We start from the raw sequence: 272,985 nt of genomic DNA, 5'->3' as shown, positions 1-272,985 counted from the left end.
ATAGAAAATCACCCGAAAACTCCCAGACCATCGAGAAGTGTGCGAACTGACGACATGAAGAATTGTCTTTGCACTGAACTGGAATCGTCACCACATAAATCAAAGTCATTCAGATGATCTGGATCTGCATACAGTGGTGCTTGAAAGTTTGTGAACCCTTTAGAATTTTCTAGATTTCTACATAAACATGACCTAAAACATCTTCAGACTTTCACTCAAGTCCTAAAAGTAGATCAAGAGAAACCTGTTAAACAAATGAGACAAACATATTATACTTGGTCATTTATTTATTGAGGAAAATGATTGAATATTACATATTACATGTCCGGTGTTTTCAATCAATGGGATGCCAATCAGGTGTGAGTGGACACCCTGTGTTATTTAAAGACCAGGATCTATCAAAGTCTGCTCTTTACAACACATGTTTGTGGAAGTGTATCATGGCACGAACAAAGGAGATTTCTGAGGACCTCACAAAAAGAGTTGTTGATGCTCATCAGGCTGGAAAAGGTTACAAAACCATCTCTAAAGAGTTTGGACTCCACCAATCCACAGTCACACAGATTGTGTACAAATGGAGGAAATTCAAGACCATTGTTACCTTCCCCAAGAGTGGTCGACCAACAAAGATCACTCCAAGAGCAAGGTACACATGTAATAGTCGGTGAGGTCACAAAGGACCCCAGGTTAACTTCTAAGCAACTGAAGGCATCTCTCACATTGGCTAATGTTCATGTTCATGAGTCCACCATCAGGAGAACACTGAACAACAATGGTGTGCATGGCAGGGTTGCAAGGAGAAAGCCACTGCTCTCTAAAAAACATTGCTGCTCGTCTGCAGTTTGCTAAAGATCACGTGGACAAACCAGAAGGCTATTGGAAGAATGTTTTGTGGACGGATGAGACCAAAATAGAACTTTTTGGTTTAAATGAAAAGCTTTATGTTTGGAGAAAGGAAAACACTGCATTCCAGCAGAAGAACCTCATCCCATCTGTGAAACATGGTGGTGGTAGTATCATGGCTTGGGCCTGTTTGGCTGCATCTGGGCCAGGACGGCTTACCTTCATTGATGGAACAATGAATTCTGAATTATATCAGAGAATTCTAAAGGAAAATGTCAGGACATCTGTCCATGAACTGAATCTCAAGAGAAGGTGGGTCATGCAGCAAGACAACGACCCTAAGCACACAAGTCGCTCTACCAAAGAATGGTTAAAGAAGAATAAAGTGAATGTTTTGGAATGGCCAAGTCAAAGTCCTGACCTTAATCCAATGGAAATGTTGTGGAAGGACCTGAAGCGAGCAGTTCATGTGAGGAAACCCACCAACATCCCAGAGTTGAAGCTCTTCTGTACGGAGGAATGGGATAAAATTCCTCCAAGCCGGAGTGCAGGAATGATCAGAAGTTACCGGAAATGTTTAGTTGCAGTTATTGGGGGGTCACAGCAGATACTGAAAGCAAAGGTTCACATACTTTTGCCACTCACAAATACGTAATATTCAATCATTTTCCTCAATAAATAAATGACCCAAGTATAATAATTTTGTCTCATTTGTTTAACTGGTTTCTCTTTATCTACTTTTAGGACTTGAGTGAAAATCTGATGATGTTTTAGGTCATGTTTAGGCAGAAATCTAGAAAATTCTAAAGGGTCCACAAACTTTCAAGCACAACTCTAATTAGATCTGGACCACCCTGTATAGTTCCCTATGGCAATGGCACCTCTGGTACCCCCAGTAAACAGTGTAAATGAAAGACAAGGACAAGAAGATGAGTGTTGGGGTCCTGGAGGATACCCCATGTCTGAAGGATAACAAGAAAAGAAAGCACCTGTGTGACGGTCGGAGCTCCCATCGTGTCTGATTGTGAATGCTGATTTTCAGCGGAGGCTCCGTTTAAGTATTGGTGAGCTCAGAAGGGGCGGGGTCTCCACCGGACAGGAAATGACCTCATCAGTTCACCTGACGACTTCCATTTTTAGATGGAACATAATGTCACAGCAGCCTCACACTCTTCACCTTCCTCGTATTCGTCCAGTCGGGATCTCATAAAACGAAACAACTCTCTACGCTCCCGTGCTAGAGAAAAGATGGACGAATACTCGTCCCCCAGAATTACGCCGGACACACACAAACACACACAAAAACAAATCCAATGCTTTATACTGCAGGACTTGAGTGGCCAAAAACACACATTTGGGCCATAAAATGGGTGACAACGGGATGGGAGTTGAGATGAGGTGGGTGACACGGGTGACAATACAGGCTTTTAAGGACATGAATTGTGCGTCTCCGCAGGATGTTTGACAAGGTGGGCTGAGCGTGACTGCATGAGAGAGCGCCATTACTTCCAACGGACTTCTCGTCGATTGTAATTGACACATTGCACCCACAGAGGGAGCCCACACGGGTGAAATGGGGGGGCATAAAGAAAAGAAAGTCAGGGGTTAAAAGGGACGTTAAGACAGAAGGCCGAATCAGGATAAGAGAGTCCCAGGATGGGTGCCTGTGACCCCTGCTCATGATGGGATGGAGGGAAGTGACCGACCACTCCCGAGGAACGGCAGCGGGGGCTCAGTGTGATGCTTTACAGATGCCAATGGACTGGCGGTGAGACCCCGAGCCCAGTTAAAGGGTTGGCTGCGCCTGTCCTCGGGGTGCAGGATCTCGTTCGGGGTAAGCGGAGGAGACGCCACTTGTTGGAAACCTGCACTGTGTTTGTTTTAATGAATGGACAGATTCCTGCTACGGTTTGTAAACCCTGATTTTGTGGATTTACGTATTTCTTGTTATTTTAGCAGACTATTAACACTTTAAACACAAGGTTAAGTTGTATCTCGCTGAGCCTGTCAAGGTGGGCCAAATGAGAGAAGCCGTATCTCCGTCAGCAGCCATTACACAGTAGATGGGTCTCAGTTATCTGGTGCTGTGCTGCCATCTAGTGGATAGCCATTGAATTTTATTTTTTATTTTTGGCTGTAATATTTTGCCTAAAGAAGGGGCCTGAGTTGCCATGAAAGCTTGTACATTGTATTCTTTTTAGTAAGCCAATAAAGGTGTCATTTTGCTTGACTTCTCTTTTCTTTTTGGCTGAAAATAGTGCCATAAATAGAGAGACCCCCGTGACCCTGTAGTTAGGATAAAACAGGTTGGATAATGGATGGATGGAAATATTGAGAGAGCTTGTATTGATGTATAAAGCTGCTGATGTTTTAAAACAAGATGAATATTTTGATGACAATGACATCGATCGAGTGACAATCAACTGGATGACGCGGAACCTGCAGGCACTCATGCTGATGCGGACCGCTGGCCCGAAGGCGCTTCTTCATCACGTGGCGTCCGACTTGTCACAGACATTTTGCCACCCACTGAGCACAACACCGTCACCTGCCACCAGATGTGTTGCGTGTGGCAAGCGTGGACGCCACAAAGAAACGCGTTGTATTTACAGGACGAGGTGCCGTCCTTCTAGGACTCTCGTTCAAAAGTAGACTTTGAGTCGTGTCGCTGGTCAAAAATCAAAGTCAAGTCAAAGGCAAAGCCAACTTTATTGTCATCTCAACAAGTATACAGATAGACGAAATGGCAGAGCTCAGGGTCCTCAGTGTAACGACATGAAGTGCAAAGAAAAATGAAAATTTAAACACAAACAAGACAAGACAAAGAAGTAGCAGCCATATTGACGTGCAGTTAACAATATGAACGTCGATGCAATGTATGGGATCGTGCAATCTAGATACATACAGTTAGGCCCATAAATATTTGGACAGAGACCACTTTTTTCTCATTTTGGTTCTGTACGTCACCACAATGAATTTTAAATGAAACAACTCAGATGCAGTTGAAGTGCAGACTTTCAGCTTTAATTCAGTGGGTTGAACAAAAAGATTGCATAAAAATGTGAGGCAACTAAAGCATTTTTTTAACACAATCCCTTCATTTCAGGGGCTCAAAAGTAATTGGACAATTGACTCCAAGGCTATTTCATGGGCAGGTGTGTTCAAGTCCGTCGTTATGTCTTATCAATTAAGCAGATAAAAGGCCTGGAGTTGATTTAAGGTGTGGTGCTCACATGTGGAAGATTTTGCTGTGAACAGACAACATGCGGTCAAAGGAGCTCTCCATGCAGGTGAAAGAAGCCATCCTTAAGCTGAGAAAACAGAAAAAACCATCTGAGAAATTGCTACAATATTACGAGTGGCAAAATCTACAGTTTGGTACATCCTGAGAAAGAAAGCAAGCACTGGTGAACTCAGCAACGCAAAAAGACCTGGACGTCCATGGAAGACAACAGTGGTGGATGATCGCAGAATCATTTCCATGGTGAAGAGAAACCCCTTCACAACAGCCAACCAAGTGAACAACACTCTCCAGGGCTTGGTCGGCATATCGATATCCAAGTCTACCATAAAGAAAGACTGCATGAACGTAAATACAGAGGGTGCACTGCAAGGTGCAAGCCACTCATAAGCCTCAAGAATAGAAAGGCTAGATTGGACTTTGCTAAAGAACATCTAAAAAGCCAGCACAGTTCTGGAAAAACATTCTTTGGACAGATGAAACCAAGATCAACCTCTACCAGAATGATGGCAAGAAAAAAGTATGGAGAAGGCGTGGAACAGCTCATTATCCAAAGCATAGCACATCATCTGTAAAACACGGTGGAGTCAGGCAGTGTGATGGCTTGGCGCATGGCTGCCAGTGGCACTGGGACACTAGTGTTTATTGATGATGTGACACAGGACAGAAGCAGCCGAATGAATTCTGAGGTGTTCAGAGCCATACTGTCTGCTCAAATCCAGCTCAATGACGTCAAATTGATTGGGCGTTTCATGATACAGATGGACAATGACCCAAAACATACAGCCAAAGCAACCCAGGAGTTTATTAAAGCAAAGAAGTGGAAAATTCTTGAATGGCCAAGTCAGTCACCTGATCTTAACCCAATTGAGCAGGCATTTCACTTGTTGAAGACTAAACTTCGGACAGAAAGGCCCACAAACAAACAGCAACTGAAAGTAAAGGCCTGGCAGAGCATTAAAAAGGAGGAAACCCAGCATCTGGTGACGTCCACGAGTTCAAGACTTCAGGCTGGCATTGCCAGCAAAGGGTTTTCAACCAAGTATTAGAAATGAACATTTTATTTCCAGTTATTTAATTTGTCCAATTACTTTTGAGCCCCTGAAATGAAGGGATTGTGTTAAAAAATACTTTAGTTGCCTCACATTTTCATACAATCATTTTGTTCAACCCACTGAATTAAAGCTGAACGTCTGCACTTCAACTGCATCTGAGTTGTGTCATTTAAAATTCATTGTGGTCATGTACAGAACTAAAATGAGAAACAAGTTGTCTCTGTCCAAATATTTATGGACCGAACTGTAAATCCTCTTCTGTCGGCTGCTCCCATTAGGGGTTGCCTCGGTGGATCATCTTCTCCCATATCTTCCTCGTCATCTTGCTCTGTCACATCACACCCATCACCGTCATGTCAGGACTCTAAAAATGTCCAGATCTTATTATGTGATATCATCTACTGTTAAATTTTGCTCCGTACTTCTAAAATTTTAATTTTTATGCTGTATTGAGGATTTGTTCTGTTCTGTGTATTGTATTGACCCCCCTTTTTCTTTTTGACCCCAACCTGCCTAAAAAGGGGTCTCTCTTTGAACTGCCTTTCCCGAGGTTTCTTCCATTTTTCACTACAAGGTTTTTTTGGGAGTTTTTTTTGTCTTCTCAGGGAGTCAAGGCTGGGGGGCTGTCAAGAGGCAGGGCCTTTTAAAGCCCATTGCAGCACTTCCTGTGTGATTTTGGGCTATACTAAAATAAATTGTATTGTATTGTATTGTATTGCACGTCCCCTCTCACCACTTCCATAAACCTTCTCTTAGGCCTTCCACTTCTCCTCTTGCCTGGCAGCTCTAAACGCAGCCACAGGGGATGCACAAACCAGTGTGTTTCTTCATGGCGGTCCCAAGCCCAGATAAATGGGGAGGATTACGTCAGGAAGGGTCTCCGATATAATAGTTTGCCAAATCAATATGCAGACATATAGTCAATAAATATGTAATATAATAAACAAATAATAGATATAGATAATACAGCACAGTGTGAGGTAGTACAGAAATGGCTGCACGACTCATTGACTGCATCTCTGTTGTTAGTCATTAGCACTAAAACATAAGTCATATGATGATAGCTAGAATTTGTTACTCACCCTCACCTGTTCGGTTTCTCTTCTCGGTACTCAAATGTGACACTTGGTGCCACGGCCCACCCGCCAAGTTGATGGTGTGGTATAGCGGGTCCACAGCGCTCTCAGTAAGGGCCAGTTCTTAAATAAATAATCGCCGCGCTCGCGGTCTCGTGAGGGGGCGTAGTGGTTGTAGCAAGCCGCGGGGAGATCTGCGGTGTGGGCGTTTCTCACCGAGTGCACAGGTGAGGGACCGCCCACATCCGTGATTGTTCCCGTGGCTAATGTGCTGCAGCTGCTATGGCCCCTCGCTATACAGGGTGGGCCATTTATATGGATACACCTTAATAAAATGGGAATGGTTGGTGATATTAACTTCCTGTTTGTGGCACATTAGTATATGTGAGGGGGGAAATTTTTCAAGATGGGTGGTGACCATGGTGGCCATTTGGAAGTCGGCCATTTTGCATCCAACTTTTGTTTTTTCAATAGGAAGAGGGTCATGTGACACATCAAACTTATTGGGCATTTCACAAGAAAAACAATGGTGTGCTTGGTTTTAACATAACTTTATTCTTTCATGGGTTATTTACAAGTTTCTGACCACTTATAAAATGTGTTCAATGTGCTGCCCATTGTGTTGGATTGTCAATGCAACCCTCTTCTCCCACTCTTCACACACTGATAGCAACACCGCAGGAGAAATGCTAGCACAGGCTTCCAGTATCCGTAGTTTCAGGTGCTGCACATCTCGTATCTTCACAGCATAGACAGTTGCCTTCAGATGACCCCAAAGATAAAAGTCTAAGGGGGTCAGATCGGGAGACCTTGGGGGCCATTCAACTGGCCCACGACGACCAATCCACTTTCCAGGAAACTGTTCATCTAGGAATGCTCGGACCTGACACCCATAATGTGGTGGTGCACCATTTTGCTGGAAAAACTCAGGGAACGCGCCAGCTTCAGTGCATAAAGAGGGAAACACGTCATCATGTAGCAATTTCGCATATCCGGTGGCCTTGAGGTTTCCATTGATGAAGAATGGCCCCACCATCTTTGTACCCCATATACCACACCATACCATCAATTTTTTTGTTCCAACAGTCTTGGAGGGATCTGTCCAATGTGGGTTAGTGTCAGACCAATAGCGGTGGTTTTGTTTGTTAACTTCACCATTCACATAAAGGTTTGCCTCATCACTGAACAAAATCTTCTGCGTAAACTGAGGGTCCTGTTCCAATTTTTGATTTGCCCATTCTGCAAATTCAGTGCGCCGATCTGGGTCATCCTCGTTGAGATGCTGCAGTAGTTGGAGTTTGTAAGGGTGCCATTTGTGAGTAGCTAATATCTGCCGAAGGGATGTTCGATTAATGCCACTCTCCAGTGTAAATAACTCATGAAAGAATAAAGTTACGTTAAAACCAAGCACACCATTGTTTTTCTTGTGAAATTCCCAATAAGCTTGATGTGTCACATGACCCTCTTCCTATTGAAAAAGCAAAAGTTGGATCCAAAATGGCCGACTTCCAAATGGCCACCATGGTCACCACCCATCTTGAAAAGTTTCCCCCCTCACATATACTAATGTGCCACAAACAGGAAGTTAATATCACCAACCATTCCCATTTTATTAAGGTGTATTCATATAACTGGCCCACCCTGTATAAAAAGAAACGCGAGTCAGGGAGAGAGGAAAAAAAAAAAAAAAAAGAACAGGAAAAGGAGGTTGCAGCAGGAAGCAGTAAGGAGAGAGAGAGAGCAAGCAAATCGGTGCAGCAGGAAGCGGGCGAGCGAGCGAACGCTCGCAGGCAGCTGAAGGCATCCTGGGTGTTTGCCCAACACCTGGGAGAAGTAGTGGTTGTGGTCGCTCCCGTAGGTTTGTTTTATGAAGGGCGGGAGTGACTGGAAGGTGTAGGACTCTCGGCAGAAGGTAGCGGGAGTCGGGACTTGGGACGTGGTGTCCCCAACGTGAGAGCCTTGGCCGTTAGGGGAGTCACTGTCAGGGGGAGAACGACCGGAGCCAAGGATCGGAAAGGCGACTGACAGTAGCAGCAGAAGTAGGCACTAAGAAGGTGAGCTGCATTGAGACGCCAACGCTAAACGCATTATAAAAGAAGCACCGGGCTTGTTGTTTTTATACACTGTTTCCTGATGATCGCTTTAACCTCGTTTTAAAGGATTGTGTTTTTGTAGTGTTTTTACCTCCACGGTTTTTTTTTTTATTGGATTATTTATTTAAAGAAGATTATGAAATCACTGCACTATTTATTTGAACACTGTTTTTGTTTGACTGTTTTAATAAAAGCACTTTTTCCCTTTTTCCCATCCCCTTGCTTAATTGTTGCCTTCACTGACTAGCTCATCGGTGACATTACCGACGGTGTTGGGTTCAAGGGCTCCCAAACAGTAGATGGGAGTGTGGAGCCGAACCCACATCGTCCCAGATGGAGGATCGCAGGAATCATCGGGTAGAGGGGTCCTTTCATCGGATTGGCTGGCCCAGTGCTGACTGAGCTGTGGAATGGCCAATAGGGGGAGGCAGCTTGATGGCCGAAGGTCTCCAGGACTCTCAACAAATCCCAATCCGATTATGGGATATCATCTCCTGTTCAATTCTTCTCTGTACTTGTAATATTTCTATTGTACTATTATATTGTATTGAGGATTACTTGTGTCCAGTTCTGTGTATTGTGTTGCATTGACCCCCTTTTTTTGACAGCCACTGCACCCCCAACCTACCTGGACAGGGGTCTCTCTTTGAGCTGCCTTTCCTGAGGTTTCTTCCATTTTTGGGTTTTTTTTTCGTTGTCTTCTTAGAGAATCAAGGCTGGGGGGCTGTCAATAGGCAGGGTCTGGTAAAGACCATTGTGGCACTTATTGTGTGATTTTGGGCTATACGACAATAAATGGTATTGTATTGTATTGTATTGTATTGTATTGGATGATGATAGTTATTTAAGATGTCTGTAAACAATGATAGGTCAGAATGTTTCACAGCAGAAGGATATCAAGAGTGTCCAAATCCTTAAAGGTCAGTATGAGATCTTCAGTTCTTCTCTACCTGCACACTCGTCTTTGCAGGACTGCGGTTTTCATGTATAAAAGTTCTGTTTTTAGTGGTGGTTGAGGCCGTGTGGAAGGTCCCAGGGGGCCGCCTGGTGTTAAGGAGTCTAACAGCTTGGGGGTAAAAACTCTCCTGCAGCCTGGCAGATTTGGCTTTGATGCTGCAATAACTTCTCTTGTGTGAAAAGTCCATGTGAGGGGTGTAAGGGGTCCTGCTCAATGCTGCAGGCCTTGCGGACACTGTGTTAGTAAAATATGTCCTGTAGTGAAGGGAGAGGCACCCCATTTATGTTCTCTGCTGTCTTCACTATCCATTGCAGTTGCCATACCAGACTGTGATGCAGCTGGTCAGGACACTCTCAATGGTGCCTTCTGTACAACATGGTGAGGGTGGAAGGGGGAAGACTTGCTCGCTTCAGCCGCCTCAGGTAGTGTAGTCTCTGCTCTGCTTTATTAATTAGTGATGAGGTGTTATGTGTCCACGTAAGTTCCTCAGTTATGTGCGCCCTGAGGAACTTGGTCCTCCTAACAATCTCCACATCTAAACCGTTGATGTTGAGTGGGATGTGGGCAGGACGTGATTTTCTGAAGTCCACGATTATCTCTTTTGTCTTGTCGACATTGAGAGAGAGATTGTTGTCTTCACACCATGCGGACAACCGTTCCACCTCATCTCTGTATGCTCTTTCATCATCTCTGCTTATCAGAGCCAGCGCCGTCGTATCATCCGCAAACTTGATGATGTGGTTGGTGTTGTGCGTGGCTGTGCAGGGTGAAGAGCAGAGGACTAAGCACACAGCCCTGCGGCGCTCCAGTTCTCAGTGTGATGATGCTGGGATCTGAACAGACTGACTCATTGACATTTTTGACAGATTTACTGTTAATAATAAAACCGTTGCTTTCTAATACACTTCTTTGCATTTTTTACGAGCTTTGGTAGTTTTTTTATCATATTGTATTTGCAGAGACCGACACTGCAGCATCCTGGGAATAAATTGTCCAGCAGTCAGTGTGTCTGCGCACATCACCCGTTTTTATTTATTTTATTGACTTTACACTTTTTTACACTTTGTCATGCAGGACTTCCTCACGGGTTCAGTCGGGGTATGTAATACCCTGCCAGGACAAGAGAGGGCGCTGCCACCGACGTTGCCTTGTCTCTTCTGTAGTGCTGAGAATCCAGCCAATGAGGGCACTTAGCCCCGCCCCTCCCGGTCCAACCGTCATAAATCCCGGTGTCACTTTTGGCCTAAGCGAGTCGTGAGATGTGATCGGAGTGGGCGAGATGTGGTACGTTTGAGACGGAGGTTCAATAAACAGGCCGATGTTGGTCCGTACAAAATGTACCAGAATTTTAAAACGAATCCCAAAGTCAACCAGAAGGCGACGCAAAGAGCATAAAATCGGTGCAATCTGATCTCTCGGTCCAGAACGTGTCAGCAACCTGACCGCTGCGCTTCGTATCGCCTGAAGACGTGAAAGGGATGAACTGTCCAAGCCAGTAAACTACGCGTTACAACAATCAGAGTGCCAGGAAACACAGGCAGGAACGGTCCTCTCCAGCTCTGATGAGGAAAGCATAGAACAGAGTGTTCCATAAATGAAAGCATCAGGAACGAGAAAAAAGATTTCTTAACGTGCGTATTAAAACTCAAAGAGGAATAACTCCAAGGTAACGGTCCAAGGAGAGACCCCCTGAGTGGGCTCCACTGATGACCCCCCTCCAGTCTCCTCTTATCTGCACTCGTTGTCTCCTGCTGGTTAAACAACTTGAGGTCCAGTTTGGTAGCCCACCTCTGATGCTTCATACTTACTAAAATGCCATCCCATAATTCATCCATCAGTTCCTTCTGATCAGCTGTGTGTTAAGCTGGATGTGCTGCTGGTGGTCTGACTAACACTGTGGCATGAATAATAATAATAATAATAATAATAATAATTAATTTTATTTATATAGCGCCTTTCCGATGCTCAAGGTGCTTCACAGGGTCTCATATAGAAACAGCAGGTACACAGAATATCGGATAGAGAACACAAAGACAGATAGATAAGGATATACAAAGACATGAAATAGAAGGAAACACAATAAAGCAGAGTCTTCTTTTTCTTCTTCTTTCAGTTGCTCCCGTTAGCAGTCGCCACAGCGGATCATCTTCTTCCATATCTTCCTGTCCTCGTCATCTTGCTCTGTCACCCCCATCACCTGCATGTCCTCTCTCACCACATCCATAAACCTTCTCTTAGGCCTTCCTCTTCTCCTCTTGCCTGGCATTTCTATCCTTAGCAACCTTCTCCCAGTATACCCAGCATCTCTCTTCTGCACACGTCCAAACCAACACAATCTCGTCTCTTCTGACTTTGTCTCTGAACTGTCCCACCTAAGCTGACCCTCTAATGTCCTCTTTTCTAATCCTGTCCATCCTCGTCACACCCACTGCCAATCTTAGCATCTTTAACTCTGCCACCTCCAGCTGTCTCATGTGCCACCGTCTCCAGCCCATATAACATAGCTGGTCTCACTACCATCCTGTAGACCTTCCCTGTCACTCTTGCTGATACTCGTCAGTCACAAATCACTCCTGACACTCTTCTCCACCCTGCCTGGACTCTCTTTTTCACTTCTCTTCCACAATCCTCATTACTCTGTACTGTTGATCCCAAGTATTTAAACTCCTCCACCTTCGCCAGCTTTACTCCCTCATCCTCAACATCCCACTGGCCTCCCTCTCATTCACACACACGTATTCTGTTTTGTTCCTACTGACCTTCATTCATCTCCTCTCCTCTCGTATCTCCACCTCTCCAGGGTCTCCTCAACCTGCTCCCTACTCTCACTACAGATCACAATGGCATCAGCAAACATTACAGTCCACAGAGACTCCTGTCTAATCTCGTCTGTCAACCTGTCCATTACCATTGCGAATAATAAAGGGCTCAGAGCCGATCCCTGATGTAATCCCACCTCCGTCTCTCCTACTGCAGACCTCACCACGGTCACACTCCACTCGTACATATCCTGTGCCACTCTTACGTACTTCTCTGCCACTCCCGACTTCCTCATACAACACCACAGCTCCTCTCCTCAGCCTGTCATATGCTTTCTCCAGCTCTCCTGGCCTCCTCTCTACTTCTCCATCAACATCCTCAGAGCAAACATCTCATCTGTGGTGCTCTTTCTTGGCATGAAACCATCCTGCTGCTCACTAACCATCACCTCACTTCTTAACTGAGCTTCCACTGCTCTTTCCCATAACTTCATAAAAAATTCTAAATTCAATACTAAAAGAAAGTCTAGTAATCACATCATTTGTGACATCACACACACACATGTCATCCTGAGCGTCTGCACGGAGAGGTGAGCTGAAAGAAGGGTCAGAGCGTCAGGTGAAGTTAAAGGCCTTCCTGCACAGATGAGGTTTGAAAGAATGAATGGCGTCAGCTGAGGTCAGGGCGCTATATACCAGTTGACGGCCCTGTCACCCACAGAGTGCAGGTTAGTGTGGGGCACGATAAGAATCAGAGGACCTCAGTGGGCGAGCAGGAGCAGATCGATGGAGAAGAGAAGGTCACTGATGAAGGGCGGTGTGAGGCCATTTAAAGCTTTATAGGTTCATAATAGAGTTTTATATTTAGTTCTCAGAGAGCCGATGGAGTTGAAGCAGGATGGCTGGGATGTGCTCGCTGTTGATGCTCCGTGTCAGGATTATCTTGCAGTAGAGTTTAGATGGGACACCTATCTAATAATTCTTTGCATTTATATAGCGCCTTTCTGAATACTCAAAGCACTCAGCAATTGCAGGTTAAGGGCCCAAAACAGAGCAGAGTCCCTATTGGCATTTACGGGATTCGAACCGGCAACCTTCCGATTGCCAGTGCAGATCCATAGCCTCAGAGCCACCTATCTGCCAGTAGGGAGTAACAATAATCAATGCGGGACAAGATAAAAGCAGGTCTCAGCATTAGAAGAGGAGAGGAACGAGTGAAGACGGGTTATGTTAAGGAGATGGGAGTAAGAAAGTTTCTTAACGTGGTTTATGTGGGTGGAATAAGAAAGGGAGGAATCAGACATGACATCAAGATTCCTTCCATCAGAAGAAGGTCTGATGGGACTGAGAAGGAGCTCATGTTCTTACGTTGTGCCAGTTTGCAGGAGTTCAGTTTTGTTGCAGTTTAATTTTAAAGAGTTCTGCTCCATTCAGGACACGTCGCGAGCTGAGAAAGCTCTGATGAAGTTTCACTTTTAACATTGAAGTAGAGTTGAGTTTCATCTGCGTGACGATGACAAGCCAGTCCATAGCTAGGAATGATATGGCCGAGGAGAGGCATACAGACACGGAAGAGCAGCGGGGCCGAGGACAGAGCCCTGAGGAACCTCTCAAATGACTGGCACTGAGCTGGACCTGATGGTGCCACGACTAATAAACTGCTGCCAATCAGTCAGATAAACCACTGGAGGGCAGTGCCAGCAGTCTTGATAAACACTAAATGGCCAAAAGTGGGCAGACGCCCCTCCAAATGTTTCATTATTGACAGGCACATCAAATCAAACCCACAGCCATGCTAACTCCATTGGCAGTAGAAGGGGGGGGGTTACACTGAAAAGCTTAGTGACCGTCACAAGATGCCACCTTCCCCAAGTCAGGAGTTGCATTTCTTTTCGCTTATTTGGCTGGCACCTTTACCCACGTGGCTTCCATTTCTTTTGGGTTTTCCCCACTGGAGCCCAGGCAGGTCAGGTGACTTGCTGAGGGTCACACAGTGGTGGCACTAGCGGGATCTGAACCCACGACCTCAGGGTTTCAAGTCCAAAGCCTTAACCACTATGCCACACAGTCCTTGAAATGTCCACCCTGGTGGGCTCTACGGAAGGGGTGACGAGCAACAACTGCCAAGCCGCTCAGTAGAAGACCATGCAGACTCACAGAGTGGGACCACCGAGTCCTGAAGCACATAAAGATGGCGAGTCCTCGGTGGCATCAGTAACAACAGGGTGGGAGCAACATGAGCACCAAGTGCGCCATGAAGTGGGCTTCCATAGCCGAGCGGCGGCACGCAAACTCAAGGTCACGATTGGCAATGCCAGGCATGGGCTGCAGTGGTGTAAGCAGTGCAAACATGGAGGGATGAGGAGACGGGTCGTGCCACAGGAGGGTTTGGGCAAAGTGAAAATGGCTACTTGGAGCTTCTTTCCGTCTTTTTAACTGTTAGTTATATGAAGTGCCCTTATCTGCCGGGTACATGGCAAGGACAACAGCTGTGGCGGTGGCATGGAGGTACGTCGTAGGTGTTAGACGTCACTGGTGGCGCCGCTCAGCTGGCGCACCAACAACCTGCCAGAACTTCATGCCATGGTGGGGAAGGGCATCCAGTGAAGCCCACGTGTGTCATGGCAGGGTCACCAACTGATTAAAAGATAAGCTGGGTGGGCAGAGAAGCCGTAAGGGTGTTGAAGTTCTGGAGTGAAAGTGAAACTTCTGGAAGTTACCTGACGTCAGAGGTGCACACGCGAACACACGTATGTGTGTGTGTGTGTGTGTGTGTGTGTGTGTGTGTGTGTGTGTGTGTGTGTGTGTGTGTGTAGCAGAGGTCCTGGACAATTAAGGAGCACTTCCACCTAGAATGAGGGCGCATGGGCACAACGTCACTGATTGGGGTCACCTGGGCCTGCATCACCAACTGGTGTGACATGGCAGAGTGAGAGGCACCCAGCAGGGGTCACCATCTGACTGGCACTGCGGGTACGGCGGCTGAAAAGCCACTGAGGGAGGGCATTCCTGTGTAATTAATAAGTGCCTTTCTCTGGATTGGGTGTTTGTGCCATTTATTTCACTTTTGATGACTTTTCATTTTTTCTGTCTTCTTGAATTTTTGTCTTGTTCGGTTTATTATTTTTTATTTTCAAACCAACATAAATATTTTATTTTGGTATTTGGTACACTGTATTAATCCCGGACAGCATGGTGGCGCAGTGGTAGCACTGCTGCCTCGCAGTTAGGAGACCTGGAGTTCGCTTCTTGGGTCCTCCCTGCATGGAGTTTGCATGTTCTCTCCGTGTCTGCGTGGGTTTCCTCCCACAGTCCAAAGACATGCAGGTTAGGTGGATTGGCGATCCTAAATTGTCCTTAGTGTGTGTTTGTGCCCTGCAGTGGACTGGCACCCTCCCCAGGGTTTGTTTCCTGTGTTGGCTGGGATTGGCTCCAGCAGACCCCTGTGCTAGGGTATAGCGGGTTGGATAATGGATGGATGGATGGATTGATTAATCCCGATAGGGAAATTGTCTTTTCTTATGATGTCTGGGGGTCAGAGTTCAGGGTCAGCCCTTATACAGCAATTTTCAGATTGAGGGTCTTGTCCATGGGCCCAACAGAGTAGGATCCCTTTGGGCAGTAATGGGATTTGAAGCAACAGCCTTCCAAATAGCAGCGCAGATCCTGTCCATCTGTCCTACTATCTGCAGTTCTGTATATGAATATATATATATATATATATATATATATATATATATATATATATATATATCTATGCAATTGATTCAGTGTGTATTCAGACTTCTTTACTTTCAGATTAAAACTACACTACAATAAAGAAATGGATAAATGTATCAATCTACACTCAATAACCTATAACGACAAAGTGAAGACCCGTGTTCAGAAAGGGCTGCACATTTAGTAAAAATCAAAACCTGAAATCTCTCATTCAAGTAATTCCTCAGACTCTTAATTCAGTACTTTAAAGATGAACTCAGAGTCCTCCTGGTAGGTCTCAGCAAGCTTTGCACACCTGGATTTGGGTGGTTTAGCTCATTCATCCTGGCTGATCCTCTCAAACTCCATTAGATTGGGTGAGACGTTACTGTGAGCTGCCATCTTCAGATCTCTCCACTGATGTTCTGCCGAGTTTAAGTCTCGAGCTTCGACTGGCCACCCAAAGACACTCCAGCACTGCCTTTGCTTTATGCTTCCTGTCATTGGCTTGGTGAAAAGTGAACTGTCACACACACACACACACACATATATATATATATATATATATACAAACAACTGTAAACCAACTTTTGCACACCCCTGTGTATACACACACACAAATTTATAAATGCCTGCCTCTATCGATGATAGACAATAGATTCAGTGTTCACTTTCTGCACACTTTATTGTATTGTAGATTTATTTTATTTTTTTCTCTTGTATTCCCAGGCTGTGATTCTATTATCGTCTTAGCTCAAGTTGCTCGCTACATTGATCTTTGCTGCCATCTTGTGGTGAGCCGCAGTAACTGAACGGCTTAATGCGCACACAGCAGACTCGCGGCCGCCTGCGCTGTCAGTTTGGATTCGCCGCGCTGCCTCAGCGCCCATCAGCGGGCTGTTAAAGGAGGAAGCCACACGACAATGCCGGTGTTCTAACGAAACATCCTACCCATCGAAATGATCAACTCACTGATACAACGCATGCGCAGACCAAAAATTACGCAACTTTTCTCGAAGCTTACCAACTGTTCGTCGATCTGTCCTAATGCCTTTCGGGCATTAAATGATGCATATAGAATAAATTGAGAAATGTTAACATTTCCATAAATTTGATAGACGACTTCTAAATACAACATGTTAAATGATGACATGGTATAACGTTATACGTTTAATGTTACGACTTACAATAAACGGATGGGTGTAACATATACGGTGTATACACCATTCGTGCTAAGTAATCTGCTGCTTTTGTTGACATAGTGTGTAATAAATAAACTGTTAATTTAATGTGCTAATTAGAACTACGGTAGGATACTTCGACAAAGTAGGACAAATCGTCAGAACACCGGGCCACACAGAGGCACACGTCCTTCTCCAATTGGCTCTGAGCGCCGCTTTTTCAGACGCCAATACCGCGGGGGTTACCGATGGTGTGATTTACCGGAGAACTGAAATCTCGTATCAGAAGCGTGGAACGAGTCTGTTAAAAAGTATGTTTGTCAATTTTCAAGTTAACACATACCCTGATCGGGGAAGAAATAACTTTAACTGGCGATATAGAATTGAATTGTAAAGTGAAGCCTTCTTTCATACACTCTTAAAATACCTAATAATAATAATAATAATAATAATACATTTTATTTGAAAGCGCCTTTCAAAACACTCAAGGACACTGTACACAGTAAAAATAATAATAAAAGTAAGAAAATAAAAAGCAGGCAAAAGAGCAGGTAATTTACAAGATCATAAAAACATAAAACATAAAACAGTTCCAAGATAGGAAAATGGAGAAAGTTATGTGGGATAAGCTATTTTGAATAGGTGAGTTTTTAGTCTAGACTTAAAAAGAGAGAAAGAGGTGATGTTTCTTATTTCAGGAGGTAGGGAATTCCAAAGTCGAGGAGCAGAGCAACTGAAAGCCCTGCTCCCTATAGTGGCAAGACGGGGGACAGGGACAGAGAGAGAAAGAGAAGAAGAGGATCTGAGACACCGAGATATGATGATGATCTGTACCAAATTAGAGAGATATGGAGGAGAGAGATGATGAATAGCCTTAAAAGTATACAGAAGTATTTTAAAATTAACGCGATATTTGACCGGAAGCCAATGGAGCTGCTGGAGAACAGGGGTGATGTGGTGAATAGAAGGTGATAATACGGGCAGCTGAGTTCTGAACACGTTGAAGCTTATGAATTGATTTACCTGCTCTGTTCTTGGCATCGGGGGGCTGCACGGTGGCAGCGTACTGTAAAAGAAATAATCTTAAATGTACTGTAATATACTGGCAGCTGAGTTGCCAGAATTTTACCGTAAAAAAGAAGGTGACAATATCGATCTACGGTATAAGCTTGTAGTAAAAATTGCTTTTCCCTTTCAACACATTCCAACAGAAGGGTATGTTTAACCATAACCAGAAATCCATGTAGTTTAATAAATATTCCAATCAATAAGCCATTAGAAAATATTGCCAGGGTCAAACCCCAGTACACAACTTATATCTGTAAAGTAATAACAACTAACAGCAAACATATAACATTTAATTATAGACATTGAAAACAATTCAGTGTGCTGTCTGGTGTGGAAGGAAAAGTTTGTTTTTGTGGTGTTTGGTGTCCTCCAGGTGTGCCAGCTTATTGAAAATAACCCACCAGAAATCAGCTTCCATAACGTCAAAAAGCCTCCAGCACGCTGAGCAAAACACGTCTGTTAATTAACTCGCGTTTGTTTCCCGTTATTCAAAGGTCTGCGCTTCACCAGGAACAAGACGGTAAAAGGGGCGTGTCCTTATGCAAATATCGTAACTTGGGCGTTACTGACACCGCGCTTTACATTTTACGGTTGCTTACCTTCGCTATTTTACAGTTTTACATTATCAAATTAACAGATTTTTTCAGTGTAATTGTAATGCATCAGTAAACGGTATTTGACATATTTTGAAGGTAAAAAAATATCGATTTTACAGAACGTGGCTGTAAAAAATAATGAACTGTACAGGTAATTTTCAGTAGCACATAAGGTAACGTTCCTTTTTTTCAGAAAAGGCCTTTTACTTTCACCATTTACAGTATTTTTTTACTGCATTTTAAATTTATTGACTTTTTTTTTTTTTACAGTGCAGGGTTGGAGTCCCGGGCTCTTCCCGTTTCCTCCCACAGTCCAAAGACAAGCAGGTGAGGTGAACTGTCGACCCTAAATCGGAGTGAAGGTGCTGGGGGTCCACAGTGTCAAGAGCGCCCCATAAAACAGGAGGGCAGTTTGAAAGAAGCCATTCCTTAAGGTGGTCCACATAAAAGCACGGATGGCGTTTGCTACAAAGCAGAAGAAAGACCCAGTTAAGGTTTTATGGTCAAAGGAGACCAAAACAGACTTGAAACTCAAACTGCCAGGCCTGAGGAAACACCAGACCTGCACTGAAATATGGTGGCGGCGGCGGCAGCAGCAGCAGCACACTAGGGGGTGCTTTTCATGGGCTGGCACTGGGAATCTCCGTCTGACGGGCATGCCTGGCGTGGATGTGTCATGTACAGGGTGCCACAGAGAAACGGGAAATGTTCAATTGACGGCCAGTGCACGAATAAACACGTCACAAAATACATTTAATGATCAAGTGTATTGTACAGGATATGCAGTGAATGATGGTAATCGATATTCATTTCATGTTTTGATGAAAACATCCTGAAGGTGATGTCCATTTTTTCCGTACACATTCTGATAGCCGGCATCGCCAGTGACGTGCGGTGAGGTTCATGGCAGGTGACTCCTTCAGAGTGACATTTACAAATCTATGAAGCGCAAAGAGTCGCTTATGGACTAATCAACTGGCAGCCCGCACATTGCCTACTGGTTATGTTTCGTATCTCATCTCATTCTTCACACACACACAGGTAAGGCGCGTATCTGGCTAATAAAGAACGTGACATTTCTAGCGGCGACAGAGAGCGGAGAGAGCGCATCTGCTGCTCAACCTCCACGTGTTCTTAACTTGACGTTTCAATTCCACAATTCACACTCATCAATACAAATGAAAAGATCGGTTAGTGTACCAAAACAACTCATTTTAATTTTGATCTTAATTGATATATTTAGTTGTTTTTAAAAACTTTTAATTCTGTTGCTTTAATCAATTTTAACGCAGACTGTTCAACCAAAGGATAACAAGAAAAACAAAAGAATATTTTATTTAAAGTCAAAGTTTAGTTTTTAAATATTGTTATTTTCTTAGTCTGATCGCATTTTTTATAAAATTGAAAATCGTTTATGTTCTTACCTTTATTTGTAAATGAAGTCCATGCGCCATTCCTTCTCCACGAAAATCTCCGTCACTTTCTTGTGAAAGTCCTCCTTATTTTCCTTTAGTTTTAAAAAAAAAACTTAACTTTCCATTTCGGCAGTCAGTTGGAACAAAAAAATAAAACTAAACGGCGCGCCGCAGTGCGCTTGACTTTCTGATCTCGCTGACTTATCGGCGCCTCTGCGAAGAAGAACAGCAGCAGCAACGAGCGCCTGCCAGGCTCACAGGCGCCCCCTTCAGGACGACACGGTCCTGTCTGCCTCACTCGTCTTGTGCCTTTTCACTGCGGTTTAATGTCCGATCAGCAAGACTAAACATGGCACACGCATCCATTCAAGATATTAGCCAGGCTGTGGAAAGTCAGGGTGTGTAATAAACGTGTCTGCAAACTTTCTACAGGCTGGTCCAGATCTAATTATGCAGATCCAGATAATCTGGATGATTTTGATTTATGCGGAGACGATTCCAGTTCGGAGTGAAGATGATTCTTCATGTCATCAGTTCGCACACTTCTCGATGGTCTGGGAGTTTTCGGGTGATCTTCTATGTAATGAACTTAATAAGTTATAGCGTATTGCATAATTCGATCTGGAACACCCTGTATTGGTGACATATAGAGAGACAGCGACAGGCACGCATCAACCCCGTCAGGGTGTGAGGAGAGCGCAGTCCGAGGGGAGGCTCGTGGCTGCCGCACCTCCTGGTGTTTCTTTCTCCCTTGCATTTGCGCCAATTCAACCATCAAAATGATCACAATTTTGGAATCACACAGAAAACACACGTATAGCACAGACCAGTGGACACATTTATTTTATATTATCATTATACATTTTTTTTATTTTTTTTTTACTTTTCATCAGCCTCGCCTGCCTCCCCTGACCGCACGCCCCTGTGCATTGCTCGACAAAACACGTCAACAGGAATGCCAGCGATTTCCTCTTCAGTTCTCCTTTAGAGTTCAGCAATGGTTGCAGGACGTGTGTGGTACACTTGGCTTTTAAGATGTCCCCCCACAGGAAAAAAAAAAAAAATCACAAAAACAGTGAGATCTGGGGATCTCAGAGGCCATGGAATGTCACAATTCCAAGTAGATTTTGCTGCAGACCGGAGTAAAACTGGCTTGGTATATCATTTTCAACTTCAGCCAATCAAATATTAAATTAAATTTGTGTAAGTCATGAAATCACGAGCCTTTCAAACAATCGTCGAATGGCGATATGCGAAGTGGCTCCATGTGGGGACTTCTTTTTTTTTTCTAAGGCTCAACTCGTTTCTTCGAAATGACGCCGCCGTGTTGTAATCGCATGAGCAGACGGGACACGATGATGACGTCCCGACTGGTAATGACGCTGAAATTCCCTTTGCGCAGCAGTCGTACTATCGCCCTTCTTATACAAGGCCTTCCCAGCGGACGCTAACACGTAGATTAACTGATACACACGTATGGTGCTATATAACAGACTTCAAATGCTTTACTAGGTTACTGCATAGATGGACAGGAAAAACACGTTATAAGAGAAAGAGACGGATACAAAGAAGTATGGATATGTATAAAGTCACTGTAGAAGACAGACTGACAGACAGACAGACAGGAAAAAAACATTATATAAACATAGAAAAGGCACTATATAATAAACAGATAGAGTGAAAGGCGACAGATAGATAGATATGAAAGCCACTACAGTGTTTAATAAATAGGCACTATATGACAGATAGATAGATATGAAAGCCACTACAGTGTATAATAAATAGGAACTATATGACAGATAGATAGATGTGAAAGGCACTGTATGATAGAGATATGAAAGCCACTATATAATAGATAGATAGAGGGCGGCACGGTGGCACAGTGGTAGCGCTGCTGCCTCGCAGTTAGGAGACCTGGGTTCACTTCCCATGTCCTCCCTGCGTGGAGTTTGCATGTTCTCCCCGTATCTGCGTGGATTTCCTCCGGGCGCTCCGGTTTCCTCCCACAGTCCAAAGACATGCCAGTTAGGTAGATTGGCGATTCTAAATTGGCGGTAGTGTGTGCTTGGTGTGTGGGTGCGTTTGTGTGTGTCCTGTGGTGGGCTGGCACCCTGCCCTGGATTGGTTCCTGCCTTGTGCCCTGTGTTGGCTGGGATTGGCTCCAGCAGACCCCCGTGACCCTGTGTTCGGATTCAGCAGGTTGGAAAATGGATGGATAGATAGATGTGAAAGGCACTATATGACTGACAGATAGATGTAAAAGGCACTATATGAAAGCCACTATATAGATAGATAGATGGATAGATGAAAGGCACTATATAATAGACAGATAGATAGATGTGAAAGGCACTATATAATAGATAGATATATAGTGCCTTTCACATCTATCTATCTATCTATTATATAGTGCCTTTCACATCAATCTATCTATCTAATAGATAAATCCACACGTGTGCACATAGGGGACAGCTGAAGGGTGTTAGTGACTGAAATTCTACCACTACTCCAACAGGTGGTGCTGTGTTCTAACACCTTTCTCTCTTCTTCCCTCTGCACACCAGTTGATTGACAGAGAGAACACCTCTGACATCACTTCCAGTATCCGCCCACCTGAACCTGCCTCTTCCTGTCAGAAAGGCCCAAAACTAGAAACGCTTAGGACAGTTCTGTCTTGAACTCGAGTCTACAAAGATGACTCTGAAATAATTGCGTGTTCTTTTGTTTTTTTACGTGTTGGCGAGGTTGCCACCCCAACTCTTTGTTGTTGTATCTTCCTTTTACAATAGAGAGAGAGAGAGAGAGAAGTGAAAGGCACTTTATAATATATAGATAGACAGACAGAGAGGGCACTATATAGGAGACAGAGACAGGATATCATGGAGACGTAGGAGAGATATTATTGGATCAATAGATAGAGGTGCTACATAATTTAGTGAGATATAAAGGCACTATATAGTAAATATATTGGCACTATAGGATTCAGGTAACTATGGCTTGAGGACATTTTTACAATAGGATTCCTCTTGTCCAAATGTTCCCAAAACATTTTTAGAATAAAAACTCAAGGATGTCACCAAATATGAAGTTCCATCTTGCAGGCTCACCCAGATGGTGTTTTCCTGGCCATTTTAGTAAAGATTTTCTTCTGACCAGTGCTGGTGCTGCTTCATGGCTTCAGTGTCCCAGGTTCAAATCCATGTGGATTGCGCATGTTAGCCTGTGTCTCTCTTTGTATCTTCCTGCCACATCCCAAAGATGTGTGTGTTTGTGTGTTAATTCGTGACTTGTCCCCATCTGAGTGTGCGGACTGTAAGGTGTATAATGTGCCCTTCAAAGGACTGGCATACTGCCCCAGGATTGATTTTGCTCCCTGTGATTCTGAAGTGGATGAAGAGAAGATTTGTTGTCTCCTGTTTCCCTAATGCCAGTGCTCCTCACCTGTTGCCAAACCTCTGAGCTTTGAACATGGAGACATTAGGAGCTTCATGTATGGCGTCCACAGTTGCTCTTGGACATCCTGTGCGAGACTTCCTGTCACTTGGTGGGATGCCCACTGCAAGCCAGTAAAGTTTAGGTAGACAGCGGACCAGTCAAACGTTAGGTGTGGTGCTCCAGCCTGTCCTCTTCTGGAGGTTGTCCTGACGTCATCTCACACGGTGCCGATCACAAAGCTGTGTGAGAACATTTACTACAATTACTAGAGCTGTCGATTAATTCCCGTTAACGGAAGTGATTAACGCACTAAACATTTCTGTAATTATATTTTTTAAAGTTACCCCTAAATGCGTTAAGTTAATCCTGTTAGTTTGACTGCACGTCACGTGTTGTTAAGTCCATTAATAGTGGTAGTGGGTCACTCATCCACACACCAGAAGAGCTGTCACCCTTGTTACTTATAATGCAGGATTATCCCGTACTGGAACACAAAATACTCGGTAAGGGACGCCATCCGTCTGTCTCGTATTTTCATGCACATCGTTTCAGATATACGTACACAAGCTCACCAAGGTGTAGAGAGTCAGTCAGTCAGTCAGTCATTGTCCAACCCGCTATATCCTAACACAGGGGTGTAGAGAGTAATAGAAGATAAATTCAAATCAGACCAGAGATACAAGTGAAGTGAAGTGAAGTGAAGGAGCTTCATCTTTGTGACCGGCTCTGCTCGGTTTATCAGATTGCCTGTCCGTATCCTCGCACAGTTTAGCGGAACATCCAGAACAAGATGGCACCCGCTCTGTAAATGTTACCGTGGCGATGTCTGCTAACCCTACAGGGGTCGCCAAGTCCGGTCCTGGAAGACCACCGTGGCTGCAGGTTTTCATTCTAACCCTTTTCTTAACATTTTTGCTGCTAATTCATTTTATTTGACTTGCTCTTGAAGACTCAGACCCCTTGCATTAGCAGCCAAACAACAATGAGATACAAAATGAGCCAAAACAACTGGTGTCCAAAGTACAAGATCTGAAAATAAAGAAAGGTGTTGGTCTCAGGAATGTCAATCTGCTCAAGACCCCCAAAACATTTTAACAGAAAGGAGAAAATCCTCAATTTTGGACATGTCTGCTAATGCACAATGAGAGCAGCGACAAGCCATTGAATTAAAGAACGAGTTTAATTAACAACAAGACTCGGCGCCTCATTAAACAGTCGGTTGGAGTGAAATTGGTTGGCATTTGAGGCTCTGACTGAGTTGGTCTTCTGTCGGCTCCCTCACTTCACATCTCATTTCTGTTTGGGTGCCAATAAAGGAAAGAAATGAAGCAATTCAGAGGAACGATGGAGAAATTCCGGGGAACAAATCTTAAAAAAGCAATTCAATTAAAATGAATTCACAAGAAGATAATTAGCAGCACAAACAGGGCACTCATTAAAAAAAAAAAGGTTAGAATGAAAACCTGCAGCCAGGGTGGTCCTCCAGGACCGGACTTGGCGACCCCTGTGCTAACACAAGTCCACCTGTGTAACGTAAGAGGCTGTCAGTCCTAGAGGGAGGCCGAATGTCATCGGGGGGGTCAAGCCCTGTCCCTGGTGACAAAGACGTTCGCCATGGAGGAATTTCCGACCTGAAACGCTTTGCATATCCAAAACCGACCCCTTATAACTCACTCAGACTTCCCACAAAACAGACACGGCATGTTGCTGTTTAATCATTGTAAGTGTTATCTATTGTAGCCTAGAAATAGACCAGAAATCAATAATGGCTTGTTTTTTTATCATCAGATCATTTAAAAGGCAGAATTATTGACAGAGGGCGGCACGGAGGCGCAGCGGGTAGCGCTGCTGCCTCGCAGTTAGGAGACCCGGGTTCGCTTCCCTGGTCTTCCTTGCGTGGAGTTTGCATGTTCTCCCCGTGTCTGCGTTGGTTTCCTCCCATAGTCCAAAGACATGCAGGTGCATTGGCGATTCTAAATTGTCCCTAGTGTGTGTGGGTGTGCCCTGTGGTGGGCTGGCACCCTGCCCGGGGTTTGTTTCCTGCCTTGTGCCCTGTTTGCATGTTCTGCCCGTGTCTGCGTTGGATTCTTCCCACAGTCCAAAGACATGCAGGTTTGGTGCATTGGTGATCCTAAATTGTCCCTAGTGTGTGCTTGGTGTGTGGGTGTGCCCTGTGGTGGGCTGGCACCCTGCCCGGGGTTTGTTTTCTGCTTTGCGCCCTGTGTTGGCTGGGATTGGCTCCAGCAGACCCCGTGACCCTGTATATTATATTATATTATATTATATTATTGCGGTGGGCTGGCGCCCTGCCCAGGGTTTGTTTCCTGCCTCGTGCTCTGTGTTGGCTGGGATTGGCTCCAGCAGACCCCCGTGACCCTGTGTTAGGATATAGCTGGTTGGATAACGGATGGACGAATTATTGACAGAACCAATCAAAGTGCTAAATTAATTTGCTTTGTAATGTGCCTCAAACTTAATTTGAGCTGTTGACTGATTTGTGTTTCGCTGTTTATTCAGTTGTTTCCATTACACAAAACCATTCAATAAACTAACTGGAATAATTTAATATGCATAGCCCAAGTGCTTAGAAAGGCGCTATATAAATAAAATGTATTACAGTGGTACCTTGGTATACGTCCACTTTGGAATACGACTCGCGTGCTGTAACACGGCGCGCTACCCTTGTTACCCTCTCTAGGGACAAAGCCACGACTGCCCACAAGCGTCAGTACGCCAGTTGCTAGCATTCAGTGAACAACCCGCGCTATAACTCTCTGTGAATTTTCACGTGATTTTGTGTTTTTTCGCGTAAAATTTGAATTGATTGTTGAAAAGTATGAAGGTGGCATGCGTATCCGGGACTTGGCTGCTGCATACCGTATGCCGAGAACGACGGGATCTACGATTGTGAAAAACAAAGACGTTATTAAAAAGTAAAGTGAGGTTATATTTTCATTTATTTCATCTAATTGCTTTTGTATTTATGTATTTTAGTATTAAGCAGTGTTTAAATTATTTTATACAACCTCATCAGTATATAATATGCCAGTAACAATAGGATTTTTTTCCATGGGAACGGATTAATCGTTTTCCCTTAATTTCTGATTGGAAAAATTTGTTAGGTATACGTCCTGTTTGGTATAAGTCAAAGGATCTGGAACGGATTAAGGACGTATACCGAGGTACCACTGTATTATTATTATATTTAAAAGCAGTCTTAAATTACAAATTAATCACCATGTAATTTCTCCTTAAAGAAAATACGATAAATTGCGGTTAATACAGTTAATTTCGATTACGTTTTTAATCACGTGATTGCATTCTTTTCCACTCTAATGTTCTCCAATTCCTTCGTCCCCACTGACTTGAAAGCATTTTGCCGAAGTTCCCAAACATTCAAGCGGACTCCGCGGGGGTTCGAGCGTCACGAACGGTCGAGAGCCGCCCGCATTGCGAGTCAACACCACCACAGACGACGGACCCTCGCTCGCGGAGGATTCGTTATCCGAGCTTTCCCCCCCACCTGACGGGTCTCTTCCTTTCTTCCACCCCCCCCACTCCCCCGATTTCCTGTTGCCAAAAACAAAAAGCTAAGCAGAGCCACATTTTACAAGATTGATTTATTAACTATGATACAAGTCACATAAGGCCCTTTTTGTCTTTACACCATTCCCAATGAGACAATTTACGATACCTTTAGCAAATAACATGATTTTTTTTTTTTTTTTTATGCTGGAGGAGAGTTCCCTCACTTTATTATTATTATTATTTTTTTACATCATTATCATGCACTATAGGGGGTTTGTTCCCAGTAACACCATTCACAATTCTTTTATTAAAAAAGGTTTTGCTTTTTTAATTATTAAAATAAAACATAAAAGAAATATTTTCTATCACCAAAGGACTAAAGGGTAGATTGTTAGACCCCTAACATACAAAAACAACCATTTTTTTTTTTAATATAGTTTTCATTTAACTTAACAGACTGTTGCCATTCTTGCAAAAGAAAGGGAGAACGGCAGCCACACAAATGAACCGAGTCAAGCGGACGCCAACGCAATGCTCGAGGTCTGTGAGGGCTCCCGAGTTTATGGATAGTGCAGATAAACCGACAAGCAGAAACAGAGGACATCGAAGTACAAAGTCGCCGGCGTTGAGAGACATGTGGGTTTCGTTGGCTTTCATCTCTTGAACTTGCTCCTGGGGATCAGGGTGGAACCAAACTGACGGGTGGGGAAGGGGAGGATGATGGAAATAAGGAATAAAAGAAAACAAGGGATCGGCAGAGGTGTGCGACTAGTGCATTGACTATGTTGTGTGGCCAAACAAAAAAAAAAAATCAAAATAAATAAAATGAAGTATGACGGCCGCATCCAACACACACCATTGGCTGTGGGACACGAGTCTGAGACTGGGAACGGTTTTGTGCAGTTATTTAAAAAAAACAATTCCATAAACATGTGTTTTCAGGACATTAACAGTCTCAATACATGGCTCCTATATGGTTTACTACTAATTATTGTATAATAATAAGAGGGGAAAAAAATCAAAAATGTACAACATGCTCACCTCTAGGCTGCTGACGATCTGGATGCTCGATAAACACTACAGACCCTCATGTCTAACTCAAAGTGAGAAGACGGCTCGATTGCCCTCAATCCCCCTGAAACCATTGAACCCCACTCTCTCGCTGAAAGTGCTCGCCATGTTGCACACACAGTCCTCCTCTTTCGATATTATTAAATAAACCACAGAAATTCTTCAAAGTGCTCACTTAGCAAACAAAAGCTCTCAAAGGTCGTCGTCTTTGTGACTTTGTAACAGATTCTCCATTCACGCTGACCTATCGACAGTTTCTAGTTTTCCGTCGGAAACTCTCACAAGGCCACCCAAAAAAATACTGAAAGCCATCCACTTGTTGATTGGGCAGGCGCTCCTTCACACCACTTGATTTTGTTACTTTGCAACCCTGATTCACTTTCAATCATCATCAACATTGTGTTCAGGTCAAGGCAGAGCTCCTTGTGCACCTCATGCCTGACACCAGCACACACCACGCGTCCTGAAGAAAACACACATTTCATCCATGTGTTGCAATCAAGGAGCAGGGGGGTGAACGTTAAACAAACCCCGTATGGGTTAATTGTCTCTATAAAATGACCCCCTTCTCTTCCTTTGGCTTATCCCTCCAGTTTTTAATCCCAAACTGGGCCACTCTGGGAAAATGTAGTTTTTTAGGAAAAAAATCCAAAAAAAAAAAAAAACCAAAACAGTAACCACTGGCCCAACATCAGACCTCCAGTCCAAAAATCAACCCACCAAAAGAAATAAAAAATACTAAATGCTTGTCTGCTCACCTGATGTGCTCATCTGCTTTATGCTGCCCACGTCTAAGAAAGACTACTTGGAAACAGCAAGACAAAGAGTGAAGTGTTGATTTGCCTACTGCCTCCACGTAGAAATATTGAAAAATAGGAAGATGATTACAATCTGTGCTGATATAATAAAGGCTTCCTGACGTTAGAGGCTTTAGTTCATTTATTCCTGGAGTTTATCATCAGATATTACGGGAATTTCTTTCAGTTCAAACCAGTTTTACTGTAGTAAAAAAAATGTTTAAGAACGAACTTCAGATTTTAACAATGAACAGTGGGTGGCAGCAGCGATCTTTGAAGCCTATTAAAAAAACTAAATGAAAAAGTGTGGAAAGCAAAAAATACAAAATGAGTGTGTGCAATTATATAGCATATCAATATATAGACAAGAACAAATACACACAATTTACGTAAAGCAGACTTCTCTTACCTAGAAATGTGGGGCTGTATGCACATATATGAATGAATAGCTAAGGGCATGTCCACATTGTGTGAAGTGTGTGTGCGCTCTACGAAAAACCATCCGTGCAAAGACAGAACTCACTTACGTTTGACACTGGCTGTTAGCTGATGGGCTCATCTTGGCAGGGCTGTACTATCCTCTGTGTGTGTATGTATATTATATATGTACTGTAATATTAATTATCTAAGCTGATGGTCCACTCCACACGCATATTTTAATGTGTGTATATATATATATATATATATATATATATATATATATATATATATATATATATATGTGTGTGTGTGAGAGAGAGTGTGAATTTATTTATATACACTACATGCAGTATGTATTACTAAAGCACCAATGTCAAATATCCAAGCTAATAATCAGCTGTAAACACCCAACAAGACATAATATATTATCTACCAGCTGTAGAAGTGAGCCCTCTACAGGTCAGATGCTAAAACTGCATAATATTCCCAGAACAATCCTCTCCTTTAATTTAAGGGTGTGCATGTATTTAATGGGAAAAGATAAGATTTTAGAAAATAAAAATGTCTGACTTTAGGGGTATGTGTACACAACGCAGACATCTCATTTTTTTTAACCCCACCTTATCCAATTCTGACCCTTACAAATGCACTCTCTCATTTAAGTGTAAATATACAGTAGACACATATGTATATACTTTACATACACACACAAATATGTCTATTTATGTGTGCATAAATAACCTCTACACAGACACAAATATATATGTACACACACACGTCCAAGCTGATGTTCCTATATGTGTATTACACACCCACAATATAGTCTATTCATCCATTCTTTAATTTGCAGAAATTACTATATTGTAAGTTAATAATAAGCCAAATAACACCCATTTATGTGGATTATAATTGCTATATTACACACATTTTATATAAATAGTGTATATATTAGAGGTTGCATTGAGTTAGTTATAAACCAAACAACACACTAATAATATGTAAAGTATAATTCTTATATTACACATTTTGTGTGCATTATGTATGTGTGTGTGTATATATATATATATATATATATATATATATATATATATATATATATATAGTGTGAATATTACATAAACATACATTTACATGTGTGTAATATAATTTGTAATTGAAGGAGTGGCCCCATGAAGGTGGCTGAGCGTCCCTACTGTACTCTGTTCTCTACGATGCAGCACTGATAACCTTCAATGAAAAGATTAAAAATGTGGTGTAGTTGAAGTCAATTTCTAATACTGGATCATCCAGAAATTGCATGAGATTCTGTTTCTAATGAGAAACGTCAGACTCATTGGAAACTATTTCCAGATCTCACCCATTTAAAAAAAAAAACAAAGTTAACTTTAGAGGTAGGGGAACATCGAAGGTGTGGTGCACTAAAGCACCACTCTGTTTGGACGCTGGTTAAGTACCACCTCCACATGCACTTTATTAAAAGAGGACAGCTGAAGGTATGGACTTTGAGAGAATGATAAACGCATCCATCTGAGCACATACAAAGCCAGTGGTGATCTACATCAGGGGGTGAGAATGCAGCCTGAGGACGACCACAGTTTGCAGACAAAACAGGAACATCAAGATGCAGCCCAGCTGACAACAGCTCTTCCAACTCCCAGAAAAAAAGGAGAGGGCTGGAAATGTGCAGTGTATGTATTTATCCTACAGGTGGTGCTGTGGCAAATTCTACATGATTTTCTTTTGGCGGCAAAGTTGAACAAGCAGTAAGTGGGATCTGTTGTTTGTTGCCATCTCCCAGGCAGTGCAGTTTACAGTTGGAGTCAGAAAACCCCCTATGAGATTTTATCTGTCAGCACCATTTCAAAATTTTTCAGAACACTTAAGCTTTTTCAGTTGTAAAAAAAAAAAAAAAGAGAGAGCTAAAATCAACCACAAGCTGCAGTCTCCTAACCCGCCCTCAGCCATTCATGCCACACCTCAGATTAGCCAATGACACCAGTCTCAAAGAACCGATACACCTCTAAGCAAGCAATAAAAAAGGAAAAAATAGGAAGAAAAACTGAACAAGTGGTGGATTGGGAAAGGAGCAAGGGTGCAAAAAGGTAAATATAAATTAACATAAAACACCCGAGTGGACCAAACCCATGGGGAATCCCAACGGATAGCTAATTTCATAACATGGAGGCAAGGTGTTGGTTTTTGGTTGTGGAGGATGAGGGGGAGAAGGTTTAAAAATGTACTTTATGTCACAAATGTCAGAATGCTATACCCACAATGCTCTTCACCTCAGCATGACAAAAGGGGTGCTGGGGGGCACTTCAGATGGGCTCAGGGCCTTACCCAACCTCCCCAGGTGACCAAATGCTTCCGTGGTCCTGAAAAAAAATGTTCAAGCAGCAGTCCATAGGGTGGCCAAGAGGGACAAGCAGGGCGAGCAGAGCTCAGTGTCAACAAAAAATCACAAAAGTGATATCCCATCGCTGCCACCATTGCCATTACGACAATAACCAAAAAATGAAGTTAAAAAAAGCAAATGGGTCAGCGCAACTTTTAATTCTTGGGTTTTTTTTTTTTTCTTTCCAAGGATGGATTCTCATTCCGTTTAATTTTCTTCGTGTGGCTCACTCGCAATTCCACGTGTTAAATTCTTACCCCCTCTACCAAGTCATCTTTCACAGCGTCTGTTGTTCTGCTGGCTGGGGCTGCAAAGAGGTCAGGAAGGGTTGCAGAGGAGACTGAGGGGTGGGGGGTGGTGAGTGAGGTGGAGACTGCTGGGAAGGCTGGCATGAGAGGCCTGGGCTGAAAGGGACGACCGCGGTGGAAGTGGACGAAGAAGGAGAAGGATAGCTGGGGCCGGACACCAGAGTGGTGGGGGAGCCGGGTAGGAACCCCGATGCGTCTGTGATGGGCTGATTGTAGAAGAAGAACGGGCACTGCTGAATGAAGAGCTCAATGATTGTCTGGTAGGTGCGCGTAGCCGTCAGGGCATCCATGGTCGTGAAGTCCGGCCTCATAAGCGTCGGCCAAAAGCAAATGGACAGGTTATCGCTGGTCATCAGGTTGACTTTGCTGTTCTGGCCAACTCTGCGGAAGAAAAATGTTGGAAGATGTCATTTAGGATGGGTGAGCGTGAACATGTGCAAGCTAAGGAAAAGATGCCATACACATTTTCACTCACAATATCTGACAGCAGGGTTGTGAACTTCAGACTTTACAACCTGGACACTGCAATGCAAACCCCCAAATAAGGCCCTGCCACATTACATGACCTTTCCAGCAGTTTTCAGTTGAATACTTTATTTAAATAATCTTAGCAAATTGGAAGCAGTGTATATCATGTAGTCTGATACCTCCACCAATTCATTCAGACCAGTCTACGACTCACTGCTTTGATTTTGTCTTAAGTCACTAGGAGGAATAAGGAAAGCAAATATTTTAGACCTTGTAAACAGAAGAGAAGTTTGTCTGTCTGATATCTTGTGTTTTATGATCCATGACAGAACGGAAAAAAGAAAAAAAAAAAAAGGGCCGAACTCAACGCCTTAAGGCATTCATACACCATTGGTGTAGTCAAGGAGAACATTATTTAATGGTTGTAAGAAAAAGGAGTGCGTGTGCACAACACTTTCAAAATGTGAAACTGGGCTGGAAAGTTGTGACGGAGTTGTTACCAGTTGTTATGTAATATGACATCCTCAGATGACTGCCACTGAAGTTGTCAAGTTTGATATCCTCTCCGACTAGAAATCATGTAAAGTCCCACCAGCTTTAGACAAACTGGAAATTCAACATTTTGGTGCGTAGTTTACCGTTGCTTCACTTTTCTGTGCAGCACACTGAGATGGAGTGCTCAAAGAGGCAGAAGCAGGACACAGAGTCCTCAGTTCCCAAACACATTCCACACCACCAACTTCCCAAAGTGCACCTCAATACTTACTTGTTTAAGTGGGTGATTACATATTTAAAGACATCGTAGTTCTCCTTGGGAAATTTCCTCAGGACGTCCTTGAGCGTATGGAGTTTCTGCTCCCGGTCATTGATTTCTGTAAAGATAGACAAACAGGGTCATATATGCATGTAATTTGTAATTGTCTGATTTCAACATTTGAAACTCTGTAAAGGAAGAACAATTATGTACATCTCAGGGCTTAAGGGCAGGTCCTAATGTGACAGACTCAGAGAATGAAACCGGTTTAGTCTCGTGCACAGAAGGCTGCATGGGAACCTAATCCAGGTCTTCCAGATCTTCAAAGGCATTGATAAAGAAGATCCAGCAGGACTCGTTCCACTAAATGGTGAATCCTGTACTTGATGACACCGGTGGAAATGGAAGTGCATTTAGGACTGTAGTCAGGAAGCACTTCTTTTCACAAACTACTGAGACATGGAGCTGAACCAAAAACCTTGACAACCTTTAAGGAGGATCTGGATGAGATATGAGAGAGCTTAGCCATTAACTAAACAAATGAGATTGATGGACTCAATGGTCTCCTGTTGTTTGTCAAACTCTTATCTTCTTAAATAAAACACCTTAAAACTGCAGGCAATTGACCATCTTGAGCAACTGACAGATGCAAAAATAATAAATATGTATGATAAAATAGCAGCTGACAGCAAACAACAGATAAGGGAAAAAAAGATAACTAATAATAACAATAATGTAATATGATTATGACAGTCTTTGCCGACTGTTTCAATGTCCTGGCGAGCCCTGCTGGCCATTTTAGCTCATTTAAAGTTTGCAAAGGCACTCTGCTGGGAAAGTCTAAGACCTCTAATTCACCTCACCTGAAAGCTATGGTTTAATTAAATTAAAAAATTACAAACGCAGAGGGTCTCCCATAGTTTCCTGAGGTTCATTTTGAATGAGCTGGGGAGTTTGTTTTTGTGAGTTGTGTGTTCTTCTGGTGCCTTGTACTTATTGTGAATGATTGGATTTTTTGACCTTCTGCTTTCTGACTTTGCAAAGGACTGCCTTACGGATCTTAGGCGACATCTTTATGCCTTTTGTGTTCCTTGGAACATCAAATATAAATACAAGATAGGAGACATTGACCTACAGGAAGCAAATCCTGAGCAAGGTTTAGGGGTTTATGTTAACAAACATTTTCATCACCTAATCAATGTGCAGAAGCGATTGAAAAGGCAAATAAATTGTTAGGTTATATCATAAAAATTGTTAAATATAAATCTACGGACGTTATGCTTAGGCAATATCATGCATTTATGAGGCCATCTGCAGTATTGTGTGGAGTTCTAGTCACCACACTGCAAGAAAGACACAGCAGCACTTGAAGCTGTGCAGAGGAGAGCAACCAAGTGCATCATGGGACGTAAGGACATGTCCTACTGTGAAAGACTCAGAGAATTAAATAGGCAGAGACGAGATTGCATAGGGACCTAATCCAAGTTTTCAAATTCCTCGAAGGCATTGATAAAGGGAGAACCAGCAACACTCTTTCAGCTTAAGGATGAATCACATACTTGCGCACATTGGTGGAAAGTTTGAGGAGGTGCATTAAAGGCTGAAGCCAGGAAGCACTTCTTTATACAAAGAGTTGTGGGAATCTGAAACAAACTACTGAGACATGGAGTTAAAGTAGAAACTCTGACAATCTTTAAGAAGGACCTGGATGAGATATTGGGTCAGCTTAGCTATTACACAAATGAGCTTGATGGACTGAATAGTCTCCTGTTGTTTGTCAAATTTCTTATCTTCTTAAATAAAATGCATAAAGTGTAGCAAGCATCCCTAAAACTGCAGGTATATGACCATACTGAGCACCTGAAAGCTATGGTTTCACTGAATAAAATAAAAATTATGAACATATTAGTTATAAATCACACACTACTCATTACTTGGTCTGCAAGAAAATATGGCAGCATGAGGACAGAAAACACTTCTCTGACTAGTAGTGCATGTTAAAAAGAAAAAAGTGAAAAATGTGTGTACGTACTGTGCGCCTCCACCAGCTCCACCTGCATGGCGTATGGCACCAGGGGATCAGGTAGTTCCGAAAAGAAGCTCTTCATGGCACCCGCCACGGCGTTCACTGTGAAGTCCTTCTCAGCCAAGTCCAGATTGTGATCTATGTGAGGACAAGATGGAAGACAAACATCAGGTCAAAGATGAGACTCTGTCCTGCAGACACAAAGGTTAAGACTGGGAGCAAATTATGTAATACATTTTATATACTGCCTTTCAAAAAGTTTAGCTCAGAGATGAAAGGCCGTGAACACATGTATTAACATTTTTATTTTTCAGTTGGTACTCCGGGGCCCAAAGTGTGCCTAGAAAGTATCCCACACACCACCATTGATACAAGGCAGGATGGATCTATGATTTAATGATGTTGATGCCAAATTCTGACCCAACTATCCAAATTTTGCGGCAGAAATCGAGACTCATCAGACCAGGCAACATTTTTCCAATCTTCTATTGTCCAATTCTTGTGAACCCATGCAAACTGTCTCTTCAGGTGCTGGTTCTCAGTGACACCCAGTGCTGTATGCCCATCTGCTTCAAGGTTTGATGTGTTGTATCTTCAGAGATGCTCTTCTGCACATCTCGCTTGTAATGAGTGCTTATTTGAGTTTTTTTTTTTTTTGCCCTTCTATCAGCTTAAACCAGTATGACCATTCTCCTCTGACTCCTGGCATCAACAAGGCATTTTCACCCACAGAAGTGCGACACACTAGATATTTTCCCTTTTTTGGGCCATTTTCTGTAAATCCTAGGAATGGTTGTGCGTGAAAATCCCAGTAAATCAGCAGTTCCTGAAGTACTCAGACCAGCCCGTCTGGCACAAACAACCATGCCACATTCAAAGTCACTTCAATCACGGCATCTTCCGCATTCTGATGTTCGGTTTGAACTTCAGCAGGCCGACTTGACAATATCTGCACGCCTAAATGCGTTGAGCTGCTGCCATATAACTTGCCAATTAAATATTTGTGTTAACAAGCAGTCGAAGAGGTGTACCTAATAAAGTGGCCAATGAGTTTACTGTAACTTGAAATCAGGCTTCTGAAAAGTTCTATTAGGAAATGGGTTTGTAATTGGGGGCACAAAACCAAAACCGTGCTATACCTCCAAAATGATTCAGCTGTTGATAATGAATTTGGCATATCGGCCCCGGTTTGATTTTATCTTAAGTCGTTGAAGTTGACTGTGAGTGCATGAGATCCGACAATCAATGAGTACTCAGCCTTAAGTTTAATGCATAGAATAGAGTTACAAGAACTAAAGAACATGAGTGTCTAGAATGCATCTGAACACACTGAACCTAAAAAGCCTTCACACGGACACCACAATGCTATATTGGCTGTCAAAAAAGGAGGGAAGCTTGCACTTCTTCTGAAACGTGAAACTGTGCTGAAAAGTCGTCACGTATTCATCTAATCTGATGTACCCTGCGATTTCTAGTCCAATGACAAAATTAACAACTGCAGTTGCTAAGTCTGACATTCCCTACAACTATAAGCTGTGACGTGTGACATCAGCTTAAGAGCCACAACAGCCACTTATTAAGAGACTGGAAACTGCTCGTCACTGCAGCAGCCCCCCAGAGAGACCGACTAGGGACAACCGATTCAAAGACGACAGAAACAGCAATTAGGCTGAGCTGTGCAGTTTGTCTATGGATGAAAATGTCTTCTGATTTCCTTTGCTTTCAGCCACTGGAATGAACTATTGAAAAAGAAAATAATGTGACAGTAAAGCAAATGATTGGGAAAGTCAAAATAGCCTGACATATGATGGAAAAGAGATTACGTGGGGGAAGATTTAAGTCAATATGCTAGCTGTTCCTTGCTAAAACGTTTGCATTTCCAGATTGAAATTAATTTTTCATAAACCCTCAAATGCTTCAGAAATAGATTTAATGGAACATGAACTTTCTAAAGCCTCCATCTGGGAATTTGGAAATATCTGCAGGGTGACATGTGAAAGCTCAAGAAGAGAAATCATCGTATACACCAACCCTGCAGGGATTAGTAAAAACTCCCAACATCAGAGTCCCTCATCAAACTGCAGCACTGCTGTCTGATGCCTGCAACGTGCAGGAGGAATCGGTGTGCTGGAAGGCAGAAGATGACAGAATCTCTTACCTTGATCAAACTGCCTTTGCATGCTCTCCATCTCTGCCTTGTTCCCACTGACTCTATAAAGTCCTTCTGTGTTTATACCTGGAAGCAGAAAATTGATAACAACGCTTTAGTAACATTAACATTTCAAACATGTATCTGTAAACATATAAAGCACACATTTTACAGCATATATAGAAGCCAGTAAACATATATCATACCCATAAACCCTCAGTGGCCACCTGTTCAAGTGTTCAAAGCATATAAGGCAACATCACATCACTACATAAGAGTAGACGTTTCAATCCCTTAAATCAGCAGCTCCTAATTCAAGTCATAGCATGTGGAATTGAGGTGGATTTTAACATGCTTCCCAGTGGTCATCGGGGGGCCAACCCCCTTTCTTAAGGTGTTTAAAGCCCACTACATTTCAAGAGGGCTGAACAGTTCACCCTGACATCTTAGCAACCATCACTCATCTTCATTCAAAACCACTGACTGCTTGGCTTAGCTTTCTCTGCGAGCTGGTTTATAGTTTAATGCTGGTCCTGGTATCGGACTCCCAGCATCCTTTAGCCGTCGGTTTCCCTACAGTTAACCTCTACATGTGCTAAGCAGCACCTTCCACCTATTGCTGCATAACATATGTGGCCAACTCAATGTACTCTAGATGTCTCTGCTTGTACGCCTTGCTGACTTGTTTTCCTGGGGCACTGTGAGCTCCGAGATCAATACCACTTTCAGCCTGGTGAGACCACTGAACAAGTGAGGTCTGAGCGCTACAGCAGAAATCTCGGGTGGAAATATTAGCTGTTAATCAAGGTCACCAGACATATTCCAATTAATGAAAATCTGCCTACTTCTCCAAAGAGCCTATCAGGTGGCAACAGCTCAATCAACACAGCATGCAGACACGGTCAACAGGTTTAGTTATGGTGAAGCCAAACACTGGAAGAGGCAAGAACCCTAACCTAAGTGACACAGACAATGGGATGACTGCTGGCAAATCAAACAGCTGTCCTCCTGGGACTGTCACTTACTACAGTGTCCAGAATTTACAGAAGATGGGGTCGATAAACAAAACTCCAGTTAGGCTAAGGTCTGTTCAGCTGACAGAAAAGACCACCTACAGTCAAATGACAGATCATTACAGAAGGGCATCCCTTAACTGTGGTCAGGCATGTGTGATTAGGGGGTATTTACAGGACTCTGCTGAAAATATCATACATACTCCCAATCAAAAGAGGGCGCAATTGACTTTTCCCTTTTTTGCCCACACACATGACCAGGAACAATCACACAAGTCGCAGTGACGACACTTCCTATCCAGTGTCAGAACTTACGTCTGTATGAGTTGCATCATTTTTCTAACAATGGTCCGCTTATTTCACTTTGGATCCCGTTCTGCAGGGTCTTTTCCAACTCATCATTAAACTGGGTAGTTGTGGTGACTCCACAACTCTTTGTCTTGTCTCTAATAATGCTTTATAATGTACTGTCTTGTCTCACTTAAGGATGGCATATGGGTCCGACCAAAGCATCCTTAGTCGATTTCGTCATTAAGTCTGTTGACTTAAATTAAGGGGGCGGGGGTGTGCCACTGTGTCTTGATGTCATTTTCTCTGCGGTGACTTTGGATATAAAGTGCTGTGCCTGCATCACTGCATTCCGTGTGTAGCACAAGGCAAAAATACAGCGCGTGCCAATAGCATGCAGAGCCGTGCCTTTGTGTCAATTTTCAACACGATATGATGTCAGGTATACTGAACACCTGACCTGACTGAACCCACTGTAAACTGACCTAAAATTAGCTTGAAACATACATTACATGATTTAATAATTACTGAAATACAATAAGAATAATATTCACTCGAAAGAGGCCCCAAATATTCTGCTGTAACTCCTGATAGGATGAAGCAATCTGAACCAAAAAAAAAAAAAAAATACGCTCTATACCTTGATGAACAGTATTTAATCAATTGCATTACACACGATGCTGGAAGTGGTTTTTGTTTTCTGCCAGACACATTTCGACTCGGTGCTCCATGTTCCTAAACATATCGGCAATCGTCTCGGGTTGCGTATGGGGGGATAGCAGCAATTTCACGTTTCCGTTTTCCAGTGCGAGGCTTGTTCCGATAGATTTTTCCTTTACGAAGACCCCCAAAGGAAGAAGTCTGGTGGTGTACGATCTGGCGACCGTGGTGGCCAAAGCCATTTTGAAATCACCCTGTTACCGAAGAAGAACTCAATTATGGCCATGCTCCTTGCCGATGTGTGACAAGTTGCTTCCTCTTGCTGGAAGTAACCTTCCGCTAACTCACAATCATCCAGTTGATTCTGACATCACTTAAACGAATTGGTGACCCAATAGATTAGCACCATGAAGACACACTGCTCAATACCGTACACCTCCATCCTGATGAGAAGTCGAGTGATTGAGTGAAGGGGTACAGGCGGGATGCACCCAGAAGTTGTCAACGGAGGTGAAACGTTGTGATGGCTGTCTGGCGCCTACCTCATCACTCCGACACAGGGGCATCCCGGCTTGTTCAAAGCTCCATAAACTGAGGAGCACATTGCATGTTGTTTCGTACAAATTGCTTTGTCATAGTGAGAGTTATTACAGAATATTTGGGACCTCTTTCGAGTGAATCTCCCTGTACATTAATAACAATTTTAATACTGTAGTAAGATCACTTATGACAGCATTTTGGTGCTATTTGATTTTATTTATTGTAGCTCCGGTGTTAAAGCACAACACTATTGCGTGAGTCATGACAGAACGGTACTCCACTCAAATGGGAGAGGATACTGTGTTTTGATTGGTGAATTGTTCACATTTTTAGCAGACTCTTGAGACGATGATAAACTCGAGGCTCCTTGAATATAAGTAGCTGTTTCACGCAGTGATTTTGGCCAACTTTGATTTTGCTCTCCTACACTGTGCACCATGGACATGAAAAGTGTCAACCGACGATTCACCAATCAAAACGCAGTACTCACTGGAGCCCACCCTCTCAGCTTTCATGGGTGAAAAATGACAGTTTTCATTTCAAGCTGCATTTCATGCTGCACATGGAGCCACTGAATTAAGTAAATGGAGAAATAAAGAAATAAGCAACCAACAGTGGATTCTGAAAGCATTCAGACTTCTTAATTTTCTGCAGAGTTTATTTAGTTGTAGGTTTGTTTTTAAATGGAGAAACCTGTCATTTGTACACATCAACATACACTGAAGAATTCAGAAAGGTCTGCAAAGTCATTAAAAATCAAATCCCTCACACCCTTAATCCAGTACTTTGTGGAAGCCCCTTTGGCAGTAATTCAAGGGTCACATTTTGTTGGGTAAGTCTCTACAAACTTTTGCACACCTGGTTGTGGGAAGTTTCTCTCATTCTTGCTGGCCGATCCTGTCTATCCCTGTTAGGCTGGATGAGAAGTGTCTGTCATCTGCCATTTTCTGGTCTCTCCACATTCTGTGGAGTTTAAGTCTTAGGGTCTGGCTGGTCAGTCATAGACTTGTCCTGAAGTCACTCCAGCGTTGTCTTGTCTGAATGCTTTTGGGTCGTTGTCATGCTGAAAGTTGAACTGTTGCGCCAGTCTGAGATGGCAGGCGCTATGGAGCAGACTTGCTTCAAGGACCTCTCTGTATTTGGCTGCATTCATCCTTCCCTTAATTCTGACCAGTCTCCCTGTTCCTGCATCCCACAATATACAGCTGCCACCACCACGCTTCACCATAGGGATGGTATTAGGCAGGTAATGAGCAGTGCCTGGTCGCGTTCTTCCCAAAGAGTTCAATGTTTCCATCATCAGACCAGATTATCTTTATCCTTATTCTCTCAAGAGTTCTTCAAACCGTCAGAATGCTTTATAGTCAAGAGTGGTTACCGTCTAGCCACTCTACTATAAACCCGTAATTGAAGGAGCGCTGCTGAGATGGTTGTCAGTCCAACAGATTCTCCTATCTCAGCAGAGGACTCCTGAAGCCCTGTTAGAATGACCATTGGGTTCTTGGTAAAATACCTGAGGCAAGGCCTTTGTAGCTCGGTTGCTCAGTTTTGCGGGAAGGCCAACTCTAGGATGAGTCCTGGTAGTTCCAAACTTTTTCCATTTTTCAAATTATTGAAGTCACTGTGCTCCTGGAACACTCAAAGCTTTAGAAATGGTTCGATTCCCTTGCTCTGATCTATGTATACCTCACCACAACTTGATCATGAAGGTCTACAGAGAGCTCCTTGGACCTCATGGTCTGGGGTTTTTGCCTTGACAAACAGTGTGAATTGTGGACGTTCTGCACACAAGTAACATGAGTTCCTTTCTGAACGATGTCCAGTCAGTTCAATTTACCACAAATAAGCTTCTAGAAACATCTCAAGAAGAATTAAAGCAAAGCAGTAGACACCTGAGCATCATTTGGAGTGCCACAGCAAAAGGTCTGAATACTTCTAGGAAGGAGACATTTCAGTTTGAAATTTTTCATAAATTTGCAAAGCTTTCTAAAAAAAAAAAATGTCTTCACGTTGTCATTAGGAGTTACCAAGTGTAGATTGATGGGCAGAAATGGAAAATGTATCCACTTACAATCAACACAGTAAAGTGGGCAGAAAGTGAAGGTGTCCAAGTCCTTTCTGAATTCACTGTAGCTCATAATCTGCGTCTGTCCATTCGCTGATTTCATCCTCTCACACTACTTTTGTTCTTGTTTTGCAGCTATTCAAGTCTGGGCGACTTGTACTTGTAAACTTGGACAATACATGCTAGTCTTTCTGCGTTCCCCCTCAGAACACCTGACCCCCCCCTTAAGTCACAACACATCACACAAAAATTCCTACATTCAGACCTGCAGACAGTGAGGTCAACTCAAATGGGGGGTGGGAAGGAGAGCCCATCGAGGAAAAAAGCACAATCAACAGCACGCGAGGGGCGGACAGTTCCCAGAAGACAGCCGGGTAGACTTCTTTGCGCGAGTCACTTATTAGTAACCTTATTTGTTTGCTGATCAATGAAGACTAATGTGCCTCACTCATTTGTAATCTGAGCAGTTCTTGCTTTTCCAAATGCTTGCAAATTGGCCCTGCAGGAGTCAGGATCTGCAAGCCCCCACGAGCAGCCAGCTGCCGCTCGTTTTCATGACGTAAGCTACGCCAGGGCGGCAAGCTGCAGAAGGAAATGAAGAAGATGGTCCACAGATCAGGACTTATTGATTTTTCTTCTTGCAATCAATCGGTAGAAAAGCTTTCAGAGCCTGCGCTTCATAACGTTAATTACCCACAGCGCCCTGCTGCTGAGCGACAAGACGGCCAGGCGCATACAGCCTGGCAGGGATTGCTGCTGTTTGGAACAAGGAGGGAGCTTCTGGGAAGAACAGAAGGATTCTGCAGCATCCAGTTTAAGAACAAGACAGTGTCAGGCTGGCAATCCAGGGTGGGTGTGCTGTTTAGCTGTGGGCACATGATGGTGGATTTGACTGATTTTTGATTGATTGATTTGATGAAGGTGTAATATACAACCAAAGGCTCAAAAGCAAAACATGAATGATGGACATATTTATAAAATTCTATAGTGAAAGGTGAACAGCACTTGAATTTCACAAAACCAATGTTGGTATTATTGGATAACTAGCTCTGCTAGCAGGTTTCTCCTGGGAAAGTCAGTGGGCCTCAGTGGTAGTTTTGTTGGTTAATCAGATATATCAGAAGTATTAAGTAACTAAGTACTGTTCAAGATGGGATGAAATCCAAGTGATTAACCTAGTCCTCCAAGTCAACATTTGCAGTGTACCATGCAATGCACATGTCTATGTAATATCCCATTTGGTATGGGACTCATATAAGCAGTATTAATGTTTGTGATGAGCCAACTGTTGGAATGACAAATGCAACACATTATCTTTCTACACATGATTGCGATGTGCCATTTGTTGGAATAACAGAGACATAGCAACTGGGTGGGACAGACCCACAGACAATATTTACTAGATGTGCTACCTGTCTAAGACTGGCTGCAATGAAAATAATCAACGTGGACCTTGGCGTTAACGGTTGTACTACACCCAGCAATGCCTTTGTCTCTCTAATATGCCATTTGGTATGAGATTCATGAAAGCAATGTTCATGTTTGTGATGTGCCATCTGTTGGAATAACATGCCATTTGGTATAGGATTTGTAAAAGCAGCATTAATGCTTGTGATGTGCCATCTGTTTGGAAAGACAAACGCAAAGCATTTTAATGCCACAAATATTTGTGGTGTTCCATCTGTTGGATTGAACAATGCAATGCATATGACTCTTTTTATCTGCCACTTGGTATGGGACTCATAAAAGAAGTGCTAATATTTGTGATGTGCCATCATTTGGAATGAACAATGCAAAGCATAGGTCTTTGTTATATGCCATTTGGTACAGGATTTGTAAAAGCAGTGTTAATGTATGTGATGCGACATCTGTTGGAATGGCAAATGCAAAGCATATATCTCTGTTATATGCCCTTTGGTATAGGATTCACAAAGCAGTGTTAATATTTGTGGTGTGCCATCAATTGTAAAAACAACTCTAATGCATTTGATTAATAAAAATGTCTACGATGTGCCATCTTTTGAAATAACAGAGACATAGCAAATGGATGGCACCCCACCACCAGGGGGTAATATGTATTAGGAGTTCACTTGAGCTGCTGACTGTTGAACAGGCTACAAACAATTCTTGGTGGTGGCACTGGTGTGAAGGAGATTACAGCAGAACTCCATATCATTTTGGATTAATTATCTGAAGTTGGACAAACTCTGACTTTGCAGAGCACACCACTTTTCTAAGCAGGGAATTCAGCTTGTGGGGGCATTCCAGTCAAAAATTCCAACTAGGGGCTTTCTCTTCCCTGTTCAAATGGAATGCAGTATTAATCCCTGTTGTTGCTGTGTCCAGACCTGTCCTAGTCCATCGTCAGTTATGAACTACTAGATGTTCCAGCATGGAGAGGAGCTCATAGTTACAGGCATCACAACCTAAACAATTAATTACCGGACAGATAGTTTATGGGCTCCACTTATGTTAATCAGTTTCAAACTGCTTTGTGTCTATGTTCTCATTATGTAAGCTTGCATTTTTTTTTTCCATCCGAGAACTTGTCACAGCATTATGCACCTGCACTCTGTGAAGAGTTGCTATACAAAATAGTGAATTAAGCTCCATTACCAACTCTCACCTTTTTTACATTATCATTTCGCAATCGTAAGAAATATTGCTTCATGAAAATGCTGCCCCCTACCAAAATGCCGCAAGTGGCAACTGCCATGTCACCTTACCCCGCGTCACGTGGCAGACCTGCCTTTGTGGAAGTAGGAGGAAAACCCACGTATGGAAAAGAATTAATGTGAAAACTTCACATGGGCAATATTCTAGGGATTCTGGGAATCAAAGCAAGGATACTGGCTCTGTGAGACCAACGCTAGCCACAGTAGCATTACTACTGCTCATACAAAAATGGGGAACACATTCAAATTCAACTTAAAATAAAAATAAGAAAATTAAATTTGAAAGTTTTGTCGTGCCCAGAGGGGACTGGGTGGTCTCATGGTCTGGAATCCTACAGATTTTATTTTTTTCTCTAGCCGTCCTGGAGTTTTTTTTGTTTTTTCTGTCCTCCCTGGCCATTGGACCTTACTCTTATTCTATGTTAATTAATGTTGACTTGTTTTATTTTCTTATTGTGTCTTTTACTTTTCTATTCTTCATTATGTAAAGCACTTTGAGCTACTTTTTGTATGAAAATGTCCTATATAAATAAATGTTGTTGTTGTCCTATTCAAGATGCAAGACTATGTCTTCATGGTCTAGGGGCAAAGAAAGGAAGTAAAGGTGCAGGGGTCACACATCTACTTCTGCTACACAATAAGGCAAAGAAAAAGAAGAGCATTTCACAAACACAGCTCAAACAAAGTCTAATTTTCCAAATTATTATTTTTAATTTAATTTTACTGTATTGCTCAAAGCTAGCTGTATGACATGCTTCTTTCACCATATGATTAAAGTAATCCGCTTTGGGCAAAGTCAGTTTAATACCCTGCAGATTACTGTACATTTAGTGCATGAGGGCTTGCAAGCGGAGCTATTATCACAACACAAGTGCAGATAATAACTTTTTTCCCTCCTTTTCATTTGGTCTAAGCTGCTCATAACAAGGATGGGTTGGCATTTATAAATTAGAATACTGAATTTTTGAGAAATGTATATATGCACTCAGTGGGGATATAACAGGATTTTTTAATTCCTGATATCATTTTAATCCTATGAAGAGCTCCTAGTGGGATGACCCAACATTTACACAATATTTAAGTTAAACCTGTGCAATACCCATTCATACATCCAATTTTTTGGAGCCTCGTCACATCTACCATAAAGTTCTCTACACTGAACGCACACCTGGAGACCCCTTACTGCGAGGGAGCAGCACTACCACGACACTACCATGCATGTTTAATACCTGCTTTAATGCATTTCATCCTGAAAATGATATGAAGTATTTATCTTAGCATTCTAAATTCAGAGAGCAGGAATATCATGAAGTGAATGTACTCTCTGCGGTGATCGCTGCCAGCACCTCCTCTTAGTGTGGAGGAAGTCAGTTTAGGAAACGCGGAGCGATTAAAAACTGGGTTGGGGAACACTTAACACAAAGCATTTAATGTGCTACATTAACTTATGACGCGGTTTGAGAAAATCTAGTAAATTAAACATTGATTTTAGGGTGAAGTTTAGTTTACGACATTCTACTTTAATTATAAAATAAACTATGAGAATAAAGTGGAAATGTTGACTTTAATTTCGACATAAATGGCGAGAATAAAGTGGAAATGTCGACTTTAATCTTGACACTTATGTCGAGATTAAAGTGGAAATGTCGAGAATAAAGTGGAAATGATGTTATTCTCGACATACTGTACAGTTTTTTTTCTTACTTGGGTCCATATTTTTTTTTTTCTTCACCGTTGTCCTAATACGATTCCATAGGGCAATACCACAAATAGCATTAGAAATGCAAGTTTCATTATTTAGCTTGAAGCAAGGTCCATATTAATACAATTTGCCTAAATGATGGTTCAGTTGGTATAGATGTCATCACCAAGTTGCACTTGTTTTATTTTATTTTTATTTTTTGAATACTGTGTAATACACCTGGGCTTGAAGTCTTGAAGTAATAGTATTATTACTGGAATTTGCACTATTATTTATTTTACTGTTATTATTTATTAGTTTAAATATTATGCAGTTTAATGATGGTAAAGTTGTTTAAAAAGTCACTTTAACGTGTCAGTAGACAGAGATTGTTAACATTAACAGAAAGTGTAGTTGGTTTACAAAAAATATTTACTATTTTTCCTTTACTAAGACATGTTCAGTGCAATACAACTTTTGACAAGCACCTCTGGAAATTTTACTAAGTCTAAATGCCTCTTTGGATGGTTGAAAATATGTTGTCAAAATTTTAGTTTAAGTTGTTTGCAAAACTTGTTCAATAAAAAGGTTCTATATTTTGACTGCATCTGTCATGCAGTGTGATTCATCCTCTTCATTAGTGCCACTGACCTTGAAAACTATCACTTTATGGGGCCATGCAAACAGGTATTAATATTTGTGTGCACTGTGAAGGATGGCTGGCTATATATTCCGGACCACACCTCCAAGCCGCCAGATGGAGCCCTCCCAGCGGCATGGAAATTCCCCGAATTCCAGCAGAGCCTCATGGACTAGTAGTTTTTATGGACAGCCCTGCTGGATACCATGGAGGCCACCAGGAGCCGCTATAGGGAGGCTTGGGGAATGCTATGTGCCCTATAACCCGGAAGTACGTCCTGATCACGTGAACAGTAGGAACGACGTACTTCCGGGTGAAGAAAAAGACTTTGTATCCGACCCGGAAGTGATAAGGAATCTCATGGACTGTAGGGTGGATTCACTTCCGGGTCAGGAGATATAAAAGGACCATGGGAAGTCGCAGACGCTGAGCTGAGCTGGGAGAAAGGGTGGCTAAGTGTCTGGGAATTGGAGAATTGATTACTGTTATTTGGTTATTAATGAGTAGTCTGGAGTGGAGGGTGCTTGGTGCACAAAATTATTATAATAAAAAGAAGAATTATTGTACTTTTACCTGGTGTTTGGCGTGGTACCTGAGGGTTCAAGGGAGCGATAGCGCCCCCTACTGTCAGATCACATGAAAATGTTTTTTTGTACAATGTATAATTCAATTTCCGTGACAGTGGAATAGGTTATTCTTAGCCAGTCTACTGCAGTAATTGCAGAGGAAAATGTGGTTAACATCTGCTCATGCATGGGGAAAAAAATATATAAATACAGTGATCCCTCGCTATATCGCTCTTCGGCTTTCACGGCTTCACTCCATCGCGGATTTTAAATGTAAGCATATCTAAATATATATCACAGATTTTTCGCTGGTTCACGGATTTCTGTGGACAATGGGTCTTTTAATTTATGGTACATGCTTCCTCAGTTTGTTTGCCCAGTTGATTTCATACAAGGGACGCTTATTGGCGGATGGCTTAGAAGCTACCCAATCAGAGCACGTATTACGTATTAACTAAAACTCCTCAATGATAAACAATATGCTTCCCGCGCGGTGCTTGATTGTTTGCTTTTCTCTGTCTCTCTCACTCTCTCTGCTTGACGGAGGGGGTGTGAGCAGAGGGGCTGTTTGCCTAGAGGATACGGACGCTCCTCTACAAAATGCCACTTTATCGCGGTGCTTCGGCATACTTAAAAGCACGTATTGATTTTTTGATTGTTTGCTTTTCTCTCTCTCTGACATTCTCTGCTCCTGACACGCATTCTTTGAAGAGGAAGATATATTTGCATTCTTTTAATTGTGAGAAAGAACTGTCATCTCAGTCTTGTCATGGAGCACAATTTAAACTTTTGACTAAAGGGTGTTATTTAATGTCTAAAGGGCTCTAATAATGTTAACAGTGTGGGAGAGTTTATAAGGGCTTAAATATCTAAAAATAACTACACAAACATATGGTTTCTACTTCACGGATTATCATCTATCGCGGGGGGTTCTGGAATGCAACCCCCCGCGATCGAGGAGGGATTACTGTGTGTGTGTATATATATATATATATATATATATATATATATATATATATATATATATATATATATATACACACACACACATATATATATATATATATTGTCACACACGCGCATGGGAGGCAGCTAAAGGGCTTGAGTGAAGGCAGTTCGAGGCATGCCGGGTGTGGCAGAGTGCACTGACTCTTTTCTCCCTTGCCTGTAGACCATCCCCGGGGGATTTCACCTGGATCTCCTGACATCACTTCCGGGACTGAGCCAATGGAAGTCGGCCACACCAGCTCCAGTCCCTCTGATGTCACCTCCGCTACGAGCCAATGGTGGAAGACCACGTGGATCCATACGACCTCACTTCCTGTCTCCCCTTTAAAACCTGCCCCTTTTCCTTTGTTTCTCAGTCTTGTTTTGGACTCGGTTGTGTGCACTTCAGTGCTCTGTATTTTAAAAGAAAACGACTTTTGCAGCCAGGATACCACAATATACGGGTGGCTGCCCCAACTCTTTATCTGTCAATGTCTCGCTCTTGTGACAGTGGCGTAGTCGGCAGGATGGAGAAGTCCCGAGGAGAAGGGGACAGGACCTGCAATATACCCAGGTGGGAGCGCATCGGGCCGAGTATTCAGGCGGGAGGGTGCCCGTGGTTCGGCGTGACCGGTGCGGGCTCCGCCCCGCACTCATAACTAGCCATCTGGAGTGGCCAGGAGTGTGCGGGTGGGGCTCACAGAATTGGGCTGCCCTGGAGGGGGAGGCAAAGGGACTCAGTATGCTCTCTTGGGGAGAGTGCCTGCCTCCCTGAAACCAAAGCCCCATTTACCACCTAGGGGTGCCCCAGACTGGCAGGTGAATAAAATAAAAATGGAGGTTGGACCCTGACGCCAACCAACAAACAAGCCTGGTCCTTATGGGCAATGGTAGGGCATTGGCTACGCCATTTGAAAACACGCCTACCAAATAATAGAGCAGGTAGCTTGCTATCTGCTCCTGGAAGCGCTTCCCGTGGCTTCACCCAGCCGGTTTGGGGCAGCGGTTTAAGAACATGTCTGAGCTCATAGAGCTTATGGAGACGCAGAGGGCGGCCTCACACTCTGGGGAGCAGAACCGCCCTCATGTCAAACTCAGCCGGGTATGCCAAGACCTAGCCCCACCCTGTACAATCCGGAGCTCAGATGGCGTCCGCGGCGGGCGCAAAACCGCTTGGAGGCAAGGAGGAATGCAGGTGGAGGGTGAGGAGGGGTTGGTGTGCTCTGGCTAATCCGCTGGCGGTCCCACATACTGGCGTGGTGATCGCCAACGGACACAAGACCACAGGTTTGTTCGACCGCAGCAACATTTCATTGTTGCCCGCCGCTTTGTGCAACCGCAACAGTGGCTAAATTTAAGACCGGTATAACCTGTGTCCACGGAGACATCCGCTGGTACAGGTCCGCCGCTGTGTCATCAGTTACGGAGGGTCAGTTCAGAACTCACCGTAGCGTCCTACCTGATCCTCCACACCCGGTGATACTAGGGCGGACTGGTCTAAAATCAAAAGCGGTGAGACACATACCACTCCCGGGTTAATTTGGGCCTCGTTATGGACGGAGATAACCCGCCTCAAGCTGCCTCCACGCCGTAATCAGCCGGCAGAGAGAGACGGCAGTCGCCCTGACTGACGTGGCAACTCCCGGCCGCCGCGGCTAACACGCCATCCACCAACGCCGCGCGGAGCGGAGGAAACCACGCCCATTGAGGTCGACGCTGACCCTCTCTCCGTGTTGCGGTTCCAATTTAAAGAAACGCCGCTTCTTTTAGAAGGGAGCAATGGAATGATGACTCCCTGAAGTTTGTAAAAAATGCAGTGGTCCTTGTCAATGGCCAGCGCACTAATCAGTCGATGCCACAGGGCCCCTACTTTGTGCTAGATAATGACCTCCTTTACCGTGTAGCAATGCATGACGGGCAGGAGACGAGGCTGCTGCTAGTGCGCGTACCTTCCGCGGCAGGTCTGTGAGCTAGCACACGCCCACCTCCTAGGTGGCCACCTGGGCACCAAAAACTCTGGAGCGGATCAAGCCCGCTTCTACTGGCCAGGAATTAATGAGGAGGTTCGCCGCTTTGGCGCTTCCTGCCCGGAGTGTCAACTGCGACAAATTCCTAGGAGGGACCGTGCTCCTCTCATTCCTATTCCACTGATTGACGCTCCTTCCACAGAATCGGGGTCGACCTGGTGGGACCCCTGGAGCCCTCAGCCCGAGGACACAAGTACATTTTAGTCCTCGTGGATTACGCTACACGATACCCGAAGCTGTTCCGCTGCGCCAGCTACCTCTAAAGCCATCGCACGGAATTACTAGGGTATTGGCGTGGGGATCCCCAAAGAAGTCTTGACAGACCAGGGGACCCCTTCACCTCGGAAACGCTCAAGGAGACTGCCAGATTACTGAAAATAAAGCATTTAAAGACCTCGTGTATCATCCTCAAACCGACGGATTAGTAGAGAGGTTTAATCAAACTCTCAAGCAAATGCTGCGTAAGGTGGTCAGCGAGGATGGAAGGAACTGGGATCAGCTCCTCCCCCTCGTCCTTTTGCCTATCGGAAGTCCCACAAGCCTCCACGGGTTCTCCCCTTTGAACTACTATACGGGCGACAACCTCGGGCATATTAGATATTTTGAAAGAAGGCTGGGAAGAAGAGGCTCTTCCCTCCACAAACATACTGGAGTATATCGCGCAGTTACGCGATAGATTTGGAAAGATTCGCCTGTCCTTAAAAGTCACATGGAGGAGGCTCAAGCAGCACAGGCCCGGTACTACAACCGCGCACGCCTCTTCGGGAGTTCCGCCCGGAGATCGGGTCATGGTCCTAGTGCCTACCTCCCACTCTAAATTGCTTGCCCACTGGCAGGGCCCCTACGGTTAAGGAGAGGAAGGGACTGGTCGACTATTTGGTGAGTCAACCCAATCGCCGGCCAAAGGAGCGGGTTTATCATGTGAACCTGCTGAAACCGTGGAAGGACAGGGACCCCGATCCCTCCTCCGCCAGCCCCGCCACTCTTCGCCACACACACGACCTTAACTTCGCACGGACTTAAGTCCCAGACAGCGGCAGGAGCTGGAAACAGTTATCCGGACCGTTCGGGAGGTAGTCAGTGAGAACCCCGGAAGGACCTCTCTGATTGAGCACAACATCGTGACAGAGCCCGGGTTGTTGTCCGAGAACGCCCGATCGCCTTCCCGAGGCAAAAAGGCTGAAGTGGAGCTTGAGATCGCGCATGCTGGAGCTAGGTGTGATTGAGGAAAGTTATAGTCCCTGGTCCAGCCCCATTGTGCTCGCCGGTAAGCCTGACGGAAGTTGGAGGTTCTGCAATGACTTCCGCCGGCTTAATCAAGTCTCCCAATTTGATGCTTATCCAATGCCACGCGGGGCGACCTCCTCGAGAGGCTTGGACAGGCTCAATACCTGACCACACTTGACATGACGAAGGGTACTGGCAGGTTCCTTTAACGGACTCCGAAGGTAAAACGCGCTTAGTACCCCTAGCGGACACTGGCAGTATCGTGTCCTTCCATTTGGGTTACACGGGCTCCAGCAACCTTTCAGCGCCTGGTGGACAAAGTGCTTCGCCTCATAACTCATACAGTGCTGCCTACCTGGATGACGTGGTCATCTATTCCAGCACATGGAAGGAACACCTACAGCATGTCCAAGCGGTATTACGGACACTTGGTGAGGCGGGCTCGGATTAATCCCAGGAAATGCTTCTTGGATTAAGCGAGGCCAAATATTTAGGCTACCTGGTGGGTCGGGTACCGTAAGGCCACAGTGCTCCAAAATTGATGCCATTCTGAAATGGCCCCGTCCGCGAACCAAGCGGCAGGTCCAAGCCTTTCTCGGGTTAGCCGGGTACTACCGCCGGTTTGTACCCGGTTTTGGAGAGCGCGCGCCTTGACTGATTTAACAAAGAAGAGGGCCCCAACATTGTGGCATGGACTGAAAAACAGGCGCTGCATTTGGTGACTTAAAGCAGGCCCTTACGCCCACACCTGTTTTGATGGCACCTAACTTTTCTTTGCCTTTCATCCTCCAGACGGACGCCGGACACAGGCCTGGGCGCCGTGCTGAGCCAAAGCGCCGATGGTGTGGAGCACCCCATCATGTTCCTGAGCCGGAAACTGTTGGACCGGAGACCAGGTATGCTGCGGTGGAGAGGGAGGCTCTGGCGATTAAATGGGCGATTACTCAGCTGAGGTACTACCTGTTGGGCCGGGAATTCACCCTTGTCACGGACCATGCACCCTACAGTGGATGGCCCTCCACAAGGAGTCGAATCCGCGGGTCACCCGGTGGTTTCTTGACCTGCAGCCGCATAAGTTTTCGCTCGTTCATCGCCGGGCGCTCCACGCCAACGCTGATGCTCTTCTCGGGTTCACGACCTCTCGGTTAGTCGCCCGACCCGCCGGGTCTGGGCTAAGGGGGCCTTGTCACACACGCGCATGGGAGGCAGCTAAAGGGCTTGAGTGAAGGCAGTTCGAGGCATGCCGGGTGTGGCAGAGTGCACTGACTCTTTTCTCCCTTGCCTGTAGACCATCCCCGGGATTTCACCTGGATCTCCTGACATCACTTCCGGGACTGAGCCAATGGAAGTCGGCCACACCAGCTCCAGTCCCTCTGATGTCACCTCCGCTATGAGCCAATGGTGGAAGACCACGTGCCAGATCCATATGACCTCACTTCCTGTCTCCCCTTTAAAACCTGCCCCTTTTCCTTTGTTTCTCAGTCTTGTTTTGGACTCGGTTGTATGCACTTCAGTGCTCTGTATTTTACTAAGAAAACGACTTTTGCAGCCAGGATACCACAATATGGGTGGCTGCCCCAACTCTTTATCTGTCAATGTCTCGTTCTTGTGACAATATATATATATATATATATATATATATATATATATATATATATATATATACACATACACACACAAACCATGATTATGAAGAAATAAGTAAACTTCTCTTCTTTAATACAACACTCATAGAACCTAACAGGTGCAGCCCACTGGTTTTAGAAGTCCGATCATTAATTCAATGGCGTTTACTTGTCTGGGTTTTCCTTTAATTTTTGTCTAAATGCACCTGAACATGGGAACGGTGAAAACTAATGTGAGTGATATATTTTGTGTTTTATACTTGTGAAATGTCTAAAATGGGGTCCTGATACATTGCAAGGGGAGCCGCAAAATAAACTAGCAAAATTGATTAATTAAATATCACACATAATGCCTCACTGGAACTGTAACAGCTAAGTCAAACTTTTCTTTCTTATCTCTCTATTTATGTATTTATTTAAAGAGCTTCTTAAAAATTTCCCACGTGGAACAAATAAACTATTATATAGTGCCTTTCATATCTATCTATCTATCTATCTATCTATCTATCTAGTGTACTACCGGTCTGGTTAGTCTTTTTATTTTCCACTTAATGTATTTTAAACAATCACCACAAGGCACTGATTAGAATAAAACACAATTATTATTAAATAAACCAGAAAAGTGCTAACATACAGACTTTCCAGACAGCATGGCCAGCTCTTTCTTGATAACCTATCCTACCTCAGCTTCTGAGCTCAACCATTCACCAAGGTGAGAAACATATTCTATCTTAACAATTCCCACAGTGCCGGAGCTCTTAAACAAAACCTAAAAGACATACATGTATTCTGGAAAACAAAGACACTCAAACAAAGAAGACTAAATTATCACTATCAAAAAAAATGTAAAAAATGAAACTGAAATTAGACTTCCTTAAACCCCCTCCAGGTAGGTACTGTATGTCCACCAGCCCACAGTCACCTGGCTTTAAACTTCATTAAGGTTATCTGTATGTGTGCATTCAAAAGCGGTGTAGGGTAGAAACATCTTGGACACACACAGACGGCCTGCAGGTAATCAGTACAATGTAAAGTACATACTGAAGTTTCAACTGCTGAGACTGTTATTATTGATACGGACACATGCATGCAAACAGCAGCAGGCACTGCCATGTGATTCTTTAAAGCCATTTAGTTGGCAATCCTGGCTGTAATGTTCTGTGAAGACCTCAACGCCACATTGTGTTTCTTTCTGTGAATAAATATGTCTACAAAAAGCAATTAAGCAGTCAAAGCAAACCTTTAAAGGCTGAAAGGTAGCTTAATTAAAGTGCTATCTGTTGATGAGAAAATAAAAATCTTAGATTTTTTGAAAAGTGCCATGAGGGTTGCTATAGTCATTACTGCCTAAACAATACAGCAGAACAACGCTTTACATAGCATTAGCATTGTATCAAGCATTAAAAAAAGTAATCTAGAGATGATTTGAAGTATTTTGGAGTGTCAGAAGAATGTGGTAGGTTATATGTAAATACTATGCCATGTTATTTAAGGACTTGAGCATCCTCAGATTTTAGTAACTGCGACCAGGGGTGGTCCTAGACCCAATCCCCAACAGATAACGAGGGCCGACTGTATATGCAAATTTGTGGTGTTGTGTAATTCTAATTCTAAATAATCTGAAAGACATGTTTTTTTTTTAAAGAGTTGTATGCACTTTGGGATAATAAATATCTTTCTGTCTGTCTTGTGTTTCCTGTTAGAGGGTGTCCAATTTTTTTTTTTCCCTCCCTTCTAAGTGGCCTCTGCTTTAAAAAAAAATTTGAGAACCTCCAATTTAGTTGACTTTGCAGTGATCCGCTTTCACTTTGACATTACAGTGTCTTTATTCTGTTGACCAGTGTGAAAAAAGCCAAATTAAATCTGCCCTGATTCAAGGTTGCATTACAAGAAAATGTAAAAATCTATTGGGGTGGCGAAAACATTTCATAGGCGCATTAATAAGGAAAGCTACTTCATCTGGAGATCCTTGCAATCTCCTAATAACAAGCTCTCCTATTTATTACCCTCATCCTTTCTGTGCCTTTGTTACTTTTTTGATTGTTTTAGCCCACCTTGCACATCCCTCCTGATGCTTTCATCATCGCATATGTGCTTTGCTGAAGCTCAATTTTGGACTTCTTTATCTTACATTTTCTCCTGATAAGCTGAGCTGCGCATCTTTGCACCTTTTCAGTTATCCTACTTGTTATTTCATTCTTTTTCAACAGCAAAAGACAGCATTCCTTTATCTTACCCTTGCAGGCACTTGCATTTAGGAAGTGCCAATTGAGCTTAGCGCCAGGCTCGCTTGGTCACTGTGTGGTGGTGCAGATGTTCCCTGCGAGTGTTTTACAGAGATAGTCAGCGTGAACATGTGCGTGTGTTGGCCAGGGATGTGGAGTCAGAAGCAATTATTGTATTGCTGCAGTCAGAAAAAAAATGCACTTGGTTTTAGAGTTTTGACCTTACAGCGCAGCCCCAAAGACAGAGTGGCCTGCCAAGAAATGATCCTGCAGTCCCAATGGCCAATTCATACCTGCCATTTGGTATAATTATTATATAATGAAGTGGCTCCTAATGAATGTCACCCAGGAACATCTAAATGAAATGGAGTATGGTGCACTTTGCTCTTCTAGTTGACACTTGCTATAACAAATCCCAAGCACTGTCCCAATAATGCTTGGTTGCCACAGGTGTCTATGAGAGGTCACAGGCAGGGCTGTGGAGTTGAAATAATTATTGAGTTACTGAAGCCAGTAAAATTGAACTCACTCTGACTAAATGTAAATTGTAATATAATGTGTTCAGATTTCCAATTTCATATATATTGATTCGATTTAAACATTTTCTTTTATTATTTTGCAAGTTTAGTCTTATGTTTAATCTTACTTAGTAGCCGTGTTTCCATTGAAACAAAATATCCAGTAATGGAAATGTGTGAATTTCAAAAAATCTCACAAATCGCAACAATGTTTATACACTTGTTTGAGGTGGTTTTTCAGGCGATTTGACAAAGCAATGATTTGCAAAACTGCAATGGAAACATTTTTCTCACATTTAGGTCACATAAGTCTCGACAACAACGCTGTACTTTGCACAGGTAGCCAGTTTATGAAGTGTGATGGGTATGCAGTCCTGGGCAGGACTGCTTGCCTCGTGTATGCTATGGCAGGGGAAACAAGAGGGCCTATTGCCTTACATAATTCCATGAATGTTGAGCTGCTTATCTTAAAGTTTTGTACCCACAGATCCTCAGTAAAATCAGTGTGGACGATTTCAAAGAAATTCCTAATACATGGCCTCCCTTTGTTGTATTCACTCGCTCAATACCTCTGATTAAAAACGAACGCTGAGATTGTAGACGCAATTGAAATAACACCTATCATATCCGCAGTCATTTTTAATTTCAGGTAATAAAACAAACTTTACTCTCATAAAACCACTCAATGGAAACATAGACAAGTCACATTTGTGTTTTCATGGCTTTTCAGAAGTGCCTTTAAATCCAAACTTTAACAGGTTAAGAGTGCTAAAAAGGAGCCTGTTGATCAACGTTAGAAGTGATAAAGTGCCTTGTATTTCAAATGTTGTGCTTTCAATCAACATAGTAAACATATGAGATTAATTACAAAGAGAGGAATCAGAGATATCAGAAATTGAGGAGTTGGAGTCTAAGATTTTGCGTACTGACTGACTGCACAGCCCTGTTGTTGGCCACAAGAACTGCTTTGTGTGTTTAACAGGACATGCAGTGGCAGAAAGAGGCCACAAGTGATACCAATGTCAAAACGGATGCCCCCTTTCCAACAAGTACACAGTTCGACACCAGAAGACATGCAGGTTAGGTGCAGGTTAGGTGCGTTAGCGATCACAAATTGGCCCTAGTGTATGCTTGGTGTGTGTGTGGGTGTGTGTATGCGTCCTGCGGTGGGCTGGCGCCCTGCCCGGGGTTTGTTTCCTGCCTTGCACCCTGTGTTGGCTGGGATTGGCTCCAGCAGACCCCCGTGACCCTGTAGTTAGGATATAGCAAGTTGGATAATGGATGTTTGTTTCATGAGTTTGAGTTGCTGTTGCTTGGATGCTGCCTCCCCACTAAAACTTCACAAAAGTATCGGAGAATTATTGAGGCACAAACATAAATGGGAAGATCAATTAAGATCAATAGGGCAAGACATTATTTAGAAGTAGTGGACAAAAACAAGAGTCACAAATCAAAAAAAAAAAACAAAAAACAAACAAACCTACTGTAATGGCGTACTTGGAAAATAAAGTAACCATGCTATAGGAAACGAGATATAAATTCAGGCTATCCGTCGGTGAATAAACAATGATCATGATGTCACAAATGTAGTGGAAGCTCACATGATGCTAGACAACAGCGTCACATATATAAAAGTAAAACAGCTGAAAAATGTTTTTTCTATTAACCAAAGTGAAAAGTGGAATCAATATGCCAAAGAACTAGACAAGCTCTAGACCCATGTCAAGGTAAAGCAGCCACAATTTATGGCACCATAGCAAAGGCTCTGAATACACATTTGAACGAGTGACTTCAGTTTGTGATTTTGTAAATGTTTCAGATAACATCTTTTCACTTTGTCATGATGGGTTATTGAGTGTACAATGATGGGCAAAAATGGCAAATGTATCCATTTAAAATTAAATTTACAACATGTAGAAGTGCACAAAGTGAAGGGTTCTGAATCAATCCACCCTATCTCTGATTTACAACTTATTTGATTTGGACAGCAGCCACACCATCTGCTCTTCAAAAGAGGTAATTGACCTGAAGGGTAAGCATGTTCAGACCTGGCCAGTACTTGGATGGAAGACCATTTAGGAAAAGATTGGGTTGCTGCAGGAAGAGGTGTTTGTAAGGCCAGCAGGGGGTGCTTACCCTGTGGTCTTGTGTGGAACCCAATGTCCCAGACACTGTTGAAAAAATGGCACCGTCCTTCAGACGATATTTAAAACCGGGGTCCTAACCCTTAGTGGTCATAAACTATCCCTGGGCATCCTTTGTAAAGGGTAGGGTGTATCTTGATGTCCTGGCTTAGTCAGCACCTAACAGCTAATGCGTGATGAGCATACTGGCACAAAAATGGCTGCCATTGCATCATCCAAGTGGATGCAGTGATGGTTGAAGTGGTTGCCCATTCAATGAAGTGCTTTGAGTAATAAGAAAGGCAATATGTAAATGTAAAAAAATATTACTATTATCATTAAAAGCTGTGCAGTGACCAATCTGTTGAACGAGGTGATTAATGAAAAACTATTTGAATTCAGTAGCTGTACACCACAACGGGATAGCGCTCACAATGGGAAGGTGTTACAGGCAGTGTTTTTGTCTGCTCAGTCCCCAGCACTGCTTTTCTGTGTGACCCTGAGTGACTCACTTCACTGGTTCAGGGCTCCCATTGTAGAAATGCAGACCTAGCTGTGCCACTGTGATTTGTAAATGATTTTGTCCAAGAGCTTCAAGCCAAATCTAATAAATTTTAAAAGGTAATCCATGCACTTTCTAAATCTGCTTACTGCAAATCTAAAAGGTGTTAGAAATGACTCAATTCTCGATAGCATAAATGAAATATGTGGCAAATCCAGTTATTAATTAAATGTCTTTGCATGCAGCGATTGCGCCCTTCAAGCTCTCCTTGCTGCACGTCTCAACATGTACAATTTTGAGTTTCCACAGAAAGGTGCTCAAGGCGAGGTGCGCTCGACATTTGTGGAAGGAACAGATGGGATTTCTTGACTTCATACACACCTGTGCTCCTCATTGTAGGCCTTATAATGTACCGCCGCCATGTCCATCCTGCCTTTCAGGATATGGCCTGGCTGTCCATGGCTTGGAAGTTGGCTCATTATCTTTGGACACGTCAGATGTGCATTTCCTCTACTGCCTTCACACTATTATACAGTGCATCCGGAAAGTATTCACAGAACATCACTTTTTCCACATTTTGTTATGTTACAACCTTATTCCAAAATGGATTAAATTCATTTTTTTCCTCAGAATTCTACACACAACACCCCATAATGACAACGTGAAAAAAGTTTACTTGAGGTTTTTGCAAATTTATTAAAAATAAAAAAACTGAGAAATATAATAAATGTACATAAGTATTTACAGCCTTTGCTCAATACTTTGTCGATGTACGTTTGGCAGCAATTACAACCTCAAGTCTTTTTGAATATGATGCCACAAGCTTGGCACACCTACCCTTGGCCAGTTTCGCCCATTCCTCTTTGCAGCACCTCTCAAGCTCCATCAGGTTGGATGGGAAGCGTCGGTGCACAGCCATTTTAAGATCTCTCCAGAGATGTTCAATTAGATTCAAGTCTGGGCTCTGGCTGGGCCACTCAAGGACATTCACAGAGTTGTCCTGAAGCCACTCCTTTGATATCTTGGTTGTGTGCTTAGGGTCGTTGACCTGCTGAAAGATGAACCGTCGCCCCAATCTGAAGTCAAGAGCGTTATGGAGCAGGTTTTCATCCAGGATGTCTCTGTACATTGCTGCAGTCATCTTTCCCTTTATCCTGACTAGTCTCCCAGTTCCGTCCCCACAGAATGATGCTGCCACCACCATGCTTCACTGTAGGGATGGTATTGGCCTGGTGATGAGCGTTGCCTGGTTTCCTCCAAACGTGACACCTGGCATTCACACCAAAGAGTTCAATGTTTGTCTCATCAGACCAGAGAATTTTGTTTCTCATGGTCTGAGAGTCCTTCAGGTGCCTTTTGGCAAACTCCAGATGGGCTGCCATGTGCCTTTTACTAAGGAGTGGTTTCTGTCTGGCCATTCTACCATACAGGCCTGATTGGTGGATTGCCGCAGAGATGGTTGTCCTTCTGGAAGGTTCTCCTCTCTCCACAGAGGACCTCTAGAGCTCTGACAGAGTGACCATCGGGTTCTTGGTCACCTCCCTGACTAAGGCCCTTCTCCCCGACGCTCAGTTTAGATGGCCGGCCAGCTCTAGGAAGAGTCCTGGTGGTTTCAAACTTCTTCCACTTAAGGATGATGGAGGCCACTGTGCTCATTGGGACCTTCAAAGCAGCAGAAATTTTTCTGTAACCTTGCCCAGATTTGTGCCTCGTGACAATCCTGACTTGGAGGTCTACAGACAATTCCTTTGACTTCATGCTTGGTTTGTGCTCTGACATGAAAAGTCAACTGTGAGACCTTCTATAGACAGGTGTGTGCCTTTCCAAATCATGTCCAATCAACTGAATTTACCACAGGTGGACTCCAATTAAGCTGCAGAAACATCTCAAGGATGATCAGGGGAAACAGGAGGCACCTGAGCTCAATTTGGAGCTTCATGGCAAAGGCTGTGAATACTTATGGAAATGTGCTTTCTCAGTTTTTTTATGTTTAATAAATTTGCAAAAACCTCAAGTAAACTTTTATCACGCTGTAATTATGGGGTGTTGTGTGTAGAATTCTGAGGAAAAAAATGAATTTAATCCATGTTGGAATAAGGCTGTAACATAAAATATGGAAAAAGTGATGCGCTGTGAATACTTCCCGGATGCACTTTATCTGCCAAGGTGTGGCCATAATGTACAGGACATCTAATCAACTTAAGCAAAAGGGGACACATTTAAAGTGGACAAAATAAGATACAGGCTGTAGACTGCAAAGAAGAAGACAACACTAACTGTATGAGGTAAAAAAAGTGAATTATTATCTGAAATAAGAAATGCTGCAGTCAAACATGGCATGCTAGCTCTAACAGAATGTTAAGCACTACGGTGCTGAGGAACACTGGACATGCTGCCAAGAAGATACTGAGAGTTTGTGAAGCCTTTAGAATTTTCTCTACTGTATTTCTACATAAACATGAGCTAAAAATGATCAGATGAAGAGAACCCAGCTGAACAAATGACATAAAACATTACACTTGTTCATTTATTTAATGAGGGCGGCACAGTGGTAGCGCTGCTGCCTCACAGTAAGGAGGCCAGGGTACTCATCCCAGGTCCTCCCTGTGCAGACTTTCCATGTTCTCCCCATGTCTGCGTGGTTACCTCCAGGTGCTCAAGTCTTCTCCCACAGTTCAAACACATGCAGGTTAGGTAAATTGCTGACACTAATTTGGCCTGTGTGTGTGGTGACCCTGCGATGGTCTGGCATCCTGCCCAGAGTTTGTTCCTGCTTTGTGCCCTGGCTGGCTGGGCTCCAGCACCCCCTGCAGCCCTGGTCTGGATTAAGTGGGCTAGTAAATTACAAGACGTTGATTTATTGATTAAAATAATATAATCTTACATATTTGCGTTTGAATAAGTATGTGATGCCCCTAAGATCAGCAGTTCATTTGAAGATGACATTGGAGTCAGGTCTTGAATGCGATAACAATCAGGTGTGTGTGTGTGTGTGTGATGGGGTGTAGCCCACTTAAAGAACATCAAATTTTGATCTTCATCACACAGATTTGTGGAAGTGGTCATGTCTCAATCAAAGGTAATTTCAGAGGGCCTTAAGATGTTCACCAGGGAGGAAAAGGTTACAAACTCACTTCTAAAGAGTTTGGACTTTTACGCAGACTATGGACAAATGGAGGAGATTCAACATCATTGTTACCCTCCACTGGAGTGGTCAACCAATAAAGATCATTCCAACAGCAAGAGGTGTAATATTACAGAAGGTGACAGACAACCGTGGAGCAAGTTCAAATATTCTAAAGACCTCTCTTACATTGGCAAATGTCATTGTTTAGGAGTTCACCATTAGGAGAACACTGAACAACAATGGTGTGCATGGCAGGTTGCAAAGACAAAGCCATAACTCTCTAAGAAGAACACTGCTGCCTGTCTAAAGTTTGCTAAAGGCCACATTGATAAACCAGAAGGCTTCGGAGGACAAAGTTCAAACCAAAACTGTGTGGCTAGAATGGGAAGTATTATGTTTGATGAAAAGCAAACACTGCATTCCAGCATAAGAATCTTTTCTCATCTGTGAAATATGGTGGCTTGGCTTGGACATACTTTGTTGCCTCTTGACCAGAACGGCGTGCCCTTATTGATTGAACTATGAATTCTGAAATGTACCAGAAAATTCTACAGAAAAATGTCAGGGTATCCATTTGTGAACTGAGACCCAAGAGAATGTGGGTCATGCAGCAAGACAACAAACCTAAACATACAAGTCATTCTACCAAAGAATGGTTAAAGCAGAAGACATTTGAAGTTTTGGAATGGCAGAGTCAAAGTCCTGACCTTAATCCTACAGAAAGGAGGACCTGAAGCAAGCAGTCCAGATAAGAAAGCTCACCAACAGCCCAGAGTTGAAGCACTTCTGCAAGGAGGAATGTGCTGGGCTGAGTTTAGCAGAAATGTTTGAAGTAGGGCTACATAAAATGTCAATTGTGTTTGTTTAATGTTTATAAGCATTCAGTTTGTCTGATCTTTTTCATGTACAAGATATATATATACCTGAAGAGTATCCTTGCTGCTTCTGTAAGGACAACACTACTCATGGCATTTTTAGGAAATGGGGTTTTTCCTGTTACTTCCAGGTTGCATAAATTATAAGTTAGGACCCAAGCATTTGAATAGGGAAGAAGAAAACGAAGCATCAAAAAACAGTGATCTATCATATCAAATGTTGCTATTACTTCATTAAAGGGAACCACAGATCATCACTCTTCATCCATTTACAAATGGTAAGTAAGGTGTTTGGACTTTTCATCATTCACGTCCCATCCAGAGACTTGTCAGTATGAATGTTTTGGTTCATATTTCGAAATAGCCCCGTCTGGATTGTGTTTTGCTGTGATTTCATCATTTTCAGTTTTTTTATATGTGTATTCAGTTAATGTGCCCTGCACCCTTAAGCTAGTGTTTCAGGAGACCTTTATATTGAAGGCAGAAGATCGTGGACACTGAAATAGCATTGAAAATAGTAGTGGAAACTTCCTTTTGGGAGAACCATTGTGAATGTTCTATTTTTTTGCTTCTTCTGCTGTGATCTGTGCATTTTAAAATTTGATTTGTGGACTGGATTTTGTTCTTTGGGTTGTCTTTTTTGTTTTGGATTCTTTTATGTTGTTGCCTTTTCTTTTTGATAAATACATGTTCTTACTTTTAAACAGCCAGAGTTTTTACATTTTTCACTCTTTTTTGTTAATTTCAGCTTCAGAAGATTATTACTTAATAAAGTGGTGAAATCTGCAGAGGATACAACAATCAGAGGAATGGCGGATACTGAGAAAGCAGCAAAATGAAGATCTCGACAAGTTTCAGAACTGAGCCATCACTTGGAAAATGGAATTTAATGTGGAAAAGTGCAAAGTGCTACACATAGGCAAAAGGAGCATCAATTCTAAATACAGGATGGGAGACACTGACTCACAGGAGTTCTAGGGGTTTATGTTGACACAATGATCAGACCATCTGAGCAACGTGCACACACAATTAAAAAAGCACATAAAATGTTAGGTTATTACCATAAAAACTGTATAATATAAAGAAAGGGATGTTATCTTCAGACTATATAATGCACTAGTGTGGCCAAAATTGTGTGTGGAATTATGGTCACCACACTACAAGAAAAATAACAGCACTTGAAGCTGTACAGAGCAGAGAAACAAACTGCATCATGGGACTGATGGCCACGTCCTACTGTGACAGATACATGGAGTTAAATTAGTTCAGTCTTGAGTAGAGTACTCTGTAGGAGGACCTAACCCAGGTCTTCTAAATTCTCAAAAGCATTGATAAAATAAATTCAGCTGAATTCTTTCAATTAAACGGTTACTTGTGTATTTGAGGAGACCTGCGAAAATGAAGGTGGAAGTGCCAGAAACGCACTTTAGTCAAAGAGCTGTGAGGAAGCAGGAACAAACTACCTACTAGCACATGTACAGTGGATTAAGAAAGTATTGAGACCCCTTCACTTTCTGTACACTTCATTGTGTTGTATCCATTTAAAATTAAATCTACATTTTCCATTTTTGCCTGACACTATATAACCTATAATGACAAAGTGAAAACAAAATGAGATCAGAAAGGTTTGCAAATTGATTAAAAATCAAAAGCTGAAACCCTTTATTTATATAAGTACTAGCAAAATACCCGCGCTTCGCAGAGGAGAAGTAGTGTGTTAAAGAAGTTATGAAAAAGAAAAGGAAACATTTTAAAAATAACGTAACATGATTGTCAATGTAATTTTTTTGTGACTGTTATGAGTGTTGCTGTCATCAGGGATTTGATTATCATTATTTGTTTCAATCAGGTTCGTATTTGGAGGATGTGTTGTGTTCAAGTTACATTCCGTGTTTGTCTAGTCTATCCCTGACCATCTCATCTTCGTTGTCAACCGTTGTAAAGATAACAGGTTTCATTCATCGAAGTGATCACTACCCAAATCGGTACTCATGAATCTAAGATGTTCAACAGGCACTTATGAATATGCTTGTATGCGTCACTCGCTTCATATTCTTTTACTGCCTTCTCAATTGTGTAATGCGTTTTTTGTTCAGCGCTCTTTGGAGCTCTTGCTTGTTCTCTGTGTACTGCGTTCACAGTCAGTTCACGTGAGCCACACAGAGTACATGCATCGAAGGTTCTCAGCTGTGCTTGTGCTATCTCATGTGATCTTGCGATGTCCACGGCTTTATTTAATGTTAGCTAAGACCCGGCACTTAAAGGTTTCTCTCACACTTTCGCTGAGCTTGTGCCATACACTAGTCTATCCCTGACCATCTCATCTTTATTTGCATAAGCACAGTCCTTCACCCTCGAATATTTAGCGGCAGCGTGTCTATTGGATTGCTGCTGACGGACGGCCTTATATAGGCAGGCACTCAATTACGTGGGAGGCGTGACGATGAGGGACGCAGCTCCGCCTCATACGGCGGTTGAGCTGCAGGCTATGGCCGTCTATATATACGTAACTAGGTTCCAGTTATGACCGTTACGCGTAGAATTTCAAAATGAAACCTGCCTAACTTTTTAAAGTAAGCTATAAGGAATGAGCCTGCCAAATTTCAGCATTCTACCTACACAGGAAGCTGGAGAATTGGTGATGAGTGAGTGAGTCAGTCAGTGAGGGCTTTGCCTTTTATTAGTATAGATTCAGGCTCTTTTCTATGGCACTCCAAATGTGCTCTGGTGCCTCCTGGCTGCTTTAATTCTCCATAAGATGTTTCCAGAACTTGACTGGAGCCCAACTGCGGAAAACTAAATTGACTGGACACTGTCTGGAAAGGCATATGTTATGGGTGTATAGGAGGTCCAAAAATTCACACTGCATGTTAGAGCTAAAATCAAACCAAGGACCTTTCTGTAGACCTCCAATATCAAATTGTGGTGAGGCACAGATCAAGACATGGGACAAAACCATTTCTAATGCTCTGAGTGTTTCAGTGAGCAGAGTGGCTTCAAGAACTGTGAAACTGAAGAAGTTTAGAACCACAAGGACTCTTCTTAGAAATGATCGTTCAAACTGACTATCTGGGCAAGTGAGGCAATCAAGAACCAAATGGTCATTGTAATCGAACTTCAGAAGTAGTCTGCTAAGATGGAAGAACCTGTCAGAAGGACAACCATTGCAGCAGCGCTCCATTAATCAGCAGTTTATGGTAGAAGGGTTAGACAGGAGCAACTCTTGAGTAAAGGCATTTAAATGACTGTGAAAGGATGATTAAGAATACACTATGGTCTGAGGAGACAAACATCAAGCTCTGTAGACAGAACTCCAGGCATTAAGTCTGGCAAAGACCAGTCACTGCTTATCGCCTGCCAAATGCCATCCATACAGAAAAGCATGGTGGTGGCAGACTCATGCTCTAGGGGTAGAGGGACAGAGAAAGTGATCAGAATTGAGGGAAGGACGAATGAAGCCAAAATTGGAGAGTTCTTTGAAGAAAACTGGCTCCAGAGTGCACGCAATCTCAGACTGGGACAACTGTTTACTTTTCAGAATGACAATGTGCTGAAGCATACAGTCAAGACAACACAGGAGTGTCTTTGGAACAAGTCTTTGAGTGCCCTTGAGTGGCGGAGCCAAAGCCCAGACTTAAACCCTTTAAAACAAATGGAGAAAGAGAGAGAGAGTTGAAGATGACAGTTTACAGACACTTCCCATCGTATATAAAAGAGCTTGAGAGGGTCTGTGTGTAAGAATAAACTGCCCAAATCCAGGTATGCAAAGCCTGAAGAGACTTACTCAAGAAGACTTTAAGCCAACATTGCTGCCAAAAGAGCCTCTACAAAGTAATGAATTAAGGGTTCTATGAAAGAGGATTTCAGCTTTAATTTTTATTAAATTTGCAGACCTTTCTAAAAATGTTTCCACTTTGCCATTATGGGTATAGTTAATAGAGTGTAGACTGATGGTCAAAAATGGCAAACGTATCTCTTTAAAATGAAATCTGCAACACAATAAAGTGTGCAGAGAGTGAAGAGGTTTGAATACTTCCGGAATCCAGTCTAACTGCATTCTATTATCACTTTTATTTTGGAATATGACTCAATGCTACAAAAACATTTAATAAGCTAAATGCGATTCTCTGATGAAGTCACTAGAAAAAGAAAAAAAAAAAATGCCCCTTTGAAAACCATTATGTGGTACATTTCCTACCTCATTATTTATTCTCATATTGAAAACGGATTAGCATTGACATATATATTTCTAAGAATTTTTTAAAAATGCATATTTTTTTGCCACAGCTTTAAATGCCTGCCGTTTTGCTAGGGAGTATCTTCATTATTGAGAAATAATTTTGAGAGGAGTAAACACTGAGGAAACCCCAACTCAATGGTGAAGACTGTGTCTACTGTTGTGTCAGACCCACCTATAAAGGGTTAAATGCCAATAGGCACCTGCAGTCTTGATGCCCATTAGTGGCCTGGCCTGCCTGGTAATTTGGCAGGAGTTGCACTAATAGCAGTCACTATGCTCCATTATCAAATTTACATAAACTGATGTTATGTTTTTCTTTTTTTTTGTCCACAGAAATATCCTGCTAGAAATTTAGAAGAAGATGAAGTTAAAGATCGGAAGATGAAACGCAGAATGGCACAGGTCTGCACAAGCCATCATCCCAGGGCTCGTATTTTGCCAGGCTTGAGTCTTTGTTAACCGACTTCCTTTGTTTTTCTGGCTTTAATGTCTGTGGTAGGCATTTATAAGCGGCACTACCTCTATGATATCCCTTTTGGTTAAAGTAAAGCCCTTTGTTGTGCTGGACCAGAAGGTGCTAAATGATCCTCAACAATTATTAAAATCAATAAAAAAAATAATAATAATAACAATAATAAAGTACAGTTGAATCTGTACTGCAAATAGATTTCCGTCTCCAAGTCTCTCTCGTTGTTTCTTTCATTTTCAACATCAAAAGGCAATGCATTGTGTGCGGTTGCTATGGTGACAATGCAGAACAAGGCAGTGGCCACAAACTGGAGCTCAAGCTCCCTGTGACAGCCGTGCACCAGCTCGGCGGCGAGCCAGGGAGACCAGGCAAAGGGGACACACGTCAGAGCTGGCCTACTGCAGAACCTCCCCAGCTGGCATCATGGCGTGTTTTCAACATACACAAGCAGAGCAGAGCTAACACACGTGAGGACGTCTGCCCTGGCCTCGTCACAAAAATCTGGATTTATGATTGTATGATGACACTAGCTGGTCTGCTCCACAATAAACCATTGGACTACTGGCAAAGTGTACAAATGTAAGGGCAGAAATGTCAGCTAATTCAAATGAATTACCCAGAAAAGGGAACCTGGACCCCTTTCTGCATGCTGTCCAACGAGGTCTCTTTGGAAGGTGTTATTAGTACATTTTGAAAGCCACCACTAGCTTTATTAAAACAAATACAGCTTGTGTCCAATTTTAGAACTTTGCTACTATTAAAATTTAATTGTCTCACAAAAGGCCACATTGTTAGTAAACACCACCTCGCAATGTTACGGACACTTTGAGGTATTCTAAAGATTATTATGAGAAAACTAGGATATGTAGTCCAAGAAGTGTGGTGGACAGCAGAACGTTATGGACATTCACATCTCGACTTGATGTTGTTGAACAGAATCTCCATCAACAGAACTGATCAGGTTGTTGGGCTGAATAGCCTGGTCTCACCAAAACGGACGTTAATATTCTGATCGCATCACCCCCAAAAACAAGACTTAACACTGGCAGTCCACAGGGTAGCATGCGGAGCCTGCTACCTTGATTGCGTGTTCCAGACACTGCTCAACTCCATCATTAAAATGGCTGATGACACCACCATCATAGGCCTGATGACCAAAAATGATGAGATGGCTTACAGAGAAGAAGGTCTGCCTATCAATAAAGTGCTGCCAACAGCAACAATCTTAGCCTTAATGCCAGCAAAAAGAAGGATTGGTCAAACTTTAGGAAGGGTGCAGAGCACACTGGTATCTGTAATGGAGTAGGTTAGCAGCTTTAAATCATGGTGACTCTTATCTGTGGAAGGCCTGGATGCCTCCATCTATGCCCACCAACTTGTATTCTCCAAACTGATTTGCCAAATTAAATTATTCTATGGGACCTCTTTGGCAAATGACTGTTGGTCACTGCTGGCTCAGAATAGTACTGGCACACAGCTGCACTGGGGTTCATGGTGTATGCAACATACAATTTACCTCACTGATGATGGCATATTATAAAATACCTCAACCATGCTGTACAGGTACTTTTCTACCCCCTCAGTTTTTATAGTGAAATCTTCAAACTCAATGTCCATTTGTAAGGACAGGCTCATGAGCAGACCTGATGTTTTGTTTCCACAGTGGATTCAAACCCCTTTATTTTCCACACGGTTTACTTACTGTATGCTGGATTTAATTTTATGTTATGAAAGGATACATTTGCCATCAATCTATACTCAATAGCCTATCATGACAAAGTGAAAGCATGTCTTCAAAAAGGGTTGCACTGAAATTTCTCATTCATTGAAGTATTCATACCCTTCATTCACTACTTTTTCAAAGCCCCATTGGCTGCAATACCAGCTTTGAGTTTTCTTGTCTAAGTCTCCACAAGCTTTACACACCGGCATTTCAACAGTTAATCCTATTCATTTTGGCAGACCCTCTCAAGCTCTGTTAGCAATTTACAAACATTTCCCATCCAGTCTATCTTCTGGTCTTTCCAAACATGGGGTTCATGTCTGGGCTTTGGCCACCCAAGGACTGTCAGAGACTTGCAACACCATAATGCTTTACTGTACAGATTGCATTAGGCAGGTGATAAGCAGACAGTGATTGGAGTCTGCCTAGAGTTGTACAGTTTTGTCTCACCAGACCACTTCGTGCTCTCAGGGTTGAAGCGGGCTTTCAAATGCATTTCACTCAAAGATAACTTCTATCTAGTCACTGTACCATAAACACTGGATTGAAGGAGTGCTACTGAGATGGTTGTTGTTCTGACAGGCTCTTCCATCTCAGCAGAGGACTTCTGAAGTTGTGGTAGATTGAGTACTGGGATCTTGGCCACCTCCCTGACTAAGGCTCTTCTTGTGCATTTACTCAATTTGGCAGAATAGTTAACACTAGGAAGCACAAATGTCTGTTGTTTCACAATTATCAGGAGCCCTGTGCTCCTGGGAACACCTCAAGCTGCTTTAGAAATGGGTTTATCCCCTTGCCATGATCTATTCCTCACCACAGTGCATCACGGAGTACCTGGGACTTCATGGCTTGGTTATTGTCCAGACATGCAGTGTGAACTGTGAGACATTCTATACACAGGTACGACATGTGTCTTTCAAAATGGTGTCCACTCAATTCAATGATGCCACAGATGGACTCCAATAAAGTTCTAGACACCTCTCTCAAGGAGAATTAGAGCAAATAGGAGGCACCTGAGCACCATTTGGAGTGTCACAGCAAAGCCTGTGAATATTTCTGTGAATACAAGAGAAGTTTTAGGTTTTGATTTGTAATAATTTTGGAAAGCATGTTTTCACTTTGTCATTATGGGTTACTGAATGTATATTGATGGGAAAAAATGGAAAAATTATTCATTTGAAATTAAATCTACAACACAATAAAGTGACCCAAAAGTGAAGGGGTCTGAATACTTTCTGAATCCACTGTATATGTATCATTGGATTTTGTATTTATAATATAGTGTCTCTCTTTTTACCACCCCAAGTCTGTGGGAGATATGCAAGTTAGAATTCGACTGTACTGTCAATACACACAATAAAGTTGACCTCGGCCCCCCACCAGTATTCCAACAGGTCTGACCACAAGTGCATCGGAGGAGGACAGTGCCTCCTGCTTCCCTTCTGGCGGTCATTTTTAGCTGAAAAGGCCAGCAGCAACATACACAGAACCCCCCCACTGGACTTCCAGTACTTATGTAATGTGTGTATTTCAGAATTTCAGAGGGGACTGTGCGGTCTCATGGTCTGGAATCCCTACAGATTTTATTTTTTTCTCCAGCCGTCTGGAGTTTTTTTTGTTTTTTCTGTCCCCCCTGGCCGTTGAACCTTACTCTTATTCGATGTTAATGTTGATTTATTTTTTTTTATAATTGTGTCTTTAATTTTTCTATTCTTTAATATGTAAAGCACTTTGAGCTACTGTTTGTATGAAAATGTGCTATAGAAATAAATGTTGTTGTTGTTGTTGTTGAAACCAAAAACACCATAATCTCTAAAAGACATGGACACTTTCACCATCAGACACCTTCAGACATGCCTCTTGGGTCCTGCTTACCTGTGCCTTCGATGTACCTGATGCACTTTTCAATGAATAAGGGGATGGGCCTCTCTACCGACACCACGTTGGATAGGGGAACACCAAAGTAATTGCTCTCCAGAGGGGGTTTGGTGATAGAAGGTCGAGATTTTTGCCTGGGTTTCTGTAAATAGAAAAAGAAAGCACTGATTGAATGTTTAAGCCAATTGAAGTCATGTTACAAGGCACCAACCCACACCACCCAAAAGGAAGTTTACTGGATCCAATATCAGGTTCAAATGGTACACATTTGCATATACAGTCTCACATTTACCTCATACCAGGGATGGACTAGATGAAAAGAATTTGCCTTGGGCTGGCCAAACACAATTGGCCAGACACTAACAATGCTTGCACATCCCTCATGAACTCATAATCTGTAAATAAAGCAGTGAAGTCTACCGAGATCTCGTCTACAGTAACACAGAATTTGAAAACATGACCATTTTTATATTTCTTTGACCTTCCATCCAGTGGTTTTTTGACCACTGAAAATGTATCATTTTTAAATCACTCTCCAACGTGAGTAAATCTGAAAATGCAGAGTCTCGCATAGCAGCTTGGATGGGGAAAACAGAGCTTTTCAAAAAATGCTGAGGTATAACTGGCATAGTTTCAGGCACTGACTTGAGTATTTCCAGATGATTTCCTTTGTGATCTCTCCTGTACCGTGGGGACAGTCATTCCTTAACTTATTTGTATCAGCTGACTGGCACTGCATCTTGAAACACTCAAAATATTTAGCTGTACTTATTTTGGTAGGTAAGACTTTAAACTATACTTTCCTAAGGCTTTGCTAACTTTATACTCACTTGTGACTTTTAAAAAGAACTGTATATCATCATCTGCCCAGACCAGGGGTACACCATGAAAAATGATCTCTGCCCACATTTGCGCTTTCACATCATTTACAGCGGCATCTCCATCCACATTAAAACAACCGAAAACGTCATGGGATGTAGCGGTTCACACACATCAGCGGAAGAAGGAAGAGGCAGTGTCCGCCACATTAAACATTCATTAGCAACAGTGAGAGAGAACAGAAATGGTAAATATGAACAACAACAAAATTGACGGTGATGTGGAAGTGTTGTTGAGAGTAACACACAAGTATATGGTGAATAAAAAGTAGCAGAGAAGATGTAATGAGCAGGATCCAATCGGGGAAAGGCCACAAAATCAGCACAAAGCAATCAAGAGTGTGATTTGTGTGTAAGAAATCAACATATTAATTAAAGAGGGAAACCTATCCTCTACTAGGACAAGTTTGACAAAACCTGTCAGTAATCAGGCAGGAGGAAATTTGTTCATGGAGTCTTTAATTATCCCTACAGCAAATGCTGAAGAGGGAGCATTCCTCACAGTAGTCTGTTACAGAACAAGTAAAAAGTAATGGCAGAGGTACAAGTAAAACCACCTGAATTTATATAAACAGTGCTGATTAAGGCATACATTTACTCGGATTGGTTTGCTGACTCACACCCAAATGACGTATTGAAATAAAAGTCTATTTTCCTAAACTTTTGTCATTCTCATATCTCCTGAGTTCATCTATTACCCTTGAAACCTCTGTCCAGTCCTGTTATTTACAGGAATCTGCCGATTGTCAGCGGTCCAAAAGCCATTGTTTGTTATGGTATGGGGATGTGTCAGTGGCCATGGCATCTGTGAGGACACCATTGATGCAGAAAGGTATGGACAAAGAGAGCAGCATATTGTATGTGGCCATCCAGATACCTGAAGGTCAATGCCAAACCACATTGTGCCAAGATCACAAGCGCATGGCTGTTCATGCCAAGTGTGCGGATACAATATTGGCAGTTGTGACCTGCATTATGAAATGCAACATTTGGCAGGAAGGAACAGTACAATTGAAGACCTGAATGATGGATGAAAGGGGGGAAAATTCCACTTGCTAAATGTAACCAACGTGTGTCATCGGTGCCCAAACACTTAATGAGAGTTAAATATAAAAAGAAATGTCAAACATTAGAACAGCCTGGACAAGAATAGGTCATTCAGTCCAACTAAACTTGCCAGTCTTATCCTGTAATTCTTCCAAAATAACATCAAGTCGAGGTTTGAAAGTCATTAAAGTCCTACTGTCTATCACATGGCTAGGTATCTTATTCCATGTGTCTATCGTTCTCTGTGCAAAGAAAAAGTTACTAATGTTTGTGTAAAATTTACCCTTAAGATTCCAACTGTGTCCCCATGTTCTTGTTGAAGTCATTTTAAAGTCCAGGTCTCAATCCACTCGACTAATTCCCTTCATCATTTTAAACACTTCAATCATGTCACCTCTTAATATCCTTTTGTTTAAACTGTAAAGGCTCCGCTCTTTTAATCTTTCCTCATAACTCATTAATGGAATCAGCCTAGTCGCTCTTCTTTGGACTTTTTTCTTGTGCTGTTATGTCCTTTTTGTAGCCTGGAGATCAAATCTGCACCCAGTACTTCAGAAGAGGCCTCACCAGTGTGTTATAAAGCATCCACATAACCTCCTTGGACTTGTGCTCTACACATCAGGGCGCTATATAACCTTACATTCTATTAACTTTCTTATTGGTTGCTGAACGCTATCAGGCAGTTGAAAGTGTTGAGTCCACTACGACTCCTAAATCCTTCTCATAAGGCATCGATTTTCAGACCTCATATTGTGTATTGAAAGAACACACTTTTACTTCCTTGATATAATACTTTACATTTACTGACATTAAATTTAATCTGTCACAAATCTGCCCAAGTCCATCTTTGATGACTCAAATGATTCCGGATTATCTGCCAATCCATCTATTTTGGTATCACCTGTAAACTTAACCAGCTTGTCGCTTACGTTCCTATCCAAATCATTTATAGATATTAAAAATAGCGGCAGCCCCAACACTGATCCCTGCTGGACACCACACTTTTCAGCCAATTCTGATGAGGTTCCTCACGCCATACTCATCTATGTCCTGTGTTTGAGGCAATTTAGCACCCATCTACACACAACAACCTGAACTCCTTCTCAAATGCTTTCTGAAATTCAAGATAAATAATATCATATGCTCCACTCTGTTTGTATCCTTTCAAAGGGTGTGACACAATGACAAACACTCGACTGGCCAATATTTTGAAGCAGGTTGGAATCATCAGATTTGATGTTAAGTGGATATTTAATGAAACATTCATGAGGTTAAATATTAATTAATGTGTTTCGATAGAGTGTAGGGTGAACAGAATTTACAAGCCACTTCTTTAAGTTTTTATTAGCATTTTAGCTGTTTATGAATTGAAGTTTGTAGATGTGTGGACTTTTGTAGTGTTTGTATTTGGTATATCATCTCCTTCTAGCTGTTACCAGACTGGACCCAACTTTGGCCCATCCACTCATAAGAGGCCTATTTTGGAATTGACAATCAGCCCAGCATACACTCTGATAAATTTCTTAAGATGGGGATTGTTTTCCTTGGTTTTTTTTTTTTTGGCTAATTTATTTAACCCCTCTACAGTTTGGGCCTTCTTTTTATTTTTAATCCTTTCAATGTGTACAACAGTCAACTGATTTTTGACCATCTCCTTAGTGGATTGGTAAGGGGGCGTCTTGCTGTGCTTCTAAGTTCAGGTTTTTTTTTTTTTCTCTTTTTAAATATTTTAGTGTGAACAATAATCATCTGATTTTTGACTTTCTTCTTGGCAGCATGGCTTTCTGTGCTTCTCTTCGGGGACTTCAGTAATAACAGATAGATCAAATTAAAAAAAAGGAAGGCGAGTTCTGAGACTTATCTAGTGGAGATCAGCAAAGGGACAGGCTAGATGATACAACATGGCACCCCACTGCGACCAGGGGTGTGGGAAAAAGAAAGAGTGCAGGAAATGGAGCAGACAAATGTAAAGAACTAAAATGAGACACTCGAAAAAGCAAGCGCACTTTGCTGTAAAATGAAATCTATCACTATGAAAGGCACTGTATAACATGAAGGCTGCTTGAGAAAAGTCTACATGGCTGCAGTCATGCAAAGCTCAAGTGAGCACAAAGGAGCTACAACACTGGCACAGAAATGTGAAACGAATAGTTACAGAAAAACCAATGGCTCCATTCCAATTGCATTTACACATTCACTGCCATTTCTGCTGTGGAAGAAAAATGAGACTTAGGAGTCACATAGTCATTTAGGGGTAATATAGTTATGGAGCTTAAAGTGTTTTGGTATACTTTTCACAAAAAAAATATAGTGCCTGTCTTAGAAGTAGCAAAAACGGTTAATAAGTATAGTCTAAGTATATCAGGAAACCAGATAAAGGTCAAGTGAACAACAAAGCACAAGAAGGTCCTGGGTGATGGTTCAAGAAGTTGGCTATCATGTTTCCAGTAAGATATGACAGGAGTCACATATACAGGAACTCAAGAAGTATTGGAAAGTATTGCAAGGACCAAGAATACAGTAAAATAAGACTTTTAGTTGGGGTGTGAACGCTGGTTATACTCTGTGCTGGAAACACGTCACATCTTTTAACCAATCAAGAGTAAATATTCAGATAGTGCAAGCCAATAAACCAATCAGAGTAAGTGTCAGGATTAATGCAGCACTATTATGTAAATTCAATTGTCTAAAATGAGAGAGTGTAACTTTGCTTATTGACTACTCCATCACAGGCTGTTGTGTTGGAGAGTATCCCTCTTCATGAAGAAGAATAAAAGATGCAATGGACAACCTACCTAGTTCTTCAGGTTATTAATAGATATAACGATTTCTTCCACACTACTTAAACATGTGCAAATTCAATAAGTTTACAACTGTGAATAATGTAAGGTACATGCCTTGATACCAACCACAAAAACAATGACACCTCTGTGTATGGTTACACAGTACACAGTAACTTAAAAAAAAGAGGAACCGAACTACCTCATTTAAAACATGGCACAACACCAGCATGCCGCGTCATGTGGTGAAACTGGCCAGTTCCCCTGTCACCTCTGCAAATTTCTGACCTTCCCCTTGGTCTGAAATGAACTGACCTTTGGCTGGCAAACACACTGTCATTTATTCTGGGTTAAACATCACCTGACCCGAGCCGAACAGCCTTTTCTCTCACAGCAGTCATACCACATGCACTTCAGTGCAGGTCATCCACCTGAAGCTAAGCATGATCAGGCCTGACCAATATATGAAAGGGAGACCATCTAGGAGAATTCTGATAAGGTTTCTCACACCATAACCATCCCGTTCCTGTGTTTGAGGCAATTTAGCACCCATCTACACACAACATCCTCTGTGGCTCTGCAATCAGCTGAGTCGCTCATCTCTGGACTTTTTCCAGCGCTGTTATGTCTTTTTTTTTTTTTTTGGAACCTGGAGACCAAAACTGCAAACTCCCCCTCACCAATGTGTTATAAAGATTCAGCGTCACTTCCATGGACTTATACTGTATACATCAGGGTGCTATATAACCTCACAATTTGTTAGCCTTCTTATTAGATTCGGAACATATCTGGTGGACTCCTAAATCCTTCTCATAAGGTGGAATTCCAATTTTCAGACCTCCCATTGTGCATTCAAACCTAACATTTTTACTTCCTACATACTAATGTGACATGGAGTCATATAACATGACCACAGTTGACGCACCAGTTAACATTTGCAGAAGTTTGGCGATAAATATGTAGATGTTTCCATGTAAAACAATCCCCCAGTTGTATTTTCCCACTAGTTCTTCAGTGTGGCAGATAGTTTGCTCTTTAAAAAGGCCAAGTGTTCAGATTTCGACACAGGTTTTTCTTCTCTTTTCTTGCTGTAGACTTTGATTTTTGGTTTGAAACAGCTCAGTTATTGCCAGCAGTAAGTCGAGCCCATTTCCAGTGAGAGTTGGACTCCGCCAGGGCTGTCCTTTGTCACTGAGTCTGTTCAGAACTTTTATGGACAGAATTTCTAGGCGCGGCCAGGGTGTTGAAGGGGTCCATTTTGGTGGACTCAGGATTCGGTCACTGCTCTTTGCAGACGATGTTGCCCGGTTTGCTTCATCAGGCCGTGATCTTCAGTTCTCTTTGGAATGATTCGCAGCTGAGTGTGAAGCGGCTGGGATGAGAATCAGCACTTCCAAATCCGAGACCATGGTCCTCAGCTGGAAAAGGGTGGAGTGCCCTCTCAGGGTTAGGGGAGAGATCCTGCCCCAAGTGGAGGAGATCAAGTATCTCAGGGTCTTGTTCACGAGTGAGGGAAGAATGGAGCGTGAGATCGACAGGCGGATCGGTGCGGCATCCGCAGTGATGAGGGCTCTGCATCAGTCTGTCGTGGTGAAAAGCCGTAAGGCAAAGCTCTCAATTTACCAGTCGATCTAAATTCCTACCCTCACCTATGGTCATGAGCTATGGATAGTGACCGAAAGAACGAGATCGCTAATACAAGCGGCTGAAATGAGTTTCCTCCACAGGGTGTCTGGGCTTTCCCTTAAAGACAGGGTGAGAAGCTCAGTCATCCAGGAGGGGCTCAGTGTAGAGCCACTGCTCCTCCGCATCGAGAGGAGTCAGATGAGGTGGCTCGGGCATCTGATCAGGATGCCTCCTGGACGCCTCCTGGAGAGGTGTTCGGCACGCCCAACGGGAGGAGGCCCCGGGGAAGACCCAGGACACGCTGGAGGGACTATGTCTCCCGGCCGGCCAGGGAACGCCTTGAGATTCTCCTGGAAGAGCTGGAAGAAGTGGCCGGGGAGAGGGAAGTCTGGGCCTCTCTGCTTAAGCTGCTGGCCCCGCGACCCGACCCCGGATAAGCGGAAGAGGATGGATGGATGGATGGATGGATGAAACAGCTCAGTTATCTTTTGAACTCCTGGTTTTAATATTGTACTACCTCCCTGTGATTTCTCGTTCCATGTTATTATCTCTCGGTGTCCTGTTCATTCAAAATCATCTCTGGAAACACTGTGTCATATCATCATCCAAACAACTGTGAGATGCAAAGCCATCCAGCAGATGACCAGCTAACTTAATCCCATTTGACCCCAAGTGACTATAAAAAGTCTTCACCCCTTGAAAGTTTTCACATTTTACTGTTATACAATATTGAATCACGGTGGACTGAATTTGGATTTTTGGACACTCATCAACAGAAAAAGACTAATGATAAAGCGAAAAAAACATCTCTGCAAAGTGGTCTACATTATAACAAATATAGAACACAAAAGAATTCATTACATAAGTAATAAAAAGATGGAATTTCCCCCCAGCATAAAAACACAAAGGTAAAGCTAAATGTATCATAAATTATCTAACTGCAAATGGTATAAAGACAAAAAGGGCCTTACGTGACTTGTATCATCTATCAAAGGTAGATCTATCTACCAGCCACAGGATCTGTCAAAGAAATGTTATAGAATAACTAAAAAAAAAAACGGCTATTTCTTGCCTTACGTGTAGTTTTCATGCCTTTCCCCTGTATTCCCATGCATGTCGGTAGATGTGTCTTTAACCGGCGCTCCCTATTTTGAGAGTGTTTCCATAAAGCCTGCTACTCGGACTCTGTCATTATTTTCGACTGATTTAACAGTGTGTGTCTTTTAAAGTGACTATCAATGTGTGCCTTTTTTCTTCCTTGTGCATCTCACATTTTATCTTACATCGTGTCATCAAAACCAAACTGACCAATCAGATCAGGGACAGGACACACAGACCATAGTGTTCATTATATAACTCGATAGATCGATATGAAAGACATTATATGACAGAGGACCTGGATGAGGACCCACGCTGTCCTTACTGCGAGACAGCAGTGCCACCACTGTGCCACCTGACAGCCACAACTTATTACTTATTATTATTATTGGAGTGCTGGCTCTGAGGCTACGGATCTGCACTGGCAATCGGAAGGTTGCTGATTCAAATCTCGTAAATGCCAAAAGGGACTCTACTCCGTTGGGCTCTTGAGCAAGGCCCTTAACCTGCAATTGCTACGTCCTGGGGATGACGTTAATCTGCATCCATCCCTGTATGTAGGCCCTCCAACCTGCAGGGACAAACCTGGGGGCTGGTGGCAGAATTGGCACTCCAGCCACCATAAAAAACTTCACACTGTTCCACTCCATCTGAACTGGTGTGGTGCTGAGGTGTCACCTGTTGCATGGCTGCACTTAGGTCCTAATCTGGATCCCGAGTTGGTTTGTCGTGTGGTGGGTGCAGCAATTTGCTATTCCAGCGTGGGCTCCTAACCTACTACATTCTACAAAAAAACCCCCAAAAAAAAAACGTTATGGAGTCCCGTAAAGTAATCAATGCTTATTATTATCATTGGATGCAGAAAAAGCATTCGACATGATTGAATGGAAATACCTTTTTACTATTTTGGAGAAGTTTGGGTTTGGCCCGAACATTTGTGCATGGATTAAATTACTGTATACTAACCCAGAAGCTTCAGTTTGCATCAATAACATTTGCTCAGACTACTTTAAACTAGAACGTGGCACAAGACAAGGATGCCCTTTGTCACCACTGCTGTTTGCAATTGCCATTGAACCACTGGCAATACATTGTCGAAATACTGATCAGATAAAGGGGATTAGCAGAGAAGGACTGGAACAGAAAATCTCATTATATGCAGATGACATGGTACTGTATATATCGGACCCAGAAAATTCTGTGCCTGCAGTCTTAGCAGCACTCACAGAATTTCAAAAGCTCTCTGGTCTCAGAATTAATCTGAATAAAAGTGTACTCTTTCCGGTGAATTCGCAAGCATATAATATTAGATTAGACACCCTTCCTTTTATCATTGCAGAACAGTTTAAATACCTCGGGGTAAACATCACAAGTAAACATAAAGCTCTTTATCAAAAAATTTCAGTCGTCTGTATGGAAAAAATTAAACAAGACTTGCATAGATGGTCAACCCTTCATCTCACACTAGCTGGAAGAATTAACACTGTTAAGATGAATATTCTTCCTAAGCTCCTTTTTATTTCAAAACATACCAATATACATTAATAAATCGTTCTTTAAGCAATTAGATTCAACAATAACCTCATTTATTTGGAATTCTAAACATCCACGCATCAAAAGCGCCCCTACAAAGACAAAAGGCAGAAGGCGGCATGGCTCTACCTAACTTCCAGTTTTATTACTGGGCGGCAAATATACAGTCGATAAGAACCTGGACACAAATAGAAGAACATACACAGGCATGGACCGCAATAGAAGTAAAATCCTGCAGTACTTCTTTGTATTCCTTGCTTTGTGCTCCAATAAACACACGTTATCGGCAATACACTAATAACCCAATTGTGCTCCACTCACTTAGAATCTGGAACCAATGTAGAAAGCATTTTAAGGCGGAGAAGCTTCTTTCTGTGGCACCTGCAAAAGAACCACCTCTTTCAACCCTCACAAACATATGCAGTTTTAATATCTGGAAAAATTTGGAATTAACTTGCTTAGAGACCTTTATATAGACAACGTCTTTGCATCCTATGAACAATTACGTTCCAAATTTAACATTCCAGCTACAAATTTCTTTCACTATCTTCAAATCAGGAACTTTGTTAAACAGAACCTTCCAGATTTTCCTCATCTTGCACCCTCATCCACGCTGGAAAAATTATTGCTCAATTTCAAGGAGTTAGACTCCATCTCTACAATATATAAAATCCTTTTACAATCCCTTCCTTTCAAAGATCCAAGAGGACACTGGGAAAATGACCTCTCAATTAATATATCAGAAAAGGAGTGGAAAGTAGCAATGCAGAGAATTCACTCAAGCTCCATATGCAAAGCATACAATTATACAACTCAAAATTATATATCGAGCACATCTGTCTCGACTAAAACTCTCCAAAATGTTTCCAGGGCATGATCCAACCTGCGAGCGTTGCAACCAAGCCCCAGCCTCACTAGGTCACATGTTCTGGGCCTGCTCCAAATTAACATTATTCTGGACAAAAATTTTTAATTACCTCTCAGACAGTCTTGGACTCACAATCCCTCCTAACCCATTAACAGCTGTGTTTGGGGTTCTTCCAGAGGGTCTTAAAGTGGAGAAAGACAAACAAACTGTGATTGCATTCACTACACTGTTGGCACGCAGACTTATTCTGATAAACTGGAAGAACCCAAACTCTCCTCTTTTAAGTCAGTGGGAAACTGATGTGTTATATTATTTAAAATTGGAAAAATCAAATACTCAGTTAGAGGATCTGTGCAGACTTTTTTCAAAACATGGCAGGATCTAATCAGTAATATTTTGAAATGATTTTATAAAGCACAGAGAATTTGTTGATTTAGGTATTTTTAAAAGCCTTAAATTTTACACCGTTTGGCTTGCTCTCTCTCTCAAGGGTGGGGATCGATCTGTTCTTAGCATAATTCTTTTTTTTTTGTAAAAACTTGATTGCTATGTATTGATTGTAATAAAATTAATAAATAAAAAAAAAAAAAAAAAGTAATCAATGCTTAATTTGATTGGAGTTTTAAAGAAAGTTCCAAACTTTTTGTATGCTTTCATACATCAGCCTTCTCAATTCATTCTTTGCTTTAAGTGTCAATAGCTGATCGCTGTCCTCGTAACAACCATGAATTAACGTATCTGACAGGAACGAAGCTTGAGAGTGGAGGGCCAACCAATCGTGTGAAGTGTGGAGACAGTGCTTGTCAGTAACAAGGCTCTGACTGGGGAAACAGGGTGAAAACCCACATGTGCACTCACTTGAGGAAACTGGAATACAACCAAAACTCAGCACACAATTAAAAGTAGAATCATTTAATATGTGGGTACACGGTACCAGTGAGTACCGTCACAAGAAAAGCCCTCCTAATGACTTTGGTTCATATAGGCATGACGGTAAGGTATCCATAAACATTTGGCCATAAAGGGTATGTATTAGGGCTGCAACAAGCAATTATTCTGTCAAATATTTGAAAGATTTTTCTCCGCAGTGTCACGAGGACAGCACGGACCAAACCTGCATAAGTCACCACATGGATAACACAAAAATCCCGTTAATGGTCCAGCACTTAAACAACAAATAAATATTTTGACTTTCATGCTACCTCACTCAAACAGCTGTAGTATTTGACAGCCAATAAGCTTAGAATTTGAATTTAATGTGTCACCAAGATTGCCCATATAAACCAGAGGCACTGTTGATGCATCGACCCTCAGCATTTTCAAACTGGGTTCCAGCCCTACCATGTCTACAATATAATTTAACACCAATAAAAGTGAATTTGTTTCTAGTCATCAAAATGTAAATTTACTTTGGGTAGGCAAAGCTGCCAATGCAACAATCCAATTTTTACAGTTGATGAAACGGTTTCAGATAATCTTTATTAAGTGTGACTGCCCGGGCATGTATTGTACCAGAAAATTCCTGGGTGGTAATAATTTTAGTCATTTCTTAATGGGCACTTTTTTTTCCCCTTCTATTTCAGACACAATGAGCCGCAAAACACTCCCCACCAACGGAATGTGTGCGCTTCCCAAAGGACAGGGCCTCGCTCAGTGGCTTCTTCTGGAATCCCCGAAAACTGTTAAAGCGAGTCAGGAAACCTCGTCCTGTGCCACGGCGTACAAGAAGCAGCAAGTGTCAGGTTTATCTTTAGCAAGGCAGTGATATCTGTAAGGAAATGTTATTTATTCCTTTATTTTTGGAGAGAAACACATTCTTGGCTGCTTTTCCTGTTCTAAGATTGAAACAGGAAAGCCCTACAACACAAACAGGTCTTATCTTGTCCCTTTGTCACATTTTCTCAGACTTGGAGTCGTTTCTTTTTATGGCACAATGGAGAATTGAGCTCTTGAAGCTGCAATTTTCATTTTGTTAGAAAGTGACACAGAAACCTATACAGTCATGTGAAAAATGTATGTACACCCCATGAAGTGCGTTTTTCTATTAAATAGGTGGACATATCACAATTTGATCTTCATTTAGGCAGTGTCTATATATAAAGGTGACAAATATTATGCCACATTTCAATTATACAATAAGGACATAAATTTGACAAACAAGAGGAGACCGTTCAGTCCATCAAGTTTCCCAAGCCCCAGCCTCACTAGGTCACATGTTCTGGGCCTGCTCCAAATTAACATTATTCTGGACAAAAATTTTTAATTACCTCTCAGACAGTCTTGGACTCACAATCCCTCCTAACCCATTAACAGCTGTGTTTGGGGTTCTTCCAGAGGGTCTTAAAGTGGAGAAAGACAAACAAACTGTGATTGCATTCACTACACTGTTGGCACGCAGACTTATTCTGATAAACTGGAAGAACCCAAACTCTCCTCTTTTAAGTCAGTGGGAAACTGATGTGTTATATTATTTAAAATTGGAAAAAATCAAATACTCAGTTAGAGGATCTGTGCAGACTTTTTCAAAACATGGCAGGATCTAATCAGTAATATTTTGAAATGATTTTATAAAGCACAGAGAATTTGTTGATTTAGGTATTTTTAAAAGCCTTAAATTTTACACCGTTTGGCTTGCTCTCTCTCTCAAGGGTGGGGATCGATCTGTTCTTAGCATAATTCTTTTTTTTTTGTAAAAACTTGATTGCTATGTATTGATTGTAATAAAATTAATAAATAAAAAAAAAAAAAATCAATGCTTAATTTGATTGGAGTTTTAAAGAAAGTTCCAAACTTTTTGTATGCTTTCATACATCAGCCTTCTCAATTCATTCTTTGCTTTAAGTGTCAATAGCTGATCGCTGTCCTCGTAACAACCATGAATTAACGTATCTGACAGGAACGAAGCTTGAGAGTGGAGGGCCAACCAATCGTGTGAAGTGTGGAGACAGTGCTTGTCAGTAACAAGGCTCTGACTGGGGAAACAGGGTGAAAACCCACATGTGCACTCACTTGAGGAAACTGGAATACAACCAAAACTCAGCACACAATTAAAAGTAGAATCATTTAATATGTGGGTACACGGTACCAGTGAGTACCGTCACAAGAAAAGCCCTCCTAATGACTTTGGTTCATATAGGCATGACGGTAAGGTATCCATAAACATTTGGCCATAAAGGGTATGTATTAGGGCTGCAACAAGCAATTATTCTGTCAAATATTTGAAAGATTTTTCTCCGCAGTGTCACGAGGACAGCACGGACCAAACCTGCATAAGTCACCACATGGATAACACAAAAATCCCGTTAATGGTCCAGCACTTAAACAACAAATAAATATTTTGACTTTCATGCTACCTCACTCAAACAGCTGTAGTATTTGACAGCCAATAAGCTTAGAATTTGAATTTAATGTGTCACCAAGATTGCCCATATAAACCAGAGGCACTGTTGATGCGCACGACCCTCAGCATTTTCAAACTGGGTTCCAGCCCTACCATGTCTACAATATAATTTAACACCAATAAAAGTGAATTTGTTTCTAGTCATCAAAATGTAAATTTACTTTGGGTAGGCAAAGCTGCCAATGCAACAATCCAATTTTTACAGTTGATGAAACGGTTTCAGATAATCTTTATTAAGTGTGACTGCCCGGGCATGTATTGTACCAGAAAATTCCTGGGTGGTAATAATTTTAGTCATTTCTTAATGGGCACTTTTTTTTCCCCTTCTATTTCAGACACAATGAGCCGCAAAACACTCCCCACCAACGGAATGTGTGCGCTTCCCAAAGGACAGGGCCTCGCTCAGTGGCTTCTTCTGGAATCCCCGAAAACTGTTAAAGCGAGTCAGGAAACCTCGTCCTGTGCCACGGCGTACAAGAAGCAGCAAGTGTCAGGTTTATCTTTAGCAAGGCAGTGATATCTGTAAGGAAATGTTATTTATTCCTTTATTTTTGGAGAGAAACACATTCTTGGCTGCTTTTCCTGTTCTAAGATTGAAACAGGAAAGCCCTACAACACAAACAGGTCTTATCTTGTCCCTTTGTCACATTTTCTCAGACTTGGAGTCGTTTCTTTTTATGGCACAATGGAGAATTGAGCTCTTGAAGCTGCAATTTTCATTTTGTTAGAAAGTGACACAGAAACCTATACAGTCATGTGAAAAATGTATGTACACCCCATGAAGTGCGTTTTTCTATTAAATAGGTGGACATATCACAATTTGATCTTCATTTAGGCAGTGTCTATATATAAAGGTGACAAATATTATGCCACATTTCAATTATACAATAAGGACATAAATTTGACAAACAAGAGGAGACCGTTCAGTCCATCAAGTTTCTTTGTTTAGCTAATAGCTAAGCTGTCCTAATATCTCATCCAGATTCGTATTACAGGTCATCAAGGTTTCAGCTTCAACTCCATGTCTAAGGAGTTAGTTCCAGAGTCTCACAACTGTTAGTGTAAAGACGCGATTCCTGGCCTCAGTCTTAAATGCTCTTAACCTTAATTTTCACGCATGTCCTCAAGTATGCAATTCACCCTTAAGCTGAAAGAATGTTGCTGGATCTACTTATCGGCCCCTTTGAGGATTTTAAATGCAGAACATGTCCTTAAATCATGAGATGCACAATGGACTATAAACTGTAAATCAGGGGTCCTTAATCACAGTCCTGGAGGGCCACAGTTGCTGCAGGTTTTTGCTCCAACCCAATTGCTTAATAAGAAGCTCTTATTGCTCAATTAACACTTCTGTTTCACATTAGTTGTCTCGCTCGCTAAGATTTTTAACCTTTATTGCTTATTTTAGTCTTAAACTGATGTACTATTGGTTTTTAATTGCCCCTAATCAGCAGTAACATGCAAATGACAAAAGAGACCAGCATTTCTCCATTTAGCTTTTTACCATTTACACCTCTGTGTGTGTTTAACATGCACTACTGGGTTTAATTAAATACTTGGAAGGAAAGTAAAAAAAGTGAAGGACTGAGAATTACTCCTCCATTTTAGCCTTCAAATCGTTTGAAAGATATCCTTAGAAAGGGGAAGAAAATCTAAGATATGTGAATTACCTGAAATAGCAGAGTTAAAGCACTAACAAGCCATGAAATTAAATTAATGGCAAGAATTGCTTTCTAATTAAGCAACCGGGTTAGAAGAAAAACCTGCAGCCACTGCGGCCCTCAAGGAATGCGATTGAGGACCCCTGATGTAAATAAACACACCTTAACCTACAATTGCTGCGTGCTTTGAGTACTGAGGAAAGCGCTATATAAATGCAAAGAATTATTATTATTATTATTAAAAGTACACATATCCTATAAAATGCAAGTTCCCCCTTGGCTCTAGTATCTGGTATTGCCCTCTCAATTCTCCATTTCATACCATTGTCCAGCATTCTCTGGCACCAGCTGGGTGATAACTTGGGGTGTACTTACTTTTTTACATGAATGTGATGACAAAATAATGGACATGCCATCATAAACTGCTTTAATATGGTAGTGGGCCACAATGAGACACCAGCTTGCACACCCACCGACTTCCCCTGACTAGTATTCAAACTAGTCTGGCTGAAGCCGGATGTATAAAATCATATACATGTGTCTTGAAACAACCATGAGAGAATTTTTTTTTTCTAAAAATATGGGTGGATACAATTAAGATGGCTCACTGAGTGTCACATTTCTAAACCAATCCAACATCTCATGAAGGAGGCATTCAAAGTACAACAGCAGTGGTGATCTTGTTAATCTGGTCCAACAAACAGCAAGGTCCTGTGATGTCAAAAAGTCACTTAGGAAAGACCCATACAAAAATTCCTGTGCTGCAAAGGGATTTTCCAAAGGGTTCATGTACTTAATTTTCCTTCTTTAAGTCCTGGAAAATGAATCTATACTTTGTCCATGTATCCAGTTTTTGCAGAGTCTATATCTCCAGCATTAAGCATGACCAAAACTCTGACCTAAAGGGCTGTCACATCACGCCATGATGAACCATTTTTGGGGTGCCAGACTGCCTAATCACATCACGTCACTGAAGCCAGGTGTATAACTACTACGCCTGGAGACAACCACGAGTGAATTTTGCTTAAAAGTGAGGGAACAATTAGATGGATCGCCGAGTGTCACATTTCTAAACTAATCCAATGCCTCATGAAGGTGATGTAGAGCTGGTAATTTTGAACTGCCAAAAAATGAGGTGCTCTCGTAAACCTGGTCCTGCAGAAAGAAGGCTTTGGTTTATGATTTACAGCCAAATATTTTCCCAAAAAGACCTTAGTGGACATAAAGATGTGTGTAGTGTACGCACATGTTAAAAATAAACATAACCTGAAGCAAGCGAAAAACCTTTTTGTAGCATGAGGTTATATATTTGAATTCAATGGCATCAATGGACGAATGGTAAATATGAATGATACATATTTGCTGTGTGTGCTCTTTGATTAACAGCGTTACGACATTAGCATAAGAGTCAATGTAAGCCTGAAAGAATTGGCAGCTATTGTCATGAAAATATAAACTGAAAAAAATGCATTTGAAATAAATAGTGTGTCGCAGTCAGTGAAAAGGACTTCCATTAAGAGAGCTGATGACGAAGAGCCATGGGAGATGCAGATTTCAGGACTCACAACACCCACATTAACAAATTGGCTTAATGACACCAGTAGATGCACAGGTGAGGCTGCACAACATTCATCTTCTGACTGCATGTTCAAATGAATAACTAAAGAAATTTAACATTACCATCTAACTGGAAATGCAAACAAATCATGACAAAACGATTACAACTTTTCAACTGATTAACTTTAAAGGAAAAATGGAAAAACTGAAATGTTCTAAAACATTTGACCACTATAGAGAGTGTGTGAGTGTGTGTATATATATATATATATATATATATATATATATATATATATATATATATATATATATATATATATATATATATATATATATATATATATATAGACAGATAGAGATGTGCTTGAAAGTTTGTGGACCCTTTAGAATTTCTATATTTCTGCATAAATATGAACTAAAACATCTTCAGATTTTCACTCAAGTCCTAAAAGTAGACAAAGAGAAACCAGTTAAACAAATGAGACAAAAATATTATACTGGGTCATTTATTTATTGAGGAAAATGATCGATTATTACATATTTGTGAGTGGAAAAATTATGTGAACCTTTGCTTTCAGTATCTGGTGTGACCCCCCAATAACTACAACTAAATGTTTCCGGTAACTTGTTATCATTCCTGCACGCCGGCTTGGAGGAATTTTATCCCATTACTCCGTACAGAAGAGCTTCAACTCTGGGATGTTGGTGGGTTTCCTCACATGAACTGCTCACTTCAGGTCCTTCCACAACATTTCGATTGGATTAAGGTCAGGACTTTGACTTGGCCATTCCAAAACATTAACTTTATTCTTCTTTAATCATTCTTTGGTAGAACGACTTGTGTGCTTAGGGTCATTGTCTTGCTGCATGACCCACCTTCTCTTGAGACTCAGTTCATGGACAGATGTCCTGACATTTTCCTTTAGAATTCTCTGATATAATTCAGAATTCATTGTTCCATCAATGAAGGCAAGCCATCCTGGCCCAGATACAGCAAAACAGGCCCAAACCGTGATACTACCACCACCGTGTTTCACAGATGAGATAAGGTTCTTATGCTGGAATGCAGTGTTTTCCTTTCTCCAAACATAACGCTTTTGATTTAAACCAAAAAGTTCTGTTTTGGTCTCATTTGTCCACAAAACATTCTTCCAATACTCTTCTGGTTTGTCCACGTGATCTTTAGCAAACTGCAGACAAGCAGCAATGTTTTTTTTGGAGAGCAGTGGCTTTCTTCTTGCAACCCTGCCATACACACCATTGCTGTTCAGTGTTCTCCTGATGGTGGACTCATGAACATGAACATTAGCCAATGTGAGAGAGGCCTTCAGTTGCTTAAAAGTTACCCTGGGGTCCTTTGTGACCTCGCCGACTATTACACGTGTGCCTTGCTCTTGGAGTAATCTTTGTTGGTCGACCACTCCTGGGGAGGGTAACAATGGTCTTGAATTTCCTCCATTTGTACACAATCTGTCTGACTGTGGATTGGTGGAGTCCAAACTCTTCAGAGATGGTTTTATAACCTTTTCCAGCCTGATGAGCATCAACAACTCTTTTTGTGAGGTCCTCAGAAATCTCCTTTGTCCGTGCCATGATACACTTCCACAAACATGTGTGGTGAAGAGCAGACTTTGATAGATCCTGGTCTTTAAATAACACAGGGTGCCCACTCACACCTGATTGGCATCCCATTGATTGAAAACACCGGACACCTCACCTTCAAACTAACTGCTAATCCGTGAGGTTCACATACTTTTGCCACTCACAAATATGTAATATTCAATCATTTTCCTTAAGAAATAAATGACCAATATATAATATTTTTGTCTCATTTGTTTAACTGTTTTCTCTTTATCCACTTTTAGGACTTGAGTGAAAATCTGAAGATGTTTTAGGTCATATTAATGCAGAAATCTAGAAAATTCTAAAGGGTTCACAAACTTTCAAGCACAACAATAGATAGATAGATAGATAGATCATTTTATTTATATAGCGTCTTTCCCATGCTCAATGCACTTACAGAATATAAGAACGGCAGGGTATACAGTATACAGCATTGTACAAACCAAATAAACAAAGATTATGACAGTGAATTCAGAGAAAAAAAGCCTAACAGACAACAGAATTGATGGTCTCCTACACACACACAGGTTACATGAGCATCTTGACATGGAGGTAAACTGAGAGAAGGGGAATGAAGTCAAGTAGAGCTAAAAGTCTTCCTGAACAGATGAGTTTTGAGTTGTTTTTTAAAAGAATTCACGGAGTCAGCTGATCTGATTCATTTCGGTAGGTCATTCCAGAGTCTGGGCGCTATATAGATAAAGGCTCTGCTGTCCATGGAGCGTAGATTAGTGTGAGGCACAACAAGATTGCCAGAATCGGAGGGCCTTAGTGGGCGGACAGGCACATAGTGATGGAGAAGGTCACTGATGTAGTTTGGCGCGAGGTTATTTAAGGCTTTGTAGGTTATTAGTAGGATTTTATATTCGATTCTGTAAGACACAGGGAGCCAGTGAAGATGGAGCAGGATGGTGTGATGTGCTCGCTGCTGCTGGTTCTAGTGAGGACTTTTGCAGCCGAGTTTTGAATAAGCTGGAGCTGTGATATAAGATTAGAAGGGGCACCTGCCAGCAGCGAGTTACAATACTCAATGTGGGATGTGATAAAAGCAGGGACAAGTTTCTCAGCATTAGAAAATGAGAGGAAGGAGTGAACATGGGATACGTTACAGAGGTGAAAGTAAGAAAGTTTCTTAATGTGATTTATGTGGGCGGAATAAGAGAGGGAGGAATCAAAAATGACAGCAAGATTCTTAGCAGTAGAGGCAGGTCTGATGAGATCACCGCCAAGATGGACTGGGAAGGAGCTCATTTTATTAAGTTGCATTTTAGACCCAATTTGCAGGAGTTCAGTTTTGTTAAATAGGATGCATGGTATCAAATACTGACATCTACATAAATGTTATTGTCCCTGGTTAACTTCTCCATTTTTTTTTTCTAGACAGTTATGGGTATTCCCCAAGCTGCAATGCTCCATTTAAAACTTCTCTGCAAACTATTTTTTATTTTCAAGCTCGCTATGAAAGGTTACAGTGTTCACCAAAAATAAAAATGAAAATGTGGTTACTGCTGATTGAGCTTTTGTTAATTTAAAGTATTTAAGCAAAATTCCCCTTTTCATTCTTTTAAAAACGTATGCAAAATTCATTCCAATACCTAACTAAACACATTATTGTTTACGCTCTTTATAATCCATCTATTTAATTAAAAGAGCCAAGGATTCCTCTTCCCAAAGCAGGCACTATATAAAATACATTATGAATTTATTAAATTAAGAGAGCGAAGGATTTCTCCTTCCACCATTCCAAAAAGGCACTAGATAAAAATCATTATATAATCTAACTACACAACTTATTGCTTATTTGCTTTATAATGCATCTATTAAGAGGCACGGTAACAGTGTTCACAGTGAAAGGCACTATATAAAAAAAATAAAATCACACTAGATTTACTGCGAATAGTCTGAATGCTTTGAGAGCTTAGCCTTCTCCTTTTCACTCTTTACAAAGGCACTGTATAACACCATTTCAATACCTAACTAAATACATTATTGCTTTTATAACACACCTAATAAATTAACAGGGATCTGGATTTCCGTTTTCACTCTTACAGAAAAGGCAGCACATAAAAATAATTTTACTATCTAACCAGATGCATTACTGCTGATGTTCTTTATAGCAAATCTACTAAGAGGCATGGTAATAGTGTTTACTGTGAAAGGCACTTTATTAAAAACACTGGATTTACTACTGTTTGAATACTTAAGTTTGCAATTCTTCCTTTCACTCTTAAAAAAAAAATTTTATAATATTAATTTTAATGACTAAATGCACTAATGCTTATATTCTTTATAAGACATCTATTACGAGGCATGATAATAGTGCTTTTTGTGAAACTGTTACTACTGACTGTCTGAAAACTTTGAAAGGTTATCATACACCTTTTCACTCTTTAAAGAGGCACATATAAAATTCATTTTAATATCTAACTAAAGACATTATTTTGATTATGTGCTTTATAATGGGTCTATTGAGTGGCACAACAATGGAGTTTACTGTGAAAAGCACTATATATAAAAAACAAACATATGCTGGACATCTGGTGTAAAAGGAACACAGCATTTCAGAAAAGAACATTTCAGGACCTGGAAGGCTTGCTGTGATAGATGGAACCATGAATTCTACTGTCTACCAAAAATCCTGAAGGAGAATGTCCGCCATCTGTTTGTCAACTCAAGCTGAAGCGATCTTGGGTGCTGCAACTACTGACCGTCTGAATACTTTGAGAGGCTAGCATTCACTCTTTAAAAAGGCACTACTGTATATAAAATCAGTTCAATACCTAACTAAATGCTGTTTATAATTTATTAAATTAAGAGAACTCCAAGATTCCCTTTCTACCCTTCCCAATGAGTCACTATATGAAATACATTATAATATCAAACTAAATGCATTATTATTTATGCATGTTATAACACACCTGCTACATTAACAGGGCTCTGGATTCCCCTTTCCACTCTTACAAAAAAGGCACTATATAATATTAATTATAAAATCTAACTAGTTGCATTAATGCTTATGTTTTTTGTAATGCATGTATAAAGAGACATGGTTATAATGTTTACTATGAAAGGCACTACATAAAACTGGAGTTAGAGCTGTCTGTCTGAATAATCCTTGAGCTCTGGATTCCTTTTTCCACCATTCCTAAGAAGGTGCTGTATAAAATCCATTTCACTACCTAACTAAAGGCATTATTCCTCACACCCACTACAGTGCATCCATTACACTTAGAGAGCTCAGGATTCCCCCTTCCACCCCTCCAAGTCCATTCATCTGGGGGTCCTCACAGATGCACAGGGTAATTTTCAATCCCTCCCCCCCAACCTCGTTGTCTTTCAGAGGTCCAGCCGGGAGACAAAAGGCTGGAAAGATAAAGCCACACATTCTTTTCAGAGCTTTGCTGAAAAGGTTAAGCACTATTCCCCAGAACTCCATGGAAGGGTTTCCGCTCCCAGCCCCTGCCAAGCAGATGTCAAGTCTCGCTCCCTCGGCCCTCATTCAGGCATGTGTGAGCCGCATTCCTCTGCAGCTGGGATCTGGACAGACTCCCTCAGCCCCCACTGACACCGCCACACAAAAGCGGCCGGCCCTCCAGCAGCATACTGATGAAGAAAATTATGTAGAGAGAGAGGGGTGAACGGCAGCAGGAGAAACACACACACACAAAAAAGTGCAAAACTGCAATAAACAAAGAAAAAGTAAACTGAAGAATGGGGAAGGGTATGCTGCTCACCCTGGATCTACTCGACTAACAAGGTCTTTTGGCTCAAACTTTCTTGGAGGGAGCAAAAAGAAACAGCAGAGTTATTTTCTCTATTTTTGGAATAGAGAGATGGGGGCTACCTAAAACATCAAGGGTCAAAAAAACCAAAGGGTTTAATTTCACCTCCCTGACTGCCTCCAAATCATTTCCACAGGCTCAAAAATGTGTTGACATCTCGAGTGTAGCTAATGCCTGGATGTCAATGTGCGCAGCTCCGAATAAATACATTTATAAATAAACAGCACACAATAAAGAATTTCATAAGAAAGGCACTATATGAGAGACAGACAGACAGAGCAATGATCATTTCATTTTCATGCACATCTACCTGGGGTTAAGAACATTTAAGTGGTCTCCTATTAACATCGCACACTTAACAATGAGAGCAGCTGAAAGTTATCAAGAAGCTCAGTTGCACATTACGTGACTTTATGTCTGGAGCATGTAGGACTTGCCAACTGCAGTCAAGGATCTCATCACTGCACCATGTCAAACTATTCGGCTGAAAATCACAGTCCATGTCACATTTACCAACTGTGCTCGCCCCTTCTTCTGACTGCCCATAGCGTGCTGCCTGATAGAGCCCGGAGCTGTACAAAGTATTAACAGCTACAGCAGGTTCATCAGCAATCTCTGCGCTTTATTTCTATTTTCCATTCTGTTATGGTACCTAAAACATGACACATGAGGATTGTGAGGACCATGGCCCTTGTGCTGCTTGACAGAACTGGTGCTGTGTGAAGGGTTACTAGCTCTGGTGCTCCTCGTTACTACATTCTTTGAATTGTACTGCTGCCTGAACACTCACCGGTTATCAACTCTCGCGTGTGAACAGCCTACCACTTGCACCAGAGGAAATCAAACCTGTTGGATTTTATCATAGACAGCCGCAGACTAGTTGGTCTCAGTCATTCGATATGTCACATTAGGCGGTCGTCTTCGCAGGAACACGTCACCGACTGCCTTTACAAGATTATGTAATTGAAGGATAAGACAGAAAATCGCTGGAAATGTCTATTGTGACATGGGCTTAAGGCACTCAATGCCACAGTCCCCCTGAACACTCACACTAACTTGTGCTGGTGTGGAAGCAAATGCTGTTGTGTGGAGCCTACAATGGCGGGGCCTTTTGCCAGAGAGAAATCCTATCTTGTGCCTAACCTGACAGGTCAACCACACACCCATGCTGAGTGAAACTCACTGAATTCACTTCACACAGAGTTTGGCGAAAATGTGGAAATGTTTGGGAATTTTCAGAGAAGTTGATGAAATGCATTGAAGTCAATGGAGAAGAAGAAAGTCAGTAAAGGCTTGGGTTGCTGCTGGAGAAGGTGTTGGCAAGGATAGCAGGGGGTGCTTACCCTGTGGTTTGTATGTGGATCCCAATGCCCTAGTGCACTCAGAGGGACACTGTGCTGTAAAAATAGTAGTGTCCTTTGGATGAGACGTAAAATCGAGGGCCTGACTCTCTGTAGTCATTAAAGATCACTTAGCATCCTTTGTAAAGAGTAGGGGGTCTCCCGATGTCATGGCTAAATTTCCCACCATGGCCTAGTCGTTCTTGCCAACTACTCATCTGCTGTCAGTAATTCACTATTTACCTCTCTCATCTAATGTGTGATAAGAGTACTGGTGCAAAAATGGCTGCTTTTGCATCGTCTGGATGGATCCGACACATTATTGGTGGTTGAAGTGGTTCCCCTCTGTCTATGTAAAGTGCTTTGAGTAGCACTACAGAAATAAAAAGTAATAATAATTCTTTAAAGTGTATTATAATGGAAGCATCTGCCAACAATGCTGAATGATTGTGGGTAAAAATGTAACATGTGCTTTGAGAAAGCAGTGCTAAGCAATTCACTATCAAGTCCTTTGTCTCTCTCTGTGTCACCCAAGCTCCTGTGCAATGACACATACATACTAACAGTGCAGGTGATGCAAGAGATCAGTGTTATATACTCATGGGGCTGTCCTGATCACTACCTGATCTGCGCTATATAGCGAAAAGCATAAGATGCTTAACCCAGCAGTGAAGACACAACACACAATGATTCTATGCAGAACACCAAAGAATTGAAATAATATTCTCATTATGCTCAGCTAATGTAACCCTTAAATGAAAATACCACAAGTTTTAAACACATGCATGGAGCAAACCCGGCTAAAGTACCACTGAGGTAGTGACATTACGCATGCGTGTATATGATGTAAGTAATTCACTTCATGCAACGTGGAGTACGTTTACAGTATACATACATGAAAGTTCTGGGCATACTCAGTGCAAATCAGGCAGGTAGTGCAGTCCAAGTTGTGACATCCCCAACACCTAACGTGGCTGCTAAAGCTCTTTGATGTCACGTTGGCCTTGCTAAGCATCACTGGATGCTGGAGGTTAATAAAACTGATGTCACATTTTGGTACCTCTAGTTGTGGGTATGTCAGGCTTATCGAATGTAGTTGTTGATCTCGTCATTGGACCATGTTGATTTATACAACTGTAAATCGTCGGGCATGTCACGTTTAGCTACTGAATACAGACTTTCCATAACAGACATTTTTTCCCATTCAGTGAGTGCCAATAGCATGCTGCCTGTCAGAACCGGCATTGTACAAAGGGCTACAAGCGGATTCAGCTACAATCTCGGACCTTGTTTCCTTTATTCCATTCTGTTGTGGTACATACAACACCAAAAATCAGAAAAGATGAGCTTCTTCTTTGTTTTCGATGTATTTGAACAAAGTTGTATCCTTATATGCAATACTGGGAGATTTTTCTTATTTTCTTAGAGAGTCAAGACTGAGGAGACATCAAAAAATAGGGCCTGTAAAGGCCAATGAGGTATTCCTTCTGTGGTTATAGGCTATACAAAAAATAAATGGTTGTTTATGAGGTCCATCATCTATTACAAGGCATTGTAACAGTGTTTACTGTGAAAGAAAAATTGGACTTACTATTAACTGTCTGAATACAAGCTTAGCATTCTCATTTTAACTGTTTAAAAAGGAACTATATAAAATTCATTTTAACACCTAACTAAATGCATGCTTGTCTATACTCTTTATAATGCATCTATTAAGTCAAAAGAGCTAAGGATTTCTCTTTCCACTTTTCACAAAAAGGCACTATATAAAATATGTTTAACATGTAACTAAACACATTACTGTTTATGTGCTTTATAATGCAACTATTAAGAGCCACAGTAATAGTATTTACTGTGAAGTGCACACTGGATTTAGTGTGTGAATGATTTGAAAGCTTAGCAATCTCATTATCACTCTTTCAAAAAAAAAAATAATTAAATTAATTAAAATTAATTTTAATATCTAACTAAACACATCATTGCTTGTTGTTTTATAATTCATCTACAGTATTAACAGGCATAATAATAGTGTTTACTGTGAAAGTGAAACTATATAAAATTTACTACTAACTGAACACTTTGAAATTCTAGAATTCTCCTTTTAATTCTTTGAAAAGGGCACTACATAAAATTAATTTTAATATCCAACTAAACACATTATTGCTTATGTTCTTTATAATGCATCTATTAAGAGGCACAGTAATATATTGGTTTAATGTGAAAGGCAGCAGGTAAATAAAATACTATTTACTATTGATTGTCTAAACACAGAGCTTAGAATTCTCCTTTTCATTCTTTCAAAAGTACAGTATATAAAATTTATTTTAATAGCTATTATCTAATATTGATTTTGGGGTATACAAGAAATAATTTGTTGAATGACAGGTCCAAAACTTCCACATTGCTTAATCCTTATGGCTGTAATCTCTGTATTGCACATCCTAATGAGCATTCATTAGTAGTCAGCTGACAAAAATCAAACCTCTCTGAGGGACACGTCGTGGACTAGTTGGGAGTGAATTTCTGGGTATGTCATAACACTCCATGCCCGACCTTCATGGGGGTGGCGCACACCACCTGCTGTGTATGAGTCACTAAGATTTTGCAAATAAAGGGTATTGCTGGTAAAGTCGATCATGTGACATGCCTTAAGCTGAATGCATGAAAAATATTCAGGTATAAATTTGGCAAATACTCAATACATGAAGGAGACTATAGGGTGATCCAGATCTAATTATGCAATTTTCATTACACTATAACTTATTAAGTATATTACACAGAAAATCACCTGAAAAATACCAGACCATCGAGAAATTTGCAAACTGACAACACAAAGAATCGTCTTTGCACCGAACTGGAATCGTCCCCGCATAAATCAAAGTCATCCAGACAACCCGGATCTGCATAATTAGATCTGGACCACCCTGTATATAAGAAAAAGATGGGAGAAACACACTCTCGCCATTATATTAAAAAAAGTTTTCTACTGTGTCCGTATTATTCAGACTTGACCACTCACCCAATCATTACTCCTACTGCGCAGATCCTCTCACCATACGTGACACTCAGTGCTAATTCGCCCTTCCAATGCAATTTCATCCAGAAAAAGCAAATTATCTATTCAAGAACGTCGAATTTTAGACTGTGATAGAAAAACTTCTGCAAGAGCCAATAATGAATGTTGGGGGAAAAAAAAACAAAAAAACAAGAGCGAGCTGAATATAATAAAACTCAAGAACAGAAAGAATCGTCCAATAAATGAAAAAGAATATCCCAAACAATACACAAACAGAAATGCAAAAAAAGCAACGTTTATAGAATGTAAGTTAGAGGTGTCACACACATGCGATGAGGGGACAACTAAAGGGTGTGAATAAACATAATTTCACGCCTGACCAGGGGGCGGCGAAGTGCACGGATTCTCTCTCTAAATTCCTTGCAGACCATTCTCGGGAAGTCCCACCCGGTTCTGGGGCAACCAATGACGTCACTACCAGTTCCGGCCCTGATAACATCACTTCCTCTACTTGCATTTAAGGGTCGCCATTTTAAGGCAGCAGTAGGTTCTGTTTTGGACTCAGTCTTGTGAACATGTCTGTTCTTTTTGACAGATTTTGCAGCCAGGAAATATTATATGAGTGGCTGCCCCAAACCTTTCCAATGACTCTATGTTTTTGACTAGGTGTTAATATAATTAATTTTTTTATTACATTTTATTATGTTTTTCTTTTTTACTTCTACTTTTACTTTTTATCACATTTCCTTATTCATTGGTATTTAAAATAGACAGCTGGAGTGAAATTCTCAAGTAACTGATTTTCTATCTATAACTCGGTACCAAGCCGTCTTCTTCCTGTGCCCCGCATGCTCTTCTATATACCATCTCTTGAAATACAATTTCTTTATCTAATGAAGGAGCGCCCCAAAGCTCTTCGAGCGGCTCACACAGGAGACAGTGGGCAATCAGCACCCACCCTGGGGGTTAGCAAGCGAAACTAGCAGGCAAAAGAGCCCTCTAGTTTATAAAAAAGAAAATCAATAGAGCGACAGAAGTCTACTATTTGCAGTAGATAAATGAAAGGCACAATATTAATGAATGTGGTGAAATGTTCTATAAAATGATCAGATGAAAAACACCATGTAAAAGAAATACACAGATGGATAAAAAGATAATCGGCGGTACATAAAAGAAACGGAAAAGTGTCCATATTACATATCTAAAAAAAATCAGATGAATTACAGTAAATAAAACAGATAAAGAAATTACAGAAAAAACAGATGGACAGGTAGATAAAAGGTGTTTAATCAGAAACTGATAAATGGAAAGTGCTATATAAAAACAATCATGAAAGGCACTATATAAGGAATGCGTGTATGAAAGGTACAGCAGATGCCTGCTTTTGAAATTCTCTCTATAAAAGCTGCCGGGCTGTTTATTAAATAATCAGATAAATGATCTATTGATGATTATGAACAAGTACACAATTTTATAAATAAATCCTGTCTGCCAAAGTTGATAAACCGTGCAGCGCTTTTCTAATTCAGTTCTAATTCATTTTGTAAGAAAAATATAAGCCAAGTCAGGGAGCAAGTCAAAGATTAATAAAAATTACATTATCATGTACTACTCTAGGAATTTTTATTGAATGGGAAAGGTTCTGGAATTCAAACCTTGCTTTAAAAGAAACTACTGTGTCAAGTCTCTTTTAAGGCTTTATATAGTGAGTTACATTGAAAATCCACACTCAAAACAACATGAACCCTTGATACTTTAACAGTCTACTATATAATAAAAAACTAAGGTCTGTGTGTCCTGCTCCACTGAGCAATCCAATTGGTCAGTCTGGCTTTGGTGACATGCTTGAAAGAGAAAGTGTGAGAATAAGATGCACAAGGAGGAGTAAAGGAGTATGAGAAAACAGAGCATCACCTTCGAAGACAGCAAGTACAAAATGTGATAGGAGATGAGAAAGGCACCTTGAAAATAATGATGGAGTCTGAGAAGCAGGCTTCACAGGAAAGCATTTGAGAGCAACGGTGAAGAGACATTCATACAAATGTAAATGCAGAAGAAAAAGTGCTGAAGGTACACATAGAAAAGATAAAAAAAAAAAAAAATGATTCTATCACTGTGGCTAGTATAAAAGTCTGAATTACTGTAAGCCATCCTAATTCGGGGTGTTCATAAGAAATGCCATGATGTACTTCATGAGGTAGAAGTACATAATAAACATGAATAGCTGTGTCAGATATATGAAATGTTCAAACATCTGCTTCAATTTAATTGTTTAAATCATTGTCGGGCAACCGGTGCGCCGTGGAATTTTCTAGGGCGCCGCGAAAACTTTTGTAAAATATTTAAAATTGCTAGTGTTTTGAACTTTTGGTTGATTAAAAAGATAATGTTTAAAAAATATATATTTTTTGTTGGAAAAACAGATAACGGAACACTTACGGAAATGAAGTCTAAGAAACGCGGGAGACTTCAAATGATCGACAAGGAAATGCGTGTCTGTCTTTCGAAAACTGATCCTCGCATCAATTTCATATGTGCTGAAATACAATCTCAACGTTCACATGAATTAAATTTAAGATTTATCCTTTGATTCCTTTATTAATAAAATGTCTTTGAAACTTGTAAAATTAACTGTTTTTATTGGCGACTGCCCATAGATTGTGTCGTCACGACTTTATTTATGGGCAGTCCCTCAGGTGCACCGCGAAAGAAAATTTTTGGACTTAGTGCGCCGCAACTCGAAAAAGGTTGCCTTTCACTGGCTTAAAGTCTTAATATTCTCGAATGTAACAGAAAAGTATCATTTATCACCCTCTGAAAGAGACTCATAGAGATCTAGATGTCAAGTGAAGGACCAAAATTCAAAAACAACATCATATTTGTAATCACTGACCTTGAAATAGTCAAAAACAATACCCCCAATATGCTTTTAGTTTTGGAATTTGTTATTTTTTTCTTAGTGTGCTAGGACCACCAGTAGAGACTCAAATATATGATTATATCCATAATCAGCAACGTCACAATGGCATAAAATGACACTCGCCGTGCCTCGATTACTGATCTCCATTTTATCAAAAATTCAAAAAAAAAAAAAAAAATGTATTCCATCATATTCTATTAAAGGGTGAACCCCTGGGATCGGTTGATGTAAATTGCACAGCTTCAAGTCCTTCTTTATTTTCACTAAAGAGACCTAATTGGTTTATTCATGTCCAAAATACTGCCTACAAATGGCCTAAAACTTGTGTTTTGTGGGGTCTAGAAGGTTAATAATAGGGGTAGATCCCCAAATATCTCAACTCCTTGCTGAACCAGACATCAAGATGAGTCTGTGTATTGCATACAAGGGCTGTTTCAGAATGGTAAGCCTGGACAAAATAAAACGAAAGTGATTTCAAAGCCTTCATGAAAACTGCAGTCCAGCACTCATTCGTCCATCTTCTAACCTCAGTTTTGGTAATGGTGGATTGAAGTTGGAATACTTTATATACTGAGTTTGCGCTTCTCCATACCAGGCACTTAAAGCATATGTACCAGTGACCCGTACCAGAACCACAGGAGCATCAACTACAATGACCTGTACACTTTATGATGGACATACGGCCAACTTTACATATAGCTAAGTGGCCAGTCCCAAAGACAGCCATACAGCAAGTCAAAGAATTACTGTGTTGTGTAAGGTCTCTCGTTATTTTAAAAAATTAATCAGATGCATAACGCACGTTACTGTTAATGTCCTTCACTCAACACTGCAGAGAGATTGTGCTGCTGAGCTTAGCACAGTACCTTCAGCTCATCAACAGAATAGTTTCTGAAACAACTGAGACAGATCATTTCAACCAGGAGAAGGAATAATGCGACGGACTAAACTTTTTCCTCAGGAAATGTATTATATGGATGTTTCTACCTGTGGCTGCTGAAAAAAGACACCAGGTCAATTTATCCATCATCAAACCCACTTGATCTAGTTGGGGATCATGGGGAATGCAGCTTACGTGGCAACATCAGGCAAAAGGTAGCAACCAAGTCTGACACACATACCTTAGCAAATCAGTATTTAATCAAATCTATACAATCATATGAAAAGGTTTGGGAACCCCTCTCAGCCTGCATAATAATTGACTCTCCTTTAAATAATAAAGATAACAGTGGTATGTATTTCATTTCCTAGGAACATTGGAGTCCTGGGGTGTTTTCTGAACAAAGATTTTTAATGAAGCAGTATTTAGTTGTATGAAATTAAATCAAATGTGAAAAACTGGCTGTGCACAAATGTGGGTCCCCTTGACATTGTGCTGATTTGAATGCCTGTCACTGCTCAATGCTGATTAACTTGCAACACCAAATTGGTTGGATAAGCTTGTTAAGCCTAGAACTTCATAGACAGGAGTGTCCAATCATGAGTGGTAAAAGGTATTTAAGGTGGTCAATTGCAAGTTGGGCTTCCCTTTGACTCTCCTCTGAAGAGTGACAGACAGCATGGGATCCTCAAAGCAACTCTCAAAAGATCTGAAAACAAAGATTGTTCAGTCTCCTGTTTTTTTAGGGGAAGGCTACAAAAACTCATCTCAGAGGTTTAAACTGTCAAGTTTCAACTGTAAGGAATGGAATCAGGAAATGGAAGGCCACAGGCACAGTTGCTGTTAAACCCAGCAGGTCTGGCAAGCCAAGACAAATACAGGAGCGACATATGAGCAGGATTGTGAGAATGGATACAGACAACCCACAGATCACCTCCAAAGACCTGCAAGAACATCTCGCTGCAGATGGTGTATCTGTACATCGTTCTACAATTCAGCGCAATTTGCACAAAGAACATCTGTATGGCAGGGTGATGAGAAAGAAGCCCTTTCTGCACTCATTCCACAAACAGAGTTGCTTGTTATATGCCAATGCTCACTTAGACAAGCCAGATTCATTTTGGAACAAAGTGCTTTGGACTGATGAGACAAAAATTTAGTTATTTGGTCAGAACAAAAAGCACTTTGCATGGCGGAAGAAGAACACTGCAATCCAAGAAAAACACCTGCTACCTACTGTCAAATTTGGTGGAGATCCCATCATGCTGTGGGGCTGTGTGGCTAGTTCAGGGACTGGGGCCCTTGTTAAAGTCGAGGGTCGGATGAATTCAACCCAATATCAACAAATTCTTCAGGATAATGTTCAAGCATCAGTCACAAAATTGAAGTAACGCAGGGGTTGGATATTCCAACAAGACAATGACCCAAAACACAGTTCGAAATCTACAAAGGCATTCATGCAGAGGGAGAAGTACAATGTTCTGGAATGGCCGTCACAGTCCCCTGACTTGAATATCATCGAAAGTCTATGGGATGATTTGAAGCAGGCTGTCCATCACATTGAACTGGAGAGATTTTGAATAAAGAATGGTCAGGAATACCTCCATCCAGAATCCAGACACTCATCAAAGGCTATAGGAGGACAGCGTTCAGAGGCTCAAAGGAGCAAAAAGAGGCTCAACTAAGTATTGATGTCATATCTCTGTTGGGGTACCCACATTTATGCACCTGTTTGGTTTTAATTTTGTTATGATGCATGTTTTCTGTTAATCCAATAAACTTAATGTCACTGCTGAAATACTACTATTTCCATAAGGCATGTCACATATTAAAAGGAAGTTGCTACTTTGAAAGCTCAGCCAATGATAAACAAAAGTCCAAAGAATTATGAGGGGTTCCTAAACTTTTATATATATGACTGTAAGTCTTAGGGCTATGAGATGAAAACCACCATCTATAAAGACACGGCGAGAACATGCAACACATTAGGTTTATAATATCTTAAAACAACAAGAGATACTGAAGCTGCACCTTCCTGTAGAGGTGATGAAAAAATTTAAGTTCTCATCAAAATGCTTCAAATAAACTTTTTTGGAGATCTCCATGTGTTCTTTTAAAATCCTTAATTCGATAACTTCTTCAAGGAAGCACTAAAATGAAACTTTCTACTTGTAAATGAGCCTAGGAAAAAAAACAGCACAGCACCCAATACATCATCTAAACAATAAAAACTAAGCAACAGATGATCTCACCTTGCTTGTCCTGCGCAGACTCTTGAGAAGATTCCTTTTCTTGTCCTCACCCTCGATCTCAATTACAGAGTTGCTGCCCTTTTGTGTGCTGCTTTCATCTTCCGCCTTCTTCCTCGGTGGTCCCCCGAGTTCATCGTCACTGCCGATGGAGAAGCTAGTACGAAAACTTCCGAATTTGCCTAGTCGTTTTGAGCGGTCCCTGTAGAGGCGGGGTTTGCCAGTTACAGACATTTTGCGCCGCCGTTCTAGAGAACTACTATCTGCCTCACTGTCTGAACCATTTCCTCCACCCCCATTGGATTGTAACTTGATATTGCGGATGGTTATGATCTTTCCTGGTTTGCTGTCGTGAGGCACAGAGTAGATATTTTCCTCCTCACTGAGCCGAGGCTTTGCTACAGCATCAATGGGCTCGGCGTAGTCGGAAGGATCATAGCCCCCATCCACAGGTGGAGCCCATGAAACTGAGGATGGAAGAGAGCGTCTGTGACTGAATTTCCGAAAATCAAAGTGGACAGCGGGCTTTGGCTTGACAGGAGGAGCTACCTTGTTGTTGAGTCTGCTGTCTAAACTGGTCATCTCTGTGAATAGGGGGAAGGAATCTTCCAAGTCACAGTTCGAAGGCATTTTCAGTCCTCCAGGCGATGAGTCGTCTGGAAGAGGAGGAGGGGAGGGCTCAACATCGTCCTCAGAATCCAGAAGTGCAGTTATTGGGCTAGGAGAGCCTCCCCGGGGAGAGTGAACTACCTCATCAGTGATGCAAGCAACATTATCATAAAGGTGGGTGGCCTCCACGATGGTCTTCTTCTCCATCGCATCCTTGAAGAAAGGATAAAAGAGGTCTATCCTGTGCTGCTGCTGTAAAATGAGACTACTGCTATTCCCACAAACCATGCTGGCAAAACGTCCTTCGATTTCCTGAGCTAGTTCTTCACCTTGGTTGAGCTGATCTCTGGCCGTCTCGTTGTCGGTCATCTCTGACTGGCTGTCGGCTACCGCCAACAACTGGATTGGGATAATATCCTGAATTTCACAGAGGAATGCACACAAGGTGGCGAATGAAGCCTTCCTCTTGGCCAAGTAGACCGTGATGTAGCCATGCACAAGGCGGCTTTTACGTAAGCTAAAGGAAGAGTGGTAAGAAAGAATGGAAAGTTCAATACTTTGCCGCTGACCACTCAATGACAGCTCGAGCAAGATGGAACTTGTTCCACTGGTGGACAACTGGGAACGTTTGCAGTACTGAGGCATGAGAAGCGGGGATAGTAGCTGATCAACGTCATAGGAATCTCCACACATCAGACACATGACTATGCGCAGGTCAGCCTCTGGGTTCTGAAGCTGCTGTTGGTGCAAGTCTTTGATACTAGGAGTGGGATGAAGAGGTGGGGACCCACAACCACCACCACCGCTGCCACCACTGACGAGGTTCAGGTTTCGTTTACAGTCCAGCAAACTTTTGAGAACCTGCGTGATCTGTTTCTCATTCACACTCTTTCCATACCCCATGCCAGAAGATGCAGGATCTAGAAAAGCACACTGAAGTTTGCTGGCCACCTGCTGTCCATGGGCGATCAAACTGTGGGCTGTCTCCCCACCTATGTCCCCGATGGAACCTACTCCCCGTTTTGTTACAAGGATGAGAGTCATTGGAATTTGACTTAAGTGGTTCTCTTTCCTACCCAAAGTTGACTCCCGGATTTTCTCAACGCTTTCAAGAACATATGACAAAGATTCTTTTGAGTTGTACAGGCAAAGACAGCCATGTGGCTGAAAAGAGGCCGTGTAGAAAGAGTTCACCGGCAGGCGGACGTTCCCTTCGATGGGCCGGAGGCACAGCTCATACAGCTTGCCATCAAGCACATAGCGGTCGTCATTGGTACACAAAGCTCTGATTTCATTGGCCAGTTCCCTGGCTAACCCATCCTTGCCCAGGATGACCAGGTTGATCCTGTCTGCTTTACTGTCTCCCTGTTCTAAATGATATTTTTGGTTGGCACTATCTGGGCGTATGATAAAACGTGAAGCCAGCATGTGTTCAATTTTGTTTTCCATGCAATGAAAGCTGCTAGGGCAAGTATCCTTGGTGGGGTGGAACACAAAGTGGATATGCTTGAGAACCAAAGCGTCCCGCTCAGCTTGCAGCTTTTGTAAGGCCTTAAACCGCTGTTCCTCACCCAGAACATCCTGGATAGCCGCCATTTTCTCTTTACTGGGTTTGGCATCCAACTCCAGTTCATAAAAGAGTTCAGAATATTCCAAAAGAAGTTCCTGGAAGTCCTCCTTAGCGTGGTCAATAATTTCCTTCTGGTGCCGATTGTAGATCTCCAGGTACTCTGGCTCTTCGAGCCACTGGTAGAAGTCCTCATTCATGATAAAGCTGCGGGCTTCTTCCCAGGGCTTGCCAGGAGTGACAAAAGGTGATGTCTCCAGGCTCTCTTTGAAGAGCTGCCGCATTTCCTCTCGCTTTCGGTCATTGCGCAGTACCTCCAGGTGGACATCAAATATATTTTCTGCCTCCTGAGTATCCAAAAGGTCCTGAGGGATCCTCTCTTCTTCCATGTTGTCTATGTGGGTCGTGGCCTCCCATGGAGTCTCCTCCAAGATGACAAACCAGTTGGAAAATTCCCTCTTGGTCTCCAGCAGCTGTTGAACCGCACCCCAAGAGAGGTGGTCGATATCATCTAGACAGGGGACGAGACAATTAAAGGCTTGAGGCAAGGCGCTGAGGTACATCTTGCGCCGCCTCTCGATATGCTCCTGTTTGAGTCTGTGCACATGCTGCAAGAACAGCTTCTTGGCTTTCTGAGTGCCCTCCAGGAAGACGTATTCCTGGTATTCTGGGGACGTGTTCATCCGACGGCTCACATTGAGCCAGGTTTCGTTGTGGCTCTTGACGATGCGATTGACAAGCCACTCATATCTGTCCTTGGCCGCAGCAATTTGTTGGCTCTGCTGCTTCAGAGCCTCGAAATAAGGGATGATTTTGGGCTTGCCCCGGCTCTTGTCCAGCAGCTGCACCAGAGTGAGGAAAGCTAAGTCCACGTTGACATTTGAACGGGCCGAAGTCTCCACCACCTGGAGGTTCTTTTTTGTGAGGGCAAAAGTATGACAGTCTTTTATGTACCGCTCAACGCCCTCGTCACATTTCGTCAGCACCAAGACTATTGGCTTCTTGGTCTTAGCCAACTGGTTATAGAGATTATTAATAAATTTCATCTGGTCATCAAAGTTCCGATTCATCCCTCGACTAACATCCACGCACAGCAGGAAGCCGTCCACCAAGAGCTTGCCCTCAGGCATCTGCTTTTGCTCAAAGTCTTGTTCCAGCCCAAGCTGGTCCGTGCAGAAATACATCAGCTTCTCAGCTGACGCAAGCTTAGTAGCAGCTGCCCGCTTTATGTACGGCTGCAAAGCTGTGCTACGATGAGGCTGGAAGGTCTGATCATCAATAAACTCTGTCTGCTCAACCACATTTAAGCGACACTCCCATCCTTCCTCAGGTGATCGGAGGACATCCCCCCAGAAAAGAAAGTGGTCATTGTTGACAACACGCCCCCCAAAGTCGCTAGTGCTCAGCACCGAGGTGTGATCCAAGTAAAAGTCGTCTGCGCTGGGGCGCACAAAGCGATTACAGAGACAGGACTTTCCCACTCCACACTGGCCTTTCTCCTTTTCTGTCCCAGACAAGCCGACCACAACCAGGTTGTAGGTGGGTGGCCGGGCATCTTGCTTTTTTGCCATCATCATCGGGCGTAACCACTCATCCTGCCATGCCTAGAAGCTTGTGTGAGTGGTATGTGTCACCTCCTGGCCATATAGCTTTGGGCTGGGTGTGGTCATCGGCTCAGCATGTGTGCCACACACTAGTGCTCTTCTTGGTTGTGAGCACTAAGGAAATGGGCAGGGGAATGAAGAAGGCGAGAGAAATGGGGTTCAAGGGGTAAAAGGGAATGGGGAGGAGGGAGCAGGGGGAATGAAAAAAGAAAAAAGGGACAACAATCCCACAGGCACTAGAGGTGTAGATGGTCCGGAGATGAAGTGTGACCCATATCTTCCTGAAGATGTTGTCAATGACTAGCAGCAGCAGAAGTCTTTAGTACCATTCCATTAAGACTTGCCTCTAGAAAAGAGAACAACAAAAAGAAGATATCAGTGAATTTTACAGTAACCAGGAGGTCACGTTTACAACATTTTTAGAAGATTTAATTCTGAGTTCATTTAGAATGTTAACACATGGCACTCTACCACCAAGAATGGACTAAGCCGGTTCAGAAAACATACCAAAATTCTTATTAAAGCTTTGGTCCCTAGCCACCTATTACTGAGAGTTTACAGCAATGCCATTTGACAGACCTCGACACACACACACAGAAACAGCATACCTATTAGGCGAGAACTTCATCCTTGATTTTGGTTTCTTTAGTCCTTGCTTGTTTGTTCTGCTGCTTTTTGTGACTTATGTTGGCAGAGTAAATTCTCACTATTTGTGAATTCTGTTCCTGTGAATATGCTTATCCACAATTATAAAATTGTAATCCACTTCTTTACACCAGTGGGTCTAATAGCACCTATTCGTCGCCATAAACATTAGAAAAAAATTCTGAGAGGCCTATCATGCAGCAGTTACTCGTGTGATTGAATAATATCAGGTCTGTGATCGCCTTAGATGTTCAAGGGGTGTATGTGTACTACATTGTATCTACCTGGCACCAAGAGGCGTGAGGAAGCCATTCATAATGTGGACCGTGGCTTGCAAATGTTCCCCACAAATGATGAATTCCCAGCCAGTACGGGTCATAAACTTGGACTGGTTATGTCCCTGTCCTTTATACACACCTCTCATTGCTGCTCTCTTTGGATTTAGTAGATGTCCATGGATAGGCTCAGTTGCGGTTACTCAAGGTCTCTGGCAGAGCACCTAGAAGATGATCAAACTTGACTATACGGTGGAATATGTAAAAATTGTAACAATATGTCTGTAGACATAACTGCATAAGGATCATTACCAAGCATTGAGGTGGTTAGATCAGAGAACTGGTGCACCTGCCTGACCTTGTGTACCCCTACCAGTCTTCCCCCTAAGACAGCATTCAGCACTGGAACCTAACCTCATTTTTTTCCTCCATAGATCAAAGCTTTACTGTATCCATAGTGTTTTCAAGAACATAAAACAAGTGGATAACATGAACCGACTTTATCTTTGTTAACAGAAATGTTTAAAGTATGTTCCTGTATTGCTACTATTTTGCAATTTTCTGTTTTAGTGTTTTAGTCCCGTCAATGTATCCAGTTCTCTGTATCCCGCAGCTGCACTGCTGATTGAATTGCCTATAAGACTAACAGATCAACTGTGCTGAGCCATTAGCTTTCCTGCCCATGTTGCTCGGTTCCCCTTTCGTATCTTGAGTTCTATGAAGGTTTTGTTGGTGTTCAGACCGTTTCTTTGTTTTGATCACTAGATTTTGGATTTGGATTGGTCTTTCTTTGATTTCCTTTTCAATATAATTTTACATCTTTCTGAATACCAACTTTTTGGATTATGTTTCCTTTGAAAATGATACCATTTGATTTTGTATTTATTTAATTGATCAAAGTATTATTTGTTTTGTTTTCTTGAACTAGGAATTTTTTGGTTCTCCTTTACTTTTATGTTCAGGCCTGTTTTGAGTTTTTTGGCCTAAACCTCCAATTTCTTGTATTAATTGCTGGTCCCTAGCTTACAGAAAATTGTGAGCATTGGCAGTTTCAGTAACTGGCTCAAAAGGTGTGTAGTAGATGGTGCCAGGGATTCAATCATTAAAACTTTACGTGGTGCCTATCCTTGTACACTCGATACTTACAGTACCTCTTTCAGCCATTTAAGTCATTCAAGGCTGCATGCAGTGTGAAGTATGACAAAAGAAAAAGCTGTTTTTCAGAACAACAAAGGTGACTGGGAGAAGACACGTCGTAAACAGTACAAGCCAAAAGACTGTAATCGTGAATCTCTCCTATCCTATGTCGATCCTAAACGTGAACCAAAACTCAAAGTCGAAACTAGAAAATGGGTCTAAAGCAATACCGATGGAAGAAAAAAAAAAAAAAAGAACACTCTGCAAACTCAGATGAACAGGACACGCAAGATGTCAACCTTTTACCTCATTGCGGCTATTTTGAGGTACTAGAATTACAACAGGAATAATCCAAGATGAAAGCAGAAAATAGTTGTAAGCAAAAACATTACAGCAGAACACTGATTATCCAGGATAATGTAGATCGATGCTACCTCGGATAGTCGAAAACTCACAAAAAAACAGATGTCCGCCATAGTGGCAACGTTGCTCAGGGCAGGCGAGGGCTGAAACAGAGAGATCCGCTGATGTCACCATGGATGCACACTGCTCACAGTGTAGTGGTCAGAGATGGAGGTCTCCACTTCCACAAAGCACTCATCTCTGAGCCAGAAAACGTGGTTTCACAGTTCACCACAAAGCAAATCTTCGAACTGAGATGCTTCAAGGTGTGAATTCACAGCAATTCAATTGGTGATATGGCTGGGAGGGAGTTGTCATAGAAACACTGCACAGAGGAGGCGGGGTCTGACACACACTGACATCAGCCAACGTCACCAGGAAGTCCCCCGCCCACAGTCACAGACAGTGTTAAAGTCAGCCGCACAATCTCGAGAGCAGTAGGGTAACAAATTAAAAGTTGTCTGATTACTTTTAAAGTAAAGAGTATTATAGTATAATAATTTCATTATTTAAATAAAAGTACCTGCGTTGTTGTTATTTCAGCGAGCAGCATACAAATATGTGGGCCTCTTAGCTTACACCGAGTGCTGCTAGGATAATAATAATAATAATAATAATAATAATAATAATAATAATAATACAGGTATTTTTACTTCAATAAACTGAGTATTGCTTTAGATTACTCTTCACGTAAATCAGACTACGTAACGCAAATTGTTACTATTAACCTATTACCCCAAAAGCTACTTCCAGAGTTTAGCACTTTATTTTCTGCTCTTCAAGCATAAATTTTGCCATTTCTGAAATAAGGAGAGAGCTTATTTCAACCAAGACAAGGAATAATGCGATTGTCCGAAACACTTGCCTCTGGAAATTTATCTTGCGGGTGCTTCTACCCGTGGCTGCTGATAGTGTACAAACCTAACACATGCGGGAGTGAACAGTGTGCAATGGACATGTGCGGTTGACAAAAATTTAAACAGTAAGTTGAATAAGGCTTTGCATGGCCAGGTAACCGGGCTACCTCCAGAGAAAGACGCATCTCTTAACCTGGCTTCTCAGAGACCAATATCCCAATTTCTCTTCCCTGAGTAACGGTTTACATGGCATTTTAGAAACCAGACTTCTATGAATAAACGGGAGATATTCAATCAAATGCAAATGCTCTGATTGTGGAAGTCTGTTAGACAAAATTGTGCACGTGTAAAAATCTTTAAACCTGGGTCACTGACTTTAACCACACCAAACAGCCCCTATCTCTGGTCACATTTGAGAATGTGGACATAGAGGTGGTCCACTGTTACAAATACCTGGAGGTCCACATCAATGACAGCTTAGATTGGTCTCAGAATACAGAAGAACTGAAGAAAAGGTCAGAGCAGATCTATCTTCGTTAGTAGAACACAATCCTTTAATATGGGAAGTTCACAGCTTCTACACCTCTGTGAAGGCCAGTGTTATTTTCTACACTGTGGTGTGCTGGTCCAATAAAATCACTTCAAGACAGGCCCACCAAATCAACAAGCTAATTAAAAGGGCAGACTCACTTATGGGACATACTCTGTACCCCCTGGTGGTCGTAGTGGAGAGAGAAGGAGAATGAAAACAAAACTAAGTGCCATTTTGAACAATGCTGCACAATCCTCTCTGGGAAACATCAACACTGAGGACTTTCAGCCAACAACTCATTCACCAGAAGTGCGTCAAGATATGCAACTGGGGCTCCTTTATGTCAGCAGCAATACTCCTGTAAACTGCCTCACTGGGACTACAAAGAAAGAAGTTTTCTTTCTTGCTTTTTAGTCATTCTTTGTATTCAGACCATAGTGTGTGTGTACATTTATTTATTTATTTATTTATCTGTCTATCTATTTATGTATTCATTTATTGAACTCCTATTAAAAGATAGAAAGATGTGAAAGGTACAAAATAATATAATTGATAGAGACAGATATACAAAAGGCACAATGCGATATACTGTAGATAGACAGACACAGTCAGGTTCATAAGTATTTAGACAGTGACACAATTTTCATAATTTTGCCACTGTACATCACCACAATGAATTTGAAATAAAGTGATCTTTATTTGATTAAGTGTAGACTTTCAGCTTTAACTTAAGGGGTTTATTAAAAATACTGTAAGAGCCATTTAGGAATGACAGTCATTTTTTTTACATAACACCCTATTTTCGGGGTCTCTAAGGTATTCGGACATTTGACTGCCAAGCTGTTCCTAAGCCTGGTGTGAGCAGGTCCCTCGTTATTTTATTAACTATTAAACAGGTAGAAGGTCTGCAGTTGATTCCAAGTGAGGAATTTCCATTTGGAGGCTGTCACTGTGAACTCTTAATATGAGGTCCAAATAGGAGTCCATGCAGATAAAAACAGGCCATAATTAGGCTGAGGAAAAAAAACAAACTCTTTACAGAGATAGCAGAAACACTAGAAGTGGTCAAATCAACCATTTGGTACATTCTCAATTAGAAGGAACACACTAGGGGTAGACCTATCATTGTCAAAGTCTAAAATCAAGAGAAGACTTCATGACAGTAAAGACAGAGGGTTTACTACAAGGTGCAAACCATCGACAAACCTCAAGCATAAAAAGGACAGATTAGACTTTGACAGAAGCCATTTTTTAAAAGTCTCTCCAGTTCTAAAACAAGTTTCTTTAGACAAAGGACACTAAGATCAAAATGTGCCAGAATGTTGGAAAGAGAAGAACACGGAGAAGAAAAGAAACAGCTCCTGAAATGATGGAATACCTCATCATCTGTGAAACAAGGTGAAGGCAGTGTTATGGACTGATCATACACGGCTGCCAATGGAAGTCAGTCATTGGTGTTAATTGAAGAAATGACTGTCAGGATGAAGTCTGATGCGTGCAGGGGGCTACACTATCTGTTCAGATTCAGACAAACGCTGCAAAACCGATAGGACGACACTTCACAGTACAGATGGACAATGAGCCAAAACATAATGTGACAGCAAACCAGACACTTTTCAACACAAGGTAGTGGAATATTCTGCAATGGCCAAGCCAATCAACTGAGCTCAACCCAACTGGACATGCAGTTCACTTGCTGAAGACAAAACTGAAGGCAGAAAATCCAACAAACAAGTAGCACCTGAAGGTAGCAGCATTAAAGGCCATCACTAGGTGGACACCCTGCACTTGGAGATGGCTGTGGGTTCAGACTTCAGGCATTTACCGACAGTAAAGGATTTTCAACCATGAAAATGATCTTTATATTAATGATTATGTTAGTTTGTCCAAATACTTTTGAGCCCCTGAAAATACCATGCATAAAAATGGCTGTCATTCTTAAATGTCTCATACAGGTATTTTCGGCAAATGCCTGAAATTAAAGCAAAAAGTCTACACTTCAATCACCTAATGATTGGTTAATTTTAAACCCATTGTGATGATGTATTGAGCAAAAACTATGGAAATTGTTTCACTCTCCAAATACTTAGGGACGAAACTGTACATACTGTAGATATGAATGGCACTATATATTAGATAGATAGATAGATAGATAGATAGATAGATAGATAGATAGATGTGAAAGGCACTATATGATAAATAGATCGATAGAAAGAACCTTTTTTAATTTTTTGGTGTTATTAATATTTTCTGTTTGGACTGCCATGACTGAAACCTCAGCCAGGTGATCACCACTTAACTAATTCTGCGACTTCTAAAAACCCACCAGCTGCACCAGTGATGATTCAGGGGTGTTACATTTAAGATTTGTGGCTGGACACAACAAAGGCCTTCAACTCATGGCCAACATGACACCCGGCAGAGCTTGAGCAATTCTATAAAAAAAAAAAAAAAAAAAAGGAGGATAAATGGCCGAGCTGACAGAGAGAGACCCAAACATACAGACTTGAGGCCGTCACGGCTGCCATTGTGGCGTGAAGAGGATGAATGTTTGTGATTTACATTTGTAATGAGTTTAGATAACTTTGCAGAGATCTGTTTCCACTTTGACATTAAAGACCCCTTTTCTGTTCATTAGCGTCAAACGGGACAAATCAAAACCTATTGTTATTCAATGTTGTATTATATGAAAATGCGAAAACTTCCATTTTCCAACCTTCATTTGTTTGGCACAGTATAAATGTGTGAACAATAGCAGAGCCCTACAGTTGTATGCACGTTACATTATACATCTATCCACACATACTCATGAAATCCATACAAAGCACACAGAGGAAAGTAAATACAATACAGTTTATTTTTATATAGCCCAAAATCACACAAGAAATGCCGCAATGGGCTGTAACAGGCCATGCCTTTTGACAGCCCCCCAGTCTTGACTTTCCTAAGAAGACAAGGAAAAACTCTAAAAAAATACCCTTGTGGGGGAAAAAAAAACAATGGCATAAACCTTGGGAGAGAGACCCCTTTCCAGGCAAGTTGGGCATGCAGTGGGTGTTAAAAAAAGGGGGTAAATACAATAAAATACACAGAACAGAACACATGTCAAAAGCAAAAGCAACAGAAGGAAAAAAAAAAAAAGCATTGGCTTATAAACAAGACAACTGAGCCCCCACCAGACCCCCCTGCCCACCCCTTTCTTGAGCTAAGACCCGTGTTTCTCATTAAATCACAGTGCCGCACACCCAGCCAATCACGAGTGTGCTGGCGCTTGACAGCAGTCTCCTTCACGAAGTACAAGGCCGGAAGTGTTCAAGACTGCAGCTGTGACTGACGCCAGCGACTTCACTGCGGAGAGAGCTGAGTCACCCTTGAGCTGAGGGCGTGTCCCCCGACACAAAAACAGTCAAAAGCGATGGGAGAAAGGCAGGCCAAAAACAAGAGCAGGGGAAAAAAATAAAAACAAAAAGATCCACAAGTCAGGCTTCAACCGCCCCCCATTCTTTCTCTTAAAAGAGCTTGAATAGATGCCAGCAGAATCCAAGAAAACAAAACACGTCGAGGTGCCTGAGCTGTTGAACCCAAGACTCAGCCAGCCGCCACCTAAGTGGCCATGTACAGCTAATCCAACGTAGAGCAGCAAACTCAGAGACGAGCAACTGGGACATGAAGGGGTCTCCCATTAGGAAGTAGGGGAGATGTGTCTCCCTGCTCCCCATATACATAGGCAGGCTTCAGCTTCCATTAGTGGACAGTGTCCAGTATATCCAACAAGTCACTGTTCAGCATGATGGAAGTTCTTTGTAGATTCTAGAGAGAGACTTGCCAGCACTATGGAGACACTGCTTCCTTAATTTAATCAACTGGGCAACATCATCTGGTATGTTGTTGGGGTGCCACAGCAGCTCTTTATAGTTAACATTACAAGTCGTGTCAGCCGCATTCATTAGATTTAAAAAAATTCACAGTATAGGTAACCATTTACAATTCAATAAGCGAGAAGCAAGACCACCTTTACAGTATTTGCATTTACTGTGATTAGTGCTGCTGCCTTGTATATATGGTGCCTGGGGTCCTGTAACCAGTGCTGCAGATGACCCATGAAAAAGCAGCATGAGTTAGGGTGGGTATTGATGCAGTCGACAGTGAAGCTGACCATGGTGACACTGGGACGGCATCAGCACACTTACTGTATGTACTTATATTTTTTTATTTTGCTTGCACATGAGAGGGTAGACTATCATCAACAAAGTCTGCCAATAAGATCATGTGAGGGTGGGTATTGGTGAAGTGGACAGTGCAGCTGACCATGGGACAGCATTAGCACACTTTATTTATATATATATATATATATATATATATATATATATATTTTGCTTGCTCATGAGAGGGTAAAATGTCATTGTCTGACCTGCATGAGCAACGTACCCCTCACGTTACTGTAGCCAAGCACAGAACAGGGGGATTAGTAACTTCCACGCTTCCCTTGACACAAGCATTGACAGTTGCTGCATTGCGAACAGTGCTTAGGGGGCATAAGTCTTTTGTGGTCTTCCACTTCTTTGCAGTCATTTCCCCTTTTCTCCCCCACAAAACTACGTGCAACCCACTATAGCTTTACATGAGCCATTAGGGTTCACTGTGGCTTGGCCATACAGTGCCATATGCATTAGTTTCACCGTTTGTTTCGATTCACGTTGTCATTGCTAGTGCTGGGCGGTATACGGAAAACCATTTTTTATTTTTGTTATGATATGGATTTTTCTTATACTGCAACACCAGTTTAAATAGCCTAAACGACGTTCGTAACGTGACGCAGCGGGAAACTGTTTAAGGAGGACCTTTTTCCACTGCTACACCGCTAAACACATGTCACAGAGGTGTTGCACGGGGGCTCTTTTTCACTGCTACACCACTAAACAAGCATACCACAGAGTACAGTACATGTGTTAGTAGAGGTATTGCGTGGTGAAAATGGACAGAGAACATCCCGAAAGTGAAGCTGTAGCAGACGATAAAGTTGAACATGATGACACAGAAGAACTTTTGCTGGAAAGTCACGTCTGTTGTCTGGAGATACTTTGGATTTAAAAGGTTGGATGTGGACCATTATGTTCAAATGTGTGAATACTCTTTCTATACTACTGGATAATACTGCAAGCCAAGTTGTATTTTTTCAATACTGTGTAACGTACCTGGGTACTGTGTAATAGTGTGGCGACATGTTGACTTTAATCTCAACGCTTATGACGAGAATAAAGTCGACATTTCTACTTTATTCTCGCCGTTTGTCGAGATTAAAGTCGACATGTTGACTTTATTCTCGCAAATTGTTTTTAAAGTAGAACATCGTAAGCTAAACTTCACCTTAAAAAGAATATTCAATTTACTAGATTTTCTCAAACCCTGTCATAAGTTATGTAGCACATTAAATGCTTTGTGTTGTGTTCCCAGAGCCGTGTTAATCGCTACTGCTTCTTAAACTGATTTCCTCTTGCACTAAGAGGAGGCGCTGACAGCACACAGAATACATTCATTTCATGATATTCCTGCTCCCTGAACATTTAGAATGCTAAGATAAATACTTGATATCATTTTCATGATGAAATGCATTAAAGCATATACTAATCATATTGGGGGCACGGCGGCATGGAGGTTGTATTGCTGCCTCGCAGTAATGGGGTCCTGGGTGTCCCCTGCTTTGAATTTGCATGTTTTTCTGGTGGGTTTACTCGGCGTGCTTCAGTTTCCTTTCAGCGTCATGTAGGATGGTGGGTTTTGTTATGCTATATTAACCCTGCTAGTGTATGTATTGCTCGTATTCACCCTTTGATGTGCTGGCGCCATGTTCAGGATTTCCTCCTGCCTTGCACACAATGCTTGCTGGGATGGGCGCAACCCTGAATTGACGGCATAATTAAACATGTATAACAAAGATTTTTTTTTTTTTTTTTTAAAGTTCTGAACACTCCGTGGTCTAAGTTTATAACCAGTTTTAATTTCACAAGGATGTTTATCGTATGGCGATTGGTTATGTGGAGAAAGAAAAAGGAAGGATAGGAGCTGAGGGTTTGGTATATCAGACAGAGATAGCACGCATGCATTAGAGAAAGCCCGCTCAGAAGAACATCCATTGAGCTCTTCAACCACCAGATCACGAACCCAACATTTACACAATACTTAAGTTAAACCTGTGCAACACCCATTCATACATTCAGTTTTTTGGAAACCTTGTCACACCTACCATAAAGTTCTCTACACTGAACGGACACCTGGGGACCTCTTACTGCGAGGGAGCAGCACTACCGTTAATGTTTAATGCCTGTATTAATGCATTTCATCATGAAAAATTATCTTAGCATTCTGTCAGAGAGCAGGAATATCATGAAGTGAATGCATTCTGTGATGCGATTGCTCCCTCTTAGTACAAGAGGAAGTCAGTTTAAGAAGAACGTTAGCAATTAACAACTGGGTCGGGGAACACTTAACACAAAGCATTTAATGTGCTACATTAACTTATGACGGGGTTTGAGAAAATCTAGTGAATTAAACATTGATTTTAGGATGAAGTTTAGTTTATGACATTCATTATGACACACATAATGACAAAATAAACTACGAGAATAAAGTGGAAACGTCAACTTTAATCTCAACATAGTGTTTTTTTTTTTCTTCACTGTGGTCCTAATACAATTCCATAGGGCTTTACCACAAATAGCACTATAAATGCAAGTTGCAGTTTTATTATTTATTTATATAGCTTAGCTTGAAGCAAGGTCCATATCAATGCAGTTTGCCTTAATGATGGTTCAGCTGGTAAAGATGTCATCACCAAGTTGCACAGGTTTTATTTTATTTTATTTGGTGAATACTGTGTAATGCATCTGGGTCTTGAAGTCTTGAAGCAATAGTATTATTACTGGAAGTTGCACTATTACTTATTTAATTGTTAATATTTATTAGTTTAAATATTATACAGTTTAATGATGGTAAAGTTGTTTAAAAAGTCAGTGGACAGAAATTGTTAACATTAACAAAGTGTAGTTGGTTTACAAAAAAGACATGTTCAGTGCAATACAACTTTTGACAAGCACCTCTGGAAATTTTACTAAGTCTAAATGCCTCTTTGGATGGTTGAAAATATGTTGGCAAAATTTTAGTTTAAGTTGTTTGCAATATATCCTCTTTAATAAAACCCCTGTGTGCGTCCAGGTGTCCGTGTGTGTGTGTGTTCTGGTGAAGTGCGCATGGCACCGTGGACGCATACACACTGGAAGCTGGGCACACAGTGAATGGCGTAGCCACGGCCGCGCATGATAAGAAAATAAAGGACAGCATTGCTGGGGAGAGGGCTGATTGGGTAGTCGCGGCCGCGCACATAAAATCCGTTCCTGGGGAGACACCACACATACTGCCCTGCGTATGTTTACTAACTAACTATCTACTAACAACATGCCACCCAAAAAAGGACACGTCAAGTAGGACAAAAGACACTATATAAGCAACATCTCCTGGCAGAACGGTCAGCTCAGCAAGTAAACATCAACAAAAGAAAGGCTGAAAGACAAAGAAAAATACGAGCAAATAGATCGATTGAAGATAAAGAAAATGAGCGTCGGAAAATTCCCCGTATTGATTTGGCTCTATCCTCTACTAATTTACCGTTTAACTTAAGAAGGCAACAATTTCCACATACATTAGCCTTTGCCATAACAATTAATAAAGCTCAAGGGCAAACGTTAGAAAAAGTTGGCATTTACTTGCCAGAAGCAGAATTCAGCCATGGTCAGTTATATGTTGCATTATCAAGAGTTAGAAGTTTTAGAGATGTTGTTGTCAACGTTGTAGAAGGTCCTGAACAAGGCAAACTGTTGCCAAACTCAGACAGAGTATTTAGAAAAAATGTTATCTATAATGAAATTTTATTGAAAAATTTAATGAGGTAAAAAAAATAAAAAACTTTTTCCTAAATATCTTCTTCAGATATTGTGTATTACAGATTGTTACAAAGTTTTACATTAAGGCAATATTAATTAATTATACTTATCTGTATTGCCATATACGTTTCGATTTTATTTTTTAATATTATCTTACTTTAGGCTTCTTGCAAAAATATTTTTAACAAAATAAATTAAGACAACAAATAGAATGAGGTCAAGGTCCCTTGCCATTTAATATACCTGTAGACTGTTCCTAATAATGTTTATGCACTACTGTTCTAGCGCCCGTTATTTTAACAGGCTTAATGTCTAGTTGTTCAATAAAAAGGTTCTATATTTTGAGTGCAACCGTCATGCAATGTGATTCCTTCTCTTCAATAGTGCCACCCCCTTGAAAACTATCACTTTATGGAGTCATGCAAACCTGTATTAATAATTTTGTGCACATTAAAATGTTTTTTTGTACAATATACAATTCTCATGACAGCGGAATAAGTTATTCTTAGCCAGTAATTACAGTGGAAATGTGGTTAAAATCCTCTCAAGCATGGGGAAAAAAAAAAAACGGTATAATTTTGAAAAATACTGTGATATAGAATTTTGGTCATACCACCCAGCACTAGTCTTCGCTATCATTTAATTCAGCTAATGGTTCAGTTTTGGTTTGTTCTAGAACTGTCTTTACAGCTTCTCATTTACACGCCGTGTAATTACATTTCGGTTGAATGTTCCGCCTCCCAGTCATGAATACTGATGAGTTATCAGAGTGGCATTGAAATACATTCATGATTTGTTTGCAGCATGATATTTTTGTCCGGTAGATGGCAGCAGAATACGACTCTGAGTGTTATTTGGGCTTAACAATCCAAACCGGATCATTACATGTCACCTCGAGTTGAACTCAGGAATACCCGCAACTCCACAGAATTCACATTCAGGTTAACGCCCAGGAGGTTAATGTTCTGAGAATATGGAAAAAAGATAAATATGTCAACTGTGCAAGACACTGTGAAAACACTTTGACAACACAATGAAAGGCACTATATAAAGTAAAACTGGATGGACATACTTTCAGCACACCATTAACCAAATTGCCAAGTTTAGAATTTTATGTGAATTTTACACCACACATCACTGAAGATTCCTTGGTGATGCGATTTGGAATAACACACTCTGAAAGGCACTATACACATGAACGATGGGCCCAATAGCAGGTATTATGAGAAAATTCCTTAGCAATGTGAATTAGAATGAGGGTTCTGAAAGGTGCTATACACATTAAAGCTAGGCCAGAAAGGAAAATAAGATTTCTTAGTAACGCAAAATACAATAAGGCACATTGTGAAAAGCACTATACACATTAAAGGTGGGCCCAACAGGAAAGGCATGATGAGAAGATTCCTTAGTGATTTGAAATAACATAACACCTGATCTGAAAGGCACTATACACATTAAAGATGGCCCCAACAGAAAAAAAGACTTATTATAAGCTTCTTTAGTAATGCAAAATAACATAATACAGGTTCTAAAAAAAACTATAAACATTAAGGATGGGCTAAGAAGGAAAATTATAAGAAGGTTTCTTAGTAGTGCGAAATAGACGGTACACATTAAATGTGGGCTAAATAGGAAAGGCACGATGAGAAGACTTCCTTAGTAATGCAAAATAACATAACACGTCTTCTGAAAGGCACTTGCTCAGAATCACACAGTGTCCGTGGGGGGATCTGAACCCACAACTTCAGAGTTTGAAGTCCAAAGCCTAAACCACTATACACATTACAAGGTATTATACACATTAAAGGCAGGCTCAATAGAAAGTGCATTATAAGAAGATTTACTGGTAATTTAAAAAAAAAAAATAATAATAAAATTTCACTGATTGGCATAAATTAATAGCACGGTCAGTGCAAAGTCATATGCCAGTCAGTTTGAGTGTCACTCTCTCCATGCCCGGACTTCTCAATTAAGGTTTGGAGGCATTAGCACTGGCAGGGTTCAGTGCTCACTGGTTTAAAGACTGCAAAACCAAAGAAGAATGGGCACCTGGGCATAGACGCGAGCAGGGCAGTGTTCCCAGTGGCAGCTGAAGGTTTTTAATTCCAATAAAGCTCTCCATGCTCGTCACACATCTGGGAGCCTACCACTGCTTCTTTCAATCAGGCAGGCGTTTTTTTTTTTGGTGACTTCTCAGTCTGGAGCGTCTCCAAAGAATTAATATCAATGCCGGGCCAAAGTCTGCCGCAGAAAACACTCAGGGAGTCACAACTGCAAAAGCATTTCCCAGAAATAGAAGCCGGCATCATTTCTCTCACTCACTCACTCATTCGGGATTCTGGCCGCATTAGAGCACTGGAGCCAGGCCACCAGAGGATAAAGAGGCAGTAATGGAGGAAGGCCGGGATGCAGCATTGGCATTAAGTGCCAGCCTGATCTTCTACACAAACCCCCTCCCCCCAACCCCATCTCCAATATGTACATTAGGGATGATCTCAGGACACAAAGCATGACAAGATCCCACCGGAATGAAAATAAAAGCTTCCTGACTGACAGAGCCGAACAAAACAAAAGAATAAAAGAAATTTCTGAATCACACTGCACCTCTGCAAACTCTTAGCTTATTTGAATAGCCCCACCCAGAAGGAGGAGTTTGATAACAAGCAGTCCACTATAATGTAGATTTAAAATGATTCCAACACATTATAGAAAATGGACCATTTCATATTCATGCTGTTCTAGATTCATCTGTATAGTACTCGTTCATATGGTTCACAAGGCGTTATAAAAATAATTTAATTATTTCCCTTCTAATAATTGCTCAATTATACATAAAACATAATTTTGTCAATAAAAGGCTGCTCTGTAAATAACTATACAAGCCGTAAGGCCAACTTATGACTTCATGGTCAGCACTACGCATGTCTTGACTTCTATTTAAGATGATAGGAAATATAAAACAGTCATGGTGTGCTGTTGTCGGAAGCTGCAATAGAAACCGATCAGTCTGTGGCAGCCACACACTTTGGGAAGGCACTATAAAAAGATGAGAAGCGACTCTCTGCACGATGGGCACAGCACAAAACCCACGATCACGACGGGTGGCTTTGCTCACAGTGGGAGGCCCCAAGTGTTTAGGTTTGTCACTGAATCCACCAGACCAATAAATTCATACTGCTCACGACACACAACTCTATATTGCTGGAGCGAGTTTTGTATCAAGTCTCTTTCTAAACGGCGCAATAAAAATGAAATCACTTTTAGGAAGCTCACTGTGAAATACTCTACACAAACATGACTGCACATTTCAAAACTTTTATTTTTTGAATTCTGTTGAGTTTTCTGTGGAGTCTCATTATAAAAGGCGCTATAAAAAGTAAATTATTTCACGGTCATATCACGCAGTACCTGCTTACATTTGATGTGTCTCACTACACAAGTAAGATAACTGCCCCCTTCAAATCATGCTCTGGATTGCTGTAAAGGGTTTTGTATCAAATCTCATTATAAAAGGCTCTACATATAATAATTTCACTCCCATAAGATGCTGTTCATGCTTACCTGGTAAATCATTGTGCACGATGGCTCACTTTCAAATACACTACACAAATAAGACAATTTCCACTTGAAATTATGCTCGATTGCTGTAAAGAGTTTCAATTGATTCTCATCTTTTTTTTTTTTGGCACCTTCATAACAGCATCAGAATTGAAATAAATTGTATCTTTAATATCTCTACCTTCCATCCACCGGAGGTTGTTTTCTCACCGTGATGATTTCCTGCACTGCGAACTGTTGGAATCTTCCAGATTGACTTAATGTACACACAAAGTATAGTCAGCACACAGCATGCGTAGCAGCAGCGTCCTCAGGTGCACGCAGTGCGTAGAGTTAAGTACTGTATATCCCAGGCCTTTAAGTCCCTGCCACAGTATTTCAATCAGGTTAAGGTCTGGACTTTGACTAGGTCACTGCAACTCCTCGATTCTTTTCATTGTTAGCCTTTCTGTTGTAGATTTGCTGGTGGGCTTGGGATCATTGTCCTGTTGCATGACCCAACTTCAGCCAAGCTTCAGCTATCAGACAGATGGCCTCACATTTCACTGTAGAATACTTTGGTATATAGAGGAGTTCATGGTCGACGCAATGACTGCAAAGTGCCCTGATTCTGTGGCTGCAAAAACAAGCCCACATCATCAGCCTTTCACCACGGTGCGCGACAGCTGGTCTGCGGTGTTTGTGCTGATATGCTGCTGTTTGGTTTTCGCCAAATGTGGTGCTGTGCATTATGGCCAAACATCTCCACTTTGGTCTTATCTGTCCAAAAGCCTGGTAGATTGTTCAGGTACAACTTTGCAAACCTAAGCCATTCTGCAATGCTCTTTTTAGAGAGAAAATGCTTTCTTCTGGCAACCCTTCCAAACATGCCATACCTGTTCAATCTTTTTTAAATTGTACTTGTACTATTATATAGTGCCTTGTATCTGTTGTGAGGGATTGCCGGTCGTGTATCCCGGCCAACAACCCCGAAACCGCCAGATGGAGCCATCCCTGCAACATGGAAGGGCCCCAAATTCCAGCAAGGCATCATGGAAGTTGGAGTTTTTCACCACAGCCTTCCTGGATACCATGGGGCCACCGGAGGACGCTGCAGGGAGGCCCAGGGACTTATACTTTCCCTATAACCCGGAAGTATTTCACAATCGTGGAAACGGAAGAAATGATATACTTCCGGGCTGAAGAAAAGAGAAGATTACCCGACCCGGAAGTGTTGGATAATCACATGGATTGAGGACTCAGAAACACTTCCGGGTCGAGGAGTATAAAGGACTGTGGGAGATCCCAGAGAGATGAGCTGAGTTGGGAGGCAGGGTGGCTAAGCGTCTGGGAGTGGAGGATTGGTTTATTGATTATTGTGTATTTGTTTGAGTATTGTGGAGAGGAGGGTGCTTTGTGCACATTATTATTATAATAAATAATAATTGGACTTTTTTTCTGGTGTCTGACGTGGTCTGTGAGGGTTCAAGGGAGCGAGAAAGCCCTAATCTGCCACACTGTCCATCATATAATGCATTTCATGTATGTCTATCTCTTAAATAGTGTCTTTAATGTCTGTCTATCAATTATGTAATGCCTTTCCTATCTATCTATTTTTCTGTTTGTCATATAGTGCCTTTCACGTCTATCTACAGTATCTCTTATATAGTACTTTTGCTATCTATCGATCATATACTGTAGTTCCTTTCATATCTATATATCGATCACAGCAAGTATTGGGCAAAAGGCAAGAACAATCTCTGGACGGAGCACCAGCCAATAGCAGGGCAAAGACACACAGGCTAATTTATCAATGCCAGGTCACCTAAGAAATGTACAACATAAAACAGATTTTACAACTTGTTAGTATAATGGCTGTGAAATGCATTCTATACTATGAAGACTGAGGGACTGAAATGCAAAACTAGTTTCCCTTTTCTCCCTGGATTGAAGCGAACTCGAAGGAGAATAAGACAACATTCCCTTCTCCCATCCCCATCATTAATGTCGGGTCGCCAAGCCAGCTGGCTTGATTGTGCCCCCTGTAGTTAACACAATCACCTTGCATCTCTCGTGACGTGCAGTACCCATGTAAAGTCAAAGAGGTGAGGGTGAGCAATTGGAGCAACTGAGGGATTCTGACAGATTATTTCTGATTGTAACAAGGAGATCACTTCCAAATGCAACGTGCCTCCCCAAGCCGAGCGACCATCCATTTTCAAATGACACCTCTTTCATTACTTTCTTGTGCCTGAAGCTGCTATTTATCATTTCTATTTTTTTTTTCCTTTGGAGCAGCAGTACACTGTTATTTTTTAATAGAAATTATAATAAGGAGAATCATGTTATCATCAAAACTGGAAAATAAACCCGTAAAAAAGAAAAAGAAAATGATTGTATTAAGGCAGAATTAATTGAAACAGGACATGTTAAAAATGATAAACTGAAAAGAAAATAAGGGCTTTGCACTGCAGGGGGCTGATGAATGCTGACTCGGCGCAAGATAACGTTCTGCCGCCTCTCACCGCCTGGCCTCCAGCACACTTAACATTTAAAAAAAAAAAATAAAAAAATCAGCACGTCTCGGACCTCAAGACATCAACAGGACAGTATAAAGCAAAAGCCATCTGCTTACCATTCGTGAATTATAAAGTCCTTCCTGCCTAAGCATGAAGGTTCCCCGTCCCTTCATTCGTTAACCATTAAAGTCCAGAGCTGAGGGTCAGTCCCCCGCTGTCCATTTCCTTTCATTTGACAAACATTGCCATCCATTAGCAAAACGCTGACATCGCTTATCGGCCAATCATTTATTCATTACAGCAAAATGGGCGTGGCTCTAAGATGGCCGGGCTTCAACTTATTCATGTCAAAGAGCAGTGGAGATACTGTTGTTTCTTTTTATTTCTGTAAAATGTAAGACTTTAACCTTAACAGGGAGAAGAAGTAATAACCTACCTGTAATGGTGGGCCCTGGAGAAAATGACATTAGGGTTTAGCCCCTGTGGCCTGAATTCCTTTGGGTTTATTCTTAGACTTATCTTAAGAAGATCCTACACCTTATGCCTGCCTCTAAACTAGCATCACATCCTACCCTCACCCTTTGTCTATTGCAGGTGGTGGTGCCCACATGATAGTGATGTTGTCCTCTTTGCCTTATTTGGCTGTGACCTTCAGTATGCACTCAAGTAATTCACTGCTCAGATGATGATAATAATTCTTTACATTTATATAGCACTTTACATAGTGAGTAGGGAGTCTCTTCAACCACCACTAATGCGTGCCATTCACATGGATGATGTGATGGCAGCCATTTTCAAGCCATTGCGCTCACAACACATTAGCTGTTAGGTGGTGAAGGGATGAGAGACAATTAGCCAATTACAGACAGGGGATGATTTGGGGGCCAGAATGACTATGCCATGGTGGTCAATTTAGCCTGGACACCGGGATACACCCTACTCTTTATGAAGAATGCCCAGAGACCTTTAAGGAATACAAAGAGTCAGGACCTCGGTTTTACATCTCAATTGAAGGACGGCACCATTTTTGCAGCAGTGTCCTCATCATTGTACTGGTGGGCACTGAGATCCAAATTCAGACGAGAGGATAAGCGTCCCCTACTGGCTTCACCAACACCTCTTCCAGCAGCAACCCAAGTTTTTCGTAGATGGTCTCCCATCCAAGTACTCATCGGGCTTAGCTTCAGGTGGATGACCTCTTCTGAGGTACAGGTGGTATGGCTGCAGGTGATGATCAGTACCTCCAGGTCAGAGGTCATAGTTCTCTCTTGGAAGAGTGGATTGCTCTCTCCAGGTCTTCATTTACAAGATCTTAGCCACTGAGTGGCTGGTTCCAGTGAAGACAATCATCTAATGTGACATACCTAACAGCCGAGTCTAACTAGTCTGTGATTGGCTAGGATGAAATCAAACAGGTTTGATTTTGGAGTTAGTCAGATGGGTGGGCCGTGTGTGTAGGAGAGCTGACAACAAATGAGCTTTCAGCTGAAGTACAATGAAGAGAACGCAGCGATGAGAAATTAGCAACACGTGTGTTTTGAATCTCACAAACAGGAGAGAAGCTCACCTGTCTTTTGTTTTATATACTGAAACAGAATGAAAAATATATATCTTATATATAAACGTCTACGCATGTAAGAGGGTGTGTCTGTCCGGCCTGGAAGTGAGAGGTGGAGTCGGGCTAAGGGCCCCACCTCCGAACATTGCCAGCGAGGCCAGCACATCGGCAAAACAAAACATCCGAAGAGAGAGTCATTCGCTTATCAGCTATTACAGAAACATGGCAAAGCGGTGTCCCTTTTACTTTTCCTCCCACCGCTAATACACAAGCGAGGCAAGCACGTCGGCAAAAGTAAACCTCTGAAGAAAGATAGTCGCTTAGCCGCTAATACACAAACGATGCAAGCACATCGGTAAAACGAAACCTCCTTGGAGAGAGATGCCTAGAGTAGTTCCTTTCAATCACCTGACATCTTTACATTTCTATTTTTTTTCTGCCGATTTCAATAGTTTCTAGGACAGTATGGGGGCAGCAAACCTCACAAAAAGAAGAGAAGCTTGTCTGACTGATGCCTAATATTTCGCACATCATAATAAAATGGAGAAAAAAAACAAGAAATAAAAGGCAAAGACTGCTGTTGAACTCAGGAAAAGCCACTGACCCTTTGTACAGGGCCAGCACCGTCAGGCAACACGGTATTAGTTATCAGAAAAGGGGGACATCACACCAGCATTTGAAGATCAACACTCAGTGGGTAAATGTGGAAGTCCACAACAAAATGATGCGTAATGTGACATCAGGTTTAGTGAGGGGTGTTCTTCAAGAGTGACTAAAGTACGGGAACGTGAGACTGACAAGCGGTTTGGAGCGGCAGCAGATGTTCTGCAGACGATGTAATGGTCTGCGGTGGTGCATAGGGAGGCGAGTTTAAAGATAAATTTTTTTGTTTACTGATTGATTTCCATCCCTGTTCTCAACTGCAGTCATGAGCTTGTGGGTAATGAGATCTCAAGTACAAGCGTTAGAATTTTTTTTTTTTTCCCCCTTGCATGGCTGCTGGGCCGACACTCCAAGATATGGGGAGAATGCTCAGCGATTCATGACAGCCTCAGAGTAGGAGTCACTGCTCCTCCAGATCGACAGGAGAGGAGCCAGTTGAGGTGGTTTGGGCATGCTGCAAGGATGCCCCACTTGGCAGCTCCCACTGAAGAAGCTCCAGGCACATCCCACTGGGCAGCAGGCTCACAAAACACTGGAGGGATTATATCTACTCAGCTACCTGGGGAATACATGAGAATTCCTCAGAAATAGCTGGATTTTGTAGTTGGGGACATTCTAGGCTGACCTGCTAGGTCTGCTGCCATCACAACCCTCATCAGGAAAAGCAGTTTCAGAAAATGACGAGATGACAGATGATCTTAAGAATTTACTGCACAAGCAAAGCAGAAGGCTTTGGGGCACACAGAGGAGAGTGCCAGGCCTTCACCTCACCTCCAGATCTCAATGTGTGTCAGTCCAAATAGTCAACCACAGCTTCCTGGGTGGACATCTAGAAACCATTCAGTTTGTGCATCTTACAGGGCACATCTGCCTCTACCTTTAGGCACAGTGTTCAAATCGCACTTGGACTGGACACGAGTTCACCAGTTAACCAATCATTTATTACCAATCCTGCTTGAGAGCACTGAACACAAGCAGGACAGAGTGCCAGTGTGGACTCAATGAGAAGATTTAAAGTTGCCACTTAGCCAAACCTGCTTGTCTGTGGGATGAGGGAGGAAAAACTGGAGGACCAGGAGGAACCCTCATTGGCACTGGGGGAATACACAAACTACGGACATATAGTGGCAATGCCCGGCGGCTAACTGAGGGGCTGCCCACCCATTAACGCACAGATTTATTTCAGAATGTGACTGAGCTGCCCTGGGATGGTTGAGATCTCAATTGAACTTGTATTTCTTTCAAACTATTCTTGTAATTATCATATAGTGTGGTACTATACATCTTACTCCAAATTCCAAATCACACTGCAGTTTCTGTTTTCTGTCATCATCATTTCACCTCACTGTCAACTGTTTTCCCCTTCCTTCTGTTACATGGTCACCAGGCAAGAATTACAGCACACCGTCATTGTGGGCCAATTCATTATTCCCATTTAAACTTGAGGACCCTGAGGAAGATCACACAGGCACAGAGACAAAGTACAACCTCTGTACAGTAGACACTGGCTGGACTGGAATTGAAACCTAGAACCTCAGACCCGTGTGGCTGTGAAGTAACAGCGCTAGCTGCTGTGCCATCATGGCAGTGGAGAGTAGCCATGTGTGGCAAGTAAGAAGTTTACTGGACAGGGATAGGGACCCCGTACCCTTTAGACACTACTTATGCTGGATCAAAATTTGCCCCCAGACTGAATGAGTGCAATTGACTGGCACCTCATCCAGGGATGCTTCTTGCCTTACATAAGACACTACCAGGAGTGGCTCCAGTATCCAAGACCTTGAGTGGGATTGAGTGGATTTACAAATTTATACAGTATGTACATGCATGCATCGATATAAGTGCATTTATGTACAGTATACAAAAAAACTGTAGAAGTGTTTACATATTATGCATATATATATATATATATATATATATATATATATATATATATATATATATATATATATATATATATATATATATATATATATATATATATATATATATACACACAAATATGCACACACAAGCACAAACACATATGTACATATGGCATACACACACACTTTGCAATGCTTCTCTTTTAACATCATTTTGTATTTGTCACATCCTTTTTTTTACACAGTCTTGTATAGTGCATTATACTGTGTTTGTATGATGTATCCATATAGACAGATTTTATACAAACACACACACATACAGAAAAGGAGAGAGGAATAACAGGAAAACCAATATATTAGGGACAGAGAGGCAAACAGGAAAGCACTACATAACAGACAGGAAAGACATTAAATAGTAAAAAGGCACTATATCATATAAAGGCAAATAGAAAAGACACTATGTAACAGAGAGATAATGCCTAAAAATATACAGCCTTGTCTATTTATCTATTAACATTAATATACTGTAGTACCTTATCTGTCTATTCAACATATACAAAGGAAAGACACTAGACAGTTATGAAAGGCACTATACAATAGTTAGATAGGAAAAACAATACTTCAAATATAGATCACTACATATAGTAAGGAAATACATTATTATCCACATAAAGATTATAGATGAATAGGAAAGATATATATTATGCATATGAACAGGAAAGATACTATAATTGACCGATGATAAATTGAAAAGGCACTATATGATAGATAGATAGATAGATAGATAGATAGATAGATAGATAGATAGATAGATAGATAGATAGATAGATAGATAGATAGATAGATAGATAGGAAAGGTACTATATTATAGACAGAGATTAAAGATGAATAGGAAAGGCACTATATAGGCACTATAGGCACAGCTAAATAGGATAGACTATAATAGACTGATGGTAAATAGGAAAGACTATACACAGTAATAGAGAAGGAGATATACAGACATACAGAAAGACAGATGCACACACCAATAGATATTTATTAATATACATTATGCATGCATTTTGCAAGCTCTATTGAAATATTTTTCAATATTAGGTTTTGTGTTTCAATTGCATTCCTTTACTTCTGATTATTGTTATTTTTCTGATCACCGTATAGTGCACCGTATAGTGCATCTTAGGTGTAAATGTGTGTTACATAAATAAATTGAATTAGTGGGCCATTGGAGACAATCAGGTTGGGATTTGAACTCGGGTTTGTGAAGACTTGAGCCTGTTGCACCAACCACTTTGCCACTCCTCCTCAATATAAAAGATTTTCATTTTCATGGACAATGTAATATGCCGTATTCTTACTTTTTAAACCAACACAGGAAGCTAAAGCACATATCCCTGTTTTTTTAAAAAAAAAAAAAGTGTTGCAATGCCCTAGCTAAAGCACTTGAAGAGCTCAATAAAAACTCAGACTTGTTTATATCATGCAGTCCAAGAACTGAGTGGCACAAAAATGGAATAAGCAAAAAAAAAAGAAGAAAAAAAAAACATAAATGAAACAGTAGTCATCTGACAAAGAGGAGGAAGCCTGACACTTCACAACACCGTTTATATCTTCAGAGTTTACGCCTTTCACATCTCTATACACACACAAGGAGAGCCCACTGCACAACGAATGCACAGACATTCTTGCGCTTTAGATTCTGGCAGAGCCAGAGGCGAAACACGAGACAACAAAAGAATGTGCGGCACAGCGAGCGGTATACGGAACAGCCGAGACTTCAGTTGCGTTGTGACATTTACACCTGTCATAGCGCTTCTGTGCTTTGGGGGGTAATCCTTCGCGGCCACCATAGCGTCAAGCAGCAGTTCTGTTGTTCCACTCAAGGCTAAAAGGGAAAAAATGAATGAATGAATTAGCTGTTTGTGGTCAATGGCCCCGCCAGACAAACAGCTGAAGTGCAGACAGTTAACTCGAAGAGTGGATTCAAAGGTGCCCTGTGATTGCTGGACTAGGCTCCAGCTGTCACACTATCCTGTGTTGGATGAGCAGATTAGGAAGACACATCGATAGCAGTTCCATACGTTCTAAGAGACATTACCAGAAGCCAAACATTATCCTTCAAAGCAATGGGGGCACAACCTTAAATTAATGATGAATTCACAAAATGTCTACCTCAATACCTTCATGTTACAATATTAGAATAATCTGGACGAGAACAGGTCAATCAGCCTAATAAAGCTCACCAGCCTTATTCAATAATCCTCCAAAATAACATCAAGTCAAGTTTTGAAGGTCCCTGAAGTCCTACTGTCTACCACACTACTTAGTAGCTTATTCCAAGTGTCTATTGATCTTTGGATGTAGAAAAACTTCTTAACGTTTGTGCAAAATTTACCCTTGAGTTTCCAACTGTGTCCCCCATTTTCTCGATGAGCTCATTTTAAAGTCACAGTCTCGATCCACTGTACTAATTCCCTTCATCATTTTAAACACTTCAATCAGGTCTCCTCTTAATCTTCTTTTGTTTAAACTGTAAAGGCTCAGGACTTTTAACTTTACCTCATAACTCATTCTCTGTAGCCCTGGAAGCAGCCTAGTCGCTCTTCTCTGGACTTTTTCTAGCACTGCTATGTCATTTTTGCAGCCTGGAAACCAAAGCAGTACCCAGTACTCCAGTGTTATAAAGCTTGAGCAGAACACATCAGGGCGCTATATAACCTTATCTTCCGTTAGCCTTCTTAATGGCTTCTGAACACTGCCTGGCAGTTTGACAGAGTACAGTCCATTATGACTCCTAAATTCTTATCTTAAGGTGAACTTTCAATTTTCAGGTCTCCAATTTTGTACTCACATTTTTACTTCCTACGTGTGACACTTTTCATTTACTGACATTAAATTTCACCTACCGCAAATCTGTCCAAGCCTGTCTGTTGTACAAATTACCTCTGTGATGAGTCAACAGATTTGAGATTATATGCCAATCCACCTAGCTGGGTATCACCTGCAAACTGAACCAGCTGATTTATATTCCTATCCAAATAAATTTATAAATATTAAAAACAGGAGCGGCAACTGCACTGACCCCTGCTGGACTCCACTCTTAACATCAGCCAATTCTGATGAGGTTCCTCGCACCATCACCCTCTGCTACCTATGTCTATGCCAATTCTGCACCCATCAACACACAACACCCCAAACTGTAATTTCTTTTAGTTTGATGCCCAACCTATCATGTGGCACCTTATCAAATGCTTTCTGAAAGTCCACATAAATAATATCATCTGCTCCACTCTGGTCGTATCCTTTTGTTGCTTCCTCATAGAATTCCAGCATTTTGGATCAAACACGACCTCCCCCTTGTGAACTCATGCTGACTGTCTAATAAAACTTCGGTTCTTGCCCAGTGTTGCTCAATCTTTCCCTTAATAATTCCTTCCATTACTATTCAGTCGATGCAGAAAGAATTCTGACCCCTTCACTTTCTGCACAATTTATTGTGTTGTAGATTTCAATTTAAATGGATACATTTGGTTTCCTCGCACAGTCAATAGACAAGCAGGTTAGGTGGACTGGCGCCATGGCCTCTGTGTGTATGTGTATTCAGCATGTGATGTTCTGGAGTTGCTCCTGCCTTCCATCCTATTCTTGCATCCACCCCGACTCAGCTCGAGTTTATAAGAAGTGGGGATAGTTAGATATGTTTTCCATTTTTACCCATCAATCTACATTCAATAAAATATGAGAAAGGTTTTCAAATTTATTAAAAATCAAAAGCTGAAATCTCTCCTTCCCGGAAGTATTCAGACCATTCACTATGGCACTCCAAATGGTGCTCAGATGCATCCTAGTTTGCTTTACTTCTCCTTGAGATGTGTGTAGACCATAACTGGAGTCTACCTGTGGAAAACTGAACTGACATTTAGAAAGGCACATGTGTACCTCTGCATAAAAGCTACTACAATTCACACTGCACGTCAGGACAAAAACCAAACCATGAAGAGCAAGGAACTCTCTGTAGACATCTGCGATCAAACTGCGGTGAGGCAGAGAAAAGGGCAAGGGGATACATGCTTCTGAAATGCTTTAAGTACTCCAAAGAGAACGGTGACCTCATTAAGTGCAAAAAGGAAGAGGTCTGGAACCACCAGGACCCTCTGGTCAAACTGAGTAAATGAAGCAAGAAGGCCCTTGAAAGGTGGCAAAAACTCAAGGGTTACTTGCTTACAAAGCCCCAGACATTATCTGCTGAGATGAGATCACCTGTTGGAAGGATTGCCATCTTAGTATCACTCCATCCAAGCGGAATTAATGGTAAAGTGGCCACATGGAGGGCACCCTTGAGTGAAATGCATTTAAAGGCCTCTGAGAGCATCAGGAGGAAGATTCACTGGTCTGATGACACAAAAACGGATCTCTTTTTGGCAGATCTCCAATCTCTAGATCTGGCAAAGACCAGGCTCTCCTCATCCCCTGTCTACTATAATTACCAAAGGTGAAGAATGGTGGTGGCAACATCATGGTAGCGGGGGTGCAGGGACACTGGACAGAACTGAGCTCAGAATACATGTAGACAAATACAGAGAGGTCCTTGAAGAAAACCTGCTCCAGTGTGCACACAATCTCAAACTGGGGTGACAGTTAAATCATACAGCAAGACAATGACCTGAAGCATACAGCCAGGACAAGCTGAAGTGGCTACAGAACATGTTTATCCTTGAATGGTCCACCCAAGACCAAACGAACATCTGAGGAGAAGCCTAAAGATGGTAGTTGACAGAGGCTTCCCATCCAATCTGCTTGGAAAAAATGGGATAAACCGACCAAATCCAGCTGTGCAAAGCTTCCACATGGAGACTCAAAGCAAGAAGTGCTGCTAAAGGGGCTTCTTCTATAAAGTACTGATTTAGGGGGCTTTTATGAACCTTTCTGAAAACATGTCTTCACATTGTCATTTTGGGTGATTGAATGCAGACTGATGGGCAAACATATGCATTTAAAATTAAATAAAACATTGTAAAGTATGCAGAAAGTGAAGAGGTCTGAATACTTTCTGAATCCAGTGAATGGTTTATGTGACATAAGTGTTTTGATATTTGCTGTTCACAGAGGCCTATGGGACCACTTATTAGTTTTTTAATGAGATTAAAACTCTCTCTGTCAACACTACAAACAGAACAGGAACAGCAACAAAACATTTATTTTTGTGTGGGTTTTTTTATGTAAATAACTGTTATTTAGAATAGCACCTTTCAGGGGTCAGTTACATGACGACTTCTGGTTCACACAGGGTGTCAGCAGTCTTTTTTAAACCCCTCGACTTGAGGAAATTTTAATTCCCACATCAGTCCCACTATGAAAGAGTGGACAAGTCAGACATACTGGTTGAGGGAAAACAGCAAAGTGGTCACCTCAGATAGTAGCACCCATCTTGGTCAAGCACATAAAAGCAAGTAGATGAGGTACACTAATGATGGTAACTGCCCTACCACAAAACAGAATCAACTGGATAAGAAATATGACCAAAAAAAATAAAATAAAATAATGATCAAAAATAAAAATATACCCAAGTCAGGCAGAAAATGAGCGAAGCCAGTGACAAAAGGCATGTGTCACTCAGCAGGTAAAGCCACATTCCACGCTAATTGTCCACACCAGAGGTGGAAGCCTGACAGAGCACAAGAAGCCTGAATGGATGATTTCCTTTCTTCAACAATCCACACCAACATATTTCAAACAAACCCTTCAGAGCTCTTATATCAACAAAATAAAGACAAATGGCCCAAATCGGCTTCATATTACACTAGCACTACATGACGGAAAATCAGTTTTTGGGCCGCAAACTCCATTTTGCTTGTTAACACCTACACTCTTCGAGGCAATGACTTTTTAAGGTCAGCCTTTGTATGGCATGACTGCCTTGCGTCCAAATAAAGAGTCTCTAACCATCACTAGTGGGTACAGGGATCACTGAGTGGTCAAGTCACTTAAGCTTAAGGACTGAACAAAGCATCAATGTGGGATGGCAGGGCACTTCAGGTGGCTAGAAGCTGCACATTGACAACTTTCCAAATTAATCCACAGAGCAACCTGAAAAGCCTTCTTGGAGTCCACCCAAATACGGCACATCTGAACACACTGACCCATGTCACGCTCATGCGCACTGAGACAGCTTAAGAGTTCTGGTTATAGTTATTACCCACCGAACCAGGGGTTAGTGCTGTATGCTAATGCCTTCTTCTGCAGAAGAGACGATTGACGGCCATTCCACTACTGATGTCACTACTGGACCCGCCCCTTCCTGCCTGGAACTCCATATGACTAGAATTTAAGCCATTTTGAGATCACTTCAGTTGTGAGGTCCCATCTGAAAGGATGTTATCTGTAACTTATGTGATTTTTTCATTATTGCCTTATTTCAATTATACAGTGCCATCAGAGTGGTACCCCAACACTTTGACATTGTTTAGTCTCTGCTTTACAGCAGCAGTAAACACATGAAAGGGTGCCTACCGGCAGACAGAAGAAATTCACATCCACCTCAGATTTAAAGCAGGGCGTTGCTTAAACTACAACAGTCCAGATCACTTGCACTGCGTGAACTTTAAAAGGCACTATACACAATGGGCCATTTGCTCATTTTTAACCTTTCTTTCTATTTACCAGTTTCAGATTTTTATTTTTTTTTTATTTCACACTCTGCCACAATGTCCAGCATCCTAGAGTCACCCATTCAATAGGCGCTTCTGGTCCACAGGAACTTTGTTTGCTGCTATCATCGTGCTTCACAATCAGGGTGATGGTGCTTAGGTAATAAGTTGTGTTGGGTTTTCTCCAGACACACTGGACATTCATACCGGAAAGTTCTGTTTTTTTTTCTCTCATTTGATCACACAGCCTTCTTAAAGTTTATTTGCAGGATCCTTCAGTTGTGGCTTTCCTCTTGACACTCTACACTCTATGACTAAAAGTATGTGGCCACCGCACCAAATGATTGAGTCCAGGTATTTGATTGTTACAGGTTCAACAAATCAAGCACACAGCCAAGCAATCTACATTCACAAACAGAATGGGTTGTACAGAAGGGCTCAGTGACTTTAAATGTGGCACTGTCATAGGATGCCACATTTGCCACAAGTCAGTATGTGAAATTTCTGGTCCTTTAGATCTCCCCCGCTCAACTCTAAGTACTTTTACACTGTAGTTCAAGAATCCTTCTATATAAAAGCGGTCGGGATTGTCCTTCCGTCCCGTGAGTGCTACGCAGGCGCTGAGTTTCACACACGCCCCGTCCATTTTGCAATGCACGATGGGATTTGTAGTTTCGTTTTTCCAAGTAAAAGATGATTTTCTACTCCAGACTGTGCGATATCTTCTTCTTCTTTCTTACTATATAAAAGGGATTGTCCTTCCGTCCCGTGAGTGGAAAGCGTAGTGGTATTCCGCTTATCACAGACTTACTACTTGCAGCTTGCGGTACGAAGCAACATGATGTGAGCAGAGTTCTGGAGCTCCCTTGCTTCCCTTGCTTTTGTGCACGATGCGCTGGAAAAATAGACAAAATTATGTCTCTGGAAATAATTAATGTTGATGGAGTACAAATGCCTCACCGCGTAGTAAATATCAAGGGGGTTCAAAATGTCGACCTCAATATAGAAAAAAAGTTTAAATTTCATCACAAAAATAACAGAAACTACAAGTATTAAAGTAATACCGCTCAAATGCAATATAACCAAATTAATGAGTTTGTATAAAATATCAAATTGATCAACATATTGAATTGCCTTAAGAAGTGGTCAACTTAAAAGTCAGTCGCCTTAAAAGGCGGGTCAGCCTAGTTGAGAGGTAACAGCAGATCAGCCATGAAGTGTTAGACCATGCAATCTCACAGAGTGGGGCCGCCGAGTGCACTACATGTCCAAAACTATGTGGACACCTCACCAAATGATTGACTTCAGGTGTTTCATTAAGCGTTTTCTCAAAAAAGAAACTTTGTTTATAGGAACCAATGATTTCCAGTATAATGTAGGCCCTGTGCCACTTGTGGTCATGTTCCCACCGCATAAGAGGAAACGTAAAATTAATGCAAAATATGTGATGTGCAAAGAAAAGTCATGCAGTTTGAAATGCAGAGTGTTCTGGGGTTCACAGGGGAGATGATTGCTTCAATGCAGTGCATTGTGCAGCGCACCAGAGAGGTGGCTATGAAAAGTGATATGATGTGATTGGGAATTCACGTGGGACACTTACACCTTATTGTTTTTGAATCGATTGCGAGTTCACGAGGAAGACTACTATTTTGATTACGTAGTTCACCAGGGAGGCAGCTCTGAAGGATGATGTGGCGTAAAGTACGGTGAGGATTTCACGAGGGACTCCTCCAGCTTACTGCTTCAAAGCGATTGTGGCATCACAGGAGAGATTGTTTTGATACGGTGCTTTGCATGGTGTACTAGGGAGAAAGCAATGAAGAGTGAAAAGCAATGCAATGCCATCTACCTGAACCCTGACAGTTTAATTTAGTGCAAGGACTGGAGAAACTGGAAGTGGGTGTTTTAGGAAGATGCCCTGTGGATACAACCTTTGCAGTGCAGGATTTTGCCACTATTCATAGCAAAAACATTTTCACAGGTTGCCCCTAGACGTGTCTTCTCATTTGAGAATCACGTCTGCCTCGGGAGACTACTGTTCCTGTGATCTGTAAGCACATGGACACCACAGATACAGTACACATGCATGTAGGTGAGGTTCATGTGAAGTCCCTAGGTCCGTGCCTCATCAAATATTGACCACACACTCAGAGCCACCAGGACACAGTTTGGAGAATCCTGTTGGGTCCAAATGGCCCAATATCATCTTATCATTCAGAGGTTTCCAAAACAAAGAAAACAGAGCCCTTGTTGTTACATACAGCAAAAGTTTTCATTGCCAAGCAGAATCCAAAACCATGCTGTTTGTCTCTAAAGCCAGAGTGGAAGAACCAGTTCTGCAACATGGTAATTACAAGGCCACCATCAAAAGCAAGGCTCACGTCTTTCCTACAAGCTAAAGCTCTCTGCTTCACGGCTGCCAGAAAGCAAAAAAAGCAACAACTGCCTCCTGTCACTGAACATCACCCTGTAATTTACTTCTGATGAAATCTTCCTAAAATTCACCCCGGTCATCCGAAAAACATCCTGCTCTGACAAGACGCTTCCCATGTCAACTTGCTGCATGTCTGTCCTTAAAGTCTGTTTTGGGGTTGTGTTCAGATCAGAATTAAAGGCCTGCCTCTTGTATTTGATTTATAAGGTTTAAAAAAGAAAGTATGATGGATACAGGCCGGGGTAGTGGTTAACTCTGCCGTCAGCTAAAAACAGGCAACTGAGGCTACAATTCACACAAACTCACCAAAATTGAACAATAGAAGACTGGAAAAACGTTGCCTGCTTTGATGAGTTTTGATTGTTGCTGCGACATTCGGATGGTAGGCTCTGAATTTGGTGTCAATAACATGAAAGCAAGGATCCATCCTGCATTATACGTGTACACATTCAATATGTTTTCTTTATTTTCATGACCATTTACATTGGTAGATTCTCACTGAAGGCATCAAAACTATGAATGGACACATGTGGAGTTATGTACTTAACAAAAAAAGGTGAAATAACTGAAAACATGTTTTATATCTTCAAAATAGCCACCCTTTGCTCCGATTACTGCTTTACACACTCTTAGCATTCTTTCAATGAGCTTCAACAGGTAGTCACCTGAAATGGTTTTACTTCATATAAATACATACATTTCAGTTATCCCTGAACATTCCATTTTTCAGTTTGTGGCATGGAATTTACTTTTCAGGTTCACATTTAAAGGCAACCGGTCATTTTAAAGATATGGTTGTCTCAATGAAGTCACAAAGCAGTCGGTTCTTCAAATAAAAAGGAGCGAAACTGAAAACAAATTCACAAAACAATCTAAGTCAATCTTTGGACTTCTTGGTCTTACTTTTAGCACAAAAATATATTTTAGCCTTCAAATTTAACAAAGTTTAGTCAAACTTCTTCTTAAGTGCAGTTTAAACAAAGGGTACCACGTCCCATTTTTGACTATTGCTGCACAGTGGGATGGCTCCATCGAATAGCTCCAGTCAAGAACAACTTCAATAGGTAAGCTAACATCCTATGCATGTGAGCTTAACAAAACAAATAATGAAAAATACTCTGCTGGAAAACTTGAGGACACTTAATCAACCCAGTCTAACAGAAAGTTGATGAATCTTCAAGGATATCAATCTGTCCAGTTAGGAAGCACAAGTAATTGTGAAATCAACTTCAACTGCTTTGGTGCAAATGACCGTGACAACAGGTGTACTGGACAGGCAACAGCAAGATAACCCCCCAAAAAAGGGAATAGTGGCCACAGACAATTGCTCTCTCCTTATCCTTCCTGACAGATTCTTTTCTAGTTTTTGTTAGCATCCTTGTCACTACTGGTAACATAAGGTGGTACCTGCAGCCCATTCAGGTTGCATAGGTAGTTCAGCTTCTCCAGGATGGCACATCTATAAGTGCCATCGCAAGAAGGTTTGCTGTTTTTCCCAACACAGTTTCAAGAGCATGAAGTAGACACCAGGAGACCATTACATGAGGATAGCTGAACAGGGACATAGAAAGAAGGGCATCAACCCCACAGCAGGACTGGTATCTATGAACAGGAAGGGCAATGTCAGAAGTCCGACAAAATGACCCCCAGCTGGCTACCGGTGTGGATGTTTCTGACCAAACTGTCACAAACAGACTCCATGAAGGTGGCATGAAGGCCTGACATTCAATAGTGGGACCTGTGCTCACAGCCCGTCACCTTGCAGGTTGATTGGCATTTGCCAAGAATACCACTATTAGCAGCTCCGCCATTGGCTCCCTGTTCTCTTCACAGATGAGCGCAGGTTCACGCTGAACACATGTGAGAGACGTGAAAGAGTCGGGAGACGCTGTGGTAAATGTTATGCAGCCTGCAACATCACTCAGCATGAGCGTTTTGATGGTGGGTCAGTGATAGTCTGGGAAGGCATACCCTTAGAAGGTCACACAGACCTCCGTGTGCTAGGAAACAGTACCCTGACTGCAGTTAGGTACCAGGGTTAAATCGTCAGAGCCGTTGTCAACAAACAACAACATTTATTTCTATAGCACATTTTCATACAAACAGTAGCTCAAAGTGTTTTACATACAGTATTAAAGAATAGAAAAATGAAAGACATAATTATAAAACAAAATAAATCAACATTAACATCGAATAAGAGTAAGGTTCAATGGCCAGGGGGGACAGAAAAAACAAAAAAACTCCAGACGGCTGGAGAAAAATAAAATCTGTAGGGATTCCAGACCATGATACCGCCCAGTCCCCTCTGGGCATTCTACCTAACATAAATGAAACAGTCCTCTTTGGATTTAGGATTCTCACGGAAGGGCTTGATGATGATGATGGTCACGTAGACTTCTTCCTTTTAATCCGTCCATCATTGTTGGAGCATCATGAAGCTTTGAGTAGGTGGAGGTGGCGCAGGCCATCTGACCACACACTGTCAGACCATACACTGGGACAGTGGGTCCTAGGTTCCTCCTGGTGCAGAACAATGCCAAGCATCATACGGCCAGAGTGTGTAGTTAGTTCCTGGATGTCGAAGGCATTCATGTCATTGACTCGCCTGCACGTCCCCCAGACATGAATCCAAATTAGAACCTCTGGGACGTTACATGTCAGTGCATCTGACGCCACCAAGTATTACTGATGCCCTGATCCAAGTTTAAGAGGAGATCTCCCAGCACAGCCATTCGCCGTCTCATCAGGAGCATGCCCAGTCATTGTTAGGGGGGTGTATGTAGGCACATGGGGTCCATAAATACACTACCGGATCAGCCCGGGATTTTAATTTTTGACATTGAATTTTCAGTGTGATGTTGAATGCAGCCCTCAGTTGGTTGGTGATTTTGGTTTCCACCAACCATTGTTGCATCATTTTGTTCTCAACAAATTACACAGCATTACTCAGTAAAGATTTTACACTTGAATATGTTGTTCATCAAGAGCCAATGTGCGATTTAAGTTCATAAGTATCAAATTGGGTACAATTATTGTGACAGTTTGGGTTTACTCCATGGTCTTTACAAGGCTGAACCCTTGGGCACTTAGAAACATCTTTCCTTCAAATCATCCGCAACTGAAAGCTCCTGCATTCTCAGTTGTTACCGTACTCTCTCCTAGCACACACTATGAATGACGCAATACATATTTCACCTTTATTCTCTATCTGCAGATTAACACTGTCAGGCTGTTCTGCTGCTGCGCCATGCTACCTACCCAATACACAATGAAAGGTGCTATACACACTTAACCTTTGGCCTTGTGTGGAGCCAACTCCATGAATCCCCAGCCTAATCCTAGTGATGTCTGCCATACATGCAGAGCAACTACCTGGCCTTTAATAAGCACAAATAATCAGGCTGTGGCCTCTGCCATATTGCACCTCCTCCAACACTGCATTCCAGTTTCAAGTAAGAGTTTCACTTTCACTGCCCTCTGGAATGACCCCCCCCCCAACCGCCAACAGCATGTGAGGGCATTAGGCTGTGCCTCCAAGCTGACAGCCTCCTACTGATAACGGACTTCGTGTTTCAACACGACCCTGCAAGGCCTCTGCAGCAGCAGGAAAAGGATTCTGAAAAATTAGCCAGCACACAGAAAAAAAGTGAAATTGTCCTATCCGTGGTGAGTCATGTGCCTCTGGTTTTTTTCCCCCATAGCCCGTAGCCCGCCCCCCGCGTGCATTTTCAAGATGATCCTCTCATCCATCTACCCAGAGAAATCCCTGCGGCTTCTTCCCATCTGGAACATGCCAAAGCCAGGCTGCAGACATGCCAGGAATGATTAATGGTGTAACAATGACGCCCGCACCATAATGAAGATCAGGGAAGTAACAGAAGCAGACGATTTAAAAAAAAAACAGCGTGTTTTTGTGTCAATTCAAGGATGATGGACAGCCGTGGGGGTATGTTAGACCACTGCCTGACACTCAAAAATGCACTCACTTAAGACAACGACCCCCGGAGTAAAACGGCCAGTCTAATTAAACAGAACAACTTGCCACGTGCCCCATGATCACGACAACCATTCACAAATGCACCAGTCTCAAAAGAGACAGACCCTTGTGGTGCAAACCAACCTTCCAACCCGATTGTCAGATTTGATCATGCTATGCATGGCTTATGACCCTAAGACTCTCAACAGATTTGCATGTGTCAAAGGTGGAAGCACCTCCTATGGGGGGGGGGTTCTCCTGTTCTCCCTGTGCTTCAGTGGGTCTTTAAACATTGGAGTTCTCTGCAATTTGCCTATCAACCACATAAAGGTGTGGAGAATGCTCTGATCTACATGCTCCACAAAGCCTATTTCCACTTGGACACCGCAATCAGGATCATGTTCTTTGATTTTTCCAGAGCCTTCAACAACATTCTGCCTCATTGACTGCTGAAAAAGCTTAAGGCTTTGAATCTTGATGCTCCCACAATCTTCTGGTCCATGAACTACCTGAGCAATAGTCAGCAGTTTGTAAGGCTAAGGGGTTGGTGGTGTGTAATATTGGAACATCTCGGGGAACTGTCCTGTCTCCCTGAAACTCAACAGACTTCCAGCACCATATCAGCACTTGCCAACAAAAGAAATCTTCAGGTGAATTATCCATCATATTCTCCATTACTAATGGAGACGATTTAAAGTACAGGAAAGTCGTGAAGGATGTCATTTTGTGCTGCAGGGACAGCAACCTGCAACTCAACATCCGTAAGACAAAAGAACTAGTGGTGGACTTCCATCGTGCCAAGGAACCTCTGACACCAGTCACCAGCCAGTGGTGCACATCTACAAGAACACATAACCAACAAACTGGACTGGTCCAACAACACAGCGGCGCTGTACATGAAGGGCCAGAGCAGACTGGACTTGCTAAGATGACTCGGGTCATTTGATGCAGGCAGCAAACTGCTGGAAATGTTCTACTAGTCCATAGTGGCCAGTGTGGTGCTGTGCACTGCAGTCTACTGAGGAAAGCAACTTGAGCTCAAAAGAAGCACAATGCCTGAACAAACTTATCAGGAAAGCCTGCGTCACCACAGAACCCTGGAAGCTGATGTGGAAAAAGAGGATGGTTTCAAAATTAGAATGCCATTATGTAACATCCCCTTCATCCCCTCCAAGAGGAGCTCTCTTGGAGCACCTTTATCCAAAGGCTCCTTCCACCATGGTGTGCTAAGCATCGCCTCTGGAGGTCTTTTCTGCCCACAGGTAATTCAATGTTTATTTCCAATGTGCTCTTAAAAGTTCATATTATACCTTTATTTATGTAAGTGTTTATTTATTTATATATTTATTTGTTGATTGGCTCTATTATTTCTCCTGTGAGTCTATTTTCTTGTTTGTTTATGTTTATGCTACTGTATCTGAATTTCCCTTTGGGAACAATAAATTTTAACTAATCTAATCTAATCTGTAATTGGCCAAACATGAACACGGAGCCAAAAATGAACTGGTGTTACGGCCATGAAAGGAGATCCAAACCCTCCTCATTGGAAAGAGTGTTGGAAGAATGGATGAATGAAATGAGTACCAATAATCCAACCAACTTCTATTTCATTTGCTGTCAGGATTACCTTCATTTAACCCAGTGAAAGGCAACCTTTTTTGAGTTGCGGCGCACCTGAGGGACTGCTCAGAAGTAAAGTCGAGACGAGAATAAACTATGTATGAATTTTTCTAGATAAAGTTTAACTAAAATTACCGTAAATAAAAAGCGAGTGATAATCGTTGAGAATTAAATTACAAGGAAGTATCGAATGCTTGCGTCACAACAAAATGTTTTTCACGACAAAGAACTGGAAAAGGTCACTGAGTTTACAAAGTTTACTGTCTTGATCAGCGGTGTCAGAGCAAAAATAAGGTTAATTTTTCCATAGTAATACTCAGACGATTAAGTGGTGAGAGCTGCAGCTACAGCAATATTCTCTCGTCGGCAAGAGCCGAAATGTAGCGTTCATATTTTCTCATTCTATATTTGCTCCACCTTCTTCTATCTGTACAGTGAGCGAGATCTTCTAACGACGAGACTTTTTAAGTCTCACGAGATGTGTTTTTGACACCGCCGGTTTTGATATTTTATGATGAATGGTAAACAGAAAATTTTAACTTGCATTCAAAATAAATACATTCGTTTATGCAACAATCTGATTCATTTAATTTTTTTTTTTTTAAACATTATCTTTTTAATCAACCAAAAGTTCAAAAACACTAGCAATTTTAAATATTTTAAAAAGTTTTCACGGCGCCCCTAGAAAATTCCACGGCGCACCGGTTGCCCGACAATGATTTAACCCACATGAAGGAGTGGCTCAGCGTTTTACAATATACTGGACTACCAGCACCACAGACGACAAAATGTCAGACAAGTAATTATATAGCAATCACACAAAATGAAGATCTAGCAATATACAGATCTAGCAATATACAGTTGCTCCAGAAGTACAGCAACAGCAAGTCCAATTCATGTGTTTTTTATTATACACTGAAGACATTTGGGTTTGAGATCAAAAGCTCAATATGAGACAAGAGTTCAGAACTCCATAATATTGACACCTCGATGTGGTAAACAACACAGAAGACACCAATTTTTAGTTAAGGGCCATGTGGCTGACGTGTTTCTTGCTGCCAAGGTATGTCCTGTTAGATTGATCGTTTCAACATTACTTAGCTCTGAATGTGAGCTCTTGGACCTGTGAAAACTGCATTTGTGGGTAAAAAGTATAAACCAACATGAAGACAAGAGACCAGTCTATGAGAGAAAAACAAGCCATTGTGAAGCTAAGAAAAGAGGAAAGATCACTCTGAGGCACTGCACAAACATTGGGCATAACCAACACAACAATTTGGAATGTTCTGAAAAAGAAAGAAACCAGTGGCAGACTGAACAGAAAACATTAAACACTTCAGCCATGGAAGACAACAGCAACCAAGGACTGAAACTTAAGGAGAGCTGTGAGGAGAAGCCCAGTCAGAGACATCACCAACAACCTCCATGGGGTACACGTGAAGGTAACACATTAGGAAATATATCTTTACACAGAGAGCAGCAGACACATGAAATAAGTTGCCAAGTAGTGTGTTAGACATATAGGTCTTTAGGGACCTTCAATGCTAGAAGAACTAGGACTGGTAAGCGTTGGTGAGCTGAACGGCCTGTTCTCATCTAGGATGTTCTAAAGTTCTTATCACAATCCACCATTTGAAGACATTGAAGCCATACCACAAGATGCAAACCACTCATCCGTAGTAGCAGTCGGAAAGCCAGATTAGAAATTTCAAGAAAACAGTACAGTGATCAGCTTCAAAAGCTCTAGTACAAAGTTACATGGACTGATAAGGCCAAGACTAACCTCTACCAAAAATGATGAATGAAGACGATCTGCACATGATCCCAAACATACAATCTCATCTGTCAAGCACTATGGAGGTAGCGTCATGGATTGGACTTGCATGGATCATTAATCTTTATTGATGATGTTACTCATGATGGTAGCAGAAGAAAGATTTTAGAAGTCTGACAATTTACAGAGAAACGCATCCTAACTAATCAGGAGGAACTTAATCTTGCAGCAAGACAATGGTGCCAAACAACTTAAAGGATTTCATCAAGGGGGAGAAAGTGGAAAGTTTTAGATAGGTCAAGTCTATGACCCAACCTTTACCTAACTAAATATGAAGAGAAGACTGTAAGGAAAAAAAAAACAAACAAACAATAACTAAAAGAGGTTCTGGAAGCCTGGAAAAGCAGAGCAAAAGAAGAAACCAACCAGCTGGTGATGTCGACGAGTCTCAGGCTTGACACAGTCACTGTAAGCAAGGAATATTAAGTGTGATTTATTTTAAGACTCTGGCCCTATACTTGCCTAAAAAATAAGGTGGTCTGCTGCAAAAGGTGCAATTTTCTACAGAAATTGTTTAGCACATCTAGATGTCAGTACCCAGAAATAAAAGCTGAAATTCTGTACTCTCATCTCACCAGAGGGTCTTCAGCGTAGAGTAAAAACAACTGAATTGGCCTTGTTGTTTCAATATCTTCAGAGGGGACTGTGTTGCTATACAGTAAACATACAAATTACTATCTCTATAAATAATTAAAACGATAAGACATCCGGACCTTCTGGTGTCCGTGGACCTGAATGGGCGAAATGCTGTCTGGCGTTTAAAACAGGGCAGGAATATCCGATGAACAAAGGAAAGTGGCCGTCGCAATAGTAAACCATATGGCGTACATTTATGCGTCACTTCATCCCACATCTATAGCTGGGGTGGAATTTATGATAAAGAAAGTGAACAGGAAACAAAAAAAAGGAGGGATGTAAGGCATACCCACTGAACAGTGGGGCTTGAAAATGCATGACAAACTTAAAACAGATGGAATTACCATTAAGCTCATTTTAATAGATGGGCATTTCACTATGCTTGTTTCTAAAGATTTTCATATAACTCATCTTTCAGTAGAGTTTACAAATGCTTTTTACAAATTTAATTATTTGTTTTTAACTCTTTCAGGGCAGATGCCGACTTTTGTTCAAAGGAGGAGTTGACAGTTGTAACTGACGTAAACGGTGACAAAACCCGCTGTTATGTTTTATTTGGACTCTCTTTGCTGGAAGGAAAGATAAGCTTTATTGGTTTGACCAAGACTCCCTGCGCCTGCATGAGTAGCGAGGAGCACACAACGGTAAAAATGGCATCGACATCTGGTGAGTGACCGAAGCAAATGCGTAAAGCAAAATCTGTTGGTGATGTTTTGCATTTTATCTTTGAATTGGACTCTGACTTTGATACCAGTGATCAAACATGAATGTGAGGTACCAGCATCAGCTGAATGGTGCTGAACAGGTTCATGTAGTTGACGCTCCTGCGTCAACATTCGCCTGGGAGGACTGCCACTTACCATGACAAGAGGTACAAACCAGATTGTAATGTACTGTGATCGTGATTGACGCTGCCACATGAAGACAGCCTGAGAAGCAGCCTGCCAGGCATTTCAGATGAACTGGTGGCCACAACTTGGAGCAAGAGACATTTTATGTTGATTTCTGTGTGAAACCATTGCTTTGTGTGCTTTTCAGAACACTATTTTTTTGGGGGGGGAAAATATTCAGCCTTCAAAGAGTTAAATAGCACTGGGGTGGAGCGTACAGCTTGAAGTCATACTTGGTAAGTTAGATAAATGGTACTTTCTACAGAGACTCTTCAAATAAATAAATATATAAATAGCCAGATAAGTAAAACAAACAAACAAACACACACATACTTTGGTCTGACCACACACCAGAATGACTAATAAATACCTCTGACTTGGCTGTCCCAATCTGAGGCACTATACAGGTATACTGCTCTTTGTATAAAGAAGCCCTGGTCGTGTTTCTTGACACATTTCTGCTGAATAATTTGCTGGCTGAAAATCCTTGGTGTTAGTGTGTCACAGAGCGGTTATGCAGCATACTTCAAAGTGTTTTCATTCTCTCCTCCCTTACTACCTCAGAGGGTTCACGGGGTGTCCCAGAACTGAGCCTGCCCTTTTAATTAGCTTGTTGATTTGGTGGGCCTCTCCAGAAGTGATGCTACCAGACCAGCACACCACAGCATAGAAAAATCACACTGGCCATCACAGACCTGTAGAAGATGTGAAGGATGTCACAGTACACATTAAAGAAACACAGTCGACTAAGGAGGAAGAGTCTGCTCTCCCCTTTCTTATATAGTTCCTCTGTGCTCCAAGACAACAACATTTATTTCTATAGCATATTTTCATACACAAAAAATGTAGCTCAAAGTGCTTTACATAATGAAGATTAGAAAAATAAAAGACACAGTAAGAAAATGAAATAGGTCAACATTAATTAACATAGAATAAGAGTAAGGTCCGATGGCCAGAAAAAACAAAAAAAAAAAACTCCAGACGACTGGAAAAAATTATAAAATCTGCAGGGATTCCAGACCATGAGACCACCCAGTCCCCTCTGGGCATTCTACCTAACATAAGTAAAACAGTCCTCTTTGTATTTAGGGTTCTTGATGATGATGATGGTCATGTACACTTCTGGCTTTTAGTCCATCAATGTTGGAGCATCATGATGCTTTGAGTAGGTGATGGTGGCACAGACCAGTCCAGCCAGTCCTGAGGTTGCTGGAAAGGGGTGTGTGGACAAAAGCCCAAGACTTTAGAGTCCTGGTGCTTCCTGTCTTGCTATATGGTTGCGAGACATGGACGCTATCCAGTGACCTAAGACGAAGACTGCACTCCTTTGGTACTGTGTCTCTCCGGAAAATGCTTGGTTACTGTTGGTTCGACTTTGTGTTGCTCATGGAGTCCTGAATGAGGCACATTACCTGCACTGTGAGGGAGCATCAGTTACGGCAATGTGGCGCATTTCCCCGAGGGGTGATACAGCTCGTAGATCCCCAACAATGAGGATCCTAAGTGGCTGGACCAGGCCAAGGGGTCGCCCACGTAACACTTGGCTATGGAAGATAGATGGTCATTTCCGGAGGGTGGAACTGCCTGGGGAGGTTGCCAACTGCGACCCCGAGCTGTTTCATCGTGTGGTGGGTCCTGAAACACACTGTACCAGTGCATGCTCTCCAACTTGACTTGACTTTTTAAATTGCATTGGGGAAGAGCCTACAGGTGCAACATGCTGCTTGAAGTTGTACCTGGTAAGTTAATTGATCTTCATGAATTTAAGAAAGAAAAAAAAATGCAAGTGACTTGTCTAGAAATAAAGGAAGGAGAAAAGCACTCCCTAGCTATGGCTCGGTAACTCATTACATATACAGTGAATTAACAAGTCCTTGGTGTTGACAACGCACTAACAACCACCTCATGGCTGCATTATCTACATATTCTAATGGTTTAAAATGTTTTACCAGAAGAAGCATCTCAATGACCTCCTGTCCATAATGGTTTGAGGCAGAAAACCATGTTAACTTGATATGTTGGCCCTCCGTCAGGTACTTTTTTCAAAAAAGTTATACTTAAGAAATCTGAGCTACACTTAGAGTCACTAACCATCCATATCTGACAATGGCATCAGGCAATGCCATTTTTATACCACTTAAATTTGAATCTGCTGTATATAAAAGTTACTGAGCTATCAGAAACCTCCATTTCTAACTACACGATACTATAAAATGCGATTAAAAAAAAAAAGCATTTTTATACTCTCTATTGCCATAAGAAATTACATCATATCATAGTGATTTATGTTCAGAAATACCAGTTACAAAAATATTCACCAAACAAAATATGATAACTAACTCTTTGTAGAAACATTACCAATTCATCCACTTCAAATTCCCTAATGTACCTGAATTTTCCACCATGAGCCCACTTTCTAAAACAATCAGGCTGATTCAGGACTAAGAGGTCTGAGTTATGAGGAAAGATTGAAGGATCTGAACCTTTTCAGTTTAAGCAAAATGAGATTAAGAGGGAAAATGATTAATATAAAATGTACATAAAGTAGCAGAAGGGACAAACAATCAACAGAGTGACACAGTAACAGACACTACTGCCTGCCTCATGCTCCAAGGACACCAATTCCAATCCCAGCCTGGTCACCGGCTTTCATAGTGCCCACAATGAAAGGCACTATAACAGACTCACCTTGCTTTATGAAGATAAACCCTCAGCTTGTTTAAACATGTCAAATCATATGACATTAAGAAACTAGTTGCAAAAAGAAGTAAACGCAAAACAAAAAGAGCAAACAGAGGCGCCAAGGAATTGCCTAAAAGGCAATCCTAAGCAAACATAGTACAAAAACAAAATACAGAAATCAGAATCCTTAATGTAAAGCCAAAAATAATAAGAACACCAATAAATCCAAAGGGTAAAATGGATATTCACAAACTTCAACAATACATGATTGATTGCCAGTTCTTGAGCCTTCTTAGCTCACTTAAATTGACAGAGGGTGGGCTCAGGAATGGTGACATTAGGGTGGCCCCGCCTCCTGGGGCTCCACCCCACAAAGAAAAGGGAACACAAATTTCAAGATATAGTACATAATTAACCAAAAACAAACAAAAAATAACTGTACAAAGGCAATGAAATATGTGTGTATGTTAATACGTAATAACATTAGCCATCAAAACAAACCCTATTAAGACACCCCACTCATCAGATACTGTGCAAATAACAGAAATTATTAGTTTATAGACCATTGCACATATTTACAGCTGTGTTGGGCACCTGTTTATAAGACACACGATGGTTCTTATGGTGTGTACTCAGAGGATGTGGCCTGGATAGAAAAGGAATTCTGAAGCAATCTTTCCCTATCCAAGCTATGCTGTACTTTCAATATTTACTGGGCTTTTTTTTATTGTTTAACGATGTCACAATCTTTTTTGAGCTGTGATACTCAGGATCATGAGAGAAGACATGTGAGCAACACACGTGACAGGTTCTGAGAAGCACAGCTGCACCTCACTGAAGCCTGCCGATCTAACTCCGTCTCATCTGTCAGGATGCTGCAAGCCATGAGAATGACAGCGGTTGGGATTGTACTTCTTCATCATCGAGTTCTGTGCTCAATCATAGAGCCCCTTATTCAAACACCCAGCCACACCCTGTTCCACAGACTGCCATGGTATCATGTATCATCTCTGTGCAGATGATTTACAGCTTTATTTTTCATTTAAACCTAACCAAGTTAATACTTTGGTCACATTGCTTGATTGTCTGTCTCAGGTTAACGACTGGCTCAGTGGTAATTACCTGCAGTTGAATTCAGGAAAGACCGAGGTACTAATTGTTGCTCCTTCTGTTCTTCATTCTGAGATTAATTTAAAATGATCTTCTGTCTCTCCTATTATTAAGTCAAGTTTACGTAACCTTGGGGTTATTTTTGACCAGTCCCTGACGGTTGGTGAAAATGTAAGATCAGTCAGTCGCTTGTGTCTCTTTCATTTAAGAAATTTTTCTAAACTAAGAAATGCTGTTTCAAAGTCAGAATTGGTGATGCTTGTTCATTCTTTTATTTCCTCGCGACTTGATTACTGTTATGCTATCTATTGGGGTTTGAGCAAGTTCTCTCTCTCTCACGTCTGCAGTTAGTCCAAAATGCAGCTACCTGGGAACTAACTCACGCTAGCCGGGGTGATCATATCACTCTCATTCTGCACACACTGCACTGGCTTCCAGTGTTTTATAGAAATCATTCTAAAGTTTTGGTACTTTCAGCGCTTTGCATAGACAAGCTCCTGAGTACCTAACCAGCCTGCTCCAACCCTATACAGCTAGTCGAACTCTTAGATCAGGGCAACAGGGCCTTCTCGATGTCCCACGCACTCGGCTAAAAACCCGTGGGGATTGTGCCTTTCAGTCTGTGGCATCAAGACTATGGAATAGCCTGCCTTATGGTGTGTGCAGCTGATTCTTTTAAAAACCATCTGAAAACATTTCTTTTTAAATGGGCTTTTAATCAGTGCTACGCAAGTCCTGTTTGTTTTTTTATTACAGTGAACCCTCGTTTATCACGGTTAATCCGTTCCAGACTCTACCGTGAAAAATGAATTTTCACGAAGTAGGATTCTTTATTTATAAATCGAATATTTTCACAGTTAGAGTATAGAAAACCTGTTTACGACCTTCTAAATACGTTTTTTAACATTATTAGAGCCCTCTAGACATGAAATAACATCCTTAAGTCACCATTACACTCGTATTACCCAATATATTAGACAAAATAAGACGTATTAGACGTTACAAATATCATATTATTACTAGGCACACTCGCCTTTTAAGGCGTCCGACTTTTATCCTCAATTTTTGTGCGCTCCATGTGTACATCAGGCATGTAAGTGTAGGGAATGAGAACATCAAAGTGCCCATTCATAACATCTCCTGAAAACCTACGTTTTTTTTTATCCCCTCAAGTGCCTGTCCAAAGTCGTACAATGTCAGCCCGAATCTGTACCGCTAAAGACGGAGTTTCATGCACTAAATAAGCTATAGATGAGAATAAGCAAGCACCATCTCCCCTGATATTTACTACGCGGTGAGGCATTTGTACTCCATCAACATTAAATATTTCCAGAGACATAATTTTGTCTATTTTTCCAGCGCATCGCGCACAAAAGCAAGGGAGCGATGAGAGCACCAGATCTCTGCTCACATCGCGTCACTTCGTACCTCAAGCCGCAAGTAGTAAGTCTGTGATAAGCGGAATACCGCTATGCTTTGCACTCACGGGATTGAAGGACAATCCCAAACGCTTTTCTATAGTAGATTATTGTACTGTACATTTAATTGCACACAAACACTAACCTATGAAGGCACAACCTCAGTAGGAGAGTCTTCAGAGGTGGTGCAGTATCTTCAGCAGGTGTGTTGTTGTCTTCAGTGAAGGAGTACTAAGAGTAGGCAGTGGGTGTCTGGGTGTGCGGCTGAAGAACATCTTGATAGGCAGTTGCTGGCGCTGTCTTTTCATATGCGTGAGGAGGCTTTTGTAGGGTATTGCCATCTTTAATCATATCCAAGAGTTTCACCTTCTCCTGGATAGTAAGCATCTTCCTCCGGCGCTTAGTTTTATTGTCAGAAGGCTTAGAAAAAGCAGCACGTTTAGGAGCCATCGTAGGGCTCAGATAAAAGTTCTCAGAAAGCACATGCGTAGTGACGTAAGCGTGTATGAGAAAAAAAACGCCATAGAGTGAAGCCGCGAATGTCGAAGCGTGATATAGCGAGGGATCACTGTATTTTTATTGGTTTTGTTTATTTTTTGTTTTAACTATTGTATTTGTACTGTATTTGCTGCTCAGCATTCTGTGAAGGTTGCTATATAAGTAAGCTACTGACTGCTACTAACTAAAAGATGAGCAGGTGTTTAGGATGGCAGCACAAGTACAAAGTTGCCCCAGGACTTGTCTTTTGTCACAGCGAAAGTTCAGTTTTATTTAGTAAAGGTGGCGATACGGTCATGTTGCAAAAAGACAAAATGACTGTGATTAATCAGAATGATAAGAAACAAACTAGCCCCCTAATCACCGTTCACAATGCCGAAACTGCCAATGTTTGTGTTGGGGGGAAATGTGGAAGTCACTATTGCCTAGCCCACAATAACACAAGGAAGGTCTCAATTGTGCAGATCAGGCACCGATATATTCTACCCTCTCATGTGCAAGCAGCAAAAAAAATATTTTTAAAAAGTGCACAAATAAATAAACACATTTGTACTGTGTCCCAGTGGTGGCATCATGCTGTACATTGGTGACTGCTGCAAAACTTATGAAGGGCGTGTACTAAATCTGCATCAATACAGCAGTGGACAGCAGACAGACCTTCCATACTGTATGTTGGCGTTTTTGGCATGTACCTTGTAGAAGAAAACCTCCAAGGAAGACAGGACAAGTTCAATCAGTTAGTTTTTTTTTCAGTCACAGATGAGTACCTGGATTCTACGTTACAAGGCAGAAGAGCAAAATTACATTTTTTTTTTTTCTATTGGCTTTTTATGATTTCTTCTTCCTCCTCCTTCCCCTTATTTATAACAAAAACCATAATATCATTTACTTAATCATTTAATTTAATTACGCTAATGGGCCATCTATTCTTATTTTTTTCACTTGACCTTTCCTTCTTTAGGGTCTATCTGACATCTTTCCTGTGTCAAATATACGCATTTCTAAAGAAACTGGAAATTTTCCTGTCTTATGACAGACGCCTGTATGAATAACCTGCCGTTAGAGCAAAATGGCTTTGTCAGCTATTAACCCTAAGCAGCTTGCAAGCAGTTAATTTTTTTTTCACGACATGTTTCTAGTTCACGTGATAACATTTTTTACAGTTGAAAAATACAGGCAGTCCCCGGGTTAAGCACGAGATAGGGACAGTAGGTTTGTACTTAAGTTGAATTTGTATGTAAGTCGGAACAGGTACATTATTTTAATAAATGCTATTGTTGACCGACTGTAACCAAGTGCTCTACCAATGAATGATGGAGTTTCACCTCTCTCTGACATTTTTATTATTTCTACATTATTTTCAATTGTGATGGTTTTTCTCTTCTTTACTGTATCACCAGCACTTGCATCAGATTTGTGTTTCAGAGACATTGTTGAAAGGTTAAGGCAAAAGGTTAAGATGAGCTCTTCTGCACAGCGCTATACAGTACACGCTATCACAGCAGGAAGGCACCCATCGTCAACACGTCTGACGTACTGACAAGAGACAACTTCCTGCTATGTGCGTAACAGTACAAGCAGGCTTGCTATTGAGAATGACTGGGGGCGGCAAGGGGGGGATTTCATCACCAGCCCACTTCACAGTTACCTCCACTACAGTGCCTGCAGCGTCCACCCACCAAGAACGAACATGGTGCGGCCAAAGGCGGGTAGTGAATCGCCCAACCTCAATTCAACAGGCAGCCATCCGAGGCACACTACAATGCTACCCCCGCTGACCAATTCAGCCACAACCGGGTTACCACTTCCAGCATTACCAGCCCTGTGTGCTGAGCGGGCAGTGAAATGCCCCCCTCCGCTCCACACAGCCTGCGTCCAGTCAGGAGCAGTAGCGGCAGCGGCGTAGTGGGCGGGCAGCGAACCATCATCCTGCACACGAGCGATAGCTGTGGCCCCGGTGACTATCGACCACGGGTCACCACTTGCTGCTCAAGCAGTGAAATCGCCACCCCTCCAGCCACCGCTTACAGCATCCCCAGGCCAAAGATGACAAGGGCGGCAGTTACTGAGGTGCATGCGTCGCAGCTGCGTCCTCGTTCGTAAGTCGTAGGTCAGATGTTCGTAACCTGGGGACTACCTGTATTCAGTTTTTTTGACTCATTTCTCTTGTGATAAACATAATGCTAAGAAGGTTAAAAATATACATTCAAAATAGCTGCATGAATCAGTGAATGAATGAACAAGTAAAATTTCTTGCTCTCCATCTAAATACTAGCATGTAGCGAAATAGCAAAAAATAAAGCTTTTGCAGTCCAAAAGAGTTTAAACCAGTCAAAAACCCAATGCACTGGCTCGAATGGCTAAGAATGATGGAAAAAAAATAACCAGCCCAAAATCTGACAGGTTTTCACCCAAATTAATGGAGCTTCCATTTTTGTATTTTGGACATTTTTAAACTGAACTCTCAAAGGGTTTTTATTTTTATAAAACATTGGCTGGCAAAAATTTTCTCTCAACATTGGGCTGTTCCATTTCACCTAAAAAATTATAATTACAACATACAAAACAAGAGAAACGATATATCTATAAGTTTAAATTATCACAGAAATGATTTTAAATGAACAAATTCAAAAACCGTATCACATACATTGGATTCAGAAAGAATTCAGACCCTTCTGTTTATGTATGTATTCCACAAGAGTAAATCAAAAAGTAAAGTCAATTTGAAAATTACTGAAACAGACAGAAGCTGATTCAATACAGCACTTTCATGATTGCTTACAGGTAGTCTGAACATGCACAGAGCATCTCACTGCTGTTAGTCTAGTGGAAGCCAAGATCAAATAAAAATGGACGCTCCACTGTGGGATCACACCATTGTTGAACGTAGTGAGATTTGTTTGGGGAGAAGGAGTGAAGCCTGCTGAAATTCACTGGAACAGATTTGTCTTCATTCTCACCTCCACTACTACCTCTAGGGGTCCAAGAGTGTGTCCCATAATTACAGTAAGTCTAACTTCTTAATCAGCTTGCTGATTCAGTGGTCATAGAAAAAGGGTCTTAATACTTGTGTCAATGGGATATTTCAGTCTTTTCTTTATAATAAATTTTCAAAAATTTCTAAAATCCAATTTTTTTTTCTTTGTCATTTTGGAGTAATGAGTGTTGCTTGATGTGGGGAAAAATGAATTCAAATGATTCTGCAACTTAACAAAATGTGAAAAAAGTGAAGGGGTCTGAATAATTTCTGAAGGCACTGTAAAAAGAAGCTCTAGTTACTTGATGGTCCCAACGGCGGCAGATGCATACCTTTCATGCACTGAGATGGACTTAATAAACTTGCAAGGTGTTATACACGTCCACACCTGTGAATCCAAAATTGAACGATCACCACATGGAGTGCACACAGGCCGAGCACCTCAAGACATAAGCGCCTGCAACAAAAAGCAAAAAATAAATAAGCAAATTCCACAGTCATTCATAAAGTACATTTAAAACAATCAACGGCTGACCAAACTGCTGTACAAAGTAAAGGCACAATTTTAAAATTTCATATAAACAATAAATAACACTAAAACACTACAACGCATAAAAAGTAGACTAATCCTCCAAAACCAAACCAAAAGATATCCCAAACCCCACAACAGACACCACAAGCAAACACATTACACTACATCCCCAAAAATAAGAAGTCAGGATTTAAAGGTCAGAACAGAAGGAGCAGTCCTGACCTCCAGAGGTGGTGCACTCCCAAGTTCTGGGGCAGCCAATGAAAAAGCTTGATCTTACTTTGTCCACGGTGAGGGTGTGGCACCCACAAAAGAGATTGGGAAGAAGATCTGAGGTGAGGTGTGGTACTTAAAATTAAGATCTAAAATATAGCAAGGGGCCAGGTCATTCAGGCTTTAAACACATAAGCACCTTAAAGGAGAAGTTTGGTATTTTTCCAGTCAAAGTTTTTTCTTCACTAACATGGGATATATATGCATTTGTTACACAAAATTATGCTCCAGAGTCCAGCATTTTTTAACACATTTTTTACAATATCTTGACTGCACTGGCAGTTTACATTGGATTTAAAGGGGTACGAAGCAACACCAGAAAATAAAGACCTTAAAACTTAGTGAATACATCCACTTTTTCATGCCAAGATAGTTTGAGTATCCGCATCTTGCAATTACGCACACCGCTTAAAAGAGCTTACACATGCCACTTTGATGAAAAAAATAAAACCAATATTATGAGATTTAGCTATTTTAAAAGAAAATCAGTGGTATGTGCTACATCAGCACTTGTCATCTTCTGAACTAAACTTTCACCCAGCGACCAACGTGGCATGGTTACCTCTCGAAAGACCAAATCACAGTAAAGTGTTCATGCCACGTGGCTGGTATTGTTTTGATTTACTTCCGCATTTATGTGAGAACTCACACAAGTGAATAGAAAACAAATAGTATGAGGAATATGCAATAAAATGACTATTTCAAGATCACTTTTATCATTACAAACATGTGTCAGAAACATAGAAGACAAGTCTTCTTTGACAGAAACTCAGAGGACGTATTTGGCAAGTTTCTAGACTTTTATTTTCCAATTGTGCTTCATGCCCCATTGCGGTCATTGCAAAGCGCCAGTGTGGGCAAGATATTTTTAAAAATTTATAGAAAACCTTGGGGCCAATTTCACATGGCATATTATATATATATATGTGTGTATAGCATATATATATATATGCTACTATATGGTATATAGTAGCTACTATACTATGTTTGTGAAGTAATAACTTATTTGAAAAAATGACAAACATATCCTTCAAACTCAATTCTATATCTAAAAGGGAAGCCAGTTAAGCAGTTATTAAGACAATATACAGTATGCATGGCATAGCAGTCAGGTGCATTCAAGGACTAAGTTAACTGGTATTTCATGTTTTTATTTGCTTCATCTATGAGTCAGTTATTACATTTTTGTTTATTAAATAGTTTTGAAATAAGAAGTTATTTTTAAAAGTAACAGTGATAACAGAATGCAGTAACATGTTAGCAGACAACATCAAATTCACACTGTTCAGCAGCACTGTACAACAAAGTTAAAAACTGAGTACAAAGATGTTTGTTGTTGCTCAATGGCTTTCATGCACAGTTTAATCTTCTTAAACATACCATTTCTGAAGGTACAGTAAACCCTCGTTTATCGCGGTTAATCCGTTCCAGACTCTACCGTGATAAATGAATTTCCGTGAAGTAGGATTCTTTATTTGTAAATCAAATATTTTCGCAGTTAGAGCATAGAAAACCTGTTTATGACCTTCTAAATACGTTTCTTAACATTATTAGAGCCCTCTATACATGAAATAACACCCTTTAGTCAAAAGTTTAAATTATGCTCCATGACATGACAGAGATGACAGTTCTGTCTCACAATTAAAAGAATGCAAACATATCTTCCTCTTCAAAGGAGTGCGTTTCAGGAGTAGAGAATGTCAGAGAGAGAGAGACAGAGAGAGAGAAAAAAAAAATCAATAGGGCTATTTCGGGCTTTTAAGTATGCGAAGCACCGCCCGACAAAGCAGCCGCAAAGGGAGCAATGTGAGGGTAGGCTTTCAGCATATTTTAAAGGAGCATCCGTATCCTCGAGGCCAGTGTGCGAACAGCCCCTCTGCTCACAGCCCCTCTGTCAGGAGCAGAGAATGTCAGAGAGAGGGAGAGAGACAGAGAAAAGTATGTGAAGCACAGCATGGGAAGCATATCGTATATCATTGAGGAGTTTTATTTAATATGTAATGCGTGCTCTGATTGGGTAGCTTCTCAGCCATCTGCCAATAGCGTCCCTTGTATGAAATTAACTGGGCAAACCAACTGAGGAAGCATGTACCATAAATTAAAAGCCCCATAGTCCACAGAAATCCACGAACCAGCAAAAAATCCACGATATATATTTAGATATGCTTACATTTAAAATCCGTGATGGAGTGAAGCCGCAAAATAGCGAGGGATCACTGTATACCCAATAGTGTAGTGCACAATAATTAGCAAGTGAAAAATACATGTTAATACAAAATAAATTAAATCTCTTATACAGGTATATATTTCTCTTCTGATTCATCCAGCTTCCTCTTCAAACCCGGTCCCGCCCACACGGCATTTCTCGATTCCTATTCGTCCTCTTCCAAATCCTTCCCCATGCTGCCTGCGGCCTCCCATACACCCCCACGCCGCTTTTCTCGAGTCCTATTCCTCCTTCGTACTAACGGGTTCCCTGCTCCTCTCTCATGACCCCATTGGTGTCACGTCACCACCCGATATCTAGCCTGACCTCAAGACCTTTCACTTCAGCCATGTCTGCGCCTAGGAGTCTTTTCCGTAGCCTGCTACAGGAAGGTACTCTCTCGACCATTGGCATTGGTTTCGTTCCTTGCTATTTTCGTTATACTGCGACGGATGTTTCCTAAGCCTTTGTTATAAAATGGACAGCATCTTTTCTGTCGACGGGTTTTTGTACAATTTCATCTGTATTCCGGCATCTGCCTGTTCCTATCAGTGGGTAATTTCTTGACACAAACGGTTAACGAAGGCAATGCACTCTCACTACGACATAGGGCAGTAGACTTCGTTGCATCACATTGGGACAGATTTGGAGATGTTCTTCCTGTTTTTCTTTCCAACGCAAGTCGAGTTATCACAAGTCAGGAGTACTATCAATACATGGCAACATCTGCAGTTTATGGTGGTGAAGCTGAAATTCAAGCTTTTTCCGAGATTCTTTCAACTCATTATCTGTCGTCTCCAGCAAAACACCTAATCACAACTACGTCTTTCAAGAATTCCTTTCTCACCGTTTTCCATTCCTATTCTTACACTGTCATATTCTACCATGGGAGTCGGCTAGTTTATTTATAAAGAGCCTATCACAGGCAAAAGTCACAAAGCGCTAAACAATAAAACAGAATAAAATTAATTATTAAAATTAAATACGGAGCAATGACAATACAAAAACACTCACCAATGACAGCTCTACCCAAATGCCAGTCCGAACAAAATGCACCCCAACTTACTACCCGAACAGTTCAACAGATTCTGCTGATCTCAAAGTCAGTGTAAAACTGTTCCATAAACTTGGAATATGCAGGCCTCAGTGACCGCCAGGAAACAACAAGGCTGTTGGTTGTTGTGTGTCTGATTCACACCTGTCTGAAACGCATCCATCCCAGAAAACAAAACCAGATGAAATCCACTTCTCACCAAAAAAACTACTGCACTTTCTTGGCATCCAGTGTCCTCTCCATGGTGGACAAACCGGAGCGCACCAGAGGTAAGTAGATATTTCTAATAGAAAGGGTGAGATAGACGCTTATTGTTCACTTAGGTCATAACCCATCAGATCTTCAGCAGCAATTTAAATATCAAAGAGTGCTGTGTGATCACAACAAAGCAAAGAACTGGATCCATTTACAATGAGCAACAAAAAGGAATACAAATGCAAGCAGAGCTGAGAGTAATAGACAGCAAGCCACGTACAGGTACCACCTTGTCCAAGCAAAAAAAATAAATAAATACAGTGGAACCTCGAGATACGATCATCTCTGTATACGAGAAATTCAAGATAAGAGGAAAGTATGAGCGAAAAATTCGGATCTAAATACAAGCATTGGCTCGCGTAAGGAGCCACGAGCCAGGCTGTGGTTATGCGTGACGCGTTTCCCGATCCACCTCGACTCGGGGATTCACCCAAGCTGACTCTGCCAGCCCGTCAGCTCACTCAGTGTTCCTTGTTCTCCCATAGCGTGAGGATCTACGCGTTTGTGCGCTTGTGATTATATTGTTTCGCTGTAGCAGTTCACCATATAAGCGCATCCAAAAATATCGCGGACATGCAGATGGAGAATAGGAGACGATTGCCCTCGAGAGGAGAGAGAAAGAGAGAGACGCGTGCGCGAGCGAGAGAGAGAAGAAACATCAGCTCAGTTATGATCACATGATGCTCAGCATACTACCTGTATTGCAAGACATCGCTCGTTTTATCAAGTCAAAATTAAAAAATTTAGCTCGTCTTGCACAACACTTGCACATAACTAACAATCTACAGATTTTGTTCAATCAATTCAGTCTTAATATATCTTTATATATATAATACGCTAGTGTGGCTGTCCGGGATTTTAAATCACCTGTAGCTCGCAGTCCGTTTGACCTATTGACCTGAACTTTGGTACACATATACTATGTGACGTCTACTATTCACTTTCAGGGCAATGGTTGACCTCCAAGGTTATTCCTCTTTATATTTTTATTTTATTTTAATGTAGAATCAACTCTCGCCAGTGGCCAGCAGGGCGGTGCATACGTACTCATTTCCTACTTAAAATCGCACCAAATGTTTCCCTGTTTTACAATGGACGAGATCGCAAATTCTGCAAAGATTTTCATAGGATATTTTGAAATTTTAAAACTTTATACAATGCAATTTATTCAAGATATCTGAAAGAAAATTGAACTGTTGCAATAATTTTTTTTTTTTTTGAAGAATGAGTGTGACACGTCTCAACAAAACTGGACCATGGGAGACAAAGTTGTTTGATTCAGACAGACTCTCCTGGGAGGTGCTTTATGCATTATATGTGAATACACTTAATAATAATTAAGGACCCAACTGCTCAGCGTATTCTTCGTTGTTAATTATTCCTTTAAATTTAGACAATGGCGTCAATGCAATGTCACACTGGCTTACCCAGAGAAAAACTTTGCAGACACAGTTTCATCCAATATGGGAAAGACTATTTATTATTATTATTATTATTATTATTGTTATTATTATTATTATTATTATGTTGTAATATTTTATTAGTCCTTCATGTCAAATTTAAGGCACAACATGCAATCACTATGAAAGCTGCCGTTCAAATCCTTGTTAAAGGCACCATATAGAATAAAGCTTGAGTGGTCTTTCCATTACTTGTCTTATAATGCTCATAAGGCAAATGGACTAAAAATATAATTGGATGCAAAATGCCCCACTAAACCAAAGGCAACTTAATATACAAGGGACTATACAACATGATTCAAGTTTTATGAGTATATAATACAAAAAAGTGGCCTACAGAAATGCAGATGGATAGACCAATGAGATTTTTGCAGTATTACTGGCTATACAGTTTTCCATAATCTTGCCAAACATTTGCTGCTAGCATACACTATGAAAGGAGGCTGATGGCAGATCTGCAGAGCTGCTCTGTAAAATGAAGCTTCCTCAATAGGCCGGAATCCAGTCTTACTGTCGGGACCCCAGGCACATCAAGCTGAGGCGCTCACTCCCGCCACTCTCGCTCTCTGTCACTCTCACTCTCTTCCGTGTTTATTTTTTAACGAGGAGGCCTCTTTCTCCAGCAGCATATTCACAGTTAATTGGCCTCTTCATGCTCGTGTGCAGAAGCCAAAAGATTTCCGCTTGAGCCAGCTGTGCTGAGATAGCATCAGGCCGGCTTGTTTACACATCATCTCACCTCTCGGCGCCTCTGGCAGCGGGCAAAGGGCGGCACAATCTCTGCAGAGGAGTCGTAGGCCCTGTTCTATGGGGAACTCCCCTCTGTAAAGCAGCAGAGACATTTCAAAGCTGCTCCGTCACTAGGGACAGTGGGAGTGGTTGAACAAGTACCGAGAATTTGAAGCCGTTCAGGGTAGAGGAAATCCAGCATGGGTCTTCATATTCCAGCCCACACCACCACATCAAACCCCCCAGTATAGATCTGACCGCTAAAGACAGAAAGAGCAGATTAGTGAAGCATTTAGTAAAAGCTTTTTTCATAAATATATAATCAAGGCCTCCTTTAAAGCCTGCTTGCTTACTAGTGGTGTAATAAGGCACAGAAAAGCATTATGGTAGTTCAGACCACCCCCAATGCATATGGTCCAACCACGACTGGCACCACCCTGCAGAAATACAGACTTTAGCAAGAAACAAAGCCCTCAAAACAATAGTTACCACTAGCATCTCATGCAGAAGACATATAGACACAACAAGCAACAAATGAAAGCATTTCGATGCTCACCCTTCCCAAGGAGTTAATTACATTCATTACTGACCCCGCTTCGAAACACCTTCAGTAACCTCTAACCACCGTCACCGGTCACAGTCACCCCCAGCCATGACCTCAATGCATTCACGCGAAACCACTTTCTCAGAAAATTATTCAATCTATCCTTTATAAAGCCATGCCAACAGACTTATTAAAGACAGCCCCTTGAAAACACAATCAGTAGCCACTCCTCTCGTTCCAAGACCCTTCTCTAAGAATGCAAGTTTAATTTTCATTAGCCCAATCCCACCCAATACACTTTCACTGGACCTTTCTCACGGAATATAAATGTTAATTGCCAATATCCCCTCCCACTAGCCATTCCCCTAAATCGCTTTCATTAGCACCATTCCTGTAATGCGAATTTTAATTTTCATCAGCCCCTCCCACAATACAATTTCACTAGACCCTTCACTTAGAATATAAATGTTAATATTCAACAGCCCCTCCCACTACTCACTCCACAATTTACACTCACTCGAACCTTCTCTCAGAATGTAAATTTCAATTGTCATCAACCCCCTCCCTCTAGCAATTACTGTAATATACATTCACAAGACAACCATCTCGTTCAACATTAATTTTATTTTCATTAACTCATCCCACTAGCTGCTTCAACATACCACTTTCATTTTACCCTTCTCTTAGAATTGAAATTTAAATTTTCATGAATCCCTCACATTAGACACTCCTCCCAATTCCCTTTCATTACACCCTCGTCTTAATATGTAAATTTTAAATTTTAATTAGGCCCTCCTCCTAACCGCTCAGGCTACTGTATATGCTTTCACTACACCCTTTCTGCTCACAATTTTAATTAGCCCCTCCTACAATATGCATTCAGTAGAATCATCTCTCAAAATATAAATTTAAGTTTTCATTAGCCCCTCCCACAAGGCACTAAACTCTACATGCATTCACTACACACTTTTTTCAAAAGCTAATCACGTTTTGTTTTCATTAGCCCCTCCCACTATCCACTCCACCAAGCCATTCGCCAATATGAATTCACTACCAGTATTTGATCTGTACTAAAATGTTGACTTTGGTATCAATAGCAGCTTTTAGACTTCAATGACCGGTACATGGCACTGAAGTTAACTCCACACGACCCTCTCCCAGACTCACAGCAGGCCCCCCTGCCCCACCACTGAGCATCCCCTGCCCATCCTGAACTCCACAATTTAGAGCATGGAGCAGGGTGGAGAGGTCCCCTTGGAGTCTCCAACACACTTATTACATTATATTCGAAGAGTTGTGTGGGGCGTGTCGTGTCCTGTGGCGAATCGCGTTAGAAATAATATATATAATTCAGCAAAGAGAGGGCGAGTTACGATCACAAAATAAATGACAGAGCATGAGGTACTTGAAAACTACCATTTACTTCCAGTACTGAAAATTAAAGAAATGCTGGTTTCCGTACCACTTTAAAATTTTGATTTCTTGATACTTCTTCAGTACCGTTATGCCGCACAACCCCATTCATTACACACCTTTTTCAAAAAGTAATTTTATTTCCATTAGCCTTTCCCACTATACACTAGACATAATGATAATTGTTTACATTTATGTAGCGCTTATTTCACTATTCAAAGCGCTTCAAGGCATGGAGGACCCAGGATGAGAACCCACGATCTCCTTACTGCAAGGTAGCAGCACTACTACTGTGTCACCTGCATAGTGCATAATATGCATGCACTAGACACCTTTCTAAGAAAATTTTCCTCACTCACAACAAACTTACTAGACCCTACTTTAAGAAAGTAAATTTAAATTTGCCTTGGCCCCTCCAACTCCCCACTCCATATTAACTAGAACCTGCACCCTGAATTTAAATTTTCGTTTATTAGCTCCTCCCCTATATGCTTCCAATACACACCTTTCTCAAAAACCAATTGTACTAGCCACTCCCCAAAATGCATATACAAGGTACATTTCTCACAATAAATATTTTAGCCCCTCCCTCAACACATTCACAAGACCAGGAGTGTCCAACTCTGGTCCTGGAGGGCTGCAGCAGCTGCCGGTTTTCATGATAACCATCTTCTTAATTAAGGAACAGTTGCTACTAATTCATTTCTTTTGTCTTAATTTTAACTGACTCGGACCCCTGAATTGTTTCTTTTTTCCTTAAATAGCAGCCAAACAATAATGAAACAAAATGAGCTGACACATGACCAGCTAACCTATGCCCATCACATAATGTCTGAAAATAAAGAAAGGTGAAGGTCTCAGGAATGCTGATCTGCCGAGGTCACCAAAACATCCTAAAGGAGTTAGTTCTTAGAATTAAAGAAAATCAACAGTTTTGGAAATGTCTACTGTGGCAGAATGAGAGCAGCAACAAGCCATGGAAATAAATAATAGGTTAAATTAACAAGAATGCACTTCTAAATAAGAAATTGGTTACAGTTTAAAGCCCTGACTTCTGTTGGCTCACTTCATGTCTCATTTCTTTTTGGCTACTCTTTCAAGGCAGGCGTCGATTTTTATCAAAAGGTGGGGTTGAAGGTGGTAATCAACTGTAAATGGTGACAAAACCCGGTTATGTTTTAGTTGGAGGCTCTTTGCTAGAAGGAAAGTTATCTTCATTGGTTTGCACGAGATTCCCTGCACTGGCATGAACAGTGAGGAACAAACGATGGCAAAAATAGCATTGACAGTTGACAAAAGATTGAAGCAAATGTGTAAAGCAAAATACTCCGTGGACAACATTTTGCATATTATCTCTGAATTGGACTCTGATCAGTCGGAATTCAATTTTGATACAAGAGATCGAAAACGAATGTGAGGTACCAGCATCAACTGATCGGTTCCCAACTGATTGTGATGCTAAACAGGTTCATGTAGCTGAAACGCCTACAGCCATGTTGCCTGTTAGGCCCACCACTTACAATGACAGGAGTGCAAACCAGATTTTGATGCACTGTGACAGCAACCACCACTGCAACCGCCGCCCCCCTGTCACGCAAAGACAGCCTGGCAGCCAACCTACCAGTCATTCCTGGCAGATTGTTGGCCATAGCACGCAGCAACAGACATTTTATGTTTATTTCTGTGTGAATCCATTGCGTTCTTTTCAAAAAACTGTGTTTTTTGGAAAAAGATTCAGCCCTCAAAGAGTTAATGAAGAGTCAAATCAAAAGGACGGAATCCTTAAAAACAGAGCTTATTAAACTGAAGGGGAAAAAAGTTAATTAGCAATTAAAACTGTCCACTGATTAAGAAAAGGGTTAGCATAAAAACCTGCAGCCACTGCGGCCCTCCAGGATTGGAGCTGAACATTCCCGCACAAGACTCTTCTCTCAGAAAGTAAATTTTAAATTCCCATTAGCTCCTCCCACTCACCAATCCATGTAAACTACAAACTGCTCCCTGGATGTAAACCTTAGTTTTCATTAGCTCCTCCCACATATGCTTCACTAGACATATTTCTCAAAAACCCGTTTTAGTTTCATTTGCCTTTCCCACAAGCCACTGCAAAATATGCACACTATACATCTTTCTCAAAAAGGAAATCATTTCAATAGCCCCTCCCAAAATGCACACTCACTAGACCCTTCTCTCAGAATGTATTTTCTTTTTATAATCAATAACCCCTCCCAAAAAAGCCAGAACAGCTGCCATCATGCACTCCTTGCAGATTCTATAGAGACAGCATTACAGAGACATTGCTCCCTAAAGAAGTTTGCAGCATCATCAATGTGGGAAGCATAGGCTGCAGCACTATTTTATATTTAGCATCTGCCAGACCCTTTCATTAAATCACATTCAAACTTGGCCAATTTACAGTTACCAGTTAACCTAACAACCACAACTTTAGGGATTCTAAAGGAAAACCCTAAACATACACAGGAAAAACATGCAAAAAACCACCGGACAGGTTTTTCAAGTCCAGAACACTAGAAACAAGAGGCAGTGGTGCTAGTCAGTGAACCGTCATGCATATTCTCAGAAAATAATTAGTTAACTTTCTTTAGCCCATCCAATCAACACACAACAATCAAGGCAAGCCCTCACTAGCCCCAAAATAAATAGCACTCATTGCAAAAACTTTCAATATTTCACTTCCAATGAAATAATTACATTTCACTAGCTACTCCCTGAAAACATCTAAATATCATTAAAAGTCACATCCTCTAAAATATATTTCCTTCGCCCCTTTCCAAATGAATAATTATGAGCACTCCCTTACAATACAATTATCCTTGTACTATACTCTTCATTAGCCGTTTTATCAACAAGTAATTAACTTTAATGACTGTCAGTGCCAGCTCCTCCTAAAACATAATTCACTTCCCCTCTCCGTGTACTTCACAGCAATAAGCAATCTCCATTATCTTTCACAAAATGTATAAAACTTCAATCAATCAATTCACGCTCAACACATTTCATGAATTAAATTGCTACCCGAGAGGCACGGTGGTGCAGTAGTAGTGCTGCGGCCTCGCAGTAAAGAGACCCCAGGTTTGCTTTCCTAGGTCCTCCCTGCATGGAGATTGCATGTTCTTCGCGTGTCTGGGTGGGTTTCCGCACACAGTTCGAAGATATGCATGTCAGGTGAACTGACGATACTAAATTGGCCATAGTGTGTGTTAGCGGTGTGTGTTCATTTTGAAATGGACTGCCGCCCTTGTCAAGTATTTATTGCTGCCTTGTGCCCTTAAGCTAACTCGGAGAGGCTTGAGCCCCCAGTGACACTGGTTTGTATTAAGCAGGTTAGAAAATGACAAGTTACTACCACCTGCATGAACAAATAAGAGTCCGCTAATCAACAATATTTTCTTTCATTTATTAATCTCTTAGTGACCTCATGACCTTTTTATATATGGCGATCACTACAGGAATTTATCAGCAAATTTTCAGGTGAAAAACCAGAAGGAAGGTGAACTCAAGGAAATGCAATCTGACCGTTTTCTAGGAATTTGCCTTCATTTCTGCAGGGTCTATGAGTGAAAATATCTGCTTAGAATGAATGAATACACCTAAACTTGATCATGTTTGTATCTGTTACCTGGGTTACGTCCACATTAGTACTGCATTTTTAAATGAACATGATCTCTGTCCACACTAGCATCTTACAAAAGTATCGCAAACCCAAACTAAAACAAGCAAAAAAGCGTATGTAGACGCTCTCGTATACCAAGTATGTACGCATCTCCAATCAAAATCCTTGAAGCAACAGTAACACTGCCAGTCACGGGATTGGTAGCAAAACTGCAGTATTATTAGCCTTTTGTGCATATATATGTGGCATTCAAACTCTAAAACAAACAATTTAGATGTATACAGGTAAGCAACGCAACAAGCATCATGGGAAGCAATTCTGCTATGGCCGCTATGTTGGAATATGATTGTATTCCATGAAGGGTAACCAATCAAGGAATGACATGTTTTAATGAGCACGATCCATTCAGGCAAGGGCTACATAATCAGCACAAATGAACAAGAATGTAATTTGAGCAGATGTTTTCAAAACTGTACTCTTCACCCACCCACACTGAAATGCTGAGCAGATGTTTTCAGAAATGTACAGCTCTAGAGAACATTTCCAAAAGTCTCCGTTCACGGAGGTTACAAACACCGGGGTAGTGTGCAAGAAAGACTAAAACACAGTATTATGGAAGTAGCCTTAACCTTGTTGTCTGTTGTACTGGCAGAAAAAAAACTTTTCAATCATATATTTTCATGGAAGACAAAAGTAATGAAACAAAAGGCATCAGTGGGAACCAGAGTAAAACAGCAGCAAACGATATTGAAACATTTGCGAAAAAATCTTGTGTTTCATAATCCGCCAGTCAGGTATCCCGGCGTATGTTCTAAATGTGTATTTTGACAGGATATAGAGTCTGTCCTGTAGTACTTAAGGCCTGTGCTGACCAACTTTCTGTTGTCCTCTGTCACCTGTTCAGTCTGTCACTAAGGCTTTGTAAAGTGCCACTGCTGTGGAAAATATCCTGCATTGTTCCTGGTCCAAAGAAAGCAGGCGCCTCTTCACCTAATGACTACAGTCCAGTGGCGCTTACATCTCACATCATGAAGGCCCTCTGGACCTGGTGCAAGCTGTCTATGGAACAAACATTGGAGTGGAGGATACAATTATCTATCTGCTCCACAAGGCTGGACAAAACTGGCAGCACTGGGAGGATGATGTTATTAGACTTCTCCAGCACCTTCAATACCATCCCGCCATCCCAGTAAACTCAGGGATATGCAGGTGGATGAGACAATTGGGTCCTGGGTAATGGACTCTGTCCACAATTCGTGGGCTTCACCATGAATACAGGTTAAATATAGCCAACACCACCAAAACAACTGTAGTTTTGACCACTTACATGCAGTATCAATGTGTGATGCCCTGAGCAATGGCTCCCGTGAACAAACTCAGATTACAGGGATCTGGCGTCATAACTGAAAAAACAAGCTGGTGGGAGATTGAGACAAAGACAAAACCATTGTTGTAAAAACAGAAATTCTGGTTTTATTCCCGTCATGCCAAATATATTTACTAAAACAGTGTCTTGCAATTATGTATATAGTTTTTTGCAAGATCACAAATAAAAACCGGAAATGAGAAAAAATGGATGCAAGTGAACATAAATATACAGTGGCTCCAAATCAAATGGTGTTGGAGGGAGAAAAAAGACAAAGAGTCTTCTTGTCTCTTCTATTAACACAATTCTCAAAAGATGGACAGAAAAAGGGGCGACAAGGTGGCGCAGTGGTAGCGCTGCTGCCTCGCAGTAAGGAGGCCTGGGTTCGCTTCCCGGGTCTTCCCTCTGTGGAGTTTGCATGTTCTCCCCGTGTCTGCGTGGGTTTCCTCCTGGCGCTCCGGTTTCCTCCCACAATCTAAAGACATGCAGGTTAGGTGGACTGGCGATTCTAAATTGGCCCTAGTGTGTGCTTGGTGTGTGGGTGTGTTTGTGTGTGTCCTGCGATGGGTTGGCACCCTGCCCAGGATTGGTTCCTGCCTTGTGCCCTGTGTTGGCTGGAATTGACTCCAGCAGACCCCCGTGACCGATCGATCTCGATAGATAGATAGATAGATAGATAGATAGATAGATAGATAGATAGATAGATAGATAGATAGATAGATAGATAGATAGATAGATAGATACTTTATTAATCCCAAGGGGAAATTCACATAATCCAGCAGCAGCATACTGATACAAAGAAACAATATTAAATTAAATAGTAAAAAAAAAAAATGAAAAAAATTAAAATAAAATTAATGTTAGCATTTACTCCCCCGGGTGGAATTGAAGAGTCGCATAGTGTGGGGGAGGAACGATCTCCTCAGTCTGTCACTGAAGCTACTCCTCTGCCTGGAGATGACACTGTTCAGTGGATGCAATGATTCTTCATGATTGACAGGAGCCTGCTCAGCGCCCATCGCTCTGCCACAGATGTTAAACTGTCCAACTTCAATCCTACAATAGAGCCTGCCTTCTTAACAAGTTTGTCCAGGCGTGAGGTGTCTTTCATCTTTATGCTGCCACCCCAGCACACCACCTCGTAGAAGAGGGCGCTCGCCACAACCGTCTGGTAGAACATCTGCAGCATCTTACTGCAGATGTTGAAGGATGCCAAACTTCTCAGAAAGTATAGTCTGCTCTGACCTTTCTTACATAGAGCATCAGTATTGGCAGTCCAGTCCAATTTGTCATCCAGCTGCACTCCCAGATATTTAAAGGTCAGCGGGTTGGAAAATGGATGGATGGATAGATGAATGGATGGAGAGAAAAAGTGATAACATCAAAAGGTAAATATCAGATGCAAAAGCATGCCACCCAAAACCCAGATTGACTCCACAAGAATGCAGACAATTGAAGGTGAACCTGACTACCACCCTATGCACAAAAGTAGGCACAGCTTTTTCTTTCCTGCTCCAAACGCTCAACAGCCCAGAACAAACCAAGGAGTCCAAAGATAGTAAAAAGATGACCACTTGTGGGAAGGGCTATAGTTTTATATGGTCAGTGGGCCAGTCACATAAGACAAAGAGATGTCCTCTTTATGCCAAGTCCCTAATCAGTTGAATGTACTCTATTTCTCTTCCCTTTCACGTTCACGGAATAGCACACATTCGTGCACCTGAAAGTCACTCATTCATTCCTACAGTAAGCAATCTGTTCCCATATTTATCAAGTGTCTGAGAATTACTCCTAGGAATTGAAGTAAAAGTCAGACTAGGATAAGAGTAGGACATGCGAAGCAGTTTCAAAGCGTCCAACACCTACTCCCAAGCGAGAAGTGAGAAATTCACGTTTCAGAACGAATGACGGCACAATTTTATAACACTCCAAGCTGTAAACTGGAACTCATGAAGGTGTTTTATAGTTAACTTGGAAATCATGACAACGCTTTCTAGGTTTCCAATATTAACACAAAGACGTCAACACAAAGATAATAACAATAATAAATATTCAAAGGGATGTGATAACATCCAAATAAAAGGTTTATGCTAGTCTCAAGAAACACTCTGGAGACATGTACTGAATCGGGCCACATGGCAACAGCAGCAAGAATAATACTGTAATGACCACCAAAACAGACACACAACACACACACCCCAGAGTGAGGGTAAACCTCGAAAACAGGGTGTGTTTATTTAACAATAAAGATTCACAACCATACTTCCAAAAGAATTCCCCTTTCCACTGCTTAGACCACAGGAAACACCTTAAAAAAAGTAACTTGAACTAGTCACGGCTATCCTTGCACGGTTTCTGAAGTCACATTTACTCTTATGGTGTTCAATATCACCTTTCAGAGTCACATGACATGTCTCTCGGTCTCTGTGAACCCGTCACCCCTCCCAGGGAGACCAAAACTTATCTTCTGCGAGTCCCTATATACAGTACTCAATAACTCTCCACCTGCCTTGTTGAATGGCCCTGTGCTTGTAAACTTTAACCTGAATATTCCAGGGGTTCACAGAATAGAAAATTTAGCATTACCTGTATGACATTTCACGGTCAATAATCCATCCACTCCCACCTATCTTCAGGGTAATATGCTGCGATAACGTGTGCCAATGGAGGCCATTGACCTTTATGTGTGAGCCGTCAGTCACACCAACAACTCCAGGAAAACCACAGATTTGCATGAATGCAGCTTGATTTAACCTTACCTCACTTGGAGTGATTGGGAGATGTACGGGGTTGCACATTACCTAACATGTCATAAAGCATTCAAAGTTTTCCAAAAATGGTTGGGTGTGACATACACAAATCATTGCTATTGCAGTGCTGGATTTGTTCCAAGTGGCCAAAAAAAAATGTAGCATTGCCAACACTTTTATTTTAGTGGATTTTTTAGTAGCGATCACCCATCATACAAGGATTTCTTATGAACATTATTCCGCCTCTTACAAAATTGATATCTTCTTACAGTTTTGTTGTTGTTCACCGTTTCCAACTCATCCCACCTTTCCTGAGATGTGCGCCAAACTGTACCTGAATGGCAACTTCTAGCAGCTACTACTGAGTTGGAACAGCTGACTATTTCTACAAAATCCTGGTGAAGTTAGAAATAGTTCCCTAAATGAGAACATAATGATAAAAGGCTGTTACTCCTGGTCCTAAGAGTAGGACCAAGTTTGCGTCACTCCAAGAATTTTGAGCCAGTTAGGTCCATTTTCCTACTCTGAGATGCATGATAAATTGAGGCACTTAACTTGCTTCCCTCTACGGAGAACTACACAAAATAATGCCCTTAACTACCCATGCAAGCCAACAAAACACTCCACTTGTTTCTTTTGTAGGGCTTGGCGACTGCTTTGGCTATTTTTTTTTTTTAAATGCAGAGTTGCTCATAGCAAATCCTCATGGTGAACCAACTGCTAGTTTGAGCCTTTGTATCAAAACTATGTTGACCCTCGGAGTGCTACTTGACAAATAAAAGGTAAGTGCAGTTTGCCACAATAATTTCTTACATTTTTATGATTATGCTATATGTAGCTATTAAACAATGCAACAAATATTCATCGGTGATGTGGCCTGTCACACGATGATTCAATTAATCAGCAAGCCATCCAGTATACTAAAATAGGATTAAACATCTGTTCATGAAATCACATAAACATGGAAACACAAAGGAGTAGCTCACATGGAGCCAACCTAGAAAGGAGTTGCCACAAAGATGGAATCCAATCATACACAAGAAGAAAAAATTCTCAACTTTCGAGAGCAACATCATCGGTAAAGAGGTAGAGGAGATGATGGATCAGACAGCAAGCAATGACAAATGGGTCAACATTTAAAAAACACAAACTATTACATTACTTATTATTTGGCTGACACCTTTATCAGAGAGAGAGAGAGAGAGAGAGATGTAAAAGATTTTAAATAATAGGTAGATGGACAAAAAGACAGACAGGCAGGAAGACAGGAAAAGCACCACATAACTAAAGATAGAGAGAGATAGATAAATAGACAGACAGACAGATATGCAAAGCACTATACAATAGACAGACAGATGTCAAAAACACCATATAATAGATATATAGATAAACAGGCAAAGGTTGAGAGCATGTACTGATAGATCATGTTGCCACGCCCACCACATGACAAACCACCTCAGAATCCCATATTAGGACCCAAGTTCAGCCATACAATGGGTGATAACTTCAGCATCACACTAGTTCAAATGGAGTGTGAGGTGTTTTTTATACAGGATCTGGAGTGCTAACCCTAATACCAAACCCCAAATTTTCCCTGTAAGTTGGAGGACCTCCTTGCATGGCTGGATGAAGGTTAACGTCATACCTAGGACAAAGCAACTGTAGCTTAAGGGGCTTGCTGAAGGGTCCAACAGAGTAGAATTGCTTTTGGCATTTACAGGATTTGAACCAGCAACCTTCAGATTGCTGCTGCTGATCCCTAGCCTCAGAGCCGATCGATCGATAGATAGATAGATATGAAAGGCACTAGATAGATAGATAGATAGATATGAAAGGCACTATATAATAGATAGATAGATAGATATGAAAGGCACTATATAATAGATAGATAGATAGATAGATAGATAGATAGATAGATAGATAGATAGATAGATAGATAGATAGATAGATGTCAAAATGCAATGGGGAAGGGAAAGAAAATTTTTAAAAATGTATTTAAAACAATAGTATTTTAAGAAAAAAATTTCATTTAAGTCTCCGAAAATGATAACGCCGCCTCGTGTTCGTTAAAATCTAAATCCGTCATTAGTTTTTGTAAGAAAAAATTAGTTTTCCGCATTTAAAAATGATTTTAAAGAAAGTATATAGCAAATTATAAAGCAAAATAATTATATATTTATAAAAACTGCATTACTTACAATTTATTCGTATGAAAATATGAAGAGCAAACGTCTAGACTTTTGCAGCCATCTACTAGAATACTTCACCACAGCCCAATCAATTTTCTATCAAACACATAAACACAAATCACTTGACACACAGAAATGGCGTTTGCAACAACTTAGACAATGATACACTAATGCCTCATGTCAGTCGCGCAACCTGTTTAATAACGTCAAAAATGTTTCTGGGTGGGAGTCAAGCATGTTACAGTAGTGGAGGGGATAAATTATTGTCTGTTGGGTATATAGAACTAATACGTGCTTCGAAATCGGAGAGATAAATAACACAGGAAGTAGATATCCTCATACTGATGGAGTGATGGACTGAGTAGGCAAATATTTTTTATTTACTTTTTAGTGCATTTAAGAATGGAAAACATTTCATTCTAAAATTTCGTAACATCAATTTGGCGCCCCCTGGATGCTGCGTCCTACCTTGCCAAACCCCCACGCCCAGCTACGCCACTGCTTCCGCCCCATACCTTTAGATACCTTGGCCCAGCTAATCTGTGTGGAGTCTGTGCTCCAGTTATCTTTTTCACATCTCATACAACCAACACTCCCATGAGGACAATGTACAAATTTACAAAAAATAAACAACAAAAATAGTCAACTGCCTTGCTTTGGCTCTCCTGGCCCACCCTGCCCCAATACTTTGTGCTCAGAGTTCCACTTTGCAAGTGTCTATTTACAAACTGACAAGTGCAGCTAAAAACCTCCATCCAGACAGATCAACTGGAGTTGAAAAATCATAAAGTGTACCTCTTCAATGATACTCACAGACATATTACACCATTTCACAGCTTGTGGCACCTCAATCAACTAGGTATAGCAGGCAGGAGGCTTACAGGAACCATAAAAGCTGATATGGCTGCAAAACACAGTAAGAGGTGTGGGCAGATCTCCCGTCCCTCGCCCTCCTAAATACTTCTGACCTGCCAAACTCCTTTGACTTGTTCATTGGGAATAAATTTTATCCCAGGAACAGCCCAGAGTGAACAGTGTTACCACCTTGAATTGGAACAAAGCCGTTTGCGTCAAAAGAATTAGAATAATGGCAAAACAGTGGGCCAAAAAAAAAAAAAAAAAAGACAAAGACAGTATACCAGCTTTTGAACATTTAAGCAGTAACTTATAAAAAAAATAAAGACAGTATTACATGTTTCTGTTGTATTTGTGCTGTATTCAGTACTGCATTATAAAGCAACCTGTAATTATGTTCACTTTGAAAGGCACTATATAACAAAAAAAGGTCAACTGCCAGCTGAAGAATAAACGCGCAAAACAGATACTAGCAGGATTTGAACCAATGAACTTGAAGTTTAAGGAGCAAAACCTTAACCGCTATGCCACACTGCATGCTCTAAAGCAGGGGTGTCGAAGTGCCGCAGTGGCTGCAGGTTTTTATTCTAACCATCTTCTTAATTAGTGACCAGTTTTTGATGCTAATTAACTTTAGCCTTAGCTTTAATTAGCATGACTCGGGCCCCTTAGTTGTTTTTTCCTTAATTAGCTGCCGGACAGTAATGAGACATAAAACAAGCAGGACATGATTAGCTCACCTGTACCCATCAAACAAAATCTGAAAATAAAGATGAAGATCTCCGTAAGGTTGATCCTTCAGGTTACCAAAACATTTTAGGAGCTCTTAGAAAAAAAACAGAATATCAACAGTTTTGGAAATGTCTGCTGTGGCAAAAAGAGAGCAGCAACAAGCCATGGAATTGAATAACGGGTTTAATTAACAGCAAGAATCAGCTTCTCATTAAGGAACTGGTTGGAGTTTGAAGCCCCAATTTAGCTGCTCATCTGTTGGCTCGTTTCATGTCTCATTTCTGTTTGGCTGTTATTTAATGAAGAAAAGAATCAACTCAGAAGACGTAATCCTTAAAAACAGGGCTATGAAAATACAGGGGAAACGAGTTAAGTAGCAGTGAAAACTGGACACTGATTAGGAAAAGGGTGAGAAAGAAAACCTGCAGCCACTACGGCCCTCCAGGCCTAGAGTTTGACACCTGTGCTCTAAAGCAATTTCTGCCAAAATCAGAATTCGCACCGAAGGTGTCAGCTTAGAAATGCAGTATTTAGCTGTAGTGCCCCTGAAACAACTTCCTGAGGCAGCCTGGGAACTTAGCTGTGAGTGTTGCAAACGGTGAACTAACATTTCTACATTAGGGTTGTCACTACACCAAAATTTCAAATTACGATACAATATGATAAAAAGTACTGAAATTGCAAATCTAACACAGTATATAATGAAAGTTAATAAAAAAAATATTTAAATTGCAATTCTGAATGCTTTAAAATTTTTACTTTGATGAAAACAAATAGAAAGTTTAGTCATTAAAGCATATGAATAATTAACTACAGTAGTTACAGCTTTGGCATTAACCTTAACGCGTTACTGCCCATTCCAAACGCTACAATTCCTAATCACCTGCAGTGGCAGCGATATTTAGTTCTACGGTACATTGTCATACAAAGGATGGAGCTCAAAGTGCTTCACAAGTTGTCGAAGAAGCAGTTACATGCAAAGAAAAACAAATTTAAATTTAGGTATGAAAAGTAATAGTATGCAGAAGTTAAAAGAAAGTGGACACTTACATTAGAAAGACTTGATTAAGAGAACCAAGAGTCCATACATTTAGAATTGTTTTTTTATGCTTCTAAGTCTTATGACAAGGTCAGGTGGACAGAAAAATAAATAAATAATCAATTTAAGCTGGAGTAAAAAAAGTAAAAAAAAAAAAAAATCTGCAAGGGTTCCAAACCAAAGGACTACTCAACCCCCAACCCCTCCGGGCGTTCTGACAAATATAAATGTTCTTAACTCATTCCTTATTGTTTTATTTTTTTTAAGGCTTTGTTTTAAAGGAATGACACAGAGGGTCTTGAGAGAATTTAAGGCATCCACTTTCATTCAGACATCACATGCAGCCGCACAGAACTTTGATCAGGTGGTGGTGGCTAAATAGGATTATGACCTGCAGTCGTCATCTTAGATAGGAAGATTTGAACATTGTGCTGAGGTCTCTAAAAATATAGAAAAACTCCCACAAAACAGTGCCATCAACAAGTCGCAATCATTGCAGTGTTGATACAGTTCAATGGGAAACGCAACACACTGCTGCATTATTGTGAATCCCGTCTGTGAAAGGGCTGCCACAGCCAGACAAATCCGATCAACTTTCATTTTAGACACCATTGTGAATTTCCCCTTGGGATTAATAAAGTATCTATCTATCTATCTATCTATCCTATGATTCAGTTTTCTACTATAATAAAAAAAAAAAAATGAGCACACGGACGAGTGATGCAAATATTTATGCAACTGAGAACTAAAAAAAGTTTTAGTGCCTTATATTATATAGTAAATGTGATAAAATATAGTTTACAAATTGCATGTACTTATAATAAACTACAAGTAAAGCGCTACGGTAGCACACTTCACAGCAATGACAATCAACAAATGTCACATTCCTACTTCACACACAACAGTTTACAGTAAAGGCTTACGCCGAAGAATGTTTCCATAATTTAGAAATAAGATGCTATAAGAAACGGAGTTGCAACTCAGGCCATGTTACTGATAGCCTACAAGGCTCAACTGTCAAAAGCCAAAATGGAAACAAAGTGCCTTTGTAATGTAGGCTATAGGATCAATATCATGAAAAATGAGTAATAAAGCAATTTAAAAAAATGTTACAATCAATACTTTGCAATGTTTTGATACTTTTGACAACCTTAATGCTGTGCCTTTCAGCACTCACTGCCTCCACACTGCAAGGTTGTGTTGTCTTTACTCTTCTGCTCCTCCAGACTTACACCTTACAGTAATGGCACTTTGAGTTGAGCTGGGCAGATCTAGCAGAGCAGAAATTTGCAGTGTGCTGGATTTTATGCCCCCGTTAACAAAAGGTGCTTTCCTACTGCAGGAACGTTTTTCTGAAAACAGAAATTTTTTAAAAACTCATGAAACATTTTTTTAGCATTCCCACCACAGAAGCTTGGGTTATCTGTATATCTTGGTACCATTTTTCGTTTCCACTCCAGGGTATGTACTTTTCGTTCAACAGCCATGCCCCGCATCAAAACAATAATCTGCCTGAAGAAGACCCAAACACTTTGAAACAATTAGGTAGAAGAGTTCACTGTGAGCTCCAAGTAACATCGTACTTGGCATCAGATCACTCTTCATAGCCTCCTCCATGGTGCACTGCATTAAGCAATCATCTCCTCCGTGAAGTCCAGAGTTCGTCATAGCAATAGAGTTGGTGGGTGGTGTAGTCCTCGGGAATTCCTGAATTTCTCCTCACTTTGCATGTCACATTATTTTGCAGACAGGTTGCATCTCCTGTTGTGGAAACGCAACACATGGAAGTGGCCAGGGACCACAAGTGGACTATGGCCTGCATCTTACAGAAACTCATTGGTTCCTATTAGCTAAGTCCCTTTGGTGGGAAAACACTTGAACTCAATCATTTGGAGGGGTGTCCACATACTGTAGGACATATAATGCATTGCCTTTCAGTATTCAATGACCAGGCTCTGAGAGTTTGCATGGTTTAACACTTCATGGCTTGAGCTGTTGTTGCTCCTGAGGTGTTTCCACTACAAAGTAATGCCACTTACGGTTGAGTGGGGCAGATCTAACAGAGCACAAATTTCACTTGCAGTCTTGTGGCAAAGTTGGCATCCTATGAGTTCTTTAGTATGAACCATTCTGTTTGTCAATGGAGAGTTGATGGCCATAGAGTGTACTTCACACATCTGGCCTATATGGAAGAGTGTCAAGAACGATGATCCTGCAAAAACCTTTCCAGAAGGTTTTGTAATGAGGTGAGACAAAAAAACAGAACTTTCTGGTTTGAACGCCTAACATTGTGTCTGGAAAAAAAATCCAACAAGTCGATCACCAAAACACCACCATCCAGACTGTGAAGCACAGTTATGGCAGCATAATGTTGTGTGGGGGGTCCTCATTTGTAGAGACAGGGGAACCTGTCAGGATTTAAAGGAGGGTGGATGGAACCAATCCTCCAAAAGCTAAGTATAGGGAGATTCAGAAGAACCACCTAATGATGTCTGCAAAGAGGCTGAAAATGTGTTGGAAATTCGTATCTCAACAGGATAATGACATAAAGCACTAGGTCAGAGCTACCACGGAGTGGCTTGCAAAGAAGAAAGTGAAAGTTCTGGAGTGGCCAAGTCAAAGTCAGTACCAAAATCCTCCAAAGGACAAGTACACAGAGATTCAGAAAGAAAACCTGATCATGTCAGCAAAAAGACTGAAAATGGGTAAGAAATTCACATTTCAACAGGATGATGACCTAAAGCATTAGGTCGGAGCTAACATTGAAGTGGTTTGTAAAGAAGAAGGAGGAAGTTCTGGAGTGGCCAAGTCAAAGTCTGTACCAAAATCTATTTGTGGAATTGGGATTTGCCTACCACAAACCATTATTAGATTCTGTTTAAAAAAAAAAAAAAGAAGAAGAAGCGTTTTGAAAAAAAAAATGCTCATATATTAAAAACAAAGTTACAATTGTTTTATGGCATATGTATTTTTTTATGCTCAGAATATTATTTGAAGTATACAGTATGTTGAGCTGAAAAATAGCAGTCTTCCTTGTTCTTAATGTTAGTGACCCAAGGTCAAGCATTTGCTGCACATTTTGTACTCACAATTGGTATTTTTTCTCACCCCTCTCTTATTCAGAATCAGAAAACTTTATTAATCCTGAAAGAAATGACTTATCTTACAAGGTAACAACAGACAAGGGACATGTTACACTAAGAGCAAGTATAGAGTAATCATGTCAATATAAATAAAGTATAATAAATGTAAGTATCAAACTAGAGTGCAGAGTGTTGCACCTTAAGTTAATATTTTGAGAACAAATAAGGTCATTCTCATGTGAAGAGCAGAATTTATTGCACAAGAACAGATAGTATGTTGCACATTTCAAGTACTTGGAAAAAAAATTACCTGGATATCCAATAAAGAAAAAAAGGTAATAACTTAAAGTGTGGGTGAGTGACCGGAAAAGGAGTTCTAGAGTCAGATGGCTGCGGGGAGGAAGGATTTCCTGTGACGTTCAGTGGAGCACTTGATGCCGGTCAGTCTTACTGCTGAAAACGCTCCTCTGTCCAACCACAACACTATGACGTGGGTGACTAGCATTTTCAATAATAGACCGAAGCCTAGACAACATTCTCTGATCTGCCACAGTTTCCAAGCTGTCCAGTTTCTCTCCTACCACAGAGACGGCCTTCTGAATTGGTTTGTTTAGTCTCCTGATGTCTGCCACTTTCATGCTGTTCCCCCAGCATGCCACAGCGAAGAAAAATGGCACTGACAACCACGCTGTTATAGAACATCTGCATCCTAGTGTTGCTGACACTAAAAGATCTGAGCTTGCGTAGAAAATACAGCCTACTTCGACCCTTCTTGTATATGGCTAAAATTCCTTCTAAACTTAAATTCCTGGCTATTTTGAAGATTAGACAGACGGCTTTTGTATTGCTCAGAAGGGATAAAGTTGTTGTTTAAAAGGCTTTAACAGAAATATGCAAGGTCAGTTTGATCCATCCATTGTCTTGACCAGGTAACTGAATCCACAGCCTTCCTTTACTGAGACAGTGAAAGTTACTAGTTTGACACATTTCTGAGGAGGAGTAGGATAGAATATAAAAGGAGACGTAGGAGAATCCCATTAGTGCACTAAACCCTGCCTTTCACTTCTGAGGTTCAAGTAGCTACTCGCTGTCTGACAGTAAAAACAAACAGACAACTTTTGTTACATTCGTGGGGAAATCACCAGGGCAGCACAGCACAAGTCACATACACCACTTATGAATAAAGCCCGCCATCTTTGTTTTGGTTGCAGAGTCGGTGATCAGGATAATAAAGTTTTGGGCTCCTACAATCTGCTGCAATAGCTGAACTCCAACAGGCCGGCTAAAGGGAACACAAACTTGCAGTTCCTATAATCTGGTGTGAACTGCAAAATGATTTTAAGGACTGCTATCTTTGCACAACTGTGATAAAGGGGCTTTCAAATAAGTCCGTAATCAAACATTTCGCCCGTGATGAGACCAGTTCCTCTTCAGGATTACATTCCAGTACTGGACGGGTGATACCTCAGCACCACACTAGTGGAGTGGAACAGTGTGAGGTTTTTTGTTTTTTTTTAATTGTGGCTGGAGTGCCAATTTTGTCACCAACCCCCAAGTGTTTCCCATTCTATTCAAATTCACCAAAAACTTACCACTAATATTAACGTAAAAGATCTGTCAACAACACTTTGGATATGGCACTTGGTGCCAACTGCTCTACTGCAAAGCTGCTCTTGTGCTAATGGAGAGGTCATCTTTGATAAGGAGAGCATTGAAATTATTGGATAGAAAGATTCTATGATCAGATTGGATAGTCAGCACAGACTCCACTATAAAATGATCAGCAGGGCAGCCAATTGGCTGAAGTCTCGTGTCCACATTACCAGTTCGAAGTGATTCAAATCTGATTTTTTGCCTTAATTTGACACACATCTAATGTTTTCAGGGCTGTATGGAAACACAGATCCAATTTAAGTCACTTTCATATGTGGCGCTGATCGGATATGTATCCAGATTCATGGCCATGCAACATGAATAACAACAGTCAGATTTTAATTTGTGTGTTTTTTTTGGTCTATATTCATGGACTGAGCACAGTGTTAAAACAACAATGGAGGAGAGCTGTTACAATAGTCACAGTTCCACCATTGCTGGCTCTTGTATTGTACCCACACATCTCTTAGTGCAGCAGACCCAACAATAATAGTGAAATAGCCGTGTGCTTATTCACCATCTCAACCTAATCAGGCATAGCTGACTAACTGTTTGTCATTCTCCAGAACAAAATCCCATATGTACATTAGTGCAGCCATTTTGTATGTTTTAATACCTTGACTCTTTTCTAAATATGAGGTTTTTTGTTGTTGGTGACACAGATGACTTGTGCACAAACCTATTAAAGTGCGCATGCGTTCCATTTCAGACGACAGATACGTTCACATTCCAGTTAGGAACTGGTTACTTTTACTTGTGAGTGTGAACTGTTAAGATAGGCAAATTCAACCTTAGCCAAAAAAACAAAAAATAAAACAAAATCGGAATCAAGCAACGGGGCCTGTAATGTGAATGTATCCCAGGACTCTGACTGTGTCTGACTTGTCTGTCTTACAATTTTCATCCCCTACATTGTCAACTTAATAATGGACTGATGTTGCTGGTCTTTTAATTGCGACAATCAATTTATACTTTGTATTCTGTGGTGGGCTGGCGCCCTGCCCGGGGTTTGTTTCCTGCCTTGCGCCCTGTGTTGGCTGGGATTGGCTCCAGCAGACCCCCGTGACCCTGTATTTAGGATATAGCAGGTTGGATAATGGATGGATGGATGGATTTTGTGAATTTTAACAAATCATTACTTTTATATATAGTAATAGTCTATACTTGCATTTTACCTGAGAATTTGTTCACAAAAACAGGGGGGTTGTAAATTGTGTTGTACTTGGATGAGGGCATAACAAGAGCATTTAAATCCACATAATTTAGAGATTGTAACAAACTAAAATGCAAAATGCTTGGAGAGCGGTGTATTCTCTTAGATCTGCTATATCTTTGTGTGGCGTGTTTCCACACAAAATTTAATTACAAGCCACCTTAAAAAGGTCTAGCGCAAATCACCCCCCATATGTCCATGGCACGGCTGAGAAGGATATCATCAGTTGAGATTATACCTACACCCATGTGCTTTACAGTCCACTAGGCCACACTGTTTCATCTTGTTAAATTTCCTACAAATGTTAATCCAAGGCAGCCTAGTCAGCCCACCCCTAATAAGGTCCCCCAGCGGCCAGTAATCAAAATGATCAGCCCAATTAGCACCAGAACAAAGACCATTAGGGGTTTCCACGGTGCCAGCTGGAACGCCTCAGCAGATTTTCTTCACTTCCACTCTTTTTTTTTTTTTTTTTATATATAAAGTCGGTGGCTTCCCAACACAAAACCAAGTGACCGGCAATCTGTAAATCTGCAATCCAGAAGCGACCACAATAAACTGCAAGGCTGGCACCCTGGGCACCCTGGGGGGTTGTCTGATATCTGTTCAGATCTTGCCTATTTTGAGAGCAGCTTAGGATGAGTTGTTGGTCACCTTTTCGCTTTGCTTTCATCAGACTGAGCACAGAAAGCAGTAGGGTGACTGAAGATGCATGTGAAAGAGTAATGGTGAAAAAGTGAGCACAGTATAATTGAAACTAAATGTGCAATGCGTGAAAGAATTCGATCTATAAAAGCATTATTTAATGGAAAAGACCTTTCATGTTTTTACATAAGTAAAGAACCTTGGGATGGTGTTCTCAACAGATAGGCACCACACACTGGCAACAGAGTGAACTATTCGTTAAATGGGGAAAAGACTAAATGTATATGTAAAGCAGCTTCAGACAGTGTACCACTATAGAGAGACAATGAAATGTTACAGTTAAAGCGATTTTTAAGAAAATGAATTAATGTGCTGTAAAGTACCTCGGAACAGTGCCCACTTAAGAAAGGCAATCTGCAAAACCTAGTTCATTTATAAAGTTTCTAATGTGGAAATCTGAAGTATCTTGGGAAGGTCTCCACAACTGAATGGTTCTCATTCAAAATAAATAAATAGCTCATCAGAATATCCATCAAGATTACTAACTTGTGAAATGCATGCACAATTTGCCATCACTGCTGGATTTTACTCTCAGATATTTTACCCAGAGGCTCTCTCTCTCGCTCTCCCCTTTCATTCTCTCTTGTTCACCCTCCTGTTTCTTGCTCTCTCTCTCTCGTGCCCACCCTTTTCTTCTTCACTCACTCTCATTTATCACACCCTTTCCCTCTCGCTCTCTTTTTTTGTTTTTTTTAGGTACCCCCCCCACTCTACTGAAGCCAAAACCTAGTGATGACCTGCAACCCAACGCCAAGCCCCGCCCAAACACCGCCCACTCCATCAACTCATTCTTTTTTCCTCCTCTCAATAGCCAACCAGGACAAACCACTTTCTCATTTCACAGGTAACAGGAAGCCTTGTGAACAAGTGAGTGCTGATCGTAACAATGCAGGCAAACAAGATTCTGTCATGACTTGTTCGACTAAGCCAGGTAATTGACTAAGGTTTCACCTGCAAGTCTTAGTCCAAGTAATTTGCATCCTGCCAGCCACAAGCGTAAATTATTCTGTTTGCAGTTTGATCTCATGATCCTGGAGACTCAACTCGGCTTTCACTGCAACAAAAATGCTCAAAGGGCACACCCCTCACCAAAATAAAAAAAGAAGTATAAAACAACACGGGGCCAATAAAGAGCCAACAATAAACCTAACCTGCACATTGTGAGAAGAAAATGAAACTATTTGGGGACAATGCACATACACACAGAGGGAGAGCATGCAAACTCCACACCCAGGAAGAAATTGAATCCTGATTGCTGGAACTGTGGAGTGGAATCAACAACCGCTCTGTGACATCCCGCTACCTAACCATTTTGCTAAACTGTACTTTCTAAAACAGCCCACAGAAAAGCCAAGGAGTTTCCCAGAGAGCCACAAGTCCACCTTTGGGGATTTTAAATGGCTTCACAGTATAGTTGGGGAAACACAGTAGCTCTGCACAGTTGCCAAAGGACTATGAAATGAGAATTAGCAACTGGCACAACAAAAACGAAAGAGAACTTACAGCGTCAACTTCTTAGCAGTAAAAGAAATAATAATATGCTGTTGACGTCAGAATAAGAACCCTGGATCTCAGCTATAAATATGAACATAAACAGATGAACACCAACTCCAGCTGAGGTTAACGAGATGCCAGCAGGTAAGCACACGTACATATGGCACCTATAAAACGTTTTTACCCTCCTGGCGGTTTTGACATTTTATTGTCATATAACATTGAATTAGAATGAATTTCATTTAGCTTTTTGACACTGGTCAACAGAAAAAGACTTTTTAATATTAACGTGAAAAAACAACCTCTGCAAAGTGGTCTAAATTACAAACCTCCATCCATCCATTATCCAACCCGCTATATCCCAACCACAGGGTCACGGGGGTCTGCTGGAGCCAATCCCAGCCAACACAGGACACAAGGCAGGAAACAAACCCGGGCTGGTCGCACGCACACACACACACCAAGCACACACTAGGGGCAATTTAGAATTGCCAATGCACCTAATCTGCATGTCTTTGGACGGTGGGAGGAAACCGGAGCACCTGGAGGAAGCCCACGCAGAAACGGGGAGAACATGCAGACTCCATGCAGGGAGGACCCGGGAAGCGAACCCGGGTCTCCTAACTGCAAGGCAGCAGCGCTATATTACAAACATCCATCCATCCATTTTCTAAGCCGCTGAATCGGAATAGGGTCACGGGGGTCTGCTGGAGCCAAACCCAGCCAACACAGGGCACAAGGCAGGAACCAATCCTGGGCAGGGTGCCAACCCTCCGCAGGACACACACAAACACACTCACACACCAATCACACACTAGGGCCAATTCAGAATCGCCAATCCACCTAACCTGCATGTCTTTGGATTGTGGGAGGAAACCGGAGCGCCCGGAGGAAACCCACGCAGAAACGGGGAGAACATGCAGACTCCACGCAGGGAGGACCCGGGAAGCGAACCCGGGTCTCCTAACTGCGAGGCAGCAGCGCTAAATTACAAACATAAAACACAAAATAACTGATTTCATAAGTATTCACCCCCATATTATACCACCCTGGTGCAGTCAATTGGTTTTAGAAGTCACAGAATAAGTTCAGTGGAGGTCCCCAGTATGGGGTTTCAGTTGATTGCAGTCACAATCCATTTGTGGTGAGGCAGTATGGTACACTGACCTACACAATGAAGGCAAAAGAACACTCCAAAGAACTCCATGAAAAAGCACAAGTCAGTGGACGGAGACAAGAAAAACATCCAAGGCACTGAACTCAAGCATGAAGAAATGGAAAGAGTAGGCAGAGCTGTAATATCTGCTAAAAGTGAGGGAGGCCACCAAGACACCTCCGAGCGCTGGGTAAGGAGTTACAGGCTAACAGTGGATCAGACTGGAGGGACTGTGCAGACAACTGTGACCAGGTGCTTAAGCTTTATGGGAGAGTTGCAAAGGGAGGAAAAAACAAATGCATGTGAACCTCTGAAGTCAACTGGAAGAAAGTTCTGTAGTCTAATGGGTACAAAATATAGCATTTAGTCTAATAGGCAAAAAGCTCAATTACATTGGAAACATTATCAGAAACACACCATCCCTACCATGAAGCATGCTTTGCGGCAGCATCAGGCTGTGCAGGGATGCTCAGGGAAGGCCTACAAGGGTAAAATGACTGAAGCCAAATCTAAGGGAAATCCTGGAGAAAAACCTGACGGGAATCTGCAAGAAACGTGAAGATTTATTTTCCATGCCCAGGTATAAAGCCAAAGCTACACATGAACATCCTGGAGTGGCCTTGTCAGGTCGGTTTCCAGGTCTCAATCCATTTGAGAATTTAGGGCTGGACTTGACAAAGGCTGTTCACTCATGATGACCATGATGCCTAACAGAGCTGAGCAGCTTTGTAAAAGGGAAGAACAAAGAGAAAAGCTAACGGAGAGAGAGGGGGCGACCTGAGCAAACAGACTGAAGGTGGCCATGGCTGCCATCTATTAAATCCTGCCATGAAGGGGTGAATACTTGGTAGATGAATTATTCTGTGTTTTATATTTAGAATTACTCTAGATCACTTCCAGAGATGTGTTTTCATTTTGAATATATCTATAATATATATATCTGCTGAAAGATGGTTAAAAAAAGCCAAATTAAATCCCCTGTGATTCAATGTTGTATAAAAATAAAATGTGAAAAGCTCCAAAGGGTAAATACTTTTTATATGCATAACTTAATTGCTTCAATGCATTGAAGCAAACAATCAGAGCCCATCCTGGCTACAATCGGGACAGACAAAGCTGGACAAGGTGCCAATTCATCCCAGGACTGTTCCGGGTAAGGCTGCCAATCAAACAACGCAGCAGTGTCTCTGCATACTCACTAGCCACTTTATTAGATACGTCAACTGCTTGTTAACTCAAATATCTAATCAGCCAATCACATGGCAGCAGCTCAAAGCATTTTGGCCTGTAGAAATTGTGAAGATGACCTGCTGAAGTTCAAACTGAGCATCAGAATGGGGAAGAAAGGTGACTGATGTGACTTTGAACGTGGCATGGCTGTTGGCACTAGATGGGCTGCTCGGGGTGTTTCAGAAACCTGCTGATCTACTGGAATTTTCACACACAACCATCTCTAGAGTTTACAGAGAGTGGTCTGAAAAAGGGAAAATATCTAGTGAGCGGCAAATGACTGGCTGAAAATGCCTTGTTGATGCCAGAGGTCAGAGGAGAAAGATCACATTGGATCGAGCTGACAGAAAGGTAACAGTAACTCAAATAAGCACTTGTTACAAGTGAGGTATGCAGAAGAGCACCTCTGATTGAGGTCATCGATGTTAGGTAGAATGCCTAGAGGGGGCTTGGTGGTCTCGTGGCCTCAGACCCCCTGCAGATTTTATTTTTTTCTACAGCCATCTGGAGTTTTTTTTTTTTTTTTTTCTGTCCTCCCTGGCCATCGCACCTTACTTTTTTTCTATGTTAATTAGTGTTCCCTTATTCTAATTTTTATTTATTTTGTCTTTTTTCTCTTTCTTCACCATGTAAAGCACCTTGAGCTGCATAATTTGTATGAAAATGTGCTATATAATAAATACATGTTGTTGTTGAATGCACAACATGTCAAACCTTGAAACAGGTGGGCTACAGCAGCAGGAGACCAAACCGGGTGCCACTCCTGTCAGCTAAGAACATGGCAACTGAGGCTACAATTCACACGGACTCACCAAAATTGAACAATAGAAGACTGGAAAAATGTTGCCTGCTCTGATGAGTTTCGATTTCTGCTGCAGCATTCGGATGGAAGGGTCAGAATTTGGCATCAACATGAAAGCAGGGATCCATCCTGCCTTGTATCAACAGTTTAGACAGGTGGTGGTGGTGTAATGGTGTGCGGGATATTTTCTTGGCACACTTCTAGTCCCTTAGTACCAAATGAGCATTGTTTAAATGCCAAAGCCTACCTGATTATCGTTGCTGATCATGTCCATCCCTTTATGACCACAGTTTACTCAACGTCTGATGGTTCCTTCCAGCAGGATAACACACCATGTCACTAAACTCAAATCATCTCAAACTGGTTTCTTAAACATGACAATGAGTTCACTGGACTCATATGGCCTCCACAGTCACCAGATCTCAGACAAGTACACCACCTTTGGGTTGTGGAAGAACAGGAGATTTGCGTCATGGATGTTCAGCTGATAAATCTGCAGCAACTGCATGATGCTATCATGTCACAAAGGAGCAAAATCCCTGAGGATTCTTTCCAGCATATGGTAGAATCTACGCCATGAAGAATTACAGCAGTTCTGAAGGCAAAAGAAGGTCCAACCTGGTACTAGCAAGGTTTACCAAATGAAGTAGCCAGTGAATGCATGATGGTCGCTCATTCATTTTTCAGCCAGCTTATTCAGTTTAAGGGAGATCACAGCTCTGTGCACAAGTCTGAAAAAGGGCACCAGTCCAATGCAGGATGTTCTCAGACACAAACAAACGTACTTATAATCACTTAAGTGTGGTCAATCAGATAAACCTGCGGCATCTTCTCAATGCAAAATCCATTCCTGCAATGACTTTAATCAAGTATAAGTGGTGCAGGTGGCTGATGTCAATCCTAGCAACATGAAAATATTAGTTGGGATGACAGTGGGTTCTATAGGGGCATAACATTACATGGGAAACCCACTTAAACGTACATTTATACATATTGAGACACAATTGCTTCCATTTTTTTCTTTTTTCCCACCAACTGGAGTACATGCAGGTGAATCAGATGTGCTCAAGGCCGCACAGTGTTATTAGCAGGATTTGAGCCCATAACCTCCAAGTTTGAAGTCCAAAGCCTTAAACTACTACGCCACACTGCTTGCCTCATCCAATTCAAAATTACAAGTTGCACAGGCCTATCCTCAAGGCAGAAACCAAACGTAGATGGGGCTGCCAATCTATCAGGAGTGTATTGGCATCTTCCGTCATCACGTATTTTAATGCAGGAATAAACAAGACAACCAATGAAACACCACAAAGGTTAACACATAGCTGGGCTGGGTGGCCACCCTCAATTTTGACTTCCTGCTTGATTCAGTTTAGGGTTAGAAGAGAACTCAGAGCCCATTCTAGCAACCTCAGAATCAAAAATGGATGGGAAACTCATTTCAAAACACCGTCAACACAAACAACCCGGAGAAAAAAATCCAGATAGTAACTGAGCTAGGATTTAAACCCAGATCTCTTTAACTGTAGAGGCAGCTTTGCTAACTATTCAGCCACACCAACCTTTAGCATGGAACTGAAGAACATTAGAACTGAAAGGTAAACACCTGTGCCCTACATGCATGACTGCAGATGAGTACCTGCCCATGTGGCTCCATAATGCAGAAAAGGCCATTATCATAAGGGGAATGCCACAATTTCTTGTTTTGCATTTTATCATTTTTAACTTTAAAAAAAAAAAAAAAAGTCATGCGTTTCCAGTCTAACAACTTTCCCCCTCCGTGTCCTAAGAATCGCGGAGCTGTTTTGACGTGTAGCACACTCTACGGAAAGATTTGGAGTCTTAATAAAATGCACAGACATTGCACCATACAGATGAGCTGATTTGATATACCATCTTAGCAGGCCCAGTGCCACACAGTGAGCACAGTTTCAGTCCACTGCCAACAATTCAGCCTCATCTTGGCAGGGGAATAACTGCATGGTGGACTCATGCCAGCTGGGTGATTTGACAGCCTTAAGGCATACAACTGGTCTCCCACCACCGCCCTATTAAAGAAAAGAAAAAAAAAAGAAAAACACCAGCTACTCACTGAGACCACCTGGATCTAAAGGAGGGGTGGACTGCCATTACTGCAGGAGGTGTCGGGTATTTAGAGCAGGCTAGATAGAAGGCGTTCACCCCTCCATTACCCATTCTCAGAAATCAAAGTCCGGTATTCGGGGAGTGCTATGTGCGATTTTCTTTATGTGCATACAAATATTCAATTAAGAAGCAATTGCCCTTCTTATGTAGTGTCTGAACTTGCTTAATAAAGGTGTGCCAATGATGCCAGGAGGCACCTTGATGCATCATCTTCAGAAGTTGTCACAAATCTAATTATATTTAATTACACACGCATGCGCGCCTTTTTCTTAACACTGCCTCCAATCAGCTTGTGTGGCTGAACATCTTATGTCTTACACTTGGAGATGGGTACACTATGAAAGGCACTACATAAGTATGTTAGATTGGTTGACTCATTCCTGCAGCAGGTCGGCCAGATTTCTTCCTCTCCAGCAATACAAGAGACATCTACACCGCACCCTAAAGTGATAAATCATCATCTGGCAAACAGTGACATGCTCTAATACGTAATCCATTTTATAACATCATTCACCTCAAGCGACCTTCATTTTAAGCTTCCATTGCACTTCTCACTATGGAAACTCTTCAGACCCCCTTGGCCCTTTGTTCTCAGTGCCAGGCTCACTGCCGTTTTTGTACTCCATTGTGGATTCACTAAAGGGTAGCAAAGAGATTTTACAGTTACTGCGCTTACCTTGCAGGCAAAGACTGCACTTTGAATGATGATGGGCCACAGAGTCTATGCAAAGTAACTGGTGGAAAGCCAACTGGTGTCTGATGTCAAATGCCCGGGAAACTGCAATCCCAAAAAAAAAAAAGAGGCTAATACCACCCAACTTAAAATCAAAAGGCCATCTATTCACATCACTCCAAAAAAAGAATGAGGGAACGATAATTTGATACAACAAATTATACTTTAAACTGTACATGTATATTATCACAAATAAACAGAAATTTACATGCTTTACGACAAACACATGTAAATATAAGTAAAAGTAGAACACACAGTGTTCATAGAGTATGTTTAATTTTGACTGATGGCCAAAACTTAACGTACGGTATAACTGAAGACAGAAGTTTAGAATTTCTCTGCTACTTCTTAGAAATCATGGTGGCAGAGAACAGTAATGTATTGCATGTTGGTTAACAAATCTAAGAATTTCAGTTTACTTCGTACACATGACAATAAGGACCTTAAAAGTATACATTCGCATATATGTTCACATTTTTGTACATACTGCCACACATGCACGTCTTAAGAAATCCCATTCTGGGCTCATCTAAGGTAGGTAGTACCCCACCAGGACAAGAGCAGGCTCTGTTGATAACAGTTTCTTCTCTTCCTCAGAGCACAGAGACGACTCCCAGTGAGAACAACTGAGTCCACCCCTTCTGGGAGAACTTCCCCAAGATGAAAGAATCTCAATTGGACCCCGGGCTTACTAAAGAATGGAGTTCGGTGTACCAGACCCACTGTTTGGTGCTGTGAAAGTCAACAAGCAGTTCCTTGGTTTTGCTGATGGTAAGTTGCAGACAATTCTCTTAGCACCAATAAACAAAGTTCTCCCCCTGACTTCTCTCTTTTGTCTCGTCACCCTTATCAATACAACCCAAAAATGCAGAATCTGGGAATTTCTGCAAGTGACATGACCTGTTGTGTTATGTATAGTTTGAGGTGTACAGAGCGAAGTCAAAAGGAGGCAGGCCTGTTCCTTGCGGTGCTCCAGGGTTGCTCACACAGTCCTTGAGTCTCACACACTTCAGTCTGCCCAACAGATAGTTTATTATCCAGGGCACTGTAGGCTCATTCACCTGCATATCTCTGAGCTGACCCCTTAACAGAAATGGTTGGATAGTGCTGAAAGCACTGGAGAAATAAAAAAAAATAATAACCCTTTATATATAATGATTATATGTACAAGAAAAAACATACATATATTCTCACACATGCAAGATGTAGGTGATGGAAAACACAGGGAGTAGGCAATATGTAAAGCACAACTAACTTAGTTAGTGGGGGGAAACATGCAGACTCCACATGGAGGACTCCTGGGTGCCAGATGTGAACCCTGTTAGACAGTAAAACTAAAGTGCAGAGCTCTGTGCTGCCCAGCAAAATTCAGATGTCATTCTTTAAATTTATATTGTCATACCCAGCATGTTGCTTTTGTTTAACATCACTGTTCGGTTTATTGATCTGCATCTGCTGCACAAAGAAAGCATTCCATTGTTTGTTTTGTCACTGCAAGTCTGAGGTTTCTTCACCAGTGGAACAAGTAATTGCTACGTCTCATTTTGCTGTACCCATGTAAAACAAAATTACACCGAGTTGTCACACACACACACACACGCAAACATAATATTTACACATATATTTTAAAATCAACATATCAGACACACAGAAGTAAATTCACGTGCATATGCAATTAAAGCCATGTGTACTGGATAATCAAACATGTGCTTATTACTAATATAGGCACACAAACAGTGTATATCATACATATACACACAAATCATACTGCTAATCTCATTTTGTAGACCGAGATGATAATACACAAAATACACATACATACACACTACTACTAAATATGTATACAACCATTTACTTCACGGCATATTTAATACATCAGGTTTTGTACATATGCATCTACAGTGCCCTCCATAATGATCGGGACAAAGACACATTTATCCTTGATTTCCGCACCCAGCTACACAATTTAAAATAACAAATAAAACAATTCAGACATTGTGATTTAAGGAAATTTGCACATGTTTCAGTCACACAACACTTTGTCAACACAGTCCCCCCTCATTTCAGGGCACTATAATGTTTGGACAGCACAATGGCAGGTCTATTAAAGCTGTCATATTTAGGACTTTGTCGGACATCCCTCACATGTAATGACTGCTTGAAGTCTGCCATTCATAGACATCACAAGGTGCTGAGGGTATTCTCTGGTGAAGTTCTGCCAAGCCTCTCAGGCAGCCATCTTCAAGCTCCTGCTTCTTTTTGGGTTCTTGTCCCCTTAAGTTTTCTCTTCAGCATATGGAAGGCCTGCTCAATTGGACTGAAATCAGGTGACTGGCTTGGTCATTCAAGAATTTTTCATTTTTTTTAGCTCTGATAAACTCCTGTGTTGCCTCAGCAGTATGTTTGGATCATTATCTTGTTGTAGGATGAAGCGCCGTCCAATGAGTTTGAAGGAATTTATTGGAACTTGAGCAGATCAGACGTTTCTACACACAACAGAACTCGATGTGTGGCTGCCATTAGCAGTTCCATCATCAATGAATAGAAGTGTGCCAGGACCTGTGGCAGCCATACATGCCCAAGCCATAACACCCCCTTACTGCCATGTTTAACAGATGCGGTGGTCTGCTTTGGATCTTGGGCAGTTCCTTTTCATCTGAACACTTTGATCAGGTTCATCTTTGTCTCGTCTGTCCACAAGACCTTTTTCCAGAATTCAGCAGGCTCTATGAAGTCCTTTTTGACAAACTAATCTGACCATCCTGTTTTTGTGATTTGCAACTTGCAGTGTGTCCTCTGTATTTCTTTTCATGAAGTCTTCTGCTGATAGTTGTCCCTGACACTCACACACATCAGCCCCCTGAAGAGTGTTTCTGATCTGTTGGACAGGCATTGGGGGCTTTTACTTTAGCATAGTGAGGATTCTTCTGTCATCAGCAGTGGAGGTCTCCCTTGGCCTACCAGTTCCTTTGTGATTATTGAGCTCACCAGTGCGTTTTCTTCTTTATGATATTCCAGACAGTTGATTTCGGTCACCCTAAGGTTTTCCCATTGTCTCCAATGGTTTTATTCTTCATAAGAATAAGCCTCATAATGGCTTTTTTTGACTTATGAAGCAATGAAACACAACTGAGGACTCACAAGCACATGTTACGCCAATTGTCCCAAACATCATGGTGTCGTGAAATGAGGGCACCATGTATTAAAAAGTGTTGTCATTTCTGTATGGTGCAACTGAAATGTAGGCAAGTCCCCGTAAATGAAAGTCTGCAGCGTGCACTTGTTTTTGTTTCACTTGTAGTTTTAAACTGTGGGGCAGATGGGGAAATCAAGGAAAAATGGGTTGTCCCAAACATTACGGTGGGCCCTCTACATTCAATATATATTCTAAACACAGAGTTGTGTTAAACTATAAATACAGCTGTTTGTGCATGCATCAAACTGGATCTATCCAGGGCAGAAGATGAAGTGCACGATAAGTAGAGAGTATGTAGTAATAATAACAATCAATTGTGTATAGTGCTTTAAGTGTAACTCTAAGAGCTTTTACATAGACAGTGGGGAACCACTTCAGCCACCACCAATGTGTTGTACCAACCTGGAGGGCAGCCATTTTTGAGCCAGTACGCTCACCACACATTAGCTATTAGGCAGTGAAGGGGTGAGACAGAGACACGCATGGGTCTTCAGTTTCCTGCTTTCTTATCACCCTACAAGACTTTTCCAGTGATTTTCAGTCACGGGTTTCCTTTACATAATCCTAGCACAATGGTGGAAGTCAAATAGAGGTTTATAGGAATAGAGGGTCATTATTGTCACATGCAGAACACACAGTAAAATTGTGCTAATCAACATGCAAAATGTTGCCATGATAAGTAAGTAGATGTGCTTAATCAGATAAGACCAGCAGGACAAAGCATTGTGTAGTAACAAAGATCCAAAGGGACCTCCTCCACACTTTTGGGCATGTGGTACATCCAAACTTATGAAGGGTGCATATTTCTACACAATATGCAAAAGAATGAAGATATAAACTTTCACCACATGGCTTCATCAGCTTGAAACGCCTCCTCAAAGCTGCAGAGTCTCCGCATTTTCATTTTGACTGTTTAATCAACACCCACAAGTCATGCAAATATCCTCTCCTCCATTTGCTTGATACTCAGTTCAAACCAGAAAGGCCACATAACAAGTGGGAACCAAAGCAGCGTGTGGCTAAAACACTGAGCTGTAATCATTGCCTCTCCTCCTCGACCCCTGCTTCACTGTTCATTTACTAATTTATTAATCAAACTCCAGGGGTCAAGGACAGCACCACTACTAAGTGTTGGATCGGTACTAAACTTTCAGTAGCAATATCTAGGTATCGTTACCAAAACGGTTCCACAGTAAATAATGGATAACTCTACAACATCTTAATGTGCTGCCCTGTTGAAGTCATTAAATCCTATCGTGTTAAAGCGATAAGGGGACTGGGGTCCCAGTGAAGTCTGAAACGTGCAAAAGCATTTAGTTGGGGTAGAGGAAGGCCCTTGTAAAGTTCAGATCACATTGAAGCTTGTACTTTTGTTCCATGAAGTGTAAGAAACAGACATTTTTCAACAGTTGCGAAGGTGATAAGGACGGGGGAGAATTGATCGGGAAAGCCAACATATACTTCCGGTGTTGAAAATCTCCAAATGCTAGTATGGTAGATTTACAATTTGGTACTTTTTAACCATGTAATTGTAACACACTACTCTTTAAACCATTCTGGCATCTTATGGTGAAGACCTTGCATGGGTCCATTAAGCAACCCCATGTTAAAACAATCATATTTTTCACCTTACCGAGTTTGATTTGCGGTGTCTGACTTCATGCTGATGGTCACAACAAAAGAGAAAGCCCCCCACCACAACAACTACAGTAATCTGGGTGAAAAAAAAATAAAAAGTACTTCTGAGCTGGTCATTAACAATAATAATAATAATAATAAATGTCATTTAAATAGCACCTTTTCCATGCTCAAGGTTCTGAAAGCTTAAAGCTGATGTCACATTACGTAACATTTCATCTTTAGGCTGATTTACAGATTGCAGTCTCTGATCTCATCGCTGCTCCATGTCAAATTCAAGACTGAAAAGCACAACTCATGTCACATTTACCAACAGAGCACCGAACTTTAAAATACAGTCATCTTTGCCCCTTTTTCCTGACAGCCAATAGCATGTGGTGGAGTGGCGCTTTATGAAATGTTAACAGCTACAGTGAGCTCAGCAGTAATCTCTGAGCTTTACTTAATCATATTCATTTTGTTATGGTATGAAGAAGATGAGGCATCAGTCAGACAAGCTTCCCTTCTATTTGCGAGGGCCAAAACTTGCATGTTGCTTATTCCTCGTGGTTACATTCTCTGCATTGTACTGACGACGGATGTCACATTAGATGACTGGCTTCACAGCAGTGTTCTGCCAATGTCTCCAACTGGATAAGATTAAGTAAATTAAGGCTAGGGTGGCATGGTGGTAGCGCTGCTGCCTCGCAGTAAGGAGTCCCAGGTTCACTTCCCGGGTCCTCCCTGCGTGGAGTTTGCATGTTGTCCCCGTGTCTGCGTGGGTTTCCTCCCACAGTCCAAAGACATGCAGGTTAGGTGGATTGGCGATTCTAAATTGGCCCTGGTGTGTGTGCTGGGTGTGTGGGTGTGTTTGTGTGTGTCCTGCGGTGGGTTGGCACCCTGCCCGGGATTGGTTCCTGCCTTGTGCCCTGTGTTGGCTGGGATTGGCTCCAGCAGACCCCCGTGAGCCTGTGTTCGGATTCAGCGGGTTGGAAAATGGATGGATGGAAATTAAGGCTATGACAGAAAATTGGGGAAAAGTCGTCTAATTTGACAAAGGCTTAAATTGTATCTGAATGATTTAAGTAGTATCTGGATAAGATAATGGGAGAGCTTAACTATTAGCTAAACAAACAAATTTGAACTCAATGGTCTTGTCTTGTTCATTTAATTTCTTTTGTAGGTCTGTTCTAAGAAAAGCCATAAACAAAATAAATATGATCTATGCCACACTGAAATTGCCTACTTGTGGTCTCCAAATATTAACTGTAATTTCACTGTCCTCTAATAACTTGTGATAAGACATTGGGACAACGTAGCTATTAGCTAACAAAGCAGGCTTGATAAACTGAATGGTCTCCTTTTGCTTGTCAAACATCTTACATTCTTTTAGGGATGCTGCTGCCTATTGGGATACAAATCGGCTGCCACCTAAGTGCCCTAAATATTGCAGAAAGAGATAGTCCACCATAGCAGCTTACGCATACTTTTCTGCCTGTATACATCTTTTTTGAATACTGCTTACAGTCGCTACAGTTTTGTAATAAATCCCATTACTATTCAATAAGGAGGAACGCTTTCCCCAGAAAAATTAATAACAAGGTGCCCAAAAGAGTGGATGGGTATAGAATGCAGCCAAGCTCAGAAGAATACAGGACAGAGATATGAAAGTATGATGTGGTCAAGAGATGATATAAACACACATGTGTAATGACCCCCCCCTAAGGCCGGGTTTATAACTGCAGTGGACGCTCCTGCCACACAACTGTTTTATTGTGCGTGTACTTTACGTAAATCTGGAGGAATCCACCAGGTGGCAGTGCAAGATCTCATCACGGTGAGCACAGGTTTGGCTTCGCTGTTTTGTGGATTGCCTGAAAACGGCCATTAAATTCTGAGGACACCTTACCGCAATATCTCTGAAAAGGATGTTTAATGATTACATCCAGCAATCCAGGGATGTGTCCATTCCAACAAGCATTGGGCACGAGGCAGAAACAATCCCTAGACAGTGCTGTCACGCACCAAAAATTACCGATAGGCTAATAACACTGATCAATTCAAAAAAACTATTAAAAACCTACTTTTTCAGTTTGGCCTCTTCTCAATTCATTTCTGTTCAATTTCTTATAGATTATATATGCACTGCTATACATAGATGCTTCATGGATGTGCAATCATTATTAATCCCTATTCTTTTTTTTTTCTTTTCGGTGGCACTTTGTCTGATCACAGTACTGTGCAGCCGCTTGTGATGATGGAATGAAAGAAGATACTCTGAATGTCAATGAAATTAAATTAAACTGCATTAAATTGACTAATACAAAGATTAAAAAATAATAAGACTGACTTTATCACCTTTACGTTAAGTAGAATACCCAGTGGGGTCTCTCCGGTCTTTTTTTTCCCCCCACGTCCTCCCTGCTATCTGACCATAGATCGGAGTAATCTTAATGGACTTAGAATTTTATTGCCAGTATATCTGTGTAATGCAAGTGCATATTGATTCTTCATAAATTATTCTTTTATATATTATTTGTTTAGTTATAACTATTTTTAACTTGCAGGGTTTTTTTATCGTGTAACTCTTATTTTATATTGTGTAAAGCACTTCCTTGTATGAAAATATCCTGCAGAATAGAAATCAAAATGTTGTTGTTGTAGGGTACAGTATATAGCTAGAGAAGTCTCTCTTGGAATATTCCAGGTGGAGCTTCATATACTGTAACATAAGCATAACTTCATTTCCTTGGACTCTACACTTCAGGAGTGCTGTGATAAGTTTTAGTCTAAATATTAAAAAAAAAAAAAATGACTGGAGATATGAGGACAGACTGAAGAAGCTGACCCTTCGGAGTTTAAGCAAATGGAGATTAAGAGGAGACTTGATTGAAGTGCTTAAAATTGTGAAGGGAATCAGTCCAGTGGATCGAGACGGTGACTTTAAAATGAGTTCATCAAGAACACAGGGACACAGTAGGAGACTTGTTAAGGCTAAATATCGTACAAACGTTAGGAAGTTTGTCTTCGTGCAAAGAACCACCAGCACATGGAATAAACTACCAAGTAATGTGGTGCAGATTAGGACTTCAGAGGGAACATCAAATCTCAAGAAGATGCTATTTTGGACAACATGATGGGCTGAAAAGCCTGTTCTCATCACAACTGTTCATACAGCAAAATTCTCACCTTCATGTGCTAAACAACATGCACTGAACACTGGGCTGTCCAAAACTTCCCAGAAAAAATATAAAAGCCCTGGAGGACCTGTACGAGCTACTCTCCCCCATTTGACCACATTCTCGAGTAGCAATGACAGAACAAAAACAAAAATAAAGTGGACTGTCTGAATGGCCAAACACTGGTGACATTCACTCCAGTCATGTTGAAGTGCTTTGAGAGGCTGGTGCTGTATGGACACATTAAAACAGAATATTTTAGATAGTCCTCATCACCTATAGCGGACGTATCATCATGGCCAACAGAGGATGCCATATCCTTTGCACTTCATGCCACCCTGCTATGGATAATAGAAACAATTAAACCAGAGGCCTTTTTATAGACTATAACTCAGCATTTATCACTGTTGTACCACTGACTTCTGAAGACAACTTGTATTTGTTCACATGAACTTCTACAGGTACACAGTGAAATCCATCCCTTACTCGGGGAATCGTATTCTGTGCAGCACCTGCTTGGCTCAAGACGATAAATCACCACACAGGGTGGTAAAGGAGGCAAAAACATGACCAGCAGCCAGCTGCCTTCTATCAGGATATGCATGACACTCAGTGACTGAAAAAGACTAACAGGATTACTAAAGAACTCGGCCATCCTGCACAGCTGTTTTTCACAATCCTCCATTCTGGCCCACTGGCATTCACCCCAGAAGATTCAGGGACTGCAAACAATGTTGTGATGGTCTTCTATCCAAAAAGTGTAAGGTTACTCAGCAGCCAGTTTTAAGAACAGTGTGTGTATGTTTTTGTATGTGCGAGTGTGCTTTCTTCTTTCTAACTTTAATAGGGGCAAGAAGTTCCAGTTTTTTTTTTTATTTTATTTTTGGGGCCACAGTCAGTATTTTTAGACCTTTAGGTCTGGGGGTCCCACACATGGCACATGAGTTACATAAACGGCACCCTTTGTTGTTCATAACATGTGCCCCTTTACCTTTTATGAACAGCACCCCTTGAGTGATATCGCCTAATGGACTGATTCGCCCACTCTGGCTGCCGTCTGTTTGGTGAGACACTATATTTTTTTTTTTTTTTAACGTGTAAAAGTTTGACACAAAAAGATCAAGATAAAAAGCGCAAGGAAATGAAGGTAAAATTTGCAAATAAGAATCACTGGATATATACATTTCCAAGCAAAAACATTAAAAGACGCATTCCAAATGCAACTTTTATGCTACACGGGTGTTCGTAGGGTAAAACCCTGGTGAATTTATGACACACATTGAAAATGTCATGCATTTTCTAGATTAAACATGAGGGAAGATCATAGATTGAAGGGGCGAGTCCAAATATTAATCCTCAATCAGATCAGTGTGCTCAGTGAAATCAAACCGTACCTCAAGAAACCCATGAATAAGCAACAGAGTCGAGCTGCGGCAAACCTCCTGAGCTCCACAAGGACAGCTGAAGTCAAATTTGATTGACAGTTACCCGCACCCCCCTAGATCTGCTCCTAATGCCTCCAAGTCTGCAGTAACCCTTCTTGACCTCCGGCGATTGAGTAAACAAAGTGACATAAACGTGCAATCTAATTGGCTGTTCAGTGGAGCTCCTGAATGGTGATTTTTGGGCCAAGGACAGAAGAAATATGCATGTTTTGCTGCTTGCTTTTAAACTGAAAAATGACAGCATTGTATTGAATGTGGCAGATAAAACAGACACTCTCTCTCTCTATATATATATATATATATATATATATATAGAGAGAGAGAGAGAGAGAGAGAGAGTCTGTTTATATATAAATAAATATATATATATATAAAACAGACACTCATTTATATATATATATATATATATATATATATATAAATATATATATAACAGACTCTCTCTCTCTCTCTGTATATATATATATATATATATATATATATATATATATATATACATATACATACATACACACACACGATGTACCCTCAGAAAGTATTCAGAGTAGTTTATACTCTGCAACCTTATACTAAAATCACTCAAAATTTTCCTTGTCAAGCAACCCAGAACAAATCATCAAAAACAGGATTTTTTTGGGAAGCTTTACAAATGTATTAAAATTAAAAAATTGAAATCACATATTGACATAAAAATTCAGACCCAATGACACATTAAAATTTGGCTCAGGTACATCCCATTTGATTCGTCATCACTAAGATGCTTGGGTTCCACCTGTGGTCAATTCAGCAGAATGGACACAGTAAAGGAAAGGCACATAACTGTCTATAGAAGGTCCCACAGTTGAGGAAAAAAAAAAATGAGGATGAAGGAATTGTCGGCAGAGATATGAGGCAGGATCGTGTCGAGATCTGGGTGAAGCTACAAAAAAATTCCTGCAGCATTGAAGATTCTAAGAGCACAGTGTCCTCCATGCTTCTTAAAAGAACAACTATGACTGTTCCTAGAGCTGACGAAACTGAGCAATTGTGGGAGAAGGGCTTTGGTAAAACTGGTGGTCACTTTGGCTGAGCTCCACAGAACCTGTGTGGAGATGGAAGAAAATTCCAGGTGGACAACCAACCACTGCAATACTATTCAGGAAGCTTAGCCTTATGGTACAGTGGGCACACAACAAATGAAAGCCCACTTGGAGTTTGCAAAAAGGCACCTAAAGGAATCTCAGACCGTGATAAATATGATTCTCTGCTCTGATACAACCAAGATTGAACTGTTTGGCCTCAGTTCTAAGCATTACATCTGAAGGAAACCAAGCACCGCTCATCAACTGTTCACTACCATTACAACGCTGAAGCATGGTGGTGACTGGGGACTGGGAAACTACCTAGGGTTGAAGAAAAACTGAACAAAGCAAAGTAGAGAGGTATGCTAATGAGTACTTTGGACCTCAGGACTGGGCCGAAGGTTTCCCTTACCATCATGACAAGGCAAATACAACACAGGAGTGGTTTAAACACAACTCTGGGAACGTGTTTGAGTTGCCCAGACTTGAGCCTGGACATGAACCCAACCAAACATTTCTGGAGAGACCTGACCTCCTTCTAACCTGGCAGAATTAATGTCACAAAATCCCCAAATCCAGGTGTGTGAAGCTTGTTGCGTCACATTAGAACAGGCCACTCACCCAATGGGTCACACAGCCTTGGATCACAACCAAGAAAACCGTAGCCTGAAACTGCTGCCAATGAGGCTTCAACAAAGCACTAGGCAAAGGGCCTAAATATTTGGGTCAATGGGATAGTTCAGGTTTTTTTTGTTTTTTTTTAAATAAATTTGCAGATATTTTCAACAAACCTATTTTTGCTTTGTGATTCTGTGATAGTTAGTGTTGCTTAATTTAATGAGGGGGGAAAATAAATGATTTTGGGACAAAGGATCCAACATAACATGAAAAAACTGAATTCACTGTACATGAAGAAAATGCCTTATGCTCAGTGATTGTTAACAAAATTCATAAAGGAATGGATAAATATAAACATACAATTTTCTTCTTCCTGTGGTGTTCATATTAGTGACCGACCGCTCTGAAGCCCACCACCTCAGATCACCACCACAGGACTCTTGGTTCCATTTCTTTTACTTCTAAACCGCCTCATCTCTCTTTTGCTGGTATCGTGTTATTGTCAACCACTCAGAGGAGACATACAGAATTTCATTGTCCTAGGGACACATGACATGACACTGCTTTTGAACACGTCTATCCCTCCAAAAACACAGAGAAATGGCTTAAGTGGGCCATTTCACAATGTCAGTGGTCATTTTGTTTCGACACTGTAAGTTTAAATTCAATAATATGGCCAAACGGTATCTGCCGTTAGTGTCTGGGGGGTGTGTGTGTGTGTGTGTGTGTGCGTGTGTGTGTGTGCGTGTGTGTGCGTGTGTGTGCGTGTGTGTCCCTGCCCCATCCCCCTCCCCGGCAGTGACAGTATCCCAAGGACTGATCATGTCACGTTCGTATCCTGTTCTTCTCTTTTGTGCTCACATCAAATCGCCAATCTCGGCAGCATCTTAAACGGCACCCCTGATGAGGCGCAGAGCCTCCTTTCACAGTAAGACATTGTCTGCTCCATTCATCCCATCTCTCGTGTCGCACTGTACTCACTAATTGCAGCTTATTGCACATATCTGTCTACTTGCCAGACTATTTTCTTTCTGATTTATGGCTAATTAGGCAATTTTGTTTCAAAAAGAAAAAAAGAAAAAAACAGCACATCTGTGCATCCATTGCAAAACCCCTTACAGGGGATACAATAAGAGGCCGCTTTCCATTTTATCTCTCTTTGCTCTCACAGTACCACTCCAGTTAATTACGTAGTATGTAAATGAACATATCGAACACACTATGTTTTGTTTAATACAGCGTACACACTAAACACACACACACACCAGGAACCCCACATTCAGTGGTTTTGGTACCCCACAGCTAAACTCTTAACCGAAATGGCTATGCTTTATGACAGCTCTGTCTCTTTAAGGCTAAAAAATGTTTAAGGGGGAAAACAAGCAAAAGAGGTGGGGAAATGTGCTGAAAAACCCCCGTCGCCCCTCCTGAGAGAGACAGTTTCTACAGAACACACAGGATGTAACGCCATGCACGTATTATTTCATGCACAGGAGGGCGTATTGTTCAGAAGCCTGTGTTCAGTTCCCAGGTCGGTTGCTGCACCATCTTCATGAGGTCAGGGAGATGTGCAGCTGAGGGCTCTAAAATGACCCTGTATCAGTTAAGTGTGCCCTGCAATGGGACTGCTGCCCCATCAAAGCTTCCTATCCAGGCCTGTCCTGACCTGGTGATCCAGTATTGGCAAAAAGAAATGAACACTCCTGGATACACAAATGCGGCTACGTATTCAACCACCAACACTCTTTCACATTTTGAGATTTTGATTCATTTCACTAGGAATTTTTATTTGTAAACTAAACACTTTTTCACAGTGCTGTCCAAAAATGAAAAATTAAAAACTATTAAAACATGTTTTTGTAAACACTGAAAGGTCAAAAATTTTTAAGCACACACCCAACCCGTTCAGTACCTGGTCGATCCTCCTCTCCCTCCCTTCCTGTGTATTTACATGCACACACATAAACGGATTTAGGGACAAACTTGGGTTCTTAATAAGCCACGTTTACATGTGCAAGTAATCGCCTGGAGTTCTCCTTTTGGAAGATGCTCTGAGATCACTAAACTGCAAAGAAAAAAAAAAAGTGTCAAACCTTATCATCGGCCACCGTGAATTCGAAAATAAGCATGAAACCTGTGATTGTTTTCTTCTGTGTTATAAATATGTTTAGTCAAATTGACACTTTCAAGATTTTTGTGACCAGATTGCACAGAACAGACTCTTTTCTGCTTGGCTATGCGATTGAGCCCTGCAAAGGACCGGCGTACCGCCACATGTGCTACTTGCTTTACACCTAGTGCTGCCAGAATATTAAAAATGCAGATATTTTTACTTTAATAAGTTGCATTGAGTCATGCACTACTTTAAAATGTATCCAGACTACATAACGCGTGTTTACCCTACTGCTCTCGTTTGCACAGCTGTGCTTAACACTATACATTCAGATCATCAGAAAAATTTCTGAAATATTGAGACTAACTATTTCAGCCAGGAGAAGGAAAAATGCAACTGACTGAATATTTGCCTCTGGAAATGTATTTTCTGGACGCTGCTACCAATGACTGCTGAAAGCCTGAGCCATGTACAGGCTGACAAAGTGCAACAGTACATGCGCAGACTACAACACCCTCAACAGTAACCCAGTTAAGGGTTTACACAACCACATAATCAGATCATTTGCAGAGAAATCTACCTCTTTTTACCAGGTTTCTCAGAGTCCAATAGCTAGATATCTCTAACCAGAATAAAGGTTTACGTGGCATTTTGGAATTCAGGTTTCTGTGACTAATCATGTTATTGAAGTGCATAAGCCATTTCAGCAAGTCTTCCTTTTTTGTCCCCAATTTGCACAACATAATGGAGAAACATTTGCTGTCCTTACAAAAGTCTGTGGTAAGATAGTTGGAGTGTGTTGGTGTACAGCAATTTTGAGTTATCAATAAGGTTCAGGTCAGGACTTGGACATGACCTCTCAAGAACACCCATTTTCATCATCAGAAGCCACTCCATTATTGTTCAGGCAGTGAACTTTAGCTCCTCTGTCCTCCCCTGTTGAAGCTTTCAGGCAGAGGTCAGCAGGTTTTCCTCCATTATCTGACTATATGGTGCAGCATTCATCTTCACATCAGTCCCAACTAGACTGCCAGTACCCCTGACAGTGTTGATTGTGTGATGTGGCTACAGAATGCTCTATGCAATCTTCAGCAGAAGTGTGTCTTGTTTTTTATTCATTCTTGTGTGTGTGTGTATGTGCATAAATACACATAAACATATATACATACATAGATATGTATATACACATATAAACACACTCACATTACACATTACACATTGTATATATATATATATATATATATATATATATATATATATATATATATATATATAAAATGGAACAAGCCCCGAACACAGACAGGCAGACATGTTAACTACACCACCACACGTTTATTTACAGTCACTATTATTGGCAACAATAAGTGCACACACAAACCCCCAAGACTCCCCCAAAGTCCAGGCCTCACACTTCACAATGCCTCACGTCTTTAGGCCCCCTCCACTCCTTTCCACCAAGACTTCATCCCTCTCCTCACCCAACTCCAGTCATCGAATGGAGGGAAGCGGCCCCTTAAATATACGCACCCGGATTTGCTCCAGGTGCTTCCCGGCAATCTTCCACCGGCATTTCCCAGTGTGGATCAAGTGCCGGCTGTGCACCCAGAAGCACTCCGGGTGTCCCCGGTCATCTTCCACCAGCACTTCTGGCTGTGGCGGAAGTGCTGGGTTCCAGGGTTCCAAACGCACCGGGGCGCACCCGGCGGTGACCACAGCGCCCTACAGGGCTGAGCTTCAAAGTTCTCTACCCGTGATCCCCAAAGCAACCAGGGAGGTCGCCCCCTCGTGGTCTGGAGGAGGCACAAGCCCTCCTCCGGTCGTCCTGGGCATCCCGGCTGGGTAACACAATATATATTATCTCTATATATAATCTTCATTTGGATCTTGATCTTTGTTTAACCGCGAATGAATTAGAAGAAGCAGCACTAGATGGCAGTAGAGAGACAGCTAAAACATAGGCATTGCATTAAGAATCTCCTCCAGGCTTATACTATTGAAGTCTGTAGTACTCCATTCACACCTCAAAACACAGACATTCAAACTAAACAAATTGTTGTGCCAGTTGATAAAATGAATGACAATGTAACAGCATGTTCCGGAAATTATTATTGTTACGTTGTAGCCGGCGAGTGCTGTGCGTCTCACAGTTGTACTGTGACTTGCTCACATGTCAGTGAAGTGATCCCTATTTATGCTTTAAAGAGCCTGGATACCTATGTGTCCCCCTTTTATAACCATTGCTCCGTGTATATTGCCTTACTCTTTGGTTTGCCACAAAGTAATCTGCGAGACTGGAGAAAGGTTGAGAAGACATCGTGAGAGGAAACGACAGTGTGAACGGACAGAAGCAGAAATGCTCCTACACCACCACATAATTACTATTCGGACAGTGATTCATAGTAGGCCGTTCCTATCGAATCAATGTCCAAATGTTTTCTTTTGCAATTTTGTTTCCCTTATAAAAAATCATAATGCTGTGCGACGAAGGGCCCAGTTCATGAATGGCAGCCGCGTTTAAAGAGGGAGCCCTTCACAGACAACTTTAACATGCGCGACATAGTTGGGCACACATGGCAAGTATTTTTTATATATATATATATATATATATATGCATATGTGTGTATGTGTATGCATTTTTTTTATATAAAGAGCACCTGTAAAAAGCCAAAATTTCCCCAAGAGGACAAATAAAGTCCTATCTACAGTATCTTTAGTCTCATCAGACCACAAGACTTTCTAGCATGCCTACGCAGTGCATATTCCAGGTGATATTTTGCATATTATTTGTGAGTAACGAATTACCCCTCTTTCATAAAAGCACTTTTCATTCAATGCCACATGGTTTCCAGTCACATCGCTGACTTGAGATACAGATGGCATTGCAGTGGCCACCTTTGACAAGTGTCATTGTTACTACAGTTTACAATTTTCTTTTTTCACTTCCGTATAATGGACTGCACTGAGCTCCAAATTCCATTCAGTACCTTTACGGTGGTCTTGTTCCCTTCTCCAGATAAGGGCTTCTCCATCTTTTTCTCCCTGAATTGTTTCGAACGTTTCAGTTTCTCTTCATTTTGGTTTGCTCCATCATAATGTTGGACTTTAGTAAGAGTTTTGGAAGGTGAGAACAGGGCAACCATCAGGTGGAGACCACCAACATACTGAGGCAGGCGGTCACGATACCCTTTTACAAAATACGAGTTGTGGCAGAAAAGTAATGAGACTGGCAACACCGCAACTGATCTGGCAACGCTGCGCTGTTGTCCTTGAAAGAGCACGTGTATCAGTACCCTCCCATAGCTCAGTGCGAGTTTCAACTCCTTCCGTTAACTACGTGATTTTTGTGTCTGCTATTAGCAAAGTTGTGTCTTTGGTTGTGCGTCATGCAAAATGGAACAGCGGAATTTGGAGCAACGTTGTGCCATTAAAAGGCAAGTGTGACGTTTGAAAAGTTAAAACAGGCCTATGGGGAACATTCTTAATCCCGAGCTCAAGTTTTTCGCTGGCACAAATCATTTTTGGAAGGCAGAAAACACGTTGAAGATGAACACCGTTCAGGGAGGACTTCAACTTCGAAAACCAATATAACATCGAACGTGTGAACGCTCTTGTGAGATCAGACCGTCGTTTAACATTAAGAATGTTGAGTGAACAATTAAATGTGAACAGATTTACCGTTTATCAAATTTTGACTGAACATTTGCACATGCGAAAGGTCTGTGCCAAAATGGTGCCAAAAAACTGCCCTCTCCATAACAGAATTTTTGACCTCAAAAGGCATTCCTGTGGTTCCCCAGCCCCCTTATTCACCTGACCTCAGTCCATGTGACTTTTTCCTTTTTCCCAAACTGAAAAATGTCCTCAAAGGACGTCATTTCGGGACTTTAGAAAACATCCAAAAGAGTGTAACTGACATGCTGAAGACCATACCGGTTGAAGACTTCCAGCGCTGCTACCAACAGTGGGAACAACGTCTCCATCGGTGTGTAGCTGCCCAAGGGAACTACTTTGAAGGGGATAACATTGATGTTTGAAAAAAATAAAAACTTTGGTAAATAAAAAATCAGTCTCATTACTTTTCTGCCACACCTCGTAGCTGAAAGCTTTTCAGTTTGTTTCCTTTGAATTGGCCTGAAAGACACTTTTTGGTAGAACAGCAGAAAAATGTTTTAAATAAACATTTAAGATTAGAATCTCAGACAATAAAATGGGAAGGCACATTTGGAGGCTGAGCAGCTTTTCAAGACACTGTATTTGGTGAATATGATTAGCTCCCCCTTTGAAAACAAGAAAGTTGATCTTCTATTGAGTGATCTTGAGAGTCCAAAGATACCTCATGGCAGCAATTTAAATCGGACAGACTTTGTCACAGGTGCTCTACCATATTCACGAGTGGCTGTGTGCAGTGTGATGTATTAAAAGATTGCATCGTCATTTCAAAATATCGCCGATGTCCGATACCATCACCATTTGTTCTAGGTAACAGAGAAATGGTGATGGATTGTAAATCATTAGCTGCTCGACCCATGTACCACGGAAAGCTTGGGATGTGTTACATAGAAGATACTGGTATTACTTCCTTCTATTTCATCGTGACTTGCAGTACATACAGTCATCTGAAAAAGTAAGTAAACCCATAGAAATCGTTGTCTTTTTCAGCGTATTTGAAAAGGCAAACAATAGATCTTCATGCAAACAGTGCCTACAGGTAAAGGTGATGTACTTTAACAAATGGCATATAAATTTCACATGGTACATTTATTCTAATGATATAGATAAAAAAAAATGTAGATTTGTCAAATATAAAAAGTAAGTACACCGCTATATTTACCACCACTTCAAATCCATAAAATTAGAATCACCTGTTTCAGATTATGTGCCAATGATTAGAACCACCTTAGCAAGTATGCAGGTGAAACTTGTCTTATTTAAAGAACAGATATGGAGGGTCTGGTGTTCTCTTTGCTACTGACTTGTGTGGTGTCATCATGCCAAGATCAAAAGAGCTCCCCATGGCCCTCAAAAAGAAGGTTGTGGAGGCCAAGTAGTCTACCAAAGGATTTAAAAAGATTACCGAATTTTCTGCATATTTTCAAAGTGTGCTTGAGGAAAACTTGAGGACATCTATCTGAAAGAAAAAGTTAAGTTGGAAACGGGTCTTACAATATGCTAATAATCTGAAGCACACTAGCAAATCCACACTAGAAATGGCTCAAAGTCATTGAGGGTTATGAACTAGCCAAGTCAAAACTTTGATTTGAGTCCCATTAAAACCTTGTGAGGAGACATGAAATGGACAGTGCATGTAAAAGAATCCCAAAAACATCTTGTAACTAAAGTAATTGTGCATGGAGGAATGGTCAACAGTTTCACCAAGTCGATATCAGAGGCTGGTGGGCAGTAATGCAAAAGGACAACAAGAAACTACTTCTGCTAAAGGAGACAATACCAGCTTCTGAGACCAAGGGTGAAGCTACTTCTTCCCTAGTGCACCATTACATCTCAATACTTTTGTTGAATAAATGATTGAAAAGGCAATTTTTAATTTTATTCAAGTTTATCAATTCTGTCTGAAGGCAAAATTTGCATGAAGATCAACAATTTATATTTACTTTTTCACACCGCTGTATTTTGCCTTTTCTAATCATGCATGCAAATGTCACTGAGGGATCAGTGGCAAACAGTATGGGCTGGCATGTCATAATGCAAATGACCAGCTTCAGAGTGACAGCGAGTGGCCATTTTAAGGAAAGTGAGCTACCTAAAAGAGCAATGTCAAGAGTGTGGTATAGCGGCTCTGCTAGAAGAAGGCCGGATTTTAAATTTGTATGGCCATGCCATTCTCCGTGGGCGCCATTGCATGACCGCGGGGAGTTAATGAGGTGGTTGGAGTGAGTCGCACCTGCACGTGTAGGTGTGGTCTTTCTCGATTGTTTCATTGGCTTCCTGCGGTGTGTGATTAAGGTGCTGCGCCCATGGAGGCGCGCGGGGATGTGTATAATATATCCTCTTTAATAAAACCCCTATGTGCGTCCAGGTGTCCGTACGCGGGGTCAAACGGCACGTGTTCAGTCTCTTCCTGTGCATTCCCTGTGCAGACACACACACAGGCGCATTAGAGACTGACACGCACACACGCGCGCGCACACACATGCGTGTGCACGACACACAGGCGCGCGCGCGCGGGACGCACACACACACACAGGCGCGCGCGCGGGACGCACACACACACACACACACAGGCGCGGGACGCACACACACACACACACACAGGCGCACACGACACGCACACACCCACAGGTGTGCGCGTGCATTGTTGCAATGTTACTTTTCTTGGTTGTTTATTAAATTTTCAAATGTTCATTTTTTCCCCTGTGCTTAAAACTCATTAAAAAAAGTGTTTTTAGCAAGCGGGTCGTAAGGCTACAGCGCGAACTCTTCCAGTCTTAGTTTTCTCAGTTGTTCAAGGTTTTCTTAGTGTTATTCAATGTTTTTACATTTAGTTTACTATTACGCTGTGCATTCAGTGGTGTAATTAACTATATTTATGCTTAAAAACGTAAAAAAATATATATTTACATACAGTTCATACGGTCTGGAATGGATTAATTGTTTTTACATACAATCCAATGGGGGAAATTACTTTGGTTCACGACCAAATCGGATTACAACCAGAGTTTTGGAACAAATTATGGTCGTGAGCTGAGGTTCCACTGTATTACTGTCATACAAAATTCCAGGCATTTTACGGAAATACAAACCAGTATTACTGAGAGAGAAAATTAAAGGCACACAATACAGTGACGTATATTACAGCTACATACAAGGTCCCTTTGCCCCTTAATATAGACTGTTCATACAAATGTTTATGCACTACTGTTCTAGTGCCCGTTATTGTAACGGGCTTAATGTCTAGTGTGTATATATATTTATATACATGTCCTTCCGAGGGTTCCGAGGAGCTACTACGGGTGCACGAAGGATGAAGGGTGGAGAGCCGATCTCAAACGGTCTGGCAGTGATGTCCGGAAGGAGGCCAAGACGGAGGTTGGTCACAGGAGCTCGTGGCTGTTGGGTCTCCGCCGGCTGCGGGAGCAATGGGTGAGCCGGGGAGAAAAAGTGACGGAGGTGGATTGGAGAATAACGAGAGAGAGAGAGAGAGACTGCTTTTTAACTTCTGCACATTTTAACCTCATATTTTAAAGGATTAATTTATTGATGATTTGTATCCCCACTGGACACTGGTTTTATGGAATATTTATTGGAAATGATGCACTGCACTTTTTGTTTTGATTGTTGTTTTAATAAAAGCACTTTTTGGATATATCCCCTGGCTTCATGCGAGATTTGTCCGATCATCTCGGTGACATTACTGACGGTGTCAGGTTCAAGAGCTCCCTTAAGGACAATTGGGAGCATGGAGCAAACCCGCATCGTCACAAAGAACAAGAAACCATGGGCGCTAGGCCCCACAGATATACCTGTGCTATTCTCATTCAAACTTTGCACAGGACACACAGATTAGACTGCTTCGTCTCGGCCACAGGGCACTCCAGCTGATTGATGAGAAGTGTAGTCCCTTCGTCAATAGAAGTTTAGCACATATTTAATTGGTCATCTAAACACATAGTTTCACGATTATTTTTTTATGAAAAGAAACATTCAATTTTGCTTCAAGTGCTGGTTCATTAATAATCAGGTCAGGTCAGGCTGGGAAACATGCACTGGTACAGCGTGTTGCTGCACCCACCACACAATGAAACAGCGCAGGATCCTGGTTGGCAACCCCCCAGATAGACACTTAGCTTTTCATTTCCAGAGGGTGAGACTGAGCCATCTGCCACAGTCAAGTGTTACATGGGCGCCCACTTGGCCTGGTCCAGCCACTCAGGACCTCAACAATGAGCAGGATCACCCTCAGGGAACTGCGCCACATGGACGTAGTGCCGTAACTGACACTTCCTCACAATGCAGGTCATGTGCCTCATTTAGGACTCCATGAGCAACACAAAGTCAAACCAGCGGTACCCAAGGATTCTCTGAAGAGACACACATGAAGGAGTCCAGTCTTCATCTCAGGTCACTGGATAGCGTCCATGTCTTGCAGCCATATAGCAAGACAGGAAACACGAGGACTCTAAAGACTTGGACCTTCGTTCTTTTGCATAGATATCAGGAGCATCACACACCCCTTTCCAGCGACCTAATGAACCCCCCATGCTCTGCAAATCCGTCTACTGACTCAATAGGAAGAGTCACCAGAAACACTCCCGAGGTAAGTAAACATCAATAATATTTGGTTAAAAGCAGACCTAAGCTCGAGTGCCTCCAAGTCCCCAGTTTGGTGCTCTGTGTTCTGACCGCGGTAATATACAGTGGCAGGCAAAAGTTTGGTCCCCTTGCTTAAAATGTCTGAAGTGAGTAGCTGGGTATGTCAGACTAGATGACTGTCCTTCATGAAAGTGCACCACTGTCTGCCTCCAACTCGCTAAGATTACATAAAAGGTGTCTACAACTGAAAACCTCTGTCATCTAATGAGACATGGCCTTCACCAGCTTGATACTACTTGGCAGCATCAGAACCCACCCTGTGTCAGGGCATCACAAACTTAAACTCATACAGCAATTGCAAAGGCTTAGCAAAACACTCTTTTGATTGAACAACCTGGAGCCCCAGTAACGCTGAATAAGGATTTCTCATTTTAAAATCCACCCACTGCAGGACCGGTAGGAGGACATGCTAGATATGTAGTTTTCAAAGGGGCCCCTTCTGTTAGCCGCTTAAAGGGATCACGGCCGCTCAATTCTCTGTAAACAGGGATACTTACAAGACCAACTGGATTTATTCCACTTTAAATCACTAAACCGTTGGTTGTTTTTTTTTTCACATTGTTTCTTTCCTCTCAATTACAATGTCATTAAATTAAGGCAAACTTAATATGAAGGACTTAATGGCCAGGTCCACAGATGAGGGCCATCCTTTAAATTGTGATAGGCAATCGAGTAAAATTAGTGTGAAATAAGTGGTAGGAAGCCTGGACAGATGACTGAGCAGTTAATGTGACATTAAAGAGCTTCACTTAACAAAAGTAACTTCAAAAAGGGGGAAAAAAAACAATTTGGCTTTTAGACATTTTGCACACTTCAAGTAATCAGCCATTAAACTCTTTTTAAAAAGTGGAAGTGAGTGCACTTAAGTGTGCAATGAGGAGGCGTTAAGAATGTGATTAGAGGTGACCCGTGTCAAGCCTCTGATCTAATGGTTTAACTAGGAAAAAAATGCATGACAAAACGTGTATATACAGTACTTGTCCCTTCCTGGTTTCCTCTATTTGTCTTCTTCATAGCACGTTTCTGATCTCCCAATGCATTTAGTAAAATACAAAAGGCAACCTGATTAAACACAATACAGTTTTTTAATTATCATTGTATTTACTAAAGTAAAAAGAAGTTCCCCAACATCTATACCACCCATATGAAAAAGTAATTGCCCCCATAGTCATGCAATGAGCTAAATTGAAACAACAACAGGTTAAATGAGCGTAAACACAGCCATACTTGATTGGGGCCAGCCATACTGAATGTAAACACCACTTCAAAACGAACCTGTCCAGCAATGTGAAATTGGCTAAAATGTCTCAACGAGCAAATCAGGACTTCATCTAAAGAATCTCCCAAAAACCTGAATAAGAAAGTCACTGGAATATATCAGGTGGGAAAGGATTACAAATTAATCTCTAAAACCCGGGACTCCAACATGTGTATATTTACTTACTTATTTATCAAAGCTTGGCTAACTGATTCACTGACTGCCACAAAGCGAGTCTATGTCTATGTATTTATTTATTTAAAGACACTATACAATGTCAAATTTCAACTGGGGATAAATAAAGTTCTACCGGTTTATTAAAACAACCATTACAGCCATCTTTTCCAAATGGAGAAAACCGAGAACAGTGGTAAATCTCCATGCAAACATATAAAATTTACATACACTCATACATTCAGTACATTTTGGACATTATATAAAACCACATGCCTACATATAATCATTAATTAGACAGATAAAAATTATTACCAGCAGATCCCATAAATAGTACAACACCAATGGAGTACATATATATTTTTATAGTCTCACATATTTGGTTTTGTTGTCAAGGTGCTGTACAGCCAACCACACAAGTATGGCACATGCTGTATTTAAATCACAATTTAAGCAGTGCTTGGCTAACTGATTCACTGACTGCCACAAAGCGAGTCCATGTCTATGTATTTATTTAAAGACACTGTAAAATGTCAAATTTCAACTGGGGATAAATAAAGTTCTACCCGTTTATCTAAAACAACCATTACAGCCATCATTTCCAAATGGAGAAAACCGAGAACAGTGGTAAATCTCCCAAGAAGTGGGCAGCCTAACAAAATGACTCCAACACAGCATCAAAAACTCATCTGGGGATCCATAAAAGAATCCAAACAAACATCTAAAGAACTGCAGACCTCTCACAGTTCAGTTATTATAAGCATTCACAGCTACACCATTAGAAATAAAATGGTACTCATGATAGAGTTGTAAGGTGAAACCCACTGCTAAATAAGAGGAATGCAAAGTCTTGTCTAGCATTTGCCCAACACACCTTGATTACCCCCAACATCTTTGAAATAATGTTTTGTGAACTAAGGAGTCTTTTAGGAAGACAGGAGTCACAAAATAATCGGGTAGAAAACTGAAATGGCTTTCCACAATAAGAGCATCGTGTCCATATTCAAACATGGTGGAGATAGCGGGATGGTGTGGGTACACTTTTTGGAGGGCCTAGGTAACACCTTCCCATAATTGAGGGAAGCGTGACTTCAGCTCTGTAACAGAAAGTAATGAAGGAGAATGTCCAGTCATCAAGTCCATAACTTGAAGCTCAAGCACACTCAGGTTATGCAGCACAACAATAATCTAAAGCACAATAGTAAGTCCACTTCATAATAGCTGGAGGGAAAAAAGATTTTGCAGTGGCCTAGTCAAAGTCCTTACTTAAAACCCATGGAGATGTAGTGATGGGCAGTTCATAGCCGAACACACTCCAAATGTGGATGCATTCAAAGAATTCTATTGAGAAACATTGGCCATAAATTCTCCACAGCGATGGCAAAGACTGATATCCTGTTAACACAAACTTTTGATTGTAGTTGTTGCTGCTAAAGGTGGTACAACCAAGTATTACGTTTGTTTGGTAATTACTTTTTCACATGGGTGATAAAAGAGGTTAAATTTTTTTCCTTTACTGCATGAAATTCTCATTTAAAAACTGTATCGTGTTTACTCAGGTTGTCTTTTGTGTTACACTAACGCTACGTTCAGATTATGATTTGTTGCTCAGGTTGGCTTTGCCTATCTTGAAGTTCAAGAGACCTGTACATCTAACTTCAATGGGAATGCATCTGTCCTCCAAAAAAAACATGCATGCACACACTGATACATTTCTACACAAGTCATTTCGTCACTAATAATTAAAAAAAAAAAAAACAGTGTATGCATCGCATTTTGCTCTGGAGGACGGCAAACAGATCACCAGTTGCGCAAGATGAGGTCAAGAAGGCTAAAAAAAAAAAAAAAAAAAAAAAGAAGTGGCTAGCTTTTGCCATTTTTGTAGCTATTGCTGCCACTGCTGCACCAAGAGAAACAGATGAGTTGGTACAAGAAAGTAGTTGGAACCATTACTGTTGTCAAAGCTGTAGCTCTTCTCCATCGTTGTTTTGCCATGCTTCTGGTGCTGGCTGATTATAACAGCACTTAGCCCATGTGTATAGACAAAAAAATACTTCTCAGATCTAGGACCCAAATCTGATTTGAAATGATCAGATTTTTGTATCCACACAGCCCTGAAAATGTCAGATTTGTGTCACATTAAGGCAAAAAAAAAAAAATCAGATTTGAGTCACTTCCACCTGGTAATGTGAATGTAGTGAAATTGTGCTTGTAGTTCAAAAATCTAAATTTAGTATTATGAATCCATCCATTATCCAACATTCCAACTACAGGGTCACTGGGGTCTGCTGGAGCCAATCTAAGCCAACACAGGGCGCAAGGCAGGAAACAATTCCCGGGCAGGGTGCCAGCCCACCGCAGAGTATTATGAATATACATAAATGATTATCAGGAAGGAGTTAAATAGTTTTTCATAGCACTGTACACATACATGATATATATCTAAATTTATATACATATATATACATATTCATATATATCATTATCTATATACATATTCATATATATCATTATCTATATACCTGTACATATCCATATACATCTATCTAGCAATTATATATATTTATGTACATACATATACGAACAGTATACACATGCAAACATATACACATTTACATACACTCATACATTTAGCACATTATGGACATTATATAAAACCACATGCCTACATATAATCATCAATTAGACAGATAAAAATTATTACCAGCAGATCCCATAAATAGTACAACACCAATGGAGTACATATACTGTATATTTTTATAGTCTCACATATTTGGTTTTGGTGTCAAGGTGCTGTACAGCCAGCCACACAAGTATGGCACATGCTGTATTTAAATCACAATTTAAGCAGTGCTTGGCTAACTGATTCACTGACTGCCACAAAGCGAGTCCACACCCGGAGCCTGCCAGCCTGATCGTCTCATTACCCCCATTCACTGGGCCACGCTGCCCTATCACTGCAGTTTGACAGTAAGCAGATTGCACAATGTGCACAGAAGCACACAGAGATATGTTAACATGCATCTTTGCAGAGTCTGAAACAATCACTTAGGGTGTGGACAGTAAATGTTAACAAGAAAAGATCAGGGTTCAGTGATGTGCTGAAAGGAAATCGATAAGATAAACAATCACATGGTTAATCATTATAAAAGCCTGTCCACATATAAACATTATTTGAATGAACTGTCCTACACTCAAATTAATCCAAATGCTTTACAATAGGATTTAGAACAGTGCTCTCCAACAGAGGAGCTATATACACCATAATAAAGTCTCACTGGATAAACGTTCTTTAACGTGTCGCATGCATGTGAAGTCAGGCTAAGTCGGTCAATAACAGAGTACACCAGAAACCTTCAATTACAGAACAACAACACGGTAATACTTTCTAATACCAATTCCCACTTTTAATCAGGAGCTTGTTGTTACACCATACACACTAAAATACAAGCTGCACCAACCAACCCCCAGCAATCCCAGGTTCAAAGCACAGTTAACAAGTTTGGGAGTTAAAGAGATGTGAATGAGTACCCACAATATGGTCTGAAAACGCATCAGGATGACTAAAATGGAAGAAAATCAAAAATAAACACTTGGCAGTTACAGTCCCAGAGAGGCCTTACCTTGCACTGGAACAGTATAAAAAAAAATTCAGAAGTGAGCATCAGTAGGCCTTGAACACTAGGAACCAAGTTACCCAACTATAACATTTCAGTAATTATTTACCACTCTGAAGCAGATCTTTCTGATCATAAAATACGTCATTAAAATAGCAATTGATAACAAGAATTCATAATAAATTGTAGAATTATGGTTCCTCTAGAGTGCCTCTTTCTCTTGCATGATTTGGCTCAAAAAAACTAAACGGCAGATCGTCATCTCCTAACAGGGCTGAAGTTTTTAGTTTGGCATTTTTCTGTCCAGCCATTGTAGCTCTAGACTACCCTCGAGAAACTGCAACGCACAGACACAAACACCCATCATCGAGATCGTTTTAAGTATCGGGGGACCCTAAAACATCGAGATTTGTTGAAAACTGGAGATGGAAATATTTTGACGACTCTAAAGCTTTCTCTCCGCCCCAATAGATGATAGGTTATGGTGATGGAGGGCGCAAAGCAAAAATAGTACGAAATTCCTACAGCACATCGGGCCTGTGTTTGTTAGATAAGGCAATACATAAAAAAGCCTAAAAATGTCTATGGCTATAGCAAACAGTGTGACCTACAGTATAAATAAACTTGCACAGTAAACCGCACAAATCTTTTAATAAGATCCCCGGTCATGTCATCTGTAAGTATTCACACCATAGTAATACTGAAACTATTATAGTGCATCAGTGAAGAACCTTGAGGCCATCTTAAGTAAAACACAATGTAAAATCCAAGTTAATTCAATTTCAGATCGGTTTAATCTTATTGAGTGCGATTCTCCTTTCGGAGTATGTCACACTTATATAGATTTATATATATATATATATATATATATATATATATATATATATATATATATATATATATATATATATATATATATATATATATATATATATACACACACACACACACACACACACAATGAGCTCTCCTTCATCACGGGGTTGCATTCCAGAGCCTACCGTGAAAGGTGAAAATCCGCAAAGTAAAAACCATATGTTCATATGGTCATTTTTATATATTTTAAGCTCTTATAAACTCTCCCACACTCTTATAAACATTTCCCGTACAGTTATACAGCATAAACCCTTTGTACTCTCTTAGATATTAGGTAAGATTCGTTGAAATTATGTATGTAAACACAGTTTATATACAGTAAAACTTAAATATTATTTTAAAGATATCGAGCGTCTCCGATATCACATGTTATAGCCATTACAGAACGTTTTGGAGCCATAATGAATGGCTTGACTATGCACAAAGATAAACACAAAAAAGCACAAAAGTTCACTCTTTACACAGTGAAACACGTTGATGGTGAATGAGCGAGACGAGACTTCCTGGTTAATGCAGCGCAATCAAATTTGATGCTCCGTCGCTGAGCCAATCAGCACACAGGAACTTAACTGCATACTCTGATTGAGTAGCTTCTCAGCCATCCGCCAATAGCACCCCTTGTATGAAATGAACTGGGCAAACCAAATGAGGAAGCATGTACCAGACGTAAAAATACCCACTTGTCCACTGAAACACGCGAAGCAGCGAAAAATCTGCGTTATATATTTAGATATGCTTACATATAAAATCCGCGATAGACTGAAGCCGTGAAAGTTGAAGCGTGATATAGCGAGGGATTACTGTACATTATATATATATATATATATATATATATATATATATATATATATATACACACACACTAGCAAAATACCCGCGCTTCACAGCGGCAAAGTACTGCCTTAAAATTTTTATTAAGAAGAAAATGAAACCTTTTTAAACTGAGGGAAAATATACCAATAATTATTTGTTAAGGATCTCTTTGTATACCACATTGTGAGTTCGGCCCTCCTGTTGTAATATGACCAAGCTGTGCGCTGAGCTTACTCTTGAGCATGTAACGTACAGTTGGCCATGTGAACAGTAATCTGGTCTCAAATCTCACAGCTTGGATTGCTGCTGTCATAATCGGTTTGAGTTTCATGGTTTGTTTCATTTACCACAGTATTTGTAGGACTTGTGTTGAAGTGACATTCGGCATCCGTCAAGCGTTGTAAGCATACAACCGGTTTCATCGATAACTTCACATCCAGCTTTTGAGAGTTGAAACATTCATAAACATCAAAGTGTCCACTACTGAAATCGTCACCTGTCAGTCTAAGATGTTTAAGAGGTATTGGCGGTTGTCGAAAGTTGTAAAATATTTGGCCATTTTGGTACACTTGAAAGCGACAACCGAACAATTCAGCGGCAGCCATCAACTCACATGCAGAACCATAGGTGAAGGGCTTAAGCATTTCACTCTTCTAGTGCTCCTGTGTAGTATAATTATCTCCTGTACCGTCATCAGTCCACACCTTGAACCTGTCCCAGTCATTCAATACATAAGACACAATGGATATCAAGATATGGCCGTGCAATATGTAACAAAGAGAATGGAAAAGGCAGGTGGTATCTCCGGGCATGAAAACCACTCAGTCAATGACAGTTCTTTGATCGATGGTGATCACCTCGATAGACATGGTAATGGGGGTACGGTTGGAATGATAAAGTAAATGGGTACCTGAACAATGTAAAGTAAGTCTAAAACACCTACACAATAACTATAATTGTAATAAATGAACAATAAAACAGCGGAGAAGCCATGGATTAAATGAAAAGGCTGTAGTTATCAGCAGGGAGACATGAATCCCATGGTGTAGCAAGGAAGGGAATGTAGAGACTGGAGCGACGGACGGCCTTATATAGGCAGGCTGCCAACAATGTGGGAGGTGTTGGGATGGGGGACCCAACGCCGCCTCACACGGCGACCGAGCTGCAGGGTATGGACGTATATATGTATGTAAGTAGGATTCAGTTGGCGTTGGGAACCTGCGTACCAAATTTCTTAAGGATGGGCCCATAAGTAACAAAGACCGCTGAAAATTTCAATATGGTGGCCGACAGTGGCATTTCACCACTGAAATAAGTACGTACACCGGTTTTGGTTAGCACAGGGAAGCTACTTACCAAATTTCATGAAGATGGGCCATAAATAAGAAAGTTCAACATGGCGGACGTTGTTGACTGTTATGACCATTAGGCGTAGAATTTCGAAATGAAACCTGCTTAACTTTTGTAAGTAAACTGTAAGGAATGAGCCTGCCAAATTTCAGCCTTCTACCTACACGGGAAATTGGAGAATTAGTGACGTTGGAAAGTTCAATATGGCGGCCGACAGTGGCGTCATACCATTGAAATAAGTACGTACATCGGTTTCGGTTAGCGCAGGGAAGCCGCCTACCAAATTTCGTGAAGATGGGGCCATAAATAAGAAAGTTCAACATGTCGGACGTTATTGATCGTTATGACCGTTACGTGTAGAATTTCAAAATGAAACTTGCTTAACTTTTGTAAGTAAGCTGTAAGGAATAAGCCTGCCAAATTTCAGCCTTCTGCCTACACGGGTAGTTGGAGAATTAGTGATGAGTCAGTGAGTGAGTGAGTGAGTCAGTGAGGGCTTTGCCTTTTATTAGTATAGATACACACACACACACACACAGGTAGTCTCCAGGTTACGGACATCTGACCTACGAACGAGGATGCAGCTGCAATGCATGCGCCTCAGTAACTGCCACTCCGTCAACTTCGGTCTGGGGATGCTGCATGCGGTGGCTGGAGGGGGGCGATTTCGCTGCTCGCACAGTGTAGTGTCCCTCGGGCGGCTCCCGGCGGCAAGCGGTGTCCATAGTCACCGGGGCCACAGCTATCACTCGTGTGCAGGATGATGGTTCGCTGTATGCCCACTACGCCTTTGCAGCTACTGCTCCTGACTGGATGGAGTGGAGGGGGGCGTTTCACTGCCTGCCCAGCACACACAGCTTGGTAGTGCTGCAAACGCTGACCCGGTTGTGGCTGAAAAGGGCGGTGGGGTTAGCACTGTAGTGTGCCTCGGATGGCTGCGGGTTGAATTGGGGTTGGGCGATTCACTACCCGCCTTTGGCCACACCGTGTTCGTTCTCGGTGGGTGGACGCTGCAGGCACTGTAGTGGAGGTGACGGTGAGGTGGGCTGGTGATGAACCCCCCCTCACCGCCGCCAGTCATTCTCAATAGCAAGCCTGCTTGTACTGTTACGCACATAGCAGGAAGTTGTCTCTTGACAGTACATCAGACGTGTTGACGGGTGTCTTCCTGCTGTGATAGTGTGTACTGTATAGCGCTGTGCAGAAGAGCTCATCTTAACCTTTTGTCTTCACAATTCAAGAATGTGTCTGAAACACAAATCTGATGCAAGTGCTGGTGATACAGTAAAGAAGAGAAAAACCATCACAATTGAAAATAATGTAGAAATAATAAAAAGGTCAGAGAGAGGTGAAACTCCATCATTCATTGGCAGAGCACTTGGTTACAATAGCATTTATTAAAATAATGTACCTGTTCCAACTTACACATAAATTTAACTTAAATACAAACCTACAGTACCTATCTCGTGCGTAACCCATAGACTGTCTCTCTATATATATATATATATATATATCTATATATATATATATATATGATTACAAATTCTAACAATTCCAGTACTGACTAGAGGCAGTGTGAACTGTAGTGCTGGACTAAGGAAGTTGCCCTCGAAATGCAGACCCAGTGTTGTCTGCTTATGAAGTATCTTGGTCAGACCTAGGAAAGAAACTCCCTGCATAAATTCAACGTTGCTAGCTAGCCACAGTGAAATCCTGCTCACACTTGGACAGTCTTGAATAGTGGTGGATGGGACAAGCGCACGGGCTTCACTTACTTACTCGCTCACCCACTAAGTCAGGCAGGCCTGCAGCTGGACAGGAAACAAGAGATCCTCTGAGAGGCCAGAAATATCAAGTGAGCTCCACTATTATTTGCATTTGTTTCAACAAGCAGCAGACAGTTAGGATCATCTGAGCACAGTGAGGGAAGTAAAAAAAAAAAAAGTGAACAAGAGGAAGTTGTTCCAAAAACATGAAAGACCTTCAACCCAAAAATTTGACAAGTCTGTTTTTTTTCCCACTCTTAATTAAATCCCCTCCAAACTGACTTCACATACTAGACTAAGCTTTGAAATTCAGACCTTAGTGGAGGACCCATACTTGCTTACTTCTTCAAATTAAAATGTCAGCTTTGACAGGCGAATGAGACTTTTGGAACCGTACACACACAGTCGCACCCACACAAATGACTTCCAGATGGTATGAGACAAAAGCTGAAACGCCACTGTGAGAAATCCGGACTGTGCCTGCAGATGACGTCCAAGGTCACCAGGCAGGAGCCAAGGCTGAGAGCTCTGTCACAAATCTAACAGACAACATAAAGTATACGCGCAAAAAACATAAGGAGCATGCATAAAACGTGAACATCTGCAGAGACAACCCACCCACGTAATGCTGGGATGCAGGATGAAAACAGAAACAGGGAGAACAAATGTGGGCAGTGACTGTGGAAGGTATCAGAAACCAGACATCTGTGGCACTAACCACGACATTTCGACTTTGTTTTATATTTTTTCAGCCACTAAAAATAATAGTGATATTATTAAAGGCTTTTTCGATTTAGAACATTTTTAAAAACATTACTTTTAGATAGATAGATACTTTATTAATCCCAAGGGGAAATATGTTTTGAAATATGTGTTCCTGTAATACAGTGCTTCTCAATTATTTTCTGTCATGCCCCAAAAGGAAGAAGAAAACATCTCGCGCCCCCCCGCGCGACTATAAATAGTATCATTTGTCTATAAAATTGTTATAAGTACACCTCTGCATAACACTGTATCCTTATTAACGTATAAGAGAATAAAAAAAGAAAGAAATATGGACCAATTTACAACAAAGAATAGCTTTATTAAATGTAACAGAAAATATTTAAAGTGCATTCTAAATTCAAAAAAATTTTAAAAGAAAAATTAAAAAGCATGTTCTCCGAGGTCAAACGCGCCCCCCTTGACGGAACCCAGGGGGGGCGCGCCCCACTATTTGAGAAACACTGCTGTAATACCATTATTACATAAAGATAGAAAAAGAGAGATATCCCCTTGATGCTTACCTACAAAATGAGAACTTAACAGCTATCATTTTAAAAATCTTGAGACACCCACACCCACCCACCATGCTAAAATCTACCTCTCTTTAAATCTTGGAACATCACAGAATTAGAATTTGCACTTAATTCAATAGCGCATTTTTGACCACATCACCAACCTTCAACTTACATGAAAGTAAAAACAAATAACGAATCTTCCATACGTATAACACCTGTTATAATTAAGTCGAGAGGGCAAAAATTCAAATACGAGGGTGAACCAAAAAGTAAAAACAGTTTGAAAATTCCAGCATAACTGCAACAGACTGAAGCTGATGCAGCACAGCACGCTCACAATTACTTATGGGTAGTCTGAACTTGCACAGCGCAGCACTCTATCGTTAGTCTACTTGAAGCCAACGTCAAACAAAAATGGACACGGGATTGCATCATTGTTGAATAACATGCTGTACTGTAGTGCGATTTCTTTAAGTAGAGCAAGAGATACTTGCTGTATCCATTTTGCACCAAGTTTACAGTATTTCAAGTCATTATGCACTGTGACATGTGCAGATCCATAGCTAGCATTCAAATGTGCAGCAACATAACCCTTCTCTGATGAAGACGTATATGTGAGTTTGTGTGCACGATGTTGACTGTCAACCAGATGGAGCTTCATCAGTTACACTTGTTCTTCCTGCTTTAAATCTTTCTATCCATTCATTGCGTCTTTGATGAGTCTTTCTATTTTTACTTCCATACTCTGCCAACACCCTTCTGTAAATTTCAGTGTCCATGCTAATTTGACCTTGGCTTCATGTAGACTAATGGCAGAGCACTGAACTGTGCATGTTCGAACTACCTGTGACGGTCACTCTACCAGGTCCTTCCAGGGAGCCTCTTGAATCTGCTATCACCAATAACGTACTTGAGGGATGAGCCTAGTAAATGAGGACACAACACACATATAGCAAGGAGTAGGTGCAAAAGTGCTCTAGTGCTTTAATTTAAAACAAGTAAAAAAAACAGTGTCCAAAAGTGTAGTGCACTAAATGTTCAATAAATAAATAATTCAATAATAAGTGACCGTGGAGGTTAAAAAAATCAATCAAATAAATAATCCTTTAAAACAAATTTAAAAACACAGTACAGGAAGCTGTCCATAAAAACATGAGCCCTGATGCACTCCATTAAAAATGGACATCTCCTTAGCTTAACCTTAATGGGTCCTTGCAGCCAAGGAGGCGCCTAACCAGCAGTTAAGTCAACCTTCTGCCGTGTTCCTAGGCTCCTCTCTCTGTAGCCTTCTGTGGCTCCAGCAGGGCACTATGCCAAGCCCCTGACTCCCGCTTCCAGGCTCACATCCCTGCAGTCCATGCGCTCCCCCACGGGATGCCTCGCTGAGCCTTCCAATTCCCCTGCATGTGCGCTGCCTCTCTCCGACCTTATGCAGCGAGTCTCTGCAGCGCCTCAGTTACTCCAGTTACTAGGTCACTCAGCCAAAGTGTCCTTCTTCAGTCCCTGGGTGTCGGCCAATCGCTACCTCGAGGGACTTCTACCCGGCTGCCTGCTTTCTCTTTCTCTTGTTCAACTGCACCAGCTCTCTCTGCCTCCTGCGTTCTCTGTCCTTCCTTTAAACTCCTTATTTCCCCTTTTCAGCTTTTTCTTATGTGCCACCATGGGTGTTGCAACAAGCCAATGAGGCAATTGGGACAGAGCGCTCCTTCACATGCAGGTGTGTCTCACCTCAATTACTCCACCAACCCCAAGCAGCACAGCAAGCACACGCAACCATGGAGAGCGAGCTGGACAATAATTTATTTACCTATTAAAACAGCCGACTTTTCTGAGAGGGAAAACCACTATACCACACTATTCATAAACCTTCACAAATGTATTGTATTGCATCAACCTTTATCCATTGCAATTTATCCTCATACCGATGAAAACACACATAACCACAGCCAAAACATTAATCTCAAACTTTAGTCAGAAACTAGTTACCCAGAAGTATTTCAAAAGAACAAGTCAGGTCAGGTCAGTTTGGGGAGCATGCACTGGTACAGCGCATTGCCGCACCCAACACATGATGAAACAGCTCGGGATTCCAGTTGGCAACTCCCCCAAGGGAGACACGCAATCCAGACACCCCACAGAAATGACCATCTATCTGCCAAACTGCCACAGCCAGGCGTTACATGAGCCTCGCCTTGGACTGGTCCAGCCTCTTGGGCCTTTAACAAAGAGGACCACCCTCGGGAAATCGCGCCACATGGCCACTGTGCCATAGTTGACACTCCCTTACAATGCAGGTAAAGTGCCTCATTCGGGACTCCATGAGAAACCGCTGGTTCGACTTTCCCAAGGATTCTCCAAAGAGACACAGTACCGAAGGAATCCAGCGTTCATCTCAGGTTACTGGACAGCATTCATGTCTCAAAACCAACTAACAAAACAGGAAGCATTAGGATTCTAAAGACTTGGACATTCGGAAGAGTCACCAGAGACTTGAATGTTACTGCGAGGGTAAGTAAAACTCTCAACATGGTCAACACTCTCTCCGGAGACAGACATACTGATGATAGCTGTGCACAAAAGGTCATTAATGGCCAATAAAAGAATAAAACTGCTTAGGTTCGAGGACAATTAAGAAGTGCATGATGCAACATTATATATTTTCATATTCAATGTAACAATATCTTATGAGGCTACATTGCTAGTACAATAGCATTTAAGTTTTTGAACAAATCATTTAATTTGGTCTCTTCACTTTGACTAACCCTATACAGTACATGCACACTTACATACAGACATACACACTTACTTACATACATGTTCATAAAGGCACACAAATACACATTTATGTATAAACAATTCAATAAGCTTTTACTGTATTTCTAGACCTAAGGACCCAGAAACTGTATTACTATTGATGTGATACTCTGCTGAATTTATTAGATGGGTGATTTGAACTGACCAGACAACATTCCCACCCGCAATGAGAGGACACTTAAATGCAAAAATAAACTGAAAGGTACTTCCTTAAGAAAAATGACAAATGTGGCATTGTTACAAGATGATAAATGCTTACTTCAAATATGGGAGCTCAGATAAAACAAGTCACTTCTTACAAAATGAATGCACAGCACACATTGAGGAAAAATGTTAAGGCTTAACTAAAAGCTACCCAGTTCTAACTTTCACTAGGAAGAGCATTTTTTGTAATCTTTTATTCGACATATAAAAATTTTTCATTTTTAGTATACCCCAACTTACTCTCCAGAGAGCTTTTGGGGTCAGAGCACAGGGTCAATGATTTGTACAGAGCCCCTGGAACAATTAAGGTTAAGGACCTTGCTCAAAAAGCCCAGCGGAGTCGCATTCCTTCTCTTACTGCAAGGATTCAAACCGGCAGCCAGACTCTTTTACCCCAGAGCCACCACTCTGCCCATTTAAGCTGAATACTCACAAAAAAAAATGTAGCTTTTGAGGACTAGCAGTTTGTAAGCAGTGGGACAGTCAGGTTTGCCTTGTTCTGTCACAGCTATGACACCATCACTTGGAATTAATGCCCATAGCTCAAAGCTACTCATACCATGTTTGCATTGAGGAATCACTCCACTTCATACCACCAGTTAGACCACTGGTCCAGATGGCCTGACATGAACACTTAGAAGGAGAACGCACTAAAGGCACCATATGCATATCCCAACTACCACCTTTCATCAAATCCCTTTTAAATTAAAACTCGCAGCAGTACGAGGGCCACAGTGTCACAACCCTGGCAGTGTCTGCTCCTTGGTTACTCATTAAGCAGCACTAAGCCATTAGTGGCTCTTCTGACCAGAGTGCTGTGCACATGCCAGGCTTGCTGCAGATAAAAGCTTTGGACAATGTGTGCTTCCACAAAAAAAAAAAAAAATCAATACACACATACACAGAAACATTTCAAAGAGCACTTATTGCAGATGTCTAACTCAATTTCTACCAACGCATCCCCTTTTTAAGCCCCAACTCACCCCGGCACAAAGCAATCAGGGAGATTTTATATTTTTCAGATTTCCTTTTATATAGTTATTAATTTGTAATTCTGGTAAGTTTATCCCAGCCCTTCATGTTCATATAGGTGGAGGATGCTCTCATCTTTATGCTCCACGCAGCCTACTCACCAGAGTCAGGATCATGTTCTTTGACTTTTCCAATGCTTTTACAATCATTCTGCCTCATCGACTAGGGAAAAGGCTCAAGGCTTTGAATCTTCAATACTCCCAGAATCTACTGCATCATGAGCTACCTGGCCAATAGACAACAGTTTGTGAGGCTGAGGGACTTCGAGTCAGTAATTGTGGTGTGTAATAAAGGAGCATCTCACAGAACTGCCCGGTTTCCCTTTCTGTTTACCCCTCTACACAACAGACTTCCAGCAAAATAGCAGCACTTATCATCTACAGAAATTTTTAGATGACTCGTCCATCATTGGCTGCATTAATAATGGAGACGAGTCAGAGTAAAGGAATGTTCTGGAGGACTTTATCTTGTGGTGCAGAGCTCAACATCAGAAAGACAAAAGAAAGAACTGATGGTGGACTTCCGACATGCCAAGAAGCCTCTGAGACCAGTCACCATTCGGCTGAGGATGAGGAAGTAGTGCAGAGGTACAGGTATCTGGGGGTCCCACGTAAACAACAAACTGGACTGGTATGGCAACATAGTGGTGCTGTATAAGAACAGCCAGAGCATAATCAACTTGCTAAAGAGACTTGGGTCTTTGATGTAAATGTTCTACCAATCCATAGCAGCCAGTGTGATGTTCTACTCTGCAATCTCCAGGGGGAAGCAACTTGAACTCAAAAGAAGCACAATGCCTGAACAAACTTATGAGGAAAGTCTGTGCCATCACAGGACAAACCCTAGACATTCTGGAAGCTGTGGCAAAAAAAAAGACTGATAGCAAAATTGGATACCATCATGAAAAATCCCCTCCATCGCCTTCAGAAGGTGCTCTCTTAGAACACATTTAGCCTTATGCTTATTCCACCATGGTGTGCTATGAAGTGCCTCGGGGTTTTTTTTTCTGCGCACTGCTATCAGGCAATTCAATGCTTCCTCCCGGATCACTTGTTAAGTTCATTTTGAAGTATCTGCACAATTTACATTTATTTAATTATTTTTATTTACTTATCATTGATTGCAAACTCTAATGAGATTGCACGCAGTTTGTGTGAGCAACTTGTAGATTTGGATACAACTGCCAATCCTAATGTGATGTGGGAGACCTTCCATGACAAATTAGGGTTAGGGTTAGGGTTGCTGAGGGTTGTGTTGGTGTTACCGGTGTTCCCAGAAGGAGGCGTTTCATCTCGCAGGGCACCCTGGATATCATTGAGAGGCGTCGCAGCACGTGGCTCAATTTCAACTCTGGTTTATACCAGGAAATGAGAAGGATGGCTGTGAGGGCTCCGAGGGCAGATAAAGAGGCGTTTGTTAGAGGAATTTGTGAGCAAGTGACACACCATCTTTGGTCTAGCGACCCACATCCTGCTTACAAAGGAATCGAAGCACTATGCACATCTGAATCTGCTTCTCGGACAGTCGCAGTCAGGGTGGCTGATGGAACGGTCCTTACCGATGACACTGCAGTTGTCACCCACTGGACCTCGTCAAGAGGTTTACTTACCTTGGCAGTGACATTCATGTCTCTGGTGACTCTTCCTATGATGTCAGTAGACAGACTGAGAGAGCATAGGGGGGTGTGTCATGAGGTCACTGGAAAGGGATGTGTGGCACAAAGGACAAAGGTACAAGTCTTTAGAGTCCTGGTGCTTCCTGTCTTACTATATGGTTGTGAGACATGGATGCTATCCAGTGACCTGAGATGAAGACTGGACTCCTTCACTACTTTGTCTCTCCAGAAAATCCTTGGGTACTGTTGGTTTGACTTTGTGTTGCTCATGGTGTCCCGAATGATGCACATTACCTGCATTGTGAGGGAGCGTCAGTCACGGCACTACGGCCATGTGGCGCATTTCCCCAAGGGTGATCAAGGTCATAAGATCCTCATTGTTGTGGAATTGAGTGGTTGGACCAGGCCAAGGGGTCGCCCACATAACACCTGGCTGCAGCAGATAGAGGGTCATTTCCGGAGGGGGGGGACTGGACCGCGTGTCTGCCTGGGGGATTGCCAACCGGGATCCCAAGTTGTTTCGTCGTGTACTGGGTGCGGCAACACACGGTACCAGTGCATGTTCCCCAACTTGACTTGACTTTATCATTGATTGGGTGACTGTATTATTTGTCCTGTGAATTTGTATTCTTCTTTTTTATGCTTTTGCTGCTGCATGCACCTGAATTTCCCCCAGGCGATTAATAAAGTTTATCTAATCTAATCTTCATTTTCTATTTATACTTCAGGTGTTAAATCTGCTTATGGACCTTCTTGGGCAATGGAGGAGTGAAAATTGACAATAAATTGAGGCACATGTCAGGGAAAACCAAAGCCTTTACATGATTAGGCTAGAGTCAACTAAACCAGGCTAATGCAGACCACACCACATTTTCCCAGCAAAATACTACAACTATAAGATTGGTTAGTTTGACGAGTAATGTCGAGAACAAACAACATAATTGGGGAGTTCTAGCTGAAGAGGAAAAGGGCGCCATGATGGATACAGTAAATGTCATGTGTGTATAATCATACCAGACTAGGAGAACAATCCATGAGTCAAATAATAAATATGAGGTCTTCATTGATTACAACATCACACAAAATCCATTTACCTTGTTCAGAATCCGTGGATGTTATGCTGCTTTATTTAAATGTCCAATTACTTTGATTGTGTTTCACACGGTGAACTTCCAAGCAAACGAAGCATATCAATGTATATCCCATGGGCATGTCATGGCCTTTTTCTTTGAGCGGAAATATATTTTTCGCAGAGAAAAAAAATATCATGGTGGGTATTTGCACACCACTCTATTTTCCATAATTATTAACTAGAAGACTACTTGAAAATAGCCAAGTGTACAACAGAAGACAACTTCTGCTGACGGCCTACACAGATATTCTTCAGTTTTATGACAGTGGACTGATTAGGTAATTTTGACTTAACTGTAAGATGTTGTATGTACTCTCCATTAGCCGCAATATAAACATAACCTGAATTTATTTTTTCCTCAAATCATGTCTAATGTCTTAACCCTTGTACGTATTTGGTATTAATGTTTATTTTGGAGTGCGTGACTAATATTACTTAACATGTCAAACTTAGTGTGCACATTGAGAGGATGCCACACCTTTAACGCATCGTGTATTCATGGTGTAAGAGGACTGCTGTTCGTTCTTGCCCTCTTCTGTATGTGATCTGATCAACCCGACCCCAAGTTAATTAACGCCACTTTTGAAAAAAACACCTGCTGAGCTGTTGTCCGATTCCGCACACAAGAGTCTCTGACACAATCAGGTGCTGCTTTGATTGAGTGAGTGATTGTGCAAGTCGTTTTATGTGGATTGTGTTATATTTGTGCCCGTGTGCACATTTAGTTTTTTATTCTTTTTATTGTTTTTAATGTCTCATGTTAATCCTCGACTCGTTATGCTATGCTAATTACAAAAACAGGTGCTCAAGCGGGACTACCCCAGCACACAAAATATCACGAATATTGCACTGTATTTCATGAAAGATCATTTTCAGATCTAATGCAAACCGTTTAGGGTATTCTTGGTACTGCACCAAGAGAACACCCTTTCCAAAGGATCTTGGTACAGTCGTTTTTATCCATCCCAGGGAGCAATTGCCATGTTGGACTTTCTGGGAAAACACATCCGAGCTGGAAAAAACTGTTGCAAAAGAAATTGGTGTGAATACGCCTTTGCATGTCATTCTGTCCTAAATGGTTGGCAAAACTAGTATTATTATCATAAATGTTCCGACTTGGCAGCCACCATCGTAGTAAGGCCAAGCAATGGTTCCTTATCAGTTTGTTCTAAAACTGACTATGTCTTTTCATTTGTGTTTTTAGCTTGAGGCTCCACTCCACTAATGAATACTGAGAAGTTACCATAGCGTGGCAAAACACACAGAAATATTCATATTTTACAGCATGATGTTATTTCATCCACAAGATGGCAGCCGAATACTGACCCAAACATTATTTGGGATTAAAAGTATAAAGCAGATCATTACGTCTCACCCCGAGTCTGACTTGTGCTTAACCGTACTTACATAGAATTCTGAGCCTGAGTCACCCTCAGGGTTAACGGCAGGTTATTTCAACCCTGTTAGGACCCCATTACCCATAAGCTCCTTTATAAAAAGGCAAGAACAGGCTAGTTAATTATAAAATATGCTTCACTTTAGAACATAATTTCATTTGGAATATTACTATATACCATGATTGTGAACATTGATTTGAAAAATAACTAACTTCTCTGGTAAATGTCAAAACCCAAAATGAATCATCAGCCTCGTCGTGCCCTCTACTAGGAACCCTAACCACTGCATAGTTCCATTCACTCAGATGGCCCAAACAGGGTGCATCTTTACATTGAACGCTGGCATCACTAAATACTCCAGCTAAACACACCAGGTCTCATTTAGTTCTCATACAAAGACGGCATTCATAATATCTTAGTATTCAGCTCAGTGTAGCAGGAACTGTAAAAAATAGGGATAGGATTAACAGGGTAAAGAAAATGGTCAGAATGTACATGCATTATCTTCTCTTCAGAGTTTACAGAACTCTCTTTTGTGTCTGTGGGTTACCTCCCAAAGGTTTGCTGTGAACTGGACTGCCATCTCTAAAGTGGCCATGTATGAATAATTCCCCCCTGGAATCCCATTTTGAAATCCACTGTGGGTTCCATACTTAAAATACTCGTGGTAACAATTGATATGAAAAGTGCTGTAAAGCAACTGACTGAATTCTATCTATCCATACACTCATATTTATTGAGCTCAGAGTCATTGGCAGCTGAACCCAAATTCAGCAGCGATGGGCACAAGGTGGAAACAACCTTGGATGGACCTCCAGTTTATTTTTTGGCACATACATACAACCCTGTGCCAATTCAAGTCACAAGTTAAACATGATGCATGTTTTTGGGTTTGCACAATAAGCATTATTATTAGTTGTAATATAACTTATTATTTGACCGACACCTTTGTCCAAGGCTACTTACAACATCTGAAATACAGTGAGTTGCATTTCTTTTATTTCTCCAGTTGGTGAGAAGGCAGGTGAAGTGACCTGCTCGTGGTCACACAATATCAGTAGTGGGATTTGAACTGACAACCTGAGAGTATGAAGTCCAAAGCCTTAATCACTATGCCAGGCATCAGTGTGCAACTCTAAAGAAATAAATTAACTTAGCATTGTTCAGATTTTAGTAACATTGAAACAACTGTACTGTACCTGTAGAGAGCCTTGAGATCTTTCCTGTGAAAGACACTATATAAACCAATGTAATGCTGAAAAGATATTCACTATACACACATGTACATACAAATACACTCTCACATACACATATTGTATATTTTAAATATTGCATACAGTATACATCATACTCAGGAAGACACACATACATATTGTGATAAAAATTAGATCCTAAATGAATGGTGTTTTATAAAAGAAACCATGACACAGACAGTCTGGTAGATACACGCGCACACATGGGAACCTTTAACCCATCGGCAGACACCCCATCTGGGACGCCCACACAATTTCAAAGCAAATGAACCTGACCACACGACTTGGCATTGTGAGAAGTCCCCAGAGGACAGCAGATACAAATATCTGGAGGATGTGCAAACTACACACAGAAGGCACTGCAGAGTGGAAGTGAAGGTGTCAACACCACCGTCTGCATCGTGGTGCCACCCATTATGTATATTATGTGCTATTTATTTATATAGCACATTTTCATACAAAAAGTAGCTCAAAGTGCTTTACATACTGAAGAAAAGAAAAATAAAAGACAAAATAAGAAATTAAAATAAGACATTAGTTAACTTAGAAAAGGAGTAAGGTCCGATGGCCAGGGTGGACAGAAAAAACAGAAAAAAAAACTCCAGACGGCTGGAGAAAAACATTGCACTACTCATTTTAATAAACATAGTCCATTACTTGATTTTATAAAGTACTTCACCACAACGTGTTCTGAAAGTCACCATAAAACAATTTGCCCATTTTATTTCCGCTAACACATTTCTTTTTAAAGAACGTGGTTATTTAAGCCACTGAAAAATTCACACACACATTATATGTATTATTTGAAGCACACTCCCTTCAGGTGCTAAATTCGCACTGTTGTGTGTGTTTGCCCTGCGATGGACTAGCATCCTGACCAGGGCTTTGTTCCTGCCTTGTACCCTGTGCTAGCTGGGACAGGCCCCAGCACACCCTGGTTTGGTTTAAGCAGATTACAACAGATGATATGACATAACCCCCTTCCAGGCCCAAAATCCCAGTGTATTACATGGAGGTTTGTAATGTGAGGGAGAATTTCATTGTCTTTACTACATGTGAGAATGAATTAGAATTCAAAACGGAGCCCATTTTATTTTTGCACTAATTTTAGTTTGGCAACTTGCCCCAAGTTAGGTGTCTCTGCCACCATGTCATAAAAAGCCCTCCATTTTAGTCAGCAGACTCAATGGCAGTATGCTGAATATGGAGCAGTCTGATGCACTCCGTAGGAGCTCAAAGATGAGCATGTAGGCCATAAATCAGTTGTTTTATACAATACCTTTCGCAAAGAGCACTGTGATAGAGAAATAAAGGATTAAGAGTATTAAAAGTGAAAAGATACCCACTTGATGGTGATCAATTTTAATTCTATAGTGCCTTTTTGACATCGCCATCCATCTCTGCACATGCAAGTGATCTTGCAATGTAATCTCAGTAATTACTTGTAAAGGTCCTTCTAGTGAAGTCTGCATTCACGGATGCCAGACCAAAACACATTTAAATCTACAGTAGATTGCATTTGCCAAGTTCTACAATACAAAATTACAACCTACTGCTCAAATGGAATCCTTATCAAGGAGCCAACAAGCCATCTTGAATTAGGGTTGTCACTATGATACCAAATATTGACACTGGATACCATATTTGATTCCCAATACAGTATATAATGTCACTCAATAAAACAATGTATTTAAGTAAAGAGCAATTCTAAATGCAATAAAATCTTTGCACGGATTAAAACAAATAATGTACCACAGAATAAAACTGACCAACAGGTAAAAAAATGCAGACCCCTGTGTTAACACGTTAAAACGTTTCAACTGACTACAAAAGAAAAAAGTTTTAGTGGGTGGCATCTTCAAGGGTAATGTATAGAGACAAATCTAAGGAAAGAGATTCAGAGGTTAAGTACAAGATTATCAGACTTTGAAAGGTTAAGTTTAAGAATGATGATTATTCATCCATGATGAGATGGCAGAGATGGAAATGAGAGGGAGATCACTTGGTGTCACTGCTCTATTGCCAAGTTGTTTGCCTGCCTATGGAAAAGTCATCTTGGAATCATCATGTAGAAGGGTCCTTTCATCTGAATGGCCAGCCCAGCACTGATGTAGCTGTTGAATGGCCAATGAGGTGAGGTGGCTTGTTGGTCATGGTCTCCAGGACTCTTACTGTGTCTGCCTTGTCTGACTCCTTTTCCATAATCTGGTCATGGTTCTACAGTGACCCGACATTTGTGCGATAGACATATGAGCGCCGACAAAATAGCGGCCATTAAAATGCGGCTTCAAAATCGCGCCCACAAAATCACGAAAGTTTCATTAAATATGAATTACTAGTTTAACGCATATATAATAATGTTTATTTCAAGTCAATATTATGAGACACGCCCTGCATATGTAGGAAGAATTGCAGCAATACGTCTTGATAGTTGAGCATATTTAGACTTGCTGGCTGCCCGACTGCTGGTAATTCCGCTTTGTATACAACGCGTTATGCCAACCCTCGACTGAGTTATTTGTTCGCGGCATGCCATCAGCAGTTATAACCTAGCACATAATGTGTACATAATGCGCACGTACACGTCCCACTCTCTTGGTCTCTCTCTCGATTTTGTCGCCGCACATTTGTTGAAAACCAGTTAGCGAGTTTGTCGGCGCGAGTTTGTTTGTCGTGGTTTTGTCGGCGCTCATATGTCTATCGCGCTTTTGTCGGTGAACCTGATTCTACAATTAGCTGATGAACAGATATTGTTGTTTTTCATTTATGTGAACTAGTTTCTACTTTGTTGTTGATGTATTCAAACAAATCTGTACCCTCATGTGTGCCAGTTCTGTTTTTAGTGCAACAGAATAATTGACATGTTTAAGGGTGAAATAATTTGAGCATGAAGTGTTTTGGTGTGCAGTGTACATTAAAAAGAAATATATAACATTTGTCTTAGAACATCATGAAGAGCCTGCTGAAATGGTTAAGTAAGCAATCAGAATGTTCCAGGAGATGGTTCAAGAAATAGGATGATGTCATGTTCTTTCATGAACCAAGGAAGACTTGCCAGGTGTCACATACACAGTTTCTCAAAAAAAGAATAGGAGCTGAACTTAAGATATTGAAGGACAAGAATGTAGTAAAAGTTAGACTTTTATTTTGGTATGTAAGCCAATGAACCAATCAGAGCTTATGCAAGCTTGTGAATAAATCAGAGTAAATATTAATTCGGCACTGTTATGCATGGTGATTCTAAATTGGCCCTAGTGTGTGCTTGGTGTGTGTGTGTGTCCTGCGATGGGCTGGCACCCTGCCCGGGATTAGTTCCTGCCTTGTGCCCTGTGTTGGCTGGGATTGGCTCCAGCAGACCCCCATGACCCTGTGTTCGGATTCAGCGGGTTGGACAATGGATGGATGGATGTTATGCAAATTCAGTTATCTATACGAATCACTCTGTCTCTATTCTGTGACCATTCAAACTGACTGTCATGAGACAAATTAACAAGAATCTCATAGACTAAAAACATGGAGATGAAGGATCGAGAGAGGCATTCGCTCGGTCTTCCATAAGAGAAGCAAGATTCCAGTCTTTAACCATGCAGTGGCATCTCTGCTCAGGAGGCATTCCCTTAACAGCCTGTTGTGCTTGGGTGCTCCCTTTTCATGAAGAGAAATTAAAGACACAATGAACAAGCTTCCTCCTGCCTGGTTTCTCACTCAAAAAGAGGGTTGAGAGGAAGAATTGTGTTTCTTTATTATATCTACAATTTTATTTCTTCCACACTAGTGATTGCTATCATTTATTTACCCTTGCATTTTTCTTTAAGAGTTGTTATGATGCAACCCATCTGTACTTGGTGAGGAGTGCTGTGCAAGAACAAAATCTTTTGAACTGCTGTGTTGATGGCCATGAAAGTCTGACCATCTAGATCTATGAAGAGGAATACAGGTGTTCTGTTGTGTGGCTTGCATTTACCCCATTTTTGACACCCACTGCACATCCAACATACATAAAAAGGTGGTCTCTTTCTAAATTAGGATAGATAGATAGATAGATAGATAGATAGATAGATAGATAGATAGATAGATAGAGAGATAGACAGATAGACAGAGAGATAGACAGAGAGATACTTTATCAATCCCAAGGGGAAATTCACATAATCCAGCAACAGTATACTTATACAAAGAAACAATATTAAATTAAATAGTAATAAAAATGAAAAAAAAAATTAAAATAAAATTAATGTTAGCATTTACTCCCTGGGTGGAATTGAAGAGTCGCATAGTGTGGGGTCTCCTCAGTCTGTCAGTGCAGCAGGACGGTGACAAAAGTCTGTCACTGAAGCTACTCCTCTGTCTGGAGATGACACTGTTCAGTGGATGCAGTGGATTATTCATGATTGACAGGAGTTTGCTTAGTGCAAATTGCCTTTCCCAAGACTTTTTCCTTCCTTTTTTTCCAACCTACAAAGGATTATTTTTGGGAATTTATTTCTTGTCTTCTTAAGGAGTCATGGCTGGGGGCCTTTCAAAGCCGACTGAGGCACTGCTTGGGTGATTTTGGGCTATACAAAAAACATGTTGTTGTTATCATCAGTGTGTCACTGGTACAGAGGTGGTAGGAGAGGCTATGAGAAGAAATGGCATTGCATAAAGAACAAATGCACAGAGAAAAGAGAAGTGAGACCAACACTGGTCCTTGAGGCACACCTGTAGAAATGTTCTGACCATAATGCACAGGTGGATTATGTGACAGGAGCTACATGAGAATTTTTCTTTTTGTTCACCCCCATGTACATTTTTCATATCATTTGCCACTGTCCAGAACTGGTCAACGTAGAGTTCCTTTGAGTTTAAATCTTCAGTAGGTAATTTCTTCTTAAAAACATCACATTAAAAATGTTTCTCGGCTACCACTACAATGTACATGGAATAAGTAACCAATTTAAAAAAAAGAATAAAATAAAGTAAAACGTTCTTGGGTACATAAATTCTTTAAAGAAAGGCAAGACATAAAATAAAGGACGGCCAATTGTCTGTTGCAGTAAAACAAGTGGATATAATGCAGCCCCCGGGGACACGGAACAGCAGGCCTCCCATGCTGTATGACCAAACACAACTGCAAGTAATTTAAATCCTCTCGAGTCAACAAGTTTTAGTGTCCTCTGCAGCCAGTTAATTTATATAAAAAATGAAAAACAAAAAAAACAACAGTCTAGAATGGAGACATTACTGTCAGCCACATCCTACCATTTACAGTTATCAGGCATGGCTTATTCCTAAGGGACACCCCCCACAGAGACAAAACCCGCAGTCTGTCTAACAATTTAATCAGATAATCACATGACGTCAGGTTTAATCAATCCGGGAATCCGTCGTGTTGTGTCACGCAAGATCACAAAGGCCTTAATGTCTATGTCGGCTGTAAACTGCGGGTCTCAATGCGGCTACCAGGAAGCTCAATATGCCAGTTAGGAAGGAGAAAAGAAAATATGAACTAGACAGTCCAGGAGCAGCTGATCAGAACAAACACGGGTTAGGGAGTGGTCTGGAGAGGGGATTGGTCAGTGGGGGTGGAGGGGTTTAAGGATAGAAATGAAATTAGATTTGAAATATCTGCTACCATGCAGTGAGGGTAATCCATCTAAATTTAGTGTTGTGCAGCTAGTTACATTCTTAAGCGATCTGGAAGCCTAATATCCCACAACACAAGTGGACACAAGGGGTCAGGAATTACAGATAAGAATGCTAAATATACATATTAAAATTCACTTAGTTAAAGGAAGAGTGGTCAGACTGAAAAAGAAAGATTTCACCCCAGTTAGACCACGAAGATGGCTTTTTTTATTTTTTTGTTCGCTATCTCAATAAAGTAGAGGAGCATTTCACTTTGAGAAATGGTTCTACTGCCAGTCAACCAGCAGCATGCAACTGTTTATTGCTTCTTTAATTATTTTTATTTGTTCATTTAGTAGCATAGTTCAGTAGCTTTTACCTTAAGTTATGTTTTTATAATATACGGTACAACATGTCTGCTAAAAACATGTCTGCCTGAAATAACCCTTTTTGGGGAAATGAGTGCAGTTACACACAGATAATTTACTAACCCGTTACACACCCCACACTTCATTAAGAAAGCCAATGAACATGGACAAGTTCCTCTAATGTCTCGTAGCATACCCCCTTACTTGATCTCTTCCAATTCCATATTAAGATGAAGATAACATTTAATTTATATAGTGCTTTTCAAGACGTGTAAAGCACTTTACATAGGAGACAGCCACTTCAACCGCCACCAATGTGCAGCATCCACATGGATGATGAGACATCGTACTGAGGGGAAAAATCGCTGCTCACCACACATTAGATATTAAGTGATGAAGGAGTGAGACAGATAGTTTGCCAATTAGAGAGAGGGGATGAATAGGGAGCCAGAATGACCAGGCCATGATGGGCAATTTAGCCAGGACATCAGCATACACCCTACTCTTTATGAAAGATGCCTACAAAGAGTTAGGACCTTGGTTTTAAGTCTCATCTGAAAGATGGCACCATTTTCACAGCACAGTGTTCCCATCACTGCACTGGGGCATTGGGATCCAAATTCAGACCAAGGGTAAGCGCCCCCTGCTGGCTTCACCAACACCTCTTCCAGCAGCCACCCAAGCTTTTTCTAGATAATCCCCCACCCAAGTACTGGCAGGACCCAAACATGCTTATCTTCAGATGGATTACCTGATCTAAAGCACAAGTGGTTTAGGTGCTGGAACCTCACAAGGTTCATCCCAAAAGCATTAAGCAAAAAGGAATTGTTAAAACAACATAGAACACAGATTTTCTGAGGTATAGACTTACTTTTATCATGAAGCGTGGTAAGCAACAGCCATTGTTATTTATCTGCGGTGTGCTACTACCAAACGAATGTAAGAATCCTTCAGTGAGAAATATGAAAAATTCTGAATATCAATAACGTCACCTTCCTTTTGTTTTCATTATCTTTTATTTAGACAGTCCAGTTCGGTCACCGATTACCACGGTGTCAAATCTAAAAAAAAGAAAGCCCACCTAACTATGCACCTACAAAGAGGGAAAGTTTTTTTTTTTTTTAATACTTTCCCAAATGTGTAAGGCATGGAGTAACTCCAGCCCTTTGAAATATTCTTTATTAAACTATTCCTGCAATTTTCAAGTTTTTGCCTGTAAACTTCAAATATTGTTTGAGATTTTTCAGGTAAAGATGACAGACATTTTCAAGGTGAGGCAGCTCTATCCACTATCAGATCATCGAAGATTAGCACATGCATATACAAATTTCACTGTACTCTGTAAACAAGACAATAAGGACGCTATAAATGTATAGAAGCAGGTGACCACTTTACATAGGCAAACTGCCATGGCTGGCATTCCTAGACATCAGGACAACAAGGCAGACAAAAGGGTGCTGGGCACATATTTCCAATGATCCTTTCATTATGAAATGGGAACTTTTCAATGTTGAGGAATCTGGAAGGTCCTGATCTGAAACTGTACAACCCCAATATATGGTGTCTTACTTGATGACCATTCTTAAAAAGTATGTCAAGTTCACTTGCCAGTTTCATCACACTTTATGATGTCAGTGCTAGCAACTGATCTCATTCTGAGCAGGAAAGAACAGAGTGTGGCATTTGCCCCTTTTTGTAAATGATGGCTGCAGATAAAAGGGCAATCAAAACATGTGAACAGCTTGAGGATCAGGCACCGTACTATTTGTGAGGAGTCTGCATGATCTCCACGTTTCACCTACACAGCCACAGTGTGTGTGTGTGTGTGTGTGTGTGTGTGCGCATGTTAGGGCTAACAGTCACCTTACAAGTGTGCCCCAGGCGCTACATGGGCTATGGCATAGCTACGGTGTGGGCTCGATACAAAAATAATCCTTAAATTGCAGACTCAGACCAAATATCTATCTTGACCTCCTAGACCTGAGGGCGACTTTTGATACCACAGAACTCTTCTTAATTGCCTCCAACAATGGGCAGGCCTCTTGGGCAGTGTCTTAAATTGGTTTCAGTCTTATTTAACAGACAGAAAATTCTGTGTTAGTTGTGGTCATTGTTGGTGGCAGACCAGTGATGTTGGATACTGGGTACCGCCAGGGTCTATTCTGGGCCCCCTTTATTTTTCATCCTTTTTTCTTTAGTTCCATTTATAGATAATATTTGAAAAGAACAACATTCCAAACAATTGTGTCAGTCTTAATAAACCATAATTCAACCCCCAACCGAGAGAGAGAAGTTACAATTGAGCAAATCTAAAAATATATATACATATCTATCTATCTATCTATATATATATCTATATATATATATATATCTATATATATATATATCTATATATATCTATCTATATATATATACACACACACACACACACACACACACCTAAAGGATTATTAGGAACACCTGTTCAATTTCTCATGAATGCAATTATCTAATCAACCAATCACATGGCAGTTGCTTCAATCCATTTAGGGGTGTGGTCCTGGTCAAGACAATCTCCTGAACTCCAAACTGAATGTCAGAATGGGAAAGAAAGGTGATTTAAGCAATTTGGAGCGTGGCATGGTTGTTGGTGCCAGATGGGCCTGTCTGAGTATTTCACAATCTGCTCAGTTACTGGGATTTTCACGCACAACCATTTCTATGGTTTACAAAGAATGGTGTGAAAAGGGAAAAACATCCAGTATGCGGCAGTCCTGTGGGCAAAAATGCCTTGTTGATGCTAGAGGTCAGAGGAGAATGGGCCGACTGATTCAAGCTGATAGAAGAGCAACTTTGACTGAAATAACCACTCGTTACAACCGAGGTATGCAGCAAAGCATTTGTGAAGCCACAACACGCACAACCTTGAGGCGGATGGGCTACAACAGCAGAAGACCCCACCGGGTACCACTCATACCAACTACAAATAGGAAAAAGAGGCTACAATTTGCACGAGCTCACCAAAATTGGACAGTTGAAGACTGGAAAAATGTTGCCTGGTCTGATGAGTCTCGATTTCTGTTGAGACATTCAAATTCTGTTGAGACAGAATGAGAACATGGATCCATCATGCCTTGTTACCACTGTGCAGGCTAGTGGTGTTGGTGTAATGGTGTGGGGAATGTTTTCTTGGCACACTTTAGGCCCCTTAGTGCCAATTGGGCATCGTTTAAATGCCACGGGCTACCTGAGCATTGTTTCTGACCATGTCCATCCCTTCATGACCACCATGTACCCATCCTCTGATGGCTACTTCCAGCAGGATAATGCACCATGTCACAAAGCTCGAATCATTTCAAATTGGTGTCTTGAACATGACAATGAGTTCACTGTACTAAAATGGCCCCCACAGTCACCAGATCCCAACCCAATAGAGCATCTTTGGGATGTGGTGGAACGGGAGCTTCGTGCCCTGGATGTGCATCCCACAAATCTCCATCAACTGCAAGATGCTATCCAATCAATATGGGCCAACATTTCTAAAGAATGCTTTCAGCACCTTGTTGAATCAATGCCACGTAGAATTAAGGCAGTTCTGAAGGCGAAAGGGGGTCAAACACCGCATTAGTATGGTGTTCCTAATAATCCTTTAGGTGAGTGTATAACAAAGAAAGGAGAATGTGCTTTTCCCCTCCAATATAAATTCTTACTCTAAAATTTGATTAATTAGATATTTTAAAAAAAGTTATGAACTGATCATCTAAATCAGAATTTATTTCCTGTTTCAAATAGTAGAAAACTTCAGTTACGCACTGATGTATAACAGGTGGGCTGGGATTCTTCCAGTTAAGCAAGATAAGTCTATGTGCTGGTACTATGGTATCGGCAATTACAATCAATTTGTCTTTCTCCATTGTAAGCCCATTCGGGAGTCCACCAAACACAGCTGTTCGTGGGTTAAGAGTGATTGAAGGCTGTCTGAGAGGCATTCAAAGATTTTTGTCCAGAATAATGTTAATTTGGTGCAGGCCCAAAACATGTGGCCCAGCAAGGCTAGAGCCAAATTGCAACGTATATATGTTGTATCTTGCCCTGGATACATTTTGGAGAGTTTTAAAGGAGACAATGTTCTCTATAAAAGACTTTAAATTGGATAATTGAATGCTTTGCACATATGCAGCTGGAATATATTATAGCATGGCTGCTTCCCACTTCTTTTCAGTGATGTCAAGTGAAAGATCCTTTCCTAATTGTGCCCTAGGGTCTCTGAAAGGAAGAGATTTTAATATGTTTTTATAGATTTTTGAGATGCTGTCTGAGTCTTCAAGACTGATCAGTATTGCCTCTGGAATGGGTGACAGATGAAGAAAACTGAGCAGGTTGTTTTTAGCAAAGTGTCTGATTTGAAAGTAGTGGAAAAATCATGTTGATGGAAAGTTAAATTTGAAGAGTAATTTCAGAGGGAAGAAAAAGGTGATTATCATGTAAATGTGCAACATATAAGAACATCTCTGTCTTAAAGTGGTTCCTGCATTGGTTCCATATTCTGCGCGAGTGATGTACAATTGGATTATCGGTATATTGACAATAATTTCTATGTACTGGGGCACAAATCAAGGCATGTAATGAAGTACAAACGTTAACATTATACAAAGTTATTGTCTTTTATACCTGCATTTTCATCACTCTTTAATTTAATATTGTTCTTTATCAGTATGCTGCTGCTGGAGTATTTGAATATTCCCTTGGGATTAATAAAGTATCTATCTATCTATCTATCTATCTAGTGAGATTCTATTTCTATTGCAGACCAAGCTTGTGTATGCTCAACAATTTGTGACAATGCCCAGGTCATCATAGCTTGCATATCAGCAACCCACTAATAAAACTCAAAGTTAGGTAATGCCGTTTTTTTCAATCTATATGCTCCCACTATACCAGAGTATATCAAAAAGCAAGGCGAGCTACAACAGCTATGCAGATGACATGCAGCTTTACTTATAATCTTGAGCACCTAATGATCCTGATGCTCTGGGTTCTCTGGCCCAATGGCTGTCTTGTATTTCTGAATGGATGAATAGTAATTGCCTTGAGCTTAATAAGGAAAAACAACAGAAATATTAATTGCTGAAAAAATAGAAGTAGTGACGGTCATAGAAACAAACTTGATCCCTTAGTGTTAAAAGTCAAGACAAAAGAAAAAAATTTAGATGTGTAGTTAAATCGCACATTAAACATATTAATAGAGCTGCATTTTTTTCATTCAAGGAACACTGCAAATGTTGGACCTCTTAAAATATTGGGAGATGCTGAAAAATAAATTCATGTATTTGTTTTTAGTTCTTCACACATTTTGCAACTCTTTGATGGCCAAAGCAATATTCTGCACAGAGTTGTGCTGGGCCCATAACATTACTTCAAGAGAGGCCCACCGAATCAACAAGTTAATTAAAGAGCAAGCTCAGTTATGGGACCCACTGGACGTAGTTGTGTAAGAGAGAATGAAGATAAAACTGAGTGTCATTATGAACAATGCTGCACATCCTCTCTCTGTTACACACTAACTCTGAGGACGTTCAACCAACGGACCATTCAGCAGAAGTATGTCAACATCACGACTCTGGGCTCCTTTATACTGTACCAACAATAATACGCCAGTATAGCGCCTCACTGAGACTGCCAAGTGAGAAGTTGTCGTTCTTTTTAGTCATTCTGGTGTGTGTTCTGATCATAGTATATTTATTTATATATCTAATGAGCTTCTGTAAAGAGCTAAAATGTCCTCTTGAACGAACAACTTTCTATCTATGTATGTTTATTACCTATTTTTATTGATATGTAATTTACTTATTCTTATTTTTATCTATTCCTAATTTGTTTTTCTTCTCTTTCCAATATTGCAAAGCACTTTGAGCTACATCCTTTGTATGAAAATGTGCTATAGAAATAACTGTTGTATGTGTCTCCTAGGAACAGTTGACCAAAATACAAAACTGTAGAAATGGGATTAAAAAAATGGATAAACATATTAATAGCATTGCATAACACTGTTCACAATCACTGACACATTTACAGGTAATGACGCCGATTTAAATAAGAATAAAAATAATTCACAGTAACGATGATAAAGTAAATAAGAAATAAACTAGGTTTCAAAGTGATCATTAAATTGAATTTGACAGAGTGGTACTGTATGTTGACACTGATTTGTTGCAAATTCAGCACTCTGTGGCATTCCTAAAGTTGGCATTTTTATCACGAGTGTCATTCCACCTCCATTTGCACTATCACCTTTAGCCTATGAATCATCACAATCATTGGCCTCCAGCCCCAACCTTTAAACCAGTTCACTACAAAAAAAAAAAAAAAACGCTGTCTTTTAGGTTGATAGGCAAACTATATGGCAAAACTTTGTGGACGGGGGACTCTCACACCTATATAAGCTTGTTAAGACACCAAATTCCAAAAAGAGGAGTATTAATATGGAGGTGCTCTAACCTCTGCAGCTATAACAACCTCAGTTCTTCCCACAAGCATTCATGGTTTCAGGTAGTGATGTTGGACAAGAAGAACAGGCTCACTGAATTTGAATTCATTTCAAAAGTGTTCAATAGAGTTAAAGTCAGGGCTCTGTGCGGCCCACTAGAGTTCCTCCATGTCTTCATGGACCTGGCTTTGCACATGGGGCAGAGTCATGCAGGAACAGAAAAGGGCCTTCCTCAAACTGTTGCCACAAAGTCGGAAGCTCACAATTGTCTAAAATGTCATTGTGTGCGGTACCATTACAAACTAATGGACCTAGCCCTAACCACGACATTATCCCTCCTTGACCAAACTTTATAGAAGGCATTATAGAGACCGGATAGTAGCATTCTCCTGGCATCCATCAAACCCGGATTGGTCCAACAGACTGACAAAACAGCAGAAATCACTTTTCTACTGTTCCAGATTCCAATGGTGGTGTGTTTTACGACACTCTTGCAGTCACATGGCATTGCACATAGTGATCTTAGGTTTTGTGTAGCTGCTTGGCCATTAAAACCCATTTCACAGAGCCAATGACACACAGTTCTTGAGCTGAAGTTGGTTCCAGAGTCAGTTTGGACCTCTGTTGTGAGTGATGCCACAGATTATTTTATGCAATATCCACTCAGTGGGACTGCATGGTCCACCACTTTGTGGCTGAGCAGTTGCTGCCCCTCAACACTTTCATTTCACCATAATAGCACAAGTCAAATCTATCAGGGCAAAACGTTCACATACTGACTTTTGACTTGCAGCATCCTTTGACAGTGCCATGTTTCAAGTCACTGAGCTCTTCCTTTTGGCCTATTCTGGTGCCAATGGCGACTGCATCACTAAGTGCTTGGATTTATGAACCAGTTAACAATAATTGTGTTTCTCCAGGAGACACATAACCAGATTAAGGTGAAAAACTCAGTTAAGGCAGAAGCCTGGTTTCTTAAAAATCAACATTAATGTGAGAAAATAGTCTTCTGGAGTTCTCCTTTGTCAAAATGTTCAGACATCATTAACTGCACGAAAAAAAGAGTTAAACAGCATGATCGGCCACCATGAATTTGAAAATAAACATGACGCCTGTGTTAATTTTTGTGTTTTATAAATATGTTTAGTCAAGCTGACGCTTTATTTATAGCTTTCTATCACCCGATTCCGCACAGCTCACTCTCTTCTGCCTGGCTGTGCGACTGAGCCCTGCAAAGAACCAGCATACTGGTATGTGTGCTTCTTGCCTTACAGCCAGTGCTGCTGGAATAATAATGTAGGTATCTTTACTTCAATAAGTACTGTGTTAGGTTCCTTGTCACTTTTAAAACTATTGTAATGTGCGTTAAATTTTAACATTTTACCCTACTGCTTGCGAGATTTGCCGAGTTTAGCACTATAAATTTGAGGCATCAACATAAGTTTAGTGAGTTCTGAAATATTGAGACACATTATTTCAGCCAGAAGAAGGAATAACGCAATTGCTTGAACATTTTGTTGATGGCTGCTGGAAGCATGTGCGAAGCAAATACATGCACAGGCTGACATAGTACAATAGACATGCTCAGATAACAAAATCCTTAACAGTAGCCCTGTGATAAGCAGTCCATGGTGTTATGCAAGTTTGAAATAAATAATCAAGCCCAACAACGTGCAGGCATGGAATCGGGTTCAGGTGTGAGCTAGCACACGCCACTCCGGGGATGGTCGAGATGTCTGGCCAATTGCACACACACATGCAAATGTGAACATCAGACAGGTGCCTCATATGCACCATGGAGGTAGCGTCATTTCACCCCTCCATCCAATTAGTCAAGTTAGTATAAGAGGAGCCTGCATGGCCGAGAGGGACAAACAGGAAAGATAGAGATTAAAATGGAGGGAAAAGAAGCACAAAGAAAGAAAGAACAGGATCATGAAGGAGATGAAGAAAAGGAAGCAGGCAGCTGAGAAGAGAGACCCTCAGAGCAGCATAGGGCCAACACAAGAGGTGGCTGAAGAAGGCCACTCCAACGGAGCATTTTTGGAGTACCTGGAGTGACCCAATGCTCGCTCCCACATAAGTCTGGGGAGTGGCAGTGGGAAATGGAAGAAGCGAAGTGAGGCTCAGCACAGCCATGGGACCCAAGTCTACGAGAGAAAATGGGAGGTCATGCCTATTGGTATGACGTCTTCCCTGTCAGCAGGATCCCATACGAGGTAAGCAATTGTACCAAGTGTTGTGAGTTTAAGAAACTGTATCCTGCCTAGTGATTTTAACCTCTTTTTAATGGAATACTTATTTATTGGATATTTTAACTTCCCGTGTTTCACTCATTTTATGGATTATTTATTTATGGAAAATTAATGTACTGCACTTTTTGAACACTACTTGATTTTCGGATTGTCTTTAATAAAAGGACCGTTACTTTTGCACCTGCCCCTTGGCTGTATATTTGTGTCCTAATTTGCCCAGCTCATCGTGGTACATGATTATCTATGGTTCAGGTTCAAGTGGCTCCAGAACTTAATAGGGAGTATGGATCCAACCAGGACCATCACAAACCGGGTTAAGGGTTTACATGGCCATATAATCAGATTATTAGAGGAAAACTCTACCCCTGTTAACCAGGTTTCTCAGAGGCCAATAATCCAATTTCTCTATTTAGAATAAGTATGTAAATGGTATTTTAGAAACCATGAATAACTGGGTTATTGAAGCTCATGTAAGTGCACCAAAGGAAACACCGCAGCTCAGTTATTTGAAGGGGTGTCCACATGTTTTTGGCTGGAGAGTATATAAGCCTCCTGTATGAGTGAGTAGGCCCTACCACAGATGGGCACCTTGTTCAAGATTAGTTCTCACTTTGCTCCTGAAGCTGCACTGATAGGCTGCTCCTTCCACACTCTCAAACTGTATTAATGTGGTGCATAGTTTTATGTTATTTTAGCTTCCTAGATCTTTATCTCATCAGAGATGTGCTACTTAAAGCAGTACTGCTGGCCTTCTTGGTCTCTCCTGCATTGTTCTTTATTGGCCATCAAATTGTATCGTTCATATCACAGCCACAAGAAAAAACAAAATCCCAAACTTCTGTCTTATTTTACTAAACATTGCATGGAATAGTAGGAAAAAGGTGGGCTGGCTTCACCATGTGGAAGGTGAGGTACTACCTCAAGTGGAGGAGTTTAAGTACCTTGGGGTCTTGTTCAAGAGTGAAGGGACAGGGGATGGTGAGATCAACAGATGGATGGGGCGGTTAGCGCAGTTATGTGGTTGCTGTACCAATCTGTAGTGGTGAAGAAGGAGCTGAACCATAATGTGAAGCTCTCAATTTACCAGTCGATCTACATTCCTACTATCACTTATAGTTATGAACTTTGGGTAATGATTGAAAGGACAGAATCACAGGTACATGCAGCCATTACAGATGGAATGAGAAGCGCAGACACCCAGGAAAGGTTCGGAGTACAACCGCTGACCCTCCACCTTGAGAGGAGCCAATTGAGGTGCTTTGGGCATCTGATATTGATGCCTTCTTTCAGAGATTTTAATGAGCACAAACAGCTGGGACGGGACCCCAGGCTCACTGAGAGGATTCTCTCTCCTAAATGGTTGGGGAACACCTGGGAATCCCACATTATGAGTTGGCAAGTGTGACTAGGGAAAGGGACGTATGGGCCTAACCACCAAGACTGATGCCCACGGTACCTGACTTAGGACAAGCAATGGAAAATGAATGAAGTAAATTTAAAAAAAAAAAAAAAACAATTTTTAGAATATATAATTAGTTAGAATTGTACTTTTCTCACCAGAAGCACACTGTCCTAAGATTTGGAGTTAATGAGCTGTACAAGTCCATCCTGCCCTGTACATGTCATGTACACAGCAGCGTACTGTTCTGAGATGTTTTGATAAGGAAAGACCGATTCAAGGTGAGGGAGATAGAACTTTAGAGGTAAATCTCTCCTACTCATTAATCATGGCTCCAAAGAGAGGGTACGTGCGGCATGTTGATTAGTACACTTAAAGCTAAAATCGCACTGGACTCTTTACAGATGAAAATAAAGGATCCCCTTATAAGCCTTGCAGCCCCAAATCCCAGCTTTACCGGACACAAAAACTTTTGTTTCACCTTCTTCTAAGAACAAGGGTGTAACCAGCATATTCCCAACCCACTGATCTAAAAAAACAAAATCGTGCCATCATGTCTGGATGCCTGGAGGGGAGGTGAGCCAGTGGGCCTTGTACTTAAATGGATTCTTTTATCTCGTTTTTGAGCTTTTAATTACGTTCTGCCTTCTTTGCTTCCTTACCAGGTCATTCACAGCTCACAATGTAAAAGTGACAGAGAGAATAAAATTACATATGAGAATACAGAGAAAGACTTGTGTCAGTGTGCCTGGATACGCATTAAAGGACTGAAATTAGCAGGACGTACAATGTTAAACTTTACAAGTATTACTGAGATGACATCGTTCCTTAAACATCTGTACAATAATTATTAATAATTATATCATGTACTCATTCATTTTTACATCAGTTATTAGACAGGACAAACACACACAAATATATCCTTACGAGAATGTGCGCGCGCGCACACACACACAAATTCACAGGAAGTGAATTTTCTATTTTTTTTTTCTTTTTTTTTTTTTAAAACTTGGTGGCATTGTAGTCTTTCAACATGATTCAATGGAGGCGATTTGAAAAGAACGGCTAATAGGAGGTTAAATTAAACAATGAAAGCGGGCAACCCTGAAGTATTTTAGTGTGTACTGCCAAAAGTAAGGAAGACAGAAGATCTGAGGTAAGGCTGTAATAATCCCTCATCATGGCGCCAGAGAGTGGCGACGTGTTACATTTTGATTGACATATGAAGACAATATGAACCTGTGATGCTTGGGCTGAAACACTTATTTAAAATTTCAATGCGGAACCGACTTTTTTTTTTTTTTTTTTTTAATTTACATAAAAGCCCTGTTCAAGAATGGCATAGGTACATACCAGATAACCCTGGCGCCTTATGGATTGAGCATCCCCCAAGTTCTAATCACAAATCTTTTTAATGTCTGTGTGTAGTTTAAACATTTCCATCAGCAACTGCAGTATTCCTTCAGAATCCAAACTGTCAGTAGATCGGCAGTGGTAAGACAATGTGTGAATGGGATCTGCAATGGAGCAACATTTGTGACAAGAACAGGCCACTCAGCCCAACATGCAGGTCTATTCCACTCACTAAGATTGTACCAAAAAAAAATATGAAGTGGAGATCTAAAGGTACCTAAAGTCCTACTCTCCACCACACTACTTGGCAATTTACTCCATGTGTTTTTGGTTATTTGTGTAAAGAAAACCCTTCTAGCATTTTGGCAAAATCTTCCATTAAGTTTCTATCTATGACCCTGTGTTTCTGTTACAGCCGAGATCCACTGTCCTCATTCCTTCCATAATTTTAAACACTTTAGTCATGTCATCTCTAAATATCCATTTTTTTTTTTTTATAAAAAGGTTCAACACCTTCAAACTTACCACATAGCTCAGACCTCTTATTCTGCTTTGTTGCTCTCCTCTGGGCTTTCTCTAATGCTGCTGTCTTTTTTAACATATGGATACTGTACTCCAGGTGAGGCCTCACTAGCTTGATTAAAGCTTATGTATAGCCATCCCAACTTGTACTCCTCAAATCATATGCCTTATATAACCTAACATTCTGGTAGTCTTCTTAATGGCTTCACCAGCTGGGGTGAACTATTTGAAATATCACATATGATGAAGCTGCTCATAGACATCTTCTAACCACATTAAACTGTTATCATATGGCAATGGAATGGCACTCTTCAGAAGACTGAGGACCTGGTACTGTCAAAATTTAGACTTCAAACCACCCTGTAGATATGGTAAATCACACAATGTTTTTTGAGATCAAGTTTCTTTTGATAATGTATTTTTGTCAACAGTTCTGAGGGGTGTAGGCAGGTATATATTTCATTGTACTATGGAAATAAGAAGAGAGTTTCACTTCCTTTTATCAAATTGTTTAAACAAATCTGTGCCTTTATGTGAAATAATTCTGTACAGTACTTAATAAGTTGTAAAAATTTTTACATGTCACAGCACTCAGTGCCTGAACTCAGTTAAAAGTACAAAAATAAACCGAATTGAATGTAAAATCTGTACAAATGTATGTATTCTGTGTTTATATACAATACAGTTTATTTTTGTATAGCCCAAAATCACACAGGAAGTGCCGCAATGGGCTTTAACAGGCCCTGCCTCTTGACAACCCCCCAGCCTTGACGCTCTGAGAAGACAAGGAAAACTCACTAAAAAACCTTGTAGGGAAAAATGGAAGAAACCTCGGGAAAGGCAGTTCAAAGAGAGACCCCTTTCCAGGTAGGTTGGGCGTGCAGTGGGTGTCAAAAATATATGTATATATTAATATGTATGTATGTGTATTATTTATATTTAATTTTTATATATATACTAGCAAAATACCCACGCTTCGCAGCGGAGAAGTAGTGCGTTAAAGAAGTAATGAAAAAGGAAACATTTTAATAATAACGTAACATGATTGACATTGTCATTGTAATGAGTGTTGCTGTCATATATATATATATATATATATATATATATATATATATATACACACACAAAACCATGCTTTTATCAAGGCTTCCGTCAGGTAGCCTTTTGAAATGAAATTTTCCTCCAATCAGTCGTAGCAACGCTTTCTTCCGACTGTTACATTTTTGTAGCTCTGATGTGTGCATCAATGTAATCGGTGTACCAGGAAATCATGCATTGACAGAAGTTCCCCTTTGCTTGGAATGCAAAGTGTGATTAAATGCGTTTTTTTTTTTACGCGTTATGGAGCACATGCATTGAAGCTTCTCAGCTGTGCTTGTGCTAAGAAAAGGAAACATTTTAAAAATAACGTAACATGATTGTCAATGTAACCTTTTGTAAGTAGTGCCTGGAGGATTCAGAGTGTGGAGAAACTCTAGAGACAGCGTGTGTATTAACTTGTGGATTTTTCTGTGAGTATTTGGTGGCAGCGTCACAAACTCTCTTCCGTAACACTGCGTGCATTAGCTGTGGAGCTCAGCTCAGAGCGAAATGAGGTGAATGGGAGGGAAGATGATGACGTGACTCCCCTACCTGCCTTAACTGTCAATCCCCCACAAACACAGTCTCTCGGAATTTGCATAAGCACAGCCCTTCACCAGCAATTTTAACTTAGTTACAAAGTGATTAAAACTCTCGTTTATACCCTGCGTCCTCTCATTAAACTTGTATCCCGCATTAGCCGTGGGCATGACAAATCGCAGCTTTGTTTTCGAAGTAGCTACACTCATGAATATGCTTGTACGTGTCACTCGTTCGCTTCTTATTGTTTCGCTGCCTTATCAATTGTATAATGCATGTTTTCTTCAGTGCTTTTTGGAGCTCTTCCTTGTTTTCTACGTACTGCGTTGACAGTCAGTTCATGTGATTAAGTGGGAGGCGTGATGATGTCACACGAAACTCCGCCCCCCCACGGCCATCGAGCTCAACTCCATTACAGTATATGGAGAAAAATAGGTTCCAGTTATGACCGTTATGCATAGAATTTTGAAATGAAACCTGCCTAACTTTTGTAAGTAACCTGTAAGGAATGAGCCTGCCAAATTTCAGCCTTCCACCTACATGGGAAGTTGGAGAATTAGTGATGAGTGAGTGAGTGAGTGAGTGAGGGCTTTGCCTTTTATTAGTATAGATACACACACACACATATATATATATATATATATATATATTAATATTTGCAAGTACACACAGTATACATACATTTGCATTTAAATAATTGTGTCATGTGGGTATGTCAATTTTTCAAAGGACAGTGTGACCTGTTGGATTAAATTAAAGAAAAAATAGTCAAAAAATTAAGGAATCAATAGAGTTTACTGACATCATCTTGTTTACTGATTTGAACTGTTTACTGCTATCAACTGACATCATGCTCAGCACCGAGGGATGCACTAGGCAGCCTGTTGTCACCCTTTTGAAATTTTCAGATGTTCATACAGTTCTTGATGGTCCCACAAACGCATCTTTCATACTAACAGAAGACCAAAATTTATCAAATTTCTTTAAAGCAGTGATAATGTGTTTCTGATATGAATGCGAGCAACATAGGAGCAGCACAAGGAACAGCCCTGAATCCTTTTCTCTTTACTCTGTACACCTCCGACTATAAATATAACAGCAGGTTGTGTCGCTTGCAGAAATTCTCAGATGATTCTGTACTTATGGGACGTGTTCACAAGTGGGATGAAACAGTGGAGAGGAGGCAGGTGGAGAACTTTGTTTCTTGGTGCAAACAGAATTGTCTGCACCTTAAGCATCAGCAAAACCAAGGAATTGGTTATTGACTTTCACTGCACCAAAAAGTTTCTATGTCCAGTCACTAATAAGAGAGTGGATGTAGAGGTGGTACACACACACACAAAGACTTATATTCTGTATACTGATCACATGTTTAAGGTTCCAGGGATAAAAAGCACCTGGATTAAATACTCCATCTCAACTGCTATTAATCTTTTAAATAAGTTTAGAACATTAGAACAATCCAGACGAGAACAGGCCATTCAGCCCAACAAAGCTCGCCAGCCCTATCCACTGGTTTCCTCCAAGAAAACATCAAGTCGAGTTTTGAAAGTCCCTAAAGTCTTACTGTCTACCACACTACTTGGTCGCTTATTCCAAGTGTCTATCGTTCTTTGTGTAAAGAAAAACTTCCTAATGTTTGTGCGAAATTTACCCTTAACAAGTTTCCAACTGTGTCCCCGTGTTCTTGATGAACTCATTTTAAAATACAAGTCTCGATCCACTGGACTAATTCCCTTCATAATTTTAAAAACTTCAATCATGTCACCTCTTAATCTTCTTTTGCTTAAACTGTAAAGGCTCAGCTCTTTTAATCTTTCCTCATAATTCAACCCCTGTAGTCCTGGAATCGGCCTCTTTGCTCTTTTCTGGACCTTCTCTTGTGCTGTTATGTCCTTTCTGTAGCCTGGAGACCCAAACTGCACCCAGTACTCCAGATGAGGCCTCACCAGTGCATTATAAAGATTGAGCATAACCTCCTGTGACTTGTACTCCACAGATCAAGGCGCTATATAACTTGACATTCTGTTAGCCTTCTTAATGGCTTCTGAACACTGTTGGGAAGTTGATGACTCCTAAATCCTTCTCATAAGGTGTACTCTCGATTTTCCGACCGCCCATTGTGTATTCAAACCTAATATTTTTTCTTCCTATGTGTAATACTTTACATTTACTGACATTAAATTTCATCTGGCAAAATCTGCCCAAGCCTGTCTGCTATCCAAGTCCTTCTGTGATGATATAACGAATTCCAAATTATCTGCTAATCCACCTATATTGGTATCATATGCAAACTTAACCAGCTTGTTACTTATATTCCTATCTAAATCATTTATATATATTAAAAATAGCAGCGGCCCTGCACTGACCCCTGTGGAACACCACTCATAACATCAGCCATTTCTGATGAGGCTCCTCACAACATCACCCTCTGCTTCTTGTGTCTGAGCCAATTCTGTACCCATCTAAAAACATCACCCTGAACTCCCACTTCTTTTAACTTGATGCCCAACCTCTCATGTGGCACCTTATCAAATGCTTTCTGAAAGTCCAGATCAATAATATCATCTGCTCCACTTTGATCGTATGCTTTTGTTGCCTCCTCATAGAATTCCAACATGTTAGTAAAACACGACCTCCCTCTTCTGAACCCATGCTGACTGTTCAGAATAACTCCTGTCCTTGCCATGTGTTGCTCAATCTTATCCTTAATAATTAATAAAGTTTAACTTTAATTAACTTTCTTACACCTAACACAAGAGACAAACAGGTAACACTCACATCAATCATTAATTAGTCAAGTCTTAATGCTTTCATTTTTTATGAACAACTATATTATGTTATACCATCAGTATTATATTCACCATTGTACTGTATTTCTAAATATTTTTTATATGTTTAAAGTTTATGTTTGATATTGTGTTGTTTATTGACGTGATTTTAATAATAAGTTGTAGTCTCTCAAAACCAGCTGACAAAAATTTCTCTCTTGGGCCAATAAAAACGAACATAAAACATAACAAACACCTATACTGTATATACTGCATATGTGAATTTCTGCATTTATATAAATATCGCATGATGCTTCTCCTATTTATTTCAAAAGTGTTTGTACTGCACTTCATTCCTCTTATTTGAAGCCCATCCTTCATTGTGCACAGGTTAGACTCCAATTCCCTGTGACCCTGAAAAAGTTAAGTCAAGTTGTGGAGCATGCACTGGTACAGCGCGTTGCCGCACTCACTACATGACGAAACAACTCGGGATCTCGGTTTGCACCCCCCCAGGCATATACGCGGTCCAGTCCCACCCTCTGGAAATGACTCTCTATCTGCCACAGCCAGGTGTTACGTGGGCGACCCCTTGGCCTGGTCCAGCCACTCGGGTCCCCAGCAATGAGGATTTTACGAGCTGGATCAACCTCAGGGAAACGTGTCACATGGCCGTAGTGCCATAACTGACACTCCCTCACAATGCAGGTAATGTGCCTCATTCGAGACTCCATGAGCAACCACTCATTTGACACAAAGTCAAACCAACGGTACCCAAGGATTCTCTAAAGAGACACAGTACCAAAGGAGTCCAGTCTTCGTCTCAGGTCACTGGATAGTATCCATGTCTCACAACCATATAGCAAGACAGGAAACACCAGGACTCTAAAAACTTGGACTTTCGTCCTTTTGCAGATATCAGGAGTGCCACACACCCCTTTCTAGTGACCTCATGACCCCCATGCTCTCCCAATCCATCTACTGACTTCATAGGAAGAGTCACCAGAGACATGAATGTCACTGCCGAGGTAACTAAACGTCTCGACGAGGTCGACATTCTCTCTGCAAACAGACACAATGCTGATGGCCGCGCCCAAGAGGTCATGAAAGGCCTGGCTCCTGGTTTTTATCCAGGACACTCAGAAACCCATACACTCAGACTCCTCGCTCAGTCTCTCAAAAAAAGTAAAAGTTTAAGTGAATTCTAGTCTGTTATGTTATAGTCATGTGTCGCTTAAAGATGGCATTTGGTTTCAACCAGCGTGTTCCATTAGTCGATTTTGTTTTTAATTGTATATTAATTTTAATTAATTAATTTTAATTGTATATTAAGGGGGGGCAGGGGTGTGTCTCTGTACCTGAAGTCATTTTTCACTGCGTTGACTTTAGATAAAAGGCGCCATGTCTGCATTGTTACATTCCGCGCCTTAGTGTTATTTTCACCATAATGACATGTCGAGCATACACCTGACCTGATATAACCTACCCTAAGCTAACTTAGCCTAACATCAGCATACTACTACACGTCACATAATAATAGTTATTAAAAAATACAGTAATAATACAACATGAACACTTAAGACGACATTTAGACGCTATTTGATTTCATTTTTTGTACCTCTACGGAACCTCCATTGTTAGTCAGGACGTTGTTAACAGAATCATGACTGCATTTGCAATTATTGCATATCATGCTGGGATAATAAGAGGGAGCACAAATTTGAATATCAGATCAATAGTTACTAACACACGTGTATTCAGAGGCAAGCGGTGTAGAGTAGTGCAGCAAAAAAGGCTTATGACTTTAAATTTTAAAGTTTCAATCACTACCTCCATGTAAAACGTACAGGTCAACACACTGTAAAATGACTAGCATTATGTTAACTGTTAAAAAGACCTTACTCATACGGCATCACTGCTCTCGTAGGTCACAGCGAAATCCCCAGTATCGGGTTGACAGTTGGAAATGCTGGATTCGAAAATAAATGCTGTTTAGGGTTAAATTAACTCATGCAGTTTTGCAGTGTGCTATTTCAGGTATTACGGATTTTGCAGTGCATGTGTGCTATGTCACCTTGAGAGGACATTCTGCTTACAAAGTGTTATATAAAAGGGGGCTTATTTGGTAAAGAATAGCATACATGTAAAAAGTAAATATCTGTTTAGTCCTTACAAATCAAGTTCATAAGTTTTGTATGCATGTTAAGACATCACCAGATGTACTGTACAGTGAGCATCCCCATACTCTTTTAAAAATGACTGTTCTTAAATTGCTCTTTGGATGGATGGATAGATAGATAAGAACTTTATTTATCCCGAGGCAAATTCTTTTGTCATATACATGCTCAGTGCAACAAGAGGAATAAAGATAAGGTAATAAAGAGTTAAAAAGATCAGTAATAATAGTGCAGATAAATAAACAGAATAACAAAATAACTTTAACCAAAATAACAAATAACTATAACTAATAGTTGGTATTATAGCTATATAACTAATTTGTGCAAAGCAACAAACAACTATAACAGATAAAATTACAGATTATTAGTGCAAGTGGTAATGAAAAGTGACTAGTGTTTATGCTATAAAAAAAATGAGATAGCAGCATGTGATGATGAGAAGGATCACCTACAGAATGAGGAAGAATTATACAGTCTTATTGCCACAGGTAGAAAAGATTTCCTGTGGCATTCGATTCTACACTTGGAGGCAATGAGTCTTTTGCTGTGTGTGCTCCGATGACCCATCAAGGAGGCCTGCATGGGGTGAGAGGGGTTGTCCATGATACCGAGAAGCTTTTTCAGCATTCTCTTCTCAGACACCTCCGCCAGGTTCTCCAGTCTGACACCCGGGACAGAACCAGCCTTTTTAATCAGTTTGTTCAGCCTGTTGGCCTCAGCTGTCTTCAGCCCACTGCCCCCAACACACAGCTGCAAAAAACACCACACTCTCCAGCACAGAGTGATAGAACATAGTCAGCATTTTCCTGCAGACATTGAAAGACCCGATCCTCCTCAATAGGTAAAGTCGGCTTTGCCCTTTCTTGAAAACCGTGTTGGTGTTCTTGGACCAGTTTACTGTCCATGTGTACCCCCAGTTACCTGTAGTCCTCAACCACCTCAACATCAGTTCCTCTGATGGTGACAGGGGTGGGAAAAGGAGCCTGTTTTCTAAAGTCCACAACCAGTTCCTTTGTCTTTGTGATGTTTATCTGTAAAAAATTTAGCTCACACCACTCCACAAAGCTGTCCACCACCCTCCTGTATTCATCCTCCTGTCCTTCCCTGATGCAGGCCACAATGGCAGAGTCATCAGAGAATTTCTGCAGATGACATGACTGAGACCTGTACCTGAAGGTAGACGTATAGAGGGTGAAGAGGAAGGGTCATAGGACAGTTCCCTGCAGCACCCCCGTGCTGCTCAGGATGCTATCAGAGCAGCAGCTCTTCAGCCGGACATGCTGTGGTCGATTGGTTAAATAGTCCGTAATCCAGGCTACCAATGGGGCGTCCACCTGCATTTCCGTAAGCTTATTTCCCAGCAGTGATAGTCTGATTGTGTTAAAAGCACAGGAGAAGTCGAAAAACATGACCCTCACAGTGAACCACTGCACTCTGGCAGGGGCTCTATGCATATGAAATGGCGTCTTTGGGCTCTGAAAAAGTCCATAATATGTGGACATGACAAAAATCTTTACATCAAGATACTAACATTTTAAAAATACCTAAACTGGTGTCACCGTACGCAGCAAGAGTTCTTTTAATTATTATTTTAAACTCCGGAGCCCATTGGTACTTCAGACATCGTATCTTTTCATTGTTATTTATGCACAGATCTAAATAAATAAGTTTCTTTTTGGAACCTTCAGGTGGATGGATGGTTCTTTAAGGAACAAAAAACGGTCCACAATGAAAAAATGCTTTTGGTTCTAATAGGCACCATTATTTTTCAGAGCACAAAAGTAAATGTAATAATGTTAATTTGACTTACTTTCTCAAAATAAATGTTATGTATTACACTTCTTACACATTTATGCGATCTTTGTATGGTGTGCAAAACTGAGTAACACTTGTCAACAAAGATTCTGCTTAGGGGTGTTTTAAAAGCACTTTAAAATGCCGATTCTGAAATTTTCCGTACATGTTAAGACATCCCCAGATGTCCAGTGTGCATCTCCATACACTCTTTAAAAATGATAGTTTTCAAGTTACTGGAAGTCTTTCTATAGGCTGTATATTTAGTAACCTCTTATTAAGGTGAACTTTTGAAGCTAAATTCAGGATTAAAGTGTTTTTATTGTTGTGTGAGAACATTCTGGAAATGTCACAGTGGTCAGTGACAAGCATGGCGAATTGTTTCAACAGAACATTTCCGAAATGGAAAAGCGATTCCAAGACAACTGGAGCCCCAGTGTGCTTGCCGACGACTGCAGGACCCCTGACAGGGATACTCGTGAGGCCTAGTACAGCAGAACATTGTACATGCGGTGTAAACTTACATATAGTAAATTTGAATTGGGTGTCACTTAAAATTCTGGAGCGATGAAGCCTGATTAGATTTTTAAATTCAGCACACAAAATACTGTAAGATTCACAGTATTAAAACAACAAATACATTTTGTTAGCCATTGTTATTCGTGGACCGGTACCACCTTCCGGTGGAAGCCAGTGACATTTAGAAGCATGCTCTTAAAAATGCTGGTTCTTTAATGGCAGTTTACAGAGTTGTGTGGCTCCTTGCTTGGCAGAAAATCATTTCATTCTGGGAAGGGTTTTTGTGGACTTGAAAACCTTCTTAATAAGTGGACAAAACAGAAACCTTTAATGTAGACTAGTCAGGAGACTTAACAGATCAAGAAATCCTGAGCTTATGCTGCGTTCACGGGCTCTTGGACTATACGGAGCTCTGAGTCGTAATGTTTCCCCTTCCCGAATCCCGAGATTGCTGTTGAATTGTTATTTGGTCTCTCAAAATCAAAAAAAAAAAAAAAAATTGTGGAAATAAATAAATAAACTTATTAAATGCATATCAATTCACTCCCAAGTGTAATTCGACCAAAAAAAAAAAAAAAAAGGCATTTCAGTTAATTTTTTTAAACAATTGACTAAGGTGAAAGGTCAGCATTACATCACAAATTGGACGATTTCGGTAGCTTTGTTTTGTCCGAGTTGTAATTCCAAGTTGACAGCTTGACAAGTCAGATTTACCGTCTGTCCCAGAGCACACAACCGCAGCATTAGCCTGTGTCAATGTATGCAGTGAGAGTCTTTAAATAAAAAAAAAATAAAAATAAATAAATAAGGAAACCACTGGGATTTCACAAGCCTGTTGTCATCTATTCATAGTTTATTTATGCAGCTCATTAAAGAAATAAAGCAAACAAATGAATAAATCAAGGTTCTTTCTGGAACCTTTATCTGGGTAATTGTTTTGGGAACCAAAAATATTTCCCCTATGACAGGGGTATCAAATGCAGCTTCTGGTGGGCCACAGTAGCTGCAGGTTTTGGTTCCTGCCACTTTCTCCGTTATTAACCAATTACGATGGCTAATGACACATAGCATAGTATATGATTTTAGTTAACTTGCATTTAGTTTCATTACTTCTTTACCCATCAGCCAAATGATAATGAGATTCAAAATGAGCCAACAGATGAGCAGCCTCACTTAGATCCCATTTGCACCTGTGTCTTTCATTCCACATTGGTTTCAATAAAACGGAAAAAAGGGGGAAACAAATGAAGTTCTGCTCTGGTCCACGAAACATTTTGATGGTGGCTTTAGGAATGACTGCTGTGACAGAATGATCAAACCAACAAGCTGTACAATTAAATAGCAGGTTTACAAGAACATTTAAATAGGAAATGTGTTGGGAGTAGAAATGGTGGTCCCTCAAGGACTGCCCGAGAGCCATGTGTTAGCTGGTCTTCTTTTGGCTTGCTTTGTATCTCTTTATTGCTTGGTTGCCCACTAATGCAAAAAAAAAAAACAATTAGGCAAGTTAGCCATGACACCGCTGTCCTATGGCATCGCTCTGAAGAGCCACTTTGGCACCTTGATTTTAAAGAGTGCAGGTATTTGGTTTTTCTCCCAACACACAAAGTACCAGATTGAAACAGGTACATGTTAACACAATACAAAGTTATTGTCTGTTTTTACCTGCATTGTCATCACTCTTTAATATTGTTTTTTTATCAGTATGCTGCTGCTGGAATATGTGAATTTCCCCTTGGGATTAATAAAGTATCTATCTATATTGGTTCTTGGTACTCAACCCAAGTCCTGGAGGTCCGCAGTGGGTTCAGGCTTTCATTCCAAAAGGTTTCATGATTAGACACCAGGTCTAGCAGATCATGAAACTTGGTATATTTAGTTATACGGCCTGTTACTGCTTTCATTTGTCCAGACAAATCTTTATCACATTGTAGATTTTTCGTTTTCTGAGAATGGTAACCATATCCTTTGTGGTCCTGAACAGATTTGTAGCTCTGTGTCCCAACCTTCTCTCTCATTTATTTCAAAACATTGAATTAGCATAGATACTTCAAGGTGCATCTACTCAAGTTAAAATGAAAGCACATCAGCTGGGGAGATGGTGCTTCCTTTGTCATTTGCACTTTATGATTAACTAATGGCCAGTTAGGAGACCTGGGTTTGCTTCCCGGGTCCTCCCTGCGTGGAGTTTGCATGTTCTCCCCGTGTCTGCATGGATTTCCTCCCACAGTCCAAAGACATGCAGGTTAGGTGCATTGGCGATCCTAAATTGACCCTAGTGTGTGCTTGGTGTGTTTGTGTGTGTCCTGCAGTGCGTTGGCACCCTACCCGGGATTAGTTCCTGCCTTGTGCCCTGTGTTGGCTCCAGCAGACCCCCGTAACCCTGTGTTCAGATTCAACGGGTTGGATAATGGATGAATGGATAGTTAAGAAAACAGGCAACAATTAAAACAATTATGTAACTATGTAAAACTTAAACAGGCAATTAAAGGTTCTGAAATGTAATAAACTAGTTAACTAAAATGAAGCCCAAACATATTGCTTTAGTAGTAAATAAACTGATTCTAATGAAATGTTTGGTTAAAGCAAAAATCTGCAGCAACTACAGATCACCAGAGGCCTTGTTTATAAAGCCTGCATCTGCACAAAAAGACTCAAGATGTCCGTACACGCAACTTTGAATGCAAATGTCGGGATTTACAAACCAAACCTTGATGGGGGGAAAGGTGCAAATATTTACAGCAGCTCTGACCCATACATACGCAACTGGAAAATGGCGACACCCTTGATGATGAAGCAAGGGAAATGCAGCCATCCATCCATCTTCCAACCCGCTGAATCTGAGCACAGGGTCACGGGGGTCTGCTGTAGCCAATCCCAGCCAACACAGGGCACAAGGCAGGAACAAATCCTGGGCAGGGTGCCAACCCACCGCAGGAGGAAATGCTGCCAAACCCTAACACTGAGCCGGTACTATAATGTACATTGACGTGACAAACATATCGCACCTCAAAAACTATGAATAGGAGGTCCAGACTGTATTTCAGTTCCCTTTTCAGTGGGCCAATTCTGTGTATTTGCACTGAAGACATGTTTTTGGTTTATCGTCAATTTATATCAGCTGCCTTCTGTCACTTCTCAGGGAACTGGCTGACAGGACAGGAACATCTCAGCTAAGCTTCACTCTGTCATACCCGCCGTGTTGGAAACCATTAACTGACTAATGAGGCACTACATCCAGTTTTCATATGGTGTGGATGCCCATACATAAAACACAACATGACTTTGTCACCATAAAAAGGTGTGTCAAGTTCTTCTAATGTAATTGGCGTGATTGACTGCACTCATATTGCAATAAGGGCATCTAGCGAGAATGATGCTGCTTTTGTTTACTGTAAGCAGTGACATTCCAGTAATACACAAGTTATCCAAGATGTGACTGGCAAATCTTGTGGCTCAGTTGCCTAGGTCAAAAGTGATTCATTTATTTTAAGGCAAAGTAGCTTTGACAGATGTGATGGTGCTGCATGTAATGGCTGCCTTCTTGGTAAGGTAACTAACTGGCTGATCCCTCAGGGTTTCACATGGCCCGTACTGTTCATTGTAGTTGTGCGCAGATTTGGTCTCCAGGTTGCAAAAAGAACATAGCAGCACTAGAAAAAATCCAACAGCGACTAGACTGATTCCAGGGCTACAGAGGATGAATTATGAAGAAAGATTAAAAGAGCAGAGCCTTTTCATTTTAAGAAAAAGAAGATAAGAGGAGACTTGACTGAAGTGTTTAAAATTATGAAGGAAATTAGTCTGGTAGATCGAGACTTATTTCAAAATAAGTTCATCATCAACATTGGGATACAGTAAACTTTGAACAAACATTAAGACATTTTTCTTTACAAAAAAAGTTGTGTGGTGGACAGTAGGACTTTAAGGACTTTCAAAGCTAGATTTGATGTTATTTTAGAAAAATTAAGTGAATATGAACGGTGAGTTTTGTTGGGCAGAATGGCCTGTTCTTGTCTAGATTGTTCTAACTACATAATCACATGTGCCAGTTGATAGGTGCTACTGTCTGAGCGGATAGCCACTTGCACCTTTCCCAGAGCACAGAGGAGAGGCACCATAAGGCCATGCATGATCTTACACTTCTCAGTTGTGGAGCACAGCCAGATCATTTTGAGTGTAGGTAGAGAGGTCTTGATGCGTCAGGAGGGAGAGGGTTCTCTTCCAGCCAATGAAGTTCTGCAGCATGGCGATTGCATACCTGTGAGGTTGATTAGTTTGCTCCATATGTGGACATTTCGGGTCAGCATTTGAGGAGCGTTCAAATTTACAAGGTGATTGTAATTTACAGACAGTAAATTACATAAAAAATATGCAGACGCCGGTTTGTTTCTTTTTGTTTTTGGTGTGGCATTTTCCAGTTTTTTAATGTCATCTGCATATTTTCATGCTTGAATTCATGCAAAGTTTCATAAATGAGGCCAGAGTGGAGTACCCCCTACATAGGGGAACCAGTTTTGTTTCCCAAAAGAACCAGGCTCATGAAGGCTCCTGAAAGAACCTGCTTTTATTTAAATCTATAACAGGCTTCATAAGTAACCATCAAAAGACAAGAGACTTGTGATAGGTTTAAACAGACTCGCACACTAAGTGCCATTTTCTTGATCTGTTAGTATTGTTTTTATTTTTTGCCTTATGAAATTTCTTGTATTAGGAATTTGTTAGTTTTCGCATACTCATTGGGGTCAGAGTGCAAGGCCAGCCATTGTGTAGTGCCCCTGGATCAATTGCAGATATAGGGCCTTGCTCAAGAGCCCAGCAGAGTAGGATCTCTTTTGGCAGAAACGGGGATTTGAACCGGCAACCTGCCAGATACCAGCACAGATCCATAGCATCAGAGACACCACTCCTGCTACATTCTAAAAAAAATACAGGTTCTTTAATAGCACTATAAGGTCTTTCACCGAGATGTTGGGTTCATTCGGGAAACCCGAATGAGGCACATTACCTGCACTGTGAGGGAGCATCAGTTACGGCACTACAGCCATGTGGCGCGCTTCCCAGAGGGTAATCCAGCTCGTAATCTCCTCATTTTTGGGGACCCAAGCGGCTGGACCAGGCCAAGGGGTTGCCCACGCAACACCTGGCTGCGGCAGATAGGGGGTCATTTCCAGAGGGTGGGACTGGATCGTGTGTCTGCCTGGGGGTTGCCAACCGGGATCAAGAGTTGTTTCGTCGTGTAGTGGGTGCTGCAACACACTGTACCAGTGCATTCTCCCCAACTTGACTTGTGTGGTTCCTCATAGAGCCATTAAGGGTTCTTTGCATATAAAGTTGGTTCTTTGTGCTTTGAAAACTTCATAATATGTACAAAATGACACACTTTAAACGTATTGTCAGCTACCTACCAGAACACTAACAGATGAAGAATACTTGAACTTTGCCTGTGTAACTGTATGCAGCAAGAGACCTTTTATCATCACGACCCAGTGGTATTTAACAAGTCTTATCTATTCATGTTTATTTATGAAGCCTAATATGGATCTAAATAAATAAAAGTTCTTTCTGGAACCTTCACATGAATGGGTCTTTTATGAACCAATACTGGCTCCCCTATAGCATCGTTCTTAAGAACCACTCTGGCACCTTGATTTTTAAAAATGTAGATGCCTTAATGTGTTAAATATGTCTGTTATGTCCCAATATTAGAAACCATTTCAAAGCTCAAAGAACCAATTTCATATGCAATGAACCCTTCCTGTAACTAAATGGTTCTTTGTCAAGCAACAGTTCTAAAAGGAACCACACAACCCAGCCAAGTGCCATGTTAGAATGGTTTCGTTTTTAAGAATGCAGGTGTCTGCGATTTTTCTTCAAAGTTTCTTTCGTGTCCTAACGACAAATCTAAAACCGGCCTAGTATAAGTGAGGGTTGGTTCCCTGCACCTTTCACCTGTTGCTCAATAAAACTAAATCAGAACCTCACACTTGCGTAGAGTTGACAGGTTCTTCTCCAATCTGTTTTCCCCATCTTATCCCACAAAGCCAACATGTTAATCCGACTACACAGACCCAAAGATAGGTGATGCGTGCCCTCCACGGTTTGATTGGCCGTCCTTAACTGGTTCAGCATGTTCGAAAACGTAGGAATGGACAGATGACATTGCGGGCACACGTGAGCGCGTATTCTTTGTTTTGACACACGTGACCCGCGTATGCAGCTTCCATTCTTTCGTATATGCGTCTGCAGCCCAGGTGACCAGGTCGCCGGTCATCAGTGTCACGATGTGCCCCGCGGCCCAACCCCGAACGTCCGCTGAGCTGCGAGTCCAGGTTGTCTTCTGGAAGGCAGTGTCTTGACGGATGTGACGATGCCGGGCTCTACCGAGGCACACGCCGCACCCACAACTGTGACTCCATCCAAATGGTACGTTATCAATGCCACTTGATAATTGCAGCTGAGCCTCACATGCAAGGCTGAAAATAACAAAACCCAGACAAAAGCTTTCGAGACAAAAGACGGCGAGTGACGTTGCTGTGGTCACCTTCAAACAAAAGCAGCCCTGCCGATCACACACTTGCGCGAGGGTGTCTGAAGTGAGCCACCATCTTTACAAAGCACACAAATCGGAAAGTTTCAGTCCGCTAACGTGTGATCTGAAAACACGAGGAGGGCACGTTAGACCTGATCGGGGATGGGTGGGGGGAAGAAAAAAAAAATAAAGACCGTCACTAATACTGAAGGCTTACCTGCCCAAAAAACACTCGCTGCCAACACTTCCAAGAGTTAACGATTGTCTGCTTTCACGAAACACAATGAGCCGAACTGCTTAACGAAGCAACTCGGATCGGATCGGTGAGAAGATCTGCTGAAGATGATGAGCTCACCAAAAAAAAAGGAGAGAAGCTCACCCTGCCCTAAATTTCGGGCCTGTCTGTTTTTCCCTTAAAAAAACACACACACACATTGAAAACAGGGGCCGAGGAATGCCTGCGCAACTCCCACTGTTTTTGTGTCTGTTTTTTTTTTTCCTCCGTTGAACTGGGGAAGGGAGGAGGAGTAAAGGAAGAGGGGGGAAAAGGGACAAGAGGCTCCAACTACACACGCCACACCGATTTTTTTTAAGATACTTAGAATAAAAAGGGCGTCTGACAGATCATTAAAATAAGACGCCTTCCTCCCTGGAATGGTGCTCAAGTTCTTAAACATATACACAAGGCAACCCCTTTTTTGTCCTCTCCGATATACACACATACCTCCCCAAATAAAGACTGTAACCTTTTAATCGTTGCTAATTCAATCAAGTTTTCTCCAGATTAGAACTTTCCGTTCTTTAATGCAGTTTTCCTTCGCCTGGAATTCGCCGTTTTCCACGTCTGCTAGTGTCCCTTCCAGCTAGGCCTGATCCAAGCGAATAGAAGGGGGAGAAAACTCCCAAGAGAAAGGAATATTAATCTGCCTTTCGTTATTTGGATCAAATAAATAACAACAATAAATAAACAATAATCTGAAATTGCGAAATTCGTGTAGGGTAACGCACTGCGCTATACAATGTGTGTGCCTGGTCTCCTCAGCCCACACATATGCACAAACTCACACGCACGGCCGATGTGCAACATTTACGGCTCGCTATTTTAGTTCGATTAGGACATTTTTGGGGGGCTACCAGTTTCTCCCCTATAGGCAACGAAAGACGGAACAAGGCCCAGAGACGTCATTTCTGAAAAGAAAATGCAAACGCAATTCCTTTACACATTTGTGGCGAGAGAGGCGTTTTCGCCGTACTGCCCATCCAGCGCGCCGTACCCCCCGATCGTCACTGTTAAAGAGAGCAGCGGTGCTATAGCATGAAATCCTTTTAAATGTACAACATCATACACATTTTTTCTAGTCCAATTTTTCATAAAGAATCATATTCCACGTACCGTGTCATTCCGTTTTTGTCCTGGCGTTGTTTCCCGGCTCCTAGCTGCAAGCACACCCGCCACGGCTTCGAGAAATAAATCAATCAAGAAACAGTAAAGATTCCTCCCAAAAAAAAAAATATCCGTATTTCCCGTCGTGTTTTGCTCGTCTCTTCTTTACTGATGTGATTTAAGTGCAAGGTTTTCTTTTCAAACTTCCAACTGTCTCCGTTTTGCTTTTTTCTCTTTCCTTTTAAAAAATCAGGACCTTTGTATCGGAAGGCTTGGCTGTTCCCATCTTTCTACTCCTTGGTGGCAATTAAAAACACACAGGCGAGGCGGAACCGAATTTAAAAAAAAAAAAAAAAACAAGAAATCAAATCCCGGTGCGCCTCTCGAAACCAACCAAACCGAGTAGTCCACGGAGCAGAGAAAAAGGCGTCTGAAGCATCCAAGCGAACCACGTTGTGTCTTAAGTATCGTTTACTTTCCTTTGTTTGCCGTTTAAAACGGGCTCGTGTTCTAAACTTTTTTTTATCTTTTCTCAAAAGTGGTCGTTAAATATTTCTTATTTGGCTTTGATCTTTACTGGTTTGTTTCTCGGTATGTATGTCTGTCACTCCTGGGCTGGTCCGGATTGCAAGCCCCTGTGCCTGGGCTAAGGGATTTACTCCTGGCAGTAATGGCGGCCTCTTTTTCCCTGTCTGCCTTTCTCCAGCTTGAGAAAAAAAAAAAATGTGAGAGAGAGAGAGACGGAGTCAGTGACTCGCCCAGCGGCGCATGTACTCGGCTGAAAGCAGCGCAGACTGAGCAGCCCTGGCGCACACGCTGCCTACCTGCCCGACAGTCCGCCTCGCCTCCCAGTCAGCCTGCGCAGCGCGCCGCTCGCTCGCTCGCTCTCACCCGGGGGAGCCCAATAACCAATGATGGACGGGGGAAGAAAACTCGGGGACACAGAAACTACCACAAGGGGAAAAGAAATGTGAAATTGGAGAGAAATAAGAATACATGGCATGGTATACAAAGGAACGATTGTACTGGCTCGAAAGAAATCAAAAACAAAACAAAAAAAGAGGCAAACAAACCAAAAATAGGAGAGAAATGAGAATACATGGCGATTCAACAGACTTGAAATTAATCATAAAATTACAAAAAGGGGCAAATAAAACGAAAATAGATAAGAAAAAAAATACATTGTGATTGCACTGACTTGAAATAAATTATAAAACTGCATAAATGGGAAAATAAAACAAAAATAGGGGACAAATAAGAATACATGGTAATTCCACAGATTTTACATTTATCATAAAATTACAAAAAGGGGCAAATAAAATGAAAATAGGAGTGAAGTAAGAATACATGGTGATTGCACTGACTTGAAATAAATCAAATGTACCAAAATGGGAAAACAAAAATAGGAGAGAAATAAGAATACATGGTGACTCAACAGACTTGAAATTAATCATAAAATTACAAAAAAGTCAACTAAAATGAAAATAGGAAAGAAATAAAAATACATGGTGATTGCACTAACTTTAAATAAATTATAAAACTCGCAACTACTATGTTGCGACTGCACTGACTTGAAATAAATCATTAAACTGCATAAAGGGGAAAATAAGACAAAAAGTAAGAGAGAAATAAGAATACATGGTGATTCAACAGACTTGAAATTAATCATAAAATTACAAAAAGGGCAAATGAAACAAAAATAGGAGAGAATTAAAAATACATGGTGATTGCACTAACTTTAAATAAATTATAAAACTACAAAAGGAAAAAATAAAACAAAAATAGGAGAGAAATAAGAATACATGGAATGACAAAGGAATGATTGTACTGACCTGAAAGAAATCATAAAACTACAAAAAGGCAAACAAAACAAAAACAGGAGAGAAATGAAAGTAAAAGAAAGTGTGAGCTATATAAAAGACTGATCACATGACTTCAAAGAACTCATAAATAAACTAAAAAAAGATGGGTATTAAAACAAAAATAGCACAGAAATAAGAAAAGTTGAGGAATATAAAGGACTGACTACCCTGACTTGAAAGAAATTATAAACTATTAAAAGAGAAAAAAGTAGAGAAATGATAAAAAAAAAAGAAGTCGGTTATACATAGGACTGATGACACAGATTTGAAAGAAATCATAAAACTACAAAAAAGGGACAACTTAAAATAGGAGAGAAATACGAAAATATGGGATATACAAAAGACTTACACCGACTTATAAGAACTCATAACTACAAAAAGGGGAAATAAAATAAAACCGTGAGAGAAATAAGAATACATGGGGTATACAAAAGGACTGATTACCCAAACTTGGAAGAAGTTTAAAAAATTTCAGAAAGGGGCAAATAAAACAAAAAAGAGAGAAATAAGACAATATGGGATATACAAAGGACCGATCAGATAATTGAAAGAACTCATAAAACTACAAAAGGGACAAGAAATAGGAGAGAAATAATTATAAAATGAAATATACAAAAGATTGATTACACAGACTTGAAAGAAATCATACCAAAGGAGTAAACAAAACAAAAATAGGAGAGAAATAAGAAAATATGGGATAATAATAAGAATTCTTTACATTTATACAGTTATTTTCTTGATTTTTAAAGTGATGTTTACAGTGAGTGTGGAGCCACTTCAGTCACCCCTAATGTGCAGCATCCATGTGGATAATAGACTGAAATACAGTTCGGTCCATAAATATTTGGACAGAGACAACTTGTTTCTCATTTTAGTTCTGTACATGACCACAATGAATTTGAAATGAAACAACTCGGATGCAGTTGAAGTGCAGACGTTCAGCTTTAATTCAGTAGGATGAACAAAAAGAAAATGTGAGGCAACTAAAGTATTTTTGAACACAATCCCTTCATTTCAGGGGCTCAAAAGTAATTGGACAAATTAAATAACTGGAAATAAAATGTTCATTTCTAATACTTGGTTGAAAACCCTTTGCTGGCAATGCCAGCCTGAAGTCTTGAACTCGTGGACATCACCAGATGCTGGGTTTCCTCCTTTTTAATGCTCTGCCAGGCCTTTACTTTCAGTTGCTGTTTGTTTGTGGACCTTTCTGTCCGAAGTTTAGTCTTCAACAAGTGAACTGCCTGCTCAATTGGGTTAAGATCAGGTGACTGACTTGGCCATTCAAGAATTTTCCACTTCTTTGCTTTAATAAACTCCTGGGTTGCTTTGGCTGTATGTTTTGGGTCATTGTCCATCTGTATCATGAAACGCCGCCCAATCAATTTGACGTCATTTAGCTGGATTTGAGCAGACAGTATGTCTCTGAACACCTCAGAATTCATTCGGCTGCTTCTGTCCTGTGTCACATCATCAATAAACACTAGTGTCCCAGTGCCACTGGCAGCCATGCACGCCAAGCCATCACACTGCCTGACTCCACCGTGTTTTACAGATGATGTGCTATGCTTTGGATAATGAGCTGTTCCACGCCTTCTCCATACTTTTTTCTTGCCATCATTCTGGTAGAGGTTGATCTTGGTTTCATCTGTCCAAAGAATGTTTTTCCAGAACTGTGCTGGCTTTTTAGATGTTCTTTAGCAAAGTCCAATCTAGCCTTTCTATTCTTGAGGCTTATGAGTGGCTTGCACCTTGCAGTGCACCCTCTGTATTTACTTTCATGCAGTCTTCTCTTTATGGTAGACTTGGATATCGATACGCCGACCAAGCCCTGGAGAGTGTCGTTCACTCGGTTGGCTGTTGTGAAGGGGTTTCTCTTCACCATGGAAATGATTCTGCGATCATCCACCACTGTTGTCTTCCATGGATGTCCAGGTCTTTTTGCGTTGCTGAGTTCACCAGTGCTTGCTTTCTTTCTCAGGATGTACCAAACTGCAGATTTTGCCATTCGTAATATTGTAGCAATTTCTCGGATGGCTTCTGTCACCTGCATGGAGAGCTCCTTTGACCGCATGTTGTCTGTTCACAGCAAAATCTTCCACATGCAAGCACCACACCTCAAATCAACTCCAGGCCTTTTATCTGCTTAATTGATAAGACGTAACGACGGACTTGAACACACCTGCCCATGAAATAGCCTTTGAGTCAATTGTCCAATTACTTTTGAGCCCCTGAAATGAAGGGATTGTGTTCAAAAATGCTTTAGTTGCCTCACATTTTTATGTAATCATTTTGTTCAACCCACTGAATTAAAGCTGAAAGTCTGCACTTCAACTGCATCTGAGTTGTTTCATTTCAAATTCATTGTGGTAATGTACTGAAAAAAGTTGTCTCTGTCCAAATATTTATAGACCTAACTGTAGCTTAAATAGATTTGTGGTGGTATACCACAGGTCAAGTGATATAAAAATGACATCAATTGATGTGTGTGAACTAAAAATCACTATCAATATTACTCTATGAGGGTAGCAAAGTAACGGAAATAAGTTCTCCCAGGTTATTAATATTATATGTCGGGCAGGGCTTCTCCCGCAGTTGGGGTTCAAGGTCTTGTTTTATGTTCTTTCTGTTCTCTGTTGAGCCATTTATTTATGCTAATGTTACTATTGTTAAATATCTCCCATATTTTGTTTGTCTGTGGTATGTTCCAGGTGTTTAATTGGTGCTCCCCCTAGAGGTGGGGCCACCTGCCAATCAAAGCCGAGAACTGCCCTCTGCCCTTTAAAATCCAGAGGGTCTTTTACAGTTTCACAGTTCCTGCCTGTTCATTGTGAATGCTCTCTGGAGTTGGAGAGTTCTTGTGGTTTTTTGCTGTGCTTTTTGTGAATTTCCTGGATTTTGTCCATTTTGCTCTGTTTTTTGACTTTGCCTCTATATATCTGCATTTAGACTTTTGTTTGCTTTGGATTGTGTTTGTGTTACAGGCATTTCCATTTTGCTTTTTGTACTTTACATAGCTTTCTTTTGTGAATCTGGGTTGCTTGTGAAAAAAAAAAATAATTCTAAAGATTCTACAAGGCTCTTTTTGTGTCTAGCTGGGGTCTTTGCAGAACCTCCAAATCCCATCTGGCTTAGGGATCAAGACTATGGGACTGGACCAGGGTCTTTAACTTTTCTTTGTCATGCCTAGTTCTAGCATTCTCTTGATCTCAAGTTCCACTTCAGCATTTTTCGCTTCTGGGAGCTGATAGGGTTGTTCACTGACTATCACCCCGGACTCAGT

General features: G+C 41.2%; 1 protein-coding gene across 1 annotated transcript; it reads right to left on the bottom strand.

The window, feature by feature from the left end:
* Nucleotides 1-31,794: 31,794 nt before the first annotated feature.
* Nucleotides 31,795-269,004, bottom strand: arhgap35a (Rho GTPase activating protein 35a). Its single transcript, XM_039768047.1, has 8 exons — nt 267,850-269,004; nt 156,023-156,147; nt 103,268-107,390; nt 71,004-71,148; nt 37,342-37,419; nt 35,190-35,321; nt 33,170-33,275; nt 31,795-32,316 (listed from the first exon to the last, which is right to left on the bottom strand). The coding sequence occupies exons 3-8, from the start codon at nt 107,015-107,017 to the stop codon at nt 31,905-31,907; spliced, it is 4,623 nt and encodes a 1,540-aa protein (XP_039623981.1). The 5' UTR covers nt 107,018-107,390; nt 156,023-156,147; nt 267,850-269,004; the 3' UTR covers nt 31,795-31,904.
* Nucleotides 269,005-272,985: the final 3,981 nt, after the last annotated feature.

The sequence above is a fragment of the Polypterus senegalus genome, chromosome 11 (assembly GCF_016835505.1).
Source record: "Polypterus senegalus isolate Bchr_013 chromosome 11, ASM1683550v1, whole genome shotgun sequence".
Lineage (NCBI taxonomy): Eukaryota > Metazoa > Chordata > Cladistia > Polypteriformes > Polypteridae > Polypterus > Polypterus senegalus.
Note: the sequence above shows the minus strand (reverse complement) of the source record. Positions and strands in the feature narration are given on the sequence as shown.

What these genes read in the sequence shown, in the direction of transcription:
- arhgap35a (XM_039768047.1), bottom strand. Translation starts at nt 107,017, where the DNA reads ATGATGATGGCAAAAAAGCAAGATGCCCGGCCACCCACCTACAACCTG. An exon ending in GTCTGCGCAGGACAAGCAAG is followed by an intron (nt 71,149 to 103,267) that starts GTGAGATCATCT and finishes TTCTATTTACAG; the next exon opens with AAACCCAGGCAAAAATCTCG. An exon ending in GCAAAGGCAGTTTGATCAAG is followed by an intron (nt 35,322 to 37,341) that starts GTAAGAGATTCT and finishes GTCCTCACATAG; the next exon opens with ATCACAATCTGGACTTGGCT.